Source organism: Pomacea canaliculata, linkage group LG4, assembly GCF_003073045.1.
Source record: "Pomacea canaliculata isolate SZHN2017 linkage group LG4, ASM307304v1, whole genome shotgun sequence".
Classification (NCBI taxonomy): Eukaryota; Metazoa; Mollusca; class Gastropoda; order Architaenioglossa; family Ampullariidae; genus Pomacea; species Pomacea canaliculata.
The window spans coordinates 1,242,463-1,520,619 of NC_037593.1; the positions used below are offsets into that span (position 1 = coordinate 1,242,463).

At 39.5% G+C, this 278,157-nt stretch overlaps 18 protein-coding genes across 39 annotated transcripts; 10 read left to right on the plus strand and 8 right to left on the minus strand.

The window, feature by feature from the left end:
* Window positions 1-740: 740 nt before the first annotated feature.
* On the plus strand, window positions 741-8,799 carry LOC112561340 (eukaryotic translation initiation factor 4H-like). Its single transcript, XM_025233757.1, has 8 exons — window positions 741-884; window positions 3,717-3,954; window positions 4,088-4,136; window positions 4,358-4,422; window positions 4,723-4,807; window positions 6,010-6,294; window positions 7,072-7,286; window positions 7,536-8,799. The coding sequence occupies exons 1-7, from the start codon at window positions 790-792 to the stop codon at window positions 7,251-7,253; spliced, it is 999 nt and encodes a 332-aa protein (XP_025089542.1). The 5' UTR covers window positions 741-789; the 3' UTR covers window positions 7,254-7,286; window positions 7,536-8,799.
* Window positions 8,800-9,244: 445 nt separating this feature from the next.
* LOC112561337 (methylcrotonoyl-CoA carboxylase subunit alpha, mitochondrial-like) lies at window positions 9,245-20,019 on the minus strand. Its single transcript, XM_025233752.1, has 17 exons — window positions 19,840-20,019; window positions 17,916-17,965; window positions 17,452-17,594; window positions 17,173-17,268; window positions 16,345-16,466; window positions 15,854-16,001; window positions 15,462-15,583; window positions 14,938-15,049; window positions 14,528-14,609; window positions 14,234-14,361; window positions 13,560-13,743; window positions 13,123-13,232; window positions 12,611-12,824; window positions 11,670-11,756; window positions 10,964-11,154; window positions 10,101-10,280; window positions 9,245-9,662 (listed from the first exon to the last, which is right to left on the minus strand). The coding sequence occupies exons 1-17, from the start codon at window positions 19,896-19,898 to the stop codon at window positions 9,528-9,530; spliced, it is 2,163 nt and encodes a 720-aa protein (XP_025089537.1). The 5' UTR covers window positions 19,899-20,019; the 3' UTR covers window positions 9,245-9,527.
* A 12-nt stretch (window positions 20,020-20,031) lies between these two features.
* LOC112561338 (F-box/WD repeat-containing protein 8-like) lies at window positions 20,032-28,407 on the plus strand. 2 transcript variants are annotated; one of them, XM_025233753.1, is made up of 11 exons: window positions 20,032-20,701; window positions 21,550-21,654; window positions 21,971-22,135; window positions 23,004-23,092; window positions 23,631-23,803; window positions 24,094-24,299; window positions 24,543-24,785; window positions 25,094-25,221; window positions 25,562-25,738; window positions 25,997-26,107; window positions 27,276-28,407. In XM_025233753.1, the coding sequence occupies exons 1-11, from the start codon at window positions 20,171-20,173 to the stop codon at window positions 27,415-27,417; spliced, it is 2,070 nt and encodes a 689-aa protein (XP_025089538.1). In that variant the 5' UTR covers window positions 20,032-20,170; the 3' UTR covers window positions 27,418-28,407. The 2 variants fall into 2 exon arrangements, with proteins under 2 accessions (XP_025089538.1, XP_025089539.1); XM_025233754.1 differs by having other exon boundaries at window positions 20,032-20,602.
* Window positions 28,408-28,665: 258 nt separating this feature from the next.
* LOC112561339 (all-trans-retinol 13,14-reductase-like) lies at window positions 28,666-44,786 on the minus strand. Of its 3 annotated transcripts, none has more exons than XR_003098669.1 (13): window positions 44,262-44,786; window positions 42,037-42,219; window positions 39,471-39,577; window positions 38,712-38,843; window positions 37,511-37,712; window positions 37,028-37,225; window positions 36,027-36,146; window positions 34,374-34,494; window positions 32,690-32,820; window positions 32,254-32,420; window positions 31,515-31,674; window positions 29,942-30,144; window positions 28,666-29,214 (listed from the first exon to the last, which is right to left on the minus strand). XR_003098669.1 is itself a non-coding variant. In XM_025233756.1 (13 exons), the coding sequence occupies exons 2-13, from the start codon at window positions 44,464-44,466 to the stop codon at window positions 30,014-30,016; spliced, it is 1,857 nt and encodes a 618-aa protein (XP_025089541.1). In that variant the 5' UTR covers window positions 44,467-44,507; window positions 44,632-44,786; the 3' UTR covers window positions 29,877-30,013. The 3 variants fall into 3 exon arrangements, 2 of the variants coding, with proteins under 2 accessions (XP_025089541.1, XP_025089540.1); XM_025233756.1 differs by lacking the exon at window positions 28,666-29,214 and having other exon boundaries at window positions 29,877-30,144; window positions 44,262-44,507; window positions 44,632-44,786; XM_025233755.1 differs by lacking the exon at window positions 28,666-29,214 and having other exon boundaries at window positions 29,877-30,144.
* Window positions 44,787-46,252: 1,466 nt separating this feature from the next.
* LOC112563134 (lysine-specific demethylase 2A-like) lies at window positions 46,253-83,732 on the minus strand. 3 transcript variants are annotated; one of them, XM_025236892.1, is made up of 17 exons: window positions 83,577-83,732; window positions 70,581-70,719; window positions 68,984-69,062; window positions 68,216-68,262; window positions 67,175-67,347; window positions 66,673-66,779; window positions 66,378-66,471; window positions 65,867-66,020; window positions 65,320-65,435; window positions 64,343-64,960; window positions 63,684-63,770; window positions 63,045-63,269; window positions 61,944-62,216; window positions 61,134-61,382; window positions 59,558-59,677; window positions 59,146-59,307; window positions 46,253-49,430 (listed from the first exon to the last, which is right to left on the minus strand). In XM_025236892.1, exons 1-17 carry the CDS (start codon window positions 83,607-83,609, stop codon window positions 48,111-48,113), a joined length of 3,996 nt encoding a protein of 1,331 aa, XP_025092677.1. In that variant the 5' UTR covers window positions 83,610-83,732; the 3' UTR covers window positions 46,253-48,110. The 3 variants fall into 3 exon arrangements, with proteins under 3 accessions (XP_025092677.1, XP_025092678.1, XP_025092676.1); XM_025236893.1 differs by lacking the exon at window positions 83,577-83,732 and adding an exon at window positions 74,481-74,612; XM_025236891.1 differs by lacking the exon at window positions 83,577-83,732 and adding an exon at window positions 71,294-71,877.
* A 41-nt stretch (window positions 83,733-83,773) lies between these two features.
* Window positions 83,774-91,420, plus strand: LOC112563136 (protein orai-3-like). Its single transcript, XM_025236895.1, has 2 exons — window positions 83,774-84,076; window positions 86,214-91,420. The coding sequence occupies exons 1-2, from the start codon at window positions 83,912-83,914 to the stop codon at window positions 86,727-86,729; spliced, it is 681 nt and encodes a 226-aa protein (XP_025092680.1). The 5' UTR covers window positions 83,774-83,911; the 3' UTR covers window positions 86,730-91,420.
* Window positions 91,421-93,197: 1,777 nt separating this feature from the next.
* LOC112563135 (MORN repeat-containing protein 3-like) lies at window positions 93,198-98,973 on the plus strand. The gene is made up of 5 exons (XM_025236894.1): window positions 93,198-93,610; window positions 94,531-94,685; window positions 95,366-95,525; window positions 95,690-95,874; window positions 98,132-98,973. The coding sequence occupies exons 1-5, from the start codon at window positions 93,466-93,468 to the stop codon at window positions 98,198-98,200; spliced, it is 714 nt and encodes a 237-aa protein (XP_025092679.1). The 5' UTR covers window positions 93,198-93,465; the 3' UTR covers window positions 98,201-98,973.
* Window positions 98,974-101,219: 2,246 nt separating this feature from the next.
* On the minus strand, window positions 101,220-103,533 carry LOC112563138 (agrin-like). Its single transcript, XM_025236896.1, has 5 exons — window positions 103,255-103,533; window positions 102,465-102,597; window positions 102,066-102,263; window positions 101,571-101,666; window positions 101,220-101,396 (listed from the first exon to the last, which is right to left on the minus strand). Exons 1-4 carry the CDS (start codon window positions 103,298-103,300, stop codon window positions 101,591-101,593), a joined length of 453 nt encoding a protein of 150 aa, XP_025092681.1. The 5' UTR covers window positions 103,301-103,533; the 3' UTR covers window positions 101,220-101,396; window positions 101,571-101,590.
* Window positions 103,534-105,217: 1,684 nt separating this feature from the next.
* On the plus strand, window positions 105,218-110,856 carry LOC112562403 (sulfotransferase family cytosolic 1B member 1-like). Its single transcript, XM_025235653.1, has 8 exons — window positions 105,218-105,755; window positions 106,790-106,953; window positions 107,368-107,439; window positions 107,559-107,716; window positions 108,140-108,290; window positions 108,739-108,842; window positions 109,601-109,763; window positions 110,172-110,856. Exons 2-8 carry the CDS (start codon window positions 106,794-106,796, stop codon window positions 110,309-110,311), a joined length of 948 nt encoding a protein of 315 aa, XP_025091438.1. The 5' UTR covers window positions 105,218-105,755; window positions 106,790-106,793; the 3' UTR covers window positions 110,312-110,856.
* Window positions 110,857-111,937: 1,081 nt separating this feature from the next.
* LOC112562002 (NIF3-like protein 1) lies at window positions 111,938-117,363 on the plus strand. The gene is made up of 5 exons (XM_025234930.1): window positions 111,938-112,728; window positions 114,027-114,177; window positions 114,952-115,093; window positions 115,881-116,007; window positions 116,594-117,363. Exons 1-5 carry the CDS (start codon window positions 112,161-112,163, stop codon window positions 116,863-116,865), a joined length of 1,260 nt encoding a protein of 419 aa, XP_025090715.1. The 5' UTR covers window positions 111,938-112,160; the 3' UTR covers window positions 116,866-117,363.
* Window positions 117,364-117,545: 182 nt separating this feature from the next.
* Window positions 117,546-132,725, minus strand: LOC112562000 (protein spinster homolog 1-like). Of its 4 annotated transcripts, XM_025234928.1 has the most exons (12): window positions 132,325-132,724; window positions 130,735-130,937; window positions 130,141-130,292; window positions 128,724-128,790; window positions 127,940-128,076; window positions 126,925-127,053; window positions 126,517-126,712; window positions 126,139-126,204; window positions 125,335-125,433; window positions 123,843-124,023; window positions 122,612-122,707; window positions 117,546-121,317 (listed from the first exon to the last, which is right to left on the minus strand). In XM_025234928.1, the coding sequence occupies exons 1-11, from the start codon at window positions 132,599-132,601 to the stop codon at window positions 122,628-122,630; spliced, it is 1,587 nt and encodes a 528-aa protein (XP_025090713.1). In that variant the 5' UTR covers window positions 132,602-132,724; the 3' UTR covers window positions 117,546-121,317; window positions 122,612-122,627. The 4 variants fall into 4 exon arrangements, 2 of the variants coding, with proteins under 2 accessions (XP_025090713.1, XP_025090714.1); XR_003098761.1 differs by lacking the exon at window positions 122,612-122,707 and having other exon boundaries at window positions 125,330-125,433; window positions 132,325-132,725; XM_025234929.1 differs by lacking the exon at window positions 122,612-122,707 and having other exon boundaries at window positions 132,325-132,725.
* A 3,823-nt stretch (window positions 132,726-136,548) lies between these two features.
* LOC112561054 (neurofibromin-like) lies at window positions 136,549-212,816 on the plus strand. Of its 10 annotated transcripts, XR_003098646.1 has the most exons (65): window positions 136,549-136,706; window positions 139,289-139,432; window positions 140,233-140,313; window positions 141,295-141,363; window positions 141,853-141,974; window positions 142,887-142,990; window positions 145,659-145,729; window positions 146,444-146,519; window positions 147,040-147,143; window positions 147,556-147,621; window positions 147,844-148,023; window positions 148,286-148,498; window positions 149,275-149,409; window positions 149,949-150,071; window positions 151,483-151,596; window positions 152,010-152,089; window positions 153,579-153,762; window positions 154,113-154,299; window positions 155,725-155,798; window positions 156,481-156,639; window positions 157,252-157,337; window positions 158,031-158,126; window positions 158,521-158,692; window positions 159,666-159,805; window positions 160,690-160,762; window positions 161,046-161,182; window positions 161,447-161,563; window positions 161,935-162,113; window positions 162,636-162,847; window positions 163,265-163,348; window positions 165,644-165,825; window positions 166,347-166,439; window positions 172,586-172,722; window positions 176,541-176,715; window positions 177,479-177,625; window positions 179,749-179,805; window positions 184,334-184,426; window positions 184,766-184,933; window positions 185,464-185,587; window positions 186,417-186,554; window positions 187,041-187,205; window positions 187,663-187,764; window positions 188,036-188,179; window positions 189,756-189,818; window positions 190,787-190,904; window positions 191,633-191,816; window positions 192,297-192,384; window positions 192,584-192,670; window positions 194,278-194,397; window positions 194,582-194,699; window positions 195,047-195,187; window positions 195,629-195,849; window positions 196,098-196,159; window positions 196,770-196,899; window positions 197,887-197,967; window positions 198,781-198,921; window positions 199,962-200,088; window positions 201,111-201,242; window positions 202,436-202,812; window positions 203,140-203,490; window positions 204,970-205,070; window positions 205,410-205,549; window positions 206,082-206,143; window positions 207,312-207,358; window positions 208,956-209,045. XR_003098646.1 is itself a non-coding variant. In XM_025233234.1 (64 exons), the coding sequence occupies exons 1-64, from the start codon at window positions 136,647-136,649 to the stop codon at window positions 209,265-209,267; spliced, it is 8,496 nt and encodes a 2,831-aa protein (XP_025089019.1). In that variant the 5' UTR covers window positions 136,549-136,646; the 3' UTR covers window positions 209,268-212,816. The 10 variants fall into 10 exon arrangements, 9 of the variants coding, with proteins under 9 accessions (XP_025089019.1, XP_025089016.1, XP_025089020.1 ...); XM_025233234.1 differs by lacking the exons at window positions 172,586-172,722; window positions 206,082-206,143 and adding an exon at window positions 169,279-169,403 and having other exon boundaries at window positions 208,956-212,816; XM_025233231.1 differs by lacking the exon at window positions 206,082-206,143 and having other exon boundaries at window positions 208,956-212,816.
* Window positions 212,817-213,988: 1,172 nt separating this feature from the next.
* Window positions 213,989-222,473, minus strand: LOC112561057 (mannan polymerase complex subunit mnn9-like). 4 transcript variants are annotated; one of them, XM_025233244.1, is made up of 2 exons: window positions 222,095-222,473; window positions 213,989-216,830 (listed from the first exon to the last, which is right to left on the minus strand). In XM_025233244.1, exon 2 carries the CDS (start codon window positions 216,656-216,658, stop codon window positions 215,489-215,491), a length of 1,170 nt encoding a protein of 389 aa, XP_025089029.1. In that variant the 5' UTR covers window positions 216,659-216,830; window positions 222,095-222,473; the 3' UTR covers window positions 213,989-215,488. The 4 variants fall into 4 exon arrangements, with proteins under 4 accessions (XP_025089029.1, XP_025089028.1, XP_025089026.1 ...); XM_025233243.1 differs by lacking the exon at window positions 222,095-222,473 and adding an exon at window positions 219,637-219,991; XM_025233241.1 differs by lacking the exon at window positions 222,095-222,473 and adding an exon at window positions 218,743-219,551.
* A 2,107-nt stretch (window positions 222,474-224,580) lies between these two features.
* On the plus strand, window positions 224,581-239,601 carry LOC112561814 (A-kinase anchor protein 10, mitochondrial-like). The gene is made up of 14 exons (XM_025234559.1): window positions 224,581-224,831; window positions 225,762-225,863; window positions 226,118-226,210; window positions 227,146-228,276; window positions 228,698-228,796; window positions 229,542-229,626; window positions 230,134-230,257; window positions 231,406-231,548; window positions 231,971-232,115; window positions 233,036-233,147; window positions 233,627-233,843; window positions 234,485-234,567; window positions 234,891-234,928; window positions 235,186-239,601. Exons 1-14 carry the CDS (start codon window positions 224,807-224,809, stop codon window positions 235,369-235,371), a joined length of 2,583 nt encoding a protein of 860 aa, XP_025090344.1. The 5' UTR covers window positions 224,581-224,806; the 3' UTR covers window positions 235,372-239,601.
* A 950-nt stretch (window positions 239,602-240,551) lies between these two features.
* Window positions 240,552-249,290, plus strand: LOC112561813 (lactase-phlorizin hydrolase-like). The gene is made up of 17 exons (XM_025234558.1): window positions 240,552-240,708; window positions 241,126-241,296; window positions 241,591-241,721; window positions 241,969-242,226; window positions 242,531-242,711; window positions 243,238-243,474; window positions 243,633-243,741; window positions 243,954-244,159; window positions 244,612-244,824; window positions 244,947-245,051; window positions 245,323-245,453; window positions 245,686-245,943; window positions 246,644-246,827; window positions 247,232-247,471; window positions 247,916-248,045; window positions 248,291-248,472; window positions 249,026-249,290. The coding sequence occupies exons 1-17, from the start codon at window positions 240,621-240,623 to the stop codon at window positions 249,223-249,225; spliced, it is 3,024 nt and encodes a 1,007-aa protein (XP_025090343.1). The 5' UTR covers window positions 240,552-240,620; the 3' UTR covers window positions 249,226-249,290.
* Window positions 249,291-249,410: 120 nt separating this feature from the next.
* LOC112561815 (PRKR-interacting protein 1 homolog) lies at window positions 249,411-252,823 on the minus strand. The gene is made up of 6 exons (XM_025234560.1): window positions 252,700-252,823; window positions 252,511-252,589; window positions 252,117-252,208; window positions 251,659-251,753; window positions 250,373-250,431; window positions 249,411-249,882 (listed from the first exon to the last, which is right to left on the minus strand). Exons 1-6 carry the CDS (start codon window positions 252,796-252,798, stop codon window positions 249,746-249,748), a joined length of 561 nt encoding a protein of 186 aa, XP_025090345.1. The 5' UTR covers window positions 252,799-252,823; the 3' UTR covers window positions 249,411-249,745.
* A 2,782-nt stretch (window positions 252,824-255,605) lies between these two features.
* On the minus strand, window positions 255,606-259,797 carry LOC112561816 (peritrophin-1-like). Of its 2 annotated transcripts, none has more exons than XM_025234561.1 (3): window positions 259,696-259,797; window positions 257,091-257,336; window positions 255,606-255,951 (listed from the first exon to the last, which is right to left on the minus strand). In XM_025234561.1, exons 1-3 carry the CDS (start codon window positions 259,754-259,756, stop codon window positions 255,764-255,766), a joined length of 495 nt encoding a protein of 164 aa, XP_025090346.1. In that variant the 5' UTR covers window positions 259,757-259,797; the 3' UTR covers window positions 255,606-255,763. The 2 variants fall into 2 exon arrangements, with proteins under 2 accessions (XP_025090346.1, XP_025090347.1); XM_025234562.1 differs by lacking the exon at window positions 259,696-259,797 and adding an exon at window positions 258,230-258,415.
* A 2,866-nt stretch (window positions 259,798-262,663) lies between these two features.
* Window positions 262,664-266,310, plus strand: LOC112561817 (sulfotransferase family cytosolic 1B member 1-like). The gene is made up of 6 exons (XM_025234564.1): window positions 262,664-262,845; window positions 263,305-263,486; window positions 263,845-264,165; window positions 264,258-264,361; window positions 264,574-264,736; window positions 265,049-266,310. Exons 2-6 carry the CDS (start codon window positions 263,324-263,326, stop codon window positions 265,162-265,164), a joined length of 867 nt encoding a protein of 288 aa, XP_025090349.1. The 5' UTR covers window positions 262,664-262,845; window positions 263,305-263,323; the 3' UTR covers window positions 265,165-266,310.
* Window positions 266,311-278,157: the final 11,847 nt, after the last annotated feature.

The window sequence follows — 278,157 nt, forward strand, 5'->3', positions numbered from 1 at the left end:
GGCCCCGTAAGATCCCGTTTCCCCATCTGACCCACGCGCGTCTCACCTACGTTTAAGACAGAATCATGACAACCGAGGTGAAGGAATAAGATGGGCAGAAGCTGAAGATCCTATCAAACTCCTGCTTTCTTTTGGCTCAGTGATTAAATTTATCCTCCAGTTATGAACATGAATTTCTCTTGAAATGTTTTCTCCGGTTTGAATTCTAATTCGTTTACGTTTACCCACACAAAGATTAAGAACTGCTTCATGTAGAAATCAAAATGAAGAATATATGGACATCAGTCACACGACACCGAGTTCAAAGAGGTGACTTAAACATGGCTGGTACGACTGTCTGTGTTTGTTGTATGTGTGTTTATTAGAGTTCTTTGTGCAGGCGCATGTAAACAAAGCTGAGGCAACCAAAACCGAGAAGCTCGCCAATGATGTTTTTTTTTACCCCCCGAGAACAGCACAAATCTGTTGATAATTGTGTGGTGTTCTGGAGAACAATACTGTTCCTCTGCCATAAAGATCCTGCCTGTTGCTGGCAGTACACTGCTGTACGTGACCTTTTCCTCCCCTGACGTTGCGGGGGCTGCCGCGGTGGCACTGTACATTAAAAATCAAGGATTTCCGCTGCAGTCATAAAAATCTATATGATAGACTCACAAGCTAAACAGTACACACTCGCGGATATTTTAATCGAGTGAGATAATTCGTCTTTGAATATAACCACACAGAAATGTGTAAAATTACGCTCTGCGTGAGAAAAAAAAAAAAAAATGCCCACAGTAGGGAGCATCCATGATAACTGCAGGCTTTCCTGTCGCGTGGTGCGCATGCGCTACCGGAAAGAGCCTGAAGTTTTACTTCAACATGGCTGACTACGATAACCGCGGGTATGGATGGGATCGATATAGGGGTAGCTTTGATGGGTATGATACGAAATCGGATTGTATGTAGCCTTGGTGTGAAACAAGTAAATGCATGTTTTAAATTGCTCCGACCAAGCATCGATTGAAGCAAAATAATGCCATTGTATGATCACGTCTGGATACCTCAAAATCACAACTTTGATCGCACTGTGCACATGGGTTTTCACTGTGCTGGTAATGCCCCCTAACGACCAAGAATTTTTCAGACTGAATGTGCAAGTTGAGTTCCTCCTGTCATTTGAATAATATTTTACTGTTCTATAACATTGAATCTTTGTTGAAAGCGGATATTCGTTCGTACAGTTATACTAAACTCTTCTCACGAGCAAATTGTCACAGATGTCTTAGGCTATTAATGTATTGTAAGTGTAATAAGTAAGGTATATAAAATCATCAAGCTTCAGAATTCATGAACATCTTAACATTATATATAGAGATTTCAATCAGTTTGCTATCTAGATCAGATTTCAATTCAATAATACTATTTTAAATACCATTAGTTTCCTGACAGTTGCACCCTATTTGTAGCCTTTAATAATTCCTTGATATCCATAAAATTGTCTTAGTATTTGTCATGCTGCCATTTTAAGAAGGAACTCAAGTTGGTTTGATAAGAAAATCAAATACCATTTATTTATCTTATAATCTTAAAGATCCACATGAACATAATTCATTTTATGATTGGTGGAAGCTTTATATATATACTAATTCCCCAAATCAAAATCTGATGGAATAATTCACTTCTGATGCCCTAGTCACCTGTGCACAGGGAGAGGTGAGAATTATGAAACCATGTTAGAATGAAAAAACTACAATTTTTCGTCCAGTTTCCAATTTCCTATAGCCAATGTGCTTACGTATATTACTGATCTGACATCTGTGCATGATGTTTAAAGGATTCTTTTGTACATCTTTGGAACTGTTAGTGTCTTGTAAAGCCATTATGCACCTTTGTTCATAAATACAATGACTTATGGCCTTAAAATTCAGCATGAGTTATTTTCAACATTTTTCTGTTACATACTTTTTTCATTGTATGTTTAAAGTAGATGGTTTCTAATTATATAGATTTGACAATCATTAGGATATTTTTTTAAAAACTTTCTTTGAAAATGTGATTGGTGAAGGCATTATTTATTAAATTGTTTATCAGCCCGAGGAACTAGTGATGCAAAGCCATGTAAAAGGAGCCAGGTTTGCCAGCTAGAACACAAACGAGCTATATTGAGACGTCAAAATCGCAGCACATTCATAAATGTTTTAACAAGTAAATAGTTTGGTCTATATTTGCATCTTCCGCTAGCTTCTGTTAGTTGCCTTATTAACAATGAAAACAAACCACTGAGCCATGTCCATCTCTGAAATTTTTGAACATGTGAATACAGCAGAAAGTGCACACTTGTTTCTACAGGTAGCATTATTAAAACTGGTTTTTCTAAGCATCCTTATTAGGTTACAAATCTTGTTCATGCCATAACGTTCAAGGGATTGGCCAGTTTAATTTCAGCCTGAACACTATTTCATTGCAGTGGCCAAATTTGGGTAGTGGCACAGAGCTTTCTCGTAGCAGAGGCCGAGAAAGATGATTAGGGCCAACTTTGTGCCATCAGATTTGCACACTTCAAACCTTTATAACTCACTCAATTTTAGGACTAGAAGAGCAACTTTAGTATCAAACGAAAGGTCAAAACCTGTTCTTTTAAAAAATGTACAATTTGCAAAATCTCACGTTTCCTACTCATTCTGTAGCGGCAGGTCACATATGACTAATGTATCGCATGCTTAATTTTCATTAAATTGCCCCTCTACCTTTTGCCAGTTGTTGTTAACAACATGCTACTATATAGTGAATGTCCTAACATTTTCCATCTTACAGCAGCAGTACACTGCAATTAAAATTTCCTTTGCTAAAGCACAGATCTGTACAAGCCTGTGAACATCCATGTGTTCTGTTGAAACCTGTAGTATTCACAGCTGATCTTTTTTATAATCAGATGGTTCAGACATTTCTTGGAAAACGAAGGAAGGCCTGAGCAGTTTAACTATTGTATACACTTTTTTGCTGCTAGGGTACAGTCAGTCACTGAATAATGACAGAATAAGTGCAACAAATAAAATAAATAAACTTAACGTGATGCTGGAAGGGTACTCTTCTTATTCCTTTTCACCCCCAGTGGAGCATAGGGCCGGCTGTAAGGGTAGGACCTTCATAAATGCCATTTATAAATGGCATTAATTCTAAGACTTTTAAAAAAAACATGAACATCCTTGGTATCACAAAAGAGTTTCACCTTTTTTTCCTGTCACTGTATTAGTAGTGCTTGACCTAAAGAGAGATTGTGTACCTTTTTCACATTTTATTGTTTCTAGATAGAGCAAGGAGTAAATATATATATATATTTTATAGTCCATACCTTTTGTAACAGTTTGATTCTCAGTGCATCATAATTCAAAATATTAGTTTTGGTGATATAGATTTGATATTTATTTCTTGATTTCCACTATAAACTAAGTTATGCAACAAATCAAATTAAATTATGTGTCTGTGACCAGTGTCATGCAGCCAGAGAAAACTTTCCTTAAATGACTACGTTTTTGTAGTTTGTGTATTGATATCTTGTGTTATTGATAAAAAATTACTATTCATACTTTTTACTTGTGATTTGAGAGAGTGTGTGTGTGTATGTGTAAAAGAGAGAGCCCTTAAGATAATTCTACTTTACTTATTTGCATTGAAAACATAGAAGAATATAGCTTAAAATGATTTTCGTCTGCAATCTTGTTATCTGTGTGCAGTGATTATGATGATCGAGGCTATGGATCATTTGAGGGAAGTAGGCGGGGTGGAGGTGGCTTTGGAGGGGGCAGCAGTGGCTTTGGCAGCAGTAGCTTTGGAGGTGGTGGAGGAGGAGGTGGCCGTGGAGGAAGAGCAAGCAAGCTAATCCCTTCTGACGGCCCGTACACTGTGTATGTGGGTAACTTGCCCCAAGGTATCGTGCAGGGTGATCTGGAGCTCATCTTCAAGGACCTCAAGGTGATCTTTTCATCTCCAATACCCACTAGCTAAGCACTGCATCGAACTGTCCTACACTTGATTTTAAACAAGTTATGTTGCCTCTGTTGTTATTGAGCCAAGTTAAAGAGATTCAATTCTTTTTTCCTTTCAGGTCAAAAGTGTCAGATTAGTGCGAGACAAGGAAACTGACAAATTCAAAGGTAATACTATCATACTTTCTTGCATAATACAGCTGTCAGATCACATTGGTAAAGTTCATTTCACCTCCATCACCACCACCCGAATATAGCAACTGCCAAGTCAGGCCCTTTGAGAAGACAAGACTATCTTTATCTGATTCTTTTTGTGGAACCTCAGCTTTTTGTTTGTTTAATTGAATGAATCAGTTTTTCACTTTGCCTTTTGTTTGTGATTTGTTCAGGTTTTGCATATGTGGAGTTTGATGATCCAGACTCATTACGAGAAGCTCTGACATATGATGGTGCAGTGAGTAGCTTATGAGACCTCAGTGTGTTGTATAATTAGCAGTGGAGTAATGTTTGTATGAACAATGTATTCTGAGATTAGCCCCAGTTGTAAGGAGTCAGAAATGCAACATTGAGGTTTAGCCACATTGCTGTAGAACCAATCATGACATTTTGTTGGAAAAAATATTTGGAAATTTCACTTTGTCTCTCTGGAGCAATATAGACCCCTTTTACTTGAAATAAAATGCTGTTGGTTTTAGACTGTTTTTATTTGGTACAAAAGATAATGGAAGTGTGGACATTGCCTTTTGGTTTTTAGCTTTTTGAAGACAGAAACTTACGGGTAGACATTGCTGAAGGCAGGAAAAATGAGCGCGGTGGACGTGGAAGAGGTGGAGATAGGGGTGAGTCCTACTGTTTGCATTTTGGGGTGGTTTTGTTTTTCCTGTTTGAACTGCTGAAGGGTATCCTGTGATTATTTTTTTATCTGTGGGATGACAGCACATAGACATAACTTTACTTTTGGCCTTGACAAATCAATTTTTAATGTGTAACTTATGTCAGATACAGTCAGGCAACCTTTTTGATTTGTTAGATACCTCTACATGGACTCAGGTTTATGTTCGGACACAGACTTCATAAATGGTAAGATAATGCCGCAAAAGATTATTGTGACTTACACCCCAAATCTCGCCTTAGGCAAGCATTGAAACAGTATATACTCGGTAGCAGTGTGTTACCAAACTTTATTTTTTTTCATCGACTATCCATTCTAGATTGTTTCCCTTGATTAATTTTGCAAATGTAAACATTTTACCTTTGCACCAGTTGTACATTAATTGGAAAAAAAATTCAGACAAGTGTATGTTAACCCACTTAAAGAAAAAATGGATTGTAAGCAAAGTTTTTTAATAGTTTTGTGGTAGTATATCTACGTAAAACAGGAAAGAGTTCACAAGGCACAAGATTAAAAAAATCCCCAATTCTTTTGGTGCTATTAACATTTGATAAATATGCCACAATGATAAAATAATAAAATATAAGTATTATATAAATGTTCTTTCTTAATTGTAGTTCTTTCTATGTTGTAAAAATTCTCATTAAAATTGTTAACCAGCACACATAACAGTGAATTAACACAGCTGTTCTCAACTTTCCAAATATAATCATTACAAGGCTGTGTCTATTTAGAGGCTAAACTTTCATGTCCAGTGGGAGAGAATGGACTTGATCTGCTGAAGGGAAGTAAGGGTACCTGTTGGGCAAGATAAAAGCAAAAATAAGAGTGAACACTATGGTCGCCAGAATTGCATGTTCTACTTACCTCCCTTCTTTGGTTTGAACCCTTTGCCCACCATAAGGAGAAAGTTCGGCCTTTTAAAAGACAGAATCTAACTAAAAAAAACCTAAATTCTAATTCCCTTTATGCTCATAGTTTCCTTGTTGTGTCCTATGTAAAAAGGGCTACACATCTTTTTTTTATGACTTGCCATTTGCGGAGAGAAGATTATGTGTTAAATTTAAGCTGTTGGCACTGTAGAAATAACCAGTTCTGTTGTCGATCATTTTGAGACTGCTTATTTTCATTAGTTGTGTCTTGGTGCAGGAGGCCGAGGTGGTGGGCGTGGAAGTTGGAGTGGTCAAGGGGGAGATTTCCGTGGAGGCAGCAATGACTATGGTGGTTTTAGTGACCGAGGAACACGCGGTGCTCGTGGTGGATTCCGTGGTGGTGACCGTGGTGGTGACCGTGGTGGTGACCGAGGGTATGACCGTGGTTCAGAGAGAGGCACGGGTGGATATGGGGGACGAGAAGGTCGTGGATCCTTCGACAGACGGTCTAGGAGAGATAGTGGTGGAGGTGGTGCCACCGAGTTCCGTGAACCATCTCCTGGTGAGACAGCTTTGCTCTTCTGATACTGTTGTCTGCTGATTCTGACAATCAGTTATCACTTATTTGTGGATAAGAGATTCTTTATATTAATGATACTGAGTTAAATGTCATATACAATCACTGAAATGTTAATAAAGTTGTGTCTTTTTTGATACTGGATTAAGTGTCACAAGTACTGAAATGGATCTCTTTTTATACTGGGTTAAATTTCATAGATCAGTGGTTCTCAAATTTTGGTCCATGGGCCACACGCATAAGTCAGGTGGTCTGTAGCTGATAGTCATCATGTCAGCAAAGTGATGTTTAAATTGCCAGACATGTTAATTAGTCCAGATTTTGCACAAGTTTTAATTTTATTGATGCCCAACTGCTCGTTCATGTACCAAGTCTTTATGTCACAGTGCGAGCATTGTATCATCTGTTACCCCTTAGTAATGCATTGTACTTCCTTATTTCTAATGTTTATGTGTACTTTGCGAAGTATGTAATTTTATGTAAACGTATTACCATACTACTGTCACAAAAGTACATTAAGTTTTCAATTGTAATGAAACAAATGTGGCAATTTAAATTTGATTTTCATGGTAGAGAGTGATTTCAGGCCTTTGTTGTCCGGAGTATTTTTTTACTTTAGTAAAGTGGTCCGTGGTCCAAAATTCGTTGAGAAACACTGTCATAGATAATCATTGAAATGTGTCTTTTTCTGTTTTCATAACCTTGGCTGTTACTCTATTATTTTAGAGTTCAAATTTTGAAGTCTGTGTTGTCTGTCACCAGAGTCTGCTGCTAGACGCCCAAAGTTGAAGCTTTTGCCTCGTTCTGTTGACAAACCCTTAAATGCACCTGTAGATACAGAACGCAATGCAAGCATATTTGGCACCGGGAAACCCCGAGATGAAGCCAAAGGGGAAGGTTCATTCAATCGTAGTCGAAACGCCAGTGAGAGTAGTCAACACTGAGTCACCATGGGAAAGATCTACAAGTGTATCATGGTATCATCTCTTTTCTTGGCTCTCTGCTTATGCAGTTATGGGGAGAAACTAAACTTGACTAATTTTGAATGTAGAGAAATGGGTTGAATCTTAGTGAATTTCTTTGAGTTGTATACCAACTATAATTTTAAAGCATGGTAGTATAACTGCCACAATGCTACAGGCTGCCTGCTTTTAGACTTTGGACTAGCATTCTTGTTATGGAAAGTTTATGCAGGGTCTTCATTTTTGATGTTTCCTTTTTTGCAGTCTAATTTTGGGTGCAGCTAAACCTGTGGCAAGTTTATCCTTAACCTTTGTCCTGTGTACACCACCACACTGTCTGGCAAAGAGACAACTTGAACATTTTTCTTGTTGTGCCAATCTGATTGGTGGCTTGGCTGCTTATTTCAGGATTCTCTCTTTGATGGAGAGAGCATTGCCATGCAGTGATTAAGGGTTATCATTTGTGTAGTGCTTAATTGTCAAGATGCATTTTTTTGGGTTTTCTGTCTGGAGCCAGAGTTGACTTGGTTGTCTTTGTTGATTCATTTGTTTGTTCACACCCATCATAGAGCATAGTGTTCAATAGTGTATGTCACCATCTGTGTGCTGAGTATGGATGAAGGATGAATCTTGTGAGATTCTCTCATCTTTTTTAAAGTCCACTTTTTCTCTTGGTCTAGTAAACCTTTTATGGTTAGGCTTTGTATTTGGTGTGAAGGTATGTTGGAGAGCATTTTACCTTTTAACCATTAGCGCAGTGGCTTTCAGATCCCAGCAGTAAAACTTTTTTAAAAAATCCCTCAGAATTTGCTTTATCTAGCACAAAGAAGTGTGCATGACATGTATTCCTGTCTCAGTGTTAGCATTTGGAACAGCTGTTGATTTCTCAAAGACAGGGGTGCCCAAAGGTTTTGTGGTTGGAGTCTGCAGAACCTTATGTGTTCCACAATGCCTGAGGTGTTTGTGAATGGGTCTGTTCTGATTGCATACTGACAGACAGCCAGGACAGGGTTAATCTGTTTTGAATGGTTGTAATGCAGGCCATGCTAGAGCTGTACATTTCTGTGAAATATGACATAGATTAAAAGAAAATGATGTATTCTTTTCTCATCTGTCACTCATGTACTTTCTGTTGGTTTTGACTTTATATTGGTTCCACCCTATCCCCCAAGCTATTGCAGGCCAGACATGTCTTGTCACCTACTTTAGGTACCCCTGACTATGGCCTGGAGACGGAGAAACTTCTCAGCTGCTACAATCTGACGATGCTACACACTTATTCTTTTTCTTCCCCTGTCCTCCAACTCCATCCCTTGTAAGTTTTAGAAATTTGGCGTTTGGGTTATGAATACAAGAGCTAATTTAAGAAAACACTTGGCATATTATGTGTAATTAGAGAACTAGGACAGGTTTGTATTTGTATGTTTACATCATGAATGCTTCTACTTGTCAAGTGTGACATTGTTTATTGGAATTAAAATGTTGAGGAAGTTGTGAAATGAAATGGCCAGCATGGTCATATGCCAAATTTTTGAAGCATTGAGTTTTGAAATGCATGTGGTGTATGTTTACATGTTGGTGTAATAAGGACCCTATTATTTCTGTTAAGGAATGTCAACACTAAATTTCAATTTAGTTCCTTAGTTTTCTCCTTTCTACTGCTTTATGTTGGTTCTTAGAGCTGGAACATTTTATATTAGTCGTGCACTCTTCCCTTATGGAATTTTTCTATTGTATTCCTTGTGATACTCTTGCAGATAATTATCAGTTTTTAATCAATTTTTTTTTTTTAGGTTAAATTAACAGTGTATAGCAAGGTGAGATACACCAAGATATTGTCACAAATTTACTGCAAAATCGCTTATAAAATATCAAGACTCTTACCTATTCTATTAAAAACAAAAAAAGACTGGTTCAAAAATAGATAAATTTTAAGAATAAGGCATAAAGGATGAACAAAATTTGTTATAAAGTTAATGTTTATAATTTTTATTCTTATACCACTTTATGAGTACAATACTAGTCACCTAGATGCAAAGCTTGGTGACAGCAATACTGGTCTACACTGATACATATTTTTGTGGTGGGGTTGATGTCAGAGTAGCTTCAATGACAGCAATTGTCCATGTAGGGCTGAGCTATTTATCCACTGCAGACCTCAGATTAGTAGAAGATGGAAGGGCTAATGTACTTTCACGGGTGTTGTTGAATAATCTTGGTGAGGTAGGCTAAAGTTCTTTTGTAGCAACTTCAGAATTAACTTTCTTCAGAATTGCTAGAATCACTCTCAGCCTCTGTGAAGTGAACAAGGGCTGTGCCTTTGGACACGGTGTCACCAACCTTGAAAAGAATTTTCTCCACCACTCCTGATCTTGGAGCCCGGATCACATACTGTTTAACAAAGACAGAGATTTAGTACCTTGCGAAAATCACATTCTATTCACATGCACAAACCACTGGCATTAACAGTCTACACCATCATCAGTTAACATCAAAAATAGTATCTATCAACATTGCCTGCAACACCTTCAACATTTAAATACATATTTTCACAATCTACATCTTTAGTATTAGTACTGCATGTATCCAACATTGTCTCCAAAGATTTAGCATTGCAGCTGTAATCATCCCTATTTCTAAGTTGTGAAAAAAAACTTGTTAAATATATGGTAAGATCAATTGCACTGGCATTACCTTGGTGTATTTTTGAAACTGACTGCCAAATTCATGCTATTTATTTTCCTGCTGACATACAATGCAGCTGTATATCATAGACATAGTACTATCAACAGACAACCACATCACATTTATGGTGATGAATGACATTACCTCCATCTTCATGGCTATCATCACAACAAGAGGTTGCCCCTGTACAACAGTGGCCCCTTCTTTGATCAAGATTCGCTCAATCACACCTGGCATAGGTGCAACTGGGTCATCAAGAGCAGCGGAACTTCCTGTAGACTTCAAAAACTCTGGGATTGGTATATTCAGCGTGTGGCTGCCTTCCTGTTAAGGAACAAATTAGGGTATCTGATGACAACAGTACTTAGTAAACAGCTCAGTGACAAAGATTCATGAAGCTTTAAACATTTGACTGTAAAGGACTAGTAGCAAAATAAAGGGGTCAACAGTTCAGATATCATGATACATGAGTGTATGGGTATTTTTATCCTGTGAAGACCTCTGCCAATGTATGGGACAGCTGGGAATATTAGACATGAGGTCACAAGTTTGACCTCTTTCTGTGTATGGTGATGTTTGTAAGCACTTATCTCCAGAGGAAGGAATTTTTCCCCAGATTTTTAGAAATAGTCTCGCACTAAAGTTTATTCAATCATTTGTATCCCACTAGTCTTTTAACCCCCAAAGTCAATACAAAAATTTCTTGCAATTTTATTTCTGGGACTTGAAACTTATTTTTATTGTTAAATTTATATTCTTGTTTTTTTTTTGTTTTTTTGTAAGGAGATCAGAAACATCTAGGAAAGAAATATTAGCAATTTGTTGACAATGGTCAACACCTATTCATGAGCCTCCATACCTTGTTCTGGCCTATCATTTTCAAAAAATGTTGCATGCTAGGTTTTTATAACCTAGGCTAGCTCTGTATTTGTTATTCTCAAGAAAACTTAAAATCCTTTATGCAAGCAACTCTAGTAGCTGTTTTATGCCATCACAAGGAAACTTGCCACTGAGAAGAGGTGGACAGTGTTGTCTTGTAAAATGATGGATGCTGATGAAACTATGCCATCGACATTGGATCGAATGATGATGGTGTTATTTTCTAAACTCAGATGACTTTGAACAATCATCTGTGGGCCTCCATTGATTTGAACTTGCTTGAGTCCATCCTCACATAACTGAATGTCTACTGATATCTCTAGAACATATAAATGTCAAATTTTTAAAGGCCCTTGATACCAAATTACATATAACAGCAAATACATTTCAGCAGAATCAAAGGTTAATGTTACTTAAAAGTTTAAAAAAAGGATTAAAAGCGTCAATATTCATAATTTCTTCACGTTTAAAATACAGTAGTACCCTTCAGATCTAAATACCAAAAGCAGAAACTGATTAATCTTCCATTAGCATTTGACTGCATGTTAACTACACAAGCATGTTGCTAAAGTGTTCATTTGAATGCATTGTATAAATATCAGTTTATAAGCAAGTGCATCAGTCTAAGATCAGTGGTAATCAACCACAGTGCTACAAAGCTGACACCAGTTCTGCACTTTGAATAGTGTTCTACTGTGAACTATAGCTGCAATAAATGAAGTATTTAAAAGATAAATATGATCTCTATGAAAACACATCCCTTAATGTACCGGTTCAATACTTCTAATTATTAAAAATATTTTAAAAAGACAATTACTACAAAGGCCAACTTACTTTTATCTCCATCAAGAAGAACAACATGCTGGGAGGGAACCTCATTAATGCGAGCAGACTCACACCAGACGAATGGAGAATATGGGTCTGGATCACAATAACAATGGAAAGATTTTGACTGAATGACAAATGTTTATTCATTATCATGATCATTATGAACTGACATTACTGATGTCACATAGCATACTTTCTAATTTAACTGGCACAATGCATCTTTCTAGCTTTACACCATCACTGCCTGACTGGCCTCTCAGGTATGAACACTAGAAAGAAAACTTACTCCATATCATAGCAATGTGAAGTGCTTTTCTTGGTCTGAACAGTTTCCACAAGGTTGTCCACTAAACTATAAAATATGATGGCACAGTGCAGTCCCTTCAAAAGATAAACATCTGATGGCTTGATTAAATCAGGAAAATAAAGGAGAGGAATAGGCTCCACATTCACAAGTTGTGCCCTAGACACATTGAACCATTTGGAGTTCACTGTCCATGTAGCCACTTGGCTGCAACCTTCTGTCTTTTTTTAAAAATCTTTTTACTATGTGCAAAAACTAACATATGAATATATTTTTACATAAACTCCATGCCAAAGGGATACTACAGCCTGATGCAAATAAAGAATACAGTGACTGATGTCTTGAAATGTTAATATTTACCAAACCACCTTGTTAACATACTCTGCCAAAACAACTTAAGAGAGATAACTGTAACTTTCTAATTGCTTTCCTTTTATTGAAGCTTTCTTGATAAATATTCTAGTACCCTCTCTGTATTGCACATGTCTTGCATGTTTTCGGTGTAGTTGTTTCCTATGACTTTACAGCTATTATTTTATTATTACATTTTGTGTACAACAGTATGCAACAATTAGAACATAACTTTTAGAACAGTGCAAGTGCACCATTAAATGAGTTAAAAAAAAAACTACAATCAACCTACCTTTAGTATCTAGAGCCCTTTCTTGAGACTTTTCAGCCTGCCAGAACAGCATGGCCAGTGCAGCCTGACACACTGTCGCATCAGAAAGTTTTCTGAGGGGAAATAGTTCTTTGGAATGCTGAGGGATGAAGTCTGTGTGCACATTAGCAGCAACAAACTCAGGGTGAGAAGCAAGGTTGATCAAAAATGGCAGGTTTGTGTTTAGTCCAACAACCTGTATATTTGTCAAACAAATCCAAAACGCTGTTTAATATTCTGAAGGAATGCTGAACTACATCTGAGGATGTGTGTTAAACTCATGAACATTTATACCAGATTTTAGACCTGAGCACTACATGCATAAGCCATGTGGACTGTTGAACAGATCGAAAACATCACACGTAATCAAACTTACTTTGAGGGTGTAGATTTTTGTGGAGAGAAATGTAGGACTGCATATTTTAAAACAATAAAGGACAAATCATATAATTCTTATTTAGACCTAAACACTTAAACTAATTAATGCACCCGACCTTATAGTCTTTGAGAGCAGACACCGTCCGGCGTAATGCAGTTCTTCTATCTTCAGCCCAGACCACCAGTTTGGCAATCATTGGATCATAATGGACAGATACTTCATCACCTTGCAACAGATAAACATGCTCATTATCATACCTCATCTAACATGACAATAGTCATGCTAGCATCACATTATAACAAACAGACATTTTGTAATTACAGCATGCAGTCTGTGTAATATAACATTTGTTTCAAGCCAGATGAAAATTTATTATAGGTACAAATGCCTAAAGTTTTCTGGTTTACAAACATATTCAAATCTTTAGCAGACTTTAGTAGAATGTTTTTTTGTTTTTTTAAAACAAAAAGTGCATTGTAAACATGACACGTTCTACATCCTTGCTATTTAAAGGGAGATAACAATGATAGCAGTGGTTAAATTAAAATCTACCTTGCCGAACACCTGTCTCAATACGTATGCTGTGGTCAGGAGCTGGAGTTGTCAGATGGAGCAAAGGGCCAGCTCCTGGCATAAAACTATTGTTGGGGTCCTCAGCATAAATTCTAGCCTCAAATGCATGGCCACGTAATTTGATTTCTTCCTGTCGCACAGGCAAAGACTCTCCACTTGCTATCTGGATGGACAAATCACCTTACCTTAACCAAAACTGTAGTTTAAATGGGCAGTATGTCTTCATAGTGTCTGGTAAGTCAATACAGATGCATATCTAGTATACAATTGCATATCTAGTGTTTAACTGTTGATACAGGCACTGGCATCTCTAAACATCAGGACCAACATAGTGTCAGAACATGCATGCATGCACATACAGGTAGGTAAAGGTCATCCCATGACATTTTTCAGGGTGTTAGAGAGTGAGGTATTAGAGACCTCACTTTTCTCGTGGCCAGCTTTAGGTGAGGGTGGTGCCCATCTCCTCTCCCTTGCTGTCTTTCCTTCCCCAACCCTCTTAGGAGTCAGGTACCCCATTCCCACCGGCTGGGTCCGACCGGAGGAAATGAGCTAATCTATACAGGTGTCAAATGTGTGTGCCTCTCAGTTTGGGTGCTAGCATCATCCGCTCTCCCATACAGAGGTAGAGCCATAAACAAAGTGTCACCCACCCTAATCTGCCACTCAACCAAGTCAGTGCCTGTGATCATTTCAGTGACTGGATGTTCCACCTGCAGACGTGTGTTCATCTCCATAAAGTAAAACTGCTGCTGTGCATCCATGATAAACTCTACTGTCCCTATAACAAGTAAAAATACAGGCAATTAAAACTGGAGGTATATAAATGTACACAGTTATGCCATAAAATTCATAAATTTTTTCAAAAAATACGTCAAAATTTAAAGGTAAAAAAAGTCTTGCTTTATGAACAACACAAATTGCCTCAGGAGAGAAAGCAAGCTCACCTGCACCAACATAGTTCACAGCCTTGGCAGCCAGTACCGCAGCTTCTCCAATGGACTTGCGCACTGATTCACTCAAGCCTGGCTATACAAACAGACACAAATATATGTGTTCATCCTGAGAAATATGAAATACAAAGTCAAACTCTTTCTAAGCATGTTTCTACTTTTTTCTCTCTTAATTTGCTCTATGATTTATCAATCTACGTCACCTTTATAGATTCTCAAGAACCCTCACACATGCAAGTTGCCAAAGGGCAGGAAATGACACTGTGAAACTGTTCTTAATCCTGAAACTATTCCAGTTCTCTAAGGAGAGGTTGTTACAGTTAAAAGGCCATGTATCAGCCCATATTATGAAGCTAACAAACTGAATGAATTGTACCTAGATGAGAAAAATATTTAAAACATACTGCAGGCGCTTCTTCAATAATCTTCTGATGTCTTCTCTGTACACTGCAGTCTCTCTCAAACAGATATACACAGTTACCATGGCGATCACCAAACACTTGAACTTCAACATGTCTGAAAGTTAAATGTGCAGATGTGATCTGATTAAGTCAGACGCTGAGACAAACCAATTCAAAGTTTCCTTGTAATAGTTGAAATGCACCATTTTCTTTAGTATGTGTATGTCACTTTGTCATTTGTCATAGTGCAGCTAATTTCAGCTGTCTAACATTCTTAGCTAGCAACTGTCTACAAGTTAATAGTTATATGGTGACTAACATGCAGTGAAGCATGAGTGTCTGGTGTGCAATATGAACTTTGCCTTGACAAATGAGACAAAAATAATTTGAATGTTTATGTTTATTTAAATGTTTTACAATGTATGCTATATTGCATAAGTCATATACTTAATATGTTTCATCAAAGATTATCTACAGAAAAATGTTTGCAATATTCCATACATATGAAAGATGCTTCTTTATCTTACCGTGGCTTCTCAACAAATTTTTCCAGCAGCATCACATCATCTCCAAATGACTTCATGGCCTCTGTCTTGGCGGATTCTAGCTGAGCTTCAAATTCCGACTCTTTCATCGCAATCCTCATGCCCTTTATTAAAGAATGGACATCACAGAATCAGAAACAAAATTAAAGAAGACTTAGTTGAGGAAAAGTAGAAGGAAGAGAGAAAATCTGCGTGTGTATATGCCCGTGCATACATGCCTGCAGAACTTCTGCATGTGTGCATGCACATGTGCTATTGTGTAAGACAGAGGGATAGTGAGTGAAGATCGGTGGACTGTGTGTGCAGATACCAGAGAAATATCAATCATCAGAATTTAGGAACCTTTTTTTTACACTCTGTTCTTACAGCCTCACCTTTCCACCACCTCCCCTCACAGCTTTAATCATGACAGGATAGCCAATCCGAGCTGCCTCTTCCTTCAGTCTGAGTAATGATTGGTCATCACCATGGTAACCTTGAATTATAGGCACTCCAGCTGCAGACATGATCGCTTTTGAAGTGCTGTTTAAAAAAAAAAAGTCGCAGACTGTTTTCCTCTTTGCGTGAATAGAAAAGCTTTTTGTAACACTAAGGAGAAGTCCCGTAAGACTGCTGAAAAGGCTGCTTTCTTTTACCTGATTTATTCATTCATCATAAAGAAAAAAGACCTGTGAAGGAAAAAAAAGACCAGTGTTTCACAAAAAAGGTCTTTATGGTTAGTTTTTAAGTTACTTAGATTATGTGCTGCTTTTTTCCTTCTACCAGGTCTCTATGCATAGCCTCACATATAGTGATGCTAGTAGATATGTAAGTGAATAATTCAATACAATCGTAGTATCAGCAAGAGACAAGGTTTTCTTCCGACCTTTTGATTCCCATATCTCTGATGGCAGATGCTGATGGGCCTATAAAGATTATACCCTCTTTCTGACACAGCTCCGCAAATTCTGTGTTTTCTGACAGAAACCCATAGCCTGGATGTATAGCCTTAAAGAAAAAAAAAAGTTTAAATTTGCATGAGATTCTTGATATAATAATTTTTAATTCAATAAGAATCTAATGAAATATTTATGCTGCTATTTCAGTCCACACTCTAAACCAGTTACATATCACTGTTGCATAGACTTTCAGCATGTATACAGGAAGTGGAAATCAAGTTTTGGTGTCTGTACAATAATGTTGTTTGGTGTGCACACAATATCCATTTGGTGCAGCTCTAATAATTGGTATGGCAGATTCCATAACTGTATTTTGTGCACATAATAACTGTTTTTCAAACTATCTGCCTGAAGACTACACATACTTCTGTGTAAAAGTGTGCAACTATGCATAATATCAAAAGCAATGAGCTGAGTGTAATGTCAGCTTGAATCCAGCATCAGCAAACTTGTCTTTTTTCTGTTATTGAAAAGCTGCTTTGGATTCTCTATCCGCAGTGAATGAAGATTATACAGAAAGAAGGGGTTAAATAAGTTAAAATTACTAGGAGTTACAGATATTTTTTGTGATAAAATCTTTTGTGCCTGTGCCTAAACAAACCTTTTATTTATTATATTTTTTTTACGAGGCTGGATAATATACTAGTAGGTTGCAAATTGATTTATGCCAGGTGACCCGTGGTAAATTTTACTTAAGCTTACTGTGGAGTATGCAAAAATAAAAAAAAACAAACAAAAAAGCAATTCCATCCAACCTGTGCCCCACTTTTCTTGGCCACATTAATGATGATGTTCTGCTGGAGATAACTCTGGTTAGCAGCAGGGGGGCCGATGTGGTAGGCTTCATCTGCCTGTCAATAAAAGTTCATGAAATGTTGTCACTTCATGTCTAAGGAAAATACAGGCAACTGTCATTTTAAGACATTTTGCAAAAAAAACATTGTTGTATGTACAAAACTCCATCCGCTTCTAGCACCTATAGCATGAATTAAAAGTAACAACTGTGGAACCTCTCCCACTTAATTTCTGCTTACCATAGCCACATGTAAAGAATCCCTGTCTGCATCGCTGTATACAGCCACTGTGCGGATACCCATCTTTTTGGCTGAGCGCATGACACGGCAAGCTATTTCTCCACGATTGGCAATAAGCACTTTGTCAATTGCCTGGGGTACAGCTGTGTTAGATAATGCAAGTGATCATTACTGCTTATAACATTCTTCTTTTTCAACACAAAAGTCTTGTTCATGAATGGTTTGACAAATCAGGAAACACACTATCCTTTGCTCAGATCTTATAACCAGACAAATATTTAATCAGCAACTCATAAGTTTATATGGCAGAGCAGGTCCATTTAAATTTTGATACTTTTATCTGAACACATTACTTGTTATTTCTAATTTTTGTCAGTAAAAACTATTTGAAGCATTTGGTCATTGTTGACACAGCTACTAAAGAAGAGTAGTGACACATGAGAAATGTAATGATCATTTCCTACCTGTGGTGGATGAGTGCTGAGAAAGAGCCTGAAAGGCTGCTGCTCCATACCTAGCATAAGCAGAAAAGGTCTTTAATGTTGTTTATTTTTAGGATCATAGGCAGAACGTGTCTTTTGCTCACATTCAGGAGCATTGTAAACAAAATGTTCTAGAAATGACAGCAACATGTCCTTCCTTTTTTTAACTGCAAACATGTTGCAGGAAGCAAAGTATAAGATACATAGTCTATACATTGTGCAGCAGCATCTGTATCATTATTTACTATGTCCATAACACTTGTTCCTTGCAGAAAACTTTGAAGACCAAATTTTGAAAACAGTAATTCTACATTTCTGCAAAACTTTAAACCTAAAAAATATACTTCATAGCCAAAGCTATATATTACTTCTAGAGTAAACACCTTCCACTTTGTCAACATTTTGGCCTAAACTGTGAGCAAATGCTGCTCTGCACTTCAAAATGTACAAAGGACAAAAATGTGAAAGTGTGTGTTCATGCACATGGAGAAATTTCTGAATGCATGATGTGTTATGGTTTGATATTGTGCATCCTGTTGTCACTCAGAAACTGTAAACCACAGTCTGAAACTGTTAGTGTTAACGGGGCAGAATTGCACATGAAGTAACACATTTCTGGTAAGATAAGGATGGTGTGACTTTTTAATAATAATAATTGAATAAATGGAGAAAGACTACAATGAAACAACTACACAACAAAGAAACACAAGCATCACCAAACAGATGACACCGTGGTAAACATGTACAAAGATAAAGAACTCAGGAGTGAGCATCCATCACAAAAAATGGCAGTAATACTGCCTCCTTATCAAATAAATGTCTTTCGTTCTAAATAATATGCATATACATAATGATGGAGGTCAAAAGCATTGCATGAATGTTTTCATAAATGATTTAGGTTTCTTCTTCTTTCTCCCTTGTCATAGTAAACAATCAGACTGGTACGTTTTATTAAATCTATAAGCAGCTGATGGCAGTGTTTTAGTTTGAGATATACTGGATAGAACCATTTCTGCTGATGATAGGAAAGTAGCTGCAAGGTTAGAGGTAGACCCAGCATGAAATGGTGACCTGATTTCTTAAAAGCCTAGAGAGGTAAGGCAGGAAGGGAGAAATGGGCAACACCTTCAGAAAAAGCTGGCCCAGAGATAAATGAGGAATCCTTGCTGACGCATTATTTTTGTGTGATATTAGTGCCCCAGTCTAATGGAATCCATTAAAAAAAAGACATAGGTAGACCTGTGAGCTTTTAATCATTGGGGATTGAGATGTTGCTTTGAGGGCCAGCTTTTTTGTGAGGATGCTGCCTACTTCTTTTCCTTTCTCAACCTTTTAAGTGGTCAGGTGCCCATTCAACAGATGGGTCAACTAGGGGAAGTACACAGCGCAACACGGGTATTGAACCAGCGTCTGTGCCAGACCTCAGACATTGGTATTCTAGCCACTCAGTTGATTAATTGTTACATCTGCTGATTTCAAAGGTTGAAGACAAATTCTGAAAGAACAAGCCCTAAAACTCCGAAAGAACAAGCCCTGTTCCATAGTTTTAGTTTCACGTCCTTCATTCCGAATTTGACTATTGCTGAGTATAAATAAACAGAGCATAATACAGAGTACCAAAGCTTATAGTAAACAAGGTAGTCGGGGCACTGGAGATGGCAGATGAAAAGAAACCAGGCTTATCCAAAGCCTACAACTTATTTGTATTTCATCTAAAAATAGACACAAGCTGGGGGAGGAGGACAAAATGAGCGAAGCACCATCTTGCACACACTAGAGTACGCCGGTATCCTATGGGGAACTCAAGTAAGGGCAATGAGGCACTTAGGCAACTTCTTCCACAGATGGTTGAATGGACTATAGATTATGGAGCGACAAATGTAACAGAGACATACTTTAAACAGACCTGTGTAACAACGCTATTGACTTCAACTGCTTTCTGCTTACAAATGATGATAACGCCATAACTGTCTACTACAGTCTGTCAGTTTCTCAGGATCTTAGTACATCGGGTAATCGGGTACATCGGGTACTTGTCATGTACACTGTACATCAACGTAGGCGGGATAACTCTCCTGAACGACGTGGGAGTTGCGTCCCTGCAATATGAGTGCCATTGTGCAGACTACACACAGCTTCAGGTACACCCGGAGATTTAGTTTCGTTACACCTTCAGGCGCAGGTCGAATGAAATATGCTCTTGATTTTCTTTATAACTTAACCGTTGACAGCTCGCCATGAACAGCCAAAAAGATCTTGACGATTTTCGAAATAGATGGCTAGAAGAGCTGAAACATCAAATTCCTGTGGGCGAGCAGCACTCGGCTTCTGGAGAATTAAAAGACTGTGCGAATGATGAGTTGGAATCTGTGGACAGCTGTAAGGAAGATGTTATAAGCAAGCCTCACGAGAACTGTCAAATAACCGACAACCCTCGGATTCCTCCGCTTCATGGTAATTATTGTGAAACGGGTTCCACCGTTCCAGACGCAACACCTCAATATTTTCCATTTCGTGTGTTGAGTAAAGTGTCGAACCCCGAAAGCTGGGAAGAAGTTCAGAGAGCCAGAAAGAGATTTGCTTCAGATAAATGCAGTGCTGTCACGTCAGTGAAGAAAGGAAATTATTTTGCCGAATCGAGTCATACTCCAGCTCAACAAAGAAATAGTGTAAGCAATCAGTATGTCGCATCAATTAATCAGAAAAAGGAGACGATATCACTACTTGTACATAAAGAACGATATCTGGATCTCTTCATTGCAGACCTGGTAATATTTGATTTATTGGTTGAAAATAATGCATGTAGAATGTACTAAGGGAAGTAAACTGATAGTCTTAATTTTGTACAATTGCATTTGACTTTCTTGTGCATGAAAATATGCATGTTTTCTATGCATTCTGCAGTCACTATATTACTCAGGCATGACATACATTAACTGTTCTGAGTTACACATGTCTGACAGTAACAATAACATGATTGGGTGTTGATCACGTTGCATCCGTTGAACCCACCTACACCAACCACATGTGTTGATCTGTCTTGATAGTGTTAAGTAGATGATAGGCCCTCCTCTATGATCCTGCACAGGTCCTTTGTCCAGTTCTCGTTAGCTACCTTCACCTTCTTCCTGATACTGCAATTCACTGTTTTGTATTTGAAAGCTGTTTTGGGGCTTTTCCTTTACTTCTTCAAAGGCCTCCATTAGTTTCACAGATAAAGGACCCGTGACTCAGAATGTCTTTGGCTATAACATTAAATATGTACACACTTAATAAGCCCACATACTCCTAGAAAGGTATTTTAGGGACCCCCAAAACCACAACTCCCCTTGCAGACCTAGAACTGAGAACAAATCTGGTTCATAAATACTTTCCTCATTCCCTCCTCAAATGTCAGGCTATGGGAAATAGGTGAGCTACGCTGTTCAGAGCAGAATACAACTCCCCTGTTGAACATGAGGAAAAAATATTTAATGGGTGAGAATTAAGCATATTAGACAATAATTTGACAGAAAAACATGTTTTGTTGTCTTTTTATGCATGTTATCAGATTAAGGTCATTTTAGGTAAATGTGATTGAAGCAAAAAGAACTGATATTGTCCTTTCTTTGTGCAGAATGAGATCAATGAAATCCCATTCTTTGACATCAGTATTCCTCGAGAGTTGGCCATCAAGATTTTCTGGCACCTGGATGCTACTGATCTGTGTCACTGTGCACAGGTTAGTGACGTTGTTGGGTTGAATGTAAGAAGGCTGACATCATAGACACTACCTCCTTACATTCAGTTAAATAGCTGTAATTTACAGTATGATGGTATTTAATAACTATATATACATATAGAACAATGTTTATGATAAACAGTCACTTCTGTTGCTCAGTTCTCACCCACTTAAAAGTTTGTACCCATAATTCTTTATTTAAGCTACTTACAGCCAGTTCTGCTTGTTGTGATAGAACTGCATTAATTTGATAATATTATGCATTATTAATCTGATAATATTCACAGCATTTGTGCATGTTAGACTCTCGGTGTAGGTGAGCAAAAGCTGGAGAAGTCTTGCTGAGGACGAGCTTTTGTGGTGCCGGCTCTGTCACCAGCTTGGGTTTGAGCAGGAAAAAGTAACTGTGGAGTGTGCTGATTGGAAACGCCGAGTCCAGCACTACACAATCCTTAACCGCACCTTGGACCACAACTGGAAGGTATGCTGGAAATACTGTGGGCCTACAATTCTCCAACTGTACAATTTATCAGAGTAGAGTGCCATAATAATGCCATCAGAAATGTTTATCTGGATGCAGAAAACTTATTTCTGTTTGAAAGAAGTAAATGCTTGACCACGCACAGGACAATCCAGAAACTTCACTTTCATCACCAGCTGCAGAGTTGACAAGGGCCCATCCTGTGTAGGGATGTATGAACCTCATTTGATTTCTGTTACTTGTGTGCTCTTAATCTTTGAGATATTGCCTTGGCAAATTCTTGTCACAATGGGACAAGCAGCAACTGTTGGCAACTGAGCTGCACAGGGAATTATGTACTACTCTTCTTAACTAATAATAATAATGACGATTTATTTAGTGCTTTTTCAATGATTTACTCAGAGTGCTTTACAGAAATGATACACATACTGAATCACTGGCAACCATGCACCCATATTCGCATATAGCAGACATGCTCACTTGTACAAACAGACATCCGCGCATTCACAAAGTAAATTACAGACGTGTTATACATGCTCATGGTCAGGACAGGGTTACAGTGAAGTCGCCATTCTGAAAAGATGTGTCTTAAATTTGAACTTAAAGGTGGTAAGAGAATCAGAGTGACGAAGGCTGATGTAACGTCTGTACAACATTCCATTGCATGAACAGGTTCATTGCACGTACTAGAGCAATCCTCAAGTTCTATGAACCTGAATTTAAAACATCATGCATAGCTTAAAATTAATAACATATTTGGTGAGTTCTTAAAGATTTTGATATGATGTCTGCGATTTCTTTGTTTGTTTCTTGTTTGTTTTTTTTTTGCCTCTTTATCATCTCAGTTAGTTCTGCTGTTTGTGATTAGAATCGAACTGGAAAACTCCATAGTTTGCAACATGTCAAGGGAGGAGTACTGTGTGCAGCCTCATCTTTCAAGTCCTTTCTTGTTGCTGGGTAAGTTTTTCTGTGTTGTGGGTAAGTTTTCCTGTGTTGTGGGTAAGTTTTCCTGTGTTGTAAGGTTTGCTAGCAATGTTGTCAGTAAAATGCATTCATAACAGGACAAAATATGGAGGGATGTTTGACCAAGTTTTTATATAACCATCATATAAAAACTTTGCCATAGTTGGTAAAAAAACCTGGTTAGACGTGCAGCTTTATTTGTCCAGTTAAGAGGGCTTAAGATTTTGCCTGCTGTTGTGTTGCTGGGTACAGTTTGCTAGTTACATTGTTGGTTTGTTACCTTTATTTACTGTTTGTGAATGTAATTAATTACAAGGAAGCTATTTTATATTTTTATATTATATTTATAGTCCTGCTTAGATACAATAAAATTTTTTGTTTTCATATGTTAAAAACAGTTTTTTTCAATCTTATTTATTATGAGCAATACTACATGTTTGGAGACTGTGTTACATTATAGATTTAAAATTAAAAAAAAATTCTTTTTGTCTGTGTGCATGTAGACTATCAGGATTTTTTTCATGTTGTGCAGGTACAGTAACTGTCAGACCAAACTATGGGATGTATATTCTGGAGAGACCTGTATCTTTCAGCCTAGTAGCACAGCCCTCATCCTTGATGAAAATACTGAGGAAGGAACCATCACTAATGAAGTACAGCATGTTGCAGCATGCAGCAAAGTGACTGCAGCATCCTATAGTCATAGTGAGGAAATTCTCTTTTGTTTTCTTCCATTTTACAGATTGTGAAAACAGCATGTACATCTTTATCTTAGATATCTCTTTCTCATGCACACACAATAAATGACTGTTACATAACCTTCATGCAGATACAATCTAGTCTTGATCAAATGCAAGTTCAAAAAGGTAAAGGTGCCTTCACTGGCTCAAGGTCTGTTTGACATCTTGTTTCTTAACATGTTAAATTTTTAAAAAGGTAGGGTTTGTTTTTTTCATCACACAAATTTGGGCTTATTTTCTATGAAATTTTTGAAGATTTTGTGGATGTTTGGAGCAATGAAGAAGGCACCAGTCCTATATACACTGTGTCCCAGTTTGGGACAGGGCTAGTGTCTGCTCTTAAACTGTGGGAGAACAATTGCAGTGTGTTTACTGCTGTGGCCTGTGGCTCAACACTTCAGGTACATGTGGTGGAGCACAGTTATGGCCACCTCAAGGAACACATGGACTTTGAGCTCAATGTAAGTTGTAAAATGCTTCCTGAATTTCAAATTCTGTGAATAGACATCTGTTTGTTTTTTTGTTTTGTTTTTTTGACTAAATAATTTGTGTGTAAACATGTTAGCTTTGAGCTAAAAGTGATTTGTGAGTGACTGCACTGACTTAAGGTAAAATGTGAGTTGTTTGTCAGGGCAGACCAGTGAGAAATATTTCAGCTTATCTTATTATCATGAAGAAGACATGCAGACTTGTATTGTGGGCAGGTCAAGGATCTTGTCTGGCTGCAGTCTCATTCAGCTTCTCCATCTTTGACACCAATCATTGCTGTGGCTACAGTCAACACAGTCAGCATTGGCAAATTTTCCACCGACACTGAACACTTAGCAGACTGGTTTGAAATCCACAATATTGTTGATGCCCCAATCACCTGTCTGGATGCTCGCCTTGACCCCTCGCATGTAGCTGTGGGCTTTTCTTTCTATAGCTTCCCATCTGAACTCATCAAGGTAAGTCATTACATTGTCTTTATTTTTTTGTAAGTGCAGGTATCATTTCAACATATGACTTTCAGCACTGGGACAATGTGGTTTTACTTTGGGTCAGTTTGCTATTATGACTCTGACTCCAGTATGTCTTCATCAGCGTGGTTTGAGGTTGAAGTGACTGGCCTTTTTATAATTTGGGGGTAGAATGGGTGTCAATCAAGTGCATGAGTGGTGATCCATAAAAACTTATATAAATATGAAGATTATTGGGAAAAATTTGAATGAGTAAGTACTTGTCTGTTGATGTAGCTGATCTTTCATCTGTGTAGGTTAATGTTTATGATTTGACAACGCAGCAGCTGGTGACAACTTTGAGTGGTCATACTTCAGTTTTGTCATGCATTAATGTGGTTGACAGTCCCCCCTTCCAGTTGGTGTCTGGGAGCAGAGACAGAAAGTGAGTCTTATTTTAAGAAATCCATATTTCTTTTATTATATATATACAATTTGTGGAAACCAGGAACACTGGACATGCAAACTGGGGAGTGCCTCACCCTGACCCAACATTTGGCACTTTCAAAGTTTTAACTCCTCTCTAAACCTAACCCCAGCACAATAGAACCTTCTAAAAAAAATAATAATCCTAATCCAGACCCTATGCCTTACTTCTGCCCATCAACTTTGACATTGTAAAGTTCGTAATAACTCTCTCCTCACCTCTCTCGTACTTTGATATATTCAGCTTTATTCAAATGTCTGATACATGTGTAAATCACCACTGTGATTTTTCCTTCCAGGGTTCGAGTGTACGATACACGTATAGATCAGTCTGCAATGATGACACTGATTGGCCATTCATCAACTGTGACCTGTGTCCAGATGGACAATGTTAAGGTGGTGTCTGGTGATGAAGGTGGCTTTGTGTGTGTCTGGGACCAGCGCATGGCCAGCAAGCTGTGGGAAATGCATGACAGGTTAGTACAAAAGGAATCTGTGACAGAATAGTTTGTGAATAAGTATGATGCAGGCAGTAATAATTAGGCTGACATCTCAAGGATAGTTGACGTAGCCATCTGTGCATGATTTTATGTACATGCACATGTAGAAGTGAGTGCTTCTTGCAAGTGCTATAAACCTGTCTTTTGCATACTATTTCCTGTTGTTATGAAAATGTGGATGTTGGGCATCAAAACGTAGCCACAGTGATAACGAGAATTCTGTTTGGCTGATAGGCATCCAGTCAGCTACTGTCACTTTGATGAGCGACTGTTGGTGGTGGCCCATGAGCCAGTGGTTAAACAGCAGCAGTCAAAGTATGACTATGACACGGGACTACATCAGAGGTAAGATGAAGTATTTCAAGTTCTGAACTTGAAATGATCACCTCACTATCTCTGATGTTACCTGGTGCATCTCAGAAAGAATTAGCAAATGCAGTGAAAGTGGGAAGGAAGACCAAATTTCTGATTTTCTATGAAGCGAAGAAGACCAGACACGCTAAATAAAGAAAATCAAGAACAGATGGTGCGTGCTGCAGCTCATTAACATGTTCTTCAAAAATGTAAATCATGTAATCCCTAGTATTTGATTCGCAAGAATTATTGAACTATTATTAACTTGCTTTCAGCTCACTTAAAACTACAAAGTAAACATTTAAGACAAAGATGTATTTTAAGTTTATGAGATGTAAAAAGGCACTGATCTCATAAAAACAGTTCAAGACATTGGGGAGAGTTTAAAAGATATTTTAAGGGTGAATTTTAAGTAATTACTTGAAGTCACTTAAGAGGCAGCCTTGTGTAGCTGCAAGGAGGGAGTGTTTCAAGCAGGACCAGCAAGTGTATGCAAAGGCTTGCTGGCCTGCAGAGCTTAGTGCTGGGAATTTTGAGTCAGCGGCTGTACAAAGTGGGTGGGATGGAGTTCGAGGCAGGAAGAAAGGTAAGGGATACAGTCAGTGAGAGTCCATACAGTGGTACAGTCAGTGACAGTTCATAGAGTGACAGTCCACTTTGTGATACTCTTGGCAGGCAGCCAGTGATAGAGATGTTTAAAGCAAAGATTGTCAAGTTTGTAAGTGATCTGGTCAATAGGCAGCCAGTGAAGGAAGAAATACACAACTTAGGAAGCAAATCTTCCGGTGGTTACATTTTCAGATGGAACTGGAGAGATCTACTTTTATTATAAATCTAACTTTTTTCTTTATCTTCTTGTAAAATATTGTGGACCTCCTAGTTTGCAACGTTTTAGAGAACAGAAGATGTAGCCATATTTATATTTATATATTTATATGTAGACTGCTACATGACTAAAATCCTAAGTTGTCCATTTACCAGTGTTAGGAGCAATAATCAAAGTGTTTTGGACCTACCACATTCTCATGTCTTTCTTGGACTGGGTTTGCCATAAGTTGGTTGTGCTTATGCTACTTACACATACTTTAAATGTTTATTGACAGCAAAAATGTATGCACTACATATCCATTTTTTTGACATCTGACTATTCTCTCTGCAGGCATCGAGGCTCTTTTCATGTGTATGATTTCCTGACAGACCAGACTACTAAAGGGGTTCCAGACATCTGTCTGTCCACATACGATGAACCTCAGGGCTACAATTACAACATTTGTCTAACTGTGCCTTATGACCAGGTGTGATTGAAATATGTCAACCAGAATGGTGAAAATGTTCAGGTCACTTTGGAAGTCCGTAGCTACATAATCCATTGTGTACCTATGATCAGGGGTGATTGCGCTGACATTTCACATCATCTTCCTTAGTATTCAGAGGTTTTGTAACTTGTCTGAACTATTTGTGACCTGCCACCACAGAATGAGTCTTGTAAGAAATTAGAGATTATGCAAATTGTTTATTTTTAAAATGTACAGGTTTTGACTTTTCTATTTATACTAAAGTTGTTCTCCTAGTCCTAAAATTGAGTGAGCTATAAAGGTTTGAAGTGTGCAAGTCCAATGGCACAAAGTTGACCCTAATCACCTTTCTAGGCCTCTACTAGGAAACTGCTTTGTGCGACTTTGACCTATTCGTGGTGCCAGGTCACATTTGATCTCAACAGACCCAGCGAACATGATGATCAGAACTTCCAGATGACTGCTGCCCTGTCTGTATAGTAGATCCCCGGTTTTCAAACTTTTTCAGACAAGTACCACTTTTGAAAATTCGAATTCATCAAGTCTAGGACTTAATCATGGTGCTCAAGTACCACCTGTCATACCTTCGCCTTTCAGTAGTGGTACGTATACCACAGTTTGAAAACCACGGTAGTAGTTGCCAAAGAAGAAAATTGTCACAAACTAGACGAGGGTAGGCACAGAACTGACTTCACAAACTTTGCCTATCAAAGTTGAAGGTTTCCTTGAGGTTGACCAGTTCAGACAGTACCAAATAAAGTTAAACAGGATGTTGGATGCTGGAACATTTTATAATTGATGAGCAGAAATGCTAAACTGTCAAGCTAGATGTGATTGATTAAATGTTATGAATATAACTCCATGCTACTCAAGTGTGATGTCCATCTATAAAAATGCATGGAATATACAGTACTTATGAATACAAAGTGCTTTTTTGGGCAACACAATGAATTTGTATTGAAGACAAATCATGTCAATTAAAGTGAGCAGAATATGTGAGTTTACATTTGTAATAATAATAAAGTGTTTACATTGTCATTCATCACAACCAAAGCAGGTTTCACTCTGTGTTGACCAACAATAATGAAATTACACTGAAAACACTGGATAACAGCAACATACTGACACCAAACACATTTAGCTGCTGAGCCATGGGTGAAAGAATACACAGGCAATGATTAAGTGAACAAAATATGTATAAGAAATGAATACATAGAATTGAATTGAATGCATACTGGTAACACAATGAGTAAAAAAGATCAAGCATATTTTAATCAATAATTTTAATCAAAAATAGGGATGCATGTGTGCATACATGTTTGTGAATATGATAACATGAATTTTAATAGTAAATAAAACAAATGGTAATTGCAGTGCATAATGCATATAATTATATCCTCCAAACCAAAATTTGTATGACCAAATACATCTCAACCATGATTTCTGTACTTCAATACTTCTATTTGTATTGTACTTTAGCAACAAGCACAAGCTACAGACTCTAATAAATAACATTAAGCAAGTTAATCATTTATTTAGGAATCACATAAGCCCATGTTTGATTGTTGACATTTCTCTGCTGTCAACAGTTTGTTAATGACAGACACCATTTTGTATCAACACCTTTAATCCAGCCTCAACTTGAACAGTGGCTGCAGGTCTGTGAGGAATGTCACCCACAGAAAAAAAAGCTCAGGCAAAAGCAGATGTTTACATTTGGCTGATCCAGAATGAATCATCTGAGGGTGGGGAGAGGGGCAGCAGGCAAAGTGGGAGAGTAGGTCAGCAACAGTTGATTTTTCACTGTGGTGAAAAAGAAAAGAAAATTTCTTGAGGGGGTAGGAAAGGAAGTGCCCCTGTAGCGAGAAATCCTTTCCTACCCAGAATCGTATTCCCAGCGAGGCATGCATCTTGTAAAGACAGAACCGAACTCTCAGCGACAGCCAATGGTCTGTGCATACTACAAAGATCAAATTTAACAGTTGAAAAACACAGGAAACTTTTAGGTTCAATATTACAGCTTGCAAAGAGATGTGGATAGTGGACTATTTTCATTTGATATCACTCTGTGAGTGGGTGTTTGATCGTTTGCTAAAGAGTAACTACGCATCAAATTTAAATAAAAATAACATGAAAAAGCTAAACACATACAACTCATGCTTTATTTTTGGTTTTGATAAAAAAAACTACCACCAACGTGTGCTAAATTATTCAGCAACACTAGAATACAATTCTGGGTAGGAAAGGATTTCTCACTACACCTCCACCTAGTGGTGATTTTGCACAGTAAGGGAAGAGGTGATTAAGGGTTCTGGGAGAGGTAGGTAAGTCCACTGGTAAGGTATAGACAAGGCAACTTCTTTGCCATTTGCATTTTCGTGTTTCTAGTTTGTTACTGACATCAGTTTTAGACAAACAATTATTAATACTGTATCCATTCTGAACAGTCAAATTAAATTCCACAATCAATTCAAAAGATTTAATCATGATCATTTAAATAAAAAGGCAAGGATAAGCCCTATTCACTTACGATTGTCGCCCACAACTTGACTCATGAACATTGTTCAGGGCAAGGAAGCTTGGAAATTTTAAATCCATACAATCACTGTGATTTCTTGAGAGATTTATCCAACGCATTCAAGTCATTCAAGAGATTTCGGTGAAGTATGCTGGATGCACAGAAAAGCCCTGCATATAAAACTGAAGTGAATCCACATGAGAGGATGTCTTGGCCTGAAACACAAGCAATTATAGCTACTTAGATGAGATACAGATTCTTCCTGCATACTGCATTATTATCAAGTAGTGAACAACCCCGTGTCTTTATTTTTTGTATCAAGTAAAAAGACATTATTATTTAGTATTACTACAGTCTCTTCTTTTCACAATGCATACAGCACAATAAAAACCTAAATAACAAGGGGCCTGCATAAAAAATTGCTGCTAATACTCTGGAGCCAAGGACAGTTTGTTAAAACATGTACTACTGTAAAAATTTCGATACCAAGGTGCCACTGTGTGACATAGGTGTGTCCTAACCTTAGTCTAGTAAGAACCGCCTTCTATTCCACAGGACAGCATAATAATAATAATGTTGACTTACATAGCGCTTTACACTACCATCAAAGGCAGGCTCAAAGTGCTTTACAAAAAAAAAAACCAACACAGACATGTTAATAACAAAAGTTATTGCATGTCCACGTAATGTGGTCACTCATGTTAAAAAATGTCATCAGTACATATGTAGTCTGTATCCTTGCCTTTGCAAGAAATCTTCGGTAGGTCAAATCAAATAAGTTCTGCTTTTAAAAAGTAGTTGAGAGTACGATTCTTTTTATAAAAGCACAACTGTCAATCTTTAGTGGAGTGTCTTTTACAGACAAATACAGTTCCATAATGACAACTCTTGTTAGAGCATCATACTAATGGTCACAAATTAGTTTCAGAAAGATGCACAATATTAGCATGCAGGCAGGCAGGTAGAAAGAGAAGGGTGTCATGTAACTTGTGCTGGCCAGTGTCCCAGTGGTGTTGTCATAGGCATTGAACACAGGCCATGAAGATCAGACTCACAGCTGACCAGGAGACTGGCAAACAGCTTGGCGGCCTGGTCTACTCGGACATTGCCAGCAATAGCAGCATGGCCAGGGGCTCAAATAAAAATAATGTCCTTGTTGAAACTCAGCAGCTTGACTGAAGGTGGGAACCACATGGTCACCTAAACTTTTTGTTTAACTTTTCCTATGTGTGCCGATTTTCTCTTTTTCATGCTTACCTTCTCAATTCAGTTTCCAAACACCTTTCTCTTTATGTATGATATGATTTATTTAGCATGATGACGACACAATTTACTAAGGGAGAGCTCTATGATCCATTCACATTCACATGCTGCTACTATCATTCTCAGGATTTTACTTTCACTCCCATATCACAGCACATACATCCATGACACCTGCTTAGAATCTTGAGGTTGCTCCATATTACAACAAAAAAAACCTGAAGACTATGGACATTTTTATTTTGATCTTTTTGTTTTCTGTTAATTGACGTTTTCATTCTATAAAGATATAATTTGTGGGATATGAAACAGTATGGATACAAACCAGTCAAGAAGAGTCCAGGAATGCCAGTGTCAGATCGCAGGGCAGCAAAAGTTTCTGGAGAAAAGCGATTTTTACCATGGTCCAAGCCATACATTTCTCCAGATGAAGCTGCTAGGTAGTACTTGTTAGTTACAGGTGTACCAACCTCCATATACTCTTTCTGGAAAGTAATGTAAGTTTTGACAAAGAAACATGGAATTTAATTCCAGATAAATTATACATGGTTTTCTCTGGGATGGCCTGTAAACTAAGTCTTGCATTCTGCACTGGAGTAATAACTGTCCTAATAACAGTGGCCCTCCTCTGTAGGACTCTCCAACCCATCATAACTTAACAGCAGAGACATGGCCTGCTCATACAGCAATGAATAAAGAAAGGTCTTTGGTTCCCTGTGGTGTCTAGGCACACAGCAGGCTTTGTAAAGGCTTCTGGACTTCCTGTCTGAGTGTTTGAAGAAGTACTGGGCTCTATACATAAGAGTATCAGACTGCTATGGACGATTTTGGAGAATTAAGCACAAGACCCAATTTGTGGTGTACACCTATTTTGGTTTTGATGTAGGAAATTTGCTAACACTTGTGCAGTTAGTTTCAAATACCCAACCTTGTTTCTCATGAAAATGTTGTGACAAATGTGGATAAATGTGACAAACATTTGCAGCTGACAATGGGCACCTCTAGTTTCAGTGAAGTGTGATGTGTTGTTGGTACCAGAGATGTTTCCTACTTTAATGACTCACTTTTCCATCAAGCTGAGGAAAGAGATTACAGCAAAGGCGCCACATCTGCAGACCCAAAGCTTCTTTAATATCTTCATAATCCTGACCACGGTGCCTGAGACGCTCATTCTCCCATTGCTTAAACCATTCCCATCTGGCTAAGGTGATAACAAGCACTGCACTCTTGCCTGCAGCAAAAGTATAGTTTTTTAGCTCAATAAATTAGTAGTGGAAATGTTATTAGAATCTGAAATATAGCATGTGATAATTATGATTTCAATGTTGCAATAAACAAAAATTTAAAAGATTTTTGGTAGATCTTACAAAAGCATTTCCTAGCGATTAGAAATAAAAATTTGTTTTGTAAGGGTTTGCATCAAAACTTGCACAATACGTGAGGTGTTACATCAGATATAAACAAACCTAAGATACATGTACTAGCAAACAAAATATTGACCTGAGTGTCGCTGTTCCCAAGTAGGGTCTTTGGCAGAGGGAAAGGAGATGAAGTAGAGAGGTGCAGAGGCCGTAGTGATATCATCCACACCCAGTGACAAGTATTCATCCACACTTTTGTTGATGTCATTGCTAAACAGCACAAATGTCAGAAAAATAAATGTTAAGAGTGAACAGAGTAGGGAACTGATTAGTTCAAAACATTTTGTTAAAAACTGTTTTTTATAATTCTGCTTTAACTGCATTGTCTTATTACGTGTTGTGGAAACATATCATTTGTGCTATCAATTATTACTAGTATTTCTTGAAAATATTTTGTTTCATGAGCCTACAAATGCTTATTGTTAAGAAAGAAAATAGCATTTTTGGTAGTAAAATCTTCAAGTTCTTACCAGATGACATGACTATGTGGAACTCGCCCTACTAGCTACCTCAATACTAGCTTTCTACTTCCGATTGGTGAAAGTTTATCAATGAACAGGGAGCGAATAAACTCAAACAACTCAGCCTGTTAATGTGCGCTGTCAAGCAAGTGAGTTCACTGCTCCAGCTTTTCATGTTTTCGTGGGAACTATGAAGAGACCCATAGAAGGGAGGGTGAAGTGGGCTAGTGATAGTATCTGGCAAGCACTTACAGTAACGTTACTACCATAAATGGTATTCTTTGTGCTGCAGCAGGTGATATGACTACATGAGAATACATAATAGAAGGCATGTGTAACATGACTATATGGAGAATACATAACAGCAGGCTTGTGTGGCAGTCTGCATAAGAAAGGAAGCTACTTCTTTATCAGCAGAAAGAATTTAAGATGTACCTCAATTTCAGCCAGGCTGAAAATTGGGAGGCTGGCTCTAACTGACCTATGAATACAGGGTAGGCCAGACAAGTCATTCTATGGGCAATATGCACAGCCTACCAACATGCTCATGGCTACATCCAAAGAATCAGAGTGAGCTGTAAGGTCCTTCAGGTAAACCCTAACAAATATGGCTTCACGCTGCCAGCCTATTGCCTTCATGATTTCTTTATCCAGGCTGCTACCAAAAATAGCATGTCACAGAAATCTCTATTTCACTTCACATCCCACATGGCGAAAAGTATTGGAGAGCATAGCAAGGTGATGCACCACCACATCTATCAGTTTCAGCCATTTTGGAGCTCATCAGCCAGGTATGGATCTAGGTAAAAAGTCAGTGTGCATTGGGGTCCAACTCTTAACAGGTAAAGGGAAAAGAAGTGGCCAAGTTTGTGTAATCCTTCTGCTGGAACCTATAATGCAGAATATAAATTTGGATCAGAAATTCACTAGGAGAAAGAGGCAAGCTTCACTTCAGAGCACGTAAGACTTGGCGAAATGAGTAGTATGTGAGTGTGCTCCTTGTTCATTAGTCAACTTAGACAAAATGAAGGAGCAGACAGCTGAAGGTAGCTAGTATGGTAAACTTCCCATAATCATATCATCTGGTACAGTACGAAGAAGAAAGTCTTCAGTTTGGCAGATTAAGTAAACTATACAAACTATAAAGCGGTTGTCCAGCCCAAAGCAGATAGTAATTTCAATTAGGAGATAAAAAATGTCAAATGGTTTCTATTAAATAGTTTGTTAATGACAAAGTGGCCATGATTAAAACTATTAACACCAGACAATTGGTTATGATGAAAACACAAGGATCAGGCTTACTGCTTGTAGTACCAGATGTTGCCAGAGGGAAGCTGCAGCTGGGACTGGCTCCCATCAACTCCAATAAATGTTGACACGAAAGAGAGACTGGGTCCAACAGCATCAATGACAGGATAGATGCCTAAAAACACACCTTACACAATCTGTACTGCTGTATGCTCAACTAGCAAAATGCTTCAGACATTTGACTGATGTAAATAAATACAGCCATTTAATACATATAATATCTTTGGGCCGTACACTGTTCATGTAGACTTATGCTATGCCGTTGCCAACGACTTTGTTAGTGCCTCTAGTCAGATCTGTCATCTGCAAAGTGTAGGTTGCAAATTGGCCTTCCCCTGCTGGAAATGGAAGGGTGGTGGCTGTGGAGAGTTTTACATATGATGTTCTCCAAAAAGATGTTGAACAGTGCATGTGATGGAGGCTGTGTGAAAGAAAACTCCCACTTGGTTATCTAGCAGTACTGCAATCATTGAGGTATTATATAGTGCTTCAATGACTTGCAACAGACCTTCTTTGATGTTGAATTTTTGTATCCTATCCCATACTCATGCCAGACTCTTGTCAAAAGCCATTTAAAAATCTATGAAGTTGTGATAGGCCCTGCAGATGCTGAAGATGTTTCTTTATCAGGATGCAACAGTTAAAGATCTGCTCAACTGTGCTCTTACCTGGTCAAAAGCCAGCCGATTCACAAATACCTTGTTTACTTTTGCAATAGTATATGCCATAATAAAAACTTGCTTTTGTTGCTGCCTAGTGGGTTTTCCTCTGTTTGGTAAAAATGTTTTGCTCCTCCTTCAACTGCCCCACCTATTGGTGTGATTTTTTTCATCCCTTGCTTCTTTGGAAAATTCACTGCAATACCTTGATATTCTGTGCCAAAATTCCCCTTGGAATTGTGCTCTTTGAAAACTGCAATCCTTTCCCAGCAAATTAAGCACACAGCTTTATCCCCAACATAAGTGAAAAAAAAGTACCCTGTTATCCACTCATTGAAGAATTTTCATCACTCCCTATCCACCTTTCTTTTTCCTGTCACCCACCACATTAAACTGCTATGGTACTAACCTACTGCATAATGACTGCAGCATTTTGCACAAGCAGACCCTGAATAACCAAACATATTACTAGTTAGGACTGGACTGTTCGCCAATGTCCTTAAACATGATAAGCCCACAAGGCATCTGATCTCTGCTGATGATACATTCATGTCCCTGCACTATCACAACACAGCTTAAAAGCAAAATCATCAGTCATGACGTGCGACATGTTGTCCTTTCTTTTAAGGCAGCTGCTGCCAATGCTCACTCACAGCTCCGTCAGACATGTCAGCCCTTATTTGTTGCTTTTGTACTTTGTATTAGAATGTTACAGACCGCCAATTTCTAATGCTGTCATATTTGATAAATTAAATTTAAATCAAATTAACATGAGTTAAATATTTTTTATAAATTATAAAAACAAGTACACTTCACATTTTGGCAGAAAGGTTGGTCCAAAGGTATCCGCTGTGTGTATTATGCATTTGACACAGCTGTTTATATTATAAATTGTAAAAGGCTAGGCTAACACCAGTTGCACTTGAAGGCAAACATTGGAGTCCATTAAACTGAAAGGAAATTTCTGACAACCCCTTGTTGCACTTACATGACTTTTTGGCCACCTCCCTGGGCAGCAGATGTTTAAATGTGTTGATCACTCCAGCATCAGAGATAATAGTCTTGGCATATATAGCCACGCTGCCTGAGCTCTTTCCTACCTTAACACCTGTTAAAACCAACATCAGGTAAATACATGTCATTCCATATGCATAACTTGACAGTACTAAACTAGTTACTAGAAAACATGTAAGTATTCAAAGCATTATACTAGTCATAACATAAGGTGACCAGACGTCCCGCTTTTGACCTCGTATCCCGCCTGCTAATCGGGCGGGACGCCCAATGTCCCGCTTTCTGGCTTTCTGGCAAGTCCATCAAATGTCCCGGTTGTCTTTAAAAATCACTTTTTTTTGGCGTTTTTTGACGGTGACGACACCATCATCGGCACGTGTCCCGCTTTCGCTCCCGAAACGTCTGGTCACCTTACATAACATTACAACACAGCATTGCACACATTGTATGACATCATAGTCACTGATTGTAACATTGCAACTACTTTTATTTTTGCAATTTTTCAGTCGCTGAATAGAAATATTTGTCTCCAGTTGAACATATTAACAAAAAAACACAAAGTCCTACCTCATAACCTAGGGGCAATGAAAAATAAGTGGTTCTCTATGTCTAAAGAACAAGATGCAGAATGTAGATCATGTTCCCTTTGACCTTCCCTAATATATCCGCTATTCATAACTACTGGGAGAGGAGTTTTTCAATCACAGGCCTGAGTAGGCCTCAAAACTCGTGCTGGTCAGGCATATCAGGCCACAAAACCTCCCCTACATGTTATATTGGCATGAATATGTTATATTAGTATGAATGTGTTATATTAGTGTGAATAATAAGTATATGCTGTATTAGTGTTATATTAGTATGAGTATATTAGCAGGAATACTTTATTTTGACATAAAAAGACATACATTTCACACACCTCTACACAACACACACACAAAATCTGTTCATTTTCTTCATGAACTGAATTGCACTCACCAACTGCCCTCCCCTGTGGACTGATGATGATCTCAGTGACAGGTGCCTGTACAAAAACTTTCCCTCCCAGGCGCTCAATGGCCTGGATCATCTGGAAGGAAATTTCTGATGGTCCACCAATGGGATAATAAGACCCATTCAAATAGTGTTTGATAAGAAGTGCATGGAGAAGAAATGGTGTATCCTTTGGAAGTGCACCTTTGAATATAAAAATATTGGACTGACTGAGCAAAAATGATTTTTAACACACACACACAAAACAGTTACAATTACAACAGTTTAGTGAACACTGTGTGTTCACGATGCAAAACATCTGCGACATTGGGAGGTAAAAACAAAAAGTAAAAAATCTATTATATCTCAGATGTTCTTTCTCAATAAAACATGGGAATGTATGAATATTTTATCATCATTCTTACTATACTCATGTTTGCTGTCTTTAGATTATCTGATATCTAGTTACCGCTATGCTAAGGTACCCACCATAGTCCCCACCAATGTAAGAAAGAACAAGGTGTAGTTCTTTGTTGGCTGTCAAAGAGTCCAAAGTCTCTTGCAAAGTGACACTAGTGTACTTGGAGAAAGAAAAGAACAGACGTGCAAGCCCTGTCTTCAGCAGCAACAATGCAAGCCGCATAGGCATCATCTTTAAGGCAACCAAACCAAAGAAGCTTTTGCTTGCATCCTGAAAAAATACACCACTTCTGTTCATGTTTAAGTCAAGAATGCCAAGGTATCAACTGTGAGAGTTTGCAGATAACAGCTGCAGGTATCTAGTCAATCCTCAATGTTATCTGTTACTAACATATTTTGGTGTGGTGCAGTAAACAGCACAAACATTGGTATGGTGCACCCAAATCTATGCCAGTTATCCACATACATTAATGTGGTGCATGCCAGTCAGCCACATACATTAGTGCATCCAACGCTATGCTGGTCACACAAATACTTGAACGGTGTCCGGTCACTTAATCCCCAGACACTTCATCCCCGACACTTCATCCCCGACACTTCATCCCCGAGACTTTTAATCCCCAGACACTTCATCCCCAGACACTTCATCCCCGACACTTCATCCCCGACACTCAAGAACTATTTTAATATCATATTGTTGAAGAACATTAAATTTACTAGCTTATATGAACTTTAACTAATGTTGTAGATGTTCAAATGACGTTGAAGTTAATAGCATGATTTGAATTTGAATTTCAATTAAATTTTTCGCTGACTTCATAATTTTTATAGTTAAGGATTTAGTTTAGGGATTAAGTGTCTGGGGATGAAGTGTCTGGGGATTAAAAGTCTAGGGGATGAAGTGTCGGGGATGAAGTGTCGGGGATGAAGTGTCTGGGGATTAAGTGACTGGGAACCACTTGAACAACTCTTCTATCTTAACAATGATAATAATAATGAACATTTACAGAGAGCTTTTCCAATAATTTTCTCAGACCACTTTACAGAAATGATATAAAGACCAATCCAAGTAAACTGAATCACTAACAACCATCCATCCATATTCATAAATAACAGAAACACTTCTAAAACAGACACACCTACACATACATAAAAGTAAATACAGACGATGTGAACGTGTTTATCTATTTTCACTGCTGAAAATCTTCACCTAATCTGTACAGCTGCAGCTTAATATAATCTTCACTTAATCTGTACAGCTGCCGCTTACTAAAATCAGCTGTTTGTACTTCATAATGGATTCTTTTTCTTCAGGGAAAAACTTGATCAGCTGAAGAAAGTAGTCATCTTTGCCTGTCTTCATGGGAAAAAGCTTCACATTCTCTGGATCGCCAGTGGCCACCTATCAATAAATAAATAAAATTGGATAGCTGGATACTACAGTGAACTCTATCTCTGCACATGTATGTGCACCACCACATCTATGCATGCATGTCTGCACATACTGACATATTTACATATTTCACCACATCAACATAAAAAGTATTTGAAAAACTTAAGAACCTGTTTTGCTCTATCTTTTTAAATTGCATGAAGTAATTGATAGGATAGGGATTAGGCCACACATACCTGATAATATATAAAATATAATACCTGATACCAAAAATGTGTCATTTGTTGCATTCATAAAATGGACAAATTAAAAACTAACACTAAATGGTGGTCATTGAAATATTTTCTTAGATATTATTTAAGAGTTAGTGTTATTATTGCACCTGTTGTTTTTTTGTTTCCCATTTCATAAATATGTTCACTATGGCCACATATTGCATAAACAATAAAAAGGCTGACCATATTACTATACTGCACTGCTATGTTACTATATTGCACTGCTGAGCGCATTATATACAGCAAAAACATCTATCTCTGTAAAAAAAAAAATCTCTTGGTGACATCATAAAAAAATATATGTAATTCAAAGATAAACAGAAGAGCAGTGACTTAAAACAGGACTAAAAATATAACTTACAGTGTCAAAGATCTGGTCTGTGCATATCCAGTCCAGCTGTCCATCTGTTATTTGGTCCAATAGTTGACGTGAAGTGGAGTTCTCCATGTCACCTATGTAGTGTATACCTAGGATAGAGATCCAGGCACAGCTTGCATCACGTCTCACAGACTATCACTTCAGAAAAAAATTTTCTGGTCAATTGCATTTCAGGGCTTAACACATATGATGAAACACAGACTGGATGTGTTATGAACCATTTTTTCCAGCATGTCATATTCCTACTACCTTCAATCATTAAAAGTCAAGGCAGGAAGGTGATTTCACCATGTGATAACCCTTCAAGTTGATGTCAACTCTCGAATGTAGATATCCTCAGTAGAAACATAAAGAGGAGTTACTTTCAATAACCCAGGAAGGGCTAAGTTGTAAAGGGAAGAAGAAAATTCCTGGGTCATGAACAACAGTCTGGATCTCTGTGACCAAAGGAGGGCTTTGAATAGAGAAAGGAAAAGCAAACCAGAAGCAGCTTCCAAGTCCAAAGAAGTGAACTGGCCATCAGGAAAGAAATGAAGGCAACTAGGAAAAATGGGATCAAGGGCCAATGTTGGATCACATAGGTGGGAATGGCACTGGGTGACAGCAAAAAAAGCCTACCAACTACTAAAGACCCTAACATAGACAGGTCAACACAATACGGCCATCATCAACGACAGCAATGACTGCCTTCTCATAGAAAGTGTAACTACTTAACAGAAGGACTGAATATTGCAAAGACCTGTACAACTTCCAGCTAAAGACAGATGTTAACATCTTTCAAAACAATCAGACTAGAACCAGTAAAACTTTAGAGTCTAAAGGGAGAGAAGTCACCTAGTATCAACAGGGTTCCACCTGAGCTGCTCTAATGCAAAGAATGGCCACAGTTGCTAGTAATACCCCTTCCAAAGAAACAGCAAAACAGTGCCAGAGCTACAGAATCATAAGCCTAATCAGCCACCCAAGCAAAACACACTCAGAATAATTTCAGCACCATTGCTGAGGAACAGCGAGCAGAAGAACAAGCTGGCTTTAGAACACGTGGGAGCAAAGGCAGATCTTCAACTGCTGCATCCTGATAGAGAAATATCTTCAGGATCAGTGGGACTTAGAGAACAAATTCATCAACTTTAAAAAGGATTTTGAAAAGTCTGGCATGAGGGGCTATGGCAAGTGATGCAAAAATTCAACACCTAAGGTCTACTACTGGATAAGTAAATAGGAACTTTATGTCACACAACAGTGGGCTTTTATCAAGAGCGCCCCCAATCACCTGAAGAAAATGATGACCATTACACTTCCATTTCCATCAGTGGACGGCCATTTGCACCCTACAGTTTGCAGACGACATCCCAGATACCAACAGAAAACTGCAAGACCTTACCAACAGATTGAGAGACAGGTTGAAATTCATGTGGAATAAAGAAGAAGTAAACAGTTTTAAGTACTTAGGAGATAACCTCTCTGCTCTATGACAGATACATGCATTAGGATCATGACAGCAACAGTGGAAATAGCCAAATTGGACAGTGTCAGCCATAACATCAGGTTTACTGTGAAGTGCAATCTGTGCAAGTCACACATAGTATTGATCCTGCTTTATGGATGCAAAATGTGAAATATGGCTGCTGATAAAAATAGGAGAAAACAGACAATTAAGAACAAATATCTGAGAAGCGTGTACCAGATCTTATACAATGAACATAAAACCAACTATATGGCTGTCATGTTTGTAGGACACCAGGAACCACTACTCACAAGGATCAAGTGGTCATGTGACACTGCATGACTTCAAGCTACCTTCTAGGATGGTCAGCATCATAGTGGCCAGAGGAAGAACTGGATTATGAATGTAAAGGAGTGGAATGGTCATCCTGTGCAGGACCTGCTCACTATCAACTAAAACAGGCATGGGTGGCAGGCCTTGTCAGCTGCCACACCTATTCATGGGCCCTCTCCCCACCAATGACCAGTAGCAGTCAAGTGGGGGGGGGGGGAATTGGTGTTTTACGTCGTGTCAGCAACTAAGGCTATATTACGGCAAGCAGCCAGCCCTGTAAACAGATGTCACGTGCAGAGAAAGATCAGCGTGCCCGAGACAAGAAATGAACTCAGGGCAGCCAACCTTCACTGTATTGGTGACAGGCGCTAACAGCGCTAACCGTTGCGCCACCGGACCGCTATAGTAGCAGTCAAGGGATGACTAACTGACCATGCAGTCTTTGTTACTGCATATATCTTCACTGGTCTCAGTAAGTTAACACTGCATAAATGAAAGCCTCCTATATGACAAATCACATAATGGAAGTAATCATTTTACAAGAACTCCTTATCCAATAGAATGTGTCAACAAAGCTTAATTGTATCCGAATCAAAAAAAGATTATTTCTATAAGGATACCTTGTTGATGACATGCACATCTGTCTTAGATTAAAGACACTCATACAGACTAGAACTATCCAATGGCATCTGTCAGCAAAGAAACACTCATGCCTTTGGTACAACCTATTTACATGCATATCCAACCAGGTGGCTAGCAGATGCAAACCTGTATCAAATTCAAATCCTTTTTCCTCAAAGGTGTGACAGCATCCTCCAGCCTGATCATGCTGTTCAACAACCACAACTCTCTTGCCAGCCTTTGCCAGGAGAATAGCAGCTGTTAGCCCCCCTGCACCACTGCCAATTACAATGGCATCCAGATTATCCGGCACTTTATTTTGTTTGAACCCTGTAGAAAAATGAAAAAAACCCCACATGTAATAGATTATTTATGTCACTTGGTATCAAATATTTCTATCCTGGATAAATGTTTCTATAAGTTTATTAATGACACCTGATGCAGATGGTGCAAACAGCATTGTGCTATGTCAGCAGGTATGGATGATTATGATCACATGATGACAGCAAGGATGGACTTCCTGTCTTGTAAAGCTGGGAATAACCATGGCGGTGGTGATGTGGTGGTGGTGATGGTTTTACAGAAATGTTATCACAACTTTCCATATGCCTGAATTGTACAAAGTCCCAACCCTAGATGACATAAGTCCAACTCCTCTAACCTGCCCTGCTGTCAGTGCTGTCACAGATTGAAGTGTTCTTCATCCTGTTCCTAGTCACCCCCAGTGGAGCAAAGGGCCTCAACTGAATGAAGTATTTGTAAATATGAATCTTATACAGGAAGAGTGAATTCCATAGACATTTAATTGATGCATTTGCAAAATCTAAGCTGTAGATTACAGATCCTGCACACTTAGTAGAGATGTCCTATGGCTCTACTATTGAAAAATAGTGGAGATGATGGGGACGTAGCTATGGAAACTGTACAACTGTACTCTCTGATGATAACATAGTAATTTCTCAAGTCGGTGTAAAGGAATCACTAAAGCAGGTCATGGTTAACAAGGTGCAGCGGCCTGATGGGATCTGTGGGCGTGTCTTGCACTGTTGTGCTGTTCTGTTGAGTGGTGTGTTTCAACATGTCTTTCAACTCTCTCTCGACTCAAAACACATTCCAAAACCTCTGGAAACTTTCCAACATCATCCCACTCTTCAAAAAATCTAATCCTAGTCAACTTAATGATTTTTGGCCAATAACACTAACCTCCCTAGTAATGAAACTTCTTGAAAAAAATGTCAAAAATATCATCTTAACATCCGTAGAGAACGAACTGGACCCCCTGCAATTTGCATATAGGAAGGGGAGGGGTGTTGAGGATGCCAAGTTGTTTATTCTGAACATACTGTATAAGCATTAGGAAAAGCCCAAGAAGCACGCTAGACTATTCTTCACAGATTATACATACCTTCTGGCTTTGAGACTGATTTCTGATTTTGATCATCCACATCAACTGGTTTTGTGGATAGTGGATTTTTTTTACTTGCAAATAGCAGATGTATGTAATTAGTAATTATTCCAATATTGTTGTTACAAGCACCGCGTCCCCACAGGATTGTCACTTGCCGATATCTTTTAATTTGCTCATTTTTTCACTTGGTGACGTCTTTTTATGCTGCACCTTGTAACAAACTTTTATTTTTGTATCTAGAGCACCTTCCCATGTTCAAATTGCCCATTGGGACAAAAATGTTGGTCATTGTCATTGTCATCACCCCATTGTCTGCTTCATACAGTCCATACTCTAACCCTAAACCTCATCTTAAAACTAAATCCTAACCCTAAACACTACCTTTACCCTTACCCTCCACCCTAAATAAGTAATTCCTCAAAAACTCAAGTGTCTTTGATTGGAAAGCTTCTGTCATGTTGCCCAGCAATATCATGCATGCTTATGGTATATGCTTATGCCACACACTCTGCCAGCACTTACTATGACAGCACTTTACACATTGGTAGCACTTACACATTCTGGTAGTGCTCAGTAATGCTGGTAGTACATACTTAGCACAATATATTGGTAGCAATTACACATTCTTGTAGCACTTACTATGGTGACACTTAAAACACTGTTAACAGTTTACAGATACAAAGACAGCATTTATAGTAGTGCATTCTGATAATACTTACATCATATATAGCCCCTACACTATAGTAGTATATTCTGATAGTACTTACATCACATATAGCCCCTACACTATAGTAGTATATTCTGATAGTACTTACATCATATATAGCCCCTACACTATAGTAGTATATTCTGATAGTACTTGCATTAGTTGTACTTAACATACACTCTAGTAGCACTATACACCGGTAGTTCCCAATCACTACAAACACATTCTGATAGATATACACAATCCAGCTGCACTTACTCTGCTTGAGAACTGCGTCCCTGGCATGAGGATCTGTGACTAGGGGCTCTCTGGGCTTCCTGCTGTCTGTGGCGAAGGGGTTGCGTCCAGCGCGTGGGCCACTCAGCATGCGAGTGATGAGGTACAGGGTGGTGTAGCCGGCTAGACCAAAGGCTATCCATCTAGGATTCTCCGCCAAATAGTCAAGGAACCGCTCCACAGCCATTTCCTTCCAATTTCCAGTCTGACTGCCACGTACTCACGTTACTGCACCCAGATGATGTAAATATTTCTTTTAAAACATGTTCCTCCTACAATGTCACTTCAAAAATAAATATATTTCTTCTTCTTGAGCTTTCGGTGTAGGACAGCAAGATACGAAACAGCAAACCTATTTCTTCTTTTCGCTGTAGGAAGCCAAGCACTACTTGCTGCTCGAGGTTGTAGCCGGTAATGTTTCCACTTGGCAACCAGGAAGCGACGAGTGAGAAAGTACAAAGTCTCTGTTGTCGGCGGATGGGTGGCTCAGCGTGTCAAACAAGGGAAGTCACTCCCTTGTCTCCTCATTTCGCCCCACAACTACATCTCGCCCCACCGCCGGTCGGATGGTCCCAGCCATGACCAACCCCACATCGTTCCTACAATAAACCGCATTTTACTAGACACAAATATAACCGTTTGACAATCCACATCCACAGAACTCATTACAATGGCGTGTAAAGGCCACTTTCTCTCTAAACAATTTTTTTTTTTAACAAACTATAGTGTCATCATTTATTCTTTACTTTGGAGGTTCGATCGTATTGAAGTATTCATATATTTTGTGCCTTCTATTTCTGTCTGTTGCCATGTCTCAGTATAGATGTTGTGGTTTATGTTTGGTCTGTTCACGAACTTAATTATAATTTATTACTGGACTCTTGGCAGACGATTTTTGTTCCTCCAGTTAACTACAAAAATGAGGCTGGTGTGTACAAAGCTTCCGGTTTAGTCACATTCTCGCCGAGACTAACAGGAGAACTTATCAAGAGGCTAAGCGTTGGTCTCGGCAGACAGGCAACAATCCACCTATACACGTCCATGGTCTGTTTTAAGTTGTACGTGTTGTTTCTTTTGAATTTGTTTTGGAGTGGGAGCAGTAGTTTAAGGCAGCAAGTACCGCTGACAGCTTGTTCCCTCCACTCTGCACCCTCTTCGACCCCCCACACTCAGTTGCGTGAGCGGCACAGCGCGGATCGGACAAGAGCGGGCGACGTAGCACCCAAACTGTCCAGTATAAATAACAGGCAACATGCAGGCACCTGGATTTACCTCACATCTTCCATTGTATGACACTTCTCAGATCACACCTAAACTACAGCACAATATTAAGTACAGAAGCAGTGCACTTAATAAGTGGCGCAGTGTGAAGGCAGAGCCCAACTCTCTCCTTCCCCGATAAATCAGAAACTCCTTTTTACTGTGGGCAGGGGAACTGGGTGGGAGTTAAGCCACAGGCCTTAGACCAATGACCAACTCAAGCACTAACAGACAATGAAGTTTAAATGGTAGCAAGCAAACTGCAGGCATTGTTGGAGGCTGCACCCTTATATTGTGCAAAATGAGGATAGAGAATTGAAGAGTAAACCAATATAGTTTCTTTTTAACATTGCTAAATGGGATTAGTGTTTGTGTGTGAGAGAGAAAGATAATAATGAAAACATTGTCCTCATTACCTATGAAGTAACAGGTGTTAATGATTTGTTTGTAAGGCTAGGTAATGTCAATGGGAAAAAAAAACATTAAAACAGGTCCACCTGACAACAGTGACAGGAACACTTTGCAGGGTATTACAAAATTAGAATGAATTTTATTCTTAGCTTCATGTAATACTTTGCTTAATATGATTCAAACACAGATCAGGGCCTACCCATTTATCAATAAACGACTGAACCATAGAGCATGACCAACAATGATGTTTAATTACTAAATAATGTACTGTGACTATTGTGACAAAAGAGTGAACATCAAAACAGGTGCATAACTGATTTTTATTAACACAGTGTTGACATGAAGGCAAAGTACAAAGCATTAGAACATCTATAGGAGAGTAAGCAAACAACAATTTATAGTCTAACAGACAACGGATCTTTAGAAATGCAAGTGACTGGTATATTATATAGAAAATCTGGTGTCTGCACAAGCACATGTGCACACACACACACAATGCAAACAAGTATATTGTCTTTACTTTTCGATAACAGGAAATATTAAAACAATCATCAATATGGTATTGATGCTTTTTTTTGCTTCTTGCTTATTAAGGCTGGTGATATTGTGATTACTGTCTTTTAATCATGATTAACAATTCTTAGTCATTGGTGATAATGAGCAACGCTGCAGAGTGTTATGTAGATATGGAAATGTACACTATCTGCAAGAATGTCAGGACAGTCACTGTAGTATTGAAGGAAATGTTACAGCAAATGAAGTTCTTGTGATCTAATCCAAAAAAACACAAAAGTACTTTGTCCGTACATAGGCATTGGCATAAGATTAAAAAAAAAAACAACTGGCACCTGACACTTGACAGCTCTGTGGCAACTCCATCTTGTAACTTACAGGACAGAGCCCAACCTCTGCCGTCCACGTCACTGGAAGTGATGGAAGACATCAGTGCTACTGTCTGCACAAAATTTTTATAGAAAAACCGCTTTGGACTGTTTGGTTCCAAGCTTGTGGTAGCATCCTTGATTTTATGTTGGTGACGCAGTCCTACAGACCGTCCCGCAATACCTTCCCTGTTAGAAAGCAAGGATCTGCAGCTCTCTCCTTCCCCACTCCAACATGCATCACTCAGATGTTTAGACGGGAAGTATAAGTTTACTGCCAGCTTATCAAATAAATGAAATATGCTGATTAACACCAAACAAAGTGGTTATGTGATGAACAAGCTCTGTTGGCTAACACCGAAACCAATTGGGCATATGATGAAGGAAAACCATTGAACAAGGCCAAACATACGAAACATGTGATGAATGAAAAATAGTGGCCAAGACCAAACCAACTGTCTACATGATGAAGGAAAGATAGGAACTCAAAAAAGTGAGGTGGAAAGTGCAGACAGTGACATAAATGTTTAGGCCTCCAGGTGGAGTTCACACATTACTCAGAAGAGTAAAGACGCCTCCTAAGTAGTTTCAATTCAAGTGGTTAACATTAAGGGTGAAAAGCAAAAGCTAATCAACACTGTATTTGTATATTAAGTACTTGATTGGTTACCTAGCACATCTAGGAGACTGCCAGTGCAAAGTCCATTTGTATGGAACTGACAAAGTGGGTAGGCGGGAGACACTGCCAACTGGTTCTGGTGAAAGGGGAGATAAAAGTTGCTGCCATACAACTCTCTAATTCTTGTGAAGAAAGGGAAAATAAAAAGTTCCAAAGTGCGCAACTGAAATATGTACTACATATACTGACAATCTCTGTCCCTACATGATTACATTTGTATTTTGACAATTTCCTTGGTTTCTAAAATTTAACAGAGTATATTCACCTTTAATGTACTTAAAATGTACAGTTTGCATTACCAAGTGATCAGTAGAAAGTCTCTGCCATTAAAGAATTAACGACTTACATGTTGATCTATCACCATGAGATTGAAGGGCGTAGTGGAGAACAGCTAAGGGAGATAGCATGTTTTTTATTTTTTACAACTTGCAGTCTGCAGGGTTCTTTCCATCATTTCAAGAAATTATATAACTGCAGCTTTTTTCTGGCACAAGCCTCCAGCAACAAATCTATAGTAAGCTAACTTTTGTTCAACGGAGTATATGGTGTTTATAGACACAAACACTGGGGATGCACAGATTTGCAGGGAGATAACCTCCTTCATTCCACCGCCATAAAGACTCCAGAGCCTGAATATTGCAACTTCCTGTAGGAGTACTGGTGGAGGAAGTGGCCGCAGGCTGTACGGCTGAGGTGAGGGATCTTGCTTACATCAAGTGAGTGCAATCTCTGCAGAGCCATCAGGGAAAGAAAGCACTTGTCAGTTAAGCCAAGACAGCGGCACAAACACACATCCTTGAGCGAAAGCACAAGGGGTCGTCCCTTGCAGGCCAGAGCCTCTAGCCCCATGTCTGTAATGCGCATGCAACAGGTTAAGTTCAGCACTTCAAGTAGCCCCAGGTGATCCGAGATCAGCCCAAGAGAGGCATCGCTGATTTCTGTTCCCCCTAAGTCTAGGTGGCGCAGCTGATGAAGTCGACTGAGATTGGGCGATATTCCTGGTTTGACACCTACAGGGGGCTCCACTAGTTCCTGAAAGCAAGGCTGCAGAAGACCAGTGGTCCAGCTGAGAACCAGTTTGCGTAGCAGGGGTGTGGAGGGAGAACAAAGGGCGCTGACTGCAGCCCACGGCTGGCCAGACAAGTTGAGCTCCTTCAGTTGTGGCAGACGAGCCACGAGCCAGGCCAGCTGTTTGCGGGAGATGGAAGCATTGCTGAGGTTTAGCTTGCTGGACTGTCGTAGCACAATGCCACAAAGATGCTGTTGCTTGATTTGTGTTCTTGACAAGTCTATGGACCGCCACAGTGTGGGATGAATGCACCACCGATTCCAAGCTTTGCACACCTGCAGACAGTGAGACAAATCAGATGGTGCCAGGTGCGTAAACACCTTCATCCAGTGCTGTCGTTCCAGGCGATGTGCTTTACCTGTTGCCAACAGCACATGTTCTGGTGGTGAAGACAATGCAGCAGGTCGTACTACAAATATTTCTTTCACTCCCCTGAGATCTTTGCCTGTTGCGGACTCCGTGTTGCAATCCTGGCCCCGAGACTTGCTCCCTGATCCTGTAAAACTACCAGCAAACTGACCCATTTTGTCTGGTGTACCTGCCCGACTGCTGCCATTGCTCCCACGAGCTTGTGAAGACATACCACCACTACCACCTCCCCCGCTGCTTCCTGCTCCTCCAGCAGCCCCACCAGTACCAGCACCAGCATGCCGTGAGCTGCCTGCTTTGGAATCTTCGGTCAGTCGTGCTTCATCCCAACGTGAATGCCCAGGAGATGGGCTGATTGTGCTGCCAGATTCCCATTCCTCATTGCCTTTTTGTCGTGACCGAAGCTTTTTCAAGGATGGAGAGTGGTCTCTGGATGCCCTGCCACTAGTGGTGTCCCCTGCATCCTGACTGCGGTCCACACCCTGAAAAACAAATCATAATGAACATAAAAAAATCATATATTTTATATTCACAGGTCTACGGAAGTTTGTATCCCAGCAAGCACAAGTGTTAAGCATGCTTCTACGAAACTTATTAGGAGTATGCATTGCAAGGGGTATGCACTAAATGATGTAACTGAAGAGTCCAGGCAACCAGGCATATGATCAGAGAGGTGAGGACAGGACTCTTACATCTGTCTTAATTCTCATGCATATGACCATTTCTTATCACTCATTGCTGATATTTCTGTCACTGCGAAATTACCAAACAATTTGTATCAATTAAACACCATTTTTTCATTGGAAAAAAGAACTAATGTAATTGTCTGATGTCAAAGCAAGCCACCAATATTTGCAAGTTTGAGCTTTGAAGACTTCAGCAACGATCAATAATATCTCATAAGTTCAGACAGCAGTATGGATGTTTTCACAATACTCTAATAGTAACTTTATACAATTCACATCTGTAGTTCATACAATTCACACCTGTAGTTCAAGCAGCTGGAAAGAGTGGGAGCGGAAATTCAGCGAAAATCAGCAGGTGACCAAAGAAATGTGAATGTCAGCCAAATTCAATGACTGAATAAAAAACAGCATCAGTGACAATCTGCGTCATCTTCTGCAAGTCTGGGTGCTGCATATCAAGTGTTGTTAAAGAACTGTAAATATCTGCAGTATCTTTAAGATTCCTTTCAGCATCCACTGGTATAATACGGATACAGTAGATGTCTTTGCTATTTCATAACTATGACTTCCACTCAGTTACTAAAGCTTTGTCAACTACAGCTGTGAATAATGTGTCAACCATCTGTGAATTACAGTTGTGAATACAATGTGCTAACCCTTTATGAACTACATCTGGAGATAAAGGAATGTTGGTGTCTAGTGATGGCACACACTGCTCTTCTTCTCAAGCCCTGTGATGATCTACTCAGATTGTTCAAGCTCTATTTACAAAAAAAAGAAGAAAAAAAAAGCAAAAAAAAACAAAACAAAACAAAACAAAACAACAACAACAAAAAAAAGCCACACACACACAAATGGCTGTGGCTGTATTTGCAATAAACACAGCAGTAATTATGAATCTGTTGATGATAGACACACAACGGCTATGTATATACACAATGGCAGCAATGATGTTCACACACTACTGTGACTTTCGTAATGCCAGGGACAGCAACATCACAGAGTGTGAGGGTTTCTACAGCAGAGAGTAAGTCAAAGATTCCTTGATTTCAAATAAAACTTCAGGGACAGGACAACACAACAAAGTGATCGCTTTCAAGATTATGATGATGATGAGGCTATAGCTACAACACTGGCTCACACTGTACTTTATTTTATACCATAGAAGGTATTTCTATTACAAAAACAAAGCAGTTATTGAAATATTTGCAGATGAAGTTGCTGTACCAAGCTATAACATTCACTGTGCTCATGTTAGTAATCACCTTCCTGTTATGCCCTCATCATTATCAGCATGCCACTACCACAATTGCCACAGAGTTTGCCACAGTTACTCTACTACCATCTTGTTCTATCACTGACACAGGGTATCAGTCTGTCCCCACAATCACCATGAGCAGATCACCACTATGTCATCTACACAGTCATAACCATCATAAATTCATATAAAATTTTGTCTCCACAATGATCATCGGCAGATCATTACTATTCTGTCCCCACATTACTATTTAGCACATTAGTGCCATATTTAGTAGCTCTATCCCCACAGTGGTCATCAACAGATCACTACCATTTACCTCCCAGTCATCACACTATCAGGCGGCAACTGAAGTCGGTCAACTATCTGTTGCTGCAGGTCAGGATGGGGAAGAAAAGGCAATGTCAGCAAACATTTGTACAACCACTATTTCCAGTTTGCTGTGAAGCATCAGGCAATTGTTGTCCTGGTAGAGTTCTAATGGCTTTCTTATATTACGCTAATGTCTGCTATTGTGCCATACCACTCGTTCATGTCAACCAACTGTTGTAGAGTTCTCTCAGATGGTCTTAATGTTTGCTGCTGACCAACAGCCTACTTGCAGTTATTTTGAATAGTTTTTGCTGAAGAACTATTTACAGTTCAAGTGCTGGGAAAAACTGCTTCTTTGAACAGCAGAGTAAATGTCTACAGAATTAAACATTCTTAGATGGTCATCTTAATGTTCAAACATGAGATTTTCTAGCATCATATTTTTAAGACAGGCTCTGCAGGAAACTACAAATGTTGAGCATGGTATGGCTTCTAAGGATGTGTAACTTATGCTAACGAAAGCCTCTTTTAATGAGGTTCTAAACTTACACATTTATCAGATGTGCAGCTTGTGCCAGCTGAAGCCTGTATATTAATGAGCTTCTAAACCTACACTTATCAGAAGTATTCTTAGTGATGAAAAAGTGATACTACTTTATAAAATGCTAGAATTTAAGAAAGAGAAAGCCTGCATTTAGATGGTGATCAAATCAATATGCAATATATTTCACAAGAAATCATTTCACATAACCATGATGTGTGCTGTTGGGTTGAAACACTCATAGCTTTGAACATATTTCGATTTGAGTTTCCTCCCTTAACTAGTAAACAGGGTGACAATTAGTGAAATGCAAAGATTTTCAAACCTCCTTCTCCCCCCAAAAAAATGTGACACAGGTCACTCGGTATGAAGAAAGCATGAGAAATCATAGAAACAATTATAGCCACAAACAAAGCACGGAGTTCTAAAGCAGAAGACAGTGATTCAGATCTATCTGAACTATTTGACTTTCATGACAACTGTCAAAAATGACAAAGAAATCGTGGGCGAGCACAGCTGATAAAATGATGATGGTGACAGTGACACAGAAAGCTACAAAATCCTGATTGTTACCAGTGACAAGGACATTTCACACCCTGCAGAACCTGATTTCAAAAGTGAGTGGTGCAAAAATCTTTATCCCTTTCCAACACCAATAAATTTCATGACCTCATTAAGTTTACAAAGACTGCTCAATTTACCACCACAAGAGGAATATTAGCATTTTACTGACTTTTCACAGATCAAGAAACTGTAAAAGTTATATAAAGAGTCAAACAATTTTTTATGCACAGCAAACTATAGATCAGGTAACGAGATTTACAACTTCAAAGACAGGCCAAGACCCAAACAGAACAGAAGAAAGCATGCTATCATACAAGAAGCGAAAAGCTTTTGGAATAACTCTGCATCCAAAAATAAAACTGAGATAGCCATAGGAGATGCCTAATATATTTTTTAACAGGGAGAATGCCTTGTCAGGAGGGAATGAGGTAAAACAGTTCATTTCTGAAAAGTTGTAACTTAAATTATAGTTTTTATTATTCTCCTAACCTCTTTAGTTATATTTTATGAGTTTTTGTTGAAATCTTGAACTTGGTGCATAGCTGAGTATCCAAGTGAGCGTATGCCATGACACTGCTAATAACATATCCTGAAGAAAGAAGGCCTAGTAACCAAATAGTACAGACTGTCTTTCATTTTGACTCAAGGCCCACACAAAACACAGACACAAGATGGGAAATAATCCTGCATCAATGCAAAGTCTCTTCAAGAAGACAGAAAATCAAATCTCTCAAATATGGCGAAAGTGAATAAAGCATGACAGAATTTTTCTTAGAGTTGAAGAAATACCCAGCACATGTAGCAGGTTCCACTGAAAGTTTTGTTAATAGCTTCCCTTTTTGTATGCTGCCTCTTTGCTCAGCATTATCATCCTCTCACTTAAATATTACTGGCAGAGGCTGTGAGCGCAAAAGTATTGGTGCCTTGTACTACATATAAATTATTCTACAATTCCTTCAAAATGTCTGATAACAGATAACAAACACAGCAGCCTTACAGAAATAGATTTATTTTTTTGATGACATAGTCAAGTCAAGGGTATGTATTAAAGGAAAGTTTTCTTCTTAACTCAAATGGTCACCTAAACTACCATGGAAAACAAAATACATTCAGTAAAGGCCAACTTTGTTTATGCCTTGAGAACTGTGTTTTAATGTCCTGATTATTTTATGATACAATCCAGAAAAGTATGCCAGAAGCCAGGAAGTGAGAACAGGTTCTACTGGCTCTCTATTGGTACACTTTAACTGTAGCTGCTGTTACTTGCACTTAAGTACATAACAGTGGAACCTGCTATAGCCAGGTACAGCAAGCAAGTAGGTCTTGAGCCATACTAATACCCAGGTACAAGAATTTAGTAGCATAATATTTTATTTCCACAGACTGGTGTGGGAAGAGGAATCATTTAAATCCCACAACCTGCTGGATTTCACAAAAATTCTATGAAAACCTTTCTCCTAGATATACAATGATTGCACATGTCTAAGCCATCATGTTAGCAGAATATAAAAAATATGCTGTGGATAAAATGAGCAGACACACTATTGGCCTCAAACTAACATTGTTTTCTTAGTTACCAGGTGCAAATTAGCAAAATTCATGTTGAAAAATGGATATAAGAGCAAAGCTGATAAACAAGAATGTTGTTTTCCCTTTCCATTCTTGTCCCTTTTAGCAGCACAAACACAATAGTACTCATGTCTTGTAAATGCAATATACTTCTTGAGAGCTCTCATTTTTTTTAGTAAGATATTTACTCTAGAGACTCCCTAAGTGAATTTTATGCCAATGATTATTTGAGGTGAGTAAAATGTATGTTTTTAAATACACACAATCTTTCTAATGTGCTTGTAATGCGTGCTTGTTGCTGCACACTACTTGATCATGATATAAAGCCCAGTCCTAGGTCACATGTGCAAGTAAGCAGTGACTAACAGTTTAGGTTGAAAAAAAGAATAATCTTTTCTCTTCTGCTCACTGGGAAAATTTAATGCACTTCCTCTTACTTAGCAACAGTGACAAGAAACCATTTTACAAAAATTAGTTATAATTTTAGAATGAAAGGCAAAAAAAAAAAAATCTACAACTGAACAATTAAACTATAATCATAAAGACTCTTCTCTGATTTGGAAAATACTACAAATTACAGCCTGTATGACAAAGATATATCTGAAAGCAAGTTTCAATACTCAAAGAAAACAAAAATGTAAAAAAATATCCATGTGTCAAAATTATTCAATGTGAAAAAACATATACACAAACACAGTATAATCAGCATCAAATTTTAGCCATCTGCTTATAAAATAGACACAGGAAAACTATGCCAAGGCACTCAGTAAAGGGAATATGGCCAGGATCTGATGCTGGTTATGGTGCATCTTCATATCTGGTATGTGCTGTGTGGCTGTGTGCATGAGTGTGCACAAACGCTTTCTCACACTCACAATGTACACATTGTGTGACATCAGCCAATATCTTTCAGTTACAAACAAAAAGCAACAAATGAAACTCAATCAACTTACAAAAATAATTTGATAATTAAAATACACAATTTTTTACATCTTCTACCAGTTGAAAGCACAACAAAGATTAGCAAAAACTAAACCTACAAGCAGCACAATAATTACAAGGTATTCACTTAGAGTATTAAAAAAAATTTTTGAAAACAGAAAAAATAAGTTGGTGTCAGTTTTTGGAGTAGAAAATAGCATTTAAATAAAGCCAGAGTGATGGTGCTAAACAAACTACTGGTATTAAAAAAAAAATTACCAACAATATCTGGTATAAAGTTCACAGGCTCAATCTTTATATAAATACCTATCACTTCTGATTTGTGAAAATGTGAAAATATCTAATATGCCATCAATAATATGGTGATGCCAATGTAAATGTGACAAAGATTAGGATGATCAAGATGCTGGCATGCATAATAAAGTCCTTTTACACAGTAGGTGAACTATAAACTGTACAAGTTCTCTGTAAAAGACTAATGCTGCATAGTAAAAACAGACACCTAGTTTAACTCATAAATCCATCAAAGGACAACCTAGTTTAACTCACACCAAATGATATGAAAAGATAAATCATCATTTTAAAATGCAGCCACTGTCTCTTTAGTTCCAGAGTTCGCATGTTTAAAGATTAGTACCTATCCAAGAAAACTGACAAGTGAATAATCAAACTGACAAGTGAATAATCAAGGGTATATAAATGAATAAAAAAAAAATTGATGGTGGTATAAAATGCCACAAACAGATTAAAAATATTTTGTGACACAAATTTGGTCCAAGTGACCTTTAAGCACTTTTTAAATAATGGTTTACAGAAACATTTATTCTCTCTAGTTTGGCCAATATTAGTGGTGGTGTCTTTCTCAACAAAAGCCACTGACAAATGAGCGATTAGACAACAGCAGATTATTGTCAGCGAGACAGAAGACTGGTGTGACAGTATTTGATTGGACTGTCACCTCTTCATGCAATGTCCACCAAACTGCAAAGCTATTGTATTTTTTCACTTTTCTGTTGTTTGAGCACTAGATATAGGCATACCTGAGAAACTACAGACATACAAATAACAAGACAGGTATACAGACAAACCGCAAGTTTAAGAGGTCTGTTTCTTAGAATTTAAGAATTTAGTATTTGCTCAGATTTTTGGATTGTACTTACTTAGCAACCATGAAAGGTGTCTCAAGAACAAGGACTGGATCAAACTACCGAACTGTCACAGAAACATACTCCCTTGATGTAGCCCAGACGAACAGAAATATGCAGAACATTTTATGGAAGAAAATATAATGTGAGGTAACACATCTGCAGCAACTGGCCAAAATATACATAAAAGCAGATGACCATGATTTGGCAAAGTTCATAAATATAACATTCAGAAATTCCAGGCCAGAACAAGTGACAGAAGCAAACAAAACCACGAGCATAAAAGACAAAAATAACCTTAAAATCATCCCAAAAAGTGCTAATGAGGTAGGGTGAATAAATGAAAATAAAGTAAAACATGTGACATCATACTTTCATATCATACTACAACATCTGAAAATAAGATGACATCAAAATGGCATATCTACTTAAAAAAAACCAACAACAGACTCCTCCTCTCACTCTCTCTCTCACATACACATGCCAACACACAAGTACACAACTAAATGGCTTTATAATGTCATCTATAAACCTAAAATGGGTGACAAAATTAGCAAACTAACTGTGGCTCCAAAAAAAAAGACTGGTGATGAAAGGATGCACCTTGTCACAAGGATTCATGCTGTCATAGTACATTCCCAACACACGCTTGTTGCGATATGATGAACAGTCCATGATCCTTTGATGGACATATGAATACAGAAGAGTTGGCGGCTTATGTGTTGCATGCATAATGTCTCTAAACGCAGGATGTATCCAGAATGGGATGTACCGATATGCAGATTGTCTCCTAATTCTTGTTTGGCCACCCTTTGTTGATATTCTGCAACTTGTGACAATTTCAAGTAAAAGAAAAAAAGTAAAGAGACATAAAAACATGAAAGATCATCCACATACAAGCCTTCAGTAAGGTGCAATGCTGCCATCCACCAGGAACACAAAACTACAAGTCTTTGTACTCCTGGGGCTACTATGGCCACTGTATCCAAAGTGACACAACGCCATGTGTTCACCTTTGTTTCAGAGTCTCTGGCTGGCCATAGACCAATGTTCACTTTTATTTCACAAGTCTTTGACTGGCCATATAATAACATTCATCTTCACTCCACAATTTTTGTACATCTTCTGTATACCCTTGAGGTTTCTTTCTTAGGAAGACTGGATAGTGTGAACCAGACAGCCACATTCATGGTGTTGGATTCATTTCTGCAAAAGCTACTATAAGCAAATCACAAGCTTGAAGTGTTGAACAACACATATGCAAGCTCTCTCTCTCACACAGACACACAGCACTCCTACTTCGGCAACAAGGGAAGCCTAGTCAAGTCTAGCAATAATGAAAGCACAAGCATGCAGGTAGATTTAAAACAGCCATAGAGTGCAACGAAGGGCCCATTGATCAATATTTAATGTTGATACCAAAAGAAACATTCCACATGCCAATATCTGACAAGGACACAAAACATTTCATAGACAGAAACTGTTAACACTGTCAACACTGTCAACATTTCACATAAAGATATCCACCTGCACAAATCTCACTTAACAAATACATCTTAATTATCAACACTTTATACTGATTATAACATTTAGTGTGCCAAAAGGCATCTCCAATGAACAGTCATTACAGACAACTATGTTTCTTTACAACAGCAACAAGGACAGTCTGTCTATGACAATCTGTGATCATTGCAATACAAAACATATACAAACATGTAAGTACACATTTCAGGTGTGGTGTTTGCAAGTGTAACTCAATAAATGTGTAATGAACTTGTCTAGGATCTACTTGAAGAGATGATACCAGATATCTTTTAAGGAAAGATATGCCTGTTCTTAGATGTTCTTTCAAAAAAAAAAAAGGAAAAAAGGAAAAAAGGAAAAAAACCCCCACTTAGAAATCTAGTGCATGTTCAGAGTTAAAACACTTCCTGTTTTGATGATGCAGATATGTTTGTAGAAAACTTCAATAGCAAGAATGTGAGAAAGCTGACCAGTGAATATGAGCAGAAAGCTTCCTGATGTGACATTTTATGCAGCAATAATATTGACACTGGAACAAGCAACACTACAGTTGTGAAAGGATTGAGTATGTGATGCTGCTGCCTATATTTTGAAATAAACATTGCGAATGTTTACGTACATTGGGTGCTGCCTGGTTCTTGTGGCAAATATTTTAAAATTTCCTTGAAAATATTTCTTAAAAAAGAATCTCCAGTCACTCACCCTTATTCACCCAATAATTCTCACAATGGAATCTATTTCTGACTACACTGGAAAGGGGAGAGTAGTCTTTAAGCTTCTTTCTGAGATCATACTGTTTAACAGATTCTGGAGTAAATTAAAAAAAAAAAAAAAACACCCTTTAATAAATAATAAGACAGTAGAATAAAAAAGTTCTTAATGTGTACATTATAGAATGCCTGACACTAAAAACTAATAACAAGCCTCCAAAGTTAAAATAACTAGGTACATCTGTTATGCTGCTCTGAAAAAAACCCCACTAGGTGTATGTTGGTTTTGAAGTCATGGCACTACTGTGAATACTGTGGGCTTTCTTTTCGTCTATGAGACTTGGTTAAAAGCACGTTAAACAGGACTACATTTAAATTTCTTTTTTCCAAGAAACTCTACACATTACACACAATCAGGAGATGCTGATTGTCTTCTGAATTTTTAAACAAACTGTGCTAGTGATCACAACTGCTTGTGATTTTGAGTTGCTCTTAAGATCTGCACCATAAGAAATAAATATTTAATGTGGTTAATAAACGATTAATTTGTTGTGCATATCAGTGCTGGAAATTTCAAGTGATAAGGCTGCCAAAGCAGTTAAAGTGCATTCTATAGTCAGGAATCCACAGCCAGAGCAGCACCCTCGCCTGTCAGAAACAGGACCTGCTTGTCAGTTCTTAGTTTAGCATCAATATGTTGAGTGGGTACAGGCCAAATACTTCATTAACTGAACAGTTGCACTATATGCTACATAACACTCATACGACAGGTTCTCTACATAAAACTTCCAGTGATACTGGCAATATGTTTAGAAGAATGTTGATTGAAAGTACTGACTTATACCCACTCCTATTGACAGGCAGTCACCAGCTTTTGGGACTACACCCTGCTACAGGTATTTCTGCCTCAACATGGTCAGTCTAAATATCGGCGGGGAATCACTACCTCTCGCTTAGGACGTTTGCTACCAGAGCTGTCAACTGCAGATCCTCCCTCCATGTCAGATGCACGCTTGGACTGCCGCCCCTGTCGTTGATGGCTTGATGGGGATGATGCTGATGATGATGGCGGTGAGGATTGGGACATCCATGAGGTGAAAGTGGATGTCTACAAAAATAAACATCAAAGCCTTTTGGCTTAAATATTATTTTAATAAAAAACATTTTAACAACGTACAGAAGTCAAATGAATCAGATTTTTACAGCAGTCAAAAACAATGGGCATGACCCAACATCTTACAGAAGTCAGCTGACAAAGATGTGAGCCAACATCATACTACAGTCAACAGCACTACTGATAAACTTGAGACTGCTTCAAAAACTTTATATTTGGTTTTTCCTAGTCAGTATGAACTCACCTTGTGTTTTGTTGCAGCAAGCAGCTTTCGTGCCATCTTGGGAACAATCTTGTTTTTTTCAACACCAAGTTTGCGTGCCTTTCGCAGTAGCTTTTCTTTCTTAGTCACTTGGGGTTTCACCTAGTTAGCATTGTGTATCAAATGCAGAGTCATAATTTGTCATAATTTCTTAAGGCCATTTGACACTGACACAAGTAAGAGAGCGTCACAATAAACTAATATGAGATTATTATAATAAACAGATAAAAGACAGTTTTACAATAAACAGAAGCAAAAAGCGTCCATTCCCAAGCTGATATTACTGTAGTGAGCTCTGTACAAAATAAAAAAAAAATCAAAATCAAAATCAAAACAGACTTTATTGTCTGTCCAGGAGACCCAGGACAGAAATTTGTCTTCGCTCACAAGGGCAGGCTTACATTCTCATACAGACATTTAACACACAGGAGTAAAAGTTAGGATTAAAAAAGTGTAGACTGCACTGTTCCATCAAAGCAGTTTATGCTTATCCTAACAACAAACCTTGGGTGACCAAGGGCCTAAAAGCAGTGCTTAACAAAAAAGAAACGTGTTCTTCACGGATTCTGCCCACAACAGAAAATTGGTACATAGTAAGCTGGTATGACTGTTGTTAAGTCTGTACTCTACTAAGCATTTATTAATGTAGTTATGTCTGTACCCTGGTGGTAAAGTGTGTGTCACCAACCCTCTGAGGATCACACAGTTGTGGGCTCTAATCTTGGGTTCACATAGTTTTCTCTGTATGAGGTACCTATTCAAAGAGTCAGACTTGGGGATCTTTTGAAGATATTCTGGTCCCCTACCCATATCAATGCCATTTCATCTTTTTCCCTTCAAACCTTTATTCCCACCCCCGATAAAGATGGAAGACTTTTCATGTCACATCAAGGTGTGCCTTTGGTTGGGCAATAATTTTCACTGTCAGATGAGGACTACCTGCCCTTCTGGCAAGCTGATCCCCTCTTTCTAAGGTATAATTATTGTTTGAAATATTTGAATGAATGTAAAATCAAGATATGGCAAATTGTTGCTTGATCAACTGATTAGAAAAATTCAGGAAGACATTTTAGGGATTTTCTGTGACTATTAATCCTCCCCAATAAAATCATTGTATTAAATATCTATACGAAAACTAAGCTCTGTGCACCACAGCTGACAGCTTACTGTCAATATGCAAGGCTTCAGTGGTGGCTAGCCAAAAAGCTCAGCATCTTCTGGGATCAACCAAATTGGTGAATTGTTCCACTGTTCAATCTACAGTAACACTGAATAAGTGAAATGTGGCTGATTGACAGAACCGGCAGGGTATACATCATTCAACCCAGGTGTTTTTTTGTTTTCTCCTTACCAATAGCTTAAGTGCATGGTGTTTACTAATAGCTACAGTTTTTATTTACTTACTAATAACAGGGTAGTGTTCTCTTATCTTGTTTCTTCCTTCTTAACAGCTAAAGTGTGATGTTCCCTTACTAAAAGCTACTACTGAGTGTGGCGTTTTCTTGGTTTGTCTACTAATAGCTATAGCGTGTTTGTTTGTTTGCCTACAAATAGCTACCTTGTGGGGTCCTTTCTTGGTAGAAAGTCCCTCTTTGGCTGTCACCCTCTTGCCCTCAACAGGACTCTTTGGACTCTCAGGTGTCTCTATTTTCTCCTGCTTTATAAGGGCAGAACCAGACTGCTGAATAGTTTCAGGGATGGGTGATGTGCTGTCCTCACTGTTAGTTGACAAGCGGCGCTGGTCAAATACTGGAGTTCTTTGTTCAAATGCTGCAGGTCTGGGACCAAAGCCTTTCCACTGTCTTGGCTATTATGAAAAGCAAATAACTCACTGTCAACATTAACTGTTGAGAGACTGTACAGATTCTTTTGAAATAATAAAATACTATCAGAGAGTAGTGCTGCATGCCAATTTTGTTTCTGTAACAATTCTCTCACAAAATTTAACTGTTTATTTATGTTTCTTATTAAAAAATGCTGACATGTTTGAATTTATCTAAAATATGAAGTGGAAGCTAATCTGAGTTTAGCACAGTTCAACCTTATAAAGTAAATGGGGACATATGGGAGATCTGCATCCTCAACTGTTATAAAAGTCAAATCAGCCACTAGAGATGTATGAACAGTTACCATCATTACCTAGCACATCTGTTACTTTTGTCTATATTAAGTATGCACCTTAGTGGAGACTGGGAACAAGGTTTATATGATATGAAACCCTCTGACAATGCTGTATAGCCCTGCTGCTTCAAGTTTACTTTGACAAGGGCAAGACCACAAATGCTATTAAATACCCACAGCAATCCTGTATATGCATGCACACAAACACACATATATACCATGTCAAACATTAGAGAGCAGAACTCACCTTCAGCTGGCCTTGTTTGCCAGCATTGCAACATTTGATGCACTCCCAAGAACTTGGCAAATCCTCATTAATGACACCATCTACATCTGTGTTTTCAAATGTTTCCCGCTGACACTGTGGGTGTACAATTTCCCAGCAGATGCCGCACTCCATCAACGAAGATGTGGGGTTGTCGTCATCCTCCTCCTCCTCCTCCTCTTTATGGATAGAGGCATAATCTGGGCGTCGAGCAAGTCCGCACACCATGCATACAGCTGCATGAGGCAGGATTGGCTACAGATGCAGATAACATAAGCCAGTCTTTTGAGCCAGATCATGTGTATACAGGTAATGAACAAATACAGATAAACTAAGCAAGTCTAATGTATACAGAGCTTAAATACAAAATAAACTTCCTTACACCCTTCTTTACACAGGTCATGACCGATATAGTAACAGTATATCATATATAGCATATGATATACTGATATAGTGAATAAAATGAGACACTCAACAAATACAAAACTTATTCCAAACCCAGGCAACCAAAAGGGTGATAAATATTGGGTCAAAGATTGTCTAGTACACTAATAAACTAGACAGAAACATATCTCTGCAGATAAAAAATGGATAAAATCAGTAGAACATCTATGCAATTAAAATGAGAAGGCACAAAATGTCTTGTGTCAAAAAACCTATAGACAGAGCGGTCTTCAGGTAAGCCACAATGTATGCCACGCTTTCATCTGGCTATTTTTGATTATATACAGATTCTTCTAAGATTCAATAAGATCTGCATAACAGGATCAAAATAAACAATAAGACCAGCTTATTGAGCCTTCTGCTACTTTCTATTTGCATCTATCCCTTATAATTACTGTATGTTTCACACAATTAAAAAAAAAAAATCAAACCTTCTGCTGTAGGGGAGCAGGCATAGTTATTTTTATATGTTGAATTACACTTGACAGAAATGCTTGAAATTAAGCATGTAAGTATACCTCATAGCTGGGAATATTTCAGCCTAGTTCTGTGACATTTCTTATCTCCCTAACCTTGGTAAGTCCATACTTTCTGCCTTAGGATGCCTTGGCGTGCACAAAATACAGAGAACATGCTTACTGCCATGCACTGACGACTCTTGCACGACTGCTTCATGCGACCAGGCCCACCAAACTTGCGCATGTCCTTGCAGAAAGTGCATTCTCCACACTCAGTACGCGTGCAGGCCTCACACTTTTTACAGCGAGTTCGACGGCGTCTGATTGAAGAAGCTCCTCCACTGGATCCTTTGGGCACCTTGACCTTCAGCCCAGAGCCATACACACGAACCCGAGGTTTTATTTTCTAAGAAGAAAAGAATAATTTATTAACTCATCTGAGGCACTTTGTCATCCCCAACATAAAAAAAGAATCATTTATTAACCCACACAAGGCCTGTTGTTATTATCAAGTGACCATGAATCAACTCTTTATTAATACATATGATGCACTTTGTAATATGAACTACATTGCCAGAAGTCTTTGCCAGATCACATTATGGAATGAAGAAAAAAAAAATCTCCCAATCAATATACTGGGTATCTTCCCCCCCCCCAACTTTATACACTTGTATACAAAGAAAAAGAATCTGCATACTTGACGTAAATGTGAATGCTTCCAGCAGAATTGTTTGGACAGTTAATAGAATGCAGAAGCATGCTGTGTCAGGTACCTGTCCTCCAGCAACCACCACTCTTGATTCCCCCAACCCACACTGACCTTTAATGGTGATTCCGGCCAACCAAGAAGAGGTTCTCCAGTGCAAGCCAGCTTAGGCTCATCATTCTCATGTTCTTCCACTGCCAACTGTGTAGTTAATGTCATTTATTTAAAATATATCATCTTCACATCTATTATAATATCTCCTTTTGCTAATTAATTAAACAAAGCTAAATATGTTTTAACCTTTTTTTACATTTTGTTTAGAAAGAGTTATATATAGTTAAAAGCAAAAATCAATGCATAAACAAAAAGGAGGCCATACACTGAGCTGGAAGTGACTTTTTATACTTGAAAACAGAACATGAAATAAAATGTATAAGTCAGTCAGTCAGTCGTCCCCTGACCGGCACCTGTTGTTGGGGGATGACATGGATAGATGCGGCAGCTGACAGGGCCTGCCACTCTTGCCTAAATTTGGGCAATAGTGAGCAGGTCCTGTACAGGATGACTAGTCCAGTCTTTTGTGTTCATAAGCCAGTTCTTTTTCTGGCCACTGCAAAGTGTCATGCCGGGTCAGATAGTCAAAGATCATCCTGTGTCGCCTAACCATTAAAAGCAGAGGCTCCTGGATGTCCTATGAGTTTGGCAATCTTGTTGTGTACAAAGATTTGTATTTATGAAATCAGTAAAACAGTGAAAGTGGACAAGAGGCTGACCTTAATGTCATGCAGCAATGCCTCTGGATCTAGTAAGTCCTTGGGGACTCCCCTTTTGCTGGCTGGCCAGCTATTTAGTCCATCCACCCATTTGATGAGCTTTTTCAGTCCTTCCACTTCAAACTTTGTGAGATACACAGCTTGTCTGACTTTGGTCTCCCCTGCACCTTCCTCTATCTTGAAAGTATTTTCTTTCTCCTCAGACTCCACACCTGCTTCTCCTTGCTCCTGGTGAACGCTTTCTGGAAGGGAGGTTTCTGAAGCACATTTTCGAGAAAGCCGTTTCATGTTTTCTTCATCCAAGGCCGATGTTTTCATTGTATCATCGATGCGAGTGAGCTCAATGGTGATGGACTTGGACAGCTTTTCTCCATCCACCTTCACTCGTGTATCAAAGGGGACTGCATCATCCAAACTTCGAGAGGGAGGTCGTGAGTCGGGATTCCGGGAGGGTGGTCTTGAATCCTCATCAATCATTGGTGAGTCAGGATGATCATCAGGCTCATCCTTTATGTCTGGCTTTTGCAGGTATGTTTTCCCAGTGAGACAGCACAGGTAACGATCAAGAACATACCATAGAATCTCGTTGAAGAAGGGATAGCGAAACTTTTGTGGTACCTGTCAAGCAGCAAATGCAATCTAAATTATCATAACCTTTTGTGTTCACACATAATCGTCACTTTGATTGGATTTACTAAATAGTGAAAAAAAACCCAACCAAAACAATCAAAATTTAAAATATCAAGGTCTTAAATAAACTGCGTAATGCAATTATTATCAACCAAACAACACACCATCAAAGCTCTAAATCCTCTCGACAGCATGATATCAAAATCTAGATCAGCAGCTACTATGTAATTTAAAATGAACAAGACAGCTGAGGCATAGGTTGGTGATGATCCTGCTGACAGCTATGGAGACATGGTTTTAATAACAATCAGTTTTTGAATCGGAAATACTCTGAGAAAAAAACTCACATGTGTCCTGTCCTCTACCTCTGCTACGACCAGTTGACTGGAAATGTTGAAACTGTGGAGAAAATTGCCTCCAAATACAAGGGAGTCCACAGGTGTGTATACTGCATGAATCCATCCTGCGAAAAAACACCACAAAGCCATATTTCAGTTATGCAATAGTGTCCTTTGTAAAACTGTGCTACAAAGAAAAGAATATCTATTTATGTATCACTGTTAAATCTGACATAAATTGCATTCTGTACTACTGATATCTAAACTACAGCCAGCACTTCTAATATCTAAACTACAATCAGCACTACTGATATCAATCATATTCTGACCTAGAGATTGCATTACCATCAGAAACAAGAACTTAAGTCGGTACTAGGGACGGCATTGAAACTGTGCACAGCTCTTTGGCCACAGCCAATACTGATGGGATAAGTATGAACTGTCATGGGTCCCCTCCCTCCCAATCTTTCTGTAATCATGAAAGATAAAAATTGTTGGAATTGTTGGTGCTCTTTTGTGCCATGCAAGTGGCAGGAAACAAACCATGTAAAGTCACCTGAAGGAATGATGAAGGTGTTCCCTGCATACAGTCTGATCATCTGACACTGGTCCATGTCATCAGCCAGGAAATAGTCACCTTGCTTAGCAGACAAAATCCAGTGCACATAACGCTCCACATTGTCAGGTGTGGGAGGAATTAGCCAGAACACCTGTCACAGATATTTCCATCAAGAGATGAACCATTCCTATATCGCAAGTGCCTCCTATGCAGTATATAATTGTTGCATATTATGCAGTATACTGGTTTTAATGATGTTTCGCCACCCCCAGCAACCTCTTTTACAGTTCTCAACATTTACCTACAGCTATACCCACAATCTACATCACCACAGCATGAAACAGGTGAAAGTCCTACTTAGGCACATACGTGCTTCTTATCTACAACATACCAACACATACTTTCCCACACCTACAGTTCTGTTTACATGGATACTCATAAATATGACCCCCACTCCCCACTATTCTCTGACCCAAATGCATATGTCAGGAAAAAACCCAGAGCTCACTTTTTCACCATGCAGAATGTGATACCAAACTGACGTGCCACCAAAGTCAATATGGAAGTCTGTGTAGCATCCTGCTACACTCATCAAGCAATACCTAGACAACAAAAAGTATTATTTAAAGTTAACTTTGGTCGCAGACAAGGCCAGCAGGTGATAGTGACTACTGCACACCTTTCTGTATCAGTACTGAATTGCAAGCAAATCAACAAAAGATGACTTAGGAACAGTGACTGTCACACATTTTTCTTTCTCCAAATAAGTTCAGATGTGAAATTCAGTCCACTGTCACACTTACTTTTGTACTTTAGGGTACTTCATCCTGTCGATGATGTTTGTAGCTTCTGTCTGGCACTCTTTCAGATGGCGTGGCCATACCCGGTCCACCCAATCAACCTGACGCACCTGTAGAAAAAAAGAAAACACAGAAAGACAATACTTTAAGTATTCTCAATTCTGATTTGCTTACAGTTTAAATTTATTTTGTTTGTTGACTTTTATTTGAGGAAACTAATCATTGTCAATAATCTCCAAAAGCTGCTATATCAATGTGCTAAATGCACTAGCTAGTAGAATGCAAAGGGTAGAAACCATAGGCACCTCTTTACTATGCTGATTATTTTTATTTTTAATTCTTAAATTGCAGACATTATGACATCTCACTCTACCAAAAATGCATTATACAGAACAGTATGTGATTATGTGATATAGCCCTTCACAGACCACATCATCTAATAAAAAAAGCAGCAAAATAAGCCAATAATAACAAAATGGTGCCCATCTGTCAAGCTGTAACTGACCAGTGTAGGTGACTCGACATAGTTCTCCAAACGAGTGTGACTGAACTCCAGGCTGATAACATTGAGTAGGCGATCTCGTTCAGGGTTTTGGTAGTAGCGCACCCACTCTTTCATAGACATCTCCATTCCCTTCTGGGTGTTGACATCCATGACATCGAGCATGCGTCTGCTACCTGAATCAAATGAAAGGTCAAACATTCTGATGATGCCATATGTAATGATACACTTTTGCCGACTTCTGTTTTATTATCTGTTCTTACTTCCACATTTAGCTCTGAACAGATTAACCAGCACGTTCCTACTTAGCTGAAACTATACCACACTTAATACAAGTTAAATCAATAACCCACCCTGCCTCACAGCCCTACAAACCACCCTCAATGACCTTTTACAGGCCAAGATGGGAAACTTGTATGTAGGATCAGACTGCAGCACTAATATTATATGGCAAATGGCACACACCTGTCTTGTGGTGTGACTCTACTGTCATGCATATCCAACATGCATACACATGATGCATCAAATGAGTGAAGCATTTACAGTAAGCAATTTGCAGTTAAAATTATGAGAATAAATCATAAACACAGAAGACATGAACGATGATTGTTATGTGAAGAGCCATAACTCTCACTTTAAAGGAAAAGCATAAAATAGAATAGTTCCATCTTGTTTCTGAAATTCCCGAAGCACAGAAATGGACAATCTACTCTGATTTCATGTACAATGTAGCGCTCTCACGTTTGCTTTTCGGACAAATACTGAGCAATAAAGCTGACTCACGTGAACTAAAGATTGATGATCCACGCAGGATATATTGTTCTTCTATGTTTATACCAGTCAAGAAGTAAGCAAAGCAAGGACATCACACTCTGCATTCCTCATAACCTAACAGAGTGCACCATAACCTAATTTACAATTATTTTCTAAAAATTCTGCTGTCCCTGTACACAGCAGTTTGATGAAAAACTGCTGCAATATACAAGATATTTCAGTAACAACACATTTCATTTCCTTCCATCTCCTTGCTGTTAGAAGACTCACCGACACACTGCTTAACATCTGTAACTTGGAAATTCTCACTGGGAACCCTGCAAAAAGATCAGCTGGGGTGAGGGCATTTGTATAAGGCATATAAAATTATTTTTGTAATGCAGCATGAGTAGTGTCCATATGCTTATAATAAGGATTGACTAGCATCCACTCGTAATACACAGTGAGTAGAACTCATGTGCTTATAACAGAGTGTGGAGTACAGGCGTGGATGTCAGCTCAACTGATAAAAGTCATAATTACAAATCCCTAATCAGTGTTTCACCAAATAGTTTACATCGTCAGCTTTGCTATAGCATCAGCACTATAAAGATAGCAATTTTTTTTTACACTTATTATAAATTGCCCTAGTCTCCTTGTATCCAGCAGTCAGCCTGCTGACTTAAGCACTACAGGATCGGTTGCAAGAGCAGTAACAATAATAATAAATTCTAATAATAATAAAAATAATAACAAACCCATTCAAATAATCTTTTGAAAGAAATGACTTACTGCTTAAATCAAGCATTGCTAAGGATATTTTCTGAACTCCGTTAGCAACATATTTGTAAAATGCATAAATCTACAGGGTTGTTTAGGCATCCCACATTTTAAGAAAACTGTTATTCTTCAAATTAAAAAAAATCAAATTAATTGAGTTTTTGGGTAAACCAAATAAAACTCAGCATATAGTATATATATGGTTATGATTGCATGAGAAAACTATCAACAGATACTGGCTTGACAGCAAGTGTGCACACTACATTAAAATGTACAGACCTCATTCCTAGACCTGTCTTTTCATAGATGATGATAGGGTTGACCAATCCATTCTCTTGCATATACTTCATGTTGAATTCTGTAACATCAGTAGTCATATTGATTACTGGGTTTCAAAATATTTAAAACAGCCTGGCTTCTTAACAATATTGTAGAATATAATATTTTGTAACAAGTCTAATTTTACTCCTTTACTCATGAATAACAGAATGTACCCAGAATGACAGACATTTACACAGACATTGTGTTACTATATGAGTGGGTGTGTGTGCACATGTGTGTGTGTATGTCGCCAGAATCTATTCTCTCACATAATTCTTCCCTCTAGTGTGCTGGCGTGTCATCATACCTCTAATTGCCCTTGTGGATGAATAAAGTTGTATTGAATTGAATTGAATTTATGGAATTAGAAAATTTAGAGCAAAATGGTGATAAACATGATAACAATAACTGGTGATCTAGTGCAACACCCCAACCAAATCCAGGCCCACCACGCTTTACAAATATAAAACACAAAGTATGACGTCAGGTAGAAAAGACCTGCAGTCGATGGGATATGTTAAAATTGCAGAGGAAAGTAAAAGCCATACAGTCGTGCACAGTGACTCAACAAATAAAAAACATGAAGCAAAGATTAAAATCCCACACCTCTTTTGGTAAAGTTAGTGAAAGGTTTTAAGTCATTGCTGTGCTGGATTACATCCTGTACATAGACAAAGATAGTGACTTGTTACAGCTCAGATGAACAGCTTGGAAAGTCACTGTTTCTTCTGTGGTAAATGCAGGATATATCAATCAATACTTGGGGCAACAGAAATCAAATCACCAGGAGACTGCTGGTATGGATGCAATCACAAAGGAGAAACTGCATGAAAATGTTGAAGCAAATGAATGGTAAGATCCACAGTAGTGATGACTTGTACAAACATCAGAAACTGATATGGCATCAGTTAGAAACGACCAGCAGTGGATGGGAAATTTGATAGTCCTAGAGGTAAAAAAAGATGATGAACCGTCCTGCCCAAAAGATGACACAGAAAAAGCACTAGCCTATAAAACAAAACAGCCTTGAAAAAAGGTATATCTGAAAAAAATCTGCACAGTTTGCTTACAAAATAGTAAAGTTAAATAAACAGTGCTGCCTTCATATGCTGGTATTTTCGGAAAGATGATTTTAAAACATTCCCAGAAATGACAGGTAAAGTCAGTTACTGATGGCAAAGATTGCAACAGACTCAGGAATTCCAACTACTGCATGATGATTTAACATCAGACATGTCTGAACTTTGCTATTCTTGTGGACTAAGAATTAGAACTGTCTGTTTAAAACTAACCACTAGCCTACAAGTATTTCTTTAGTTTGTCTAAGTTGCCACTGTATCTAATGTGACATCTAGCAACCCCCATGCACCCTCCCTATTTTACCTACAAGACAGCCAAAAATGAAAATTGAAATAAAATGATACAAGCCTATATAACATGTTTTTTATCTTCACATCTTCAGTAAACTTACTTTCATCCTTGAGAACTTGTACAAAGTTGCCAGTAAAATTACTTTCTCCCCTGAGAATTTGTACAAAGTTGCCAGTATAATTACCTTCTCCCTTAAGAACTTGTACAAAGTTGCCAGTATAATTGTTTTTGAGTAGCTTTTCCTCAATGTTGTAGTTTCTTTTTCCATCAATGTCATCTTCATCAATGTCCATGTCTGTATATTGCTTTCTCTCCTTCGCTCTCTGCAAAGAAGGCAAAAATAAAATCTCCCCAAGAGAAGCAAGCAACCATTTGATCTCACGAAAAGCTTCAGGTTAGCAGTTTCAGTGACATGAATGTTATTGAATGACAGATGGTTTTTCTATACTTAAAAAAAAAAAGTGATTTAGATGACAATTAAAGGCTGAATTTACTTGATTTTGATACAATTATTATATTGGAAAAAAAATAATAAAAAGTTGGTAAGAACTTGCACTAAACGCACACACACAAACATGAAAGGAAGATGAAACGCTGAAGAACGAAGTGGTGTGCCCTCTAACTATAGCATCCTTTCATGACTATTCAATTTGAAATATTATTGACTTAGTAGTTTATTACACCTGGCATGAAATCCATGTTCCCTTGAATATCTGCATTTTGTTACATCCAATTATCGTTATATCTCTATTTCTTGTGTTCATATCACAGACTATGGCAGTTGTGTGCTCTGGGGAAAAAAAACCAAACTTGTTTGGTCCTCAGTTGCAGGGAATTTCAGCATGGGACCCCTCACCCTACCACCCCAACAACTGACACGGCAGTGACAACATGTACCTTTGTGTGACAGTTTGTTGAATTGTACTCGAATCTTCGGTGACTTTTTCTGGCAATGAAAGCAAGGTCAACATAAGAGCAGAAAGAGAAAGCCTGCATGTTGTAGGAATGTAGGTACAGCGGCCTACACTGTTACCCAAGAGCCACTTCTTGCTCTAGCTATCTTGAGTCATCTTGAGTCGCCTTTCAGCCTGCTGCATGGTGTGCAACATGTCCAGTGGACTGCACTTTGATGGCGAGGTTGTTCATTGTGCAGTGTGTCCCAAGTCGTGCCCATCTCTGGCAGAGGCAACATATTCAAGGCTCAGGCGCCGGCTCCTTCGCTCGCAATGAGGATTTATTTCGGGTCTGCGCTGTGCTGAGCTGCGCATGCGCCAAGCTGTCGTCTGCCATTCCCCGAATGGAGAAGCGACTCCACTCTAGCTGTGCATGCCTTCTGTCATTAAATCAACAGAAACAACTTCCACGCTTGTGTGTCGACAGCCGCCATCTCTCGCGATGTTGGTATACAGAGAAACCAACACCACGATCCGAACATTCCAAATTTCTCTTCCCCAAGGTGTGATGTAAACGCCTGCTTCCATCACATTATAAACAAGTAAATATTGTTCTATAGACTACAGCCTTTCCTCTCAGTGTTCCCGCTACTATGTGTTAAATATATATAATACTGTTACACAGTTTTTATTGGACCCTGTTCTGTGTTGAATATGTAACATTACTACAGTTGTCACTGTTTCTGTTCGCTTAGCCTGTCATCATAAACAACAACAACAATGTTGCAAGAACTACGCGTACATGAACTCTGCGATTCCCTTGTGTGAAGTCTCAGCATGGAGACTACCTCAGAATACACAGATGTTTGCACATCATCGCTGGCTTCTTATTCAGCGATATTTAAAAAAAAAAAGGCCTGGGGCTGCATCATTAAGCTACTTACTGTCAAATTCACGAATAAACTGACCTCATGACATCTTAATGTTACAAAATAAATAAATGTTTATAATTAGCTTCAGAAGTATCCTTTAACCAAATAAAACTTACATATCGCGAAGTGCCACATCATTATCACCTCAATAATAATCGTTGTGCAGGTAAGCAATAATGATAAGATGACCATGATCATGAACTACTTAATGACGACTGAATCAGTTCAATGAGACAGGGAGGAAAACTAATCACTGTACATGTGGGGAGGAAAATCAGTATCAGCAATGATGTTGCGGGGAGTCCTATTTTGAATTACCAACCCAGGTATGTTGACCACAAACAGCTCCTTTTCCTTTCTGGAATCCAAATGCTTTGCCCAGATTTCTACACTAAAGAGATCGGACATGGCTCCCAAGCAAAATAAGCGGTCTGTTAAAAAAATGTCTCGCCTGGAACTACTTTAGCGCTAGTAATGGGCGGCCTGTGAAAACTCTCTAGCCTAGAACTAGTAATTTGGCCTGTTAGAAGTGAATTAAAACTAAACGCTAGTACCTTGGCCTATTATCATGTCTAGAACCACCATTGCGCCGGTCATTATGGACTCATACACCACCACTAAAACCCAAGACCGCAGAACTGTCTTCCTAAGCGGTTAAAGACTCAGTTAATCCGTCAATTTCCAATCCCCACCAGCATCCCTACTTCCCTCGTTCCTGTTCCCACACTGGCCTGCCGTGTTGGCTGTATATCTGTTCTCTTCACGGCAACAAGCATCTTGGTGATGGAGACCTGGCGCCTTACAGAACTACATCCTATCCTATCAGTCAACAGCTCCATCGTACTGGCTCTATCGTCGCTAATTCTACCGCCCCAGTCACTGACTATTGTGTTCTATCAATATTTTATAGTCTGCATGTTACCTGCCAAGCTTTGGGTTAGGACCAGGCTCTGTCCAAGACCAGGCCATGAGCTTTGAATGCCTCCTGTGACAGATGATCCTTGCATAATACAAATCTGCCATCAAATAAGACATGATATTGTGGTCATACAGACCTCCAGAATGGGGTATACTCACTGTCGGCATGACAGCGGCGATGCTGTCTGCGGAGACCCGTACTACCGGTGACAGTGTGGTGACAATGTAGTGTCACAGCCGGTGACAGTTTATGATGACACTGCCTGTGACACTGTAGTGTAACAGCCGGCGACAGTTTAATGGGACACATATTGCGGCGACAGTTTGTGGTAAAAGTTAAGCTATTGCTGGCGATGCACTGTGTGTTGATGGTCTTGCTATAACACATACAGCCGACAACACAGTTTGTAGTAACAAGCATAGCTAATGATACTTTGTGATACACAATTGGTGGTGACTGCTGACGAAAAAGTTTGTCATGACATATACAGCTTGTGATGCTGAGTTCGGTGGTAAACTAAAACCCTGGTGACAGTTTTGTGGTGACAAGTCGTGACACAGGTCGTGACACAATGACCGAGAGGCTGGGTCTTAAAAAAGGCGTATGACCTACATTCTTGTCACTTGTTTTGAGACTGCAGATCGTCAGCAGCCCTACGATAAAGTTGAAGTGTTGTAACCTAGTGTCGCACGCACAATACGGCTTAATGATATGACATTCATACACAGATTATTGCCAAGTGCATAGTCACTAACACGGTTAGGTAGACTTAGGTATGTTATTTGCACTTCTCCATCACTTGGACTTCTAGAGACACTTTGTTTCTCATGAACATTTAGAAGTACACTTCCATCAATTATTGTTCGGCACACTCTCAAAGAGTATTCTAGGGTTTTAACAATAAACTCCTTCGCTCAGGAATCAAGCCCATGAGTTAATTCATTTTTTTAAAAAAGGTTCCTACATAGGTCCATGAAAACAAAAGCATTTTGGATAATTTCACTCTTCTATGTAGTTGATTCACAACAGAATACAGCGCAAAATACTTTAAACAATATCAACGAAGAAAATACTGAAGAAATTGCTCAGGTACACAAACCTCTTATTTACTGATGCATGCTGTCTTCTTTCTTTATTATATCCCAACAGTCTGAACGCCTTACCCAAGGTGAACAATGACTATGTTTGTCTCAGGGATTATATTTCAATTATTTTTGTGACGTTGTAGTATTGCAACAATCGACTTTTATTTTCTGTTACATATCAATTGCGATTACTTAGCAAACAATTAAGTTGTATTACATTAACTGTTTTAGATGAATAAACTGCAGTATGCTCACCTTATTGCTCTTTCAGTTCATCTTTTAGTGCTCTGTCCTTTGACTGACATAATCTGCTTGGGCCGTGATGCAAGTTGGCTGTCTCTAAGACCCCCGGATTAAAAAAAAAATGTGTCATCCACTTCATCAAAGCCACCTTCCATTTCTGTTTCCTGTTCCTCCCCACCTCGTCGACCATTCCCGTTTTCTGGCCGTTTATTAGTGCAAACGCCTTTAAACCTTCAGTCTTGCTCAGTCGGTAGAACGTCAAAGCATTCAAGACATTTCCTTCATGTTTTGATGGTGACAGGTAATAGGTACAAAGACCAATGCATCCTCGACATCCTGTCGCTAAATTTGGAGCTGCTAGGATGACAAGAGTCGCTCCATTTTTAACCTGTCTAATCGATTGTAGATGTCAGGTTTCAAAGTGGAGGACGCACTACTAAACTGTCATTCTGTGAATGAACATACAAAGGTAAAACCTTGACATTAGTATAAAGCTTCGTGTAGAAATGTTACAGTACTGGAGCGTTGTGTGTGCGTATACACACCCTCTCAAATCAAAGAGACTGATGCTACACAGCCGCCGTGAAGCCTGCCAGTACCGAGGTTTTCAACTTGGTGGATGCTGGTTTGTGGTGGTACACTTACAAATCATGACACGTCGTGGTTATATCTTCCATATACTACCGTTACATAAACAGTGGTACACTCAACCAATACGACCACTAGACCAGGTATGAGGAATGTCCGGTGTACAACATCATTAGGTCTGGCCTAGAAGGGACTCCATATTCAATAAATCTATGAGCTTTTTTCATAGCAACAAATTTATACTGTGAGCTATAATCACAACGTACAATAATGAAAATTGAAATAATGAAATCGGCTAGTTTGGTTCTGGGGCAACACTTACAGCCATCACATTAGGGTTAAGGTTTATAAATGTTTGAATAAATAGAGCAGGCCAGTTTTTAAGTTGATGATTTTGTATTTTATACATATCTAAATAACCCTCGGCAGAAAAAGACTCCCCACACCTGCATTAAATAGCGATGCCCTCAACTATCTCTAGACAAAGCGTACCATGCTAGCACTGTGGTAACACTAGACAGTGACGCCCTCTGAACTGTTAACACTAAACAGAACTGCTGCTGTACAGATGCACACAGTTAAAACAGGCTCCTAGCATTTCATCCCACAGTCATTTCTCTTGGCCAGCAACAAAATCAAAACCCGAGCACACAGGACAGAGAACATTTACATAAAAACTGAGTGACTGAGAAACAGCAAGATAGTAAAGGTGAAAGAGTTTATAAAAACACAAAGTGCCAGTATGCAGCCTCTCTTGTACTGGCTGGTAGGTGGCATGTCAGCTCTGATGTTAGTGAACAGTTTTATATGCCAGTATGCAGCCTCTCTTGTACTGGCTGGTAGGTGGCATGCCAGCTCTGATGTTAGTAAGCAGCTCTATATGCCAGTATGCAGCCTCTCTTGTACTGGCTGGTAGGTGGCATGTCAGCTCTGATGTTAGTAAGCAGTTCTATATGCCAGTATGCAGCCTCTCTTTTACTGACTGGTAGGTGGCATGCCAGTTCTGATGTTAGTAAACAGCTCTATATGCCAGTATGCAGCATCTCTTTTACTGACTGGTAGGTGGCATGCCAGCTCTGATGTTAGTGAACAGCTCTATATGCCAGCATGTCACCACTCCTACATGTTGCCTGGTGCCCGCCGTCTCCTCACCTCTCATTCTAACGCCAGCTCCATAGTCTTGCTACAGACGGAGTTCATCCTCTCCTAAATCTCGATCACATGAAAAGAAAGAGAAGACTCAGGTTTTACAATGAACATGGTTAAAGAGAGTGCACAGCGACAATCAGTTGTACCGACTCTCTTCTCGCCCCATTACAAGGCAGCCTGTGGATGATGTCGGGTACTGCCCTGACAGTCACCTCCAGGTCAGAAAATAACTGCTATGTTTGTCTCAGGGATTACATTTACAAACGCTGTGAGGGTGGGACACTTTGAGAATAAAGTTGGGGTGGGGGCGGTGTCAGAAGATCTCCAGCGTGACCTTACTGCTGGCGCGATTAGGCAATTCATCATCATGCCCACCTGCGCCTTCTATTACAGCATGTTGCTTCCAGTGCTCGAGAGAACAACGTGTAGATCCACTAAAAACTATGTATTCACTATTAACTCAGCATACACAACTATGCACAGAATACCAAGTCATGTAAGTGAACTGGCCTACACAAAACTGTGCATTATTTCTTCTTATAAAACAGCACGAGTGTTAACCGTATTTATTCAATTATAAACGGCCCTATGCTCCACTGGGGGTGATTAGGAACAAGAAGATTCAATTATAAAACTGTGTACAGAATATCAAGCCAACGTGTGTAGTCAGTTACAAAGCTGTGTAGGGAATATCAAGCCAATGTATATGCACAAAACTAAAGCAATGATGATTAAAAGGATAGAAGGAAAGCTTGTTATATAATGTGTGACATGGCAGCAGGTCTTCGCCACACCTCAACAGAAAGGCAGAAACTACGAGAGCAGCCAAGACCCATGGCCACTGGAAGTCTGGTTCTGGCGATTACTGCTTCTGAATAGCAACTCTGCGTTTCCAAAAGGTCAACTCGCACAGGACTTAGTCTTAGGTTCGCCGGTATTTAGTATATGATCTAGTCTGTAGTTAGTTATTGCAGCAATGACAGCAAGCATACAGCCACTGTAAAATATATATACGCATTCTTTTTGACGCATGATGCTCGCGTACCACCCTATACCTCCGAGTACCAGTAGTAGTATGCGTACCACAGTTTGAACACCGGGGCTCTACTCCTCCGACGCCCACGCGCTACTTTACATGCCGGTGCGATGAACCGTAGCGCGGGCGCAAAGAATGTTCATGCAAGACCATCGCCAGCGCTGAGAAGAAACTGGCAGATGAATCAGACCACGCAGAGACACAAACGAAGAAAGTGAAGTCAAGACTGCGAGCGACTGTGCGCGCATCTAGTTGACTTTTACACTACCACGGAGATAGCTCGCATTCATAAAGCCACGCGCGCACAAACGCACCTGGCATTATGTGACAGCCTGCCCGTGTGATGCCATGTTCATCTCGGCCTCCCTCGACACAACTGTGAGGATCTTGGGGACAGTGTTTAGTCCAGTCAAACGACAATGCCAGCCCCATCACACAGTCCGGTCAGCTGTGGTGGATAGGGTATACGTCTGTTACACTACCATTGCAATGCCACTCATCACACAGTCCGGTCAGCTGTGGATACCCTATAGGTCTGTTACAGTCATTACAGTGCCACTCATCACACAGTCCGGTCAGCTGTGGATACCCTATAGGTCTGTTACACTGTCATTACAGTGCCACTCATCACACAGTCCGGTCAGCTGTGGTGGATAGGGTATAGGTGTTACACTGCCATTACAATGACACTCATCACACAGTCCGGTCAGCTGTGGGTACCCTATAGGTGTGTTACACTACCGTTACAATGCCACTACCCACAACAATGTCCCTGAAGTTCCTACTTTCTCCATACGCTCCAAGCATCTGTCACATCGCACTACCAATACAGAGTAACTAATAATAATAATAAAAAAAAAAAAGCTATGTCCTCGAAGTTTATACTTTCACCAAAACTTGGGACCGGACTGGGGGCCGATCGGCGCCAGGAAGGGAGGGGGCTAGTGACAGGTAACCCAACTGAACTCGCTGGAGTCTGGAGTAGGTGTGCAGTCTTGACTCTCGCACGATGTGTACAACAGGTGACCATCTTCGCACCTCTCTTCTTCACTCACAGATGTCAACCATTCTTTCCCGAGAAAGGCAAGATCCAGACTGTGCAGAAATGGACCCAAACCTCATTTAACATATTCACTGACACTGCATACCTAATAAGAAACCTGAACAGAGCATTTAAAGTGAACACGTGCAGAGAACTTTCTCCCACCAACGTCCCCCTCCCTCCATGCAGCGCGTAGATGAAAATAAACTCACCCTTTTCTTTGTAGCATGATTATTATATTTAAACAGGTAACATTAACGACAGTCGTAAGTTCAATAAGAATTATAGGTTACTAAAACAAATCCGCGCAGACAACAGTAAGAAAAGTAATAAATAAAAATGCAGTGTTTGCTTATACTAGAAACGAGAGGTTAGTAATAAATCGAGAGATAATAAAAAGGTTAGGGTTACACCGGGAAGGGAGAAAGGAATAAAACTGCTTGTATTATGCTTACACACTAGGTGACAGAATATCGTCTCACACTTGCTTACACGGGGTTATAGAAAATTGTATTAATGCTGGTCACACTGGGTTATGGAATAGTGTATTAAGCTTGCTTACACTAAGATACAGAATATTGTACTAAATTTGCTCACACTAGGTTATGGAGTACTGTATTAATGTTGCTTACACTGGGTTAAAGAATATTGTATTGTATTAAGCTTGCTTACACTAGGTTACGGAGTATTAGGTTGCAACACCCGAAAGAGGAGGATGGGAAGATGAAACGGCCGAAGAAGTGATGATGATTTACGGTTATTTGCTACACTAAACACGCGATCAAACTGTCTAAAACATGATGACTTACGAATAATTGTTTCACTAAACATGCGATCAAACAGCCGAAGACAAAACAAAAGACATTCTGGACTTGACTACGCCATGTGCTTCCCTAAAAACGTGATCAAATGGTCTAAGACAACCACGAATGCCCTGTGTTATCTTCACAATAATTTATGCAGTCTTTAAAAAAACAACAACAAATGTGAGGGATATTAAAGTTACCCACAACTAACACTTTTCACAGACGTGACTGAGAATCTTCTATGTACCCCGCGGCAATAGCCGGCCAGTGCGAACAGCGGGGTTAGGGGCCTCGTAGCTGAATGCTACCCCACAACCCACCCTTATTTACTACTTTCTCGCCTTTTCAAAACGGTTTTCGTTTTCCGGGTGTAGCATCTCACTGTGTCATCTCCTTGTTCATGACTGTTTTCAAGTTTTCCTTGCGTCTCCAGCGTCTCACACTGGCACTGTCCTCCTCGCCTTGTTCACCATTGTTTTAACAGTTTTCCGGGTGTTTCGTCTTACATCCTGCCTTCCTCACCATCTTCGTTCGTTTTCAAGATTTCCGGGAGTTGTCGACTTTTCCCTAGAGTTTCATTCCAAAAATTAACGTGTCAAGCATTATCCTCGCTTTTATCTTTTTATTTTCTCCTCTCTGGTAAGCTTTAGTTTAGAGAAGCAAGTTGCCCATACTGAGGCAAATGATGTCTCTTGGTGGTCACCGGGATCCTGGTGTACACTAGGGTGCTGGCAATTCAATTAGTGCATGGCAATCACACTACATGCAGGCGAGTACTCGCAAAATATGTCAAGTGAACGCCATGAACAGGAAGTGTGATGACTGCTTACACTCACACAGAACGTCATCGATTGCATGCCATGAAGCGGAAAAGTGTGACACTGACATGTCTCTAAGTGAGCGATGTAGCGTGGCACAAGTCTACAAGTGAACACTGCCAGTAGCGAGGCATTTATATGATTTAAGTCACAGAACTGTCATCCCCTGCCGTCGCCTAGGTGCTATTAATAGGTAATATTACAATGGGGTAATGAACAAAGACTGTTTTGAAATATGGCGGCTTTAGAAGAATTTAATTTATGAAGCTCACTAAGCTCTGAGCATAACAGCACATGCTTCATTTAGCCTGGCAAAAGAAAAAAAAAAAAAGCTAAAATTGAGATTTGCCATTATATGTTCAATTACATTTCTGTGATGTGTGCCAGAAGCAGGTCACGTGGCATTCAAACCTAATCAATTGAATGATTGGAGCTGTGCACAAAGTTGGGCTGAAAATAGGTAAAGCCGTTACCAAACGTGACTTGTGCAGCGAGGATCGCAGTTCCAGGGTTGAAGTTGATGGCTGCATGCTTTGTATCGATCATCACTTTCCTCGTACATTGCTTTGTATGAGTACAGTTAACACACGGTGATGACACGCATGCTTTGATGTGGCTGGATCGACCACAGACAGTCCGGGTGTGAGACACGTAGGTAGCCTATACACAAAGGGGAAGGTTTCACGGGTTCTACCCGGTCAAGCGGGCTGAGCATAGAACAGTAATAGCTTCACTTCAGTACACAAATCAAATCAGGCACACTTTATAGGCTTCCAGCACAATCAGTTCGATAACGCTGGGAACAGAAATCATGCTCTTTGAGTGAATTACAATTCAACTTACATATCCTCCGAACTCTCACTCCACCTTCTGCACACACACACCAGTCTCTTTGCGTTTAGCATGCTTTACCAACTCGGTTTATTTATTTTTCTATTTCACTGTTTGTCACAATCCCTTCTGTCACTGAACTACGCATTTACCCCGTAAATGACAGTTATCAATAAAACTGCTATTCTTCTAAGGTACTAATAGTAAACTGCACTTTGAGGTCCATATGCTCAGTTTGAAGACCCTCCCATCCCCAACCTGACGACCAATAAACTAAATAGGCGAAAGAGCGAATAGTGACCACAGCAAACGCTGTCCGCGCTGATCAGTGTAAGTCTGAGTGTTCCACATCTGATACCTGATATCGAGGGTCAGTAGTAAGAGACAACAAACTGCATAAAAGATACGTGCCACGTGACACAAGCCCACCCACAACCATCGCCCAACCACCCACACACATGCACGTGCCGACAAAGGAACAACAGCGCACACACAAAAAGAGTGGGTTGGAAGGAAAATAAGTCAAATTCTACTGAAAACAAAACATTAAAAAAAAGAGCCTGCGGAGAAAGACCTATTTCTACTGACAACAACACACAAAAAGAGTGAGTGGTCAAATCGCAGATTTCCTCAAAGAAAAGAAGCGAACAGAAGGCCAGTTGGCCGATGTGTACAGACTCAAGCACACCAGCCTTCGCGGTGAAGACACGTTTCTAGATTCATGGGCCCAGACTGATAAAGTGTAACCGACATATGACCAATGTTAGTAATAAACAACTAAAATCCTCATTTAGATAAACAATGCTAATAAAAAATAAAAAATATTGCTGTGTTGAAGACAAAGCAGCACATTTATCCGAGGTGAACAAGTGTGTAAATAACATGCCATCCAAACCACACAAATGTGCAAATGTCGACTATTATGCATTCGGGGATATACCGATGCTGTTGACGTGACGGTTGCTCTTATTTTAGCTGTGCATTTCGCTTCAGTTCACTGATTTTAGTAGATAGGCGACCGGAGTTTAGTTGGAAACAGAGAAGCATGCGTGTTAGGATGGGTATGTAGGAGGCATCAGGCAGCAGGAACATGCGGGAGACGAGAACGTCTTGTGGGCAGCAGCAATAATGTGCATGAGTCTATCACTGCAAACGGAAAAGCGAGAGCTTGCAACTAGCGCTCACATAGTCGGCGCTTGGTCCGTACCACTCACCCACCTCATAACACTCGGGTGGTTATGACCAAGTTTTGCTTTTTTTTAAATTAAAAAAAAAAAATTTTTTAAGCTCGCATCATAGGCTCTGTGAACCCCGAGACGACCAACACGATTCCCAAAGTACAGACCATGTCTTTTACATAGTAAATTACCCCCTACATGCTCCAAGACCACAGCCCAATTTTATAAACATTACACATAGTCAAAGCTCACCCTCTACATTTTAGTTTTGTCACCTTCACGGTGACCAACGCTAACGATCATCATCCCAGATACCACACACACTACATTGTAGGCGTACGGGACACATGGCAATGAAGTAATGTCACTAAATCCCTCAAAATTATCAGTCATGTTGTTTTCCGTTTCATGCTCTCCCTCTGGGGCATTTCCCTCTAGTTAAACGTCCAACCTCCAGGCTCTGTTCTAAGCTACCAAAAGGACAGAAAAACTCTGGCCATGGCAAGGGCTGCAGTGCTAGGCAAGAAAGTCTCCATGTCCTTGTGATGCTGGCTGTGATTACGTCACCACAACCAATGTTTTCCGCGCGCTACCTACAAAGAGTTGGCGGTGCCTGTATGTCCTTTGACCACGCCGCCATCCCAAAAACAAGCCCAGACCTTTTTCGATTTTAAAAAAACCCGTCTTCGTCAACTTAAGAAAACGTGCTTATTTTTCGAATAAGATCTTTATTTCAATTTTCCTTCGGAGTCCATTTATGCAGAAATGTATATGTTCCCTGAGCTGCAAAGACCATGTTTCATGGCTGGGAAAGAAATCCATAATTTCATATTATACAAAATATATATTTATGCTAAGTAAAATATATTTTAAGGATGACGTAGAGTATAACAGTGACCATTAAATGACGGGAAAAAAATAATGTTGATAGTAAACTAAATACCAGGTGGGCGCACGCGGCTTGTATCACGTAGGCCACTGCGCGCGCTGTTAACACTCTACACTGTTACATTTGCAAATAAGACTCTAAAAGTAAATTACTACACCTTAATGAACATATAAATATCAAGTTAAAATATTGTTAACATGCCAGAATTTCCTCTTAGCCATAACAACTTAACATCTGCAGCATCTCTTCCCCTCTGTATACTACACGGGGGGGCTCACGCTACACTGCACAATGTGAAACTTCCCCAAGGTGTTGAAAATCGCAATAAAATTTTGGTTATAAAAGTAAAATCAACAATTTCAACGAGTTAAAAACTTCCATCTTATATGTTCCAAGGTTGCCGTCGCATGCTTTTACAAATAGTTTGCGACACCACTGAAAAATCGTAGTTTTTTTGATGGATAGTTCCAAGTTCAAGTCTTCCTAATAGTAGAGAATAAGAGAGAGCGAGAGCTTTGTTGCAGAAGAAAAAATGAACTGCGTAGACACTTGGGCGTTTGCACAGCTGTATTTTGGTGAAAAGTTTGGAAATACTGTATAATTGGGTTTTTTAAATTTATGGAAGCTTATAAATCAGGATTTGCGAGGTTGTTTAAATTTTGGTGCACTAACCCTAAAGACAGAGGAAATCACAAAATGGCTGCTCTCTCCAACATGCTCACACAATGTTCGCGTTTGACTGGAAACCTGCACTAAACAGCCACAACCTACCAATTTTCGTCCACCTTCCGCGGTCTCAGCCATGGTCACTCGTGCATTCACTCTCAAAAACACGGTATTTGTCCAAATTCTAGATGCTGTTTGTGAAAACGATCTTTCGAATAGAGCGAACTTTTTTTGTATACAAAGTTGTGACGTCACCAAGGGCGGCCGGGTTCAACCACGTGATCGGTCATAGCGCATGCGCATGTGCCAGAGGGAACTACACGGCGAAGACGCGCGGCCGCGAGGGTTCCGGATGACATGCTATACAGCAATTAATCGTCTGATCATCAACGCTGTCAGTCACAGCTGTGACGCCTGCCTCCAAGCTGAGGGGATCTCTAATGCAGCCAGTTTCACATACATATCAAGAGTGGTTGTACACATCGCACTCTGGACAGATGGCGAGTCATCAAAATACAACACTTTCCTGGCGGAGGTTGTATCTAAGCAAAGCAAAATTGAAAGCAAGCAGCCGAACTTCTGCTCTTTTGTCTGGATTTGCAATGGTAAGAGTAAAATTTTAGCATTGAGATATGTTTAATAACTCAAAATGTCTCATAAATGTTGGCATAATCATTACGGTAGGCACGCACGCCCACTCTTTTAATGCCGGTTAGCGCCTGTCCCCAACACGGTGAGGATTGGCTGTCATGGGTTCAACTCTCGTCTCGGGCACGCTGTATTTTCTCTGCATGTAGCATCTATTTACAGGGCTGGCTGCCTTGTCGTGATATAGCCTTATTTGCTGGCTTAGCGTAAAACACCAACTCTCCTTCACCCTTGATTAATGCCATTATAAAAGTGATACACACTTAACCGAGACTGTATTAATTGCAGAACAATAACCGGAATAAGAGTGCTTGTATTAAAAGAAAATGTTCCAATTGCTGATCGAGGACACAATACACACTAACGCTAGGGTCATTAGAAAAACATGTTGAGTACATTATACATCGGAAAAATTTGTACAACATTGACCACAAAGTACTTTCCATTGCCCAGTCCTGCATGTCTAAAACTGCTCCTGACTATTTGCAAGAGATAGTTCCTCCTTACCAGCCGTCGCGTACCCTGCGCTCAGGCTCCCAGTCACACTTTTAAGCTGTGGAATGCTCTGCCATTGTCACTCTCCACCATCACCTCACCAACCACGTTTCGCAAAAGACTGAAGACCCATCTGTTTCTTTCAAACCAGTCTTAAACAACCATGAAACACTTCTGTCTATATTTTTTACTTTCCTGGTGTTTTATATATTTGTTCGCTTTACTTTTTCTTCTTTTGTTTTTTTTTTCCTGCGCAATGAGCATTCTTCTGAATGGATACCTGCGCATTACAAATCAACATCATCATCATCATTGTTGACATGCGTTTGGCTCATGCTTATGCCAATGAATGGAATCCTCTCCATGTCCACCCTGCAGTTTTTACGAGAGCAGGTTAAAAAAAAACGGCTGGTGATGGTGGAGTGGAGAGAACTAGCTGAGCTTCACCTTTAGCATTGTATCCAAAACACTTATAAGTGAACTCCCTGATTTTAGCTCAAAGCAGGTATATTTGTCAATACAAGGGAAACAAAAAAACTGTTCCCTCTCGATACTGAGTCATATTTTTAAAATGGCCTTGACAGCGGATATAGCCATACATTTGGTGATCATTAGAAAGTGAATAAAACATGTACATTCATATAATGTTAAAACAAAACATTAAATTTAGGTAATAATTTATATTTCTACAAACTAACATCTCCACAATTTACCAAGGAGGCAAACATAATGCTGATGGAGATATAAAAGTGAATGTCCATATATAAGAGCCTTAAGTATCCACAATTTGCTATGGCTATCAAGAGAAAAAAAATGGAGGCACCTGCAAATTTTGTTTTGTGCTTGTCTTGTTAAGTATCTTGTTACATCTCTGTTGTTATCTGAGGAGATGCTCTTTTCTGAGTTATTGTAAGAGAAGAATTTTTTAGATCTGTAGTGATAAAATATTTTTACTTGAACATTGGAAATTAACTGTTTGTTTCTACATTTATCATGAACTTAAGATTCTTTTGCATTATGATTGGTTGGGAAACCTGTTAAATCTCAGTGTGTGGAGGTAAAAGACTTTGTACCAAGTGTGAGCATGTTGGGATGGAAGTAGCATAATGACGAAAAAAAGGAGAGATGTATTTTTCCTGCCATAAAAGGATGCCCCTGGCAGTTATTTTAAACCAGCAACACAGATTCTGAGAAGTACTATTTAAAGGACACATTTGGAAAAAATTCTGATGGTGCTTAGTTTATTTAGAATAATAATCAGTCAGTTTGATCTGATGTACACATTTGTATTGATGATATTGATAATCTTGTTTTGATGAAGCATTAAATATTATGCTTCTGAATTAAGTGTGGCAGAAGAGACTCAGTTTGAAGTATATGAAACTATTGAAGCTTAAATAATGTATGTAAATGATATAAAATAATACACATAAAACGAATATTATCTTGCATTTAAGGCAATGACCATATTCCATATTGCATTGAACCAGAACGGATTGTGAATAAGAATGATGCAATAATATTAATTTTGTGAACTAAGAATGTTATTTTAAGTAAGCAGATGAAATATTTAACATTTCTAATGGTCTTCATATGCAGGTGGCAATGGTTGAACTTCAGCTTGAGAAAGACGATAAAGTGCCAGAAGCCCTGTTGGTGGTATTTGCTGTATGCACAACACTGCTTGTGACAGTCCACTTGGTGGCACTCATGATCTCCACCTGTATCTTACCTAACATGGAGGCCATTAGCAGTGGGGAGGGAGCAGCCAGCATACATGGTGTGCAGGCAGTGAACGAGTCTCCCCATGATAAGATGCGGTTGTGTGTGGAAATGGCCTGGGTCTGCTCTACAGGCCTCGGAATAATTCTCTTTCTCGTTGAAATTGGTATCTTGTGCTGGGTTAAATTTTTTGAGCGGAGCCAGAATGCCGCCATTGCTTCTACTGTGATAGTGATACCAGCAGGAGTGTTGTTCGTCATATTTTCACTGGTTTTCTATCGAAAACTGATGGCACATAAATATGAACTCCACGAAGAAGGCCTGAGAGAACTGGAGGATTTGGCACATGCCCTTAGCAATGACAATGAAACACATCGACTCAATGTTGTGTGAAATTTCATCAGTTTGTTACAGCCTTTGTGTGGAATTCTTTCAGGATTACATTTCAAGGTTGTTTTGTTTTCATAGCTTTACTTGTTGGATGTCGTGGATGTGTTCTAGCACTAGTCATTTTTCGTAGGATGAAATGTTTTGTGCAGCTTGCTTTCTATAGAGAAAAGAAATGAAATTTTCACAGAACTGGTTGTTTCACAGAAAAATAATGACCAGACTGAGGAGTTAATCAGGTGCTTGTTTTCTTCAATGAAGCAGTTCAGCTGGCCTGTGGACTGGCTGGTCATGGGCTCTAGAGAGGAATAGCTGACAGAGTTGTCTTTTGCATCAAATGCTGCAAGATTGAAAGCAGGTTTCTGCCTACCCTGTATCTTAAATAGCAGTGGTAGAGATCTGATTAATATTATGATAAAATCAGGATGCAAAATGAATTTATCACAATTATATACTTGTCATTTATTCACTTCCTTGAGCAAGAGCCTTGATACTAGCCTAAGTTAGGTTTCCTTGACACTGTGTTAAACTGGCCCCAAACCTTTACCATGTTCTTTTAGGCAAACTTTCATTACCAAATATTATTTTAGTTGTCAGTTATGCAAACTTTCTTTCTGTATGTAAGCTAATTTTTTTACTCAGCTAGTTTTCTGCTGGAGAAACAACTTTCATTAGCAAAACTTTATTTTTTCTCTCCTAACCATGTTTGCTTTTGTACTAGAGCTAGTCAGGTTGTTAAGCGTTATTTAAAGAGAAATGACTTATTAATGACCTCTCCTTTTTTTTTAACTAGACATTTCTCAAAACCATGATAATAACCTAGAAGTCAGAAGGCATGAGGGCTAAGTTTTTCCATGCAGAATTTTGCACAGTTGAAGATAGTTTCTTTGTATATGTAATTTGTTTACAAGCAACTTTATGTCTTTCTTTTTTTAACCAAGTAGGTGTTTAGATTTTTTTGTTGTTTTCTAAATTTCAGATGCTCTTCTTACATCTTGCATGCACATATTGTTTATACACCAGCCTCCTGCATATACCTTTGCATGTGTATTCTTATTTCATATTTCTTTGTGTTTATATTGCATATATGTATTTATTATGTGGAATGTACACAGTTGGAGCGTTCACTTGCTAGTAAATGGGATGTTTTGTAAAACTAAATCTTAACACTTCTTTCATGGTCATTTTCACAAATACAAGGCATCTGCTCATATTGTAATTGTAGTACCCACCAGTACCACATCCTTCTGTATGTAACCTTCAAACATGTTTACCAGAATACAAGCTCAAAACATCCATCAATCTTGCAAGTGTACTTCTGATTTTATTGAGGTTTATATTTCTTAAATGAGGTGCTTGATTTTTCCACGAACATGTTTTCTTTTTTTTTTTTTTAAATACTGAACGCGAGACACTGATCCATCTGTTGTGTTGGGGAGATTTTTGGTACAGAAAAGCTAACTTTGTAAGTTTGTCTTTAAAAATTGTAAGGAACCATGGTTTAAGTTCTGCGCCACACTGATCATCAGGGTATTAAATGATGTTAGGTGTGGATGCTGAATTATTCTTGTAATAATATGGTGACTGATTTTAGCATGATGATGCATAACACTCTGTATTAGAGATATGTGTGTGTATGTCTCTCTCGCTATCTATATATGTAATCTGAAGCCATTACACCCATAAGGTGAGTTTGCTTGCTAGGGTCATTGTTATAAAGTGAGGCTATGTTTGTGCCATAGAGCATCCTGGGGAACTCAAGGATAAGCTTCTTGTTTCCAAAGTTATAAAGCTCTATCCAGACCCCACAGATGTTTTACCTCTGTAGCTGTAGTTATAAAGTGGTAGGAAAGAAGCCCTGGGGTAAAGAAACATAAAGTAATATCTGTGGGCATAGCATTGTAATTATGAAAACAAGATGCTTTTCCTTGAGTTCTTCATTTTGCCATGGAAAAGTGACTTGCATTCGCTTTATAACTATGACCCCTGGAGGGCTAACAACAGGAGATTCCTGTATGTAGATCTTTAGATGCTGAGTGTTTATTGTGGGTTATCTCCTCAACCAAGTCCCTGCTTTTAGTCACTTAGTATTTATTGGAACCTTTTTCTCTTAGAGTCAACTGACTTTAGCTGATTTTTGTTTTTTTTTTAATGTAAACCATGGACTGTGTTTAACCACTGTTTACTAGGAGTCCTTTTTCACAGCTAGCTACCTGACAGTCACCAAATCAAGTAGGGGTTTTCTCCTGCTTTAAGCCACTAAGCATTTACCAGGAGTCTCTTTGTAATGAGCCACCCGCTTTAGCGACTAGGTGGAGATCATTTCCTGAACCAGCTTCTCTTGGATCTCTTTTGGGATGTGAGTGCTCTGTCTCCATGTGTGTGTGCATCTGCACATGCACAACATCATGCACACTACAGCTATACAACAGTGTGTAATATGATTTGCTATGATTGTGTGATCTTACCTCATTTATGTCAATATGCATAACTGTGTGTGTTACATAACATGATTGCATGTAGGATGTAAATGTGAAGCATTTTTTGTCATAATATATTTGTGCATATTGATACACGACAGTTTGCTTCATTCTGAGCTGTGATCATATACTTTTACTACCTTCATGTCCCAAACTTCAGATTGTGCTCATTTACATATTAAAAAAAAGAAATAGGTTGGAATTTTGAAATAATCTGGCTTGTTACTGCACTGATCTGAAAAACATCTGGACAATTTTTGTATGGTTTCTACTCATGTGTACAGAATTGTGTACACTTTTGGAATTAAAAACATTCCTTTTGTATGTTTCTCTCACTGATTTCGCATGCAAACTAAAGTCCATTTTATGTGCTTAATTATTTTTCAAAATTTTTGTAATGCTTCATTCTATCCTGAAAAATCCATGTTATGTTTGCATGGGTATATACCTAAGAGACAGCACAGTGTTAATGAAAGTGATAATCAGACTTTGGCTGACAAATTAGCCAGAGAGATTGCTGTCATTGCCATGGTAAAAGTGTAAAAACATCTCCTGTATGACTCTTGTCTGTATTACTCTTTGCTTTGTTAGTAGTAATGCACTGCCCTTCAGTCAAATGAACTTGCTCTTGTGGCAGCAAAGAATTAGATGCTATCTCTGTACTTTGTGAAGTACTACAGGATGGAGCAGAGTATGAAAGCAGGAAAAGAAGGTTGGAAATTTGTTCTAGCCTGTTTGTGACATTATCACACAGTTGTGGGGCTCATGCATAGATCTTTGCAGCATCGAGGGTGGGGCTGTGATTAAATGCTTGATGTAAATGCTGGGTCCACTTTTCAAAGATAGGCAATTGTACTTTATTATCTGTCCACTTCGTACATTTTCAGGCTTGACTACCCCCTACAGTCTGCATATAGTCTTGATGGATTTAGACATTTTACTCTGCCCAAAACCAAGGTGGTATTGCAGCCCTATGCTCCTGAAGGAGTAGCAATGAATAGATTGTAATAAAGAGAATAGAGCAAGCAGTTAATAATAGCATTAAAAAAAAAAAAGGGAAAGTAAAGGCAAGACACAAGTAACTGATGTATTAAAATGTTTGTTAACTTATCTGCATTTTCAGCTTAATTTAACTTCCTCTAGGTGCAGATCATAGTTTCTAAATGTTTTTCCTGCTCCATTTCTAAGACTTTATGAAACATTCTCCATTGATACATACTTTCAACTGAATGATAGTGGCTTCCATTGCAGTAAAGAAATAGCAGTGTGATAAGTATAAATGAAGGTCAAGTGTGCAGATACAAGAGCCAAGCTTGTGGATCTGAAAGAGATGCACAAAATAACCTGATGTAAGGCTCCAGTACTGTGGTGTGTTAACAGTTATTTTGCAAGTAGCCATGTCTTTATTTTTCCACAACTGTTTTTTTGTATGACCCTGATTTCCAGTTGATCTTTTTACTTAATGAAGTCATCTTGAACTACAGATGTTTCTTGGTGTAGCATATGTCTCTTCCGACTGGAATCTGTAGTATTTCAGTGTGTGGGTGGGGGTTGCGTGGGTTTACCAAAGAGAGCTGCTTTTGTCTTCCACACTTGCCACATGTCCATAGTAGCTGCAGTTTTTGATAGAGTGGTTGCATCGATTTTAAAAAACTGTTCTCCATTCATACGTAAACAGAGCATTCCCCAAGACCTTGCATTCCATTGTCGTTTTCTTGCAAATGAACTTATTCTATGGTGCTCTCAGGTTTCTTCGAAAACTTCATTCTTGTATTGTAGTTATTTAATTTTTGACTGAACTTAGAGGGAATTATGTGCTGTTAAGAGTGTTACAGAAAGAAAATGTTATGAATGAGCATGAAGATACACAGACCTCTATTGCATATTATTAAATTTTAAATATATATGTATATATGATGTGCAATATAGCATTACAGTCTTTTGTTAACACTGTGTTGTGTGGAAATAAGATATAAATGAGTTTATTTTTAAAAAAAACCATGATAGAGCACTTATTTTGCAAGCTATTACATTACTCATTTTGTGGTCCTCAGTGCAAAGTGTTTATGTTCACGTGATAATGTGGGGAAAAAACAAAATGCTCTTCATTGTCATTATGATGATATGCCTACAAGTGGTTAAATGCCTTAAAGATTGTTATATCTTCTAAGCACTAAAAAAAAGATTATAGAGAAAATATAAATATTTTTGTCATAACTCTGATTGTGGATTTTTCAATTTAAAAATCTTGAGAAAGACTATAAGAGAGTGGCTGCTGAAGAGAAAGAAACAGCGATGTTTATTTTGTCTCTACGAAGTTTTTTTTTTTTTTTTGTCATTTCCAAGTGCTTGTATGGTCATGAAGTTACTTAAAAACACTAGTACTGCTGATGAACTGGATGGTTTAAGTCCTCAGTGCTGACCTATAATTTCTCAACAGGTCACATTTTTCAGGAGCATGGATCCACCTTATGATTTGACAGTAGTTTGTGGGAGACAGCTTTATGCTTATGTAGGAAATGTCAGTTTACAGTGGCCAGTTGTAAGATGAAAGAGACAGCAGCTTGCTGCCATCAGTTAAAATGATAAAAATAATCTCCCTCTTGTAACAATATCATGTCACTAGTTTTAGTTTTGGTAGTTTCTGTATTTTGACAAGAGTCAGAGTTTGGGTAGAAGAACACAAGGTGAATATAAGTGTTTTATTTTGTGTGCACACACACGGAGTTATGCATCATATAACTATGTTTTGGTCAATGGAGGTGAAACATTCCCAGTATAATGTCCACACAGTGGCTAAATTACCTAACACTACATTTCATCTGCTACACTGTAGATGCCCATGCAGCTTCTTTTGTACATATTGTTAGCACATGCTGAAATAAAATCCATGCACTGTCAGGGGAGGTAAGTGGTGTGTGTGTGTGTGCAGCATGGATACAACTGTTCAGACAGCAAACATGTTACAACTTGGATTCAAGAACTTTGCCTCGAAATTAAAGATAACACGAACTAGATAACTGAACTGGTTGTCTGTTTATGTGCCTGTTTATTCTGTTTCATTGGGAAAAAAACAAGTGGTGCTTTCTACATATGATAAATGTCTTGGCAGAAAAGAGGTCAAACAACTGGCCGGGAGAGGTAGTTTGGACAAAATCGCACACAAGAGCAAGGTATTTAGATATGCAGACTGGCACAGCTAGACTGAGACTGCAGATAACAGGTCTATCCTGGGCTGTCCAGCTTGTGACATCACTGTGTACCAAGGGAGGCTGTCAGCGAGTGTCAAAAAGGGAAGGTGAAAGACCGCGGGATGAGAGAGTTTGAGGACACACAAGACAGGCAGTCCGCGGCCTTCTTTCACGGGTGCTATGCAAGTTGATATAAGATACCACTTTATTTATCCCAGAGGGCAATTAGAAGCAGGCGTCTTAATTAGTCGGTGCATTACATGAACCCTAAAGGGCTGTCTTTATATTGAGCGGACGGGTTGCCCCTCATATAATACACTTGTACTTCACTTTTCACATACCATATGCTCCTCACGATGTAGACAAATGTTATTGCTTCACTGAATCACTGGGTTTAAAATAATAGAATTTTAATAATGATGTGTAATTAGAACTCAATAACTTATTCAGAACTGCTTCAGCATGATGTCGTTCAGTCCTAATTAAACTACGACTAGAAAGCAATGCTGATCGAGGTATTCTGCTCCCCCAGGTTCCTTAAGTCACTGATATTCCCATCTGACGACATAAAACTTGTGAGCAAACAGAAGTGATTGTTGACAAAAATAAAATACTATTACCGTACTTTTTTTTATTTCCCATACCTCAATTTCTAAAGGTTGTTAATGTGAACACCAGCTAGCTCAGTAGCAGCCATAATCTCCCCCAGCCCTCAGCCACCTGCATCCTTACAAGAGATGTTTTAAGAGGAAGACGCGGGAGGACTGCGAGACACAACACAAATCCTCACACGCGGTCGCCGAGAGTAGTTTCCCCTGTCAGCTCACCATGGCAACAGAACAACCCGGCATTGGGTGTTGCGCTCTTGTTGTCAACCCACCTTTGTCTATGAACAGATCGAAGCTCACTGTTCCCACTGATGTACTGCGCATCATTCTTTGGACCCCATATTTCAATATTTCATCAGTGACGGTTGAGTCTCTAGCTTCGAACTTGAAAGACCCGCAATATCTTGATGCCTGAAGGCTGACATGACGCCAGGTTAGAACGAAAACTTCCTCATAACACACAATGCCCATCGTAAAGACACCCAAAGAAGCGGAACCACCATGGAAAGATTGGGACCGCCGAGCTCAAAAGAAAGGAATTCACCATACAGTTTATTCCGTCAACGGAGACCAGTACACGGGAGATTGGCTTGATAACAAAAAAGACGGTCAGTATATAATTATAAAGGATGGCACGCATAAATCTCATATTGTTCCCGGTCTGGGTCAACTGATTCACAATTGGACAGCAATATTAACCTTAGCTGCGTTGCCTTGACACGCTGCACACCTTTTCGCACGATGTAGTGAAGCACCTCAAGATTGAAAAACAAGGTGTCACGATGTTCTGTTTACTGACGTTGCGCATTTGGAGTTTGGATAAAAGATAATCAGAAATGAAGCATAGTAACAGTATCGATGTCGCGTTATGAAATATTTTTTAAATGCTCAAGCTAGGTCATCAGGTATAATGTAATGTTTTTACTCATAATTTCGGGAAACTAATCCATATGATCTCAATAAGTTAATATAAAAAACAAAATCAATGATTCAAGCAGACTGAAGAGACAGTGGAGCTTGACAAGGAAAAGGTGTACCTTGGTTTGCTTTTTACCTTTAAAAGACAACACCATCCGCATGATTCTAAACCCTTTAAAGTTTAGCCAGTATAAGCAGCTAGGACCATCAATGAGCATAGAGTTGTCGTAATCCAGCAGAGACAATCAGACAAGATCTGACATGAGCTTTGTAGTGGTTAATTAACAGAAAAGGCTGGAAATGAGTAATCATGTGAAGCTCAAGGAAAATAGACTTGCAGAGTGCATTGATGTGAGATTCATGAAACAATAATGCATCAATGGTAATACCAAGATTTCTGGTGGTCTAGAGACATTCGCCCTAGAGAAAGCAAAAGTAGTAGAGAATGCCACAAATTTCAGTTTATTTGCTTCTGCAAATATATATGTATATATACACCCACATACATATGTGAAGGCAGGGTCAGTCATCAAATATCTTCCTTGTAAATTACTAATAGGTATCAGCTTTGACATACCCTGATATTAGGTACATATGTCTTATGTCACAGGCAAGGGTACATACAAATGGAAGGACACTGGCTGCATATATGAAGGTGACTGGAAGAAAAATAAACGAAATGGTTTCGGAACTCTAAGCTATCCTGATGGCAGAGGAGGCTATAAAAAAGAATATTCAGGTGGCTGGAAAAATGATCTACGGCATGTAAGTTGTTATAAATGTTGAATATTGATGCTCCTCTATGTTTTGTCTAAATGTGTATGTGGTGATGGTAAGAGGATGAGGTAAAATAATAATTATAATCATAAAAAATGCTCATGAAAGAACATGATCTCACCACTTGAGACAATACAAAGAATGGAAGAATAAATAGACAAGTAATAAAAGATAAACACAGAAGACACAAAGAAGAATCAGGGAAGAAGCAGTACGGATTGAGTTTTGTGAATCTACAGAGGAAGATGAGCAGTATTGACTAGTCAATAGAAAAAGTAAAAGAAAAGGTTAGGTAAACCAGCAGTATGTGGATTGTTGTTAGGAATAATGTTCATGGAACAGATACATTTTCAGTGCATATTTAACAGATTCTATTATTGGTAGGTGGTGGATATCAAAGGAGAGAGAGTTCCACTGTTTTGCAGAACAGTAACTCAAAATCCTGTGACCATAATATGTGGTTGTTCTGGTGATAGGGATAGTTAGCATATGGTCATCAGATGAAGACCAGAGTTGTCTAGCTGGGATATATGGGAAGATAAGCTCAGAGTAGTCAGGGTAGGAGCCTGAAAAGTAATTAAAAAAACAGCACAGACACACCTTGTACCAAATGCGAGAATGGATAGGTAGCCAGTGCAGAAAATGAAGGAGAGAAAGTTCTTTTGCAGGGCTATGGCACTGAGTTTTATACAGATGATGAATATTATGAAGGGGAGTGGTATGCAGGCAAACGTAGCGGCTGGGGGCGCATGTACTACAAAGATGGCACCATTTATGAGGGAGAATGGTATGATGATGAGTGCTCAGGGCAGGGCATGATGCGTCTTGGTGAGTAGAATTACATCTAATAGTTGAAACATTATGAAGCCCCTGTTAGATTAGACTGTTGAGTACATTTTTACATGGCATTCTAATTTGTGTTGGTCACCTCATGTAATTAACCAAAGCTGTGTTGTAACCTGTTTTATAGGATGCATGCTTCTGTTATACAGCCAATGAAAATCGCTATGAAGGTTCCTGGAAAAATGGCAAAAGGAATGGGCCAGGAAAATTCTATTACCTGGACACAGGACAGCTGTTTGAAGGTGTCTGGGTAGACAACACACCTAAATGTGGGAGTATGCGTGACTTTGGTCGAGACCATGCACCGGACCCAACTCCTTACCCTATACCAGCTGTAAGTAAAAAGCCTGCAGTATTTGTGAATGCCTACAATTTTTGTTTTACTGCTGTAAAGACATATGGAATCTGTAGTATTTGTGGATTTCTTATTGTAAGGACACTTTACTAAAAATGCATGGAGTCAGCATATGTAAAACTTCTCCCAATCAATCTTGGATAGGTGCTGCATCATTATTATTAACCAGTGTGATCAATTTAATCACATTTTTAAGTATGACTAAGTTTAAGGGGACTGTAATACTATTTTAGCTTTATTTTGTATCTTGGCTAATATTTAACAGAAATGCTTAAAATATGATATGCAGATATACCTAATACATATAGTATAAAATACTTCCTCAAAGTCTGAATGACCTAGTTCTTTAATGTGTAAAATTGTTTGTGATTTCATTGAAGAAAATTGTGGCCTAAGAATGCACAAATTTTGATTGAGATAAAACATATTAACATAAATAATGTAAAGATCTGAATAAGTATAGTTTAAGTATGATATAGTATACTATAATATGATAGTATTATGTAATAAGGTATAAATATCATTTTCTGCATCCTACTGTTGTTCTTTCAAAGAGGGTTTTATGCACAGCTCTAAAATAAGGGGAAATGGGAAAGTAAAATGACTAGCCCATAGCAGACATTTACTATGTACCTTACTGCACTTGGGGATGAATTTATTAATAACAATTATAAAGTTGACTTGTATATCGCTTTTCCCCACCATTAAGGGGCTAAAAAGTGCTTTACTAAAAAAGAAAAACACACAAACATAATAGTAATGGATGGTAGTCTTAAAAACAATAAGTTTCAGTGTTCTTATTCCCTTCCCACCAGCACCGACCTTTTAGTTAATCTTCAGGATCGGTATATACCTACATCTGCCAACTCAGGCTTCAGGATGCATAGGAAGTAATTTCAGTATTGTCACTATTACAAAATAAGTATTTAATATTTCTAGAGCTTATGATTAATCATTATTTCTGAACAAATTTCTAGCATTTCTTGTTGCTAGATCCTGGATTTAACCAAATGATTAAACACGATCAGGTTTAATCAGGATTTGTATAGTTTTTAATGGTATAAGGAAAAAAGATGGAAATCATATCAGCAAAGATCAGGCATCTGCAAAATCAAACCACTCAGTTACAAAGTCTTTAAAATCTTCCTGTCACCAGAACAACATATGGCCACAGGATTTTTATTTATTGTGCAGTGAAATAGTGGAACTCTCTCCCTTTCCATACCTGCCACCTACTCACTATTGAATCCTTTAAACGTGCACTGAAAACACACTTCTTCCGTAAACATGACTCCTAACACCCTTTCCCATAATGCTAGTCCTTTGTCACACCCTTCCTTTTGCAACATCATGTTACTCTCAGCTCTTGCTATTTGGTTCCTCTTCGTGTTTTTTTGTATTTGATTTTATTATTTGTTTAGTACGGTTGTTTATTCTTTTATAGTTCATATGTTATTTGTTTTCCTGTCCCTTGTATTCTGTCCATGCTTTGTCCTTGTTTTAAGCGCTAAGAGCATGTTCCTTAGGAGTGTGAGTATGCGCTTACACATTTTACATTTAATATTATTAAAGAGAAGAATTGCATAAAAAGTAGAATCATGAGACCACAATCTTCTTGTCAAGTCCCACTATCCCCACTTTTTAAAAACCTGGATATTGAAAAATTGCAATTGCAACTTCTGTTTTTGTTTATTCTGAGGTTGAAAACAAAAAGAATTTGGTTTAAATTTGTTTCTGAGATGAAAATCATCAAAAATGGGGAGCACTATAGGCCATGTTTTATACTCGAAATGTCATAAAGTTTAATCATGGGATCAAGTTTAAAACCTACAGTGTCAAGTTTAATGTTGATTTACAATGTTGTCAGGTTTAATCCTTATTTCCTGCTTAGTGCTTCTTACTTTCATCTGCTTTTACTCAGATTGACATTTCCTGAATGCAGCTTTTATGTCTGTTATCATTCATACACGTGCATGTGTGTGCAGTAGCATTTAAATCTGTTGATGTGCATGCAAATGCAAGGTTGTTCATGGTATTTTAATATAATTTTAATTAAATTGAGCTTGTTAATAAGCTAGCAATAAAGTATTTTTCCCCAGATGGAGTTACCTATATATATATAGTGTTTGTTTTCCAGATTGCGCTTACTAAATTTATCATTTGTTTTTCAGATTGTGCTTACTAAATCTAGTGTTTTTCCAGATAGAGCTTACTAAATGAAATATTTATTTTTCAGATTGAACTTAAAAATCCCAACAATGTGCTGGCTGAAGTAGAGGAAAAGTTCCTTCAGGACCTAGACTGACATGCAGGAACTGCCTAGGTCCTTCATGATAATGCACACTGAATAACTGACACAAAGCATTCTTCTTGATTTTACATCAAGAAACAAATAGGATGTGACTATGGACATACTAGTTGTGCCTCTAAGTTGTACATTAGTTCATCATAGGGTTAATTCCTGAGCACCTCTTCTTCTGAACAAATACTTAAAGTTCCAACATAAATTTTTTCCTTATTATCACCTCACTGCTGTTTCTGCCCTAACTTTGATGCCAGCATCTGAATAAAAGGTCTCCTTAACACCATCTCAGACTGAATGAATGTTTAACACCATCAAAGATGCATGCTTTCTCTTTTTCTTATCCAACCCCAACAAATAACTTTCCAGGATGAAATAGACAACTGTCACTTTTTTTACTTCTGTAATTGCTGGCATACCTGATAGAATTATTTTCTAACAAATTTCTCAAAATGCTTTAATGGAGTTAAGGATATGCTAAAATCACGTCAATACTAAATGATCCAGTGGGTCTACTTATTCAGTATCTGATATAGAGCAACTAGGTAAGTCCTCAGTGAGGCAAGTATTTTCTTTTTGCTTTTTGAGAGAGAGGGAGAATGAATAAGAAAGAGAAAAAGAGATTCCCTAAACTGTGGGATTCATGACTCCTAAGCACAAGAAAATGCTGATCAACAACTAATTGGCATGTCCAAAAACGGGCTTTCAAAAACTAGAAAAGAATATCACAAATGTTAATACATTATACGGATAATAAATGCAAAGAAGCAATCAAAGCCAAAATGTATGATTGTTGCCAAAATGTATGATTGTTATATTTCAATATCAGTCCTTGACCTCTTTATAGCAGTGATCAGTGGAGAAACTTGGGATATTTATCTCCCCTTGCTATCCACTGTCCAGACATAAAATAATGTTAGAAAATATTCTGTGACAAAAAGCCTGTCCTGTGATCAAAAAACATATCATTATAAGATATGATTGCTTACTTTCTGTAGGCATGGCTTACAACAAAATTTACCTAACAAACACAACCTATAAAACATCCAGGTGACTAAATGGTTAAATTTTTAAACTATCGCTCGTCTTTTGCAATTTACTTATAGAAATACATATTATGGACCACTTTTATTCCACTATATCATCCAAAAATTGTCTCTAAAAGAGTGCTTAAATTCACTTTTAAACTCAACATTACTTTTAACTGTCAGCTAACAAAAAAACTTCATCCAATTAATAAAGAAAAGAAGATTCATGCTAGCTTATCTGTCACATCTACTGAACATATTGACCTAGTGGTGGTCTATAACTTTTCTGAAATTTATACTATTGATCAGAATCTGAATCTATACGATCCAAAACATGATAGTTAAAACGTACTCGATTTTCTAAAAAGATGGCACTGCTATGTCTAGTATGTCTCTGAGATACAAAACAAATGCAGCAGTTTTTTTCCACCATCTTGCCCAGCAGAAGCCACAGACAAATTATTATCATAAAGTTAATTGCACCGTGCCATGTAAAAAAGAGTGAAAACAACATCATATTTGAGTTTCTTGTTTCCTCATCTCCAGAGGGCAAACCAGAATCAGTCAGTAGGGATATGTGTAAAAACCAGGTACCCTGAAGAAGGAGCAGAAAACTTCTCATTACAGAGCATAATACCTGTTTTGGCCAAATTGCTTCTAACATAGTAAAAAGCAGGCAACCTATTGCCCCATATGCTGTCACAGAAAAAATGGTCGATTTTGGCTGAATACTGAATTGTGCACGAGAGAGCAGAATAGTTGCTTCTGCTGCAAACAAGAGGGCCAGACCAGCATAGCCTACATGCTGGTAAAATGACCTTTGACCCCATTTGGCAAGTATGTCCATAACCCCTGAAAAAAGCAAAAAGACAAAAATAGTTCCCAACTCTGTATTGGACAGGAAGACATCTTCATAATAGCCTGTATCAAATGAATACTCTCCAAGAGCAAAGATGCTAGCAAGGATGACTTTGCACACTCCATCAACAGGCCAAGACTTGCCGTTAGCGCTGAGTGAACTGTAGTAATCAGTGTGATGCTGGCGACAGTGGTAGTACTGTATGGTGGTCTGTGTGATCCACCACAGGGAAAGGAGAATGAAATAGGCTCCAGCCACTGCTACACCGATGTGCAACATTTTGTCTATTTTGGTTGTGTGTGGTTCATCCTGATCAAGATAGCCGGCTTCTCTTCGCAACCTGAAAGCAAAACAGATTTATAGAAATTCATCAAATTTATACCTCAACGGTTTGTTACCATCTTTTTTATTTTTATGTATGCAAAGGAGGATTCTAACTGGAACACAAATTCGGACTGAAATTCTGCATTAGGTGTTAAACATATATTTCCTTAGCTTTCAGTATCTGTATTCTTGCATTTGTACAAATAAAGTTGTAAACAGCCCATGAATATTTACTACGAAGATTTTCAACCATCTCACGATGCTTAAGTAACTCAGACCGCTTTAAGTAAAACATGAAAAATAATTTTTTTTATTCTTGCCTGTTCAGTCATAACTTGTCAGAAATCCCGCCATATTCTGTGCCGAAAAACAGCGAAGTCCCAGAACACCAGCAGACACTAATCGCTGCTAAGTTCTATGGTGAATTTCGGTGAGGCGTGCTTCTGGATCTCGAGTAAGCAATGAACTCATTAATACACAAAACACTTCTGACTACTATATACGGGTTTGACACAGGCCGCCATTGCACTTCCGTCGACACTTCCGCTTCCGTTTCGTCTGCTTTAATATTTCGTCTGCTTCACCCACGGACTTTGATTCTCCATAGCGCGTTACTATTTCTTCTGATCCACTGCTTCTTTCTCACGATCTTCTCTTATCTACGACTGTAAATAAAATTGTATTCTTGCTCCCACTCTATAACCGTCAACAGTTGTTAGTACGCCGCGATGCAATAAAGTAGTGTCATGTCTTACAGACGCACACACATATATAAACAAGGCCGCGCACATGCATCTTCACCCGTATTCTATAAGGCTGGTCACATGCTTTATTTCTAGAATACAATAAATGCCTACATCATGCGGCCTCCAGGTAGGACTATTGACAAACTGGGATCAAGGTGAAAGTCACGTCTGTCTCGACTGGCTGGTCAGGCTGGACACGAGTCTGGAGCCACCCCTCTACCCGCTTCGCCGCTAATTGTGGTCTGAAACACAAGAAGTTTGCAAGTCATCGATGCAAGTCTTGGGATGTCATGTTATGCCTTCCACAGCATGCCCTGTTGTGTGGGTGAGAAGTACAGCACTTCGCCGCCATAAACTGAGTTCATAACTTGCGACCTAAAATTTTATTATTTGTGCCGCACAAGCTTAAAACTTACCTTATCGTTTTGCAGACCCACTAGAGGCTAGGACAGGCTTGGTAGTCAACGATCGTCAAACTGCTATTGTGACATCGTTGCGATTCAAACAGGCACCTGTGACACGGTGACAATCATTGCCTTGTCATCATGCTAACTTTTGTAGTTAGATATGTCACGACACTATTTTGTTTCTACAGAATATCAACCCCACCCAATTTCTCTCTCTCACACACACACACACACGCACACACACAGACGCACGAATGAATGTATTCTGGTCATAGGATTCGCTTTTTAAAATTATAAATATCTTTTGTTAAAGTCATCGAAGCGCTGTACAACATCGATGTGATAGCAGGCACTAACAGAGAACAGCAAGACCTTATCAACAGACTGACAGTTCAAACGCTCATGAAATGGAGACTCGCACCGACAAGAAAACAGTTATTGCTTCTGAATATTTCAATAGCCCTCGATGGTGAAAGAATAAAAACTCTTGAATCTCTCACTCACAAATTGAGGTAGGTATGGCCATTCGAGGCGCACACCACCTCCCGGTCGTCCCCGCAGACCAGCGTCTGGCAGAAGAACTCGTAAGTTCCGTGGGCCCCCGGGACTCGGGTGCTCTGTACCACGTGACCCGTTTCACACACCCCAGTGTGAGCGATGTGCAGGTTGCGAAGCTGGCAGTGAGCCTTGCTGAACTCGCACCTGAAGACAGACGTGACACGTGACAATAGGACAACCCTCACACTCGACAACGTCAGCCTTGTACAGTATGCGGTCAAGGTCACTCGTGGTCACGTGGTGCGTTGTTTATTATATATACTAAGGGGATCTTTTATACTGGTTTTACAAGATGAACTGACCAGCTGTGGTCACTTACAAAGTGTTGTTACAACGTGAGCTTACATGTTGTTGTAGGTGATGCCGTCGGTGCCACATTGCTGGTCTAGCTGGAAGTAGTCGTCGCAGTGGTAACCGCTGATGATGCGACACACACTGTCTAACGTGCTGACAGTCGGAGCAAGACTGGACACTGACACTGGCAAGAATCAGAAAGACAGGGAATCGTGTATTAGGTAGAGGATAAGGCCAGTGTCAGTCGTGTAGAGGTGGTCAGCTGACTGCCACAGTGTCATTCATGTCGACCATGGAAATCTACCACATCTACAGTCTAGTATGCTACCAGTGGCTCCACATGATTAAACAAAAGTCTAGTAGGAAGAAGAAATAGCGATGTATTTTTACTTCCTAGAGTAACCATGGACAAGGTGGTGACGGCCATGTGAAGTAAAGATTGTCAAAGGTGTGTTGGTCCACTGTGTCACAGGACACATCATCACAGAGCCTCCTGCCTTACATTCGGTAACCTTGCCATGACGATAATTCATTCATTTAAATGCAGAATTCTTACTGTAAAGATAACTGTTGACCCGGGCTGGGTGTGTCGGATGGCGATCATTGAAGTATTTTTGTATTATGATTGTGTCAGATAAAGGTCAGTTTACATTATAAGTGTGTATGGTGTGGTTTGTCACGTCCGGTGTACGTGTGTATGGCATGGTTTGCCATATCTGGTTAATGTGTATTCCATGGCTAAAATGTGTATGGCATACTGCTTCGTGTCTGGTTCACGTGTCTATGGCTTGATTTTTCATGTCATTACACATTACAGACTGTACATCGTCAACAGACTCACCCAGGGGCAGCAACACCAGCAGGCTAACTGCTGCAAACGCGACCATCCTGCTGGTGAAAGTGGTGGTCAGTACCGCACAGGTAGTAAGTCAGTACCGCACTGGTGGTGGTCAGTACTACACTGGTAGTAAGTCAGTACCGCACTTGTTGTGGTCAGTACCGCACAGGTGGTGAGACCAGACTACCCGGCACGTCGTTACCTGTACACAGGCCAACAGTGTGCGTATCTTCCTTGACTGATCACGCGGGTGGCGAGGTAGGGAGCCCTCCAGACAAACTGATAAGGGAGTGGAGAGGAAATGAAAAACGAATGTTTCTCTCGCATGAGAAGGTAACATCTGGTTAGGAAAATATGTGAATGAACACACAGAACTTCATCTGTGACTGGAAGAAGACACCACCATGTCTGTCACGACTCACTTTTGACTACACGCGGACAGCATCGACAATCCGTGTTCTTCCTCTCAACACAGCATTGAGACCTGCCAGTGGGCTTCCCCTCACAGACTTTATGCTCACCACAAGACTACTTATGAATTTCTTGAGTTTTTTTCCCCTGTAAGAAATGTGGACTAAGCAACCAGTGGGTTCCACACCACAGTCAAACCAGGCTCCACCAAGAGGCGAACTCGGCTGTTGCCTGAGGTGCAAGCACTGAAAAGCATTGATATCACAGAAATGATCTGCATCTGTTTCTTTCTTCTTTTTTTTTTTTAAAGAAACGAATAATGTTAGAACAGTGTGTACATTGTACTTCATACTGGCGTACAAACCCGAACACAATAGATGCGCCGGTTCGATATCCATGTGGCGCATCGAACTTCCCCTATTTGAATCTGCAAACAACGATGCATAAATACAGAACTCACTAGTCACTTTAGTTTTGTTCCTTGATATGGATTTCTTCTTGTTTTTGTGTATCTGACTGAAAGAGGTGAAGTACAAATGAATCCAGGCCTATGCGATGCCAAAGAGGATTGTCACAGTTTGACTTGTGAGCACTAACACAGAGCAGTGGAAGGATTCCAAAGCCTAAAATCAAACTCAGAGAAGTTCTAATCTTCGTTTTCCAATATAAATTACTAGTGTAATTATACTGTAATTATAAACATAGGAAGATACTGTAACACATATTTGCGATGTCGCTTAGAAAATTACTGAGCCGTCCACTCTCTGTTGACAATGAAGAACACGATTTCGCAAAACAGAAATTTATTAAAAATTATCTACAAGATAAACTATGCTACAAGAAAGATTGGTTTGACTGGCCGACAAATCACTTAAGCTTCATTTTAATGACCAGAACATAAAATATAATTCATGTCTTTATTGGGGGCGCAACACTTGTCTTTCGCAACATTGCCCCGCACCGTCCCTGAACACACTGAGTACAACACAATGGCAATAAGCTACCCGAGTTTCTTTATAAGGGTGGCAGACACTGAACACAGAATACACAATAATCACCCCTGGAATCATAAGTTGCAAACACAGACTTACATAGAGATCATAGAACTCTGGGGTTGCAACATTCGGGTTCGAAACCATTAAATGAAGACTTTATACCTCTAGGAACAAACATAACAGTAAACTTGTTCTTATTAAAAAAACAACAACAATTAAATTCAGTCAACATGTCAGAAAATACTTACATAGTCTAAGTGAGGTCTCAATGGCCAATTCAAACATAGTATTGAAAAACATTATGTGTAACCACTAAAACACATGAAGAAATGACAACAAGGCTCGATCTGATGGAGAAATGATTGTAAATAAAGTAATTAAACCGTTTTGTAAAATTGTTTTAGCTGGTGGTTCAACTTTTCTTTGAGAAACAATGTTAAATAACTAAAAGCACTCAGAAACACAAGAAAGTCTCCGAGCTTCTTAATTCCAGGAAGCAGGTGGAGGACCATTGACAAGGGATGTTAGCCGTCGTGACAGGAGGGTACAGAGGGGGGGACTAGGGGGAGTGGGGTTGAGAGAGGCAGCAAGGAGGTTGCTTGTGGTCTGCAGTCAGACTTTCCTCCCACTGAGCTGGCAGCTTGTCCGTCCATCCATCCAGCTATTTCAGCAGCAGGGATGAGGCCGGCCAGAAAAGAGGCTTGTCTCAAGGAGGGATCGCGAGTGCTGGTGTCAGGGGAGTCGGCCTGACAAACAGAAGGTGGCGACAGGAAGCGGTGGCTGCTGGGAATTGATGGAGACCTTTGTTGTGGTGCTCTAGCATGCTTGCTCGCGCTCACCCGGGATTCCGCCCTTCACCAACACACGCGCATTTCACGCAGTCCTTAGAAATCGGAGATTGGCAATTATCGAAATAAAAAACAAGTCTGGATTTCCCTTTGGTTTGTTGGGTCCAACCGCTCTCTCGTTCCCCCACCCCACCACCACCCCGACTAGTTAACTAGTTCCACCTCTTGCCAGGCAGCCCCAGTCGATGGTCTGGACGCCATCCCGGTGAAGCTACACCCGTCAACAAGTGGGGACTGGAGAGAGAAGTGGGTAGGTACACAGGAACACAATAACAATATTCTCTATACCATTATATTTCATTATATGATAGTATATGCTAAATTTGACGGAATCACATTAAATTGTAAAATAGTATGTATCAGAGCGATGCTCTATTATTGCATTCTCAATATTTAGCATTTAAGACAATTTGTAAGATAAAAAGATAATCTTGTTATAGTGTTAAACTACAACAATGTCAGAAAATGAGAGTTTTTGTTTCCAGAGGATCAACATCAACATCAGCTGTTTACAGTCGAAACATCAAGAGTCGCTTCGCTTTGTTGGCGGTGATGTTATGAGGACGTAGTGACTGTCACGTACTAACGTCAAGTAAACGTTGGCTGTCCAACGTTCGCTAGTGTGGTCACAAGACTGACGACCACGTGATCTCACGGTTGGTTGCTGTGTAGTGAAGCTTGGCATAGCTGCTCTTCGTCTGCTTCAACAACAGCTAGGCATGGTGATAGTTTTTTTTTTGAAGATTCAAGAAGTGGTATTGGAAACATGTACACGTCCATTGACAGGACAAGAACTTTTTGTCAGGTGGAGTGTCAATGAAAAGCTGGTAAACAGAAACATTCCGTGAATACCCATTAACCGGTCAACATGACGGTTATAGAAAACGCTAATTACTTTGGTCAAACCTTCGTCCATGCTGACGAGTGCCTCTAAATAAACCGAATGTAGCTTGTTACAAGAAAATTTTTCTAAACTTGTTAGTACATAAACTTGCACGTTGTGCAATATGAACAATACTTCAGATTCGTCTCTGACATCGCCTTCATCACAGAACCACGTGTCGTCCTCATCACAGAATAACTTCGTGTCTCCGAGGTCTTAAAATCTGAGTGATACCAAGTGTGCAGCATGTAATCTGTAATCTGGACATGAACAGGTGGCTGCTAGACTGGACATGAACAGGTGGCTGCTAGACTGGACATGAATACGTGGCTGCTAGACTGGACATGAACAGGTGGCTGCCAGGAGGGACAAGCTGACCAGCAGGTTGCTGATTGTTGCAGGGCCATGACGCAGGTACGGGTTGCAGATGGCGCGGGACAGTCGCTGCGGTTCCTGGAAGTCCGAGGATTCATGTACCCAGACTTCCCCATTGAGTCCATTCGGGGTGTCCCCCAACTAGCCATACACGCTGATGACGTCATTATTTGTGCGTACCCGAAATCCGGTAAGTTTTGCCCCACGAATGCACAGCACACTCAACGCACCGGGTGAGAGAAGATCGTAAACACACTCACACACACACGCGCGCACGCACAATATACAAGCATACATATTAAAGATCAGGCTACTTATTATTAGAGTGTGAGGCAAATTCCTGGGAGAAACAGATTACTTTTTTGTAGAAGTTTTCCGCAGATTTACAGAGAATTTTCCAGCGTGTAGAAGTTTCCACTAGCTCTGTAGGACAGCTATCGCGGTGCTGATTGTCACGTGACTGTAGTCACAGTCATCTTACATTGATGAGAATCCCAGTGTCTGCGAATGTCCGCTTGACCCAACTCTTGGTCAGTGATGGTTATGTCTACAATATTTCATACACAAACCCACTCACCTCAGTCTTACCTGTGTCTGACTACAGGTACCCATTGGCTGTGGGAGATCGCACGACACCTGGTGGCTGTTGGCTGCCAGAGAGACTCAAGTCACGAAGGTACCCGGATGTTGGAATGTAACGTGATATAACAACAATATTATTTTGCTCCTGGCTTATATGAGAGATCACTAGACAGATGATATATCAGGATTATTCCTGTCTTGATTTCGTGTCAGCAAACCAGCCTCGCAGCAGTCTTGACCACCTGCCCGCTTTACCTGTCCGAGAGAAAGACGACGGCATGCTGGAGATGATGGACCACTCACAGCTGGACCATCACCCGTCGCCGCGCGTGCTCAACACCCACGTCCACTTCCACCAGCTCCCTCGCCAGGTCTGTTTTTATGTTTAGTCACACGGCTCCCTCCATAGGTGTTGACTTGTAGAAGCAGTCGCTGGCTCCCTTGTCAGGTCTCCTTACAGCCAACTCACACCCAAAACACGGCGCTGCATGTTGTGTGCATGAATACAATGTCGTGTCTAGTCCCTTCAACTCTTTTGCTTCTTTATTGAAGGTTGTTCTCAAATATGTTTCCATATTCTGTTTACTAATCAAGTATTTAGATTAGTACTGCTGTAGACATATTTGTCGTCTGTAATCAAGGCTGTTGTCTCTCACCCTGACGGTGTTGTAGCTTGCATCACAAGGACGGCCATGATGGTAGCAAACACTTCACCTGTCATATAAACAATGAAAGATGTAGCTTGCAATTTACTTTTCTTTGATTTTCTCTCTCTCACACTCTCTGGTTGCCAGGTGTTGTCAAGCGGGTGTCGGGTGGTGCTGCTCACCCGGGACCCTCGTGACGTAGCGGTGTCGTACTACAACCACCATCGCAAGCTGAGCGACTTGTACGACTACCACGGGGACTGGTCGCACTACCTCCCACTCTTTCTCGACGGCAAACGTGAGTGCAACTCATCCTTTTGTGTGTGTGTGTGTGTGTGTGTTGTGTGTTGTGTGTTGTGTGTTGTGTGTTGTGTGTGTGTGTGTGTGTGAGTGAATAAACCACTTAATGCATCATTACGATGATCAAAGCTGTCAATATTTCACATGGAAAACGCAGTTATACATCTATATGGGGTGTTCATACAGGTCGATATTCAGGTAGATATAGTTTTTATAAATTTGTCAAATGTATCGTGGATTCCCCCCATGTAATTAATCCCTGTATAGACTGTCTGACACTGTCTATACTGTTTATGTTAAGAATCACTAGGATGGTCCTTGTAACGGATCTGTTTTGCTGTCTTTCCAGCAGTTTTTTAATAGTTATGTATAGCTTGTCCCTGTGACAAATCCCTGTGTTTACTGGTCCTGTACATAATCACCAAGATGTTTTGTTGTCTTTTCAGTCGATTATGGCAGCTGGTTCGAGTATTATGCCTCGTGGTACCAAGGCCTGCGTGAAAATCCTGACCTCAAGGTTTTACAGCTGACCTATGAGGACATGAAACAGGTCTTTCTCTCTCTCTCCGTAAAAAAAGAACAGTGAACGCGCACACAAACACAAGCTTGCGCATGCTCATGGATTCAACAATATGTGTTGTTCCTTTTTTTTATCATTTGGTATATGGTATCAACGTGCAAACACTGCGTCATTAAAGGTCTAGTTGGATACAATTTTTCTTTCTCATGACTTTGTAAAGCTCAGAAGGTAAATGTCTTCCCCTAACCTGTTCGATCGTTGGGGAGGGAGGTGGTTCTAGACCACATTTTCTCTCTGGGCCAACTATATGCGAGGGCTATACCCATCTCCTTCCCTTTGCTGTCCTATTTTCCCCTAACCCTGTGGAGTCAGGTACTCGTTCAAAATAGTTGGGTCGACGTGGTGGAAAGCTCGCTGCGCCATACGGGTATAGAACCGGAGAGCATCAAGGTTGAGACACCAGTGTTATAAGCAGACAGATTCTCTTTGCTCTGTCTAAAAGGTCGGCTATCTTCCTCCGTCTATCCTGACATCAGCATTGTTGACCTTTGGCAGACAGCTGACTATTTGACTGATAGCTGACTAATTGACTGATAGCTGACTAATTGACTGATAGCTGACTATTTGACTGATAGCTGACTAATTGACTGATAGCTGACTAATTGACTGGTAGCTGACTAATTGACTGATAGCTGACTATTTGACTGGTAGCTGACGTTTTGGCTGATGACTATATCTCTCTCGCTGAATTATTGCCGTCATTGCCCTCGCTGTGGTTCTCTCTGCAGGATTCCTGTGGTGGCATCAAGAAACTGGCCACCTTCCTGGACATCAACTGCTGTAGCGAGACGCTGCGTCTTATAGACCACGTCTGTAGTTTCGACAGCATGCGACAGACCAAAGGTCACATGGAGGTGGACACGGCCGGCCAGCCGATCATGTACCGCAAAGGTGAGTGGAAGCAACCAAAATTACCTTTGTGGTCAGTGCGGTACCACCAACGCTCTGTTGTAATGCGAAGAGAACAGATAAACCTATTCCTGATTCAGTCACTTTCAAAATATGTTGTTCATGTACACCAAAGGTATAACGACAGTTGGCGAAACAATCATGTCACAAAAAATTAATTAAGATCGATCGCCTGCAAAATTAAAGACTTCTTGGGGTTTTTTAAAAGTCACATCAACTCAAACCACGTTGATTGTTCATAAAATAAGAACAAGCGAATATATTCATTAAGCAATGTGTTCATCAAGTAAGAACTATACTGTTCATCAAAACAATTTGGTCATCCAATAAGAATAACTCCTGGTTTTTGCCCACCATGTCTGTCTCTGCTTTTCTTGTTTCTGGCTTCAGGCAACGTGGGCGACTGGCAGGAATGGTTCACCGTCAGTCAGGCGGAGACATTTGCTCGAGTCTATCGCCAGAACATCAGTCGCTGGAATCTCACAGCCTCTCCAGCGGCTCAGTACATCGCCAGTGTAGACCATCAGTAAGCACACACAGTATGGACCATCAGTAAGAACGCAAAATGTGGACCATTAACAGTATGGACCATCAGTAAGCACATGCACACAGTCTGTACCATCAGTAATCATGAACAACATGGACTGTCAGTAAGAATATAAAGTGTGGACCACCAACGTCAGGTTATCGTCAAATCACATATTTCTGTACATCGCAGCTCAGGCCACCTTTTGTCACACTTTATCTTCTCCACTCTTGATGGAGAGCTCGCAACACTCGCTGACCGAACACGCTAGGAATTAAGAATGTCTCATTATATTTTCTTCTCGTCCCATCACCTTTAAGGAGGGGGGGGACTGTCCCAGTACAGTTTCCCCCCGATACACGTGGATAATGTATCTGTCATGCTATTTGATCTACATGTCTACAGTTCATATTATTTATGTTTATGTATATTGAACTTTAAGTGACAATTGTGTACTTGGGAGGAAATTTACTTCTCAGAGAAATGACCTGCACATGGACTTAGTAGTATATGGACGGAACTGTAGTATAGAGTATGTAATAAACTCCTAGTTTATACCTAAACGGATTTTGTTTGCACTGTGTTTAATATATCCTTAACTAAAAGAGGCTTTAAAAAATGGCCCTCCACTGATCAAACTCATGTATCAACCATATTAAAGCCAACTGATTTTTTTCCCACATAAAATTTCTCAGAAGAAACTACGCACAAGCCAGTCGATCGTTTTCACATAACATCGCATTAAGTCAGTCATCCATCATCCCTTGATCAGTATACCTGTCGCTGGGAGGGGTACATGGATATAGACACCGCAGCTGACAAGGCCTGCCACTCTTGTCCGTTTGGAGCAATAATGAGGATCGAGGTACTGCAGAGGGCGACTAGTCCAGTCTTAGACTTAAACCAGTTAATTCTCCCTCTTGCCACCGCACGGAGTCGACCACCCTCCAATTGGAACTCCCGCCACCCATTTCATTGATAGACCAGGCGGGTGGTTAGAGCGAGCATGCAGATGCGGTGGTCAAAGTAAGTGTAAAATATAATTATGAAATAAATACATGTACATCGATATGCAAATGAAGACAAATAAGATTATTCATTTTGAAGATGGCATATCAGGGCTTCTGCTTACACAAAAAATTGCGTACAGTACGCATTAAAAGTTCGGAGGACCCCTTCAGTTTTCGTCAATGGGGTCCCCTTCAAATTTGGGCGAAGAACAGGGACCCCTTAAAAATCTGAAGAAGGGGTCCCTGGGAACCCAAAGAATTTAGCCTTAGCAGAAGCCCTGCATATACACCATGAGACGATGAAAAAACACGGACGAGAGAGGGATGGCTAATTGGGGAACATCTTCCCTGCATTCGTTGTTGTCCAATGGTAATTTGACATTGTGCAAAGGATCCTGCAAGAGATTTAACAAAATATCTCGCACAGCTATTCTATAAGGGATCGCATAGGGATTTTACAAGTGATCGTACAAAGATTTCTGATCCCTGTTGTCAATAACATAAACCTGGACCCACCGCGCTTTTGAGATGATTGGCGATAACGAGACGATGGTCTACGGGAAATAACCCAAAGTAAGACAAGATCGTTTTATAAGACTAGCCTCCCCTAGGTTGCCGTGCATACGGTGCAAAGCACAGACTTCAGTCTCTGGTGCAAAGTGAGAAAGGGAAAAAAATCTTTGCGGGAATAAAAAGTGGATACTAGAATTTGAGCGTAAGTGCATCTCTGTCATCAACACTCATAAAACAACCAGTAAACGTTAAATTTAAAGTAACCTAAGTCGTGTTTCTCGTTTTCCCATTGAGTCGTTGTCGGTGACTGCGATTACAGATCATTGTTAGATGTTCTACCGAGTCATTCGCTGCATAAAAAGCACACGGCTTTCTCGCTTCCTGAACCCTGTGAGCAGGCATTTACGTGTCGCTCAGTTTCGTCTGAGCAGCGCAGGTGGCGTGTCAGGGACTATCGCAACTTCGCACGCAGCAAGTGATTTTGACCGAACCTGTGTGAACATCAGGACCGAGTGGAGCCCCGAGACTACGGACTCAATGGAGCTGCCTGATGTTGTCACCTGTCTGAAGCAGATCGCTGACCCCTCACTCGCCGGCGACTGGGATAACGTCGGTCTTCTGGTGGAGCCTTCGCCTCCGCACCGTGTTCGAAGAATTCTGCTGACCAACGATCTGACACCTGAAGTGATGCAAGAAGCCGAACAAGAAGAGGTGAACATGATAGTATCCTATCATCCTCCAATTTTTGGATCTTTTAAACGTCTGACCCAGAGAACATGGAAGGAAAAACTGATTATTAGGTGTCTAGAGAAGAGGATCGCCGTTTACTCTCCTCACACCAGCTGGGATGCAGCAGCAGATGGGGTAAATGACTGGTTGATAGGAGCATTTGGTGATGGTAAGTCCTTCCCTTAGAAATTAACAATTAATTTTATTTAAGCTTAATGATAGAGTTTATTAAAATAATCTGACATGGTGATGGTGTGTATTGAAGTGGGCCATCACTATTGGTAGTCCCAGAGAGAACTCTCAGGTTTTTCTGCTTCTTCTTCTAGCAATTATGTTGGATTTCTTTGATTCATCTTCTACCACTAGACTGCCTTATCTCTGTGGTTTGCTTGGTTTGTACTCAGCCTTATCTCATTTTAACTCTCTGGGCACAAGTATAAGTATTACAAAAACTGCATGGCTAATGACAGAAGACTGTGAAGATGACAGTGGGTGAAGTTTATTTTTTTTATTATTGCTGCTCTCAGGTAAACAATAGACCAAGTCACCCTTGCAGTTTTGGAAAGGAGAAAACTTGAACATTGCAATAAAAGTAATGAAAATCGCCCTTCCTGTTCTTCCCCGGCAAAGCACAATCATGGCTCATCGTGCTCTAAGGGTTAACTGGACATGTTGGACATCAATTATTTGAATGAATGCATTAGGAGACTCCAGTAGATCCAAACCCTCATAGGTCAAGCTGCAATTCTGAGACATGTCTTCTATGTAACCTAGAGGAGAGGTGGTCTAGAAATGCTCATCTAAGTGAGGTGGTCTATGACATGTTCATCTAAATGACATGTTTCTTTTAAGGAAGAGCAAAAGTCTGGGTGAAGTGTTTTTTATTATTGGTTCTGTGTTTTGTGAAGGATTTCTCTAGGTGAGATTTTCCTAGAAGTGACTTTAGATTGGCATACATCAATTTGTTATTCATGACACATAGTGAATGTCATACCATGCTTGTCATTTACAGGAGCGGTCCGGTGGCGCAACGGTTAGCGCCTGTCACCAATACAGTGAAGGTTGGCTGCCCTGAGTTCATTTCTCGTCTTGGGCATGCTGTTCTTTCTCTGCACGTGGCGTCTGTTTACAGGGCTGGCTGCCTTGCCGTAATATAGCCTTAGTTGCTGGCACGGCGTAAAACACCAATCCCCCCTCCCCTTGTCATTTACAGCCAGCAGGTTCTACTTTCTTGGCAAAATATTGCAAGTGTCTAGCATTTCAAACAGTTTTATTATAGAGCTGTCAGCCAGATGTCAGATTTAAAAAAAGACTCCTGCCTATTTGGTCTCTTCACAATTCTTCAACGTTTCTGTTAATATTTACCACATTTTTTCTAAAATTTGGAAACTCTTTGTTGTCCCAGTTTCTTAAAAAAATAACAAACAAAAATTTAAGTTTTATGGATTTGATTTATTTTCTTTCTAGACATCCAAGACAAAAAGCCACTAGAGCAGACAGAAATCTTGCCAAAAGGTACCAACAAGAGGCTTAGTGTTATGGTCAGTGAAGAGGAGGCCAAGCTTTTGCTGACAAGTTTACAATGGTTGGGGAAAGACCAGGTTTACTGTGAGAATCAGTAAGTAAAGCTTAAAAGAGTTGCAAGTGAAATCAGTGTGATTTGGAGGTCTGCTTTATGTGTGCAATAACTTTGTAATTCTGCTGAATGTCCTTTTTGTATTCTTATAAAATATCTGCCAAAATGAAAAGAAGCTGGCTTACTACAACTGAGAGTTGTAATTTGTTTCTTGCTACTGTCTCCTCATTCTGCTGTCCACCTCTGCAACCACACTTACCTTCTAACTCCTTGCTACTCTGTTCTTGCTCTAGGATAAATGTATGCATGTGAATGGACACACACATATGTACACATACATATATAATTACTGAAAATTATCAAGGTAGCAAAGCGATTACATGTTATGCCTAGAGATGTTTTATAGCTTTATACTCATATATAGAATGATTGTAAGGGGGTAAGGAGTAGAAAATCAGGAGGAAACCTGGACCAACATTCAGCCTTGTAAACAAGAGAGAAGTACGTTAACAGGTGATAGGAACAGGGAATGTCTGCCCTAAAATGAGAGCTTAATTTCTAAACATCTGAACATTTTACATTTCCATGACAGTTGCTTTACACAGGAATGCTTTAAAGCTCACCTCTCTTTGCTCTAGTTTCTTTATGTGAACAGCACAAATGAAATTATGTTCACTCCAACACATCAACATTCTTGGAGGGGTAAAAATAAGCCCATTTTTTTAGTATATATAAACTATATTTTAGTGCCTGTTGAATGTTGTTTTATAAAGTATATTTAAAAAAAATGATTTTATTATCACTTTACTTTCTTAGAAACAGTAGCAATGTAGGTGATGCATCTGGCACAGTGAAGCTGCATGTCTCTTGCAAGGCTGCTGACCTTTCAGAGATTATGAAAGAGTTGACTAGGTCAGGTATAACACTACAACACCTGGAATGTACAGATTCAGCAAAGGTATGTTTTCAGACTTGTTTTTTGCACAGACTTCCTAATCATCACCTGTGGCATAGAAAAGAGATTCAAGTGACCAATAATATAATTACTCGGAGGTGCAAGACCTTGTGTATTTTTAGTGAACGTGTTAAATGTCAAATTGTGAAGGTGGTAACAATCACTTGCCCATGCATTTCCTCACCACTAAAGGTGGACTCAAAGCGCTTTACTAAAAAGAAAACCACACAAGCATAATAATAATGGATGCTGGACTTCAAAACAATAAGTTTCAGTGTTCTTATCATTATTTACGCTCGCTTCCTTCCCGCCAGCATTGGACTTTGAAGCTGATCTTTGCAAAACAAGAATCAGTGTAAGCAGCGTCTTGAATTTCAAGTGTAGGCTAGTAAAGATTCATCAGAATATGCACAGTCATTCCACCACCAGTTGGTGCAACTTACCTTGTAGTTTTGTGGTGGCTTGCAAACCTTGTCGATCCACAGAGCGATGTCGGCAGGAGCCTTGTGCTCCTGGCAGGTCTAACCAAGCCAAACAGGTCTGTCAGGGGAGAGGCCAGACTTTAAACGTTGCACCCTGGCCCTCCAGGTTGGGGGTTTTGCTTTGGGCTAACAACCCACTCAGGTAAAAACAAAAGCTGTAAGAGAAACTGCAACAATATCACAACATAAAAAGCACACTGCTCTCTTGCTTCCTTAACCCTGTTTGCAGGCAATTATGTGTCATTTAGTTTCATCTTAATCAGCCAGACGATCTAATATCTATAATCACAAGTTTTTGTACTCAACAGTTGCCTTCTCCTGGTTTTGGCATGGGTCGTAGTGGAAGATTTCGTTCTTCTATATCCATAGAAACAGCAATTTCTCACATCAAAGATCATCTTGGTCTTCAGCATGTTCGCATTGCTAAGGCCCCAGGTTAGTTGACGGCACTTTTTCAGAAAAAAGGTTTGTCTGGGTTGGAAATGCGAGTGAGCAGTCTGACCACTCACTAATGCCCCACTCAACAAAATTGGTGATTAGAAAGTATGTCCAAAGAATTCCATGAATTCTATTGATCTATTAAATTGTCTTTCTCGGTGTACATTTATATAGTTGACCAAATGCTAGTATTCAAAGGGCCTTGACTAGATTTAGATTAGGTATCTCGCTGATAAAATTACATGCCCCAGGACATGAAATCAACCTTGTTGCTATGGTTTGTAACTGTCATATTTTGTTTGCCTAGCATACGCTAGTTTCAAGCTAGTGTTGTTATTTAGCACTACAAAAACCTGGTAGAACTGTATGTTATCTGCAGACAAAGCAATGGTAGTCTTGTGGCATTGACTAAAAGGGTACATTGTACAGGTTGATAGGAATATTTTACAATAATCCTTTTGAATAAAAGTTACATTGTACAGTTTGAAAAGTTTGCAATAACCCTATTGTGAAACTCAGTTGAAACAGATGACAGTGTTAAGTTACTGAATAACTGCAGATAGATGTTTCTGTTGAAATACAGGGCAGACCGAGCTGACTTCAGTGGCTGTGTGTGCTGGCTCAGGTTCTAGTGTTCTGCGAGGAGTCAAGGCTGACTTATACCTGACAGGGGAAATGTCACACCATGATGTTCTAGATGCTGTCTGCAAGGGTACCAGTGTGGTCTTGTGTGATCACAGCAACACTGAGCGTGGTTTTCTGAAAGTAGTGCAAGTACGTCTCCAAGATGTGCTGAAAAGCCAGGTAGAGGTGTTAGTCTCCCTACAAGATAGTGAACCCTTGAAGGTTATGTAACTCGTAAGAACGGTTATGAGCAACCCTGAAAATTTGACCTGTTCTCTTTGTGTTACTTGGGGTGCCAAAATATGTATGCCATGAAGTTGTGTTTCATTACATTACCATGGAACCTGCATGAATTTACAGCGACATTTTGTCTTTCTCAGAATGGGTTAAATGATCATTCATGATCCTAAATAATTTATATAACATTAGTAGTTACCGAAGGTGTACAACATACCAGGTTGCTATTGTTAGTCTTAATGGTTAATGGTACTACCATCGTGGATTCATGTGAAAGGTGTGTCCATCGATTAACTTTTAATGAAGAGAACAATCCCACTGTGCTTTATAATGTTGACACCATGAGCATGGGAAGATCAGAGAAATCTTGAGGCGTCTACTTCACTTTCTGTGAGTCACTAGACTTGACTAGAGTAACGTTATGTGCCACATTGAAAGATGCTTGACTTCAGTAGTTTTATATTTCATATTACACTGGTGGTATTGTGGTTATTTCATGTGTCTACTTGACTGACAGTTATAACTGACTATTCAATGGCAAGTTGGCCAGGTTATCATACAACTGATAGTGACTTTGACATCTTATTATCACACATCACAAATTTTTAGAGTAGTTTTCCATAAGCTTTATGCAGCTTCTCTCCCTCACTCACATACACATGCAGGTAATAGTGCTTGACATTCTTTTTACAAAATAAAGATGATTTCTTACACATTTTGCACACATCAATAAGGCAAGAATGACCACAAAGACAAGCAGTATTTCTCCCACATTTGAAAATGAAAAGAATATTCTTGAACTAAGATGTTGGGCTTAAATCATGGATACTGACATTCCATATTTTTTCACTCATAATGTCAGGTTGTGAAAGATGATTTCCTTACAACTGCATCTTAAACACAGCCCCAGTATGGTTCATTAAGTCTGCCATGTTTTTCATGGTGGAGAGCAAGGTGACAATTAGCAGGCATGATTTGACAAGGAAAGAGCAATGCTGAGCTCATCATTCTGGCTGGGGTCAAGGTCTTGATTGAGACAATAGGTACACGAGGGACACTGGCTTTATTGGTATGCAAGAATCTTTACAAATTCTTTTTCCATTCCCAATTCAACACAATGATCCAGAAGAACGTTTGTTGTATTATACAATTAGCATTCTTACAATACAACTTTATTGATCCCAAAGGGCAATTCAAAATAGTGCTCGTACTAGCAATAATATATATATACATGATATAAAAGATAATATAAATGTACATGTTGAAATAGTGTCTCACACACACACATTCTCTCTCCCACATGCACACACATATTCCCAACAGCAGATACAGTTGGTGACTCCAGATCACCTCAGGCTAGTACAAGATCACGGACAGTAGAGTTGATCAAGTAAATGGAATGAATGAATTGCAGTGACGATTGGCTCTGCATACAGGCTTTGTGTACCTGCGGCCAGACGGCTAGACTGAAAAGTCACATGCCAACGTTTGATCAGGAATAGAGAGGATGCATGATGCCTTACTGAGGATTTACAAAAAAGCTGCCAAATCCCTCTGCTTGTTCCGGTAATCTTAGAATAAGTATTAATAAGGAAGACAAGACTGTTTCTGTTCCCTAGGGTACCAAGAGATGAAAGAAAAAGTGATGACTTTCAATGAAGGACTAATAGAACCGAGTGAGGAGGACAGAGCTGACGGAGAAAGATCTGAGTTTCCGTAGGAGATACAGATATTGTTGGCTCTTATGGTGGATCATGACAGTCCCATCTAAGCTTGTTATCAAAGATAGTAGATATTTGTAAGAGTCAACTACCTCAATGGCATCATCAGGGATAACACTGATGATTGCCTGAGGTCTGTTCATCCAAAAGTTGAAAATCATTTCCTTAGTTTGAAGCATTCAAGACAAGAAAGTGTTCATCACACCAGCAAACAGGAAGAGCACCACTATGAACGTGTTCACAGTCATATAAAAGAGACAGCAAGGCAGTGTCGTCAGCAAATTTTACAAGAAAGCCCCTAACCTAAGTGCTTCTACAACTATTATGAACAGTAGTGGAGACAAGCAGAAGCCTTGAGGGAAACCTGTACAGGTGACAACAGGATCTGAGGGAAGACCATTAACAGAAACTCTCTGTTGTTTGTTTGTTAAAACATCCAGAATCCAGAGAGTTGGTGAGACAGATCTGAAAAGTCTGAAACAAGATTCTCCACCAACAAGTGATGTTGCATAGTGTTAAAAGCAGGAAAAAAAAATCAGTGAAGAGAAGCCTGGCATGAGCTCTGGGTTTCTCCAGATGCTTCTACAGAGTATTTAGTACACCTCATCCAGCTCCATAGATGAACTGCAGCGGATCAAGATGTGGATCAAGAGCAGTCATAACCTTACTCCTTACAATTTTCTTAAGTGATTTCATGATGATTGATTTAAGAGTGACTGGTCTGAAGTTGTTGGATTGACTGGGCCTAGTAATTTAAGGGAGAGGCACAATGGGTGAAAGTTTCCAAATATCAAAAATGTGACCAGAATCCACAGACAGCTGGAACAGATGTTGTAAACCTCCAATAAGTTGTTCGGCACACTAATGAAGGGTGTGTCCACAGATTCTGTCTGGACCTGGAGCCTTGTTAACACTTGCTCGCCTCAAGAGATCTTTGACAGAGGACTGAGCAATCACTAACTCATGCTCAGGGACCAGAGACTGTTTTAGTGTGGAAACCTTGTGAGAGAAGTCATGTTTCTCAAAGTGGGCATAAAAAGAATTAAGCACATTGGGAAGATCACTCATAATGCCTGCAAGTGCCACTGATTTTTTAAGAGTGTTTTTCTTGTTATTGACAGAAGACATGTTCTTAATACCATGCCAAGCTGCCCTAAGGTCGCCACTACTGAACTGCGACTCAACTTTATTTTTGCGTCTTTTCTTTGCCTCCCTAATGGCATCATGCACCTCTCTGTTCACTAATTTTCAGCATGTGCGGTTCCAGTATAAAGCATATGCTTCTTGTTGTTCAATAGAGATTCTTGTTTCACTCAGAAATCACTCGCATAACAAGTTTCTCTGTGGAAAAGACTGCCTCTCTAACAGACATGAGATATGTGGGCATTCCATGTTAATATTTATAACCTTACCCTGTGCATTGCCAGGGTTCTTGTAATATTGTAATCTTGGTATAAAATTATACATATGATCCCCAAATCCATGGTGCCTGCATTTTGACAACCACACTTAGAAGAACAAGAGTGAGCTGTTGCAGAAGAATTGCACTTCTGATATCCCTTGATAAAACATGGCAGCTTCTGTGAACTAATTCAGAACTGTGTTTCAAATGCTATCATAAGTAAAGTTCTTAAGACTGAGAATGTCAATATCCCTCATTTAAACACTGTATGGTTTTTAAGTGAACTTTCTCTTTAATACTGCATTCCATCAATGTTAAGTATCAAGATGTAACATGTTCCTCGTTTACATGAGTGAACAGCATTCTGTCAACAAGATCAGCAGGCATACATTATGTACATGGACAATCAAACGTATTGTCACCACTATCAAACACTTATTACAAGCATGCTTCCATCCAGACATGCACGCAGTTCAGCAGAGTATGCATTACTCCATAACTGTCCAATTTACCAGAGAGAGTAAAACATAACAGGACAGACAATTTTCAGTTATTTTAAAAAATAAGTCAGCTGACATCAACTTGCCCCTGAAATAAATAATGCTAAAAATTCTTGTTATCCACAGATATCATAATTCAGCACTTACGGAGAACAGGTATTTAAGGAAACAGGAGACAGATTTGCATCCTTGCCATATGAGTATTTCATTCATCACTGTTTACAGAATAAACTATTTCAAACCCTTTGAAACAAAAAATGAACCTCAAACTTCTACTCATAAACAGCAAGAATCAGGCTTATAACAGTATACTGAGATAAATGTGCACACAAATACACATTTGCACGCATCAGGGAAATGACTATTAATAAGTATCCACATAACTCTTTACAGTGGTTTAAAGTTTCAAGATTTTTGTTTAGCTGATTTTTTTTTTTAAACTAAGAAAAACTATAGAGTTGATAAATGTGCACACACTTTTCACTACCAGAATTATAGAAAGTTTAAATGAAGCTTTCTTTTATAGTACATAAACAAGTGATAATAGTGCCTCTACACAAATTCCATGTATTGAGGATGAAGGACTAGAATTTTTTTAAACAAAGAATATTATCAGATGCCTTCAATAGTACAGGATATTTATAGATATACTAATACTAAACACAACTCTTGACAACTCAGATATATGTCAACTTGAACGATCTTTGCTTTTGTAGTCACTAGCTGGTACTTTAAGATGCTGGCTGCTGCCTGTCTCATAACTAGATGGGACTGGAATAACTGTAGTCTCGAACCTCTTGGGTGCCAATTCTCTCTACCATTTCTGTAATAAATGATAGATAGGATAGAGAACAAAATGACTGAAAGCTAATGACAAAAAATTAAGGGTAGATAGGCCACTCAGAAAGCTTTCCTTCTATCAACGCCAACAAACAAGATGCTAAAATAGATGCTACTTCAATTCCTTATCTCACTGTACAAAAGCTGTACTGGGTGCCACAAATTTTCTTGTCTCCCAAAAAGGAGAACCTAAATTATCTAGTATACTTTCTGTATTTATTACTACTGATTATATAAAAAAAAATCTTCAGATTATAATATTTAAATTATATGAATCATTGCAGTTTGTTGGAGGCATTTTAAAGTAATCTATTTCTCATGTCAATATTCTACTCACCATATAGATAATTCTGGCTTCTATCCCTAAAGATTGTTCTGGTGCTCTTATCTCTAAAAAATATATTATTCTAAAAGTCTTTAAATATCAGAAGTTACATTTTTCTAAAACACAGTGGTTAGGCAACCTTGTACCTCATGCATAATATTATCTCTAAAAGAAATGGCACAAAATAAAATAACACAAGAAAAGTAGAAAAAGACTGTCTTATTGTGGAATAATTGCTTTCATCATCAAGCACAAATGAAGGCAAAATTCAAGCTGTCTACAAATCCATATCTACTGCAACGTTTCATGCTGTATTCAAAGCCCATCTACTGCAAGGTGTGACTAAGTTTATACTGTCATCAAACAAACAACATCCACTGCAAGGTGTACCACGCCCACTTAGCTGTATGTACTGTTACATCAGGTGCCTAATGTGCCTTCTGTTTGCATATATTCACGATTATCATGCATTGCCGTACAAACATCGCCAAAGAGAGATTATCTTGCTTGTTCTGCTTAACACTTTAAAAAGAACATATTGTATGCACTGCTCTCAACCAAAATATGTATACCCATCCGAATTTCTTTAAGATTTACTAAAGGTGTATAGAAAAACCAAGAAAAAATACATGACAACAACTTAAATACCTTTACTTTTAATGTAATGTGCCTACTTTTTTTTAAATTATGCAGAGAAATCATTATGCAAAAGATATTTCCTTTTCCCGAAATAAAGTATTCTGCCTTACAATTTAGTTTCAGGGCAGTTGGAAAATAAAAACGAAATGATTTCTCAAGCATAATCTATAGTAAGTCTGCTTTGCAAACAAAAAGCAAAATTCTCCCAAACCCAAAATAGAACAAAAAAAATGAGGCCAATGAGTAAGAAGCAGAGCAAGCTGTTAGTAATCAGGTGCCACTGTTGTGGCATTGACATGAATGTGCAGGTCACCTGTCTATCTAATGGGCTATAACACTGGAGTTGTTCCGCTGTCTATAGCAGGGCAATTGACGACAAGATCATCAGCGTCGTCTTCCTGAGGAATTGCTGTCAGTTAAATGTAGATGAGCTTTAGTCAACAAGAATAGACATGGTGCATGGTTTCCAAGTCATAAAGTCCAAGATCATCTGATCTGAGACTATGGCTTGATCATCATCAGATTAAGAGCACTAACACAAGCAGTATTTACATATGAACATAATGTCAAAATTATTGTAAAAAAGAGAAAGTTTTACTGTGTTTTGGCTAACAATTAAAATATAGGTCAGTGTCTGCACCTGTATGTATGACTACACATGCACATGTATTTTTTGTGTATGCATGTATATATATATGTGTTTGTGTGAAAAATGACATATAATCTTACAAGAACTAGTATTTGCAACTCATTCCTATTTATCTGGCAAGCCATCAGTTGAAGCAAATAACTTGTCAATGATCCAAACTTGTAAAAATCAATTCAAGAGCCATAGCCCAAATCCACAACCAATAAATCCCCATTTAGCTATAGAAAAAGTACAAACTTGACCCCTGACACATAAAAGCTGACTATAATCAAGTTGCAAAACCTGGCCCATAGCACTTCAAGTAGGTTTATAAAAAAATCACCTATTTTGCATTCAGGTGTTCTGAAACTGGATTTAAATATAACAGAAAATGATGAAAATTTTATCTTCAGAAATACATTCACTTAAAAAACAGTGGGAGTGAAATGTCTGGAACAAATTTTATATGCAAAAAGGAGAGATGCATTGTATATTCACACCTATCTACTCAGTGGAACAACGGCTATCTATAAATGGAGGAAATGTTCCAAACTCCTGTATCACATCAGCAAAACCTAGCTATTTTCTTCCGCTGAAATGGTGTTCACATGTTTTGAATTCATATTGAATCAGGGCTTCTGCTAAGGCTAAATTCTTTGGGGTCCCAGGGACCCCTTCTTCAGATTTTTAAGGGGTCCCTGTTCTTCGCCCAACTTTGAATGGGACCCCATTGACGAAAATTGAAGGGGTCCTCCGAACTTTTAATGCGTACTGTACGCAATTTTTTGCGTAAGCAGAAGCCCTGTGAATGTATTCTTTCTGTAAGAGTTTTTGTTTAAATTTTCAACAACATACAGTAAGCAAAACAGAATTAGGCAACAAAGGAGACAAGAGTAAATTTGTCCTTGTCCTATACCTTGTGTCTGTTGCTTTGCAGCTTGTTTATCTCCCTCGATGTAAATGGCTGTGGCCAAGTACGCTCCGCCCCCTAGCACACATACAAAGGCTGTCATGTACAGCGCGTACTGCAATGTGACAAACTGTACAGATGGACTTGTGCTGCTCCCCCCAAAATAGGGTGCCAGTGCATCTGCCACCTGTTGAAACAAAACTGAGAATGACCCCAGGGAGACAATCATCCAGGTCAGGTACTGTCTAAAACTGAAACTGCACAAACACTCTTTACTGTCACAGGGTGCAACAAATACAGGAGTTAATGTGATAACACTGGTGTCTAATATACCAGCGCAATAGCACAGGTACACACCATGTACACATCTCACACAATGAACACACCAACATTTGGAAACAGAAACATGAAATAAAAGAGCATCATGATATCATAATGAAAAGTGGCATCTGCTCACCCCCCTTTCTCTGGCTGCTAGCATCTGATGTCTACCTTGTAACTTTCATCTACTCCCATGTCTGTCTTGTGACTTTTATCTACTCCCATGTCTGTCTTGTGACTTTTATCTACTTCCATGTCTATCTTTTGACTTTTGTCTACTTCCATGTCTATCTTGTGACTTTTATCTACTTCCATGTCTATCTTGTGACTTTTGTCTACTTCCATGTCTATCCTGCGACTTTTATCATGTCTCTCTGATTAGTGACATCTCCCCATAAGCAACAAAGACTCCCATGGAGAGCTTACAAAATGTTAGAACGATTAGACAATAATGGAAAGCAAAACTGGGTATCTGAGATCAGGTTACTTCTTTTTAGATATGGTTTTGGACATGTTTGGTTAAATCAAGGAGTGGAATCAGTAAGCAATTTTATAAAATGTTTTAAACAAAGATTGATTGATTGCCACTGGCAAGAATGGGATTTTATAATCAATAGCAGTGAAAGGTATAGTTTCTATAAGTCAATTAAATCTGTGACTCACAGAGAGATGTATTTGAGTTTAGATGTTAATAGTTTCATCAGAAATGCATTAGTGAGAATTCGATTTGGTATTTCAGATATAATGACACATACTTTAAGATATTCTGTCAATAATATAAGTAAAATATGCCCTATGTGTCAAATTGATGAAGAGGATGAGTTCCATTTTATACTATGTTGTCCATGCTTGAAAGATCTGAGAAAAAATTTCATTCCACCAATGTACTACACTAGACCAAATAATTCCAAACTGCAGATGCTTATGTCAACAAGTAATGAAACAATACTGTCCAATCTTGCCAAGTTTTTATATTTAGCGACAAAGAAAAGATATGCTATTCCATGATAATAACACTATGTATTTTTTGTGACATGTTGAATCCTTTTGAATGGGCCCAAAGGCCTAACAAATAAACTATTCGTATTCGTATTCGACATCTCCCCATACCTGCATCACATAGGTGATAACTAAGTTAAAAACACAAGCTTTTAACAAAAATAAAAATGCACCCTACTGCTCCAGTTAAATATGGACTACCAGCATCACCAAATGCATGAGACAGTAGAATCTGCATGGCTTCTGCAGTTGATCGTCGTGTAGGTATGACCACATACTGCAACATCCAATTCAAAATGTCACGTGAATTCAAGGATCAAGCTGACTGACACCTCTCTTCTTGGCAGCTGATATATGAAAATCCAATACTCTGTTAACCTCGTTTAACTTTGTTACTTAGGCTCAAGATGTCACGGGAAAAAAAGGTTAACTCTGAACAGTACTCAGGTTTAATGTTAATCTGTGGCCAAATCAGGTTACTCTTAGGTGATGCTATAAGTTTGGTTAACTGAGACTGAATAACATTCAGGGTTAACTGTTTGTTCATAATCACCTAGTGTTGCTTGGAATAAACCATGGAGGTTAATTCAGCAACTTTTTATGTTTCACCAACAAAACCCTTATAATACCATAAGAAAATGTAAGAAAAATAAATAAATTTCAAAAAATCATGCAGAACAAATCATTTAAAAACAAAATGCAAAATTGTGATATAACTGATTTTTACATTCATATTTGTTGATTATGTTTCATCCTGAATAACATTTATTCATAAAAACATTAAAGCAAGAAATAACCTTAAGAATGCCACACGTAAAAAAAATTCCCTTACTTTTCCCAACATTTTAAGTACCAATTTCCAATTTTCTAGCCACAGAACAAAAACACTATAGCAATAACAATGCTGCTAGATATTTAACAAATTCAGCTAACTGTATTTCCATTTAACTTTCTGGCAAAGAGCAAAGAAGCAAAGTCTTACCAACAGGATATCTGCTGTTAATGCCCAGTTGAGACAAAGCAAGGTCTCGCCAACAAATATCAGAAACTGAAAGTTCAAACTTACAGATTAATATTATTGTTACTAAACAGGTTGTTGTGCCTTCAGTTATACGCAGCTGCTACCCACTGGTAATCCTATAACAACCAGAGTTGCAACTTGCTCACAAAACACAATTAGGCAGCCATCTTTATAATGTTATACATAGTATGTGTACATTGATCAATAGATTATTCTCATTATTATTAACAAGAAATCAAATAAATTCCAATCATCCCACATAATGATCATATTATAAGATTATCAAAAATTTCTCCAAAATCATTATCCAAGCATAAAGAGACAAAAAGATGCACTAACCCAAGTGGCAGGTGGGCTGATTTTGGCCAGGGTGAGGGCAAAGAATAGGAAGGGGACAGAACTCAGGAGGCCAAAGGCACAGATCAGAGGATCAGCTTGCTTGTTGTAGCGCCGATACCAACGAGCCCCTTCTGCACCCAGGAACACTCCAAGAAATCCTGCAACCACTGTTATGACACCAAACTCCAATGACACCCTGCAAACAAATGCACATTGCTTTGTTGTCATTACCATGTTGATTTTCCAAGAGTTTGTAAAGACATCTAGTGCAGAAAGAGTACCAAAAATTATACAGCTAAACAAATCAAACAAACAAAAATCCAACCCTATAGAAGCAAAGAGATATTCGTTTACCTTTTTTCAACAAATTTCAAGATTATAAAATAAGAAAATCTAACACAAACGTACAATGCATCATCCCGTTTGCCTCCATTTGAAGCAATAGCATCAGTCATAAAAGTTGGGGCCCAGATTGCCAGAGAACCAGTTGCAAAAGCCACGCATGTAAAGCCAACAGAAGACAGCATAAAGCTCTTGCTGAAAAATTTTTAAAAAAAAATCATTTGTTCACAGCAATGAAAAAGCATTCTGAGTTGCTCTATGAGTGCTAACGCGAAACAATGTTGGTACAATACTCCTTTTGCACTCTTTGCAGCCATGCAGCACCATCTATCAAAATATGTCTGACTGGGTGGCAGTGTTAAATTCCAGACATTAGTTGATTGACCTCTAATACAAACTAGGCACAAGTAATCTACTTAGGAGGCAATCCACAACAGATAAACATAACAGAAACAAAACAACAAAAAGCACAGAGCAAATATCCGAGTAATAATAATACTAATATACAGCAGCTAGAAGCTACACACACAAGAGTCAGTCTTGAATATTTCTGGAAGAGATGAGCTTTTAGGTCTTTTCTGAAAATTTCATGCACCTGGGTAAAGCCTTAAGTGAACTGGCTGTGGATTCCAAACTTTTGAGTCCAAACAGATCAAAAGATCGTTTCTCAAAGATGGAAATGGAAAGAACTTTGCAGGGCTATTCTTAGCCCCTGTGGGGCCTGAGGCATGGGGAATGTGTGGGGCCCTTGATGCCACGATTTTAATCAAGAGTGTGGGGCCCTGGCAACTATCAAAAGCGCAGGGCCCCTGACATTTATCAAAAGCACGGGGCCTTGGGTAGATGCCTTGTCTGCCTGAAAACAGAGCAAGTGACTGTCAGAATATTCTCCTCCTGCTTTTGACTGCGAACATTAGACAGGTATATTTTTGACAAATCAGCTGAAAGACAAATAATACACTTATTAAAGCAAACAATACACTCAAAACCATTATACATTATCATTCAATGATTTAGGATATGTAATTTTTAAAACAATGATTTGAGGTCCATCCAAATGTTACTGATGTGCAGATCTCACTTTTTGAACAAAGATTTGAGGTCTGTCAATATGTCAGTAGCGTGCAGATGGGTGCCACCCTCAGACATGCCGCGTACCGGCTCCTGGCAGAAGAGAATAATGAGCACCACGCAGATGAGACCAAGGCCAGGTGTCACCTGAAACACACAAGCACATTTCGAATAATGAAAGCTGATTATCTGATAAATGAATAAATCACATTGCTAACCAAGACTATGAACAAATGTTTGAAAATAAAGATATAAACAGAACTATAAAAACTTACTAAATTCTTAATAAAAACATTACTATTGGATAAGAAATTAAAATATAATTTTACCCCAAAACAAGAAATGTCACTATAATTTAATAAAGTCACAATATTTAAGCAGCTTTCTTTTATGCAAGAAAGCCTCTCACAAGCCAATTGCCATAGCCTTTCGTAACTTCACTTTTTTCATTGGTCCCTTGAAGCTTCAACTTACAGAAATTCGACTTCATGTATACATACATATGACTGTAACTTTTATTTTTTGACTAGGGCACCTTCCCATGTTCCAATTGCCCACTGGGACAAATAAAGTTGGTCACTGTCATTGAGTACCTTAGTGTTAATATTATTTGTAATAAAAAACATTATCTAAGCTGATTTTGGCAGTTCTTTTGGTACCTCCAAAAGATAAATTAATAGATTCAAAATATTTGAACTACGATGCAGTTACAACTATTATTGTCATTACACAAAAGCCCAATCAGTTTCACCCTAAACAATTCTAATTCTATTTCAACTACATAATAAACTTACCCTCAAAGCATACTTCCAATCATGAAACAGTTCAGCAACATTGGCTCCCACTATAAATCCCAGGCCACTAACAGAAAAATAAAAGAGATCAATTTGAAAACATTAACTCTTGTCTAACAACAGTCTCACAATGGTTACCAAATATGCATACGTTCAGGGCCGTGCTTAGGGGCAGGCGGACGAGGCATCTGCCTAGGGCCCCGCGCTTCAAGGGGCCCCGCGCTTCTGATTGATATGGTAACTAGGCATATGGAAGTGTAGTCAGCCGTATCACATTCTCGCTGGACGCGCTTGGAGACAGAAGGCTGCTGGACACCGAGGATTTATCGCGCATGAACGTTCGTGCATTGAGCTATTGCTGGATTTATGTGCCACTAGGCACTGTGCTGTCAATGACAAAAGACGAGATATCCCTGAGGAAAAAAGTGACTTTAGATCCCAACTAAAACCGTGTGATCGTGGCGTGAGGGCCCCGCACATGCCCTTTGCCTCGGGCCCCGCGGGGGCTAAGAACGGGCCTGCATACGTTATATGGTGACAATATATTATAAATAATACTGTTTAGCCACCTGCTGATGGTCTTCTACTCTGTATGCTCCAGTTACATTCCTCGTAATATACACTCATCCCAGTTATATCAGATTTATCGAAGTCTCCACATTTCAGTCTGTCCCTCCTGCTGCTTCACAGTCATGTAAGAGATTCTCCCCTACCTCTCGCCGCCCCAAAAAAAATGCTGATTCTGATTTCCCTGTTTGCATTTATCCCACATAATATTCAGTGTACAACAGATTACACAATAAGTGCATAATCTCATTTAGGAACCTTCCTTGAAATTACTAGTAGCAAATTAACACGAAAATGATGGCAACTACTTCCTTATAGACTAAAATCTGCAGGTTACAGCTACTAGTTGTCAAACTAGTATTTTAGACAAATGGGAAATTCCATTTTATTTAATGCTGTGAAACACGTGACCCATTTACATAAAATAAATTTGCTAAAGGCGACCAAAATTGTAAAGTCTGAAAAAGTGATAAAGTTTAGGTCAGAGGTCTTATAACACAAGACATTCTGCAATAAACCAGATGTAAATAGGTGACCTTTTGTCACTTATCATGAAATGTCTGTGACATAGCTTTATAACAAACAAAAAAATGACAATAATTGAAGTAATTTCTTGATGTCAAAAGTCAAAATTATAATAGTAACATGTATGCCTTGTTTGTCCTTTCTTTTATGACTAGCTGGAAAAAAAACTCCTGCAGTTTTAATAAAGGGTCTGAAAACCCCCAACAGTTATAACTGATGGTCTGAAAACTTGGCTTTTTATGAATAAAAAATAATGACTAATAATTCAATTGCTGAAACTGAAATTTCATTTCTTTCTTTATGTGTAAATTCTATTTTTGTTTACCTGCCAACAGGAATGGCAAAGTAGAAGACCATAAGCATGCGTGTTCGCATCTGCTTAGCAAATAGATCAGCAATGATAGTTGGAGCAATGGTAGAATAACTGGCTTCTCCAATACCAACCAAAGCTCGCATCAGTACAAATATTCCAAAATGCTGTAACAACAAATATCATGTACATTTATAAAATTCATCTTTTCATCATATTATTTTATGAACCCAAACATTACCTGCTCTATAAAGTATACTATAAAGTATAAAATGCAAGAGAAAAAAAACAACAACACATAACCTAGTCAGAATTTGGTAAGACACATAGCAACTCCAATAACTACTTCCTTTTATGATAATATTTCTAGTTAATTTTATCTGCTTTTAATATATCAAAAATTATATTTTTGTAGTATTTTTTATAGACCCGAAACATAGTATATTTTTATATTCTTCAACTATGTTGTACATTAGTAAAAGAGACAACCCCCCCCCAAAAAAAAAAAAATCATAAATAATTAAAATATTCATTTGTTACAGACCTTAGATTGTATTGTATATTTCTGAAATAAGAGCTTTAGTTAAAAAGATCACAGTTCAAGTATACCTTGTCTCCGATAAAAGAAGCCCCTAGAGTGAATCCAGACCACAAAAGAATTCCTATTGCCATGATGTATTTCCTTGTGTAGCGATCCCCGAGGTAACCAAAAATAGGTGAGAAGATCATGTATGCTATGATAAAAGATGTCTGAATGATTCCTGCTTCAGAATTGTCGATATGATAGTAATCTTGCACCTGTTTCAGAACACCTGAAAACAGTATACAATTTTTTTTCCACTTTAGCATCATATAAATAGAAAGAGATTGAATAAATGAGGAGAGTAATGTATTGGGTGTAACCTGTATCCCAGTGATTTACCCCATATAAAGACTCTAGACCTAGAAGAGCATACACTGATATGGTTTCGTGCAGGTGTATTGGAGGATTACAGAAAATTACAACTTGGTGATAGGGATGTAAGAGCAGAGCAGTGGTCAGACAGCATGTTTCTTCTTGAACTGGTCAGCATGACACAGAAAGAGAGAGGTAGTCTTGGTGTTATGACTGCCGGTCACAACTCAATGCTAAAGATTATATTTGTTTAAAGCTCATTCAATAAAGTTGTTCAGTAATGGCTCTCTGCCCATTTCTGATTGAATGTGTGGGAAGAAACACTGCTTACTGACACCATATCTTCTACACTTGGTTACATATACATAGCAGTTGCAGAGCCTTTTTGTGAATATGTTCAGTAGCTGGTGGTCTTTCATTCCCAATATCTTCTCCTTTCTCCCCTAACCCCTTCTAGTTTGCAACTGTGCTACATGTTCTGCTCTCTTGTTCAAGCACATTGTATTTATTTCCAGGTTGGTAAAATGCACTTTATTATTATTATTTTGTGTGTGAGGTTTTTTGGCATAATTTGAGCTTTGAAAACAGTCACCATGTATACATAAAGAGAGTGTGAAATATGTGGGTTCTTGGCTTTTATGCATGACAAATAATAAAACCTACCCTGCTGCACTAATGTCTTTTGCATGACAAAAATTTCAACAGATGTCTTGAACTTTTACAAGTTCAACCATTGCCCTTTTACAACTCAACCGTTAACCATTACGACATAAGACCTTCCAGCTCCCTTCCAAACACATAATGACCACTTCTAACTGGATCTGGAAATTAAGTATAAACTCTTAATCGCTCGTCTAAACAAGGAATTACGACAGTTGATAATACTAACATTTTGGCTAAAATGTGTCACCTCTGTGAAATGGTCTGGTTTATTTACAGCAGCATAGTCTTCAAATCAAAACAGTTGTTAAGTCATTTTATGTCAGTTCATTCAGTCTGGTCGTGTTGGAAGACTTGACCAGTAATTTCCATAGTGCCATTTATCAATGCAATGTTACGTTTTTACTTCGTGACTGTTAAGTGCTATAAGCGTGCAATAATGGGATCTCATCAATTTCTACCCTTAAAAAATAAAAGATCATAATCATTATAAAATCCAGCTAGACTGCAACAGGTGCGCGACTGAGTGCCCCTACTTACTACTTCCACACGTCAGCATTTTATGTAATAAGACTGACCACTTCCAAAAACAAAAAAACTGTTTGTCGTTTGCTGTATGCTGTATTATACTTGAGAATGCTTACCTGCTATCGTGAACCTATCCATATAGTTTAGCAAATTTATAAACAGAAGAGTTGCCACTGTTATGTAAGCTTTCCTCTTCCCGATAATAGGAGCTCCCTTTTCATCCGTTGTCTTACACGAATCACTTGCACTAGTATTTGAAACACTGTTATTGACACCATCCTCTTGACCATCTTCTCTGTCCGGAGAAATGATCTGAGCTGTATCTGAGTCTGGAAAGTAATCCATTTCTTCTAAGTGCACACTGTCATCGAGAGGAGTAGAAGTCCTGCTCATGAGTGCTTTAAGGTCACCTGACGATTTTCCTTACTGTTAAAATCTTGTGGTGATGTTTACGATCGAAACCTTCCTGCCTGACACACTGGTGACCGGAAGTAAAAACTGTGGTACCGGAAGTTGACGAACGGCCACGAATGGCACCGAGCGAGTTCAAGTGGGTCAATAGCTGGCTGAGTGATGCATTGTGTCTTTCTAGTATGACTGTCAGTAAGTGAAGGAAATACATACAATTTTAAAACTGCAGAATAATTGATGTTCATAATTTTATGCAAAAATAAAAATGCCACAGTCTGTGATTTATGAGTGCGTGGGCGTCAAGCACTTTGAAGGTGTAAACAGAAAAGGGACATAATCAGATAAGAAAATTGAAGGATGTTTACATCGGCATCAGGACTCGCTCACATGCATTATGTCTTCTTTCATTACAGTTTTACAAATACTAAATTATCATGATACTGGATTGAAGCACACGCACATGAGAAAAAGAAGTGATTTTAGTCATCATAGACACAGAAAAAAACCTGAAAAGATGGGTACGTAGCACTCAAGGGAAGTAAAATGACCTCTTCGCACCCCCAACCTAAAAAAAAAAGAAAAAAAAATCACCCCAAATGTGTTCGTTTTACAGCCTTCTTGATCTCTGTTTTCAAATCGATACTATTAGAACTGGGAACATATGTTTTTGACAGTGTTTATCTATTGTCATAAGATCTTTATGTAACTTGAAGAAGGATGTCGAATTAACAGCTTGATCGAGTTTCTCTTCGTATCAGATGGGGTCTTCACTGTTAAATTCTTTTCACTGTCTTCAGTATGATCCCTTTGCATATGTTTGAGCTGTAGCATTATCGTAAATATGTGTAATGAATAAAATCTACATGCTTCTTTATTCTTCATATAACATACTATACATAAGATCACATCGTATACATAGGTATATAATATATAGACTGATACGAAAGAGAATTGAGCAAATATAAGAGAACACTTTGAAGGCCTGTATACGTCCTGATGCAATTTGAAGTGGTATGGGCGCATCTCATTCTCAAGATTAATTGTTAGATGAAACAGTTCAGAATGGTTAAGAAGATCGAGCAGGCAAAAGAAAACAATTTTTAATGGCAATTAATCAGTATCGAGGAGTGGACTGACCATGCATTGCATTATTGCTACTCATTCAGAGCATCTCACAGTAAATAACAGATCGAGAAAGTGGCGAGACTGCCATTACGTATACGGACCCACTGCAGATGATGATGTCCAAGAGTACGACTATACTATATATGCACGGAGCAGCTGGGTCACACATATATATATAGCATGGTAGCTGGTATACCGACAGGGACCATTTCTGGAAACACTATATATGACAAGCTTGCCTGGTTTGGCCAAGCGGACGTACGTCGTGACAAACATACGTTTGAGCCACCAATTAAGCAGCATATATATATATGTTTTGTTGGCTGCAGTCCTACTACTCGCTCTAAACTGTTGGCATTCCTACTGTTGTGCTACGCAGTTCGGACGTTCATTGAGACACTTTATCTGCCTCGTGAACAAAGTAATCTGTGTCTAACGGCATTCCCACACCAAGCGTGTCCGGCGCGACGCGAACGTGAAACACGATGACGTTACGTCTCCCGCGCCAGGGCGCCATGCATGCACTTCATTCATGCGGATATCAAAACATTGGTACGGGCGTGCCATGGTTATTCCTACACTTTTAAAAAATTGGGCACGATTAACGCTTACAAGGGAACTAGGTTGTGAAAAGTAAGCAATCAAAATATGTCGATGACAAAAGTCATCAAGATTCATACAAAGATCGAGTCGATCGATCGAGTATATTTACAAAAATTATAGGAATTAAAAAAAAGTCAAGTCTATACTATATGTATTGTTAAAAGAAGGAGGTGACACTAATCATTCAGTCTATATTTTGTGTAAACATCTATAAAATCATCTCAGTGGCGTAGGAACCAGGGGGGCAGCGGGGGCAGCCGCCCCCCCAAGGAAAATACAGGGGGGGCAGGAATATCCTTTTGCCCCTCCAATATTTGAGACGTAATTCCTCACAAAGAGCAAAGAACTGAAGAAAGGTAGGGGAACGTAGAGAGGAGACGGTCATCACCGTCACAAAAGCGAGCCCTGAGGCAAGTGGAGGCTCTAACACCTCTGACGATCAGATCGGGGACAGTCCGTTGGTATTGTTTGCCATGCTAATTGCAGGCTGTGTTGAAGCCTGAGCGAAGAAAGCAGCCGGACAGTACATCGGTACATCGAGTGTGGTCTCCCTCCCCCCTCCCCCATAATGCGACGCCTTTTCTTTGGCGGTTTTCGTTTGACCAACATAAAACATCCCCCATCCACTCGCTGTCACCCTAGAATTATCTGCTATCGCTTACAACCATAGGGGCCGCACTGGTCATGGGGAACACAGAAAGCTAGTAACGAATTAGTTGCATACCAATACCCCAGTCTTGCCAATCAGACAGGAACCCTTACACTTTGTGAAAAGCTAGCGAAGCACGAGGACTTCCATCTTACTAGACACCAACGGTTTAGTGCGAATTGACGGCTTTGACTTCACCTAAGTAAGGCAAAGACTCTGAGTCCCTATATTGGTAGTTTTCTTTAGAGACAGAGAGACTGGTATTATTGCTATCTACGACTCAGGGGGAAGTGCATAAGTAACATTTCTAAAACTACACAAGGGCACTTTTTTATCATCAACGACTGTGGCTGCTACTCAACATAAGTTATCTGTGTTATACTGTTTGGTTTGTATATATGTGTCCGTGTTTTGGTAGATGGCCGTAGAACGTGTCGCATCGCTGGCTCAGCACCATCGGGTAGCGGAGCGAGGAAGGGGATAGCCCTGCTGCCATTCCCACCCTTGTTTCGTCCCCTGGCCACGATTGTCTGGCCAGTTTATGGCCCTTAATTATAGGGTAGCCTTGCGTCCCTTCCTCTTTGGTCTCTTTGATTCCCTTTGGGGTGGATGGGGCTTTTTTCCCACGGTGTGCGGACACCGAGTTCAGGTATAAGGCTGTGTCTCTTTGTAACGTGGATTATCTCGCGGACGCTGGGCCCTGTGGGTAGGGAAAGGTTCTGGAGGTTTCTCGAAGACTATACCTGCCACACAGGTATATGTGGACTGGGAAGACGGCGGGGCGGAAGAGGAGTTTTTGCGGTGGTGGAGAGACCTGTGCCCGTCTCTGGGAGTAGTCGGGGGTTTGCCATGTGCTGTGTGTACTGTCGCTGGAAATGGCGTGGTGTCTAGAAGAGGGTTCCAGCAACCATTTTCACCGCGTTTATTGTGACATAGAACAAAGCGTGTCACGAGCCGTTGGGTGAGTAGGCTTAATTAATATTTACCTTTGTTTTTCCACCCGATGGCTACCCTGGCCAGTATGCGTTGTGAATGCGTTAGCCGGGGAGTCATTCTTTAATTTGTTTTTTCTTATTTAATGCTGCTTTGCCTTTTAACAATAAAGCAGTGTGTTGTGATACTGTGTACGTGCGTGCGTGCAGTACCCCCCCCCCCATCTTTTTTTACGTAATGTGCGAGTGCGAACGCCGTTCACTGTCAGCAGGGAGTTTGCCCCCCCAACGCCGAACATCTTCCTACGCCACTGCATCTTTGAATGATTAATTGCTTGACTCAAACTATTGATATAATTCAAGTTGAGGCGGCAGCTTAATAGAGGAATCATATTAAATTGTTTTAAGTTTTCACGGCTCACCATGGGCATATCGAATTGTTTCTACTGAAGGATGCAAACATGTGTCACAAATTTAAAAAAAGCAGAAGAAAAATTGATAGTGTGAACGCTGAAGAAAACGGTTGTGTGAATGAAGTACTTGAGTTGCCTGACTGTAGCCAGCCAGCCAGCCATCGTGTGATGTCACGTCCTTGTCTTCCTTTTATGGCAGAGCGTGCCAGGGCGCAGTCTGCGCATGCGCTACCCAATGAAAATAAGGAACATGGCGAGGAGACCGGAAAAGATTTGAGACTTTACTGCTTAAAATTTCAGCGATCATGGCTACACAGAAACCTGGCGAGTGGGTCCAGTCCCTGCTCGCCCGGTTCGATGCTCAGGTATATTTTTTTCTGAATAATATAACCTATACATATATTTTTGCGCGCTTTGAGCAGCATGGACGTGCGTGTTGTCTGCTTGCAAAAAAAAAAAAAAAAAAAAAAAAAAAATTATGAATGAAAAACTGCTGCTTGCTTGGTCGTGGAATCAGTGAATGACATTGAATAGTGACATTCGTAGTCATTTCCTGTCGTGCGTGCCCTGGTATTTAGTGCAGTGACGATAGCTTATTTTCCTGGTAATTTGGGTGTTGTGGTTTACGCGATTAGTCTGTTTCAGTTCGTGCTGTCATTCCAATATTTTGCTGACATCATCAGCATAGTTCTAAAAATGTGAGATGATAAATTAGCATTTCTGAGAGGAGACTCATCAGTCGCTGTTTCAGCATCATAATAAACAGATGTGTACTCTGTACTGAAAGACCGTCATTGGGCAGTTAACAGCTGTATCCACAACTGATACAGTTATTGAGCCTATTGAGCATATAGCTGAACTAACCCTTACTGTTAAAAAGGCATACAGCTCCAAAATTACCGAGTTGAACAAAATGCTTTAGATAAAAAAGAAAGAAGACATTAGATTGCGGTATTTGACCATGTTAGTGAAAAGTTTATAAAGTACCCTACACTTGCTTTTTTTACATATATCGTTCAGACAATAACAAGCACACATATTTGCTTTCCTTACATCCACCATGCCTATGACCATTTGTACCATTTACTTATACATATCAACATGAGCATGATATGCTTCAGCAATATTCTTGAGTTGCTCAAAAATACATCTCAGAAGAGACAGAATAATTATCATTTACTGTTGACCCTTTGAAAAATATAGCTTCATTTATTAATCAGATTTATGGGGACACAAGGGAATAGTTTGTTTTTGCAAATTTTTCGTGGTGCAGTACAAGTAGATAGTATGTTTAGTAAACTGTTGGCATATTTCTGATAAGACAGGTAAGTATTTTGACAGACAAATAGTGGAGAGAGTTCTTAGTCATGTGGTTATGTGGGAGTCATGTGGGAGCAAAAATCTGCATTGGCTAGTGACCAGGAAATAATATTCTCTTGGCAATGAATGAATACCTGATCTTGTAGCAAAAGTTAAAGGCAGCAGATTGAGATATTTTTGTTGCACCTTTTACATCATGCCCTTCACAGGGTGAGGCTAGGACCATTAGGCGTTGAATCTTTAACCTGTAATAGTTTGCTTGAGTTGACTGTTGATGTAATACAGGTGTATTTTTTAGCCTTGATTAATTTTTCCTCAGATAGTACAGAGTATTTTTTCTTTTGAATAATATGCCCTATAATCATTTCCATGTTGTGATTGAGAGGCATGATTAGCTGGCCCTTGCAGTTATCCAAAAACTACAGTTCATTCATTCTAAGTAGGAGTGGTTGTGGGAAAATCTGTGCTAACTAAATGGTACATGAATATGAGATAGCACAGAAATCACACTGCTCTGCAAACTGTGTGTACAGCAGCTGTCATTTGAACCTGCACTTGCAGAAGAAATTTTAATATGGTTATAGAAATATGTGTAGTGATGGTGGTGATAAAATGCTTGTACAACACACTTTTCTAAGCACCAGTGATGTAAGTGCACTTAGTGATGTGGCTCATGACACAATCATTAGCAGCAGGTGAGGGAAGATTTTAGTGATTTTCTGGAAGTGCTTTAAATGCAAGGAAAACAAGTATTTCAGGATTTGCTGTTAGAAATAACATATCTACAAGGATTTTATAGCTTACTAAAATACTAGAAAATTTGAATGACCTTATTGTCTTGCTGCTTGATAAGCTTTGGGCTATGTCACACCCACACATTGTCTTGCATCACATCACATCCTCATGTTGTCTCATCCTCATGATATTGTAGTGTCTCATCCTTGTGATATTGTATTGTCTCATCTTCACATTATTTTAAGTCTTGCCCTCATGTTGTTATATTGTCTCATCCTCATGTTGTATTGTCTCACCCTCACATTATTGTATTGTGTAATCCTCACTTAATTTTAAGTCTCACCCTCATGCTATTGTATTGTCGGAATCACTGTTGCATTGTCTCACTTTTGTACTTTCCTACTCACTGTTGTTCAGTAGCAGTCATTTTACTCAGTTGTTTGGACATGACAGCTCACTTTCTTTAATCATAGCAATAATAACAGCTGCAGGATGTAGAGGGCATGACACTTAAAGAAGTGTGCTCAATGCAATAAGCAAATCAGGTATCAAAACTTTGACCTTGAGTGATACCTTTGCATTTCACATGTAAAAACTATGCACATTTTTTGTGTGTGGAAGTATTATAAATGTTCATTAAGCAAAAAATAAAACTATAAGCTGAAATCTATTTTAATCCATTCTTTTCATACAAGGGTTAGACTATCATTGTAGCGCCCTATCACGAGGTGCTACTGTAGGCTCATATATGAACTGATTCTCACAAACTGATTCATTTTTAAAATCTGTTTTCTGGCTTAAATTTTTCATTGTTGAAGTCCTTTCTGTTTGATTCCAGTAAGTGAACATGCTGTCATCTTTACTGATTTTTTTGTTTGCCACATATGTTCAGCTTCCCATCAAGACTGGTCTTCAGACAACACAATCCATGCAGAATGTCAAGCAGAACAAGGAGTGCTTGGTGAAAGTGAGTAGACACAAGTTCTCTCTAGTCATCAATGGACTCACAAAGACTTTGCAGAGCGTCCTGCAAACGGTAAGCATGTCTTGTTTTGGTCCTCACCATTAAACTCCTTTACTGACCTTACCCAAAGTAACTCATCATACTAACACTGACAAAGGCATTATCATTTCTGACTTAAGTTACTGGGTTAAGTCACCTGAGAAGTTTTTGAGAGCCACTCTCTCTTGTCGTATGCATCTTTTGTCACCAATTGTGTGAGTATAAGTGACAAATGGCAGACAGTTTTCTTGTTTTATTAATATCAAATTAAATACAGAGCCCGTTCCATATTGCCATTGACATTATAATCAGAGAGAAACCCAGTTGTATTACGAATAACTGACACAAGGATGATCAGGTTTTATACTTTAATTATGAAAGGCACTACCAACATCCGGTTTCTGTGTTTAGCTGCCATTTCCCAAATTGTGCCAATAGCTCCATGTATATTGACAAGATACAGGCCCTCAAACATCGACAAACTACAAATGATAAATTTCAAACATTACAAATAACTTCCTTGATATTTGCAAGATACCAGGCGGCAAAAAGTGAAAGACAATGTAACTACCTTTTATAATGGCAATAAAAAAGCTTCCACAAACTGATGTACAGAAAAGAGGTAATGTCCACAGCATTGTGTTAACACATGAATATATTTAAGGGATGAAGGCTACAACAGTGGGAAGGCTGGAAGTGAATGTTCATCGTCTATCCAGATTTTAAAAAGAACACAAAACACATTCTTTCAAATTTGCTTGTTGTGAACAAATAAAATGCCTATAATTTGTTATCATCACTATGTTTATTGAATTTAATTTTTTGGTTTTAAGCGGGTGCATGCTGAAGCAGAACGTAACTACTATGATTCACAAATTATTATTCTGGACACCTTAAAGCAAGTTTTGAACTCGGTAAGTATTAACTATTGTACCATATTTCAGTCAGTGATTTTATTAAGTCAGTCTAAACTTGATGACAGTAGCTACAGTTTAACATATTGTGATAGTGATTCTTAACCTGGTAACAGTAGCTACAGCTCAGTGTATTATGTCAGTTACTCTAATCGATGATAGTAGCAACAGTTCATTGTATTATGTCGGTCTAAACTTGATGACAGTAGATACAGTTTGTTATATTGTGTCAGTCTAATCTTGATGGTAGTAGCTACAGTTCAATGTATTGTGTCAGTCAGTCTAAACTTGATGGCAGTAGCTATAATTCAGTGGTTGTAATGAGTGAGATGGGGCCTCATTGTCATAATTGTCAAGACATCGCATTAGGTCTAATTATTGATTAATTCAGTGACCCTATATAAACACTGTTCTGTCATAAAGCTATATGGTGAGTGACACTTATTTAGGAAGAGCAGTCCTTAAAGTTTAAAACACTTCCATGAACATGAAGTCAAGCCTTCGTCTTGTTGTGTGTCTGTGTCAGAGTGAATAGATTTGACAGAGCAGCGATAAGAAAATGTCACAAAATAAAATTTGCATGAAACATTCCTGCATAGTCACTGTGATCATAATATCAGGTTGTGAATACTTAAATGCCCAATAATTCAGGATGTGCATATAGATCTAAGTAGATTTCTAATGGTCATGTTATCAGTGTGTATGGTCTGACATGGCTTTCTCTACAGGTAGCAAACCTGTGGCAGACAGCAATGCTAGTAGTAAGGTTAAATATTACTGTCGTATGTGTATGTCATCCTTGTTACATTGTTTTGATGACTCTTGGTACATGTGTCTTTCCTGATGCTTGCTACATTTTTACAGTTATTGCAGTTATTGCAGTGTCACTTTGTTGAGATTTAAAAAAAATCAAAATAGGTTTGATAATTTTGTACATTATGTGATCAGTTGAGTGGTAATAAAAACAAAAACATATTCCAGCAACCAAAAGATACATCTAGAATGGATGAAGCAATGTATGTCAAGATGCTGTTGCCAGAAATTTGTAAGGTATGGACAGTTCTCTTTTTTGTAATGGTAGTCTCTTTAAATAAATTGTAATTCCTTGATAAAAATTTTAGTTTTTACTAATTTAGAAGAAAGGCTTTCATTTAAAAAATAGTTTTAACACTAAATACAATACACTTAATGGAAAGCACAAGTGTCTATATGCTTATGATAAAGTTTTCATCAGATGATGCTTATGATCAGTTGTCATCAAGTAATGCTTGCAAGTGGATAGTTTTGTTGCTTATGTGGTATCATCAAAATAGATACAAGTGTGTGAAGTGTTCCAGTCTAGTAGGGTTATCAGTGCTTTATATACAGCACAGAAGGTGTCAATGTGTGAAGCACAGTTACACGTAGTATTAGAGCTCGTAATGTTCATAAGAAAAGGACAATGGTAATTTTACAGAATTTTTTCTGTGGTGTAGGGAGCATTTGAATGAATATTAAATATTGTGCAGATAATGGATAATGTGTTGGTTTCTTTTGCAGTTTCTGAACCAGCCAACAGATGGCAACCCACTGGCAGTTCAGTTACGTAATCTGGCTTCAGAAGTGCTGTATGCTCTTAGTCTGAACAACTTCACAGCAGTATTCAACAAAATCTCAGCCAAGTGAGTATATCAAGTATGTTCTTTGAACTTTGCTTATGCTAGTTGTAAATTGAATCATAAGCAGTTCTTTTAGTTTCTATAGCTGCTGCGTCCAGTGTTTGGTTAACTATGAGGCATGCACAGAGGTTTTTAGAACCCCTTTGTTGATGTATAAGTTGTGTAAATTTGATGCATGAGTAAGTTGCATAAAGTTGCAGTGTCTCCCATACATGCATGAGGGGTTTGTCTTTTTTTTTTTTTGCAGGAATATTGCTTCCATTAGTAGTATTGAATTTTCTTGTGTTGCTATGTTTTGTTATTATACTATGCTTTCATTATAAAATAATGCAGTTGTTATTGCTTTTAAATGAGATAAAACACAATCAAAATAAATAAGAAATAAACATAATGTAACTTTTCTGTCATGTTGTTCATGGCCTTACCCCCAATCTATTTGAGCTTGTGCTGTCCTACCAGCCTGTAAAGTCAGTTCACTCTGTCCATGCTGGTTTTCTGACTGTCCCATGTATAAGACTTGAAAGGTTCAGCTGCCGGTCATTTTTTTTTTGCTGGTCTCAGCATTTGGAATGCCCGTCCTCTGTCTCTCAGTACAGTAGAGATGCTACATTCTTTCTGGTCTGGACTTAAAACCTTTCAGAAATACCAACTTTAATCAGTTTACTCTGACTGTTACTTTCTCCGCCATTAGATTCCTATAATTGCGTTCCTGGCAATATTCAGTGTGCATATGTGTATTTGCCTGATTATGATGCTCTTCTCTCTCACATGTCCTCATTACCTACTGCCTCTTGCGTCTACATAAATCCCATTCTCATTATTACTAAATTGCTTTATGGTGTATACTGTTTTAAGTGAACAAATGTCTGCAGTGAAACATTCCTTTCAGAACAAGTTTTTGGTGTTTGTCAAAAGGCTTGTGGCGCTAGTCCAGGTGGAGGATTCTTCAGATCTTTCAGATTTGGAATTAATCCAGCACATGAATATGGACCTCTCACGCCTTACCAAACTCCTTAATGGTGAGTAGACTAGTTCAACTGATTAACTGCAATGGAGTCTACTGACTGACATTAGAGTTTAATTGTCTTTACTGACTTGGACCTGTCAGAATTCACCCCAGATTTTAATGTTTTTCTCTCTGCTCTCATTCAGTGTTCTGTCTTTGCTCTTTTATCTTGTTTTTTGTTGGGTACACTTGATGGTGGCATGCTTGTTTGCACAACATACGCAGAGAAAGTTAGCATTTAATTTTGTGTCTCAGTTTTTTTCTACACCCTTAGTTTTCAGATTTTTTTATTAGTTGGTTCTAGAAGCTATGTGGGTGTCTTTTCACTTGTGTTTCTGTTCAAGAGGTAACTCAAGCTTTTTTGCATTCATCACTTGATATGTGTGTGGATGACACAAACCTCCATGAGTGAGCATGGGGAATATTATTGTTTTCCACCCTATCACACCCTAGACAAGGGAGAATGGTCCCACTGCCTTGCGAAAATCATGATGATAATATGGAATAAGCAGAGAAAAGCTTTCTAGGATGAAAGTATAGGCCAGTACCCAGTTCCTGTGTACTAGCTGACCCATTGGCTGTGGTTCACTTGGAGAGGAAGATGGTCAACTGACAACACCAAGTGAATAAGCCCAGAGACAGTACATGGATATATATATATTCACTGTATAAACCCAGAGACAGGACCATGATCTGACAATGGCTGTGCATCCTACTGGGAGGCTTCAGGGTGAGGATAGTGAAAAAGGTGTTACTGGAACCAATAAGAGACGAGGTTGAGAAAAAAAACATCCATTGGTACATGGAATGTCTGCACATTATACCAGTACAGCAAAGTGAAACAACTCACTTATGAGCAAGAATGGTGCAGATGGGGCATTGTGGAACTGGGGGTGGGGGTCAGATGGCCAGGATAGGGAGAGATAGCAACTGATAACAGCCATAAACATTGGTCTAGTGGGGAAGACGCCGACACAAGCATGGCATGCGCTTCGTTATATATATGGAAGTGGTCAGAGCCATCATGACGTGTGCACCCACCACATCCAGCAAGCTGATTTCCATTTACTTCTCTTCCATGCCTCACAATGTCACCATTGTTCAAGTATAAGCTCTGAATTCCTTACACGAAGTCAATAAAGTGGAGGATTTATACCAGCAGCTAGGCAAGGATAAAAAGGCACTACCAAAAAATTACATCCTCACGGTGCTCGGACTCAAACGCCAAGGTGCAGTAATGGTGAGTAAATTTGGTTTGGGTGAAACCAGTGACAGGAGCATCAGACTCTTATAGAGTTTGCCTAGAGTCATTGACTCATTTTAGCCAATACCTTATATCCTGTCAAGAAATCATGGATGGTAACTTGGCACTCACTAGATGGATTGATTTATAACTAAATCAACTTCATCTTGCTGCCTAGATGCTTCAAACCCAGCATCAACAAGACCAAAATGAGGACACATCCAGGCTGACAGCAACCATGACCCCTTGTCTTAAGTTAAAAGATGAGCATGAAGTGTCGCTCAGACATCCCACAAATTTGCTTTGATTTGGAGGTTGCAAGACCCAAACATTGCAGAAATCTTCATGGCCAAAGTTGGAGCTTAATTTGCTGCACTGAACTTGCTGGACTGTGATGTAGACACCCCCGCTGGAAACATAGAGGTGTTACTGTCAACAACCTTAGGAAGTGCTAGGGTGTCATTTGATATCCAATTGATATCCAGTTATTGGGTCTTAAATGACATCCTAGATGTCTGTGACCTAAAGAGAGCCTTGAAGAGAGAAAGGAAAGGAAAAGCAAACCTGAAACAGCCTCATATTACAAATAAGTGAATTGTGCAATCACGAAAGGAGATAAGGCAGCCAGGAATAATTGGATTGAGGTGACAGCAAAAAGGCCTAACAACTACAAATGACTCTCATTAAGACAGATCAACACAAGACCTCAGTCATCAAAGACAGCAATGGCCACCTTCTCACAAAAAGCACTGCTGTATTCAGCTGATTGAATGTTACAAAGACCTGTACAGCTTCCAGTTGAAGACAGACATTAATATCCTTTAAAACAGCTAGACTAGAACCAGTGAATCTGCAGACCTACCAGGTTGAGCAATGAAGGGAGCAAAGTCACCTGGCATTGACAACATCCCAGCTGAGCTGCTGAGCCAGGGTGGGCATAAAACAACAAAGACCCTCACTTTGTGTGCAAGAGAGTCTGGGAATGCAAAGAACGACTCAAAAAATGGATGCAGTCACTAAACATATCTTTTCCACACACAAAAAAGAGCTACAGATCAATAATTTTAATCATCTGCCCAAACAAAGTCATTTTATAGCATCTGCATGGGACATAGAGATATTTCTTGATGTAGCTTTGTTGGCAACCAAATAATATGCGATTACTGTCATATAATAGCAATAGATTAGTTTTAACTGCTTCACCTATAGTGAAAAAAAAAGAAAAATGAACTTTATTTTAATATTGGTTAGTCATCATTCTTGTTGTTTTTTTATCATCTGTTTTATCATTCTTTCTGCTTTCATACATTTGGATGTATGTATACAAAGAAATTTGCTCAGTGTTCATACTTTCATGAATTGTATGGCTTTCTGGCAAGGACACAGAAGTCCTTTTAAAATCTTGTCTGAGATATCACATCGATTGTTCTTTTGTCAGAAGTTGTGTCAAAGTTCAAGACACTCAAGTCTCGACCAGTCATCATCAGCCTAGGGCTTAATCTGGAAAAGGTGAGCAGTTATTGGTATCTGATGCACACTTAATCCATCTCTTATATCTTCAGTGACTTGCATATTTTTGCATTTAACGGCTTGAGACAATGATAGTGGTGACTTCATAGTTTATAAATGTGTTACTGGGACCCCTGAAATAATTACCTTATTTATAATATTTCAGAAGTTTTTAAAATATATGAAAACTGCATACTTTGGTACTTGAGCTGTCATATTTATTTTGCACTTCTCTAATGCTTGGGCCATCTGTACAATTTTCGCCAATTCTAATAAACCAGTGATTTATTGTTCTTTTGTGCTTTAACCATCTATGAAATCAGCTCCATTTCTAATCATAACTAGGCAAAGTTGTTTCTGTGCATTTGGGAATGAACAGGGTTTTGCTGAGAAATGTAAATGAGGGATTGCGCTTATTATGATGCGTACTGCTGCATACTTCTAGGCACAATAGACTAGTTTTGTGTTGTATTTGCAGAATTCACCTGTGGTGGGTGCCTATTAACTATGTTGTAAATGGGTGCATGAGTCTTGGAAAGATGCATAGGCTGGTTTTGTACTGCCATTGTAGTGAGTATGGTATATATTGTAGCAAGTATGGTATGTGTTGTAGCAAGTGTGATATCTATCATAGCGAGTATGGTATACATTGTAGTCAGTATGACATACATTGTAGTGAGCATAGTATATATTGTAGTATGGTATATATTACAGGCAATCTGGAACTGGATGGATAACTATCCTACAGAGTTTACAGACTTGCAAAAGCGTCCTAATGATGAATTGCAGGGTAAGAGAAGCTTACATTTAGGCAATCTATATAAAGTGCTTTGTACTGAGTTTCCACTCTTTTGATTTACCTGAAACTGATATGGATAACTATTCCTGAGTTATAACTGCCCACTGGGATTAATAAAGTTGGTTATAAGTGTGCTTATTATTATTATTTCATTTCATTCTGTGATGTACCATCTTACTGTTTAAGGCTAATGTAAGGAAAATGTTTATTTTTCAATAAATAAACTATCATGTGTCTCGCACATCCATATCTGTCTTATATATCTTGTATGAAACAAAAGTATGTTCGATTCTAGTTAATGCTATCCAGTGTCAGGCTTAATGTCAAGATCCAGGTTACTGCAGACAGTAAGTATAGAGTCAAAGGCTTTGAACACAAGATTTAATAGACAGAACTGACTTATTCATCACCATCATTGTTATTATTTAAATTAACTAAATCTGTAGATATTTCATTTAGATGTCTGCAATCGGCATAGTTCTGACAGGGATTATGTACTTGTTATTTTCAGAATGTTGTGACAAGCTGTTTGAGCATTTTAACAACTTGGTAGAGGGATCTCGTAGGCGGGCCTCCATCTGGCCACTGCAGATGATGCTTCTTATTCTTTGTCCTGTGAGTAGTAATGTGTGGTTGATTATGTGGTATATTTAAATATCTTGTTTGTGTGTGCAAATGAGTGCATTGTTTGTGGCTATATTTGGCGCGAGCTCATAAACACACTATATATTTGAAAGAGGGAGTTGGTCTGTGTAGATGTGCTATCAGATAATTTTCAAAAAATGATACTTGTCTGGCAAGCTACGTAAAGCTCACTGCAGACATACTAAACAGCTAGCTTTCTGTAAAAATAAACCTGTGTTTTATATGGGTTGTTAATAATGAACGATATATTTTATATGTTGTTAAAGATATCACCACCAGCATGATTGTGTTTATCAAAATTTTTTTAAAGAAAAAGATTTTATAGAAGAATGTTTGTATACTGTAAAAGTGATTCTGGTAAAGTTGCTTGTGTGTATTGTAGAAAATCCTGGAGGAAATCAATAATGCAGACACAGGAGCACCTTGTTCACAGCAACACCTGAAGAAGGTTATTATGATAATTTTCTTAACTTTTTTTCCTGGGTGGTAACATGCAGAATTATTTGACCAGGGTTGAACACTTTGCTATGTATCCAAAAATGAAATGTTGCAAAAGTACTTACTGAAAAATAAATGTAACGATATGGAATAAAGCTCCCTATAGTTATCTGTGGTATGAATAAAGTTTGCTTTTGAAAGATTTGTGGACTTTGTTTTTGTTACTTTGCAGAAATCCTTTATCGATGAAGTAAAGAAGGCTGTATCCAGTCATCATAGTGGCAATAAAAATCTGACTGAAGGGGCTGCTGTCACGTGTGTTCGTCTTTGTAAAGCCTCAACGTACATCAACATTAAGGATCGGCTAAATGTGCTTTTCACTCTAGTGCAGTCGGTCATACAAGATCTGAAGGTCAGTAGGTTTGCAACTGCCTTACCTCACCATTATCAGTTTTATCATTGCTATTATAAACAGTATTGTCTATAACATCAATAACATGATATATTATTGCTACTTAATGATATTTCTCACACTGTGTGATTATTGCTGTGCCCTCAGCATTTATAGTCTACTTCACATAATTGTTACTGTTGCTGTGTAATCAAAATTGTATCAGAACTAAGTAACATTAAAATGAAATACAACATAAAATAAAGATTGATACTTCTTGCAGACACTGTTGTTCAACCCACCTCCAAACAGCAAAACCTTCTCCAAAGTGCAAGGTGTAGTTGGCCAGGATTCAGAGCTGTATGTGGACTTTTTTGTATCATGTTTCCGCATCACACCACACAACAACGATGTGTTGAAAGTGTGTCTGAACAGCCATTCCCCAGCAATGTACCACCTTGTGTTGGTCACAGCTCTACACCGTATCATTACGCAGGTGAGAAAAGAGAAATCATTTTTTCCTCATGGTCACTGAAAGTAAGACTGTAGAAGTCATTATTAGAAACCATTTCAGGCCTGTGACTAGAACTTTTGCCTACCCAGGAGCAGTGGTACCTCCCTGCCCCCTAGCAGTCTGTTCCACTATTTGGAATTTCTGCACACTTTGAAACAACAGGTACTTTTTTTATCAGGCAAAGTAAAAGACTGCTAGGACTAGACTCTGCCTTTCAAATGCTTTGCCCTTAACATGGTGAATCATTGGTTCTAGTCTGTGAGAGTTCTCCCTTATGGTTATAATATTGTTTGTCTACTGGCCTGTGACTAGCCCTACCCTCCCACTTAATGGAAAACAAAGTTGTAAAATTGTTTTGAGGTCTTTGACATACAGTAGGACTTAAATGTTCCTCCATGGTGTCTTGTAATGGAAAGTTAAACTGTTAAGATTCAATAACAGTAAAGTTTTAGAGATGTTCCTCTGATGTGCAGACAGAAAATGAAGTGATGTTGAAAAGTCTGTGATAAATAAGGTTGTGAAAGTATCTTGTAGCTTGAAAGAAAGGACATGAAAATATCTTATGGTCTGTGAGATAAAAATTTATTTTATGAAAGTGTTTGTCTTATGGCCCGTGATATCAACAGAAAGCATGGCAAAGATATTAGGCAGCCTGCAACAGAAACTGACCCTTTGTTAGTAGAGTTGAAACCATATTTTTTATTGATGAAAAAAAATATTGTTAGAAAGACGTCATGATCGACAGCTTTTGCTTGCAGCCACGATTGGATTGGTGGCCTGACATCAGTCTCATGTACAGCAAAGCTGGTGAACTACGTAACATGTTTATGGATACAGTCAACAAGGTGACCCAGGGCTTCTCCTCTCACAACTGCCCTAAGGTCAGTCAAGGGGTAAGTTGTGATTACAGGGCTCCTGTCTTTTCCTGCTGACATCACAGGCTTTAGGTAGGAAGTGTTTCCTTTGCAAGGTTTCTTCAGCAAGATAGGATAGGAGCACATGTTGTCACTGGAATTATTGCATTGTTTAGAGGCTGGTCATTTCAGATTGTGTCTGGCTGAAGTGTGTTGTTGGTGATAATGGTAATTTGTTGAATAGTTTGAGTGGCTGAAGATGCGTCAGGTCAGAGAGTTTTCAGGTGGTACTGGATGATAGAGATCAGGTGTAAGTGGCTGAAGTGTGTCATCAGTAGTTGTCAGTTGATAGCTGGCAGAACAAGTGTGTGTGTTGTGACTGTGTGTGTGTGTCTGAAGTGGCAAGTGGTGGAATGGAAAGTCTTTTCGAAATGGTTGTTGAAAAGTTGTCAAATTTACAGAGGCAAAAACTACTACTTCTACGTTATTTTGTTGGTGTGAAAGCTTTATTTTAAATGCTTTATCAGTTTATGATTGGAAATGATGTTCTTCAGAGTTGTAGTTTGTATTTTGTGCAGACATTATCCAAGATGACCACAACATTGAAGCTGTCCAGGCCCGATGAAACCCTGACAACATACAAATACATCTTGTTCTGGCTGGTGAAGCTAGTTATAGCCGACCCTCATCTCATGCTTCATGTGAGTTGTCATCCTTTGATGCCTGTGCACCAGATCATTTGCCATGTTAACAGAAACAGGTTGGAGGATCCTATAAAAACATGTCAGTCATGTCGGGGTGGGGTCTTTTTGCAGGAATCTGAGATTTCTTTGTGTTGATTGTAACCATTAGTTTATAACAGTTTTAGCTACCTCACTTTGAGTAAGTTAGTAGATGGAAGTAAGTATACGCTGAAATTTCCATCTGTTCAAGACAAGACAAGTTTATTATTAATCCACAGCGGAAATACATTTGTCAACATCAGGGGCATAAAATACTACACATACTTCAACATTCCCATACTACCACACACTTACTCAGTCCCACACATCTATGAAAAAAAAACTACCACCGTCATATAACCTGCAGAACCATACTCAAAGCATAAAATCAGAAGCCAGCCGATAGGTCATACTGTTGTTAAAAAGTCTGACAGCAGCCGGAATGAATGAACGACGAAATCGCTCTGTTCTGCACCTTGGCATAGAAAACCTTCGTTGCATGCGTAGTTTAGTCAGTGTGCCGTAGAGTGGATGATCTGGATCGAGCAAAATAACTCTCGCCTTCCTGGCCAGCCTTCTCTCAACAAGGTCAATGTCCAGAGGCTTATTGATGTGATATGTGATATAGCTGGTCATAATGATTCTGAGCACTGTAACAGCTGAGAAGGAATCCATTATTCATTGGTGTGTATTATATAGCTAGTTTTAGTGAGTGGGCACAGTGCAACAGGGGACATGCATCCCAGACAAGTTTGCATATGATAGAGCTGATCCTGATGACTGAACAGTTTAACAGTTGTGATGTGAAGTCTAGTATGCATTAGTGTGTATGATACAGCTACTGTTAGATGTGTAAAGCTGATAAGACATGTTTAGTATGTGATGCCATACTTGACACATCACGTGAGGCATGGATTGTATTAATACAAAGAAGAGAATCTGGGCATTCTTCAAGTGCTTGGACGGTAACTCCAGAGGCCCTGACAAAGTCTTTTGTGTCCTCTAAGGTACCCTGGAAGGTGGTTGATGCAAAGGCAGACAGAGAAACAACTTGGCTGGCTAATATAAAAGAATAGACTGGTCATACCATGCAATACTAAATTAACTGCTCAAGACAAGATTAAATGACAAAGCTTTTCTGTCGCTATGCCCGTCATGTTTTCCCTGTGACCAGCACTTGTTGACCAGCATTACGTTCATCAGCTGGTACCAATCAAGGACTGAAAGATGATATAAATTTTTGGTTCAGGAGAACAAGCCATGTATAACTCTCAAAGATCTCTTAATAGGTGCTTTTTATGGCATGACTGAAGTCCACATAGTTCTGCAGTTTTTGCAGTCATTGTTTTGATGTAGATAGCCACAGTTGTGTTTGTGTGTGTGTACACAGAACCAAGGCAAGCCTGGGCATGAGGTACAGCGCAGTACCCTGGATCTTATTACTAGTCTTGTCTCCCTTGTTCACCAGCAAATGATGCCAGATGTTGCACAGAGAGCCATGGAGGTATTTTTGTTGTGATAGACAAAGTTAATGATATCAGATGCAGAAGAGTCAAGATTTATATGAGGGGTAGTCAGCGTTAAACTACTTTTGGGGATGATAAGGAAGAAAAAGGTATTATGCTGTTTCCTTTGAAGTTTAAAAAGTGTTTATACCACTTCAAACATTTAGACACCTGGGTAATTTTTAGACAAAAGTTTATGGATTTCAGCCCCCAGAAATTATCTTTGTCAAGAAATACTTTTTAGTATAAATTAAATTGTAAAATATTTAATCAAAACCATAATTGCAGGTTACCAAAGCATAAAAATACTTGCATTGGCTACCTCAAAAAGTACTGAAATGTTAAAAAAAAGTTTTAAAAAATGGAGGTTAACAGTTGACACATTAACTGATCTTAGTCACAACATTTTCAGGCACTGCTTGTGCTGCACCAGCCAGAGAACATTGAGCTATGGAACCCTGAAGCACCTATCAACACCTTTTGGGATATCAGGTCTGTATCACACTTTCCTTGTCAACAAAATCACTGTCAATGACCATGCATCATAATGTGTAGACCAATAATTATCATAAAGGAAAGCTAGGGAGTTTCAAAATGTTACATAAAATGTAGCATGTGACCAGAAGATTTTACTAAATTGTTCATATGTATGAATGTTTTTGTGCATGCATGTGTGTACATGCATACATTTGTGTATTGTGCACCCAAATGAGCACAGAGCGGTCCGGTGGTGCAACGGTTAGCGCTGTTAGCGGCTGTCACCAATACAGTGAAGGCTGGCTGCCCTGAGTTCATTTCTCCTCTCGGGCACGCTGATCTTTCTCTGCACGTGACATCTGTTTACAGGGCTGGCTGCCTTGCCGTAATATAGCCTCAGTTGCTGGCACGGCGTAAAACACCAATTCTTCCCCCCCCCCCCCCCCAAATGAGCACACATTCTCCTTTCTGAGGGTAGTCACAGAATGTAGGGTAGTCCACAGAAATTTTTAAGTCATCCTTTTTTTCCTCGGTCTCTGTTTACACAATGTCTGATCTATTCCTTTCACCACCTCAGTCCGCAGCTTGGGTGTCATTCTTGATCAGCGCTTGACTTTTCATCGGCATATTTCTCATGTCTGCAGAACTGCTTACCCTAAACTTAATAGGATCAGTACCATTAATCATTATCTTACCACTGATGCAACTAAAACTCTAATCTATGCCATTTTTGCTATCAAGGATGGACTATTATAAATCTCTTTTAGCTGGAATTCCCAAGTATCTTCTGGACAGACTTTAACTTTCCACTTTGACTTTGCTGTTTCTTGCACTGGTCCTCCGTACCTCTTTGAACTCACTCCCATCTATACACCCACTGAACCTTCGCACATCTTTAAACACCAAGCTTCTGCGAGTCCCACTGACTAAGACAAAGATGTATGGACAGAGGTCTTTCTCTTACCAAGCCCCATAAACTTAGAATGATTTACTTCCGTCACTCTGATTCTCTGACCACCTTTAAGTCCAAACTTAAGACATATTTTTTCAGAATGACTTTACTGTGACCCTGTCTTGGCCCTGAGCATGCATGATGTGCGTCTGTATTTACTTTGTGTATGAGTAGTGTCTGTAGTAGGAGTGAATGTGTCTGTTATATGGGAATATAGGTGTATGGTTGTTTGTGATCTAGTCTATGTATGATTTATGTAAAGTGCTCTGAGCAAAAATTTGTGGAAAGGCGCTGTATAAATCCTCATTATTATTATCATTATTGTGGACATATATCTGAAATTGGGGGGAGGGGTTTCTTGGTTACTTTACAATTCTTTATAAATTGTAATTTATAGTCTAAAACCATCTGTTAATACTGAAAGAATGGGACTATGTATCTTAATACCCTTTGTTTTCTTTATAGTGAAAACAACACTTAACAGAATGTCTGTTATTCAGTTTCATGATTTTTTTATTTTTCCTTCTTGTGATTGTTTCATTTGCTTTGCAGTTCCCAGGTGTCTTTTTACATCTCGCAGCGCTTGATCCAGCACCAGATTGTCAACTACACAGAAATTCTCAAGTGGTTAAGAGAAATTCTTATATGTAGAAATCGGTTTCTGCAGAAACACAGTGCAAACGCCAATGTTGGCAGTAACATTCCTGTGTGTCGCCAGGCACACATCAAGCTAGAGGTGAGATTTTGAAAACTGGTTTTGCATTGTGTTTTACCTTAATTAGACACAGCATACAAGTATTTTAGTCTCTGTTTACTTTATTTCTTTGGTAACAATAAGTATTTTACTCATGTTATGGGTTAAGCATCTAAACTTAATTAAGGGCACATTAATCTTTCCCTCATGTGACACGGGAACATGACGCAGCCTTTCTAGCTGCTCTTTCTCTACTCTAATTGCCCAGAATGTTCTAAACCTTTCCTGATAACCAGTGACTGCTGAAGTCTTGCTTAAGATGAAGCTTTTATCCCTCCTTACAATGTGGCACTAACATCACCCAGTATATTCTAAACCTTTTTTTGGAACAGGTGGTGTTCTTCATGTACCTTTGGAGCATTGACATGGATGCTGTTCTGACTGCTATGAGCTGTTTCCGTCTACTTTGTGAAGAAGCAGAAATTCGCTGTGGTGCTGATGAGATGGCTGTGACACAACTTCTACCCAACAGCAGTGTTTATGAAGAGCTGGCCGCTGCCAGCACTGTTCTTACCACAGGCAGGTAGCATCATTAGCACTGTTATCTCCCACAACTCTGCTGTATTGCCCACTGGCATCCAAGCATCTCAGCTGTATTGCTGACCAGTTGATAACACTCCTGTTAGTCTCATGAGAGGTTAGTAATATGACTACTCTTAATATAAAACTCTTTAGAAGGACCTATTCTCGGATTATGCTACTTCCCTTGACAGTGTTTGTAAGAGATTTACCACATTACTGCTTGTACTGCTTTTTATTCCTTTTTTGTTGCTGTGAGGAATATAAGGAAAAGCCATGCATTCAATGTTGCCTGCAATATGTTTAGCTGTACAAGATCATAACATTTTAAGGAGTGCAGGTGGCATTCTATAGACTTTGTTTCCAAGAATATTGGATTTTACAATCAAATACAGTGAATCTGTTCTTTTTCTGATCATAGTTTGTTGTAGTGCTGTCTGTAGAAGCAGAAAGCGATCTTTAGCTAGAGACTGAGCACACACAAATTGGTAAAGTCCTAATAGTAAAACCACACAAATAGTTTGTATATAAGTAAAAGGAATTAACATTCACAAAATTGTTTTGTCATGTATGACACTTGTAAAGTGTAAGTATAACTTTGCCACAAAACTTGCATGTAATGTTATGAACAGCTTGTGCAACTTTGATAGGGGTGGAGCAACACTATTCTGCAACAAGTCTTAAGTGATCTGGTGAATCAGCGGTCACTGACATTTTTTATTCAACAATCTTCAGCTATATCAGGCTGATTAGACTTATTGTCAGAAAATTATTTGTAATATTTTTTGCTTTACCGGTATTTGTCTGTTACAATAATCGTTTAAAACCACTGTGTGGTCAGCAATTATGTCAAAATCAGTAACCTGACTCACAGTCCTTCTCACTGTCAAAATTGCTACTGTGACAAAGCTTACCTAGACAGAAGTTATTTTCGTTAAAAATTAGCTTACCATCTTCATCAACAACATGTTGAACTGTTTTCAGCAAAATAATCATCTGTTTCTTCTGATTTTCTGGCACTTATTCTAGCACTTTTACCCCCAAAGATTTTACTTTTATATACACATCTGTTTGAGTGATGCCAACAGTAAGGAAAGTGACCTTGTTAATTAAGCAAGGGTAAATTCCTTGAAACCAAACAGAAGTGTTAATTGGTTATCATGAAGAATGGTAGCACTTTTACAATTTTTGAAAGCAGACTGGTATGTGTGGTCACATGGCTGTTATCATCAGAGGAAACAGTACTCATGATCTTTGACAGTTGAGCAGAAATTAAGAATCTACAATTTGTTTAGATTGTTGTACAACTTTTAGATTCCTTTCTGGAAATATTACACAACAACCAGTTTTCTTTATTTTTCTCTTATATTGTTTTAAATGTAATAATGTTTCGTATTAATTTAGATTGAAAGTATATTATAACAGGTCGTGCTGCACTTCAGAAAAGAATTATGGGATTGTTGCGGAAAATTGACCAGTCAACTCCAGGGAATTCACAAGTAAGGAGTGGATATGTCACCTATGTTGGAATGTCAGTGAAAATGGATCTCATCAGGTCTGAGTCATTTCTGCTGACTGTGGTGTTAAGAATAATTTATTTAAAAGTTAAAGGTAAAGGTCATCCCCTCGCCCTTTTTTAGGTCATTGAGAGAGGAGATTCTAGACAGTGCCCATCTCCTCTCCAGCTTATTACTCCACCTTTCCCCAGCCCTCTGTGGAGTCAGGTACCCACTCCTGACAGCTGACTACTTCTGCAATTTTCTACAAGACTTAAGTGAAACAGTAAATTACATGAACATACAACTTTTACCAGGGTGAAAAAGCAGGATGAAGATTCTCTCAGATCTGAACTTCAAGCACACACCACACAGCATAATATAGGTTTTGACAAATGAAAGACCAAGACCTCTTAAGATCTGAGTCAGCAGGCAGACATATTGTAACATGATAAATCTGAGCATGCAAAATCTTTTAGGAAGTCTCTTGTATGTACACATACTTTATGCACATAGAGGTTTCTTTCCAGCAGTACAATTGAATTATGTTCTCCTTCATAAAATACTTTTAGCAATCAGTTTTGATAGCGTTCAGGTAAAAGTGAGTACTTTTTACCACAGTGCTCAGAGCTGTGAACAGTTCTATGCCAAATCAGAATGTTTTTTCACTGGCTGTCAATCACAGGCTTGGGAAGATACCTACAGAAATTGGGATGCAGTAACACGATATTTGGAGTTGTATCCTAAAGTCAAATATGAAGAGCAAGGGCGTGGCGAGATTGCTGAGATGATAAAACTGAAGCGGAAGACTCCCCAGCATGCAAACACAGAACATGAGCTAGAAGTGAGTAATGAGTAGCATGTGAAGTAGGAGAAGTGGTATATGCTCATTGTAGCCATTCTAGATATTATGTCTACAAGTAAATGTCGCCTTCCTCTTCTGAGTTCAAATGAGCAGAAGATTAAAAACTTTTTCTTGAAAGCATTAAATAGTTTGAAAAGACTGTATTGTATGGCAGTCATTGATTTAAAATTGATTGAACAAGAGTTACCTATTTGTGTAAGTGCTTCACCATCACTAGAATTCATTGTATGGAAAGGGGTTCAACTCATTCCTTCCAATTGAAATCTTCCTTGGTCAAGCACACAAGTGTCCTCTGGTTTGTTAAAGAAGTTAAAGATGGGTCCAGACAAACTTTGAACCAGTGACTTTTTTTGAAGTCAACTGTACAAGCCACCAGACTACTGAGCCTTTCCTTTTTGTGTAAAAGTCCTTTATTTATTTTGTCGTATTTTACTACACTGAAACATCCCATCTTCCTAGCACCCAATAAGTCTCGTAGCAAAAAAAAAAAAGGATGCAAATAGTGCATTTATTGAAAACAGAACAATGTATGGATGGGTCTTAGATTTTCTTGAGTAAAGACATTTGTTATTCTACTTGTTGTTCTTACAGGACCAGCTGAATGAATGGGCTAACATGACTGGATTCCTGTGCGCTGTTGGCAGTGTCCGACTACAAAACAAATCAACACGTGTCAGGTAATAGACTTCATTCTTTGGGCAAAGTTTGCATTTTTTTTTTGAGAATTCCTTACAACATTAGCTATTTTATTTGTTATTGTAAGCAAATTTATTTAACAGCTCGGTGGTGCCAAGCTGTCAGCCCAGGCATAAAAAAATTAACTATGAAAGATTATTTTGTAAGACAAGTATATGTGTAAATGGGAATATTTCTATAATATTTCTACCGGGGCACCCAGTAGTGTAGTGGTTAAAATACTTGCTTGTCACCACTGCAGTGAGAAATTCAGGGTTCAGATCTTGTCTTGGGACACTCTTTGTGACACCTGTACATAGGGCTCTGTGTCAGGTTTTTTTCGGGTACTCCAGTTTCCTCTCTCTCCCTCTGCCCCCATTGTGGGAAATCAGCTCAAGGTGGAAATACTTTCGTTCTAAATAAACCAACTAACTGTTGTGTGATGTGGAAAACTAATATAAACAGTTGTTCAGTTAAAAGACATAGAGAGGAACCAGCTATTATGTGTCAAATGACATCAAACACAAGAGCACATGATCTTTTTAATCTTTAAAATGAACAAAACTTTGCCAAATGGGGATATACCATTAATTAACCTTTATAACAACATAACAAACAAAGCCTTGAGAGCTGTGGCAAGCCCCTTAAACAGAGAATAATAATGCATTAAAAATGTAATATTATGTATGCTTCAGCAATTCATCATTGCCAGGAATCCAGGTGGAACCAAGTCGTAAAAGTAGTCTCATGCAGAGCTGCTCCAATGATTCTCAGTACTGCCCTGTGACACAGTGAGTTCTTGCCTGTTCCTTTATGCTTCTTACCAGTAGTCTACAAGTCAGTCTGCACTGCTTGTATGTCAGAGTATGTAATCATGGATCTACTTTGTGCATATATGTGTCTGTGAGTTTGTTCTTGTACATAAGAGTAATTGTGGATCTGCCTTGTACAAATTTGTGGATTTGAGTCATGCACATATATATATGTGTGTAGATTTGTTCTTATCTGAGAAAAAGACGTGAGAATGACGTTTTTCTCACTCTCTTTCCTTTCTTTTTTTTTTAATTTTTGTTATTTTGAAGAAAGATGTGAAGAAGAGTGACATATTACTTAAAACCGTTTGTAATCCAGCCTTCTGTCTTCCCTTAAGACATGCACTGTTTCCCTGTAATCCTATATGTGCAGGTTTATTGGCAACTTGCTGAAGCTACTAGTATTTCAAAATGAAAAGTTTGGGGCCACCATCCAGAAGCATGTGAAGGAACTAGTTGGACATGAGCTGAATCCAGCACTGTACCCAAGCCTCTTTGACCAGATTAAAATCTGTGTTGATAAGTTTTTTGATGCCACTGGACAGGTGAGTCCAGAGAAATAAGACTTTTTTGATACCAGTCACTGGAAGGTACATTGTCATTGGCTGACTTTTAAGCTTAAGAAAATCCAGATGATTGTTTTACTCCTCTCCCACTTCTCTTGTGTTTTGATGGTAAAGAGAACTTGTATGCCTCATCATGTCTGAAGAATGTATAGCTCATTGGAATGATCACTCTGAGCTGGTGAAACAAAGCTCCCCTTTAGAGATTATAGGTAGCAGTGCTGTTAAATGTGTTAAATGTATAGGGGTGGCAATGATTATCTTATCCTGTCATTTGTACTTTTTATTATTTAATTTTCTGTGGATTTGCACAGTACAATCAATGGTAGGCATGTAGGCATTTATGCAGCTTGTTAATAACAGCTTCATAAAGCACAATCAGTGGTAGGCATTTATGCAGTTTATAACGACTTCATATAGTACAACCTCCCACCCTGTATGTGCTTACTGAATGTGTTATAGCACTTGCAATAAAAATAATATAAAGTAAAAATGAAGATAGCAAAATAGATATTAAGAAAAGTAACATTAGCAATACCGTATATGGAAAGGTGGATAGTCAAGAAATGTAATAATATGAAACAAAATAATAGGAAATGTAATCCTGTAATAATAGAAAAATAGTTGTAGGTATTACAAATTAGAACAGGGGTGGGTGGGCAAACTAACAGTTTTACTTTACACAATAAATTAGGAAAGTGAAGGCCATTATGTCACCTGGTCTGGGTTTTTGGTATTTTAATGGGCCCCTGCATACCTTAGAATTTTGAGACCGGCCTGCAGAAAGAAAAGTTTGCCCACCCTGATCTAGAATAATACACAAGAGATGTGTTTTAAGAGCATGCTTACTTAAACACTACAGTTCACTGACATTTTTCAAAAGAAAAGGGAGCTCCAAAGTCCAGGCAAGCTGTAAAATGTTCTTAGAACAGCTCTGCTAATGTTTTGTGTGCAGGTGATTGTTCAGGATCAAAACACACTCATGATTGAAAATGTCATTTTCATCATGAAAAACATACTCGAAATGAAGTCTGACCAGCCTTGTGAATACCTGGGTGTCACAAGTATTGAGTCTCTCATGCTGGCCATTGTCAGGTATAACTTAACACATAAATAAATGTTGGTGACCGTCCTTTAATATCACTTCTTTTGCTTGTACCTTATTTTCTCTGATTCCTCAATACTTTTGCTAACTTAGTCAAGTTATATCAGCTTTTTTGACAATGACCATTTGTCCTACAAAAGACATCATACAAGAAATGTCATTGAGGGTCACTCTTTATACTAAAAATCCAATGTTAAACAGAAGCATTTTGGCATCAGATGGCTTCTTTCTCTCATAGGATTCACTCTCTCTAACAATTTAAGACCATGTATTCAAAAAGCCAAGTCCAGATTTTTGGTTGTGTGGATTCATTGCCATGCTTTGTTAGCTAATAGTTATATATAAAGTGTCTAATGAATTGTTTTTCGTGAATTTTGTGCCTTGTGACTTACCTTTGCCTAGAAATTTCCCACACTTTTATTGGTCCATTCACTCCAGCTCTTTTATTCCAAGAATATGTTAAAATACTTTATGCTTATAAAAGAAATTTTTTGTTTTTAAAAAGCATTTTTTAAATTAGTTTAAATCATTCTTTTCTAAAAGGACCTTAAGCTGATATTGATTTTGAAATTTGAATAAAACTGGCTCAAACACACAGAATGTTTACATGGGCACAAACGGCAAAGGGAAGAAACCCAATGTCGTTTGAACTACATCACACCAAATAACTGGCTCATGATTTTGGTCTTTCTCTTTGTAAGCCCCTTGCAAGGTACTTGCCTTGTAGCTTTATCAGAAAGTCCTTGCTTATTGACTTATTATTACCAGATTTTCTAGACTTCTTGACATAATTCTGACCTTTTTTTGTACTATTCTTTTTTTGAAATAACATAATTCTGGGGGGCAGTATTAATTTTGCATCATTTTATTACAGGTATGTGAGGCATTTGGATTCATCCATGCATGCTATTCAGATCAAAACCAAACTCTGCCAGCTTGTGGAAGCAGTGAGTGACTTTTTCTTGCTATCTTTCTTGGTCTCCTTGTCTCTCTTACTCTTGTTCAGCTCTTGTTGTTTTTGGGTATTCAAGTACACAGTTGATTTTTTGCAGATTTTTCAGTGTGGTGCAACAGAGCTCAGTGTTGAATTTGATCTTTTATAAAGAAGAAACAGTCTGTAGATAGGACTGGGTTGTCAATAATGTGAAAAATTAAAGTACATTATTCCAAAGATTTGTAAATAGGTGCTATTTAAACAATTCTTAAATATATATTTTCTTTATTATGCAGATGATGAGACGGAGAGATGAACTGACATTTAGGCAGGAAATGAAATTCCGTAATAAGCTGGTGGAGTATCTGACGGATTGGATCATGGGCAACTCACATCAGGTTAATGTGCAAGGTGACATCTGCAGTATGTCGAGGTCAGTCAAAGGTTTCCTTTTCCCATCTGAAATTACAAAAAGTTTTGTTGTAGTTGGGAAGATGCTTGTAGTGCTGAAATAAAATAATAGAGGAACAGACGATAAATGGGGTGGCATGTAAGAAGTTAAAAAAATACCTGCTACTTCTTGGTTTGTAAGTAAATGTTAAACTGTTAAATTCCTGGGAATATGAGCATATATTTAGCCACACACTTGAGTACATTTTGAATGGACTTTGTGCATTGGCATGCCTGATATTTTCAGGGACCTTGATCAGGCAAGTATGGAGGCAGTGGCAGCCTTGCTAGCAGGACTTCCATTGCAGCCAGAGGAGAGTGACCGTGGTGATCTAATGGAAGCAAAATCACAGCTTTTCCTCAAGTAAGTTTATAGAGATAGGTCCCTAGTCCAGCTGTTCCTCAGATAATTTCTGTCCTTTTTATGGATTATGCAATACTTTATAGGAAGACAATTAATAATACCCCTCTCCCACCAAGCAGCTTACATGATATTTATAACTTATGTGTCATTGAGTTTTACAAATCATACCATCATTTATGCTTGCCCACTCATTGACCTTGTGACACATTAATTTCTGTAGTGTTGATTTAGCTTACACATTAATTGCAACAATACATCAGTTTGTTTTTGTTGTTGTTTTTTTTTCCTTATGCATTCACAAACAAGGGGAAAGAAAGCACCATGCTTATAATCTGCAACTTGGTGAAGGTGCACTCTCCTTTTTTTCACAGATACCTGACTCTTTTCATGAATCTTTTGAACGACTGTTCAGAGGAAGAGCAGGATAAGGCTCTTGATCCCAACCGCAAGCGTAGCATGTCAAACCTGAGTGCTCTCCGGAACTGCACTGTGCAGGCCATGTCCAATCTTCTCAATGCCAACATTGACAGTGGGCTCATGCACTCCATAGGTCAGCACCTTGCTTATTAATGCTTAACCAGTGTTATCTTGAGTTATTTTAATTGGATCTTTCTAGTTAGTCACCATCCTTTCCTTAACGATTGCTATGTCATTATGACTTCATTCTGAGATGGTTCGTGTTGGTCATCTGTCATGTCTTGCCATGTGTTACCTGTTGGTGGCATAGTAGGTTGGTCAATGTCACTTGCTGTATTCACGTCTTGGAATATTTGAAAGTCATAAAGATTTGTAAAGCAAAAATGCTATGGCATGAAAAATGCAGGGAGGTAGAATGAGAAGTAGACTAAAGAAGACATGGAATAATAACATCCAGGAGAAGCCAGGCTTAAAACCGAGTAAAATGGTAACAGCAGTCAGATAATCAGAATGCTTTCACAATCAACTGAACTGGTGATGACAATTCGGGTAGTGGTTGTGGTGATGCCGTGAATATAACCTTTGATACAAGTACTCAAGTTTTTTACCTAGTAATTGGAAAATTTATGGTGGATTTTTTTTGGAACTCTTTTAGCTCTGGGTTACCATAAAGATCCTCAGACACGGGCAGCTTTTATGGAGGTGCTGACCAAAATCTTGCAGCAAGGAACAGAATTTGAAACGCTAGCTGAGACAGCCCTAGCTGACAGGTTTGAGCGGTTGGTGGAGCTGGTGACCATGATTGGTGACAAGGGAGAACTGCCCATAGCCATGGCACTAGCACAAGTTGTCTCCAATACTCAGATGGTTGGTTTTGGCTTAAATGTTTTAGTGTTCCACTATTGCAGGCTAGTCTTGGAAATTAAATGTATTTAGATCAAAGAATATTTGTAGTATAGTGTGTAGCATGGAAAGCTTTATGAACTCATAATCCTGATGTTTAGAAGATGTTCTTTACTCTTCAACACTCGTGCCTGTTGAAAGACTGCAGAATGACATTGTTGCTAGACTGGTAAATACACTTGGTAGACTGCCAAATGACACTGTTCCCAGACTCATTATACACATCAGTCCTGATGTAAATTCAAACTGATTGAGAACAAAGATTGCATTGGTTTACAATAATTGGTTTCATCCATCCTGTACTATTGTATGTGCTGTACCTAGATTAAGGACCATGTAGGTTAGGGTCTACATGTACTGACAGATAAACTCTTTGTGCAGGATGAACTTGCTAGAGTGTTTGTCAGTCTCTTTGATGCCAAGCGCCTGTTGTACCAACTTTTGTGGAACATGTTCTCCAAAGAGGTCAGTATTTATTGAAAGCATTCCCTTATTTTGTTCACCTTTAACTTGTGCTACTGTAAACAAACATTTAGATTTCGTGATTAATTTTTGTTTTATACTGTAATATTAACCAGAATGCTTTAGAATTGTGCTCATTTGCCATGTAAATAGTATGAAGAGTATTAGGGTTTAGTTTCCATGTAAATAGCACGAGCATCATAACTGCTGACATATAAATGGTGTGTGCAGTATTAATACTTTCATTTTGGTAACCTGCAAAGAATGGTATACATGGACATGTGAACTTTGCAGAGTGATTGTGATAACATAAAATAAAGGTGACATTTCATTGTAAACTGAACAAGTGCTTTAGTTTTTATTCTTGAGGGGTGGGGCTGGGGTTAAAACACCAGAAAACTGTAATAGTCATGAAATATCATGAAATAGTAAAATGAATAGCAGAGACATGCTTGAAATTCTTACTAATTTATAGAGACATCAATTTAGCATATGAAAATGCGCAAAGTTTGTTCTAAATTTTAGAAATAGTCCTTTAAAGACCATACTAAATGCAAAAATATATCAAATATCAAGCCCAAATGACTCCATTAAAGTCACTAATTAATCACTGAAACTTAAAATTGCAAAATAACAATTTATTAAAAGTACTGCAAGTTACCTCCATAATGGAAGTGACATCAGTGTGGTGTGCTGCAGCCAGTTGCCTGTACTTTACACTAAAACATGGCTGACCAGAGCACAAAAGATATCAGCTGTAGAAAATGGAAGGAGCATTGCTGAGATATTACTGGATACAGACAACCTAAGCTTTAGATTTTTTGTGACTAAAACTGTTACCGATCATATTCTGAAAGACAAATAACGAATAACCAAGTGGTTATAGAACTCTGATCCTGTAGGCATGCCAGTTTGATAAGATGCAGTGCAGCAGACTTGTGCAAGTTGCCCAGCTGTCAGAAACTGGTAGAATCAGGAGAGGGAGATGAGCAATGCCTGCACTAGAAAAAGCTAGCCACCCCAAAATATGGTCTCTCTAACATCTCAGCCTGCTACCTCAAAACCAGAAGAAATTTACGTAGCACAATTTTCTTGCACTCAATTTTTTGCATTTATATATTTCATAAATATTTATAAATACTTCATATTTGATATAAGATGCTGTAATTTACAGAGTAGATATATTTTGGCAATATCTATCGATATCTGTAAAACAAATCTGAATCTTTAGGTATGGTCTTTAATGCTGCATTTAGCACAAGCATACGTGAAATAATGATAATAATCTACAAGCTTTGCTCTCTTACAAATTTGTCAAATAGGAGCTTAGTGCATAAGCACCAGCCCTCTTTATGCAGCAAAGATACTTGTGAAGTACACAAAGCTATGCATGAAGCATTGGTTAATTTGCATGCATGAGCTAGTAGTGTGTAAATACCCATGTTGCTTGATTATGTACTTAGTGCTAGTTTTAGTCCTATAGCATTACAAGCTTGCTTTATAATTTGAGCAATAGCCCAAGAAACATTTCCTGATTTGAAACTTTCTTTGACCACACAAAATACAGATAACACAAACATTTCTGGGTTCATGCTTTCGGTCTCCACCTTAAAATACAAATCCTTTGGATCATCAGATCATTCACTGAATGTTTAAAGTTTTTTGGAATGAAACAGGGGAAGAGGAAAATGTAGAGTGAATGAGATGTAATAACAGAAACATAAAATAAAAGTGTGATAACAAAATAAAGGTGACATACAGAGACATACAATAAAGGTTTACAATAAAGCATCAGTCTTACATCAATTTAGTATTTAAAAGGATATCTCGCAAAACTTGATGGAAAAACAAATATATGGGGGTGTAAAATTTATTGTAAAAATTAATTAATGTTATACATGCCTATGCGTGACATTTTTGAGAGAAATTCACAAGTTTATGTGCTGTGTTGTGAATGTGTTAAAAAGAACATGAACTTGTGTGGCAGATATGTGAAGTTCTTAATTTGTTACAAGAAGTTTATAGTATGCTTTAGAAGCCTGCATGAAGAGCTTAGTTTACTGTAGAGGCATGTGTTAAGAGCTAATATTGCAGAAACACGAGCTAGCATTATGCTTTATAATCATAGTGAGTTTTTACTGTACAGACATGTAGAATCATCAAACAGGAGAGGCACAAATTGCTAGTTGGTGATGCTATTCTGGATTAATGGAGGATAAAATTTAGCAGCCAAATAAAGTGAGGCAGATTTCTGAAAGGGAAATGTGAACACATCTTCTAGAAGCCTTTATGTTACAGGTGGAGCTTGCAGACTGCATGCAGACATTATTCCGTGGCAACAGTCTTGCCAGCAAGATCATGGCCTACTGCTTTCGGTTTTATGGGCAGTGGTATTTGTGTGATCTTCTGTCCCCACTTATACAAGAGATGTTTCATCTGGAGAAAGAGTGTCATGTGTCCTATGAGATTGATCAGACCAGGTTGGTCACTATGAAAACATGCTGTTCCCATTATTCTTTTCACGTATATGTCATCTAATTGTATACTTAGATGTCTGAAGAATTAAATCTTTATTTGTTTAAGGACTGGAGTGTCCCCAGGACAAGACAATGTTTAAAAAAATCTGGGTGAAAAGCACAGAACTTGTCGTTCTTTTAATTTGCCTATAAATAAACTTACATTTTGTACCACCTGATTCATCCACACAAAGCCAAATCCAAATAACTTTGTTCTAATGATAGATGCCCAGTTTATTTTACCCTTCATTTCTGAAAAAAAAATAAAAAACCGCATTCTGTAAACTTAACAAGGCAACCTAGCATGGGCCCTGTGCATGTACCTCAATAATGGAGGCAAATTATGAACTCAGATTTTGGAAATGGTATCTTGTTCTGAGCACAAGATGGTGATTGCAAATAAGTTTTGCACTGTGGGTCTATAACTACTGTTACAAACACTTATAGCTGTTTAGATTGAGCTTCTTTGTTCGCACTGTCTGAAGGCTGGAGCAAGGTGAGAATCTAGAGGATAACAAGAGAAACTTGCTCGAGATGACCCAGAAAGTCTTCACAGCAATAGTTGAATCTGCTCCCAAGTAAGTCAGTGTTTGCTATTTTGTGTGTGTGCACGCGCACATGTGTGTGTATATATATATTCCTCTGTGTTCAAAACCAGGTACTACCTTTCACTTTTTTTCCCTCAGATTTTTATTCTGTCATCCTTTCTCAAAGCTGTTGCTATGTACATTGGAAACTTTTGGGTTTTCAGCAATTTAACTTTTTTTTTTTTGCCATTTTTTATACAGAAAATAGACAGTGTAACTTAAATAACATGACATAATCAAGAAGAAAATGACACACAAGAAGATAATGAGACACAATCAAATAGGCTGTGTCTCCCTAGAACCTCCCTATTAAGACTCAGAAGGTGAGGTGGGGGGGGGGGCACAGTCATTTCAACCAAAAACCATTTCTCAGCGATATCAACCTCCCACCTGAGTAATCAACTCTACCCTGACCATATTGTCCCACATAAGACATCTTGTCAACACCAAAAGTCGAATCAACCAGGCCCCTAGGCTAAAGAAATGCCCCAAAAATGCTCTAAAAGTGTTATGTGCCATTATTTGTCATTTATCTATGAATGAATATAGCAAAGCAGCCATTTTTGTTTAGTAAAATGGTAGCTGAACTTTTTCAGACAATGCATGGAAATGTTGATAATATGTGACTTAAATAACTACTCCTGCAATTGGAGATTAATTTGTCTTCTTAGTCTGGATAGATTCAACTTTTGATGTTGGGATGATATAGGAGCTATGACTGGAGCAATGTGGTTTGAGTCAAAGTTGGTGACCTATAGAACAAGCAATTTCTTTCAAAATTTGCTTATTTTATTAGATTACGTTGGCCAAAAGTAGCCTATTTTAAAATTTAGTAAATTTTTTTCAACATGCAAATTTCCCCCCCAAAATGTAGTAGAGCATAAACTGTTGATAGTAAGATGGGTTGGGGAGGTAGTTGTAACAGGACATTTATATAGTGAAATACATCTGTGAAAGATTTTTAGTTTGTAACTAAGAGGGATAATCAGAAAGTCATAATCAGAAAGTCTTGATAGATGTTTAACTGTTCAATCAAAATAGATGATGTTATATAATTAGGAAGATAATGTGCCATAACCAAGAAGAAAGTAGAATGCATATTTAAACTATTGTGGAACCTAGTAAAGAAGGTGGCAGTCAGCTAATATATTTCCTAGATTTTGTGATAACTTCCAACCATTTCTAGCCCAATAAAATGGATCTTAAAATGGGGGATGTATGTATAGTTGTGTGTAGAATGTTCTATGATTCTATGATCTAGGCGATTTTTGTGGGATTAAAATTATTAGAATATTACATGGGTATTTGTTTAACTTCTTTAAACTTTCCGTTAGTTAAGGTATGAAAATGGAAGCAAGGGTCCCGGATATGTTAACAGGAACTGCAGCTACATCTGTAAGAATCTGTTTGTTAGCCTGGGTATGGTAAGAAGGTGACCAGTTACAAGACCAGGTTTTACTATGACAGACAATGTAAACGCTTAAATCATAATAAAATTTGGTAGGATTGATTAGAAAAGTCAACAGATTGGTTGCTGGTGAGAGGCAAGAGTCATCAGCAGGGACTTACACTCACATACTCCTAGAGAATAGTTTTAGAATAATCAGTAACTACTTGTATTTAAAGGTATTAAATTTATAACAGGCTAGCTTCGTATTAGTCAATAAACTGGTGTCTGGGTAGGGAAGAAGAGTCATAACCATCACACATTCATGAAGAATTTAGAACAGAATAGTTGTCAAATAAGATAATTATTTGTATTTTAAAGTATTAAATATATCTTTGTGCTTATTACTTTTGCAGTCTTTGTGTTGAAAACAAACTGCTGATGTTGGTAAATGCTTGGATAGTTAGTTAAAAGTGTAATGTATACTTGTGAACACTATTTCTAAATTCACAAAATTTCCTTAGAACTCTCCTTATATTTCACATTGACAGTATTACCAGGTTGCCCTTCAGACAAATTTGTCTCAAATTTTCTTGGACTTAATGACAATAGAAAGTATTTTACAACTCTACAGATTTATTTTACAATGCTTTTTTAATGGAGGCAGGTGGCAGGTTCCAAAATTTAAAACAGTTTGAGGAAAGGAGTAGTTGGTGTTCTGTTTGTTTCATAGGTATCTGCAGAATCTGACTGCAGACTCTCTTAACACAACCTGGTGGATGTGCTGGGACATCTTTAGACTATTTCACAAATTGTTTTGCTTCAGAGTCATGCATTTTTAAAAAAATATTATTTTGGTATTTTCATCTGCTTCTTATTAATGTTTGTTACCTTTTATGTCTTATTGTTTCAGTCATTTCTCTATTCTGTCCTAGCACAATCTGTGTTGCTGCTAACTTCCAGAACTTGCAGAAAGGAAAAAGTTTATGTTGACATAGAGTGACTAATGAACGAATGGTTGGCCTTGCCTTTGTCTTGTTTCATTCTTATGAGAGATGTTTACAGACCATTGTGTGCTCAATGCTTTTACTATTGGTTTAAATGATTGTTGTATAGTGTAATTAGTTATTCTACAGGTCACTTGTGTCTGCTGTAATCTGTTATTACCACAGAAGTAGATACATGTTCTTTCTACACTTTTGCTTTGTTTTGCAGCCTTGTTGCAGTTCATCATTCTTTTGCCGACAAAGACAGATATATGGAGAATATCTTGCCTTGGTTATCTGTTGTGAAGTTAAATATATGTCATGCTCAGTATTTTAGTCAAGCTAAATGATTTTGTGAACTTATTATTTAGGTTAGAGTGGTGGTGGTGGTGATGTGAAAACATGATGGCATCAGTGCTTTAACCCAGCCCCCTGTTTACCTGTCCCATGACTGCAGGTTCCCTCCCAAGCTGCAGACCATGTGCCACTGTCTGGACCAGGTGATCAGCCTGCGATTCCCCGGCGACAGCATTACAGCTACTGGCACCGTCATATTCCTCCGTTTTTACAATCCTGCTTTAGGTAACCTGCCCCCGTTGCTGCTGCTTAGCTGCTCCTACCATCAAGCAGCCTTAGCTTAGCCTGGCTCTGTCCCTAGCAGTTCATGCTTGGGCTGCTGTATGATGCATGTTCTAACACCTTGGATTCTTGATTGCTGTGCCACCTGACTGTTCATGGCACTCTAACACATCTGATGCCACCTGACTGTTCTTGGCACTCTAACACATCTGATGCCACCTGACTGTTCTTGGCACTCTAACACATCTGATGCCAGACTTGTCTTCTCACCAATATTTGTCTGTCTTTTGTCTGTGGCTTCCTAACATGTTTGATGCTGGTTTGCCCTCACATGAATAAATGCCTGCAAGTCTTATTTTTAATTGGATGCTGTGATTCATTGCATGATGCTTGAACACTCAAAAAACATTCTAGGAGATGAAAACTTGAAAGGCATATCTGCTTAGTTTGGTCCTAATGGCATCAGGGTTTTGATGTCATAGTAAGGTATGATGTTAGGATTAACATACTATGCAACAGTTTTATATAATTTAGCTTACTTTTTAAAAATCTAGCCAAAAATAGAAACATTAGCTAGAGGTATTTAGCTGTGAGTGGCCATATCTGCAGCTTGTGTACATAAAACATTGCACACTTAAAGTGTTTTTCTTTTTATCACTTGATATGGCACTATGGTTTCTTGTGGTTGAACACAGAAAGCAAAGCTTTTCACTGCCATTTGTTTATTGACAAGCATCCTTCCAACATTTTCTTTCCGAATGCCTGTGCTGTCTAAAGTCACTGGATATTGCTAGCATTGTCTTGCCTCCCTTGTATTGCTTCTTCTCTCACGTTCTCTGAGAAGTGTTTTCTTATGTGAGTTAATTATGTGCAGTGCAGCCCTGATGATTTGTCAAAAAGATCAGATTCATCATAGTATGAGCAGGTTTAGAATAGAAACCCATTTCCTTGTTATCATGGTTAGTCAAAGTCTTACAAACTTACCACTTAGCACATTGTGGTCACTAAAACTGCCCTTCCAGGAGCACTGCCTGTTAAAAATGCTGTACATTGTGTGATGTATACTCAGATTCATATACTTTAGAAGTGGACTTAATGGTTTAATGGCTGATTGCCACATTGCACGCAAATGCCGATGTTCAAGAAAACTAAAAATGATCTATTTAGCACCTTCAGTCCTTCTCATGTTCAGTCCATTTAAGTATGTTCAGTCCATTGTACATAGAGAATAAAGGTGAAGGCAAGCAGTTAGAACATTCCTCTACTGACGTACACTTTTCACTATTTTCTCATTTTCATTTTATTGTCTCTCTCTGATCTGACTCTACCATCAAAAAAAAAAAAAAACCTGGCTGAAAATTGCAGCCATGCCAGTAACTCAAATCCAGTCTTTCATTTTCTGCATAAGAGAGAAACAGATAGCTGTGGCACTGTCACAGTCTATGGCAGAGCAGTTAATCAACCATAGCAGTCATAACAGTTAGCAAAAACAGGTCAGAAAAAGTCTTTGTCATCTAAAAAGAGGGAGAGCTGTTTGATGTCTAACATTCACTTTGTTGAAACAACTAAATGAATGTAAAATGGGGTTTTAAGTGTTTTATTTTAATACTTTGTATTTTAAAATGGTGAATGGAAGTACAATCACGCTTATTGACTAAGAGGCTGCTAATTTAGCCAATTATCTTCATAAATTCATATATATGCACCAGCAAATAACCACCCCAAAAAGGTATGAATTTTAGAGCTTTATATAAGATTATATACAAAGAATTCTTTGCAAGAATTCAATCTTTTTAGTGTGCGTATGGAAAATTTCCTTGCCCCCACAACAAAAAATCTTAAGATGTTGCAGAGCTACAGGATATTGCCCAACACTTAAATTACTTTCCCTGATTTCTATATTAATACTGTTAATACAGGCCTGAGTGATACCATGTGCATGGCATGAAACAGGATCTTCTACTGTGTGTGATACTAATTCTTGCTACTTTTATTGTGACTTGTTTGACCAACTTGACTCACTGCTATCTTAATAAAATAATAATAATAGATTTATTTGCCCACTTTGCTGCAAGCTCAGAGGAATCTTAAATAATAGAAGGCCAGTAGCCTACAGTGTGCATATACAAATAATACTTGTATCACCGAAGACATGTACACAGAGTAAGTCTTACAAATAATGTAACACCCAATAGGTACACAGAATAAGACATATACAAATAGTACCACTGAGCAAGTATTTTCATGTACACAGAATAAGATACAGACAACCAGCCAAACTGCCACAGCCACTAAAAGACCTTTCATTATTTTGTAAAATGTGTATCATGTGCCAGTGTTGAACATTTGGCATTTGGTAAACAATGCAGACTGATAACCAGCAACTGACTTATCGTGTTCCCTCAAAAACCGAATTATTGCAGGTTGGTCTGGGTTTTTTTTTTATTAGCTACCCAAAGAAAATAGAAGGATGCTGATGAAGATTTAAAAAAAAATTTCAAGATATTTTTGCTTTGTCTGAGAACAAAGGTTCTGCTAATATAGTCTTTTTGTCAGTTTTTCTTCCTCCTCAAGATGTTTGGCAACGGATCCTGATTTTATACAGATTCTTGTTGTAATTTGTTTTTATAAGTTTTAAACTGTAAATTTGTGTGGATTCCTTGTGCTGTGCTTTTAACTACACTCTCTTTGTACAGCAGTGGCAGTCATGGAACAGTACCAATTAATAAAAGCATTACATCTTATTACACCCACGGTTTTAGTGCATGAACATCTAGGACTTTGATATAAATATTGTTTGCAGATAACAGTGTTCAAGCACTTATACCCAGAAAATTTCACTTCCATCCTCAGATTGCCATGTGTGAAGTGGCGCTAAAGAGTGCAACAAAATGTTTTTCACTCGTCTTACAAACTGCAGCAGGCATATGGTTCTTAACTTGATGTGCGCTAGCAGATGTCTGCAGGACCTTACTATATTTTTTTTTTGAAGGAAAATATTTTTAGTAAAGAATTTCCTGTTAATTTTCTGTTTGACTCTTAACTGGATGCTTTTTCTGCTTCCACAGCTTCTTGTCCCCCTTGCAGGCCAAGTGCAACAACTTGCATGTTGCCATAGCTTCTAACATATTGTTATATAGGCCTGTAACTGTCTAAATGCCATGTCATGGCATTAATTTTCTCAGATTTCCACCCAAGCTACGCAGCATGTGCCATTGCTTGTACCAAGTGGTCACCCAGAGATTCCAGCAAAGCAGCGCTGAGGCTGTATGGACTGTTATCGGCACCGTCATATTTTTACGCTTCATCAACCCTGCCATAGGTAACACTAAGAGTTAGGCCCCTTTGTGTTTCAATCACATCCTGGGCCCTTTTGCGTTTCATTCGCATCCTGGTTTTAAAGGAAAATTTTGATTGGTTGTTCTGCCTTGGGCCTTCAGTCTGACCTGTCAGAGGCTTGAAGCTGAGTCCCATAAACAAACTGGGCAACAGGTTTCCTTTCCAACCCTGCATGTTTTTAGTTTTGAAGTGCATGTGGATATTCATGAAATTGTACTAGCCCTTTTATTGCTACTGCTATGCCTTGCTTTTGCTCTGAAGCTTTTAAAGATGTGCTTCTTACATAGGAAGGACTAATAAAAAGAAAGCTGTCTTTGTCCTAAAAACTGCATGTTGTCGCAAGCTGGCAAAATCATTAAAGTGTTTATATAAAATTTCTTAAGACAAGAAAAATAAGAATTAAAGAAACTCTAAACTTGTTTTGTTTGTGATTAGTAAAAGCTGTTTGGTAAAAGAAATTGAAGCTTTTTATTGTGGAATGATTTTTTGCAAACCTAGTATGGAAAAGACATATGCATCTAAGACAGATATTTTAACTATTCAAAAGACCTTACAGGCTCAACTATTTGCATTTTCACTATGGTGTTATGGTAATTTTTTTAAGGGGGCATTTGTCTTGGAAGTGTTTCTGAAGTATTCTTTGTGAAAGAGTGCTGTGGTGTTTCAGTATATATACTTGTTAAAGGTAGATTTGTCCCCAGGGTGTTTCAGGGGACTGGCTAACAGTACATTTGTACTTGTGTTTCTGCATACACTTTTGAAGGTGTATTTTGCTATTTATTCAGATAACTGGATAAACTGCTGAGCAGGATTGTGTAACTAATTGATAAGATTCCGTTAAAAAAAATGCCTAGCATCGGAAAACATAGGTTTCTTCATGATATTGTATAATTAGTTAATTAGGAATTAATCAGAAATTGGGTTAATATATAGTACTAACATAAGATTTTGTGGAAATTTTAAAGCTTTACAGTTGGAAACAAAGAAAGTTAAAGGAAATTTTGGGACTAGAGTTAATGAGGAACATCTTCACCAACCCTTTAGTTTACAATTAGTGTTGAAACTTTTAACAAATAAGTTTTTAAGTTAGGTGGAGGGGAAGAAAGTTTCATTAAAATTTAACAAGAATTTTGGTAAATCTAAAGTGGATGGGATGTGACATAAACTGTCATGGTTCACAACATGGGTGATCAGCTTGCCACTGGCAGGATGCTTGTGAGGGGGTAGAGATTCTCCCTTTTTACTCCCTTTTTATGCACCTCCTGTGAAAAGTTTCTGCATTTACTTATGGATTTCAATTGCAAGTGTAATATTCATTACTCTGTGCAATAAGCACATAGAGCCTACAGTGTTCCCACACAGGGAACACAGCAGGTAGATATTTTTTGTGGTATTTTTGCTACAAATATTCAGCTCAAGATTTCTTTATTTTACTTTTTTTTTTTGAGTCACATGATTTAAACAGCATGTAGGTATATATTTAAATATGTGACTTTACTAGTTCTATATTTAATTTTTTTATCATCGTTTACTTTGTTTTTCAGCAGTAATTTTATTAAGTTTTCTCTTGTATGCAGTGGTTTACCATGTGTGACATTCACAAACTTTATTAACAAACTTTGGACAACCGGCAGGTGTTTTGTTAGCACCTGCAATGAAGCAATAAAAAGGTTGAAATTACGGTGTACCTGCTTAGCCCATCATGTGTGTAAGTTTCTATTGGCATAACCAATGTTAGGCAGCACATAGAGACAAAATGAGGTCTTTACAGCATGGAGACTATTCCCTTTAAACATGGATGGCTTGAATAAAACATAGAAGTATTTTGCAAAGTAAAATTTCAGTTTGATCAGTCTGTTCATTTGAAAGTGGTGTTACAAAAAAACCTTTATTTTTTAGTAAGTGAAATATATGTGATTTCTATGAGGCTGTGTTTCTGTACATACACATACCCCAATCTTTGTGCAGTTGTGCATGCCAACCAGTTGCTTTTTTAGAACTTTTATTCTCTTATTGTTTTTTGGGAACATAAATTTGAAAGTGTCAGATTTTGTGTATATATATGTGCAAATTACTGTAAATAAATACAAATTCTAAGCTTGCATCTACATGTAGGATTCCTTTGCAGAAAACAATTTACATTGATGTCAAAACCTGAGTTAAATGCACAACTCTTGCTTTGAACTGTTTAATGGGATAAGTGTGCTGTGTAAATCTCCTTAACCTATAAATGGCCTTCACTCCCTTTAAGGGTTGAAGGTATTGCCCATGGTGAGTTTTTGTTTTGTGCAAATAACAGGTCTAGGAGTCTTAAGCCTCTGTTACTTGTTTCTCACAATCCAAGCATACTGTTCCTGGCCATTGTCTAAGCTTATTTCAGCATTTTAGTCACCACCAATCTTCCTTTGTTTTTCTTTTTTGGTGAAACAGTGTGTTGTTCACTTGTAACTCCCATCCTGGAAGTTCACATGATATGCGTGATTGTTTTTAACATAGTGTTGGTTGTCTGAAATAACAAGTACATAAATATAAATATAGAAGATATAAGTAAATTGTAAGCAAAATAGAAGATATGAAAAAAACTGATTAAAAATGAGTAACACTGATCATGTTTCCTTGGCCTTTGTATGCAAGCATCATGAGCATACGCCCCTCTAAATCCTGATCATCTCATTGCTTTCATGATGCAGAATCACTTCTAGGTGAAAGCACTTTCATTCTAAGGAAGAACAATGTTTAGTGAGAAACAGACACCTGAGGAATCATCTTTCCAAGATTTTGAATTGAAGGAAATTTATTGTAGCTAGAAAGAGTGTCTTAGTCCTGTAGTGTTGAATCCTATTGATCTTGTTGATAAATCTTACTAATTGTAAGGCGTGAAGCTTAATTTTTCTTGATTTTTATATACTAGCTGGTAAACTTTGTAGCATTGTCTTAAGAACTGCTTGTTTGTACACATTCAAATTATTTATAGGCCACTCAATTCAGTTTTATTTGAGTGGTAACTGGGGATGTCTTGGAGCTGTCTGAGACTGGGGCAGTGCATTTGAGGTGAACTGCTCAAAACCACTGTTGCTAACACCCCTTCATCCATAGTAATGCACACTCTTAGGTAGCATAGCCCTACATTCTCCCTAGCTTTTTCACATTTGCTTATTTGGAAGAATAATTTCTATCTTATCTTCATGATGTTATCTCTTCTAAACAGGTGAAAAGTTTCTAGAATAATTCATTGGAAATTCATTTCATTCTTTTAAAAATAAAATCGATGCTGCTGCTAGTTTCTAACCATATTCATTATAATGTTGGGCTTGGCAATGCACATAAGTCTGTGATTACTGTCTTTAAATGACTTGAACCTGTACGCATCAAAATATTTCGAGACACCCTCCTAGATGCTTGAATTTTTTTTTTTGCTAGTTCACAGCTTTGGTGAGGATAAAGTTGTTATCATTGTTGGCAGCCAGTGCTTTAATGTAGCCTCAGCTTCTTAATTGTGGTTTGACAGCATAGTCACCAAATTTTTACTTGGTTTTATAGGAATAATTGATATTACATTGTTGTAGCATTGCTTTATTCCTTCCATTTGGTTTAGATTTGTATGAGTTATCTTCTTTTAACATACTCTGTCAGTTTTGTTAAAATGCACTTTGTATTTCTTCTTTTTTCATTGAACAGAGTTTTAAGATGTATTGATTGTCAAGTAACAAGGAAAAGATAAATATTTATGTTTGTCTAGTTAAGGCTTGCTTTTTCATTTCTTGTTAATGACTCAAGTCAATGTATCTGTTGTGCTAACAGTCTCACCTTATGAGTCAGGCATTGTAGAGAAAGAACCAACCCTACGTATGAAGCGCGGTCTGACACTCATGTGCAAAATTATGCAGAACATCGCCAACCATCTTTTGTTTACCAAAGAAGTTCACATGATGGCTTTTAACGAATTCCTCAAAAGCAATTTTGAAAATGGCCGAAGGTGAGCTTTTATTGATGGTAAGATAAAATCCCATTAATTGTGTGGCAATAAAATGGCTTTAACACATTAGTTTTCTTTTAAAAATTACTTAAAATGTTTTGGTTCTTATTGCTTATAACAGGGGTGGGGAACCTTTTTACTGTCAAGGGGCATTTGGTTATTTATAGTATTATTTGAAGGCCATAAAAATTATCAACTTACAAATGAACCTGCTATTTTTGCCACTGTTTTAACACTCTTGCTATGTGTACACTCTCGGCCTGCCTGACACTGACTGTCCTGAGTCACTGCAATACAGGCGGGCAGGCTTTGTGCAGTCAACAAGAAACATATGCGTCAGTCCCATCATGTACTCATATGTGTCCTGTTTATCCCATAATGGGCATGCCTTGATTATCCCTCTAACTTTATGTTTATATTTTGATCCTCTAAAGAACAATTTATGTTGAGAAAAAAAAACCCCTAGATTTATTGATTTTCAAGTCCCACTGCTGTTGCTTTTGTGGGGCCAGATCAAATGGTTTCTAGAAGGCTCTTAACCCATGTTTTATAATAATTATGATAACAACATCACACCCAGTAATGGGTAAACACACTGTATACAGTAAGGTTAAAAATTCCTCATCTAAAATAACAGCAACTGTTTTTTTAGACTAGCATTAATGGCATGAAATAATATCAGGGATATTAATTGATCATGTATCCTGTTTCTTGTTTAATTTCATGATTCATTTTTTGTGAGTGACTTTGGTGATTGTTTCAGATTTTTCACAGAGATTGCGTCTGATTGTGAGACACTGGATGCAGGCAACCACAATCTATCGTTTATCAATGATGCCAATGTCTTGGCACTGCATCGCCTGTTGTGGAACAATCAGGAGAAGATTGGGGATTACTTATCCAGCAGCAGGTGGTTCTCAAATGTTTTATTGTACTTCATCTTCTTTGTGTGCTTCTGTTGCATGGGCAAGGGGCTTTCATCCCAGTGTCTAATCTTTGTTTCTTTCCTTTGATGAGGGTAGGAGGTTGTTTGGCATATGCTTTAGGTTTGAGAATTGACTGAATGTAGAAAACTGCTTTAGTTTTATGAATGGTTTTGGCAACAGTGGAAGACTTAGCCAAGACAATGTTGTTTCAGTCTTGACAAATGCGTCAAGTGAGATGTCCTTATTTTATAAGTGTTATTCTGGTTTTCAAATGCTGTTCTTTTCTGAATTTTTTCTGTTAATTGTTGCATTCCTTCCACTGTTGTTTATGAAATTTGTTGCATCCCTTTACCCTAAATAAAAAAGTAAAATTTAAATTAAAAACAAATTCAGCCTTTTACAAAGTTTCCTCAAAGCTGTGCTTTCATGTTTTGACTGAGCACATTTGTGCATGGAATACAAGCCTGCCTGAAGAGTGATAGAGTTTATGTTGACAAGTTTATTTATTTCAATTTGCTTTAAATAATCTTGTACAACAAAAATGTGTTACTGCTTGGTCAAGGTTTAATATTAGTTGCATGGCTTTTGTGACTTTTTTATTGTATGAAATGCTACTCAGAATCTGCTGTCCACTTTCACAATGTTTCCTTTTGTTTATGGTATGATTATTTGTGTTTTTTTGGGTTTTTTTTTTGTAGAACTGAATGATTTCCTAATGTGCAGCTACCCTCTTCCAATCATTAAAATCATAAATTTAAATTTATTGGTTAAGGTGTAAAATGCAGCTGCTTTATATCAGTCACAGATTTTGCAACATTAGTAATCATCTTTTCTATTAAATATAAACACCAAAGATTTAATTGTAGATTGATTCTTCTTACTGAGTGCTGGAAGGGATGGTAATTGTGAGATTGTTAAGAAGGGTTAGCTTGTAAACGAGATGGGGTGTCTCATTGATAAATTTTGCATGTGAAAGGAGTGTCTCAGTAATGTAAATGTCCGAGAGATATGATTGTAGTCAGCTAAAATGATGGTGTGCAGTCAAAAAGTTGCAACCTTCTAAAATATTCCAGGAGCATTGATTCAGGTATGATCACAACCTGCCTGGCAGAGCTTCAGCTACCAATCTCCTGAAGTCCCATTGTGATGTACTATAATTTATTTAGAATGCATTAGAAAGTTCCAGACTGCATTACTTGCAATAATCAATAATGCAGAAAATTTCCATACTAGTATATTTTCAGAAAGTTTTAGATGGGTCTACAGCAGGTTCAAAGAAACCTGAAAAATGACAGATTTGTGTGGTTTGGGCAACAGACTTTGAAAGTCCTCTTTCAACCCATTCCTTTTCTAGGGGGAAAAAAGTTGTGGAGATAACTGCTGATATAAACAAAAAAACCTTGTTATGTGATTGAATATTTTTATGGCCAAATGTTCATCTTTAGGTTGTAGAAAATTTGTGTGGGGTATTCTTGGGTGGGTAAGAAGTTATGTAACGTAAATCATTTCCATAGCATTTGCTTTTTTATATATAGCATATGCTGTCATGAGATTTGTTAATAACTTATACTTTCATGACATTTATTTGTACATAAAATATGTACTGTCGTGTGATGTGTCCACAACATTTGCAGTGTCTGTGGGATTATTTTTTCCATAAAGATGTAGTACAGCTTATGTGTTATTTTCTGTATCAGCTGACACATTTTACATTATACAATCTTTATTACAACATTTTTTAAAACAGTGTCACTCCACTAAACTATCTGTTAATGGAAAACTGAACTATATATTTATTCCTCTGGAATGCCTTGTATGTCTCAAAACTGAGATTACATGTGACCTGCTGCCCACAAGTGTGCACAGACACAATTAGCAGAGCTGGAGGTCCATTCTCTTTAGAGAATGTCCTGTCAGAATTGTGGATTACAGGTAAATGAATAGATAGGTATTTAAGAAGGATCTTTCATTTTATGGCTACATTTAATTGCCAGCAAGTTTTTGCAGTTAATCTTATGGTGAGATCTGCAGCCATTGTTTTGACATTTACAGTTACTGGAGGTTTTAGCCAGGGCAAAGCATCATGTCCTGTTTTGTTTCTTTGTAGTTTGGAGGTGCACACTGAGAACTTCCTGTGCGAGGCTGCCGAGGGCCCGCAGCGCCTGTATGTATACTAATCCTGCATTTCCCCATGCTTTGCATTTCATACTCTCAGACTTTGTACATGTGTTAGCCTGGAGGCTTCTTCATGGAATTGGGTGCATGGGTGTCTTTCTCAATTCTCGCTAAGTCTTCTCAATGGAATTTCCATAAAGTGGATCAATTTGGAGTTATGTTTGACAAGGTCAGCTGAACTGACAGCTTGTCTTAAGATAATGCTTGTTATGGGAAAGAATTATTTTTTTATAAAAGTCACCAGTGAGATTGGAGTTGGATGCCCACTGCACTTTTCATCATGAAAGTCTCTGTTATGAGTATAACCACAGAAAACTTGTGAAATTGTTTGTACCTTGAACATTTTCACTCAGATCATATAATTGCACACTTGACTTTCAAGTAATGTTAGAAAATATGTACGGGTGCACACGTGTGTGAGTGTGTGCGAGCGCGTGTGCATGAGCTACATTCAAGTTGTAAGGGTATTCATAGTAAGGATTGGTATGTTGGTGTGTGTGCATGAATGCAGAGCTACATTTTAAGCTGTAAGACTATTAAGAGCAAGGCTTGGTGTGTTCTTGTGCTCGATCCTGTAGTAAACACTCCAAAATTTGTTGGGTAAAATTTATGGCAGTCATTAAAAATATGAGTGCTAGTGCAGAGTTTATCACACGTTGCAAATAAATTGCTTTGTGTAAAATTGATATTCAGATACATGCTTGAAAGGATAGGTTCACTAAGATAATTAGTTTTGACCTATCAAAAAGTTGGGACTGTAGAACAGAATTTTTGAATTTTTAACTTAAGCCTTTTGCTTTCGTACTCAAATTTAAATTAAAAGTATCTACTGTTAAAAATGACTTGTTATGATAAAGTAATTTTTAAAAAAATCAATTACAGCTGTTTATCTGGTCCCATACCAGATAATATTAACATGTCTGAGCTGATGACCAAACACAATTTTTAAAAATCATAAATGAATGAATCTTGACTATAAAATAATAGACATGGTTTCACTATACTTACATGACAAATCTGCCTGACACTCACTCATCAAGATATTTGCTTACACATGCCTTTCCTTCACACTTGTGTCTGCACTATGGCAACATTTAAATTCAGTGTAAGAAGTAGCACAAGCTAGTTACGTTGCATTAATCAGAGTATTTAATAAGATAATATATACATCAATATGTAGTTGGTACTTTCAACCAGCTAGATAAAAGACCTAATAAATAGCATGCATCAATTTAAGAATAGCCATTCTATGCATTAGTAATGAGCTCACTTTTTAAAAACAATAAATCTATTCCCTTCCCCCTTTCTGCTCCTGACAATACCATTCATTATATGTTCAAGCATTAAACTAACATCTAACACAGTTGAACACGCATCTAAAATTAGCTTAAGTTGTCTAGATTGATAAACAAATCAGACAACTAATTCAGTGATACATGCGTCTCAAATACCGGCAGTCATTTCCACATGCTAGGAATGTACAAAATGGCAGTAATGCCATTTGATGCTACAGCCAGTGGGAGTAGCTGGAATCATAAGAATATTCTTTGACATTTTGTGACATCATGATGTTGATCTTTTTCTGGGTATGGTGATGCTTGTAGGCTGTTTCTCAAAGATGAAAGGAAGTTATACTCTTCAGTTGATTAGTACAGTTGTGTTTGATGGAGCATTAATTTGAGGTGGATGGGTCTGGGTCAGATTTTGACAGAAATGTATATTAATGATATAAGTATTGCTTTAGTAAATAATTTTAATGAACAATCTGAATTAATTGGAGACTAACCAGCAAGAATATTGTTGGAAAGTTGCACTATTTGGAAATCTAAGTTACTAATCAAACTTAAATATTTCTGGCAGGAAGAATGTGGAGGGTTTGAAGGGATTTGTTATCATTTGAGACCAGTAAACTGTCTTGATTTTAATGGCTAGTGGTAATGGAGAGCTAGGAAACTTAACTAATAACATAATGAGGTTTTTTCCTTGAATACACATAATCACAGTTTAAGAGTTTACCAATGCTGAAAATGAATTTTGAAACTCATGTTACATTGAAATGTATTGATGAATGGGGAACATAACTGTGTGTAGGTGATAACAGAAATCAGGGGGTTAGGTTTGAATACAACTAATCTGATGATACAATTTGAATATATTTAACCTGATGATAAAAGATAGTTGCTGGAATGAATAACCAGGGCAGATCATTCAAGAACAGCAGTTGTGCATGCTTCACTGTTATTGGAAAGCTTGGAACAGAGTAGGCTATAGAAGACTTTCCATGTGAAAGAAGGGGCTAGATGTTTCTTGTGCCATGCATGAGGCAGCACTTGCACAGGTTTGCTTGCCGTGGAGATGTTTACTTGCACGATGCATTTCAAGCATGCATTTTCACCTTTTTATGCATTACTATTACTCTGATCTTTCCTGAAATGTGAGTTTTATTCTGTAATGGCTTGCTAATTGTATAATAATGCAGATTACTTGAAAATCTGCCCAAGAATGTTATACTTCTGTGTAAAATAATGAGGGACCTAAGTATAGTTTAATGCAAAATAATATAAATATGGCCAACAACCTAGTGGATCAGTATAATTTTATGTAAAATTAATTTGGATAAAAAAGGCAATCAAAAGTTAAACGAATGTCTGTAATAATCAAATGTTCTAGCTGGATGCCAGAGTTTCATTCACTTAAAACTGAATTTCAGTTTTAAAAAAAAGGGTTTTTAGGTGGGTTGGGAGTTTGAGCAGCCATGTTTGGCTGGTCCATCAGTTTGAGCCGCTTTTAGTTTGTTGGCTCATATATTCGATTCTGCAGTTTAAAAGTTTGGGATCTAATAGTGCAGCAAACAATAAGACCTGAAAACATGGCATGTACACCCTCTTAAAACCATGTTAACACAGTGAAGATGGATCATTCAAACCTGATGTCCATCTGCATAAAAATTGTGCAATTTCCCACAGGTGGAGCTACTGAAACTAGTGTTTCAGAGTGCAGTGGGTATTTTACATTCCTTCTTTCTTATAAAAACAGAAAACTTTAAGAAATTATTTTCTACATTAAAAGAATACTGAAAACATATCAAGCCACCATTTTTGTGTTTGTATACAAGCTTGTGTTACTGCTACTTTCAACTTCTTATACATGAATACAAAAATGTAAGTATTGCCTTAGAATTTTGCTTTTAAATCCCTTGAATAGTGTTTAATAGAGATGTGAAACAGGACTGTCTCCTGGGTTAGGAAAGGGGAGAACTGATGTGAAGAGATTTAAAAAATATATATTTAGACAGGCCTAATGGTTCAAAATGCTCACATTTAACTGACAGGTATAGCACAGATTTACAAATAGAAAACATCTTTTAAGTAAGTTGTTGTCTGCCAATGCTAACACTAGAACATTTCTATAAAATGCCAACACAGGCTTAAAAGAACATAACATGTCTACATCCTGTTCTAGTTCTTCATTTGTAGTCATTTACACTTAATGAATTATTGGTTAGAGCTAGTTTAGGCTATGTAGTTATGTAAAATAGTACGGTTAAATGGACAGAGAATCATCCTTAGACTTGCAAAAGTTTTAAGTTCACTCTAAGAAAGGGTGATTAAAATATAAACATAAAATATATATTTAAAAAGCTATCTTGTTGAATTGTAAATAATTAAACTTTCTGGAACAATATTGAGAGATGCGTGATGATTTTATTTTTTTCTTCTAGGCAGTGGAGACAAAATTTGCATTGAAAACTGCTTACTTATGTTAGTTTGAAAGCAAGAGGATAAGTACTGGTTAATTACTTGCAGAGGAGATTAAAAAAATACGCTATAGTATTTTGAGAACTTAAAATAGGCATAATTTTGGGGGGCTTTTTAATTTCGGAAAAGAAATTCCAGAATGATTTGCAAATTTCGAATTGAGTATGGCTGCTCAGATTTAGTTTCTAAGTCTTGAAACTGTACATAAAAGATAAAAGAAAAGCTATAACATGTGCGTGCGCTGGAGTGTAGGGAAGGTGTGTGTATGTGTGATTTTGTGAGAGTAGAGTAGTAGAAAAATGAAAGAGCTTATTTTTCATGCTGATGGAGCTTACACTTAAAACAAGGCTAAAAGAAGAGTGGACTAAATCAGCTGTTTAACAAAAGTAGGTGAAAAACGTGAAGGTTAAAGTCCTCTTGGAGATGAACAAACTTTTAAATAGATATAGAGGCAAACATTCAAAGAAAACAGTTTTTGAGTAGTATAGCCTGTCACAGAAAGATTTACATTTGTGTCAGCAGCATGTGAAAGTGAAAATGCCCAATGTATGATTATATTAAAAAACAACTTTCTTTATCCCATCAGGAAATAGGTTAGTGCTAGTGGTCTTTTTTTATTTACAAATCTTTCACTGAAGAAAAACTTTAAGGAAACAATTCATTAACATTAATTTTGGCTAAATTATTTGGCAGAAAACTAAATCTTTTTTTCCGAAAATACAAAACATTTTTATGCATTTGTGCCTGATTGATTATCAGAGATCACAAAGCTGTGGGGCGGCGTCCATTTGACAAAATGGCTACACTCCTGGCATACCTGGGTCCACCAGAACACCGACCTCTTGATTCACAGTAAGTGAGAGAATTTGACAAGATTTATTTAGGGTACTAACATATTGAGCAGGACAATCAAGAATTCAGTTGGAGTTGAGACATGACTTTTTTTTTTATTCATGCAAAGAAAGCAAAGTCTTGAGGAGGAAGTCTTTTGCAGGAAGTTGGAAAATTTTTAACATTTAAATAGCTTGTCAAAGTGTGCGAGCTAGTGGAGAGAGACAGTTACAGTGTGACAGCTTAGAGAGAGACAGTGTGACAGCTAGAGAGAGCAAGAGTGATCTTGTGACAGAGCAAGAGAGTGTTACAGTGTGACAGCTTGGGGAGAGTGTGACAGTTGAGACATCTGCTGGGCAGGTGGAGCAGCATGGACATGACGAGCACTAAGTTTGAGGAGATCATGTCCAAGCACAACATGCATGAGAAGGACGAATTCAAGTCCCTCAAAAACTTGCACATCTTCTACCAGGCTGGAACGTCCAAGGCAGGCAATCCTGTCTTTTACTACATTGCCCGCAGATACAAGTAGGTGTCTTGTGGTTGCTAACCTTGTCTTGTTGCTCTGCTCACGTTGTTCCATCTGGAAACATCATTAAATGCATGCTTTGTTCATGACTTAAAAGAGATAGAAGGTAAAAGTAAAGAGTCCTGTATCCTAGTTGTTGTAGATGCAGTGAATGTAAGTTGTTCATGGCATTTAATGAATGTAAGTGCTTCACAGTGTCTAGTGAATGTAAAGGACTCACAGTGTCTGTTGGATATAAGGGATTCACAGTGTCTAATGAATAAAAGGATTCATGGTGTCTAGTGAATGTGAAGATGTGTGGGGCACAGCCTGTGGAAGAGGGATGCCTATTCTCTCCCTTCTACCGCTTTACATTCCAGATAAAAGAGGTTCCCATTTTACAAACTGCTAGGTGGTTTTCTAGCCACTGATCCAAGCAGGCTTTGCATTAACAGCCATCTTCACAGCGGCATGCACCATACATCAGACTATTGAGACTCTCCATATAAGGAATACATTGTCATGTAATGCTCTCATTCTGTCATGATAGGGTTGGAGAGATCAATGGAGACTTGCTGATCTACCATGTACTGCTGACTCTCAAACCCTTTTATCACAAGCCCTTTGAGCTGGTCATTGACTTCACTCACACCTGTTCAGAAAACAGGTTTAGGGTAAGCGTCGAGTAAACATTTTACCAAATGTTAGAATTACTGTAACATCAGTAATCAGGGCAGTCATTGTCTTCATGTTTGCTGATAAATATATTTTATTAAATAAGACTATATCTTCTTTGACATCACTAGTTGACATGACCATATAATAGGCTACATTTGCACTTTAACCATCAAAAGTTGACTCTCTGGTGGTGAGGTAGTGTGGCGTACTTCACTGGTCAGGTGACTAACAGTCTTCAGTGTTAGCTCACTGTCAGGGAGTCAACATTTGCAATGATGAAAGAGGAAATGTAGTTTGTCATCTATGGTCATGTCATCTCAAAGAAAGAAAATTTAAAATTAAAACTTCATTTTATTGGAGAGGAATCACTGAAGTGTGGCTGACAGAAGAGTAATATATACAGAATACATTATTTTCAAATTGACATGATGATAACCATTTACATTCAGCATTGTAATTTTTATGCTTTTTCAACTTTGCTCTATATAATCTTTTGAATCTACTGCAACACTGAGGAACAAGGCAGTACTGTCAGTTACATTTTGTGCATGAACAAGTACTGAGTAAGCAGAAATACAATAAATGTGTTTTGTGGTTGGATTGCCTGAAAGCAGGAAGAAATTTATTTTATTTACTGGATTTTCTAGGGCTACAGGGGTATCTTTTTCGTTAGTCCTTTGTTGAACTACATCATGTACCATAATCTGATAGTCAGCAGAAATTGATGCTGGATTTTATTATACATACATTATTTTGAATGCATAAGAAAGCAGAATTGGTTTTTTTTTCAGAATAATATTGTACAATACTGATTGGCTGTTTCAGACTGATTTTCTGTCCAAGTGGTTTGTAGTGATGCCAGAGATTGTTTATCAAAATATTACAGCTGCATACATCTACAACTGTAATTCATGGGTGCGAGAGTACACTAAGTACCATGACCGTATTCTGACACCATTAAAGGTGATTTGAATTTGTTCCTTTTGAAAATCGTTTGAAAGACAAATAACAAGAGAAAGAAGAATAAAACATTGAAAAATGAAAGGTGTTTCTGTTAATAATACATTTTAGGACATAGAGTAGACATCTAAAATATTTTCCAATCTTTTTTGTGTCGAAGGACTTATTTAGAGCTTTCTTTTAGAGACAACATTAGTGTTTTATAAGCTGTGTATAAATCACTGATGGGGTACACAAGAGTTACTGATTAAGGAAAGTAGCATTCTACTATAAAATTTTGGAAGAATAGGAAACTGGCAAAGCCACTTAAGACTGCAATTTGGAAGGACCCAGTTATAGATCTTGGACAGTTTATACCTCTGATAGCACCAGTGACATTTGTGTTCCATATTTGTAGCAATACATAAGATCTCTTGTCTTTATTTATTAGCCAGCATGTTGCTAAAGCAATTTTGACAAGATATATTCAAGTGAGATATGTTGTTGCAGAACAACAGAAAGCTTATTTTCATTGATCTTCCCGCAAAGCTGTGTGATTTCATTGACCCAGACCAGCAGAAATTGCCAGGAACAACCGTCTCCCTTGAAGAGGACCTGAGAGTCTTTAACAATGCACTGAAACTGTCTCACAAGGATACCAAGGTCGCCATCAAGGTCTGGGAATATTTAATGTTAAATTTGAAATGACATAGCATATGCTTTTCACAATTGATTTCTAACCAAAGCCAAGAAAATTAAACAAAAATCTTGGTATTAAATATTAATGTAAAAATGTAGAGTAATATAAAACAAGGAAGAAAAGAGATCGCAAAAACCAAACTTAAGCAAAAGTCAGATGTTGAGTAAAAGAACTATGTTAGCTGCACTGAAATTGACAATACTGTCTTTAAACCATAGAAAATGAGTTCAATAAATTCAAGTCAGTTGTTAATATGTCAGTCCTTACTAATGCACAACAATTTATCAAAAGACTAGGCAATATTCATGCTGTCAAGAATAGTTATAGAATGTGAAGTGACCCACATAAGTAGCCTCGTAAATTATAAATTAGTGTATAGTTTACATAGACCACATCCATGACTCCGTGATACTGAAGATTATTTACTAACAGGTTGGACCAAATGCCATTCAAGTCACCTCTTCTGAACGGAGCAAAGTTCTGGGTCACCAAGTCTTTCTTAATGATGTTTACTATGCTGCAGAGATTGAAGAGGTATGTTTATTTAAAGTCTAAAAACAAGAGTGAAATACTATGATCATTCAACAAGAACTTGTAGCAAGGTATAAGTCAATACACAACAGAGAATTTTTCCTCAACAGTATATGTTGGTTATTACAAGATGAGGTAACTGGCACAGTAGCATATTTTGTTGGCATTAAAATTTTTACTTTTGTTGCTGAAGAGAAAGTTGTGAATGCTTGAAATTCTTGTCTGCACAATGTCTGGTTGATGACAGTCAGTTTACTCTGACCATTGCCTGCAGGTATGTCTGGTGGATGACAATCAGTTTACTCTGACCATTGCCAACGAGACGGGGCCACTGTCCTTCATCCACAACGACTGTGACAACATTGTGCAAGCCATCATCCATATTCGTACTCGTTGGGAGCTGTCGCAGCCCGTATGCGTAGTGTATTTTTTTCTTCCTCCTTTCTTTATTCTAACTGGTTAAACAGAGTTTAAAATAATCTTCTTATTATATAGATAGAAGCAAACGAGATAGCTTTTGGACATTTAAACAAGATGTAGAGTTAGATGACAAATGTGCAAACAAGACTTGGCACCTAATAAGCATGCATATAAGGTAAACATTTAAATAACATCCTAATTAATATTTGATCAGGATTACAATTAAATGTGCAGACACATGTTTTGTTACTTATACAAATAAAATGTGTTAAAAGTATGTAACAACATGCAATTAGCAAGTTGAAAACAAAAGCAGGCTTGAGATACAGGTTGATTTCAGAACAAAGCCAGACATGACATGATTACAGTATTGTCTCCAAGCTGCAGTTTAGTGAGAACCAAGAGCTCATATTAATTAAATACACCAGCTACACTTCATTGACACCACAATTTCTTTTCTTTCAGCAAATGAAATGGCTATTTCAATTGCTAGTATCTTGCACATGGAATTATTTGCTGGTATTTTGGGATCATGTACCAAGCATACTAAAACCAGCTGTTTGAAAATTAATTTGCTCTCTTTTAAATGGTAATTTTCCTTCGTAGTGGTAACATGGTTTTCAAAACTAGCACATATTGTGTTGGTTGTTGTGACCCTACTGAACCTGAGAGAGGAGATAAAATTCAGAATTTTGTCAAAATGTTGCACAACTGTTACACTGAAGAAAATCATGGCATGTAAGGGTGCTTGTAATGAATTGACAGGCTAATTTTGATGCTGATGTAATGTAATGCTTTTCATCACAGCTGCTTCAGCACCAGGTAAAGTTATGCAGTACATTTCATGCAAAGCATTGTTTCATTTTGATCTTCTGATCACCAAGCTGATACCTACACCTATTGTACTGGATGAGCAGCAGTCTGGCCTTTTTAATTGTTACTATTGTCCTTGTATTAAAAAAATGTCATCTTAGAACATACAGACATACTATTAACTCAGCAGATGAACATGGTATACTATGCTATGTAGAAAAAAGATAATGAGGTGCTTCTATCTTGCTTGGCTTTAAATTTTGTGAATAAGCAAGTCTTGTGTGATACATTTTGATAAAGACAGTATGTTACTTATAAAATTGAGCTAGCTTTTAATTTGCATTGATACGTTACCTATTTGGATTAATGTTAACTATACATTGCTTAATATCATGCTTAATGTTAGCTATACATTGTTGTTATTAATGCCTACTATCATGTTTTAAAAAGACATTTACATCTTCCTACAAGATTAACGAGGTTAAGATGATACCTCCCCACCCCCAATACAGACAATAAAGAAGATGTGGTTCATATCACATTTTACAGCCCAACAATAAAAATGAGTATGGCAACACAATGTTGTCAAACTCCATACAAACTTTTTCTACTGTTACTATGTTACTGTAGCAACACAGTGTTGTCAGAAATGTTTCATACTGTTGCTATGATCCTGTGGCTGTGATGCTGTTAATGATTTGCTAATTTTCCTTCTATTACCATGATGTTGTTAATGATTTATTTTCTTTCTTGTTTGACAGGACACAGTAACAGTGCACACTAAGATCAGACCAAAAGATGTCCCAGGAACATTGCTGAATGTTGTGAGTGCCTTCCCTGTACAATATCTTGATTGGCTCACTGCAGGAAGGACAGGGAGATTGGGAGCCAATAGATGACCTTTCTTTGTTAACTCATTTTTGATTGTAGGCAAGAGTGTGCAAAGTAGAGTCAATTGTTGAGGTTTTCAAACCTGAATAAATGTTGAGGTGAGTGTGGGTCAGTGTGTGGTTTAGGTGGAATTAGTGATATGAGCAGTGGTGGACTGTTCAGGTGAGTACTAGCAGAGAGGAGGATAGTGTGACTGCATTTTAGGTGACAGTAGTGTGGACACCATTGCTCAGAGTTCATGGACTGCTTAGATAAGGTTCAGGTGACAGTGTGGCCAACATTGCTGAGAGCACATGAACATCTCAGATGAAGTATTGTGACATTGTTAGCAATAGTCTAAATGGAATGTTTAGTGGTGTGTGTGTGCAATAGACCAAGTGGAATGTTCAGGTGAGGGCTTCTTATGTTGACAATATCCAGAACAGAGTACTTTTGCAAGTGTCTGTGGAGTTAACAAAAATTGGGAGGATTTCTGGCTGAGGGTGTCTGCTGCTGGTAGCAGGGCGAATAGATTTATTAGATTGTTAAAAAATAATTGAATTAAGTTTTAAACTGTGGGTTATTTGTAAACTGTCATGACAGGGTTTTTCAATCATAATGACAAACAGGCAGTGTGATAGCTCATATTATTGTAATAGATTAAAGTATTGTGTATTTTATTTATGTTAATTAGATATGTAAGCTAATTGTTGGTGATGGCTGACAGGACTGTTTACATTATAGTACTTGCATGTACATATGGGTTACAGCCATTACATAAAAGTTAGATGCATTGGCATCAGGGTTTTGAAGGGATTATAAAAGACCTACAGACAAGACTAGGGGAGGCAGGGTTAGGTGAGAATGAGGCTGTCTGGATGGTGATGACTGTAGCAGAGAAAAGCTATTTGATTTGTTGCAGGCACTGCTAAATTTAGGCAGCTCCGATCCTAGCTTAAGATCAGCTGCCTACAACCTGCTGTGTGCCCTTACTCAGACTTTTGACCTCAAAATCGAGGGTCAGCTTCTAGAAACTAATGGTATGCCCTTTTACTTGCTAGATTTTACCATGACATGAACACTTTTCTCCCATCATAAATAACAGTTTTGCTCTGAAATTAGAAAGTAAAGATGTTTTTTTTTTCATATTTCTCTGTGAATAACACCAAAATGTTTCCTGGCTGTTTTTGCCAATTATATGCATTTTAAATAGAGCAGCTTTAGTGTTTTTTATTTGCTTATTAGCACCTGGTTTGTTCTGCATTGGTATGTAGTGATATTGTACAATAAGAACAAGATTACTTGTTTGTAATAACTACATAATTCCATACCTAACACTTTTTTCGTATTATATAGAATTAGGTCTTTAAGAATATTCTAAATCAGTCGGTGCAGTCCTGAATAAAAACTCCTTAAATCCCAGTGAAAATTGGGGAGTCTGCTGTGTGGCACATAGAACACATCCATGTGTTATGTATCATCAAAAGGAAAATTAATTACAAGAGATTGTTGTGTACCTCCTTGTACTGCCTTCCCCATGAGATAAAGAGGAGGGAAGATGGATGCTCACTATTGTTTCACATCTCTTGGAAAGCCACCTGCATGGAGCTGTTCATGGGAGGAGTATATCCTGCTCAGTGCTCCAGCCCAGGAGCAGCTCCCTATATGCTGGAGAAAGATAGGTTCCCTGTTCCTGGACATACAAATAACACACACACACACACACACGCACATCTATATGTTCATATTTTCTGTCTGCATCCATCAGGCCTCTGCATCCCTGCCAACAACACTATCTTCATTAAGTCCATCAGTGAGAAGCTAGCAGAGAAAGAACCACACCTGACCTTAGAGTTTCTGGAGGAGTGCATCCAGGGCTTTGGCAACTCTAACATTGAGATGAAACATCTTTGTCTTGAGTACATAACTCCTTGGCTGCCAAATCTTACCAGGTATCTAATGAGAAATTAAAATAATAGTTTTCTTTCTTTTCTGGCCCTATTTTTATTTGTTTTGGTTCATATACACAGGTCTGTCAGATATCCTGCTTATGCTTATTTATTTTGGCTAGAAACTCAGTTTGTAAAGCGGAATTTAAAATTATGTTATTATCTTAATTGATGTCCTTTTTTAAAATTTATAGATGTCAGTGCATGATTGTTGCATTTGCAAAAGATATTTCAGTGCTATGATGTATCATTCTCTGTATGCTTTTGTTCATGTGTCTAACCTGCATAAATATAAGGGGAAGTTAATCTCAAAAGCTCAGCTTCAGTTCTCTTTCTCCTCTATTCAAAATAGAGTAGGCGATGTGAATACTGCTATAGACATGTAAGGCTTATTTTTTGTCTCTCAGTCTTATTGACTTCCATGTTGTGTAAAAGGCTGTTTCCATGGCTATCAATCTTGTTGACTTCCCCTTGCTGTTGCAGATTCTGTAAACAATCAGATGAGAATAAACGCCAGAAAGTGGCATTGATTTTGGATAAACTGATTACTATGACCATTGAGGAAGTGGAGGTATGAAAAAAAGATTATTTTGAGCCACCTCTTTTTGTGTTTTTGAAATAGTGAGGTGATTTATTTGGTGTCTTGCTTATTTTAGAATAAAAAATTTTTGGTAGAATGTAAGTGCACAAATAAACATTGATAATGTTTCAAAACTTTGGAAGAAGTGCTTCCTTCCAAACTTCATCGTTTCTTTTCTTGATCATGACAGATGTACCCATCCATTCAAGCCAAAATCTGGGGGAACATTGGACAAATTGCAGATCTGCTGGACATGGTGCTCGATAGCTTTATCAAGGTAAGTCTTTCCACCTTCAATACATTTGCTTTTTATAGATTGGCCGCCTTGTCATATGTATTTTAGCTTATTCAATACGGGTTTAGCAATGCATTTGAACTATAGTTATAAAGACGTTTGCAGTCACAGGTGTGAACAGTATAAGAAGAACAATTATTTACTTGTGTACTGCAGCAGACTTTCTTTTGAATTTGGTGGAGCCTATCGTGTGTGTGACATTCACCAGTTTTAATGTCTGCTTTTGACTTTTAGATAGTACAGTCTATTTCTGTATATTACAAATCTATCCAAAGCCTGTGTAGCCCAAAATCTTGCTAATAATTCTACAGTTTCTTTGTTAACATGCTGCTATTCAATAACTTTATTGTTGCATGACCCTTGATCCTGTGTATGAGAGACTGGCTGTAAATGTCACTGGAAAGATCGGGGAGATAGGATGTATGGAAAGGGGACCAGATCCTACTTGCATATTGTTGTCCTCCGAGATGGTGTCAATCGCCGCCACTTCGACGCTCTGCGCCGCCTTCTACCTCGCCTGCTTAAATTCTGGAGCTTCGCGGCGTATTCGTCGACCACCTCATCACGTTGCTGTGGCACTGATTTTTATTTTTTTCTTTCCGTTCGCCGTACGCCTCCACTAGGACACCCAAGATCTTTCTCGGCGTATCTCTTGCGTCATGCGGAAGCATCAACACTCGACGTCTGGCAGGTCCCTCCAGCGAGCTCAAGATGTAACCACGAGCCGCATTCTGACACATCGGGTTTATGGCGAGAGCTAACTCGACCTCTGTTTCAATCTCGTCGACACTCGTTGGTCCACCGGCAAACTACTGAAAGCGGACTAACTAGTATGCTCGTAGAGCCTCTGCCCACCCAACGGATAGCATCATGGTCCTCTCTATGTACTAATCTTCTGTCGTGGGCTTCTGCCCGTGATAAACAAATGTTTCTTTTTGTTCAGCAGTGCTTTTAGGCCCTTGGTCACCCAAGGTTTGTTGTTAGGATAAACATACACTGCCTTGATGGACTGGTGCAATCAACACTATTTTACTCCTCACTTTTACTCCTAACTGTGTGTTAAATGTCTGTATGTGTATGTGAGCAAAGACAAATTTCTGTCCTCCTGGGCAGACAATAAAGTCTGTTTTGATTTTGATTTTTTGATTTTGATTTTGGTTGTTCACATGTTAACATAAGTATAAATTGTGACCTTTTGTGAATTCCCTTGCCTTAAAACTTGTAAACATTTTTGAGATTCATGTACTGCAAGAATTGCGGTTATGAAAGATCTTTGCATGGCTTGACAGTCCTGGAACTATGACTATTGGTAGTCCATCTAGTTCTGGAAAGTTCTCAAAGGCAAAGCATGTCTGAACTTCATTGGCTTTAGGCCAGTTTGGGGCATCTAAACTTCTAAAATGATGTCATCATTGTGCATGTTATTTGTTAATGTTATTTCATTGCTCTTTCTTCCCTTTGTTTGCTGTTTTCTTAACAAGGTTTTTTCTGTAGAATCCTATTTTCATTTGATTTCTTCTCTGATAAAATGTCAGACGATGAAAATTGTGTTTTAAAAGCATAAATTAAAATGTGATTATTTGTTTCAGCGAAGTGTAACTGGAGGCTTAGGTTCGATCCAGGCTGAGATCATGGCAGACACTGCCGTAGCCTTGACTTCTGCCAATGTTCAGCTAGTGTCTCGAAAGGTCATAGGTCGTCTTTGCAGAGTATGTGGTCTTCCTTTTATTGGTGGGAGTGAAGGGTAGAGCGTTTTCAGAAATAAACTGCACTAGGCAAATCCACATTAGCTTTAACATAGTTGGATCAGGGATGATTCATATAATAAAACTTCATACTGATCAAAATAGTGGATCACTGGAGTCAAATTAGTTATTTGCTTTATAATTGCAGCTGATCGACAAGACTTGTACATCACCAACACCAACTCTAGAGCAGCACTTAATGTGGGATGACATAGCAATTCTTGCCAGATACCTTCTTATGCTTTCCTTCAATAATTCATTGGATGGTAATGGCACTAAATGTATATGGATGTATAGCTGTTTTTACGAGGGATGATCAGCATCAAAAATGTTTGTTTCTCATCAGTCACACCTGTATCAGTTTTGGAATACACGAATAATCAAAACAATGTTTCATCTTGATACTCATATTAATGCGTGATCATTTGTATATGAATGTTTGTGCGGGTGCATGCATGCATGTACACGTCAAGATCATGGCTTGTTCAGATTGAAAAGGGAGGTAAAAAAATGCTTTATTACATTAAGTAACGTTTTCTGAGATATGTGAATGTATTGATGGCTACCTTACAGAAAAAGCAAGACTTTCAGGTCAAATACGGTCTGTCCACAGTGGCCAGCCACCTGCCCTTCTTGTTCCACATTGTGACATTACTGGTATCAACCGGCCCACTCTCACTGCGAGCATCGACACATGGATTGGTCATTAACATCATACACTCCTTATGCACGTGCTCCCAGCTCCACTTTGCAGGTCAGGTTGTGTGTGTGTCAATGCATGCATGTATGCACGTGTGCGTACAGATGTGTATGATTACCTGTATTGATAGAAGTCTCTCTGAGGGTGAAATTATATTAGAGCTGATTGCTTACAGAGCTAAATATGGAATTGCAGCAGTTCCACCAAGCACAAATGTAAAAACGGCAAGCATGTGTTGGTTCAGGCAGTTGCACCATGATTGCTTTTCTACATCGATGTGTTGAAATGTCAGCACTTCATGGCACTATCTGGCGGACAGTGGAACTGTTCAAGTACAGTGATAGCCATGGAAATGCATGATGAAGAATAGCTACATATTATTTTGGTGAAATTTTAGTGCAAGTTAATTAAATGATAAAGATCATTGTGACCCATGAAGACCATAATGGCAGCATTATCTGGACACATTTTACAGGCTGTTTATTTGATCTACAGAGAGCACAAAGCAGGTATTGAAGCTGAGCCTTGCTGAGTTCTCGCTGCCCAAGTTTTACCAGCTTTTTGGCATAAGCAAAGTCAAGTCGGCAGCAGTCAGCGCCTTCCGTACAAGCTATCGGCCTGGTGACCGATCATTCACCATGTCTCCACCAGAGAATGAAAAGATGCCTCTCAGTTCTTTGGAGGCTATTGCTGATGCCTTGCTGGAGATTATGGAGGTACTAATTATTTCTAGAGATAAACTCCATTCTTCAACACTCCATCACTACTTACGAGTGATAAAATGAATGAGCTTCATTTCAGTCTTACAGTTTAAAGGGATAAACTTTTCCTGCCACATCCTACATAACCTAATCACAATGTTCTTTGTACAGGCCGCATGTTTGTTCAGTATTACATACAGTTTAAGCCGATAAAGTTTACCTGCCACATCCTGTGTAAAGTAATCAAAATGTTTTGTGTACAGGCATGTATGAAAGACATTCCAAGTTCTGAGTGGCTACAACAATGGACAGACTTAGCTCGAAGGTGAGTGTTTAATCTCTAAGAAACAAAATATTAATCTTAAAAATAATGGAGCACAGTTGTTCATTGTTGCGTGATACATTGTATATAGTACAAATACTGTACTTGCTATTTCATCTTAATCCCTTTACTCCCTTATCCTGTTATGGGCAGTATAAACTAGAATAATTGTTTAATAATTTTTCCACAGTTCAGGAAACATTGCTTCTTTTTCTTTAAAATTGTTGGAAACAATTGCATTAATAGCAGTGCATAAAAATTTAGCTCATTTTGTTATTTTGCCATCCAGTATCTCATTGCTCCTGTTTCTTGCTGCACATTATCAAAGAACAGTTTTCCCTGTTACCCCTCAATTATCCCTATTTACCCCAAGCTATGGATCATGTAGTTTTTTTTAATGTTGCTGCCCTTACCTCATGCCCACTGTTCAGTTTGGATGGATGGTGGTGAGATAGTGAGTTGAGACTGTACAATAAAGGTATCTTTGGCTGATTTTGTGTCCTGATAGACCGAGCTTGTACTGGTGATGTCTGTTTACTGGTTGTCATGGTTACTTAATGTGTGTTCACTAGACTGGTGCCTGTGCTCAGTGGTTTCATTTTATCATTAACAGATTTGCCTTCCAGTACAACCCAGCTCTGCAGCCACGTGCGATCATTGTGTTTGGCTGCATTAGCAAAACAGTCACAGACTCTGAGATCAAGCAGCTTCTCAAGATCATGATGAAAGTCAGCGTCATGTCCGTGAGTCCAGCTCACACCAGCATGATTAAATAAGATTGGTTAAATCTCCAGTATTCAGATCCTGCCTCCTATTAATCCGAAGTTAAATAATATTCTGAAGGGACAGAGTAGTACACTGCAATATATCTTGTAGAATATTGGATAACATTCCTCAGCTTTACATAAGCTTTCCCATTCTTAAATATTTCATTTGCACAAGTGTATTTTTGTATGCATATGCCTGAACGGTTTGTTCAGTCTTTTCTTTGTATAGATATATGTATATGATAACATTTAGCAAAGATCTTCTAGAGCTATAATTTTGTACATGCTTGTATATTTATGGAGATGCTACCATGAAGAGGTATGCTCGCATGCCTGTATGTATAGTGCTTTGAGTCTGGCTGATGCTGGATAAAGACGCTAAACAAATGTGCTATTTATTATTATTCTGTGGTGTGTAAGTCTATACTTTGTATAGTTAGTGTTATCTTTAGTCTGTGTGAGTGTTCAGTCTATGTTGAGTATTTGTGTGCACAATATTGGAGAGCGATATACTTTTGCCTAACTGGTTCAAGGAGACTACTGTCTCTTTGTCTCACCCCCTGAATTTGTGTCACTTTAGTTTTTCTCATTGGTCTGTGCTTTTTGATGCATCATTTACCTCTGTTCTGGATCGTTCTTCTGTGCTTGTGCCTGTGTCTGTGCCTGGCCATTTCTGCATACAGACCTCTTTATCCACTAGTGGTCTCTGCTCTTTGTCTTGGCCATATTGTGTGAAGTTTTTCCCTTTATTTCTTTAATGAATTCTTTTCACATCACTTCAGTTTTTCCTTTCCTGTTCTATGAACCATGCAGTTTTCGCTCTTTATTGATCTATGGGGTGCTTATTTGCTGATTAGATTTTGGAAATAACACATCTAGACCTAGGTGCTTTGCAGACAATTTAGCTTCACGTGTATAAAGGTAGAAAGTACATGTTCCTATGAATGTTGATGTTTGTTACAGGCTTTAGAGTCCTACATCGATTTGACTCTGGTGGAAGCTGTGGTTATGTGCTTGACTAGACTTCAGCCGCTTCTGAGATCAGTAGGTTTGAAAAAATCAGATATTTTCTCACTTTTGACATTTTTTAATATTTTCTTATTTGAAAGATGTGTTTGAATTAGAAACATTAAAATTACGCCTGGCATAACTGGCTTATTTTGGTGTAAAATTATTTTCAAATTACTAAATCTAGTTTATTGAAAGATAATTTCTGACACCAGTCACTGTTCTTTTCATGAGATACAAACTTTCAAACATTGAAGAGGTGTCCTGTCAAATACTGCAAGAGCTGCATGTGTTACATGTGTTGACACATTTTGTTTAGAGCAAACATTGGTTAGCACTAGTTCCTTTTAGCTGTGTTCTGAGAGCAACTGACGGGCATAGGCATCTTCATTCTTTGTGGGAGAGAGAGAGAGAGTGGATGGGAAAACAACTCGGGGAGAAGAGTTAGTCTGAGAGATGTGGGGCTGGGGGTAATAGAAGTTTGGAAGGAACAAGCCTGAAGTTTTGGTGAGGGAAGAGGGAGGTCAAGTCAGTTTGGGAAATGTCTGAGGGATCAGAAGATTAAGTTTGTAAAGAATGGTTGCAAGTCTGAGAGTGGTTATGGAGGGACAAGTTTGGGAAGGACACAGAAGCATGAGAGAAGGAAGGAAAAAAAATCTGGACAGGATGTCTGAGAGAGTGGGAAGGGTTATGGAATGACACATTTAAGAGGCACAGCAGAAATTCTGAGAGAATGATGAACAAGATCTGTCTGACTCTTCTGCTTTGTTTGTCAAACAAGATTATCCTTAGTTCTTTTTACAGTTTCTAACAAGATTTGTCTATAAGTTCATGTTCTGTGTCCAATAGGAGTCACCTATCCACAAGTTCTTGTTCTGGGTGGCTATCTCGGTTTTACAGCTGGATGAGGTGTCATTATATGCAGCAGGGTTGGCACTTCTGGAACAGAATCTGCACACACTAGACAACATGGGACTGTTTGACAGAAGAGTATGTGAAATATTACCCTGATTGATTTGTACAGTTACGCTAACTGATTGTAGGCAGAACGTAAGTGTTACACTGATTGGTGGAAACAATGTTACACTCGCTGATTGGTGAGGAAACATAGTGTTGCTCTAATTGGTGGTGGAACATACAGTTTTACACTAACTGATTGGTGGCAGAACATACATCATTACATTGATTGGCAGTGAACATACAGTGTTACACTGATTGATGGTGAACATAGTTTTACACTTATTGATAGCAGAAAATAATCTTTACCGTGATTGGTGAGAACAGTGGATAACAGTGTTACACTCACTGGTGAGATAACTGTTAAACTGATTGTGGTAAAACACACAGTGTTACACTAATTGGTGGTGGAATATAAGGAATTGGTTAACATTAGTAGATTAGATTGAGGTCTTAGTTTGCTGTTTAGGGGTCTATTAACTTGGTTGGTGGTTGGTTTTTTTTAACTTGCTGTTTATGTGCCTTTTTTTCCCCAGCAAGATAATGATATTTATTTTTGTGTCTAGAGCACCTTCCTAAGTTCAGATTGCCCATTGAGACAAATAAAGTTGGTCATTGTCATTGTCTATTCTGATGATGTTTTCTTAGTCTGGTATTAACCATGAAGTCTTTCAGAATGTTGATTAATTATTTTTTTTTTACTACCTCCCTAGAAACAGAAATTGTTGTGTTCCTGAGGTGTGTGCACTCTGTCGCCAGCTTGGGACCTTTGCTGCTGTTTTTAAGCACTAATTATAACCTTTTCACTGTCCAGCCTCTAATTGAGCTCTTGCTTGTGGATGTTTTTTATCAGTTCAGTTCCACTGGGCTCACATGGTTGTACAAATTCAGTGCTACCATAAAGATTTATGAATTAGTCCACTCACTAATAGTTCTTTTAACAACACTAGACATTTTAGACAACAAGTCCAATGTATCTTTTCGTCCATCAGCTGTGACATAAGAAGGATGCAGGAATGTACAAGTAATAAAGATGATGCTTCTAACACTGTTGCCTGTTGTTACTATGGCAGTCGTTGGAGGACATCATGATGGAGACCCGTGAGCCTCTAGAGTGGCACTTCAAACAGCTAGACCATGAAATGGGGCTCAGCTTCCGCACAAACTTCAACTTTGCATTTGTCGGCCACTTGTTGAAAGGTGAGATTGACAGCACGTTTGGGTTTTGCTTGTACTGTGATTAAATATATTAATGGTGAAGATCAGTGTTAAACATACATTATGACATTATTGTTACTGATTAAATATAATGACTGGTGAAGATTAGTGCTAAACATGTGACACTGTTGTTAATGATTGAATATAATAAAGAGTGAAGATTAGAACTACATTATGACATTGTCATTACTGCTATTCTGTCATCTGCCACAACTGCCATCAGTAATTGTTGACATTAATATTGCTCTGTGTTGCCCTTAATACTTAAAGTCCAGGCCTTGACCTTTCCCCCAGGTACGAATGAATTTGAAGTATTTTTAAAAATCATAAACAATAAACTGAACAAAACGTTCCTACCTCATTCCATCATAAAATTGCACTTTCTTTTAAATTCAAAGGAAAGTAAGTATATCAAATAGTATTTCCAAAAACTTTTATACATGCTTACACGTAGTTGCTGATCACTGCAATATTTAGTCCTTTATTCAGTGATTTTAATGGTTACACTCTATATAGAAATGAATAAACATAGGATGATGATGAACAACTTAATGGTCAGAAATAGGCTTGACACTAATGACAAATCACTAGTTGTCTTTGTATGTGCACTGCACTCATCTCATCATTGGCTTTTTTATTATTTTTGAAAGAAAGATACATCTGGAAACGTTTCAAATTTTCAAATTAACATTTTTCTATTCTTGTGCGAAGTGATGTAATTGTTTAAAATGTGATCTACCGAGCTAAATGACTGGATTTTGTCCCCTTTTGTTTACATAGTTTTAATATTCATTTATGATGGATACAGGTAGGTGGCCCAGACTTAACAGTTGCTGAAAGGGCTTGACAAATAGGTCTGGCCTAGACTCGAAGAGTTAAAATTACAATTAAGCTGTTGTTGACAGTGACATAAGTTTACTTCACATTAATACTGCTTATTTATGATTAGTATAAAATTTTCACATTCACTGTTGGAAGTAAAAGTAAGTTCTTGTGAATTTTAGGGTTTCGACATCCTTCACCTACTACAGTGTCACGGACTATTAGAGTGTTACACCATCTGCTAACCATCACAGTTAAACCAACCAACCGTGACAAATTTGAAGTGACCACAGAAACAGTTGCCTACCTGGCAGGTATGTAGTAATACCATGCAAGTAATGTTACTTCATGATATTTATAAATGTATTTTGAAAAGCATTGTATAGCATGTTATTTCTATGCATTGTGTCTGCTTGATCATTTATGAAGGGAACCAAAAGGCCTAGTCATCCAACCTAGCATGATGGATGTCCATACAATGAATGCACACTAGGAGCTGGCTGTTTTATATAATTTGTGTACAAAGGAGTGACCATTTTGTAACTAGAGCTCCTTCCCATGTTCAAATTGCCCCCTGGGACGAATCAAGTTGATCATTTTCATAACTTGTTGACCTGCTTAAGGGAGGCTTCTGCTGCCAGCTTTATAAACTATATTATGTCTATCCAGATCTTAGCCTAGACCAGCACAGGTCAGCGGGGGAATGAATAAATACACAATGAACTCATGAACAGGTTGACCACTACAGGTCAAGGGGGGGGAAGGAATGAATACACTTTTATGCTCCTTTTGTCATTAGCAAGTAAATATTTTTTGTAACAAATGCCCAGTTAGCCAAAGATCTCTCTTCAGGTCAATTATCCTCTTTGTATAGAGAAAATAAAATGCATCTTATCCTTTAGGTAATGGGCATAAATAAAACTATTTCTGAGTGTGATTAGAAAATGTTTTTAAAACTATCTCCTGTAAAGTGCAACATTTTATTCTTTAGAAAATGTTCTTTAAAATGTATTTGAACACAACACACTTTTATATCACTTAAAAGAATGTAATAAATACAATCTTGATGCAGAAGTTCTGTAAATATGAACCCTTTTATTACTAGATTTTTTTTTTTTTTTTTTTTTTTTTTAAAGGAGTAACTAGATGAATAGCTGGGAAGTGACTGACCTGCTGACAAGAATTGCCCATTGTTTTTTGGCCAGAGTTCATTGCATCACTTAGCCAGTCTGGAACTGTAATTCATCAGTTCCACAGAAAGGGGCATGGCCAGATGAAGATCACTGGCATTTTTGGTCCCGGCTGAGATTTGAAGAGCTGAAATAATGAAGTGACACTGTGCTTTGTTCATGGATCTTAAAACACTTTTAAGCATTACATTAGGGTGAAGAAATAATGTATGCTTTAGTCTTATTCCTAGGTGTGCTATTGAAATAATTTCCATTTAATGTAGGATTATTTATTCGTTCAACGTTTCAAAAGCGCATCATTTTGCTTATGGTTTCAGCACTGGTCTCAGTATCAGAGGAGGTGCGCAGTCGCTGTCATTTGAAGCACCGCACAGCACCATACATCAATCCTGACTCCCCATCTAGTGAAAGCCTCAATTCTGATCTTGCATCAGGTTCTGGTGTAAACATTTCTGCCACCATGTCAACCTCCACTTCAATTTCCTCTTCCTCAAGCACTGTTGCTGGCATGAGTGGATCTGCATGTGGTGGCTTGAGTCCTGGGGCTGCTTCTGGTGGACCACCACCATCACTAGGGTTATCACAGCCACCTGGAACATCGCTAGGCAGACGCCAGAAGTCCTGTGATCTTCTTGATCAGACAGCAATGACTGCTGCGCGGCAGAGTAAGAATGGACATCTTACACAAAGTCAGGTATGCTTTTTACATGAGGACTATCTAGATTCTTTGAAAGTGCTGTAAGGTTCAGAAGTGTTAATAAAAGCTTTTAATGTCACAGAGTGTAATATTTTTACCAGTTTATGATAGGTAATCTGCCAGCCTTCCAGAAAAGAACACTGCAGTTCTCTTCAACATTATGATAAAAGTTCTTTCAGCTATCTATAACCTATGCTGCTTTCATTTTATAGTCATGAATTTTTTATGTATCTTAGGATATCATCTACCAGTATCTTTTCCTTTCTTCTCTCCTTAAGATCTTTTGTTGTGTTCATCATAAACATCAGGCTTTGTGTCTTTTAGCCACATCTGCTTCAGGTAACCAGCCCAAAAGTGTGGCGTAGCTTAGACTCTGCAGACCCCAGTGGCCAGCAGTGTGGGTCTACATCACCAACTGCCACCACCACTTCTCCTGTTGCTGTCATACCAACCCCACCAATCCCTGTAGCAACATTTAACATGACAAGACAGCCTTGGTCAAAAACTCGAAGCAGTTCTATGCCAACTCCTGGGACAAAAAAGATGGACACAGGCAAACCATCTTTGCCTCCCCCACGCAGTGGTCGAAGCTCAGTGTCCAATGAAAACAATGTTCTTCTTGACCCAGAGATTCTGACTGACTATCCAACTCAGGCTTTAGTTCTCACTGTCCTGGTAAGTTTACGCCACTAATGAGCCAAGTACTGCAAGCACTTAAGAAGCTTAGGTAATTTCTACCGTTTAGTCTTGTTGATTGATTAGATGAATCTGTTAAGAGATACTTTTTAACTGTTCACACTGCCAAAGCTTAATAAACTGTTCTGTGTTTATTATATTTTTCAGTCTCAGTTTTCCAAAACATTAAAAAAAATTATGTGTGAAGACATTTGTCATTGCTTTACCATATTTTGCAACTGGTTTATTCTCCAACCGTTGTACCCACAGTTTCGTCTGTTGCACTGTTGTTGCGATGTATGCTTAATCTAAGGGAAGACCAAGGAATAGCTAAGAAGGCAGGAGGTGACATTGTAGCCACAGCTGGAGTAACTATAACTATTCGATAATATAATGACTTCTCATGCTGTTTACCCTGATTTCTGATGACTTCAGGCAGTGGTGGCATACTTAAAGGAGAAACCACTTAGCAGCGTAGTGGTTAAAATGCTACCTTGTCACCACTGCAGACACACTCAGTCAGGGGCGCCCAGTAGTGTAATGGTGAAAATGCTTTCTTGTTACCACTGTGATAAAAAGTTCCTGGTTCATATCTCGTCTAGCAGGGTTTGGCCAGGATAGGTCATTCACTGACCACATTGCCACCCTCCGTATCATCATTGAGCAGTCTACTGAGTGGCAGTCCCCCTGTATATAACTTTTTTAAACTTTGAGAAGGCATTCATAGTGTAGACAGGGACGTCATCTGGAGGATGATGATCCACTATGGCTTTCCACCTAAGCTCATAAACATTATTCAAGGGTGGTGTGAAGACTCATCCTTTGCCAAGTTATTCACGCCAAATTCACTAAACCTTTTGTAATGAAGACCATCATAAGAGAGGGTTGAATTTTATCACCAACAATCTTCCTGATGGTCATAGACTGGCTTATGTGCAAGACAACCCAAGACAACAACACTGGTATTTAGTGGACCTTCACCAAACAGCTAGAGGACCTGGACTTTGCAGATGACATTAATTTCCTCTCTCATCGGCAACAACATGCACAAAACAAACTGAGTAAGCTAGCAGAGGAAGCAGAGAAGACTGAAGACCGAAGTGATGAGGATCAACAGCAAGTAGGAACTCCCAATCCAACTTCAAGGACAGAACATCCTGGAAACAGACCCCTTCACTTATTATTATTATGTCTGCAGCTCTGTGTTCCTCCAATTATTTGAATTATGATTAGATTTTTGAAACTATTTGATCATAAAACTATTGTCATTCTTATTTTGAAGATGTCTTCCAAAAACTTCATTATTTTTTAGGATACATAAAACAGTTTCACTTCAGAACGCGCAGCACATACACCACATCAGTGGAAACAAATAACAAAAATAGAGATGGAACAATTAAAAATTAATATACGTTCTGCATTATATTTGTATGTTAAAGAGCACATTTGATAGATGTGATATTTGTTTATTTATTTCAGGCAACACTCGTTCGCAATACAACTGACGAGAATGAAACAAGGATCTTGTATGAATATCTGGCGGAAGCATCAGTGGTTTTCCCTAAAGTATTTCCAGTTATGTAAGTCTGGAATTGCTCTGTCTCCAAAGTGTTTCCAGTCAAGTCAGATGTTTTATTGTTTATTTTTTGCGCTGTTTGATCTCCAAGGTTTTCAGTGCTGATGCCTGGGAGACTAGTATTTTGTAGTGTGTTGACAACAAAAATCAAGAGGGAAAAGAGGAAAGAAAAAAAAAATTACCACGAGGAAAAAAACTTTGCTTTTACAGCCACTACTGTTTGTATCTTCATTACCACCACCATCAAAACCCTCCTATTCCCAGAAGAATGTGTGTTTGTTGTTAATCTATACAGTCTAACAAGAAACACAAAGATCATATAAAATGTTTTTGTTTTCCTTAGTCACAGCCTGTTGGATGCCAAGATCAACAATGTGTTATCCCTGTGCCATGACCAGGCCATTTTAAATGCTGTCCAGTCCATCATACAAAACATGATTGCTTGTGAGGATGCCACGCAGCAGCAGTTGTCATACCTACAGAGTCAGTTCCTTTTCTTCCTTTTGCTTTTCTTTAAATTTTTAGTTACTGAAATTTAGTTTTGATTTCAAGTGACTTTATTTTTTAATGGACCTGTTTCTGCGGCTTACTGTTCTTGGCTTTTTCAGAGTTGCATCTCCTGGGCAAAACATTGATACATTATATTGCGGATTGATTGAATTTGAAAATCTTCATGTTAGAATCCTAAAAGAAATCTACAGAAACAGAGAATCGACACAACAGAACGCACTACAGAAAAGAAACATCGATGAAACTGATTAATGCACTAAAGAATTGGATTTACCACCGGAGCCAGACGCTCAACAGCAGTCCAGCGAGATCAGTTTACAAAGCAGACTGATAGAATTACTTTTCCCAACAGACAATCCATTTTTACATGACAGAGTGCTTTAATAATGCACCAAGGATTGGGTTGTACGACATTTTCAATTTCTTCATAGAAAACAAGAAAGATTTTACAGGCAGGCATATTCAGTACAGCTGACGTAGAGGCATTGTTTTGTTGGTGTTACAGAGCTGCACTGATCTGGCACCTCTATGTCACAGTCTTCGTGTGCGGCAAGGAAAAAGTTAAAAGTATGTTCTGCATGATTCATTGCTGAAATTAAGATGGATTCCTACTCAGTCTCTAATGAATGTCACACTAAAAAAAAAATCAGCACAGTCCTCAGCAAATAATGCAGAAAGAGTTGCTCAGAATATTGAGAAAACCAAGGTTCATTAATAAAGTTTTCTGTTGCAGCTAAAAGGAAAAAAATATTAAAATCTTTAATGTCAATTATATTTAGAATTTTATTTCATATTTCAATTTCTTGTAATGGCTTTGGTGTTGAGGTGTGCAGCTACATTTTAATACTTATGCATAATACTAATAAGAGTTAGAAAAACTTGGGTTAAATTAAAAAAAAATTCTTAGGTCAAAAAATAAAGTTATAAAAGGTAAAACGTTATAAAAGTTTGTTCAACTTGCCAGTTTGTTTTTGAAAACCAAGAAGGAATGGAGTTCATCATTCTGCCTTTTTGTTGAAGCAAAATCATTTGAATCCTCATGATTCATGTGAACTTTGCCTTTTTTTTTTCATTCAAACTCTTTCACTTCCACATTTGGTGTCAAGGCTAATATGTGGTCTGGATATTCTGGTGTAAGACTTTGAACCAGTCAAATGTTTTGTACATGTAAATGGAAACCTGTTCACCGTTTTGACAGTAAATGCACTACCTCCAGTAGTTGGTCAGCCACACAACTGAATTCATTTTTTACACTTAAAATAATCAATTTTCTCTTGAGGAAAGTGTACTGTCCACATCTTGTATGGGATATCTCAGATCACTCTTATATCCCACAACAGAAATGTTTGTTCACTGTGGTCTTTGTATCTTTTACCAAGTTCTGCCCTTACTGCAGCAAGCCAAGATCAAGGTCAGGACCGCAGAAACAGGTCCATTGCCTGCACTGCCACAGAGAAAGAATGTGTGTTTGTTTGCATGTGGGTGCAAATGTGTCTGGGTGTAATATGCCTACATGTTTTGGAGATTACTGCCATTCAGAACAAGTAACTGTGTCATTAACCCTATTTAAATAAAATAGCTCTTGATTTATTATTTGGACTGAATTTAGTTTAAAGCAAAATTTCTGCATGTCTGTCCGGTGTGACCTATCATTTTTTTCTTGTTTGTATTACACATTGAATAATGAAAACACATGCAAACATTGATGGTCACCCTCTAATGCTTTATTTTCCAGGTATAGGTTTTGGTGGACTGTGGAGGTTTGCAGGGACTTTTACCAAGGTAAGAAGACATGGCTGAAAGATTCATCGAAGATGTTTTTTAGAAGGTTTTCTAATGTAATTGTCATGTGCGCTGATTTATCTTGCAACACAAACAAGACAATTTACAACAAAGAGCACAATGATTGTCTAAGACTGCCCATATCATGTGTATTTGCTGCACTGGGCAAGGACTTCATTAGGCAGTCATAAATATGAGCAAACTCCCCAGCTGTGACCAGACACCAGCAGTCATTAACTACATTTACAACAAACTCACAGCAAAATGGGCACAGCCAGGGGAGGTAAATAGGTAGAACGATGAACATAATTGTTTACTGAAAAGAGCTGACTACAATAAATCTCTAAGCCAGACACCCAACCTTCAGCTTCGATGTATGAAGAAGATCAGTATGGTAACTTCATATTACAAATACAGTATCTCTTATCCAAGCATGAGAAACATACTCATCATTCACATCATAAATACACTAATCAACCATTCATACTCATTCTTTCTTGGTTCTAATAAAACTGAAAGTTCGCAAATGTCATCAAAATCAACCATACAGATTTAATGAGTCTTGAAATACTGGGACCAGGTACTTAGTGTGTCTAATAGAGCATTTATCGTGACTCGGTACAATGTCACCGGCCAATCCACAATGTCAGCACATAGTCAGACTATTTTTGTACACACTCTATGCATAGATATCCATAGACTGAAACCCTTCACACACACGCACATTGAAAAGTTCCTGGTGAGGCCACCACAGGTTATCACAAAGGTGTAATCTGTCACCTGAAGCATTCAGGGTGGGAAGATTTCACCCTATTGAATGAACACATGGCAGTTCTGCTAATGCCACAGAGGTCATTGATATTTTTTATTACCCTTGTGTAAGCACGGAAAAACCCAATGTAGGTTGCTGAGATTAGTGTGATTGTTTCACTTGCTACTGGAAGAGTGGTCACACACAAGTGCACACTATCAAAATGATCTTTCACGTTTTACACCATCAGCCTCAAAATTTCATTTCATGTAAAAAATCAATAATTTTACCTCATCTAGTTGAGGAAACCACTTGCGGGTGAACATTCAACTCACACATTCCAGTATTTTCTTTAACTGTCCAACAGCTAGCATACACATCCCGTTCATTCCCTTAGTTATAAAATGGGGTTACAACTCTATGCTGCACAGACTAGTCAGTGACATTGATGCTTTTCAATTCCTTGGAGTGCTGATTCTGACTTTAGTCTCACAGTTGTGCAGTTCTCTGTTCCTAGACATATTTTTGTGAGTGTCATGCAACCACAAGCCCACATATCTGCAGTTTGTATTACACTATTTTTCTGTGTTGTCTGTTGGCCATGCTGGAGATAGTTAAGGAAGTCTTTAAATGTGTTAGTGGAAAATGGGGTTAATTATGAGGCATTGATATCGCTATGATAAGGCATTCATATAACTCTGTAAAGACTGTTTTGTTAAAGACTAGGTAGTCTTTCTTGGAAAAACTTTTAAAAAGACAGTGGCATGCTAAATTTAATTACAGTCTTAAGTTCAGCTCTTTTACTGAATGTTACTGCAGCTGTTCAGTACCATATTCTTGTTTCAGTCATTAGGGTCAAGTGACATTGCGGAGCTCTTTGTTAACTGTTTGGAGAAAGCTATGATGGTAGAGTCGTGTCTGCCAGGTGATGATTTGGACTCTCTCGCTATCACCTCAAACTTGAATTTGTCCTCCTCAATGTCCTCGCTGTCTATGGGATCCATGCACTCTCCCACCGACAAAGACTCTGGTGAAAAGACTGGTGGTCCAAATGGAGCAAGAATGCGGCATTCATCAGCCAACCAGATGGGTTCCAAGCAACGAGGAGGAAGTTTCAAGCAGAAGGAGAAAAAGAAGCATCTAGAAGCCTTGGAATAGCACAGTTTACAAGAATACTTGGAATGGGCTAGTTTGCAAGAACCCTTGTAGCTGTGCTGTGAGCAGCAAAATGTCCAAGAACCTTCAGGGAAGTGGAGATTGCAGGAAACCAGATAGTAGGAAGAAACAATCTTAAAATATTTTATGATGGCGACATGGGTGGTGAGAGCTTAAATGTCAGGGATATAGATTTTACAAATTACGCATTATCCTCTTTGTACACTTGTATAATAAGAATAGTTACTGTGAACTATCAGGGATGTGATTGAACACTGGAGTTAGAGCAGTACAGTGCAGCATTGATATATGTGTGTGTGTGGCTGCACAAGTGCATTTTGGTGACTGAGTGGCAGGTCAGGTGAATCTTTATTAGCAAATTTCAAGTTGTGTGCATCATGATTGGTGAATGGCCAGATGGGTATTTCTATGATGAATGAACTGGGGTTGCTTCTTGACAAGTAGCTTTTAAGGTGGGTGCATCTCAGTGAGGGCTCATTTCCACTGTGTCTGCTAGGACACACCCATCTTTTTATCTGCACGTATACACGTGTGTTTTCATGTATCACGTATGTGTGTGTGTGCATGTGTGTGAGGCTGGACCAATAAAAAATGACTGCTTGCAGTGTTTGCTCAGTTCTGTAGCCTAGTGTGAGAAAGAGTACAAAATCAGATTCAGTCAAAAGCTTTGTGTGACATGACTTTGCAGAGGAAAGTGGACAAAATGTTTTAGCATCCAATGTGATATAAAAATATGAAATTATGTAAATTCTAGATTAAATTAGATGTTTGTGTGTGCATATCAGTGGGTGGGTGTGTGTTTGCATGTGTGCATGCATGTGGTGGGTATGTGTGCATGCATTGTCCTTACCTGTGCCTCATCCTAAATGTGTGAATTTGTCCTAAGTGTACATCTGGTGTGCAAGAACTGTTGGCATGTTTTCAGATGTGGTTTCAGAAGACTAATATTACTAAGCATGTAAGGCCGGTGGAGCTGTACCATGCGTGGGTGTGCAGCTTGTGCTGGAGGCCTCAGTATTCCTAGCTTTAAGCTTATGTGATTAGATGTTATTCTTGATTAATAGCTGGTCAGTAGTGGTCACAATAGACATGGTGACTGAGCAAGGTTTAGCATCACCTTTATATGATCCTCACTTTTGCCCAGATGATGTTGGCTGATACAGCATTGCTTTCATTTTGCTGCATTTCAGGCACTTTCAGACTATCAGCTGAGTGAAACAAAAGGTCAGTCTTTAGGTGGTCCCACCACAGCACAGATAGTATCGTATAAATTAGGTATAATTTCTCTGTGATGCAGACTTTTTCATACACTGTCAACTCGGTTCAACGGTCATCCCTGTATTTATGGCTGGTGCTAACAATAACAGCTGAAAAATTTAGTTGGCATCTACCTAGAGAGATGGTATCACATTCATGTGGTTATCAATAATCATAATATTTTACTGAATAATTTACTTGGCATCTGTGGAAAGAGAAATTTAATCATGTACCTGTGGTCATGTTTAGGGTTAGATTAGTGTCAGATGCCTGTCAAAATGCTCAGTGGGATGTTTAGTAATGGACTACCATTGTTCTGCATAGGAGTTTTCTGTAACAGTCTTTGGGCAAGAGCTAACACTTCAGTGCTCTGTTCTTACATAACAGCATACACAGTTAGTCGCATGAACTAGACTGGATGTAAACTTTCATGTTTGTCTTGATTATGAGGATCTGACTTATTGGGGAATTTCTGATGTTTACTTTTTTTTATAATTCAAACAACATAATGAAGAAAGGTAGGAAAAAATGTATCACTAACTTGTCTTTACAAGATGTACTGAACACTTGAGTCACTTTGACTGCTTTCTTTATCTTAGCTCAGAACCCTAAACCCCTTTATCCTCATCATGCATCAGAAGAATCTAGAATATTTACAAGCCCATAGTGGTGGCTACTAGAGAGGTAATTAGTTTATTAACAGTAGCATTGATGATGGCTGTTAGAAAGTAGTTGTTCAGAAACATGGATGGCAGCTATACATCTACATTTTAACAGCTTTGATGACTAGCAGAAACGTGTGCAGTCTTGTAAATTTGTAACAGTTGTCTTTATTGACAATGCAGCTGCCAGAGAAACCATCAAAGAAATTTTAGAGTTAAGGTATTGTAATAATAGTTTCATCAAGGTTGGTGTTCTGTGGTGACAGGTATGGAAGTCAGGGTAAACGAGTAAGAAATTATTTGAAAAAGTCTATGGTGAAAGTTATAGCATATTAACATCAATGATATTAACCTATAGTACTTCAATGATCTTACTAGTGAAGTCCAGTGATACCTTAATGATACCTTTTATTATTAAAGTTTCAGGTGATATAAAAACGTCATTGTCAGTGGTTTAGGCTTAAGATAGTGCAATAAATGAAGATTCAGGGTTATACCATTAGGATAATATTGTGACTTTATCTTCAGAGGTTGGTGTTATGCTAACAAAAGTAATGTTATTGTCAGCACAGAATGATAGTGTTTGAAATAAGCTCATAAGGAGCATTCTGATGATTGGTGTTAGTGCAGTACCCATATAGGAACTGGACTGATAGTGTGTATTGAAGTCATGCCCTTATGAGATATAGTCACTGGCCAGATCAAGCAGTCATTTAAGTGTACATTTATTCTGGTGCCAGATTCTGTCTCATCACAGTATTGTGCTTTCGTTATGAAGGCATTTGAAGTGTGTATATGGTGAATGTGAGTAACATGACACCATCATTCTTCTAGTCCCATTGTAACTGCCCATTTGGGACATATACTTGAGATCTACTTTTGACAGGGGAGATGATATGTGTGTGTGTGTGCCCATCTCAGTTCCAGTGCAATCAACCAAACCTTTAGGATCTGATACTGCACATTGCATATTGCCTTGACTTGCCTGTGAGTGGTTGTTTGCTGTTTGGCCACTCAAAGATGACTTAGAAACCCCTTTTCCAAGTACAGACTGTGAAGTTAAACTACAGTACTTAAACACTTTTCTTGTGAGACTGAGTGAAGCGATTGACATTGGGAATGCTGAGACTGAGTACGATGTGATGGAGGTAAAAAAGAGTCTTTTATCAAAAGGTTATTTTTAAAAAGTTACTCATGCTGGTTTTGACTTAAACTGTTCTCAGATTAATATTTAGATTAATATTCATGTTTTGCCACGTGTTGGTGCTTGTAATTGTCACTGTAATCGGTGATTATGAAACCTCGCTTTGAAATGGACAAAGCAAATAGATGGGTTTTTCTTTTAAGTTGATATTATGTGAACATTTTTTTTCCTGTTCAAATCATCACATTACAGCTATCATAATTTTGTATGGTTGTCAGCATTTTAGCTGCAAGGAAAAAAAAGGGAAATTCAAGAGTTGGGAGAGCTGTTGCAGTCCACATTTTGTATTATTTTAAAAGGGAGTTGCATAGTATAAAAACAAGTTTGCACTTGTGGCAACTTTGTCAAAGAAATCATCTCTGTGAAAAGTATATCACTACTAAATATTCTGACCATTTTTCTATTGAAGCAGTTGGCATCTTTATTCTTATTTCTGTGTATGTTGAGTGTTAAATTTGAGTCTGTGGTTTTTGTGTTATTTATTTTTGGTATTACATCAAGTGAAAACAAACCTCTTATTAACTTTTGTACTCTGGTAGCATATAAAGTTAAAAATTAGAACTGTTCTACTTATCTATTGATAAAATTAGGCAAAAATAAAACACTTATTCCAGAAAATAAGACACTCATTTCAAAACATTATTACTTTTTTTTTAAAAGATTAAAAAAAACAAGCTTTCTGTTTCCAGTGTTGATGCCCCTACAATCTTTCTCCTTTCTTGGTTCTCATCCAATAGTTTGCAAGTTGGCAGTTTCACAGCTTTCTGGTTTTACAAAAACAAAAACAAAAAAAAAGAAGAAAGAAAAAGGTAGCCTGATGACGTTTGGTCATTTAAGTGTGGAGTGTCGGAAAGCACACATATCTCAAGGCCTTTTAGGTGATCAGAGAGTGGAGTATTAGAGACCACTTTTACCTCAGAGCCATCATGTTTAGTAGGGCAGTTTCTTATCTCTCAGTCTTTCCTTCAGCCCTTTAAAGGGTTAAGTAACCAAATTCATTGTGAAAGCTAATTATTTCGGTCTACAAGAATGTTTTTCCTGCTTTCTATACTGAACACAATACAAGATGCAGGCTTTTTCTTTCTTTCTTTTTTAATCTGTTTCTTGTGGTACATGTATCACTAGGCACAGAAAGAGGATAAAACCCCTGATATGAATGTTCATGGATTGTCAAAGCTGTTCATTGGGAAAACTCGGACCATACATCAAGTAGGTGTATTCATGGATATTTTTGACATCATGATTTTCAGATTGACCAGGTGTGTGCTGGCCTGATTGTGCTATAAATGACCAAACTTGGCAGCTTGCTGGCTATCCTAATGTGCTGGTCAGATGTTTGGTCTAGCTGAATGTGATGCTAGTCTCTTGCAGTATTACAAGTTTGGCATTTTTAGGTGGCCTAATGTTTGACCTAAAGGGTTACTGTGTAATTTATATTTCTTCATACAGAATGATAATAGCTTAGATTTATCACAACTATTTTAAGATGAAGTTTAAACCGCTGACAAACTCCTCTTACAAATTAGCAACTGTCAATAAATGACATAAAACCCAGTGGAAAGACAACACAGATATGGAAATCCAGCTGTATGCACACATTTATTTTTCTGTACAAATATAAAAACAATTACAACTGCAAAAAATAAAACCGAGACCACACATCAACTGCAATGAATAAGACAATGCTTTGTAAGGAGATTTACCATTACATAGCAAGTGGTCATTCCATGGAATGTGGTCCTTGTCAAGGGTGTTCTAATCTTTATGTAACAACGTGCAAGTAATGTGTGGTAGTATTTATATAATGACATGCAAGTAAGAAACTTGTGAAACTGCTACCTTCCGCTCTTGAGATTGTAAGATTGGAATTATAAATGTAGATTAAAAAAATCATGGTTTCCCACTGGATAGAAACACGTGTAAACCACTAAGTGCCCCAAATCCTGGGAAGAAAATTATCTAGGAGATTCAAAAGCATAAATGATGTGGCATCAGGAATCATAAAAGAATTTGGGTCTGAGGCATCATGGCATGGGACATTTTGTTACAGATATGGCTTCAAGTTCAAAGCATATTTAAAGTGGCTCTTGAAATCACAGATTGAGGACATGATAATACATTAACACACATGCATATTTTAAAATGTATATTTATATTTCGGATGGTTAATACCCTAGTCTCCCCATTCACCACTTAGAATGGGGTCTAAAATATTTTTGCACTGTCCAGTGACAATTTACTCCCATAGAAAAATTTAAAAAAAAAAAAGAAGAATTTACACAAAAATTGGAAAAAAAAAAAAAAAGACCAAGCAGGAGGCACTTGAATCTGAATTAGTTTCATAAAAGCTGCCATGTGTACAAGTCCACTGTAGGTTTGAGTAAAATAAAGCAAGTTTTAGCAACTTAAAAATGAGCAACCAGGGTGTGTATACAGTGGGAAGAGAAAAGCCAGCTTATTCAATTATTGTAAACAGTCAAACAGCTGATAAAAATGACTTCATTCTACAGTAAAAGAAAAGTCCATCACCCTAAATAATCACTGTTTAAAAATTACTGGACCGAATTTGTATATTTTAACTAAATAATAATTTTCCAATAACAAAAAACAAAAAAGAAATGTTGGAGTACTGGTAGGAATTTTCGTAGACAGGTATTTTGTTTAGTTTGATAAGTAGTAAGTTTTTTATTATTTGACAAGATAAATTGTGGTTTTATTTTTTTTTAATTTGACCGCATAGTTCATAGGAGTTTTTGCTATTGTGGTTGTATGAGTAACTAAATCTCTTGTACATAGTAACTGAAAAATGCAAGTACTATCTAATTTTATAGACTCACTGGAAATCAGCTCATTACATAGTAACTGAAAAATGCAAGTACTATCTAATTTTATAGACTCACTGGAAATCAGCTCATTCATGAAAAGAAGCAACAGGTGTGTGTACATTTTAGTTGGAAAAAAAATACCTTCCTAGACACTCCAAAACGAAGCTTTGTCATCCAAGGCACATTATAGCTGCAGTCACATCCAGCTGATCTCCTCAGGAGTGTCTGCAGAGTGCCAGTCTAAATGTAATGAGCCTAATGTAAGACCTCCACAAATGGCATCCCAAACACACCATAGCCCATACTTTTAGCCAGCTTTGCTAAGCCCTCAGTTTCAATGTGATGCTGAAAAACAGTTTCAGGAAAAATAAGGCCTTGGCGATGACAGTCTCCTTTCACAAGAAGCATACATCCACCTACACCATCAATCGGGACAATCTTTCCTTCAGCACGTAAATCAGTAAGCCACAGACGCTGAGTGTCTGCATATCCTTCTAGAACAAGATCCTGTGGTGAAAGACGTTTCAAGTGGTCTAGTGAAAAACTGGTTTCTCGCCATGTATTTTTATCATAAACACGTTTCAAGTTCTTTGCACCAGAGTCCTCAAAAAGACATGCAGGTGTAACCACATCTTTCTGAGCAGAAAGTAACTGCTGAATAACATCTGGGGGAAAGTAGGTCACATCAGCATCTATCCACAGCACCCAGTCTTGATTTTTCAGGCCTGCTTTCAGCAAGAGGTTGCGCGATTGAGCTAGATGCTGCCTTCGCTTATACTGGTTTTCTCTTTCATGGATCACAGACCAAGAACCTTCAATCTGACCAGTCAAGTTAAAGTGGAAGACATCGACTGATGAAAATGATTTTCGTAGTTCTTCAGCAACTTCCTCGGCTACAGGAAGCGTATGGTCACTACTGCCATCCTCTCCAAAGGCAACAGAGATCAGTCTGTGAGGGTAGTTGATGGATTGTAAAAGATGTAAATATGTGCTTTGCAGTGTCCCAGCAACATTGTGGATGGGTGTTAAAATGACTATTGTCTCCCTTGCTTCTCTTGGTGAATACTTCTGGTACTCTTTTAATATTGCATCATTTAAAGGTGGGACGAAGTCATCCTTGGAAAAAGCAGGTACAGGTGGAAGGACTGGCTGCTGATCATTGATTATTTGTGGCTTTACTACTAGACTGGCATTGAAAGTACCAGGAGGTTTTTTAGGTACTTCAGGACTGGATTTATTTGGACTTCCATTCCTTTGTTCTCCAAGATTCGGGGCATGATGGTGGATCACATGGTGGTCCCTTTGCTGTAAGGTTGGGTGCTGACTAGCAAGTACCCACATGTAGAAGATGATGATAACTGCAACATTAACTAAGGCGCAGCTCACGATGACTCTTGCAAGACAATGGGCCTTCTTCCTGAACATGTCTTGCTCCCACACCAGCTCTTCACTCTTAGGATGTCAACAACCACCTGCAGTCACCGACTTCAACAGCACCATGCGATACCAATCCAAAGGCCACACCATCTGTAGCCGCTGGCATCAAATGGTCACACAGTTATGCTGACGCCTTTCGTAAATGTACACCATCTTGAATCTGCACATAAAAGAAGGTAAACATTAATGAAACACCCAATAAAAATTTATAACAGGTCAGGTGACTCACATAAAAATCTCTCAAAAGTTCCTGCAGTGCTGGGAGGCTTATGTTATCAGTGCAACACTCCTTGTCAACCAATGATATAGTGATTACAATTTTCAGCAAGCCCTAAAAATCTGATATAAATAAAGCAGAGATGTTTGTGACACCTTTAAAATGCTATTTGTCCAGTTCCGACCAAACTTTGGCACCAATGTTTGTTTTGATTATGGCTTGTTCTTAGGCTATGCTCGGTAATATATCTTGCTCTGGAGCATACTGGGTGGTCCTATGGCACAACAGTTAGTGCCTGTCACCAATACAGTGAGGACTGACTGTCCTGGGTTCAGATCTCATCTTGGGCAGTTTTTTTTCCCCCTGCATGTAGCATTTGTTTACAGGGATGGCTGCTTTGCTGTGACATAGCCTAACTTGCTGGCTTAGCATAAAACACCACCCCCCTCCATCAACTCTACAGCATGTTTATTTTCTCCATTCCATTATTAGTACTTATAGCTCGAAATGATAAATTATTACATGCAACAAATTGTGATGAAACCCTTCTACAAACAACAAATGTGAACAAGAGCCCAATATGACCTGGCACTGAAAACACAGAGAGGGGGAAAACAAAGTGAATCAACAACTGAGTCAAAAAGAGAGAAATGGGTGAGTGCAAGAGTTGTGCACCCCTTAACTTAAACATGAACTGTCAATCCCCCCCCTCTCCACTCTCCCTTTCCGCACACATCAAATGAACCAATCAACACCAATCAACCGAAAGTTGACAACAACATTAAGGCTGAAGAATTTGCAGCAGAAATCAACCCAGGTGAAGGGCACCATAGCTACTAAAAAATATTTGGCACAAACATGTTACTCAGTTGGTACGTATGTTTAAATGCTTGTACAGTGGTATTGGGTATGTTCCCACTGAACTGACTGAAGAGAGGGGTGTGTGAGGCATGAAATAGTTTTTAATGAACTGCCTTTAATAAACTGGTGACAAATATTTAAAATTGTTTGAGTTGAGTACCGCACTTGTTCCAGATATTTGTTCGTAACATATGTTGCAGACATCTCATAATAATAATTATGTGAACTTACAATGCGCAGCATCACAACCATGATAGACCACACTCTCTGTGCAGACCAATAATGGTGAATGAAAAATAACAGCCAATGGACAGCGAGGTATGTACAGGTACACTGAACAACATATAAGATGAGGTACAAGAGTTGAACGTAAAGCAATAAAGGGATGAAGATGCCTATAAACAGTGTAAGATGGGGTCGTTACATGATAGTTTGCATGACATCACTGCAAGGGAGTTCAGAATAGCAATTCATGGATAGTCCTTTGTGAACAGATATGTTTTCAGAGACAGTTTGAATGGAGCCTTCGAGTGGCGAACATGATGCGGAAGAGAGTTCCACTGCTTAGCAGCACACTGCTTTTCTTATCTGGATCATGTAAGCTCCTATAAGTATCTGCACCATGTTTTCTGATATACCAAAAGCAAACCATGAAAATATAAATGTTGATGCCATTCACTATAATTTTATATTGTTGTAGCCCTCTTCCCTATTAAAAAAAGAAAAAACCCTGCTTTTCCCATTAATTTATGAGACATGACCGCGAGGGGCATTCTCTGAGCAGGGTTCGAGCAAATGCCGCATTAACGTGTAACCCTAGATGTCTTGCAAGCATGAGTGTCATGTCAGTGTGTTACGCTGTCTTGTAAGTATAATACGGTCGAATGTCATGACGATGAAAACTAACATACCGACGTAGATAGTTACTTGGTATACAATTTCATCAACAAGGACATCTTCACTAAGTTCTGCTCTGCGACGGATGATAGAATACCTTTTCTATTTTGAAGAAACTGTCATCTAACAAAAGGCAGACACTACGGCAGCCATGTTTTAGCGCGGACGGCCTGCTGGCCGACACTTGCCTCACGCGCGCAGGGGAGCAAGTGCACGCGTGATCTGTTTGCACAACAGTGTTAGGTCTGTAACTTTCTTATCTCGATTCGGGTAGGTAGGTTCTCTGCATGTGACACCTGTACACAGGCCAGGCTGTCAGATTTTTCTCGTGGTATTTGTTTCTGTAAACTAAGGTGACCAGACGTCCCGCTTTCGACCTCTTGTCCCGCCTGCTTATCGGGCGGGACGCCCAATGTCCCGCTTTCTGGCTTTCTGGCAAGTCCATCAAATGTCCCGCTTGTCTTTAAAAATCACTTTTTTCGGCGTTCTTTGACGGTGACGACACCATCATCGGCACGTGTCCCGCTTTCGCCTCCGAAACGTCTGGTCACCTTATGTAAACACCTTCTCGATGTCCCGTTAATGTCATTGCGTCGGTACACTTCTAAAAGCGAAAGTCACGGGCTGTCACGCCGTCTGTGGCCAGTAAAATGTGATTCGATGTGTTTGAGGTTTGTTTACTAGTGTTTTACGCCGACTGTGTGTTGGTGGGGTGGGGGAAGAATCGGGAAGGTGCAGCCCAATATATTAGTTTACCTTCACCAAGGGAACATGTTAGGCAGGCAGTGGATGGTTCAAGTGAACTTTAAAACTTGCGTCTATGTACTCCGGAGGTGATCGCACTAACCACCGATCTTCTCATAATCATAGCACACACACAACAAAAGAAAACATACCTTATTGTTTGTGTTGACGTGGCAGGAAAAAAGGATCGAGCTTTAAGAATTTCGCTATAAATCACTTCGACAGACTGTTTTTGGTATTTTCTTACCTTTGTTAATATCCTGGCTCCTTTTGGTATATATGTACATGCTTTTAACAAGTCATTAGAGTAAAGATAATGGTTGGGATTTGTCTGAAATCCGTGGGGTTTCGGACCTCACAAAACCCTAAACGCTCACAAAGGTACCGCAGACTAGATAAGAATGGTCCGAATAGGAATATTGTGTTGACTGACAATTTTATACTGAAAAAAGCAAATGTTTAGCGATCGTCTACAAACTGATCGACATTTTGATATCCAATATGTATTTATAGGACGCTACCCTTGACAACTTTCTATTACTAGTATTATTAATGTTTCGTTCCCACGGTGTGCAGCATTTCCTGGTAAAGGGCAGCTGGTTGGTCACATGATGTCAAAATTGCTAAATATAGAGATCACATGGTCAACTCGTGACGTTTTGCAGCAAATGTCTCGAGCAAGAAACCAAGTGAGAAGCTAATGACAATTACCAATTCTTTATTAACGAGAGGTAAAATAAACAAGAACATTTTTTTCCATTTAGCCCTCGCCCTCTACAGGGAAAGAATAAACTAATTAATTAAATAAGGTGACCAGACGTTTCGGGGGCGAAAGCGGGACATGTGCCGATGATGGTGTCGTCACCGTCAAAAAGCGCCGAAAAAAGTGATTTTTAAAGACAACCGGGACATTTGATGGACTTGCCAGAAAGCCAGAAAGCCAGAAAGCGGGACATTGGGCGTCCCGCCCGATGAGCAGGCGGGACACGAGGTCAAAAGCGGGACGTCTGGTCACCTTAAATTAAAGCAATTAAATGTACTATATACAGCTGGCTTCTGCTAAGGCTAAATTCTTTGGGGTCCCAGGGACCCCTTCTTCAGATTTTTAAGGGGTCCCTGTTCTTCGCCCAAATTTGAAGGGGACCCCATTGACGAAAATTGAAGGGGTCCTCCGAACTTTTAATGAGTACTGTACGCAATTTTTTGCGTAAGCAGAAGCCCTGCTATATACATATTATATTAAAGTACTGACCAGTGTCAGTCTGACAAGAAAAATACATCAAAGTCATTATCCAACACTAAATCATGAATGTCCACAGCCTTGTTGCAGACTGACTGCACATTTAAGTGACCAACACATATACTTGTCACATTTTTCGTTTCTATTGAAAGTCGCCCGCTCTTTGATAAAGGAAAATTCACATTAAAATTTAGGTCACCTTTTTCCCACCATTTGTACCTCAGTTGGTGCTTAGGTGTAGTAGTGGTGGAGATTGACATTTGTCGTTTAGACCGTATTTCCTCAGCCGGCACTGAACTCCTCCTCTCCTACCCAGAGGCGGCGTTAGGGGGTGGCAAATGGGGCGGCCGCCCCAGGCCCCGCTCTCGAAGGGGCCCCGCGCTTCAGCCCCGAGGTCATCTTTATGACCAAAAAAAAAAAATTGACGTTCAGAAAACACTTCTAAGTTCTAATTAAGCAAATTATTGAAGCCATGTCTTAACTTTAAACCCGACAATAATAACAAGCAGTTTATTCAGTTGTCGTCACCATATTATTTCGCTTTAAGAAAAAGCCGGTACTGTCACAAACAGTGTGAAAGGTTACAAACAATTAAAACACTAAATTCGTGTGTTATTTCGAGAACTTGATCCAGCCTATCTAACTGTATATAAATCAGTGCTTCCGGCATCATATCAATAGGGATGTTGATACACGTCCTCCATTACCCCGGCCCCGCGCGGATGGTCGGCCCCAGGCCCCGCGTGTTCTTAACGGTTCCTAACGCCGCCTCTGCTCCTACCTCTCTTTCGCTTTTTTTTTTTCTGATGGACGGTCGAGTCTTGAGGTAGGATATTAGTTGGAAAGGTGGAAGTATCATAATGGAGGGTCGCCGAAGTAAGAGAGAGTGCGAGAAGGTACGGCTATACAACATAGTGGAGGTCCGCCATGTGAGAATTTAAAGTGAGACTAAGTTTTAGAAAAATGAAAACAGTACGAGCAGTAGGAATCAGAGCTCAGGTAATGGCGGAGAGCGTAACCGTACAGTAAAGTCCACAGAAACAGAAAGCAAGGCAATCACAAGCAGTTAAAACAGCAACAAAGTAAAATTTAAGAGAAACAAATACAACTTGCAACTAAAAGAAATCTAAGGATATGGAAGAACAAAGACGTTGCACAAGTCAGCAACAAAATCACTAGAGAACAAAGCAACTCAGCCTGTCAGGCGCAGCCTAGTTTCCAAATAAGGGAAATAAGGGAGGAAGCACAAAAGAAAGCAATGGGTCGGGGACAGAAGGGGACACCTACATCTATCACGCACTACTCCCCACCTTCTACATTCGTACCCTGAAATATCACTCGAATGTTGTCAAACAGAAGCCTCACAGCTCCGTCGCTCCGTTCTGTCAACGGATTCTCACACAATCATCACTCGAATGTTCTCAAACAGATGCCTCTCAGATAAATGTTACATAAACGTACTCACAGTTCAAGACGGCTCGATCCGTCCTCGCAACGGAATTTTTCTTCCCGCCCAATCTTTCTCCCTGGTGACCGCTCACCTTCTGTTTCGATCTTTCCTTCCATTTTTCCCCCGCCAAAAACGTCACAAAACAAAATTGCGTCAGATTACAGCAACCCCCTCCTTCCCTCTAGAACTACAGCTCGGACTGAGCCAGCATGCGACACGTGACAGTGGGTTCAGGTGATGGTTCCGGCTAAGATGAATCATACATGTCGCACATGTCGCTCTCGATGAGATGTCGCTCCTACTTCTGCTCTGTCCCCTCGCGTTCTGTCCTGCTGCCCTCTTCACACCATCTCTTCAAAACACCCCAGCACCTCCATCCTGTCACTATAGGCTACTATGCATCCATAATTCTTCACGGAAAGAATCGGGCTCGACCTGCCAACCCTTCGGGAAGCTGACGTCGAGATCGACAAATATGAAACAGTGACTTCACGGTCGATCTTTGTCAGCTGCTGCAGTTTGCCTGCCATGACAAGTACAGGTCAAGGAACTGATGGCTTGGAGCAGTACCACGTGGTTCTCGAGGTGTGGGCCGCATCACATATGTCAGCAAAGTGATGGTTACAATCACCAGAGACACTATAATTGGTCCGGTGTTGATTTCTCACCCATGGGCCATGGCCAACTGGTCGTTGGCATGACACGCTGGCTGAGCAACGAAGTCTTGAGGTCACAGCGCGCGCATTGTGTCATTAACAGAGTCATTCGATCGTTACCTTAGTAACGCAGTGCACGTCCTTATTTTTATTGTCACGTGTCGTGTACTTTACGAAGTCTGTAATTTTATGTAAACTTATTGCTGTACTACTGTCACACAAGTACATTTAGTTCTGAATTGTAATGAACCGTGCACATGCGGCCATTTAAATGGGAAGTTCACGGTCTGCATCTGACGGGAGTTCCAGATGGGGCGTATGCTGTTGAAAGCATGCCTGGCCTTGTTGATGCGGCTTTTGATGTCATCATCTGCTCCACCATCCTTGTTGACAATGCTCGCCAGATACGTGAAGCAGTCTGCTTCCAGGATGTTCTCTCCTTGAAGTTGGAGTTAGCAATCTACATTATACGTTAATGAATGAAATGTAGATATTTACAAACGAATTGTAAACATATTATTATATACTGGAAAAATAATTTACTATTACAATTGCAAGGGGCCCGGAGAGGTCGTCTACCCCGGGGCCCGTGCGGCAGACATCCGCATCAAGATCGCATTAACAGCGACGGCGGGATCGAATGGCCGGACTGGACAAGGCCGGAAAAGCATCATCTTCAGATTTGCTACGAAGTATACAAACTGTACCCGTGTCTCGAAATTCCAGTCCTTGTGTGCGACTGTGAAAAGTAAATACCCATGACAAAGGGTCTGCCGCTATGGTAACATCAGGAGCCGCCACTTGGTTTATTGACACTGGAGGGCGAAGGGGCCACCGATTCGTTCTCCGCCCAGGGCCGCCACCATATAGAGCCTGGTGACAGTTATGATGTAACTCGATCCTACTATATCCCCGTTAACACAATCTTGCAGGGAAATGTTAAGTACAGTTGAATGATCTTCTGTATCTATCTATATCTATTCCTCTTCGTGCATCAGGTTGCACATAAGGCCTAAACCAGAGTCCGCCACCGATGTCGATCTGCTGAAACCCGCTCTAGTTGACCCGGCCCCGTGTCCAGCCCTTTAATTCCTTTCATCTCCCTTTCCACTGCATGGTCTTCTCCAAGTGATCTTCTGGGTCAGGACCTCTTAATTCTGAGGATTATCTTAGCAAGTGAAATGTTCACCCCTCACTGACTTTGCACTTGTGAATGTCAAAAACCAATAGATCAATCCTGACACCATGTATACTTGTGTATGTTAATGTTAAAAGGTAAGGTGACCAGACGTTTCGGGGGCGAAAGCGGGACACGTGCCGATGATGGTGTCGTCACCGTCAAAGAACGCCGAAAAAAGTGATTTTTAAAGACAACCGGGACATTTGATGGACTTGCCAGAAACCCAGAAAGCGGGACATTGGGCGTCCCACCCGATGAGCAGGCGGGACACGAGGTCAAAAGCGGGACTGTCCCGCCTAAAGCGAGACGTCTGGTCACCTTAGTAAAAGGTATATCAGAGACTACACAGCGACAACACTGAACGAAAACACACTCACACACTCTCTTAGCTCCTGCTCGAGGACATTACAAGCACAAAAAACAGCGCGTGTCACAGCTTACTGTGTGTTGTACAATACACGTCTATGTATGTTCAGTATATATAATAATATTAATAATAATACAAGTTGGTGGTTGTACAAGGAAGTCAGATGCAGACGACAAACACGCTTTTGGAGAGTTATCCCCCCCAGACAAACAAAGTCATCATTCAGTTACTTTTTCTCACACTTTCAAAAGTTATTTAAAGTAGCAGTCTCTATTAAACAATGAAGTAAAGTGAGGTAAATTTTAGAATATAGATTATGAAACTTTATGCTAGCACACTTGTGTTTTTCCTTAGAGAAGTTCAAGACGAGCAAGTGTCGGAAGTCCTGTCGACAGCAAGATGGCAACTTCCGTGGCCTGCTTGTTGTCAGTGCGACATTCAGCAGGAAAGTAAGGCGCATACCTCATCATGGATGCTTATAAATATAAAACGTGAAGAGAGAGTTACAATAAACCGTGGGAACTATGCCTTTTTTTAAAAGGAGACAAGGTAATCTTTCTTTTCATGCATGGTACGATTTCCATGTGTAGTGTAGTGGAGTATAAATAGGACTGGGAGGCGTATCTCCACTCTCTCGCACAATTCACAAATATACGTTTTCTAACCCTGAACAAACCGTGTACATTTTAATGCTTGTAAATAACGTTATATTCATTTTATTTACAGTAGTCTTCACTTAAATGATACACGTATGTAAATTGTTTTACAAATTTTATACGGATGTGTTCGAAGGCATAACATTCTCAAGCTTCCCTTAGCTACTGAAATCCAACCGTGTAAGGTAATATTTGAAAACAGATTAAACTGCAAACAATTACTCCAAATAACCAAATTGTTTTTTTACTAGTGGTTATCTAGATTGTTGAATTTAATTTTATAATGAAAGAAATGGCTACTAATTAAGTTGCCATAGCAATGTACTATCAAACAAGAAGAGAAGACTATGTTGTAGCATTTTATAAAAATGAGTTCATAAATACTTATACAAACAGTATTTTTATTGCAAATATTTATCAAGACATATAAAGTTATCATTTCAATGGTATTACATCATACAGATGTAATGTGATGAACAGATAGTAGTATCAACTGATAAAGTACTAAGAGGATGAAGAAAATGCAATTCAGACACATTTCATTGCAGTCTGCAATGCCAACGCATTTTTAAAAAATATTTACAAAGAAATATAAAGTATTGACATTTCATTGACCATTTGACGGAGATCCAACTACCATGATAATGTATCTTTACTCCTGTGTGTGTTACATGTCTGTATGATTATGTATGCCTGCCCTTGTGAGCAAAAGAAAAATTTCTGTCTTAGGTCTCCTCGACAGACAATAAAGTCTGATTTGATTTTTGATTTGATTTGATAAAGAGGATTACACAATATCTACTAGATGTATGCATCTGTGCAGAAAAGCAAAAAACACCACCAGTTCTTTGCCAGACTGCTGCTAAAAAAATTCCATCCAACTGGACCATTCTGCAATCCTCTGATTTTGTCAATGGTGACATTGGTAAGAGTGGTTATTCCCTTGTGTCTTCCTTGCACTCCTCAAAACCAGTCTTCTGTCATGATGCTAGTCCAAATAGAACTTTGATAAATAATGTAGCATTTTATAATGCCATATAATATAACATTTTAAGTAGATGCCAGTTCTTGCATGGCCCAGTCAGCTCTTGTCCAGCTATGATAAAGAATGGTCAGACATACTACAAATAACATCCTTTCCTGTCTTGAGTTTTCAATGGGTATGTAATTTTTTTACAGGCCTTCCAACCAGTGCTCTGGGTAGCAAATGGCAGGAAAATTCACCTCAGTCAGTGCTATCAGGTGATGCACTGAGCAGTCCAGATGACTTTGGTAAGAATTACAGAATAGTAAGCCATAACAGGCTAGACTGAAATAAATCCTTGAGACAGAAACAAGCATATGCTAGTCCTTTTTTTTAAAAATCTATGTCATATGGAAAAAGTTTTAGAAGAGGAGAAATTTGAGGGTTTTTTTGTGTGAGAAATTTGAAAGGTGAGGTAACAGCAGATGTTACCACAAAAGAGAATTGTAAAGATTTGGACTGAAGAGTAAGGAGGATAGAATGAGAGGTAAGGTCAGGGAGAAAGGAAGACTTGTAAATAAGAGGAAAAAGATTTCTTGTGGATAAGGACAGAGCTCCATTAAATGAGGAACAGTAGATAAGCAAAAGAATGAGATACGAGGATAGGAAGACAATGAATAAAGAATAGTGGATAGCAGATAAAGGATAAAATGAGAGATAAGATGACGGAGACAGTGGATAGTGGGTTGCACGAAAGGGAGAGAGGGCTTTATAGGAGAGGCTTGGGGAGAGAATTTGTTTTGGAAATCAAGGAACAAAAGAGCCACTGTATCAAATATAGGAAGGTTTCTACTGTTACACTGCTAATGCTAGATACTGAAACCTCATTATGAAGATTGAGGAAAATAGATGATGTTCTTGGTGAAAGGTTCCCATTGTTGTTGTCTCTGTTTAGTCAGCTTGTAATGTCATACATTTCAATATATGTTTTGTTTTGTGGAAAAGGCCTTAACAATGTCCTTAACAATGTTGCTAATGATAGTTGACTGTGTTCTTGTCCTCTAATGACCCTAATGTTCACCTGGTCACCTCGTCCTGCAGTCCCCATTTCTGACCATTTCTCTTATTAGAGGCATCATGGGATCGCTTTTTGTGGTTTGTTTCTGTATAGATTATTTAGACATTATAATTGGAATAATTCCCCATCATTTTATTTTTGTGCTTTTTTTTGTTTTTTTATTAGTGGAATCGGGGCCCTCTCCAAGGTCATCAGTGCAAACATCACGTTTGTCAAAGACCTTTTGTGAGATTCTCCATGACAAAGATGCTTTGCATTGTTTTATCCAATTTATGGAAGCTAAACAAGCAGACCGGTTTATCAAGTTCTGGCTGGATGCTGAAAGTTTCCATGCTGCTACTCTTACGAGACTGCACACACATTCCCTCCAGTCAGTTGGTCGTAGTGGCCTACTGCAACGACGCCATGAAATGAAGGAGCAGGCTGGCAGGAATTCTGTCTGCAGTTTTGAAAGTGAAGCTGAAATTCAGACTGAGTTGAGAGAAAGTTCTGATGGCCAAAAGGTGTCTTATGCAGAAGATTGGGTAGACACCGGTGGTGGAGCATCGCTGGAATCCAGAGTGCATTTTGGAGAAAAAGAAATCAAATCACTGAGCCACTTGTCACCATTTAGGAACGTTGACAACACAGCTACCTGCTACAGAGTACCTCATTTTCCTTCAGTCTACACTGAAAGAACCATTGTAGGAGAAGTGTGTCCATCTGCTACACCATGTATCAATGATTTACCAATGTCATTGCAAAAATGCACTGATGATAGAGAAGTTACTGGGACTTCAGCAGTAGAGCCCACATTGTGCGATTTGCAACTGTTGTCAGCCATGGGAAAAACTGAAAATGAAAAAGTTCGACTAGCTGAAGAGAAAGAGCAAGCATTTGCTAATAATATATCATCGCTAAATATACAGGCTAGTGAAACAGGTAGACAGGATAGTAGACATGATGTAAATAAACAGTTAGGATATGGAAGCAACATTACTGAAAGAGTTCTAGGTGACACTGTGATATCTACACCTGTTGTAGAAGATAAAGGGAAGCTGCCCAAAGAAGGCAGCAAGCAAGAGAGTGATAGCGGTAGAGACCATGCGGATAGTGCCAGAGACAATGTTTCATTGCCAACACAGGAGAGAAGTGTTGAAGGTGTTGAAAACATGGCTGTCACTGTCAGTGATGATGCTTTGCTGCCTGCTGCTGTAGAGAGATTTTCAGAGGGAGGTAGAATGCCACACAAGGACATATCTATCAGAGACAGAACTGTTTCACAATCAGAAGAAATTCAGCATAAGCTGAAAAAGAGTGAGATTTTCATGGCATTTTGAAAATTTTTATAACAGTTTTGTACTTATATTTTACAGTTCATATTGGTTGTAACCTTCTTCTGTTGATAAGTGTACTTAAGGATGTACAGTACATGTCATTTGCAGATAGCAGTTCTAAGCATATTAAGCACAGTATGCACCTGGTCTTGTCCTACAGTTTATATGACAGCCTGTTCGGTATAGGGCCAAAAACTTGCTCACGTGATAAATCTGGATGGCTGTATAAATATTTATGTAATAAACCTATAAGTGTTATAGAATCAGGGATAGCAATGGTCAATATGTTAATGTAGCAATCCACCGATAGTTATGTAACAGACCTAGTGAAGGGGTTAAATTTAATAGAGATTGAATTTGGCTTACTTTTGATTTTCTTCGACCTGTGTTTTTGGTGGCAGGTATAGAAAGAGATGCAGTTGCTATATTTACCAAATACATTGCCCAGGATGCTTCTCAGTCAATTGGTGTTGATGACAATCTTCGTGGAGAAACCATTCGTAAGGACTTATTAAATGTTTGTGTGATTTTAAGAGCTTAAACTATGTGTCATGGGTAGCTCCCTATTTGTGTTGTACAGTTTCCTACAAGAAATTTAAAACTCAGGACATCATCTTGTGAAAATAGACATTCATACATTCTAGATAAGTGTTTAAAAGCAGCCTATCTGCAAGAATAAGTGGAAGGTAAAGACATTTTGGCTCAGTGGTCAGATCTGTGACGTGCAAGTGATTTAAAGTGGAGGCCAGCCTTCTCCTTCTGATTCTGTTTATCTTCTGTAATAAGTGGTCTTTTTGCTGGTGGGTGGAGATATGAGTTTTCCATGAAGTGGCACGTGAGCATCAGTCCCATGTTTTGAAGTTGTGGGCAATGGTTACATGACTGCAGAACCTCCATAGCTACTATCAAATGACCTAGGTCAAAACTCTTATATAGTCTGTGGGTTTCATGAATCCTCAGAGCAGTTGCTAATCTACCTCAAAAGTACTTTGGATATGCTTTTATGTAGATTGGCCTATAGTCAGATATTGAAGGCCAATGCAGTAATCTCTTGTTTTCATAATTGACATTAGTAAAAGATAATCTGTGCACTTCTAAGGTATCAGCTATTGATAACCCATATGCTAAGTAAATTGTCTTGATAAAGGAATATGTATCTTGACTGGATAACATTAATCTGAAAGATTTCTAAATATGTGCATGCAGAGCTGTGGTATTCTAATGGTGTCATCTTGACTTGTGCAGGTAAAATATGTAAAGATGATGGTCAGGTGGATCCAGATTGTTTTGTGGCTTGTCAACAGTTAGTCATTGACAAGATGGAAAAAGAGTAAGAAATATTTTTTATTACACTGATATGTCAGTTGCACTGGGTGCAAGGTAGAAACTATTGGTACCACTGTACCTCAAAGGGATTCTAAAGGCAAATAAAACTGCTTAGAATCACATAAAGAGTAGGATCCACTTGAATCTTGTCTATTTTCGCGTCTGTTCATATGGAGAAAGTTGAAGGTTTTGTAGCATGTTGTGTTTTATAAGAGAAATTACAGAGGACTCTTTTGTTTACTTAGACAAAGTCTCGTTCTCCGTCACATGACCAAGGCTGCTTACCAAGTGAAACAGACTGTTTTCTATAATTTTTAAAACTGTCCTTTGAAAGTTTCACTTTAAAACCTAAATTAACTCATGAGTTTCACTATTTATCACAGTGAGTTTCAATATTCTTCATTTCATCTCTGTTGTATTTTATGTTGGCACCCTAAAGCATTTTTGCAGCTAAAAGTTTTAGTATTTCAGCTTTTGTGTTGCTTGCTTATTCTATTTCTAAACATTTCAGGTACTTCCAGACATTTACTGACAGTGAGTTTCACTGCAAACACCAGGTGAATGTTCTTACCAGTGGAAGAGTCTACCTGTCTGATATTCTTTACAACGAACATGCTTTGTGCTATTTTATGGAGGTGAGCAGTTAATGTTTTGTTTTTTTCTTTTGATGGCCAGATATCTGAGAACCATCCAATGGGGCTGGAGGGGGGTGGGAGAGTGTGAGAGCTTCTTTGCTTTATGTACATGTTCATGATTTAGCTTGTTAAAAGACTTGAGGTTTGCCTATGCAGGAAAAGCCTTCCTTTTGGGGTTTCACTTGATTGATGAACAAAGTCTGATTCAGGCACTTAGGGAGGCATTGCCAATCAAAATTCTCAGCCTACCTGGATAATCTGTCTCCAGGACTCTTTCTGTCCTGACAGAGATCATTTCTGTGTAATCTGACAGATTTGGGGTGGTTGATTAACACTCACAAGTCATATCTCCAACCCTCTCCAGAATTGTTCATCCTGGGTTGTGCCTTAATTGGAGCAATCAAGTCTGTCTTTGCCCAGGCTCTAGAATTTTGGATGGAAGCCAAATGCTACCATCAATGTCACAACAGAAAGCACAAAGAAGTTCAGGACAGGTTTAGGAGCTCATCTGTCTCCTGCTTGTCTTCTGCCAGGGTTTTTATCTCTGCAGTACTGGCAGAAATTTGTTTCTGTCAGACAGCTTCATGGGTGTGTCTTACTTTGCAGAGATAGGAGTGGTGGTTGTGGGGAGGAGCTAGGTCTCTCGCTCTTTCTTTTGGTCTGGAAGATTGTACAGATTTCGTGTTGGCCCTAACCTCTACAGCCATGGTCATTTCAGCTGACCCACACTTTCTGCAGTTCTGAAAAGATGGTTCTGTGTGGCTGATGACTCACTCACCTTTAATGGTATCAAAACAAATAGTTCATTGTTTAATTTTTATTGCAAATTCTCTTTCTTTGAGCCTTACAGATAGCATAACAATGAGGTCATCCTCCCCTCCCATCTGTGTATTTGGGGGGAAGTGTTGGTTTTAAAAAAAACTGCTGTATTGGCTTTGCATTTGTCTTTATTGGTATCTGAAGCTGCTGCTCACCTAACCAGTAGAGTGCCCTGCATGCCAGGCACATGTTAGTTCACTGTCAGGGAGACAACTTTCAATGGTTAAAGAGCAATTGTAACTTTTCATCTCTTTCTGTCATGTCATCTGGAAAGTCTCAACAACAACAAACAAATTTACAATACACATTTTTAATTTTGTTTTTATTAGTTTATGGAACAAGATGGTGCCAGCAACCTCATGCAATTCTGGATTGCAGCAGACAATTTTCAGCTGCAGTTGCTTCAGCAGCAACAACAAGGAGGGTATGATGGTATGCAGGCACAAGCAGACGCCATGATCCTCTATGACAAGTGAGTTCACAGAGCCCATAGGTCATAAAAAATACGGTTGAACTGAACTCCTGGTAGATTAGGACTGTGTTAAAGCCAGGGTTGTTGAATTTGTTTAGGATGCTCAGTAAATGAAAAGTGAAAAAACACAAAAAAAACCAACCAATTTCAAGTATATTTGTGAGGGAGTGGAGGGAAGGCACATTTATGCACCATTGTGGCAAGAAAATAATTTCATGTAATTTAGTTTTATTGCCAATGCAGTTCGCACTATAGCAATTCATGTTTTCGGTTTAATATATTCAATTGAAACTGCCTGTGAATTAAGGATTCAGTTCAGATCACATCATCCATATATGCACCTTGCTTCTTGTTGCTGCACCAGATCATGACACTTGTTATCTATCATGATTTAACTACATATTAATTTATCTTTTTTTCAGATTCTTCTCTCTTCAAGCCAGCACACCACTGGGGTTTGATGACAAAATTAGGTTTGAGGTGGAGAGCAACATATGTCACGAGGGAGGGCCATTACCAGATTGCTTCTCTGTGCCGCACTCTCTTACTCTGTACCATCTGGATCAGGTCAGTTCCTCAACAGCAGAAGGTGGTCCACTGGTGTAATGGTTAGATCCTGTCACCAATACAGTGAGAACTTGCTGTTCTTTCTTTGCATGTGGCACCTCTCCTTAAGTACAGCACTGATCAGTATAGCTCTTATTCATAACATTAGCCTAGCTCTCATTCACAATATTAGTTCTGCTGTGGGCCGCTAAAAACACCTTCTGGCAATAGTAAAACAGTGTAAGCTGGTCTGGCTTAATCATGTGACCCACCCAATACTCTTAAGACTATCCTTCAGGGTTCTCTAGAGGAAGGCTAATGCCAAGTGGACTGACCAACAAGCATAAAAGGATGGACTGGCTCAGGATTTGTTTACCATAGTTTATGGGTAGCCTTGTTGGTTACCGTGTTTATCAAATCTCCCTAACCCCACCTTCTCGCACCAAGTGCAGGCTGACCAGCATATGTCATATAGCAACCTGCACAGAAGGAATGAATAAAGCAATGAATGAGAGTTATGATTTAAAGTATGGTAAGGATTCTGGTTGCTACTTCCTGTGTATACACAGTCCTGCTTTGATACTTGTGTGTAAAGAAAGGGCAAACTGAGAGTGGAGTCATTACAGCTTTGATATTCATAACAGGTCGTGCACATTCTAGTTTGATACTTGTGTGGCATAGTCCTTGCCTCAGTTGACCCAGCTGTTGATTGGCTACCTGGCAGTTAAAAAGTCTTTGGGAAAGAATGACAGCAAGATGGGTACCACCCTCACAAAATGTTGGCTTTCAAATAAATGGTTTTTAACAACTGTGGTTTTCCAACAACTGAAAGATCACATGACAACCTTGATCTGGTGAAAGAGAGAATGTGTGTGCCTATGCTATGCTTTAGTTTGTTTTGTGTGGGAACTATGAGGACATATTTTTCTTTCTGTTAACAGTTCTACTTTCCACGCTACCTGAAAAGTGAGATCTACTATAGGTACCTCTCTGATCTTGTAAACACTGTGCAGATTGCCCAGGATATACCTGTTAGGAAACACAGACGTCAAGGTGAGTGACTTACGGCATGTGTTACTGGTGGAAATATTTTCAAGGCAACTGAAACGTGTTTTATATGCAGTTTATTTTCAAAATTGACCGCTTCTGAAGGATACTTTATGCTGTCATATGTAGAGTGTTGTATTGGGAGGTTTCTAAATTCAGTCACATGTAGACACCAGGTCTGTAGTTTCCTATACCAGTTATGTCTGTCACTAGATGTGTTTAACTCCTGTATGTGAAGTCACATTACTGCTAGGTCTATATTTAGTTACATCTAGACTCCAGAGGCTGGGAACAGAGCATACCATTTGCCACCAGCTGTGTAGCAGTCAGCTAACCTGTTAACGTGTTAAAAGCATTTTATTTTTGTAGTTGATTGCTTATCAGTAGGCATGCCTCTAACAGCTTATTGTTCACCTAGTCCCAGGTCTGCTACAAAATGTTTTTACTTTACCTGTATCATATGGTCTCTTTTTTTTTATGTGTAGCCAGTGACGCTTCATCAGAACACAGTGCTGGAGGTCAGAGCATTGGAGCTGAAAGCATTAGCTCAAAGAATACTTTGCTGGCTGCGGGATCTCGAAAAGCGCTGAGAGCAACATCACCTCGTTCTGCACCAGTTCTTGGAAAATTTGAGGAGCACTTCACATCAATGGATTCTGATTTTTTTAACCCTGATACACTCTGGGAACGGCCGTGTAAAGGGTAATTATTTTCTGGATAGAAACGGCTTTTCTTTTTGTTTGACATGTACACAATTATACATTGTAAACTGTTGTAGTTTTCTTGGGGAAACAATGTTTGGTACCCTTCAAATGATATTTGAAGTGTAGTGTAACTATCCAGTGTGACCCTGTGCTTTCGTAGTGGCAGATCCACCTGTACATATTGTAGCACACTCCCATGTGGAGGAGTTTGAGCAGGGGCCCTTTTTTCCAGACCTTGTCAAATGTGTGGTTGATGTAAAAGAAGACTGTGAGTGTCTTTTTCTCCTCTTGCAAACAGTTGTCAAGATCTTGAAGTAGGAGAAGAAATTTGTCTTTTATACTTATGAACTTCCTGTAACCACTCTGGGTAGGCATGAGAATAGTGTTTGATTCCAGTTAGGAGGTGGCTATTTACCAGTCCTAGGAGTTTTCCCGTGGATCTCGAGAAGATAGCGTAGCATGCTTCTTTACATTGAGCTACTGTATTCTTGTTTATATTGCAATGGTTTTTTTTTTCTTATTTGCATGTTATATATTTAATCCACTATATATGTATTTGTATTACTAAAACCTAGGCTGCTTATATCTATACACCGAGCCACTATATACGTATTTGCATGACTGTTTTTATACTTGCAGGTCATTGTCTCTAGGCAAAGTCAACTCACTTGGACAGTTTGTGTCAGAGTTTGAATCAGACCCTGATGGTGAAAAGAAAAAAGGTAATTTGTGTAACATGAAGCATTTTTGAGCTTATGATGCCGTGGATCACTTTTGATCTTGCATTTCTATTAATGAGCTATGGTTTAGACATTTGTAGCAGCAGACTGTCGGTACTTTAATTTGTGAGCTGTATTATTTAGTTGATATTTAAAGAAGTGGGTCTCTTGACAGAAAACATTAGAAAATGCAGTTGTGTGTGCATGTGTGCGCACCTCCACGCATATGTTCAAGTGTGTGTGTGGGAGCAGAACAAGAAAGAGCATATGTACTTATGTATTTGCACATAACATTTTCTCTGATGCTGTTGTTGTTGCTGGTACAGGTGGAGGCTTCTTCAGAAAGAAGAAGGAGAAAGAAAAGGTGAGAAAGTCTAAGATGTTGGTTGTACTGTGTGATGTGTGATGACAGCCAGGAATGATTTGTGATGACAACCATGGGTAATGTGTGATGACAGTTATGAGTGATAGTTGTGTATGTGATAATAGCCAAGAATGATTTGTGATGACAATCATACAGACTAGAGTGTTGTGCGAGATGAAAAAGGGCAGAGGAAGAGAGAAAGAAGGAGGTATGGAGGGGGAACCATGAATATTGTGTTGTGACTGGCATGTCATCAGGAACAGGAAGAGATGGCTGTACGGGTGGCCCAGATGATTCTCAATGATGTCGCTGCTATGACTAAGACGGGAGAGGCCTGTAGAGTAAACATCATTAATGATCCCTACAGTCTACTTCCACACGCAGACTCTGCATCACCTGCTCATCAGAAGGGAGTCTCTTTCTTTGAACCTCCCCCTTCCTGACACAAGTTTTTTTGAGTGTCTGCCATTTTCTTTTTCTATTTGTTGAAAGTTTCAGTAAGGATAAATGCTATAATGTTATTCATACAATCTGGAAGTGCAGCTATTTATATTAATTCTTGTACCCTTAACTGTAAGTGTGCTGTAATGGTAAGGCACATGCTGTAGAGTACCTGCATTTCTTGATTATACGTGTATTGGTATGTGATGAGTATGAGTAAGGCACATATTGTATTGGTGCTCTGAGATGAATTTTTGCTAAGAGGCAGTAATGGTGTCACACCAGTAATATACATCCTTTTCACAAAATCTTGCCAACAGGAAAACTACATTTTCTTACCTGTCCTCAGGTACGGGATCTGTGACATTTTCTTTTACATTAGAATCATCTAGAATGTTCACAGGGAAAATATCTCCCTACATCAAAGAGCAACAGGCATCTTTGTAAAAAAAAAAACCCCAGAATATTTTAGTTGACAGGCATGCCCTTTGTGTATGTTCTATTGCCTGTGTGTTGTATGTGTTACAAGATATTTGTGCACAGTATGTGTGTAGTTGTAAGAATTGCATGCATGCACACGTGTAATCATAAAAAATGAAAGCAGCTGCCGCTATGTGGGTAGTGCCACAAGGCCAGTAACATGCATGCACATCCAGTCACTGGACAATAAAGTTTAACATACTCTTTAATTTTGTGGATTCCTCGACGACCCTGTCTGGCTCAGTTGACTTCATCTTTCAAAAAATGCATTTAGACTTATAATTAGAACACCTTTGTGCAAAATGTTGTGGTCAGTATTGCTGCCTAAAGTGTCTTTGTGTTTTGAAAGCTTTCAAAATTATTTAAAAATACACAACTTGTCAGGCTAACGTCCAGACTGTAAAAAATCATGACTAGGACATCCAACTTGCAAGTGGTGGCTATTTGAGTTTTCCAGAGTAGTCATGTTGAGGATTGATGAAACAGTCTGTAGATCATTTCCTGGTTGATAATTTGCTCACATGGTTGAAAGAGTAGTGACCAGTTTCACTTTTTGATAACTTTCCACTTCGATTTTTTTTCAGCAACTGTCTCTCATAGCAAAGTTTAGAGAATATCTCCTGTCAAACTAGTAGTAGTGTCAATTTACATAGCATCTTTCATTTACTTAAATAATTTTATTGTTCTTTATGGAGTATCTTCTTTCATGACCTAGAGAGCCTCAAAAAATGTAGTAAATGTTCAGTTAAAAGTCAGAAAACTATTGTATGATGCTGTGGTGTAAATGCAGTTCTGACATCCGGACTGTTGAATGATGCCATGGAGTGAAGGAGCTGCAGGTTTTTTGCAAATCTTCTAGCTTAGTCCTGTTTGAATTACTGCCAGTGAAAAAGAATCCACAAAAATCAAAATCAGATTGATGCCTATGAGTGTGCCCTGGTTTTGTAAATCTTTAGGTAATCCTTGATTACATATCATGATCAGCCAAGTCCCCACCAAAAGCACTGACATCATCCTTGATATTTTTTCTACGTTCTCATCATTGCAATCACCATCCATATTTGGTGTTTAAACATTTCTGCTGCTGAATCGATGCCAAAGTTTAAATGCATATGCTAGATGTCTACTTCATTTTCTAATATGTTGGTACCCTTAACTGCACTACTGTATCATCCATGGTGACTGCTCTCTCATCAGAATAATAGAAGCTTAAAATTTGTTTTCATGTTGATGGAGTGTAGCAGATTCTTCGTATATTTTTACATCAACCCCTTTCACAAGACAACAGAAAACTCTGCTCTTTGTTAATTAGCTTGTCTTAAAAGACAACAGAAATCCATATTGTCTAGCAGATCTTTGGTATGAAACCTGCCAAAATGGCTGTTTATTGAAAATGAATGCCTTGGATCTTCCAAAAGAGAGAAAGCAGAAAAGGCACTCTGGTTTAGGGCAATAGGCTTCTTGATGTATAGCTCATCATTGTGAATGGCTTGTGATGTTTGTAGACTTTATTCTCATTGGGTTGTCCTGCATTCCCACTGGTAGGAAGTATGGACAGTCAGGGAAGTATGAAGTATTTATGTTTGAAGCAACAATCAATAAGCAGGGCTTCTGCTTACGCAAAAAATTGCGTACAGTACGCATTAAAAGTTCGGAGGACCCCTTCAATTTTCGTCAATGGGGTCCCCTTCAAATTTGGGCGAAGAACAGGGACCCCTTAAAAATCTGAAGAAGGGGTCCCTGGGACCCCAAAGAATTTAGCCTTAGCAGAAGCCCTGAATAAGGTTATTATATATATATAAAAAAATGATCCCAAAATGTGGGACTTATCTCTTTCTGGCAAAAAAAAAAAAAAAAAGATAATAATGTCAGGGAGAAAAGGATACATGAGATGATCCTTGAGTGACAGATAACAAAAGTATATATTTACCTGTGGAGTCTCTTGTCAGCTAAAGTGTTTAGTTGCGATCGACAGGAACTTTTTCGGCCAAAGCAATATGGCAAAGAATTCCCAAATTGTAGTGCATCATTTTGTTCAGCATTCACAACAGCTGTGGTACATTTCTTTCTTTGTCAAAAGTGCTGCTATGTGGATTTTTTGAGTGCTTCGTATAAAGTAATTCATGTAGCAATGTTTACAATTAATAAGTTGACAATACTTTTTAGTGTTGAAGGTTTATTGCTATTTCCAAAGTCCTGTACATGGAGGATTGTTATTCCCAGCAGAGGCTAGTATTTATAAATTTTTCTGTTGTGCTGTTTTAAAGTGAAGAGACTAAGTAGAAATGTGCTGGGAATTTCAAATATGTTTATTGCTTTGATATCATCATTTGTGTAATTGTTATTTTTGTGAGTTCCACAAGGTGCCAAAGGAAATACAGCAGCCCAGCAAAAGAGCTTGCAGCTGCTTTAATGATCATCTAAAGTTAATATTTAGTGAACAGCTTCTTACAAGTGTCTTTACCTATTTTAAGATGCCTCTACTAGCAGTTGCTAACCCTGAGCTACACTAGAGATTTTGTTAAATATTTTGAGACAGACTGTTAGAAATACATGTATCTATTTTAAGATGTCTCTATTGTAAGTGGCTTATTCTCTGTGATTCCTTCATCATGATTATAGGTATGTGAATGACAGAGAACTAAATTGAAACAGAATGGTAGTGCTAAAAGCTGTTGTCACTTCTTTCATTTTTGTCTTGGAATTTTTTTAATAGAGTGCACCAGTCCTGTCATGTCAATAGTCATTATGTCAGCTTCCAAGAGTTGTTGTGTTTTACATTTCTTTCATGTCTTCCAGAAGACAAAGTATCTTTCTTTGAATTGTGTGACGGAAACTTCTAAAGATTGTGCATGTGTGCATGTGTGGGTGCGTTGGGGAGGGAGCGATGTACAAGTGAGTGCATGCACAGTTATATGTTGTCACTGCAGCAAGAATACACACAACTTATGGTTGGGCCAAGTAATAATTTAACTTCAAGAGGTCAGCATTTGTCTTTTGAAAACTGGTGTAGACAAAAGTGATAAATACAAAAGTCAGCCAATCATATACAGAGTATGCTTTTGTACATGTTGACTGCTTTATCTTATCGTCTTGTCTTAAAATGTACGCAACTCAGCACGTCTCTACATAACCTTCAGTCTTCACATCCAACCCACATGCACAGCCAACACATGGCATTCGACTTATGTTAGAATATTCTTATTTATATCATGTGCCCTATGGTCTTTCTGATATGAAGTCATCGGTCAACTGGCGTGAGGATGAGTGTGGAAACAAGTTAGAAGATTGTGGCGCAGATGTTTTGTCTCATCTCATACCAACTGGCATGAGCGTGAGTGTGAAAACAAGCAGTGAGAGAGATTGCTGTGCACACAGAGGATGTTTATTGTGAAAATCTATTCTTTATTATGTAACTTCTCTGTGCACTTTGTTCTTATGCCTGTTTTCACCTAACTGGTCATGTCCAGGTCCCTGTAATGAGAGCTTGTGATATAAGAGAGGGTTATTATGATGACTTGGTGCTGTTAGAAGTGGAGGTCACCACTGTACAGACCAAGTTACACGAGATTGTAACAAGAAATATACTGTCTTGACAAGTCATTGTATGTATTGAACAGTCTCTGAAAGGCAGTTGCAAGTGGTTAATGTTTGATGAATGTTTGAAACTGTAAAATAATATGGTACACATGGTGTAAAAATGAAGATGATTTTCACAGCAATCAAAATAAAATTTGGATGAAATAATAGAACAAAATCTTATGTATTCTTTCACCAATACCCCGTTACTTGAAAGAGTGAGTGGTGGCCATGTATCCACACTGGGGCAAACTACCGTTAGAGAAAGCGCAGGACTTTGGGAAGGAACAATCATTTATACATGCACATGCACAGACATCTGTCACTGTGACTTGTACACTGGTAATTGTATACCTGTTGTACTTTTTCTGTCTGTACTTTTTATACTACAAGGCTGTTCTGGTCACAGCGAAGACATTACACAAGGGCGGGTGTTGGTGTGTCTGCAACATGCAAGCCTTCTCACATCAAACTACAGGCTGCAATGGGGCGTCCCATCAATGTATCCAGGGCCTGAGTAAATGTCCTGCCTCGTTCCCGCCCAAAATTCTACGGCTGAACAGTGTTCACCAAATACTCCGTGTCACAGTTAACCCCTTTCCCTCTGACATTCTCATTCATTCTCCCGTACATGCTGTCTACTCTTGCACTTCACAAGAAGCGAAGGGGTTAAACTAACCTAAAACCATGGAGGCACGGACTGGTCGGTGACAGGCGCCAACAGTAGGACCCTGAGACAAGTCTACACTGCTCAGTGTATCTCAATATGATGCAAGTATCTGGTGACATCAAGCTGCTCAGTATATTTAACGATGACACCCTGATCTTACACCAATCTGCCCAGTATTGTAACCATGGCGCCCTAACTCTGCTTACCTCAGTTTGCTTAGTCACGACACCCTTATCTGGTCACTTCAATCTGTTCAGTATTTCTAACCATAACACGCTGGTTTCCACTGTAATTTTAACATTGTCTTCCTTTCCACAGGTAATTTTTGTTTTCCTATTGCTCGGGACCGAGGTGTCTGTCTACCTTATGTTCCATCCTTATCTGACCAACAGCAGATTGTAAGTTCCAGAAAAATGTGAAGGTCATACCCATCATGCACTGTTCCCATAGGATGATGATAGGAAGGGGCCGAGGGAGTGGTGCACTCAGCAAGGTGAGGGCTTGGTGTAACGGGAGAGAAAGATGCAGGTGTCTGGCACCAGGCACTTTTCTCAACGACGACAGGACCTAATGGTGGGCACAGTCAAAATGTCGACACACACTGCTCGAGGTAATATTATCTCTGACATGAGTTTTGCTGAAGCTCATAAAATATGACAGTAGTTAGGGTTTTTCTTTGCTATCACATTCACGGTGAAGTACACAAATAAGTAATTTAGCTTCAGCTTTAATTTAATGGTGTGCACTTGTTTGTTCTGTTGAATTTTGATATCTAAAATCTCCCACAACTGACATAGCGCTGGAATAGCTTACATTGAAAGACATAATCTCTGGAGTATTCTCTTAAATCTGTCAATAATCGGGATACAGAAAATATGTAGGTAGGTGAGAAGTGGATACTGACAGCCAAAATATTTGCCACTTCTTGCTCTTTCTCTGTACGTCCAAAAATTGTTTGCCTGCCACAGAAAGCAAACCATTTGGTCTCCCTCCCCTTCTCCTCCCACATTGTTTCGCATGTCTTCAGAGAAAAAGCACAACCTTCGATGCCTGCTACTACTTCTGACCACGTGGTCAACGTCCATCATGGGCACCAGTCCTCAGGATCATGAGATCGTACCTGGCACCTTCCCCGAGGGCTTTGCATTCGGTGCTGCCACCGCCGCCTATCAGGTGGAAGGAGGATGGCAAGACGACGGTTAGTGACCTACATATTGTTCAAAGAATCAAACATTCTCTTACTTCCCTTCCATGTTTAAAGAAACCAGTTCCTGTCAGGGTGGTGTGGACACCAAACGGGTATCTAACACGACACCTGTCAGGCAACACCAACACCCGACACACTGCAACCACCGCCTGGCGCATCTGACAAAGACTACAAACACTGTCTCTGATGGAGCGAACCTTCTAGAAAAATGTGACTTAAATTTAATATAATTAATTGTCTCTGATCAGAAAACACGACAACCTGGCGGAATGTTTGTGGGTGCAGGTAAGGGCCCCAGTATATGGGATGTCTTCGTGCATGCTCCTGGTCACATCACCAACGGGCACACTGCCGACGTTGCCGACGACAGCTACCACAAGTTCAGAGAAGACGTGCAGATGCTGGTGAAGCTAGGGGTAGGCGTGGAGGTCTCCTGGTAAAGTATGGTTATCTAGTTTGAGATGTATTGTAACTGAACAGAGAGCTGAGGTTTGCACTTTAACCACTGAGCTACCAAGCTACAAATTATGTGCTTCAAGGTATGAAGATAAATAATAATAAGACACGTCTAGCAATGGCACTGACACTAACATGAATGTGACACTAAAGTGACACTGACACAGGTGCTGACTCTGACACTGAGGTAACGACTGGTGCACACAGGTAACACATTACCGCTTCTCCATCGCCTGGACACGTCTGATGCCCAACGGCACGTCAAGCTCAATCAACCAGCGAGGGATCGAGTACTACAATGACGTCATTAACGAGCTGCTGGCCCACAACATCCAGCCGTTTGTGACGTTGTATCACTGGGACCTGCCGCAGGCCCTGCAGGTGGAAGGCGGCTGGCTTAACTCAACCATCGTCAACCACTTCCGGGACTACGCCGACCTCTGCTTCCGGACGTTTGGCGACAGGGTAAATAATAACATTATAGTGTGCAGGGTAAGCAGAGGTAAACAGTAAATAACATGATAGTGTGCAGGGCAAGTAGAGGTAAATAGTAAACAACATTATCGTGTGCAGGGTAAGCAACGGTAAACAGTAAATAACATGATAGTGTGCAGGGTAAGAAGAGGTAAATAGTAAACAACATGATAGTGTGTAGTGTAAGCAAAAGTCAATAGTAAACAACATTATCGTGTGCAGGGTAAGCAAATGTAAATAGTAAATATCTGTAACTATCACTCAAGGCTAGATCGTTATTCTCTGTATTTTTCAGGTAAAAATGTGGATAACGTTTAATGAGCCGTTCATCTTTCTGTGGAACGGATACGTGGCTGGAACATTTGCTCCAGGTGTACAACAGAGCAACGCACTCTTTCTTGGCGCCAACATCATCATCAAGTCGCATGCTGCCGTCTACCATTTGTACGACACCCGGTATAGGGCTACCCAACAGGGTACGTCCACATAATACCCTATCAGGGTAAGTTATCCTTAATACGATACCCATCACTGGGCTACTCAACATAAACATGCCCGACAGGTAGGAGCAGTGCACCCAAGGCTGTGGAGGGGGCCCGGCCTTAGTCACTATTTTTGTTTTCCCCTGTAAACAAAAGCAAAAAGAAAAGGTGACATTTTCCTGTAGCAGGGGTGGGAACAGCTCCCCTCAGTGTTGTAGACCTACTGTGTAATGTTTGCTGCCTCTGCTGTTACTCAACGAAATGTAGATATTGCCTATCAAATTATAACTTGTAAACATGCTGTTATAAACTTGAAAATAATTACAAACGATTACAATTAACGATCAAAGCACGGGGACCGAAAAGGTCTGACGACCCCTCGCTCGGCGGCCATGAATGAACATCGTCCATGCAACAGCTAAGTCGTTAAAGCTGTCATTGTATTAATGAAAATACAGAGAATCGTCACATTAACGAGAAGATATTCAGTACAATGCGTAGTGTCTGATGTAACCTCCAGGTCAGGTGGGCATCACGCTGGACAGCGAGTGGTACGAGCCTAAAGACCGGAACAAATCGTCGGACGTCACTGCGCAGGCGCGCGCCATGTCCTTCCGGCTCGGGCTTTTCGCCAGCCCGCTGTTGACGGGAGACTACCCTGACGATGTCAAGACCGCGTTGCAGGTGAATGCGCAAAGGCTGGGAGTCACATCACCCCTACCTCCTTTCTCCCAAGAGGAGAAGAGGAGCATCACAGGTGAGCTGTCGGGATGTTAGTGTGTCTGCAAGTCCGATACACCCAATACTCGTGACTGGACACGACTGCTGCCACCCGGGCTTGATTGCATTTCTATAAATAATTATAGCCTTATATTCGGAGAACTAGCCCAGAGAACACGACACGTCTGTCTACAGGCAGCCTGGACTTCCTTGGACTCAACCACTACAACACTATGCTTGTGGCGGACACTAACTCTACCTCTACGTTTGGTATCGACTTGACAACAGATACAAGCTATCCCAGGTGAGTCGATGCACCTGTTGATGCATGTCTTAATAATGACTTTCTTCCAAGAGGAAGTCTATCAGTCAATAACTGTGGCGATGCATTGATAAATAAGAAATGCGCTCAACAACAATTAAGTAAAACAAATACACAGAAATATACAGAAAGCATTTTCAAACACGATTTGTTTCTATGTATATAAACATGTAATTATATATATGTGTGTGTAGTCTAGCTTATCGGACAGATACAGGTTCTGAGAACGACTACCAGCGTCTCATGGGATTCGGCTTGCGCAAGCTGCTGAACTACATCCGCACCACCTACAACAACCCTGTGGTGTACATCACTGAAAACGGCTACAAGGGCTGCGGCACGATGAAGGACGAGAAGCGCATTGAATACATTCGAGAATACAGCAACAATGTCTTGAAAGGTTTATACAATCAGTTTAATTGCGGATGTTTCTGACCAGACAGTCCGATTCGATTTATTTTATAGTTAAATTAAGATTACCCCGTAACCTTTGTCCACTTCCTCTCCTTCACTGGCTTACATTCCCAATCCCCACCCTTAAAGCCTCAGGTACCCGTTCAACAGATGGGTCAACTGGGGGAAGTATGCTGCGCCATACGGGTATTGAACCGCCTAGTTTGTGCACGAACCTTCATTGTAGGTCCATGAGTTTATGGGTCTACGGCCTCGGACTGCTTACCTCCATTGTAAAGTTAGAGGCAGAAGAAAATAAAATTTACTTGTAAAATGTTCTTGAATGATATCGGTACAACTCACCCTCTGATGGAGCAGCAGCTGTAGTTTCATAATTTAATTTTTTCATAAAAAGAGCCAACAGTTTGCAGCCATATTGTTTGTTTCTGTGCCTGCTAGCAATACGAGACGGATGTGACGTCAGAGGCTACTTCGTGTGGAGCCTGATGGACAACTTCGAGTGGACTTCCGGCTACACAGTCAGGTTTGGATTGTACTACGTGGATTTTCGGAAAGACTCCAGGCCTCGCTACCCCAGGTCTAGTGCCGACTTCTACTCGCTGCTAGTCAGGGAGAGAGGCTTCACCCCCGCCGTCATGGACTTCCGGGCATGTGAGGAAGTTAAGACGTGGTTGTTGCCCTTGCCTCTTTCCTACACCGTCACACATGCGCATAGCTCTGACTAGCTAGTTTCACAGCTAACCACTTACATTGCCGCCTGTTTGTTTACTCAGATCCTGCTGACCGGGACACCTTTCTGTACGACCATTTCCCGCGCAACTTCTCGTGGGGCGTGGCCACCTCGGCCTACCAGGTGGAGGGCGCGTGGAACGAGGACGGTAGGGTGGCTGTTGGTTAAAGCATCGGTTATCAATGTCACGTGATGTTAGTTAAAGGGTCTTAATTGGAGAAAGTTGTCAACCGCTTCATCTATCCAGTTTGTTTTTGTGTTTGTTTTTTTTACCACGACGACGTGTCTAACCGCTCGTCAACTGGTATCAGTTAAGAAATAATTAATGAATGAAGAGATGGACTGTCAAAGGAACTGTATTCTTATTTCCTAAAGACGAGGAAGCAGAATTTAAAGAAGCCATGTTCCTGTCGCTACAGACAAAGGCCCCAGCATCTGGGACACGTTTGTTCATCACGGTAACCACATCGCCAACAAGGACACGGGCGACGTGGCCTGCGACAGCTACCACCACATCGCTGACGACGTGCAGATGCTCAAAGAGCTAGGGGTGAGTATGTCATCGCCATGGTGTCGTCCTCCCTGAATCCACATTTCCCTGATGCTCAGTGAAGCCTTTCAAAAGAAATATTTAGCAGATCAAAGCGGCTCGTAGGACACCCAGTATCTGAATAGTTACTTGCATTGGGTCTGGAGTTAAACCCTCCCACCGCCGGCTGTTTTTCTTGGGTAAAGTTAGGTCGTATTCACGAGGATATCACATCGCCATCATATCGCCACAGGTGCAGCACTACCGCTTCTCCATCGCCTGGAGCCGCATCCTGCCAGACGGCACACCCGAGTCTCTAAACACCTTAGGGGTTAAATACTACAACGACCTCATCGACGCTTTGGTGGCCAACAACATCCAGCCCATGGTCACCCTGCATCACTGGGACCTGCCGCAAGCCCTGCAGGACCGTGGCGGCTGGAGAGATGACGCCATCATCGACCACTTCAACGACTACGCTCGTGTCTGCTTTGAACAGTTTGGAGACAGGGTGAGTCCCACAGACAAATCTCGTGTGTGAGCCGTTGTATTTAATCCAGATAACACGCAATGAGAAACACAAAGCTACAAACACATCCCATCTTAAACAGCAAGGCACACGCTTGTATAATCAGGCTAGGAACAGCAGTGTTGTCCATAGGAATGGGAATCCCATGGGAAACGTCCCATGGGATGGGATGGGATGGGACAGCACTCATTTGTATTTCCCATGGTAGTCGATACTTGATATTGTAAAATAAATTTACTGTTATTTCATTCATCAAGGATTTAAATCTTTCCTCTGAATCATCTATTGTATGTGAAGTAGCAGGAATTATAGAACAAAAGCCAAAAAGTGGTTTTCAGTGTTGTCCATAGGATTGTTAATACCATGGGAATCCCATGGGAAACGTCCCGTGGGATGGGACAGGCATAAATTGCCATGGGATGGGATGGGATGGGATAGAAAATATGTCCCATGGACAACCCTGAGGAACAGTATACATCGCATAGAAACAGCTTCGCCACAAGCTTGTACAATAAAACTATGGACAACACAAACTGCCCAGTCACCTGCGAGGGATGAACATCCATCACTACATAAAAAGACAACCGTGTCTCTCGGTTATCGAGATAAAGGCAAAATAACTGTACACAGTGGAGGAGAAGGTCGTGCGACAGATCACAAGGGAGATGACATTTGTTCTCAGGTGAAACTGTGGATTACATTCAACGAACCCTTCGAAGTTTCCTGGTCTGGTCACGGAAACGGCCAATCCGCACCTGGCATCCACGACCCCGGGGTGGGCGTGTACACAGTGGCCCACAACATCATCCGCTCCCACGCCAAGGCCTTCCACACCTACGACACCCACTTCCGCCACGTCTACAAGGGTTTGTACATCCGACTACCAGAGGGAATCATCATCCACTTCATCCAGCGATTCGTTTCCCTTTTCCTTTCTTGTCATTTTTTAGCATTTAAGACTTAATCAGTGTTGATTAGTCAAAGACAGTGAAACGTTTTTTTCATGTCACGTGCTTCAAATCATTTTTACAGACAAAACAAACAAGAAATGAACTGATTAATAATAATCTCAAATTGTTTCCGCAAGCTGTGGCAGAACTCGGCTAACAACAACCAGCAGGAAAGCAACAGGTCCACTACGAATATTATTTTGAAAAAATAAACCATTTGAAATATCTGTATCAAAGGATCATACTGAAAGTCTTACCACGTGATCTACCCAATTAATGTCAGCGGTCACTAACCACTCCTTGTCACCATGACAACGCAGGAAAGGTCGGCATCACGCTGAACATCGACTGGAAGGAGCCGATGACGACGAGTGAAGAGGACGAGTTGGCGGCGGAGCGCGCCATGATGTTCAAGCTGGGGTGGTTCGGCAACCCCATCTACGGCGACGGCGACTACCCCGAGGTGATGAAGCGCGTGGTGGCCGAGAAAAGTCAGCGACAGGGACTGACCACCTCGCGCCTGCCCACCTTCACCGCGGCGGAGAAGAGACTGAACAGAGGTTGCACGCGCTTTTTCTGCCATTCTCTTCACACTTCCTAACTTTAGTTAGTTAATAAACTGTGATCGCAGTACTTCCGGTGTAGGTGTGTGGAACGCTGCATGTACCGACCCCACTATAAAAAAGTATTTTTAAACGGGAAAGAATAAGTCATGCAGTTATGCAATCCTAAGTCAAAAAATCTGGTAATCATGCAGTTATTAATAATAATACATAAGTGAAAAAAATGGTACTCCTTATTCACAATTATTTTATTTCCTTAAAGTTGTGAAGTTTCTAAATATTTTGTTTAGTGCCGGTGCTTATTCAAGTTAAATCCTGGCATGTAATTACTGATCATTGAGAAGTTTGATCATCTTGTGAATACCTAGCGCAGGGAGTCTGTAGAAAAGATTGCCTTGGCCCTGAAAACATCATTCTCACCTAAAAGTTCTAATCTTTCAGGTGCCTACGACTTTCTGGGTATCAATCACTACACCACCCACCTGACCAGCAACAAACAAAAGCCCAGCTTGAACGCCAGTTATGACAATGACCAGGACATCGACACCCATGTCGACCCCTGCTGGCCAGGGTGAGTAGCACACTCTTTGATGGTAAACCAGAGCCTTAGACTCACCTTCACAGTGGAGAATAGAATGATGTCCAAACCTGGGACTAGAAAAACCTCCATGTTGACCACAATGATCTTTCTACGACTATAGAAAAATCTTAGACCAGAATGACCTTTGTGACTAGATAAACATCAATTCCATAGACACACCTGAGGAACCTTTGTATCTAACGCTAGAAAACCGTTTGACCTTTGACTTGGTTCAGTGTCGGCAATGCCTGGCTGTGGGTTAACCCTTGGGGTCTGCGAAACGTCCTGCGCTGGGTGCGAGATCGTTGGGGAAATCCTCCTGTCTACATCACCGAGAACGGCCGGCCAGACATCGAGGGTCCTCATGACATCGACCGCATCTACTACCATCGTAACTACACCAACGAGCTCCTGAAAGGTTTGCTGACATTCTTTAGTCCAGGGGTGGGCAAAGTTTTCTGTTTGCGGGCCGGTCTCACAATTCCAAGCTATGCGGCGGGTCGGTAAAATACCAAAACACCAGGCCAGGTGACCACACAACAAACCTAGTGATAATGGAATGAACAAATAATTACATAATGGCCTTCACTTACCGAATATATTGTGTGATGTAAAGCTGTCTGAATTCTCTCACAATAAAACTTAAAACCAGCCTTTCCTGTAAAGGCAGCCGTCCCCGATGTTCTCTAACGACCCCATCAGACATGTCAGCCGTGTTATTTGTTATTTTTGTACTTTGTCTGTGTAAAAGTGTTACGGATGGCCGATTTCTACGGCTGATGCACTTGATAAATTAAATCTCAATCAAATTAATGCCCTCGTCATTCTCCCTAAAGAAATCGGAGCATGGAATAACATGCAAATCTTTCAGATGTGGTCTTTATTTTAGAAACATTCCTTACCGCATATATTTTTCTTTGAAGATTTTCAATTCTGATCACATATCTCATTTTAAATACATCCTTCCACAGCTATAAAGCTGGATGGATGTGATGTTCGTGGATACACTGCCTGGTCCCTGATGGACAACTTCGAGTGGACATCTGGGTACTCCGAAAGGTTTGGCCTGTATGCTGTGGACTTCAACAACCCCAACCGTACCCGCAGCCCCAGAGAATCAGTCACTTTCTTCAGGGAGCTTATTCAAGAGAATGGTTTTGTCAAAAGCTGAACATTATCAGCTTGTGGTCTATAGCATGAACATTTTTTCCAATAAAAATGTGTTTAAGACAACAATGTGGCTACTAATTAATTTTCATCAAAACTGAAAATCAATTCGTGGTAGTATTTTTGCCTGACTTTTTTTCTAGTCACAGTTTGTATTACATATCTGACATGCATGTTTGAAATCAAAAATGCTTTTTCTAAAATAACTTTATTTTATGCACTGATAAAAAAAAAAAAATGGCACAAGTGGATGCATTGCAATATTTTACAGTAACACAGTTTTTATTAGAGTATATACATGCATAACAATGACTTTCTTCCATCGATTCTGTATTCCACAGTCTACAAGACAGTCTTCTCATCATTCTAACATCACTCCAATAGCTGAGGAGTGGGAGCAAGTTCACTCCTCTAGTTAGCTTCTCCAACTGATTTAGAATAACAGAATTTTCACTGTTTATAGAGGTCTGTCGAAGTGCCTCGCAGTCAGGTAACCATCCTTCATATCATCACACTAGCGATTTCTATTCATCCTGCTTTTGATTCTGGTCCTTATTTGACCGAGAGTTCCTGCTGACTGGCTGGCTGTTTTCATCTACCTGATCATCAGTATTACCATCTTCATTATCCTCATGTTTTTCATCCTCATCACTGTTTTCTCCTATGAAAAAACGAAAAATTTAAGGTGTACAGTATATAACTAAAATGTTTTAATTTTGTCTTTTTACCAAAATAACACCCTCCTGAAATTATAAAATTAAAGTTAAAATGACAATTTCCAATAAATATCAACTTTCCTCAAGTTAAGAAATACATGAATTTCCACTAGTTAACTATGGTTGTGCTGTTCTCAAATGTTAGTCATAAAGTGAAAGAGGGGGAGTGGGTTGTTTTACACAAAGTGAGTAACTAAGGCTATTTCATGGCAAAGCAGCCAGCTATATAAAAAACGAAAACTGCCACATGCAGAGAAAGAACACCGTGCCTGAGACAAGATCTGAACTCAGGACAGCCAATCCTCAATGTATTGGTGACAGAAGGCGCTAACCATTGCGCTGCTAGTCGTAAATAAAGTCAGTGAAACAACCCCTAGGAGTAATTATAAAGTGAACAATTAAAAAATACAAGTACACTGTACTTAAAATGTTTACCTGATGGTTTGTTGTCCTTTCTTGCCTTCTTGCTTTTCAATTTTTCTTTTTTCTTTAACCTAAAAAAATACAAGTTGTGATTAATTTCATTAGACATTACAAGAAGTAATCACTGCCTTCCTACTTTGATTTAAATGTAATCATAATCACAATTGCAAACATCACCACAAACATAATTACAAATTACAGTAATTACAATTAGAAAATTTTAAGGCTCAACTTTTACTAAGGGAGGGAACTAATGGTTTGACCTGCAGGAGGGGAGGAGTACATGCAGTGCAAGTTACCCCGTTCGTTATATTTCACTGCTTCCATCTAGCCTTTTACCCTCCTGCTGTTCATCATGTTCCATAAACTGCTTCTATCTACCCTATTATCCCTTCTGCAGGTCGAACCAATGTTTCCAGTGGGATGGTGGAAATTCGGCCTCTAAAATGAGAGATGGGAGACTATAATAAAGCTAATGGGTCAGAACACTTTAAAATCATCAGAAAAAAAAAATGGTTCAGCGTTTTTGAATTTTCATTCAGATATATTATTCTAAATTCATTAAAGAAACTTTCACAAATCTTCCTATCCATTGTAGAGAACACCTAAAACTGCAAGTGTCGCGGGAAATGATGTGTAAAGTTCGGGGGTGTCTAACAATGGGAACTTTTGGAATACCTTCAAGACCTAATGATGAACTGTAAGAACTTAAAGTATTAAATATATAAAACTGATTTGACTCTTCTTGCAGTATCTTAAGTGGAAGAATATCTATAATGTTTACCATAGAGCACCAACCTAATTTTTATCTAAATGTGACTTTTGCAGAAGTGACAATGTTGGAAATCAAAACAAGGTCATTTCTAATGCACACTGCTAAACAATATTTAACCTATGGTTGTCCAGCATATGGAAGTGACTTGGGAAATTTATCAGGAAAGCAGATAGCCAAGTGGTTAGAGCATGGTATGGTAGGTCAATACCCATGTGGTACTGTGACTTACCTCTCTTAAATCAGCTGCCACAAATGAGTACCTGACTCTACAGAGGGTTGCTTTACTTTAAAATATTTTTCCCTTTTATCCCTCCATCTGACTTAATAAAAATGATGGCATGGGTAGACAATTACATACCACTCTCTACCTCCTCTCTGTGTTTACCCCTCCTCTTATCTTTTTCATACACACATTGTCTTACCTGCCCTACTTCTAAATAGCATATAATCAAACCAACATACTCTCCTTCCAAACCCAATAATAGCACAAGCTACATAGGGCAGGAAAAGACAATAAATTTACCTTTTGGCTCTTTTCTTGGCAGTCCTCTCTTCTGCTGCCTTCTTATTCTCCTCAACTTTGATATGGTATTTCTCATCTTTATCCATCTTGTCATTCTAGGAAAGAATACAAGAATAAATTTAGCCCATTATTAAACATTTTGACAACATAACAGTTATATTTAGGTGATTGGAGATTTGTTTTCCAAAAATAGTGATAGAGATTAATTAAGCATCTCATTTTAAAGCAGATGAAATAACGAGAGGGAATTCTCAAACACACAGGGAGGGAAAAACCACCACACCCCACTTTCCAAAAATGTAGTATGCATGCCATGCACATGGTGTCTATGATAAAACAAAAGTTATTTCTTCAGTTCTCTGTGTGATTACAAATAAATGATTGCAGATTAACAAGTAGAACATCAAAAGATTTGTCAAAATGGAAAGAAAGGAAATACGCTCTGGTGATATGCACACCTGTTCTGCAGTAAATTTCTGACGAGCATATTCACGTCGTCGAACACCCCTGTAAACGTGAAAATCTCCACTTCCAGCACCAGCACTTGATCCTAAAATTATTGTTATCAGATTGATAAATGCAAAAAGTCTACAATGAGAGCAATCCATAACCAATTTTAAAGTTTTGTAAATACCAAAAACTTTAAATAGTAACGGATACAGCAAAATGTATTATTACAAAATTATTTTTGTTATGATGAGGTAGAGAAACAATGACATCAATAACACAGGACATTATGGAATGAATTTGTTTGGTTTTATCTTCTACTTTTTACGCCTCACAGTAATTTGCTTGAAAGTATTTATAAGAATAAAATAAATATTTGTTTTATAAATGATTGTAAAAACATACCCCATACATTTCTGATGAATTCTGGAGGCTCTTTCATTTTAGCTCCTTTAGACTTTTCTGGAATAAACACGGGCTTTACCTGAAATCAATATTCCAAAACAGAGAGAGAGAAAAGAATTAGCGGCAGAAATCAACCTGGGTGAAGGCAGTTATTCCGGATACTACTACATGGAAAAAAAAAACACTTACAGGAGCGGCCATTAATTTTTCTAATCGCATTCGTTGCAGATCAGCTGGTGTTTTCGCAACAGCAACTGAACCAGTCGACGCTTTCTCTTTCGTCGCCATTTTCGAGCCCCAAAGTAAACGATTCCAGAACGGTTGTATTTTAACGTAAATAGTGGAGGCCGGACCGTTTAAGGACATAATATTTGAGGAACATAACTTGGGGATAAAGCTAATAAAAAAAACAAACAAACAAAAAGTGAAAAGCATACAACTTTTGTAAATTGTATATATTTATATGAGTCACGTCTTAGTCTTCTAAACGTAATCCTCATAAGCTAATATTTAAATGTTATCCTAAGTAGACAGCTATAAGCTGTTCTTCTATGACATTTTTATGATTCTTTCAGTAATTTCGTTATTCGTCTCTGAATTTTCGCTGTTGTTACACTATTATTACTGATTGACTTTTCAAGCATTGATACCTATGGACGGCTGTTAACCAAGGTTAAAAGAAAGCCGTACACAAGTTTAGAAAAGCATCCTTGACAGATTTTTCTGGTATCATGCCACTAAGCCGGTTTCCCGTGGTCGTCACTTTCTGAACATATGAGCTTTCAATATCAGTTCATTGTCAAATATAAAGCTTCACGTCACTTCCTTAAATATATTAAATTCATCCTTAATTTGCCTCCGTAAGGGAGTAAGATACGATTTTTCTGTGTGAAAGTTGTGTGAGTAAGAATAAGAAAGGGAGGGAACTAAAACGTTCCTATGAACTTAAAACCTTACTACCTCCCTTTGCAGATGACCCGAACTTTGTACTATATTAAAAAAAGAGAAGAGACTAAGAGAGGACAAACCGTGTTTAGTGCGAGGAACATGTGAACAGACTGTGTAATGCACGTGTGTGAAATACAGGACAAAGAAATGCCCTTGTTGTGTCGTACAGGGAATAAACTGTCTTTGGTGCGAGGAGACAGTGCGACACACATGGGCTATGCGATGTGACGTGCAGGGAACAGACGGCTATGCGATGTGACGTGCAGGGGAACAGACTGTAATTAGTGTGACCCAGGGACAAACAGTATTTGGTGTGGTGACATACAAAGGACAGGCTTTTCTGTCTCTTTCACACACACACACAAAGAAAGAGAAGGAGTAGATAATAGATGTCGAATGATGAGTCACACAGATTTGCTAAATCCTAGAATATTTGTCCTATCTGTGTTTTTAGCATTTGTTCTGATAATATTTGTGAGTACAGGTATAGATGTATTTGTGTTTGTGTTGAAAGTATTTGTGCATATAGAAATCAAACAAGACATTTTACACTATAGCTACTGTCTCATCAACCTATCTCGTTACAGAGCTTTAGTGCGATAAGGTGAAATCAATGGAAATCTGATGGCATTGAAAATGTGCACATAACTCAATCATTATCTTTCATGTTTTACCTTTATAGTTAAAACAGTATTTGCTTCTTTTTAAAGTTTTAGCTGAGACAGTTCCACAGGACATACGCGTGTCCAACTAGCGGGGTAACTAAACCAAACGTCTGCTCTTGTATCATCTTGGCGGATCTTTCAGCTGTATCTATGTATTTACATTCATTCATGTATTTACCTCCATCTCTCAATGAATACAGCCTCAGTTCAAGAAAATCACTAATGTGCTGGTCCTGCTGTTTGCTTGCCGAATGTTCTGGTCAATAAAACACCAGCTTTAAGTGTTCACACCCTGCACTGCCCAGTTTTTGAACTAGATGTATAGGTTTCTGCTGCAGGACCGAGCTACTGAAACTGTTTACTGAGCATTCAGCAAGCATGTAAGCACAGAAACTCAATAAATGCACCACATTCCTGAGACAAAGTGCGTGCTAACATCATCAATGTGGGTGGCTACATTTCAACGGTTCCATCTTTAGCCAGGCAACAGTGCAGTCGTGGTGTTAAACAAAAGGTATCTGCAACAACTTGTATTCGATCTTTACATTTGTTTCCTAGTGTTTTAGTCGTGTAGATTATCTCCTTGCGATGTGAATGTGTTTGTCAGAATCAGCAAGCATAGCAAACTAAAGTTATAACGGCTGTAGAACACTTGTTACAGATGCACAGTCCACTTAGTCACCACTGCTACCCTCCCCGCAACAATCATCATCATTAAAAAATACTGACACTTTGTGTTAACTGCACCGGACATCTGCAAATAAACACAAATGATGTGGATTGTATTGGAAAAAAAGAAAAAGAAAAAATATTTGCCCACGCATGCACCCACTACCACACACCAGCCAGCCAGCCAGCCAGCCAGCCAGAGCACGAGGAGGACGTAGAAGTTTCCAAAGAGGTATTTAGATTGCACTGCGCCCTCGTCTATGATCGTGGCTGTGTATTTGGTGTAAGTACAGGTGAACTTGATATCCCCGGGAGCGACATCTTCCTGCCTTCACAAATAAATCGACAAATATGAAAACGAAGAAGGAATAAATAAAAAAATGGAGAAACACTCCAAGGACAGAAAGTGACAAAGCACGCTGCATCCAGGGTATTTTATTTCAACAAAAATAACCCGCCATTTCCTTTAGCACAATTCTGTTCCAACACGTTTTCTTCTCTCGTGGTTACCATGGTTTCTTCGTTTCAGCACGCAGGGACACTCCAACCAAGAACTCTGAGAAGCGATGGAGCTGCCAGCTGTGTCATGGCTGTTGTTGTTGATTCTGGAAGGGAAAGTGCTTCCACCTTGAGATGATTTCGCGTTGTGGGGGATGGGTATAGTGTCATGGATGACCTCAGCTTTGGTCTAGTTACAAACTTGTATTACTGGACTGCTGGCAGACGATTTCTTCCAGTTAACTACTAAAACGAGACATGAGACTATAAAGCTTCCGGTTTATTCACATTTCAGATTAACTACTAAAACGAGGCTGGTGTATACAAAGCTTCCGGTTTAGTCACATTCTTTGTTTAGGCTCGCCGAGACTAACAGGGGAGAACTTCGCAAGAGGCTAAGCGTTGGTCTCGGTAGCCATCCACCTATACACATCCATGGTCTTGTATTTGTTGTCCGAGGGTCAATCACGTGATCAGGCCTGGAAACATGGCGCGTCTTCCTGTTGTGCGCAGCTCCACTGAAGGAAGTGATAGTAGAGACCAGACGGGCACGTCACTCTCGAGACCACGCCCCTCGTACATATGTAGTAGGCGGTGCAGTCTGTCCAATCGGGAAACTGGTAATAGGTCACGTGAGAGGGGCAGAGACTGGAAAGGTCACCTGTAGAAACACAAAAGTAGTGTTCATTCTATTTATTAGTTAATTTATTAATTGTAAAGTAAAATTAATTTGAAATATTAATTGATATTTATTGTCTTAGTAACCAGCAGTACACGTGGTTGCCAGACTTGGAGAGAAGCATCGAGAAGGTTGGTGTCGCAGCATCAGACGTTGATTGTAAAATAACTGTCGTGTGCAAACTGATTTGTGGCAAGACACAGCGAGCACCCACAGACCTGTCGCGCAGTAAATATTTTTCTCAGGGGGTCGAATCTCTGCCAGGGCAAACTTAAAAAGTGCATCTTGATGTTTTGTCAGCTGCCGTGAAATTTCACTGTGAAATGCTTGCCAAGCCATCAATTTGAAGGGTTTCTTTTTAATTTAAAACTCAGCAGCTGAGACTTAATACTTTTATTATTTTTTCTTTACGATCAGCTTTCTTTCTTTCTCTCTCTCTCACACATGCACGCGCGAGAAAGAACCTCCTAGCATCAAGAAGTCTGTCAGTGTCTCAATTTACTTTGTTCTTGTTATTCCTCGAGGAGCATAGGGACGAGGGCAACAATGTATCAATAGAACAGATAAATTATATTTGCAGAGGCAAAGAAATGTCAGCAGATTATTGCTTTAAACTTGTTTAAAGTCCTTACATTTATTTAACTGGTTTATAGCTGAGCTGATTAGTAGCATGCTGTTTATAAGCAAATAAGTTACTATACATGAACAGTCTTATGAGTAAAAAAGGCTTTCTTCTCGCAGACTTTGACCCCTCACCCCCCTCATCACACCCGGGAAGAAAGGGGTGGACGACAGCAGCCGACAGACCTTGTATGAGGCAGCACACGATGGTGAACGAGTCACATACAGACAGACAGTGTCGGCCTCTGTCAGATGAGCTTGGCTTTCATCGCCTTGGCTTTCATCGAGCAGCTCACAGAGGAGTGAGACTGATGGATATCAGCTCAGCCACATGACAATAAACAGTCCACATAATTCCAGCACTACAAAAGCTCTTAAAAGCTGATTGGATGTTGCCACATGCATCAAATTAACTAAGATACCCTCACGCTCGAGCGTACACCCGGGGAACGTGCATGTGTCACACACTCAGCAACAGCAGATGTGCGGGTGAGACTTACATCCAGTGCACGGCGAGATCTGGGTTTGTGGGGCGGGTGGCACCACACACCCGGCGTTGTCCGGCCAGTCACACAGGTGAAGGGTGGGGTTAAAGTTGAGTCCCGAGGGGCAGTGCATGGTGTACTGCTGCCCATAGACGCAACCCAAGAACTGGGTGCAGGAAGTCGGGTGCGGGTAGAAGCCCAGATCCTGGGTACCACAGCTGAAGGCGGCAGATGCTGACGGAGTCACTCGTAATAGGCAGCCTGCACAGAACATGCACAAATAAACACAAAAAAGGAACGAACTAACGAACAAACACATTCAGTATAGAAAGAGCGAACAAAGTCACAAATGAACGAAAGAAAGAATGAAAGGATAGAAATTTTGTCCAAATGTTTGTTTTCTTTTACACTTTCGGTGGCAGATAAGAGGAACTGAGAGCTCCTACCAGTGCCTCCTCCCCCACCACATCGTGGTGTACATACTTGTGGACATCCTACACAAGACTGACAGCTTCATCTCGAGAACTGCATCGCCAGGAGTAACAAGGTGAGCCTCGGGTGACCCTCGGTGGGCAGCGTGCACAATTCAATGATTTTAGTCACAGTCCGCTGAGCTTTTCATGGACCCACATCGTCTCATGACCAGCAACATGGACACAGCGGCAACATCTCAGATAGACAGTGCAAACAGTCACACAAGACAGGTAAACACACCTACAAAGGTTCGCAGACGGGAAAATCGCAAACAAACAAAGCAAACAGCGCAGACCATCTGCTCCATGCACGACAACGAGAGAAGTCTTTTGGAAAAGCTGTTCAAGATTAGTTAAATGGTAAACTCTTTACACAAAAACAAACTTTAACGGATAGTTTTGTGAGTAGGAGTTTTATCCACGGCTGACCGAGCATCGGGTTGCGTGCCTCAGGAAATCACGAGAAAGAAAAAGCTAATGAATGGGAAGGATGAACAAACCATTAGTACACACGTGGATATGAACAGTTCTCCACTACCTATACGGGGATATAGATTTGATATATAAATGTGTGTGTATTATAGTAATATTTGATATGTGTTAGTAATATCACCCTTGTTGTATTAACGAAAAAAAAAAGATGGAAAGAAAAAGCCGTAGAAGTGAAGGAGCTGAACTCACCCAGCAAGACCAAGACAAAAGGGAGTCTGCCAGTCGCCATTGGAAGTCCACAGGTGTGTGAGCGGTGTGCTCGTCTCACTGCCAGCAGGGTGTCTGGGACAGAGCGGGTGGGTCGACACCCTGAAATCTCTACCTCGCCTCTATCTACCCCGCCTCTATCTACCCCGCCTCTACCTACCGCGCATCTATCTACCCGGCCTCTAATCTACCCGCCTCTATCTACCCGCCTCTATCTACCCGCCTGTATCTACCCCGCCTCTTCCGGGTCTCGGAGCTCGGGCGGCGACTCGAACACTCAGCCGCCTGCACGAGGCCACAAACCGCCGGCGCCCACAGACTAGCACCGCCATGGATAAACAGTAGCTCACCCGGAACGCACGAACGAGTGCACATAAGCTACAGCATCTAAAGAAAGCTTATAAACTGAGTGCAAATACCCAGAGGGACTTCCACGAGCGAGGTGCAAATAAACATCCACACTGAGATGCTCATAAACGAAGAAGTGCCACAGTAAGGTCACGGGGTCATGGGATCAGTGATATGGACTTCAATACTTGCCTTTAACATCTCAGTTTAGGTGGACAGTTTTGTAATGTTATTATCGCTCCATTGAATGAACATTTAATGAACTTTTGATTCTTGAGCAGAAGGCGTGTGGGTGTCGGAATACCCAGGTGTGCATTAGGATTCGCTGATTTCATAAAAACACAGTATTATGTGCATTGACATCAGTCAGCCCCTCCTACTCGGTGCAGGTGGTCAGGTGTGTCCCACGGGTGCTGAATACTTTCCTGGATGAAGTGCAACAAGAGGGAGAGCAAATATCTCACACAAAATGAAATCCTTCACTTGGAATTCATGTTAGACATCATATTGTTCGCCTTTTCTGTAATTCAAACAAGAGCCTTTTAGCAAACAGGATACTTGAGAATATTTGAGATATTTCAAAACGGTTAACCTTATCCCCGCCTACTGCACACTTTCGTGTTAAATCGGTTTTAAAATAAAATAATAAATAATTGATCAGATAGGGAGACAAATGATACAGAAATCGAAAAATGGGGCAGACGATGTCGATGTGTAATATGTAATCAGAAAGCTGTCGACATGTAATCAGGTACAGGTATAGTCGACAGGTGCTAAAATAAAAAGGTGATCACGTGTCAACTAGCTAGCAAGCAATGCACGAGGGCGAGGACCTGGTGGAAGGACAATGGGACACTTGTAGAGACATCTGGGTTCAACATGTGTCACTGTCATCGAGCGAGGACATGTCCAGACACAACTGTAGCTGCTAACACAAATACCACAGCTTCTGATGACGATGACGACGATGATGATGACGAGCAAGCAAGACAAACTGTCAGTGAGCAGGTGTCGCCGTCAGACCCGGGTACTAAGAAAACAAGGTGTGAGTACGTGGGGGTCACTAAGGTGACGAGTGTCGGTGATGTCATCAGACTCACCCCTCACCCCATGCACGTCACGTGCCGTGGACCTGTGTGCCGCGCGTGCTCTTGTCGACATTCCGCGGATCACGTGGTAGAGACGTAGGACGTGACAAGGAGAATTGCTGGCCCCTCGCCTTTCTCTCAGATCTCAGCTCGCAGCCAATCAGTTTGTTCCTTTCTGTCTAATGAACTCTGTCGCCCTGTTGTGATGATGCGCGGTGTCACAGGTCGCGACAGGGTCTTTCTTTCGTGGTCACGTGATCCAAGAGAACTGAACATTTTACAAACACGAAATGGTTGAATGGGGTGGAGTACGGGTGGGGTGGGTGTTGCAAGGACGACAGCCTCATAAAAATAGAGACGAGCATGACCACCCAGCCAGCCAGCCAGCCAGCCAATATTGCAAATTTGTCAACGATGGCTGCGACGGTCCAAAAATCCCTCCACTGCTAGAAGGGCTTCACTTTTTTCCCAAACAAAATGAGGTCTTGGAAATGCATTCTGAGTTTGCCAAAAGAAATAATCGAACTCACGAAATTAAATCTGCGAATCAGCGAGGAGGTGATGGAGGAATAAAGCCTCGGAAAGACATCAGTCACGGAGGTTCCCAGAACGAGTTTGGAAACTTGCACAATCACACAATCACAATCACACAATCACACAATCACGGTCTTTCTATGAAAATAAGGTCTACTGTCAAATAGCAGTTCCCTTCTGACTCGCCATTGGTAGTCTCCTCCTTGGTCCTTCATTCACGATTCCTTCTCTAAGGCAGCATAATATCTTTGTAACGATGATTCCTCCCTCTGTCTCTCCTCCTCTCTCTCCCTTTTTCGATTCTCTCTTGGCCTTGCGACTACCTTCTGTTTCTCCCTCACTATAAAGACAGGGTGAGAATGAGTTACCAAGGCAACGGCTGCATGGTGAGGAGCAAGGGTGGCACGGACATTGAGAAGAATGAGAAAGCCGGAGTTCGTCCCTCCGTCGCTCTCAAAGCCACGAGAAGGATTACATGTTATAAGGCTAAGGCCAGGCAATAAAGTCTGAAGGCGGAAATGGAAGAGTAGTGAGGTGTACACCCTGCATCAGATGTCCTGCTGCTCCACACTGCGACCATTCTCACAGTTCTACTGATGTTCACAGTTCGTCAGGTGTAAAGTTCGTTGTGTACAGAGTACGACATGTCACGTGACACACACCTAGCAAACCTCTGGCACCTGTAAACACCTAGGGCAAGCTATCAACGTGAAATAGACATAAACAATTTGTAAACATCAAGCAGAGGCACTCAGTCTGTACATGTCTATCTGTACTGAGGTCCGACTGTGTGGTTTCCAGAAAACTCGGAGCACGACAAGCATGGCGCCAACATGTTGTCCTGTCGTGTGTAAGCAGCAGACGAGAGCTGTGATATCGATGTTGTTCCATGTAATCGAAACCCGTTACCAGCCACTCAGGACGACGGAGATGGGGCAGACACCAACATTGTCCAAATCGACAACCGCCATCAAGCGCGTGCGCACCAGCGCGCGCCTCCATCTGGTGTCATGGAGAGTCTTGCAGTAGGCTCCATCTTCTCTCCATCCTCTCCCTACCTCGTTTATTGTCCTTCCCTGCGTTTGTGCTGGTCGCTTCCATTTATTTTATTTTCTCTGTTTATTTCTTCCGCTGAGCTCAGCTCACGCGCTGGCGACTTCCACACCGACACAGTCCGGGCGTGGGACAGTCACGTGGTGGTGGTTGTAGCTGCTGCAACAGCACAGGGTTTGGTAGTTGTCAACATTTTATAGTTTAGTTTTGATGCTGTGCACCTCGTTGACCGTTTAGCTCCCCCTCCCTGTGTCCCAGGCATGGCCCCGACCCTGTCGCCGGTCACGTGGTCATGTTGATGTTGGCCACGAAGTTTGGCAACAAGAACATCACTGAGTGAGTGGCCTGCAGGGTCTAGGGATCCAGCAAACAACTGTCCCCCTGCTGGCGGAACTGATGACATTTCTAGAACCTCGCATTTTCTTGCAGGGGAGTCAACTCTATTCTCTCGTGAGATAAATTTGAAAAAATTCGACAAAATAAATTAGCAAGAGACAAACAAGAAACATTTACCTCTTCAGGCCACACATCAACAAAACATTTTTCTTGTCAAAAAGATTTCCCTCAAAGCAGGTGTAGATTAAAATATGGGATGTAGAGGGGGAGACATAAGAACTGTCCTGGCATCTCGGCCCCTGGGACTGGAATCTGGATTTCGTGAACAGCATTCAAACCTAACAAGACAAAATATATTAATCTCGCTCAGGATGAAGCGAAGCTGATCTCAAGCCGCTTGGGGCAGAAATATGTTGGAACTGTGCATAATGAGTGGAATTTTTAAAATACATTTCCAATGAAATTATTTCTATTTCAGCTTACAAATTTAGAAAAGAGAAAATTAAGAAAAAGACTTCATGGTTTCCGCTGAAATTGATTGAAAGATTTATTCAGCGGAAATTGCCCCAAAGTGCTTGTAAATATTCCGGAATTTTTTTTTTCATGGTTTCTTGAGCCTAACAGACTTCAAATCGATGAGAATTGAGGAAAACCTCTTGTCTGTCTTGTACCGGGTGGCCTGCATGTACCCGGTCAACCATTTCAATGCTTCCTACCTTCAAACTTAATAATTATGTTGAAAATCCAAAGGGAGTAACTTCCATATTATTGTCCCTGGCTTCAAGACCTCACGTCATCAAACAGGAGTCGCCACCTGGTGACGGACTCACGTCCGTCACCAGGTGGCGACTCCTGTTTGATGACGTGTGGTGAGTACGAGTCATGGCCGCCCTGCCCTCTGCCCTCCCTGCAGCAGTTTGTCACACCACCATCAGCAGGACATCCACGAGCGCAGAGGAAGCCATCAAAAGCCAGGTGGCGTTGTAGGACAAGGGGGGATAATCTCGGCTGCTCAGACGTGGTGCTGGGGGCTGGCGCTGTTTGCGCGGCGCCCGTAATTGCCTCCCCTTGGCGCAAGGAGGATCAATAGCGGAATATCTGGAATGTGGAGAAACTGCCGGACACCAGCCAATGGAGGAGCCACTCCGCTGACGGAATCAAACAGCCATCAGTGCTCGCCCCTGTCACCAGACCTGTCCGCCATTCTGGCCGTTTCCTTGCAGGAACAAAGTCAACTCGGTAAGTCAGTCTTGCCTTCACTTACCGCTCACTACTATTATCTATGTATCCTATTGATCTATCTATATCTATTATATATACCTATCTACATTGATCGATCATATTCTGTTTTTTTTTATTCAAACTTTCGTCTACCTTTCGCTAGACACCACTAGTCAACCTGGCATAATATTCCTGTCTAAAGAAACTTGCCTCGTTTGCACTTTTTACATAAAGCAGCGAGAATCACAAAACAAAAGAAAGTTAAAATAAATAAATAATAAAACACTTTCTCTTGTAGGCACATGGCAAAGCCGTGTCCTCGCTTCCCATGATCCTTCGAGTCCACAGGACTGCACACCTCCCTTCGTCGCCATTTTCTGTCTTTATATATTTATATTCATTATGTATCTCCATCACTCACTCAGCAGACACACTGCTGCCGGTGACAGACTTCACATCCGTGCTTTGTGTCCACAGGAAGGTGGCTACAGGCGCCATGGGTGTCGTTCGATTGGCAGACAGTGCAGGGGAGACAATCACTTTGCTGGACGTGGACGGCGATTATTTCCCCCCTGACCTCGACGCGGGGGTCATCCAGGGGTTGAAAACCTTCAACTTCCGTCCCGATGATGTTATTGTTTGTTCTTATCCCAAGACTGGCAAGTCCTGTTTGTACACTGACAGTCTTTATTCCACATTTGTTTTATGTTAAGGCTTTAAAAATGTGAACTGTACGCCGGAGGGGCAGACAAACAAACAAACACAGAGCGCATGCAAAGAATTGAGCGGGGGAAACCAGTCGGGGAGAACCGCGGGATTAAACAGAGGGAGGGAGCCGCAAGCCGTTGAGAAGGATGGAAAGAAAAAAGTAAATAATAATGCAATAAATGTCGGAATGGGGTAAGAGAATGAACAATTTAGCTAAAACGGAAACAGAATAGACACAAGGGAAGATAGCAGCCCCTCCTTCCACCCGAGCCACCCCAAACACTCCATAAAGAACATTTATTTCTTCAGGTTGTCACTGGATATGGGAGGTAACTCGGATGCTCCTTTCTGGTTCCACGGACGTCGACGAGACGGAGAAGGAGCTGATGATGATGGAGTGGCAGACGCAGCAATACTTCGATTCCAAGCCCGCACCCCGGGTGCTGAACACTCACGCCTTGCCACGTCAGCTCAACGCGGACCTGCTGCGCATGCGCGCCAAGATCGTCTTCATCCTGCGCAACCCCAAGGACGTGGCCGTGTCCTTCTACCACCATCACCTCAAGCTGCCGGAGTACGAGTACCGGGGTAGCTGGGCCGCCTACCTCCACCTCTTCCTCACCGGCAACGGTAGGGTAGCCACTCCACTTTTCTCACCAAGTTTTGACACGCATGCGCAGACCGTCTTTTTGTGACTACGGATGTGTTACACTGTGTTACAGTTGACTACGGATCTGTGTTCGAGTACATGAAGGACTGGGAGGCATTCATCCACCAACACCCAGACTACCCGCTCATTGTTATCACCTACGAGGACTTAAAAGAGGTAATGTACCCTGTGTAATGTTTCCCCATTGTAATGTTGTTACCAGGTGTTACACTGAGTCACGATAGTGACCACATAGTCACGTGGTATTGACTCCATGCTTTGGTGTTACTTCTTGTCATGGACTGCTGATGTTCAGTAAAATTATTGCCGATGAAGCATTTTAAACAAAGTCAGTGTCCGACTAATAATCTTTGTTGACTGGTTGACAGGATCCCGTTAGAGAACTTTCTCGGCTCTCGCAGTTCCTCGACAAAAACCACAACCGCGACTTTGTGGAGCGTGTCGCCGACTCCTGCAGCTTCTTGCGAATGAAAGAAAGAAAGGGACACAACTGGCTGACCAACGGCGGCGACACCATCTTCTACCGCAAAGGTTGACCACAGCAGCTGTTTATGTCGATTTTTTGTTTATCTTTGGGAAAATAAAATACTAGGGCATGGGTATAGTCCAGTACTGTGTGGCAGGCTACCCGGAGTGCGTAGTCTCACCTGTTGTCGTGTAAGTTAGACAGTCGTTAAGTTAGACAGTCGTTAGGTTAGACAGTCGTTAGGTTAGACAGTCGTGAGCTTGGACAGTCGCTAAGTTATACAGTCGTTAGGTTAGACGAGGCAATCATCAAGTAGGTTGGGTCCTCGGTACCATCCAATATTACCTCAATAATCAGCAGGTGGACTGTGGTTTCAGGTGAGGTGGGCGATTGGCGCAACTGGTTCACCGTGACCCAGAACCTGACCTTTGACGCCGCGTGTCGGGACAAGATGGCCGGCTCATGCTTCAAGCTGCGGGAGACTTTGCAGTGACTGTCGTGCCCACCTGTATCCACCTGTCCTCAGGAGGCTGAACATCATCTTGTCGCCTCCAGTGGATAAAATGACCAGTCTGATTCTCACCTTCAAGGTTCACGTGACAGGTGGTCGCAGACTGTAATTGAAGCTTAAAGTGGACAAGGTGGACATCGGTTGAACTGTTGACCTTTTCCGCGGACTGCGTACAGGTCAACATGTGCTGCTTACACTTCCGGAAAAGTTGGCTTGAAAAGGAATGTTTGACAGTAGATATAGGTATTAGGTACACTAACAGAGTAGACACTAACAGCTGTACACGTGTTAGGATCGCAGTACCAGAAGTTTCTAGAATATTCCTTAGTCTTGGAGTGTTGCTATACTGACAGTGGGGATGACATCAGATGGGGGCAGAGACGGTGTGGATCAGCCGTTTATGGTTGGAATAACCGAGGTGTAGTACATATCCGCCATCAGACGAAGTCCCCGTCGTCTGCTAGTACACTGGGCAACGGACCTGTCGTTAATATTCCGTTACAGAAGCCCTCCGACATGTTTGATTCAACGTCTCCCGACATAAAAGCAGACAAGCATGGGTGTCTAGAGACCAATCTTTGTTCTTTTGTCTGAAGAACAGAAAAACGAGCGGCAGCAGGCAGCCTCAGTCTGCCCATAACGGTCGTCAGCAAAGGGAGAGCAAAACGCTAGGATGCTCTTGTAGTCGGTCGCTAGAGTTCCCTCCCCTGCTTTATCCTCCCGCAACTGTGCACGTGACGCACGGCGAGGTCTTCACACGCAGTATTGCAAGCCAATATAGGTGTATAGTCTACAGTATTCCCCATAGTACAGTGTTTGTACTCAGATAAACAGCTCTATTCTCCATAGTACACTGTGTATACTGCTCAGACAAGTTGTATTATACAGGATATTGCAGTATTAAAGTTGAATTATACAGTATTCATCGCCAGTACAGATAGTCTCATTATTCCCACAGTATAGTCTGTGTACTGCTCAGACAAGTTGTATTATACAGTGTATTGCAGTATTAAAGTTGCATTATACAGTATAGCCTCATACCACATGTTTATTACCCATAGTATAGTGTGTGTACTACAGACAAGCTGTATTAAACAGTTCTGGAAGTCAATAAAGTTGTCTAGTGTCAGACCCAATGTACAGTATAGATGTGTTAAAGTCTGTTTATTGCAGTTGTGAGTGACACTAGTCATATAACTGAGTCAGTGAGTCAAGCCATGAAACCTAGCTTGTCAACAATAAGATAAACATGCCAGTCATCTCTCGCTTGTTTCTCACATCACTCACCTGGTCCAGAGTTTATACAGAACTGTGTGACCAGAGTTGTTTATACAGAACTAAACACAACCAAAACAAGAAATGGCTTCTGGAATTAATAATAATAATCATCATCAAAGGCGGACTCATTGCGCTGAGCAGGCAGCAGAAGCACAGGTAAACGTAAACATGAAGGTCCAACACTTTTATCCAAATCGGAGCGCGACCACAGCGTAAACAAAATCAAGGGCAGACAATCCCCCTCAGCGCGTTAGGCCAAGGGACAGAACTTATCCAAGAAGCCCCTGTTCAGATGACAGCAGAAAGAAATATCTACAAACTACATGTTATGTGAAATCAGCGAGAGACAGAGGAACTCAGACAGACTGAGGACTTCACGAGGACAGGTTGCACTGTACTGTGGACAACAAGACGATGTCCAGCATGAAGGGGGGCAACACAGGGAGGGATGTACAGTCTCTGTACGAGTGGAGACTAGTCACCACAAGGTCCATGACAGTCAGGCTGAAAAACAACAGCTTCGATTCATTGATTCACCATCCAATTACAGCAACAAGAGGAGAAAGAAACCGTCTGTGAACAGTTTCAAGCAGAGAGAGAGAGAAAGAGAGAGAGAAAGAGAGAAGACACCCTATCGTTATACCATCATTGGTATCATTGTTATGATGATTGTCATCGTTATGGGGGATTTCAATGTCGAATTACAAAAGACATCTACTCACTGGGACTACCATCCACCACCACTACCACGTGACATCATAAACTAACGGGATTCACTCAGTGGCAGACACGAGCCCCACTGAACCCCGCTAATCAAGGTGTGGAGGACTTCATTACGAGGACGACGAACAGACTCTGGCAGTGATCACTAGTCAGCCTTTGTGAGGTAGAACAACGAAAAACACGATGAAAAAATGAGATGTAAAAAAGTGAGTTAGCAAATCACAGACGACATTCATCATTGAAGTAAAAACAGATTGCAGACACTACAAGAACTCGATAGAGAACAGACATCCGGGACATTAACAGACAATGAGACAAATTACCTCCAGTCTTCATCAGGACCAGTGAGGAATTCATCGGCCACAGAGAGAAAAAGAAATAAGAGAGGGGATTACCGATGAGACATGAAGGAAAAATAAAAAAGAAGCTGATGAGCGTCAAGACAGAGAGAGAGAGTGAGAGAAAAAAAAACTGCACGCGCCCCACATTGGAGTTTTTGCTGCTCTCACACGAACGAACAAAAAAGCGAGGGCTTTGTCCCAACTTTGTATCGTAAACCACACAAGACTTTCTGTCTTTCTTTCCCAGCTACTGTGTCTGCGAGTGTGTGTGATGCTTGCCTTCATTTCACTAATTGTAGTGCATGCACCGAGAAACAACAAACACACAGGGCGCGAGGGTCCCGGGTCGATTCCCCCACTGCCCATTGATGTTCCCCTATTTTTAAGTGATCACAGAGTTTAAAGTGTGGATTTTCACATTTCAGAGTTGAATGGTTTGTCTCACATAATGCTTTTCTAAAAGCCGCAACACAAGGATTTTAATTAAGTGGTCTGTGACTTGTGGGCGGGGGGACAACTCCAGTCTAGACTCAGTGGGAAGATTTCTGTCCCTTTGAAAGCTACCACGTGACACTAACCAGACACAGGAAGCAGCGAACAAAGGAGAGCAGAGCAGTCTGACTGACAGACAGAGCAGCAAGCAAACTACACAATAATGAGTTGCATGTGGAGGACACAAGCTCACCACAGTCCGTGGAAAGATAACTCCAGCAAGGACAGATAACAAAGGAAGATACAGAACAAGAAGCGCCACAGACGGAGCATCTCCAGGAACTGCAGCAGACATCCACCCAAACAACAAACAACAAATGCAAGAAGCACAAAGCAATGGCGACATCAGCACAGTCATCTCACAGTCACAGATCATACACGTGACTCAACATTACAAAATGGAGGACATGACAGCCGCGGGGCACAACTCTTCAAAGTAAACCCATCCATCACATTAGAACATTTCCTCCCATTCTTCACGATCATCTGGAGAGAAGAGAGAGAAAGTCTTCTAGTCTGGAATAATGGGAGGATCATCAGAAGACCCCAGAGTCCCCGAGTAGCAACTGGAGGAGCATCTTCCTCTTGCCCCCTGCCGGTGAAACAAGGGCCACCAGCCCCTACACAGGGTTTCCCAGGCAGTAGACCAGATGTTAAGGAAGGAGCAGGCTGCTCCAGGAGAGGACGAGTGTCCATGATATTATACACCAGGAGCAGAGATAACTTGAGGCCAGCTTCACCATCTTGGAGAAGAATTTGAAAACATTCACAGGGTCAGCCTTGGGTGCGGACAGAGGCCAGATGGTCTCCCTCACCATGGAAACAGCACTTGAGGTTGTATAACTTTTAGTACTGTGGAAACAGCACTTGAGGTTGTATACAACTTTACTGTAATGTGGACACGATGGCTTATTTATTTGTTTCACTGGATTCAACTAGAGTTGCGTGCTCTTGCTAGTGTTCACAGCAAATTAAGAGAGATGGAAGAACTGAATATCACGTGACGCAGCTTAAAGTAAGATGACAAAATACAGAAAAGGGAATTTTGTTTGCAGTCATACATGCTAAAACTTAATATGAATAAATACTTGAATGAAGAGATGTGTGTTTTGCACGTGTAGTTTGGTGTGTATGGGCTTCTGTGTGTGTCTATATGTCTACTGACTACCCAGGGTGGATTTACCAACTGTCAGCGCAAGGCTCAGCTTTGTTTTGTGTAAAATGAATTATGATGGCCTCTAGCTGACCATTCCATAGGTAAGCCTCTTCAAACCAAATTTGTCTTGATAGTTGGCCTCACGGGACTTGCGGAAGTTGGTGAAGTAAGGTCGTTTCCAGAAAACAAAGAGATGAATAATTGGCTCGTCTGGCGAGAATCAAATTTAGCCAAAGCCAGTCGCTCCCCCGACACTTGCCTCTAATTTTCTGATGCATTATTTTAAACTCATTTCCAGGTCTCTTGTGTCGGTTACTGAATGATGGCGGCCCGGAGTGACAGAGCGGGGCTACTGTTGTTTTTCTCTAGTCCTCCCTCTCCTCCTCCCCTCCTCCTCCCCCGTGACAATGAGCGCAACTCATTCATGTGTGTGTTACTTCGCATTCTCTCGCATTCCAGCTTCTCTGGCATTCCAGTCGTGCTGCTACGTGCGGCCATCTAGAAAATTTATAATGAATGAACCTCCTCCACATCATATTCTTAAAGGCTTCCTGGCTTTTTAACTCACCCTCCGCCGCCCGACCTGCGCACAAACTAGCTTCCGGTCGTGGCTTGGGCGAGTCGGGTCACGTGATGTGTGTGTTGTGTGTGTGTGTGTGTGAGTGTGTTTGTGTGTGTGTGTGTTTGTGTGTGTGTGTGTGTTGGGGGGACACCGAGGTGTGCCGTGTGCGTGGTTTTGAAGGCGGAGGAAGACGAGAGAGCCTGCGAGGCGGCCTCAGCCAAAAAGCGAGGAAGGAGGCTGGAGTGAAGAAAATATTGATGAGACAAGCGACATCAGCTACAGTGTCCCGTCATGCACCGTCAACAGTGTGGCCAACAGACATGTTGTCGCTCGCAAGCGCGGGCGTGACGAGTGAGCGGGACAGGCGCCTGCTGCCAGACACTGCAAGGTGCAGGACAGGGAGACTGTAAGACAGGGAGACTGCAAGGTGCAGGACAGTGAGACTGTAAGACAGGGAGACTGCAAGGTGCAGGACAGGGACTGTAAGACAGGGAGACTGCAAGGTGCAGACAGGGAGACTGTAAGACAGGGAGACTGTAAAGATGTCGAGTGCATCCTGGTCAGGAGTTCCAGTTGTTGGCAGCATGTCTGGTCTCTTCTCTGTCCACAAATATCCTTAGTTTACTGCCATAGACACACAGTCTGTGCTGAAACTGATTACACACATGTAGTTACTGCTGTAGACACACAGTCTGTACTGACTACTGACTACACACATGTAACACAACAGTAGCTGCTCTGTTTATTTCTGCTTCCCCATATTGTATGTGTTACAATGTAGTAATTACTATTGTTAACACAGGTTTGTCTACCATCTCTGCTACTAATCAACTCCCGGCTTTGATGTCACCTGCACACCTGCACACCTGTACACCTGTCGCCCTGTTTTAAAAGTCAACTTACCGACAAAAAGTGGACAAAACCTGTACAAAGAATCCTAAGATTGATGGGTTCAAGTTGAAAATAGTTCAGACCTCGTTTTTTTCTCCATTTTTAAGATTATATCTACACACGCAAGCCTGGTCCTCACAGGTCACGTGACCAGCTGACAGCTAATAAAGATGGAGTCGGGCTGCAAACACCATTGATAAAAAAAAAAAGTTTTCCAACGTGGCATGAAGAAAAAAAGTGTTTGTCATAAAGCGAGACAGAGACAGTGTGGGAGCAGGAGGAACACATGGCCCGCTAATGGCGAGTGATGTATCGGCAGGCTGGGCGTCGGGCTGCTGCAGGATCACGTGACCAGTCACCTGCGCCACCTCCGCAACTTCCTCCCCCTTGTGCCGCGAGCTCTCCTGCGCTGTGAGATTACTGTTGGCATCCACAGCAAAAATGGCGATCGTGCAGTTCGTGTCTGCGCCGCTGCCTTGACCCGCGAGGTCACGAAAAGCCTGCTTGTGACGTCACTGGGTCATAATGGGCCGCCATTTTGTTTTTTAAACGGAGCCAGTGTCTTACGATCTGACACTTCTCGTGCTCGTGCACATGCGCAAACACAAACTGGCATCCGTCTTTTTTGTCGCTATTTTTTTTTCGCCTCTCTTATTTTATTGTTCATGCTTTCGTTCTTCCTTCTCTCACCTCTCTCTCTCACAGACTTGTATGTTCTGATCTAGCATGTCAAGTAGAGAAACAGAGTTCAGTCCCCTGATACACTCGATCAATTGTTTCCACGGAAACCGTAGCCAGCCCAACGCAACTCGACTCTTTGGAGAAGAAGACAAGAGTTGTGGCGAGGTGAACCCTCCTGTCACCTCTCGTCTCCTGGTCACAGCCCCTCGCTCTGTCTCTTGCTTGCTCGCTTGGTCACGTGTCATTGCACACACGTGACTCCGTCTTCATGTGATACAGGGTCAGTGAGAATTATGGACTCTAATACCAACTGTGGTGTGACCTCTACCTCGCCAAACGTGCGTCAGTTAAATGTTACAGTTGCTGGTGGTTGCTACACTTTGTTCCTTGACCCGAGTGTCGGGAATTCCGCCCACCCCACCACCACTACCTCCCTTCCACCCGTCCATCCAAACAACACCCGGCGACTGAATTAAGGGTGATAAGTGTGGAAAGGAGTACGTTTGGCTCCCTTCTTCTCACTGACATATATTAGACATGATGAACCACTTACATTCCAGTCTAACGCTACGAACAGCATGCTGGGAGTTGCTGACTAAAATGTTTAGAGAGCCAGACAGAAGACGTCCGCCATTGTCGTTTTCAACTTCTTTCATCCTTTCCTCTTTTTGATCAAGAGGAGGATACACGCTGCTTAACCCTGACTACACACGTGACTAACATAGGGCCACGTGACCGAGGGGACACACACTATTGGGCGATATGTGGGGGCGTGGTCAAGGTGTTGATGAAGTACAAACTGCATCCTCATTGGAAGGCTCCTCCCCTGTGAGGAAGCACCCAGCCTGGGTCCTGTCCCCAAACATGAATCCCTTACTCTTGTAGGGAGACATGAAGAGGTCAAGTGTCACAGTTGGAAGGACACAAGACACGTGACAAGACTCCAGCAACTGGAGGTCAAGGGTTAAGACTGGGTCCGGGACTGGGTGATGGCGACTCAGCCACAACGAAAATCTTTCATCTCGTGAACTTCGGCTCGTGTGTAGTCGATCACGAGCCACTCCTTTGATTATGGCGCCTCCTGGCGGCACCTTTACACTGGAGGCGCGACACTTCCGCTGGAATGGTTACCGGACCAAACATTGGTGTACTTGACACAACGACCAACGGACAAACGACTGAGGGACAAGTCAACACGAGACAGCGCCGCCAGCGTCCACCCGTGTGCTGTAGCCACACATTGTAGACCACGTCACAGACGGGGATGAGGGAGTTTTCCCCCCGACCCACGACATAGCCAGTCCCACTGGAGCTCTAACCCCAGGGTTCGATTCCCACAATTAGATTGTAGCCGCCAAATGTTTGAGCTCAACAGGCGCGGTTGTGAATGTCGCTTACAATGCATCCACCTCCACTTCTCTTGCTGCTGCCGCTGCTGCCACCGTGAGGCAAGGGCCATAACTGCGTCACCCCTACACTCCCCCCCTCTCTCTGCTACTCTGGCATCGTCTTGGCTCTGGAGTTATCTTCCCTGCCCCCCTGCATTACCTCCCCTTGTCCCGAGGCGCGCGCAGCAGGACTGCGTCATAAGTTGATGCGGCACAGGGCGATGGGCGTGCGTCCCGCTGGGTGGCGCAACAGGCGCGATATTCATCAACGTCACATCTACTGCGCGATCTCGCGGAGTCTCACAGCCGCTTAGCACCCTGGGAAAACAGCCGCTCCCCCTCCCGACACTCCCCCTGCTCCCCCCTGACACCAGCAATGGTTCTTGTTTAGAGCTGAGTAAGCAAATAAAATGTAGACAGGTGGCGCTCTCGGACACGCCCCTGACCCACGTGATTAGTGTCTGGGTGACAAACCTCTCCGCAGCAGCTCCACAAGTCTTCTCACGTAGGTCAGAGGTCACATGTCTTGAGCCCACGGATCAGAAATACAGAGGTCATTGTCAGGTTGAAGGTTCATCGCAAATATCGCGAGTCAGAGACTGTTAGATGATTAAAACGATGAAGACAACGGCTACGATGATGATGATGATGGTGTTCATGGTGACTGTGATTGTGATTGTGATTGGTTGGTGGCTGGCAGTAGAAGCTGGCAAAGCCTCACAGGAAATTCAGGAAGAGGGGAGAAGGAACCACAGCCCTCGTGGGTCCCTCAAGACATCGACGGACATCGCAGACATCGACTGCTGCAGCCCAGGACCCGGAGATCTCTCTCTCACTCACAGAGGAGGAATAACGGCCCCTCGGGAGCAGCCGCGGAGGAATGAAGCACAAGAAGCCATCCTTCACAAGTATCACACACAAGAGTTGACACAAAACTGAAAGAAAGGCTTGACGAGCGGCCAGGGTGGAGGACCGGAAGTCCCGCCATCGAGAAGACGTGGGTGTAACAAGGACCGTTACAGGGACTTGCATTACCATGGTTACATCACAGTCTGACCACACTGGGGCACGAGGGATGGGGGCGTGAGTCAGCGACAGTTATTCTCAGGTCACGTGTCACATTCAGGTGTCAGCCAAGTGTTTCGAAAGTCGAGCACCGAGAAGTCGGTTGATGTTGGCACCAAGCCCGCGATCGCGTCCGCTGGATGGATTGATGGAGGAAATGTGACAGAGGAAAACAGAAACACCGTGTGACCGATCGTGTCTCGGAACTTGCCTGACACGGGACAAAGGCGATTGCGTGAGCCAATCATTTAGCGATGAAAGCAGGACACGACCAGCGCCGCCTGCCGGGTGGTGACGACAAGCAGGACGATGCGTCTCGCGCCGCCGCACGCCATGTCACATGACCGGTCGATGCGCATGCCCAGTGGCGTCACGCTCAATCGGGCGGGCAGGTGAGGTCTTTGACAACCTCCAGCGGCGCCCAGTCATCGTGTAATTGCTTCTGGATCATTCTGATTAAAATGTCTTCTCTGCTCCTTTCGTCTCGGCTTCCATTCCAGCGATCGGTCAGCCGGGGTCACCGAGACTGTCATGGCTTTTATTTCTTCTTCTTTCAGCGGACGACAAGACGATTACAGCCACCCTACCCCTCGCCCCCGGTGTGAACTAACATTTCTAATGGACTGCTGACAGGTGGTCACGTGAGCCAGCAACGGGCAGCATCCACGGTTGATGTGTTCAAGACATGCTGAGGCTGCGCCTTCATTCTCACGGCTCGACTTTAGGACAGCAGACTGAACCTACTGTAGTCATGGCAACATGGAATACAATTAAATTAATAATTATTAGTAATATAATTAAAAAGATACACGAGAAAGGAAGCTGGGCATTGCAAAGCGAGGTGAGGTAGTGACACACAGGTCACGTGGCGATGACCTGACATGAACCCTGCAAGAGGTCAAACCCATAGTTAGGGTAAAGGTCACATGCATATATATCATCAAAAAGGTCACTAGCAAACACAGTCGGGTTGCGGTCTCGACAGATGACATGGAACTTACAAATCAACATTTGTTATTATTAAGTGGGTTATATTGTTGAAGAGATAGAGAGGAAGAGAGAGAGAGGGGGAAGATACAAAGAGAAATGGAGAAATAAGGAAAGAAAGATAATGAGAGGAAAAAGAAAGAGGAAAAGACAGACAAAAACTATTGCGTAGCACAGCCTGGTTAAAAACAAGTTGATCATTTCAACATCACAAAAATTATCTGAAGCGATAGAGGATGGAAACCTTTTTGTTGTTGTTGTTTGAGTTCTTCGTGTTTTCTGATTTTAGACAATTGTTGTTTTTGGTGAAACAGTTTTTTGTTTACGAAATGTTGGGGTGTGTGGACAGCAGTGTCAGAGCCTGGTACCCAGCATCCACTGGGTGAGCACACAGCTTGTCGCCACGTCACCCAGTCCATGCAAATCCACAATGACATTTTAATCCGAGGGGACGAGTTGCACGCAGAGAAATTATGGTCTTGCTTTGATTTCAGCTTTGCCTCGAGACGTGCACAGCTCATGGCACTTGAACTGGAATGTTCCACAGGGGGGCAGTGAAGCCCGTCTCCACCAGTCACCCATTCTCATCTCACCCTCACTCATCTCACCCGTCTCACCCACCCAGTCACCCGTCTCACACCCTATCTCACCCAGTCTCACCCGTCTCACCTTCACCCGCAGTCACCAGTCTCACCCCGTCTCACCCAGTCTCACCCCGCCTCATCCCGTCTCACCCAGTCTCACCCCGTCTCACTCTGTCACCGTCTCACCCTGTCTCAGTCTCACCTCTCACCCCCCGTCTCACTCCGTCTCACCCAGTGTCTCACCCAGTCTCACCCACCTCACCCAGTCTCACCCAGCAAACACGTGTAGCTTCAGTCCGCCACTGAGACACGACAGTCTAATAAACACAGACAATAAAAGGAGGGAAGTGGGATGTATGGGGGTGGGATGATGACTTTACACGTGGGTTCTGCTGCTGGGTGCACAGTCGCCACTATAGTCGCTGGCTGCAAGATGAGGGAAAGGTTTTCTTGAGAGATATGGAAGTAAGGGCTGTTCAGGGGGCAGGGCGGACGAGGCATGCCTAGTTCAAAGGGGCCCGCGCGCTTTGATTGATAATAGTAACATGTAGTATGGAAACCGTCGTGGCGGAGGCCCCGCACATGCCCTTTGCCATTCGGGCAAGAAACAGGCCTGTGCATAGGACATTGTATCCACTGCACTGAGCAGTCAGACAGGATTCATACAACATTCATCCGGAGCTCGTGCAGCATGCAGAAAACACTCAAACATTCATGTGATATTGAGAAGGTGTTCATCAGGTGACACAGTCCTCACTCATCTGATGTCGCACCTCACCGCCGCTGACGTCACTGCTGTACATTCCGTACGTTACCACCTGATCAGGTTAGCGGTCTTTGTCTTGACCGCCAGTCTCCTGAGTAGGACCCAGCTGTCACCACAATCGAGTCACGTGACCAGACGGGTGATTGTGCTCCAGTGCTTACTTCCTTCCGTCAGTTATTTCCCCTGCGGCTTCCTGTCCCCAGTTGTCTCCCACCCGCAGTTTGTCGGAGTCATGTAGCCATGCACACACGTGGATATATTTCAAACAGGCAGCACCCGCCAACATTAGTGACGACAACAAACGGTTCACAGACAGGCTGAGAGGTCAGCCTTGAAGTACTCCTCCCGATTGCACTATAAATAGCAACAGCGCCATTACTCAAAGTCCAACGGTTTCTCTGCTCGAGTCCTCTCAACTGGTTTGTCTGTGTGTGATGACGTGTGACTGGCCTCTTGAACCTTTCATACAACTGAAACTGTGACACGTGATATCAATAGTAGGCAGCCATTGAAATTGTGAAATTGTGACCGTGACGTAAATAGGCAGCCATTGAATTTGTGACACGTGACGTACAACAGTAGGCAGCCATTGAAGTGACGTGCACCCACACGCACCAACAGAGGCAGTGACAACACAAACACGAATGCGCCACGTGACCTCACACTTCCTTCGATGGACACCATGCACCAACAACCTGTTGTATCGAAAGTGATTCTCTCAAAAAACAATTAGTTTCAAATGTGACTTGTGACAGTTTAACGGTCTGGACACGGGGCTGAGCACATGTCAAAGCTGTGGTGGAAATTGTCATCCAAACTCATTATGTCGCCGGAGACTAAAACACCTGAGGTCGAAAGGTCATGTACAGGTGAGCCAGGATGACGACACAATGTTGTTGCCTGTAGACCTCGTGCTCGTGCTTCTTTTGTCTGTCACACCAGACGACATGACACAGGAGCACGTGACCATCAAGCTCTCCCATTTCCGTGTCCGACATCAGATGACTGACGAGGCTGATGAAGACAATGAACATGACAGGTTGACACAGGCTCGCGAGAATTAAAAAACTAAAAATCCTTCAGACAGAGAATAGCAGCTGGTCTCAAGATTTCTGTATTTTACATTTCTGTCTTCGCTGAAAAAAGTCAAAGAACAGTGATCTTAGACACTAGTGTTGTCTCAACCTCAGTCACAACATAATGCAGAGACAGAGACAGAGTGAGAGACAGAGAGCTGCACGTGATGATGTCACTGGTTTTAAAAAACTGGTTGTTTATTATCAAGTCTCGTATTTTTCGCACGATGCAATTTTATTTCTTTTGATCACAAACAATTATCCCAGGATAATTCGTCATAATTCAAGCTTCAAATTTCAAATGTCTGCCTGGCAGACACCTGTCGACTTCTCACTGCGAACGAAAGGAAGAAGAGAGATAGAGATGACTACAGAGGTTGTTCCCCAAGCGATAGTTATTAACCCGAGATGTGGCACTACCCAGCACCTCACGTCTATCTTTCCAGTACAAAACATCTCAGAGTTTCCGATAGCTTCAAAAACAGGTTTTTGCAGAAATGAAACGATTATTTAAATATACAACACGACAGAACCGAAACTTCTTAGAAAATCTAAAAGAAATATAATTCAAAGATGGCAACAACGAAATTCACAGAGCAGAACAGATCAGTAAAAATCATCACACATAAAAGTCAATGGACAAAACAATTCCACCCATGATACATATATTGTCAGTCACTAATTAGTCAATTCAGTATTATTCGGTTATTCCACTGATCAGAAAAAAACACATCAATACATTCTGTATCAGCATGAGCAACGAGTAGCAAGCAACGTGTGCGGCTTGAATGCAAATACGTTCCCTGGTTGCAGAAAGTGAAGTGACACTATAGACAGTCAAAAACCACAGCCAGGAGATGTATTGAGTCTTGGAGCGTCAAATGATTCCATAAACACGCTGAATACCACACAAATTGTTTCCTCATCCTACTCCTTCCCGCCACACCCGCGGTCGACTGGCGCATGCGCGCCGTTGCGATCTCTC

What these genes read in the sequence shown, in the direction of transcription:
- LOC112561340 (XM_025233757.1), top strand. Translation starts at nt 790, where the DNA reads ATGATAACTGCAGGCTTTCCTGTCGCGTGGTGCGCATGCGCTACCGGA. An exon ending in CTCTGACATATGATGGTGCA is followed by an intron (nt 4,423 to 4,722) that starts GTGAGTAGCTTA and finishes TTTGGTTTTTAG; the next exon opens with CTTTTTGAAGACAGAAACTT. An exon ending in TGGAAGAGGTGGAGATAGGG is followed by an intron (nt 4,808 to 6,009) that starts GTGAGTCCTACT and finishes GTCTTGGTGCAG; the next exon opens with GAGGCCGAGGTGGTGGGCGT.
- LOC112561337 (XM_025233752.1), bottom strand. Translation starts at nt 19,898, where the DNA reads ATGGCGTTATCATCATTTGTAAGCAGAAAGCAGTTGAAGTCAATAGCG. An exon ending in AAATTTGTTGAGAAGCCACG is followed by an intron (nt 15,050 to 15,461) that starts GTAAGATAAAGA and finishes TTTAACTTTCAG; the next exon opens with ACATGTTGAAGTTCAAGTGT. An exon ending in CTGCTCTCAAAGACTATAAG is followed by an intron (nt 12,825 to 13,122) that starts GTCGGGTGCATT and finishes ACAAATATACAG; the next exon opens with GTTGTTGGACTAAACACAAA.
- LOC112561338 (XM_025233753.1), top strand. Translation starts at nt 20,171, where the DNA reads ATGAACAGCCAAAAAGATCTTGACGATTTTCGAAATAGATGGCTAGAA. An exon ending in ATCTCTTCATTGCAGACCTG is followed by an intron (nt 20,702 to 21,549) that starts GTAATATTTGAT and finishes TTCTTTGTGCAG; the next exon opens with AATGAGATCAATGAAATCCC. An exon ending in ACATGGACTTTGAGCTCAAT is followed by an intron (nt 24,300 to 24,542) that starts GTAAGTTGTAAA and finishes TATTGTGGGCAG; the next exon opens with GTCAAGGATCTTGTCTGGCT.
- LOC112561339 (XM_025233756.1), bottom strand. Translation starts at nt 44,466, where the DNA reads ATGGCTGTGGAGCGGTTCCTTGACTATTTGGCGGAGAATCCTAGATGG. An exon ending in TTGGGAACAGCGACACTCAG is followed by an intron (nt 32,421 to 32,689) that starts GTCAATATTTTG and finishes CTTTTGCTGCAG; the next exon opens with GCAAGAGTGCAGTGCTTGTT. An exon ending in TCCTGGACTCTTCTTGACTG is followed by an intron (nt 30,145 to 31,514) that starts GTTTGTATCCAT and finishes CTTGTGTTTCAG; the next exon opens with GCCAAGACATCCTCTCATGT.
- LOC112563134 (XM_025236891.1), bottom strand. Translation starts at nt 71,392, where the DNA reads ATGCAGGCTTTCTCTTTCTGCTCTTATGTTGACCTTGCTTTCATTGCC. An exon ending in AGATGTTAAGCAGTGTGTCG is followed by an intron (nt 67,348 to 68,215) that starts GTGAGTCTTCTA and finishes CATTTGATTCAG; the next exon opens with GTAGCAGACGCATGCTCGAT. An exon ending in CACCTTCATCATTCCTTCAG is followed by an intron (nt 65,436 to 65,866) that starts GTGACTTTACAT and finishes GTTTTTTCGCAG; the next exon opens with GATGGATTCATGCAGTATAC.
- LOC112563136 (XM_025236895.1), top strand. Translation starts at nt 83,912, where the DNA reads ATGCAGCCAGTTTCACATACATATCAAGAGTGGTTGTACACATCGCAC. An exon ending in TTTTGTCTGGATTTGCAATG is followed by an intron (nt 84,077 to 86,213) that starts GTAAGAGTAAAA and finishes CTTCATATGCAG; the next exon opens with GTGGCAATGGTTGAACTTCA.
- LOC112563135 (XM_025236894.1), top strand. Translation starts at nt 93,466, where the DNA reads ATGCCCATCGTAAAGACACCCAAAGAAGCGGAACCACCATGGAAAGAT. An exon ending in GCTTGATAACAAAAAAGACG is followed by an intron (nt 93,611 to 94,530) that starts GTCAGTATATAA and finishes CTTATGTCACAG; the next exon opens with GCAAGGGTACATACAAATGG. An exon ending in CTCCTTACCCTATACCAGCT is followed by an intron (nt 95,875 to 98,131) that starts GTAAGTAAAAAG and finishes TTTATTTTTCAG; the next exon opens with ATTGAACTTAAAAATCCCAA.
- LOC112563138 (XM_025236896.1), bottom strand. Translation starts at nt 103,300, where the DNA reads ATGGTCGCGTTTGCAGCAGTTAGCCTGCTGGTGTTGCTGCCCCTGG. An exon ending in GCTGGTGTTGCTGCCCCTGG is followed by an intron (nt 102,598 to 103,254) that starts GTGAGTCTGTTG and finishes GATTCTTGCCAG; the next exon opens with TGTCAGTGTCCAGTCTTGCT. An exon ending in GGCATCACCTACAACAACAT is followed by an intron (nt 102,264 to 102,464) that starts GTAAGCTCACGT and finishes GTCTGTCTTCAG; the next exon opens with GTGCGAGTTCAGCAAGGCTC.
- LOC112562403 (XM_025235653.1), top strand. Translation starts at nt 106,794, where the DNA reads ATGACGCAGGTACGGGTTGCAGATGGCGCGGGACAGTCGCTGCGGTTC. An exon ending in TTGTGCGTACCCGAAATCCG is followed by an intron (nt 106,954 to 107,367) that starts GTAAGTTTTGCC and finishes GTCTGACTACAG; the next exon opens with GTACCCATTGGCTGTGGGAG. An exon ending in CCTATGAGGACATGAAACAG is followed by an intron (nt 108,843 to 109,600) that starts GTCTTTCTCTCT and finishes TTCTCTCTGCAG; the next exon opens with GATTCCTGTGGTGGCATCAA.
- LOC112562002 (XM_025234930.1), top strand. Translation starts at nt 112,161, where the DNA reads ATGTTCTACCGAGTCATTCGCTGCATAAAAAGCACACGGCTTTCTCGC. An exon ending in GATAGGAGCATTTGGTGATG is followed by an intron (nt 112,729 to 114,026) that starts GTAAGTCCTTCC and finishes TTTTCTTTCTAG; the next exon opens with ACATCCAAGACAAAAAGCCA. An exon ending in AATGTACAGATTCAGCAAAG is followed by an intron (nt 115,094 to 115,880) that starts GTATGTTTTCAG and finishes TGTACTCAACAG; the next exon opens with TTGCCTTCTCCTGGTTTTGG.
- LOC112562000 (XM_025234928.1), bottom strand. Translation starts at nt 132,601, where the DNA reads ATGAGCAGGACTTCTACTCCTCTCGATGACAGTGTGCACTTAGAAGAA. An exon ending in GGATAGGTTCACGATAGCAG is followed by an intron (nt 130,938 to 132,324) that starts GTAAGCATTCTC and finishes TACTGTTTTCAG; the next exon opens with GTGTTCTGAAACAGGTGCAA. An exon ending in ATTGGAAGTATGCTTTGAGG is followed by an intron (nt 128,077 to 128,723) that starts GTAAGTTTATTA and finishes TGTGTGTTTCAG; the next exon opens with GTGACACCTGGCCTTGGTCT.
- LOC112561054 (XM_025233231.1), top strand. Translation starts at nt 136,647, where the DNA reads ATGGCTACACAGAAACCTGGCGAGTGGGTCCAGTCCCTGCTCGCCCGG. An exon ending in TTGTCTCCAATACTCAGATG is followed by an intron (nt 162,848 to 163,264) that starts GTTGGTTTTGGC and finishes CTCTTTGTGCAG; the next exon opens with GATGAACTTGCTAGAGTGTT. An exon ending in TTCAGCCGCTTCTGAGATCA is followed by an intron (nt 197,968 to 198,780) that starts GTAGGTTTGAAA and finishes TGTGTCCAATAG; the next exon opens with GAGTCACCTATCCACAAGTT.
- LOC112561057 (XM_025233244.1), bottom strand. Translation starts at nt 216,658, where the DNA reads ATGTTCAGGAAGAAGGCCCATTGTCTTGCAAGAGTCATCGTGAGCTGC.
- LOC112561814 (XM_025234559.1), top strand. Translation starts at nt 224,807, where the DNA reads ATGCCTTTTTTTAAAAGGAGACAAG. An exon ending in TTTTGTCAATGGTGACATTG is followed by an intron (nt 225,864 to 226,117) that starts GTAAGAGTGGTT and finishes ATTTTTTTACAG; the next exon opens with GCCTTCCAACCAGTGCTCTG. An exon ending in TAGGAAACACAGACGTCAAG is followed by an intron (nt 233,148 to 233,626) that starts GTGAGTGACTTA and finishes TTTTATGTGTAG; the next exon opens with CCAGTGACGCTTCATCAGAA.
- LOC112561813 (XM_025234558.1), top strand. Translation starts at nt 240,621, where the DNA reads ATGCAGGTGTCTGGCACCAGGCACTTTTCTCAACGACGACAGGACCTA. An exon ending in TCCGGACGTTTGGCGACAGG is followed by an intron (nt 242,227 to 242,530) that starts GTAAATAATAAC and finishes TGTATTTTTCAG; the next exon opens with GTAAAAATGTGGATAACGTT. An exon ending in GGAGAAGAGGAGCATCACAG is followed by an intron (nt 243,475 to 243,632) that starts GTGAGCTGTCGG and finishes GTCTGTCTACAG; the next exon opens with GCAGCCTGGACTTCCTTGGA.
- LOC112561815 (XM_025234560.1), bottom strand. Translation starts at nt 252,798, where the DNA reads ATGGCGACGAAAGAGAAAGCGTCGACTGGTTCAGTTGCTGTTGCGAAA. An exon ending in ATTCATCAGAAATGTATGGG is followed by an intron (nt 252,209 to 252,510) that starts GTATGTTTTTAC and finishes CAATAATTTTAG; the next exon opens with GATCAAGTGCTGGTGCTGGA. An exon ending in GCCAAGAAAAGAGCCAAAAG is followed by an intron (nt 250,432 to 251,658) that starts GTAAATTTATTG and finishes GTATTTTTTTAG; the next exon opens with GTTAAAGAAAAAAGAAAAAT.
- LOC112561816 (XM_025234561.1), bottom strand. Translation starts at nt 259,756, where the DNA reads ATGTCGACAAGAGCACGCGCGGCACACAGGTCCACGGCACGTGACGTG. An exon ending in TGACGTGCATGGGGTGAGGG is followed by an intron (nt 257,337 to 259,695) that starts GTGAGTCTGATG and finishes TGTTCTGTGCAG; the next exon opens with GCTGCCTATTACGAGTGACT. An exon ending in GATCTCGCCGTGCACTGGAT is followed by an intron (nt 255,952 to 257,090) that starts GTAAGTCTCACC and finishes GTGTTTCTACAG; the next exon opens with GTGACCTTTCCAGTCTCTGC.
- LOC112561817 (XM_025234564.1), top strand. Translation starts at nt 263,324, where the DNA reads ATGGGTGTCGTTCGATTGGCAGACAGTGCAGGGGAGACAATCACTTTG. An exon ending in TTGTTCTTATCCCAAGACTG is followed by an intron (nt 263,487 to 263,844) that starts GCAAGTCCTGTT and finishes TTATTTCTTCAG; the next exon opens with GTTGTCACTGGATATGGGAG. An exon ending in CACCATCTTCTACCGCAAAG is followed by an intron (nt 264,737 to 265,048) that starts GTTGACCACAGC and finishes CTGTGGTTTCAG; the next exon opens with GTGAGGTGGGCGATTGGCGC.